Source organism: Pristis pectinata, chromosome 9, assembly GCF_009764475.1.
Source record: "Pristis pectinata isolate sPriPec2 chromosome 9, sPriPec2.1.pri, whole genome shotgun sequence".
Lineage (NCBI taxonomy): Eukaryota > Metazoa > Chordata > Chondrichthyes > Rhinopristiformes > Pristidae > Pristis > Pristis pectinata.
The window spans coordinates 39,093,838-39,382,195 of NC_067413.1; the positions used below are offsets into that span (position 1 = coordinate 39,093,838).

At 40.0% G+C, this 288,358-nt stretch overlaps 3 protein-coding genes and 1 long non-coding RNA gene across 9 annotated transcripts; 1 reads left to right on the forward strand and 3 right to left on the reverse strand.

Annotated features, from left to right (window-relative positions):
• Positions 1 to 21,060: 21,060 nt before the first annotated feature.
• On the reverse strand, positions 21,061 to 41,975 carry snrnp48 (small nuclear ribonucleoprotein 48 (U11/U12)). Its single transcript, XM_052023763.1, has 9 exons — positions 41,788 to 41,975; positions 36,161 to 36,277; positions 33,229 to 33,289; positions 30,330 to 30,410; positions 25,670 to 25,858; positions 24,276 to 24,397; positions 23,667 to 23,797; positions 21,647 to 21,814; positions 21,061 to 21,570 (listed from the first exon to the last, which is right to left on the reverse strand). Exons 1-9 carry the CDS (start codon positions 41,953 to 41,955, stop codon positions 21,516 to 21,518), a joined length of 1,092 nt encoding a protein of 363 aa, XP_051879723.1. The 5' UTR covers positions 41,956 to 41,975; the 3' UTR covers positions 21,061 to 21,515.
• A 3,059-nt stretch (positions 41,976 to 45,034) lies between these two features.
• Positions 45,035 to 106,574, reverse strand: LOC127574611 (desmoplakin-like). 2 transcript variants are annotated; one of them, XM_052023760.1, is made up of 24 exons: positions 106,159 to 106,574; positions 102,698 to 102,794; positions 96,272 to 96,423; positions 95,915 to 96,083; positions 93,005 to 93,133; positions 88,780 to 88,848; positions 87,654 to 87,815; positions 84,777 to 84,881; positions 82,953 to 83,048; positions 82,290 to 82,415; positions 81,172 to 81,336; positions 79,910 to 80,064; positions 79,680 to 79,806; positions 78,869 to 79,070; positions 74,176 to 74,357; positions 71,116 to 71,288; positions 68,488 to 68,626; positions 67,585 to 67,778; positions 65,721 to 65,883; positions 61,915 to 61,998; positions 61,711 to 61,818; positions 58,543 to 58,641; positions 56,420 to 58,237; positions 45,035 to 48,839 (listed from the first exon to the last, which is right to left on the reverse strand). In XM_052023760.1, exons 1-24 carry the CDS (start codon positions 106,437 to 106,439, stop codon positions 45,672 to 45,674), a joined length of 8,163 nt encoding a protein of 2,720 aa, XP_051879720.1. In that variant the 5' UTR covers positions 106,440 to 106,574; the 3' UTR covers positions 45,035 to 45,671. The 2 variants fall into 2 exon arrangements, with proteins under 2 accessions (XP_051879720.1, XP_051879721.1); XM_052023761.1 differs by lacking the exon at positions 56,420 to 58,237 and having other exon boundaries at positions 45,069 to 48,839.
• Positions 106,575 to 128,617: 22,043 nt separating this feature from the next.
• Positions 128,618 to 182,038, forward strand: LOC127574615 (uncharacterized). Of its 5 annotated transcripts, none has more exons than XR_007956932.1 (6): positions 128,621 to 128,672; positions 158,594 to 158,683; positions 161,925 to 162,102; positions 172,651 to 172,849; positions 177,516 to 177,560; positions 181,890 to 182,038. It is a non-coding gene; the product is annotated as an uncharacterized LOC127574615 (long non-coding RNA). The 5 variants fall into 5 exon arrangements; XR_007956933.1 differs by having other exon boundaries at positions 158,594 to 158,679; XR_007956934.1 differs by lacking the exon at positions 158,594 to 158,683 and having other exon boundaries at positions 128,618 to 128,672.
• riok1 (RIO kinase 1 (yeast)) lies at positions 165,712 to 196,874 on the reverse strand. The gene is made up of 17 exons (XM_052023762.1): positions 196,730 to 196,874; positions 191,591 to 191,783; positions 190,880 to 190,967; positions 189,641 to 189,710; positions 188,479 to 188,521; positions 187,287 to 187,379; positions 186,659 to 186,771; positions 185,820 to 185,900; positions 183,744 to 183,830; positions 181,932 to 182,069; positions 179,177 to 179,280; positions 178,186 to 178,292; positions 175,318 to 175,383; positions 174,083 to 174,199; positions 172,041 to 172,094; positions 166,961 to 167,107; positions 165,712 to 166,134 (listed from the first exon to the last, which is right to left on the reverse strand). Exons 1-17 carry the CDS (start codon positions 196,798 to 196,800, stop codon positions 166,021 to 166,023), a joined length of 1,686 nt encoding a protein of 561 aa, XP_051879722.1. The 5' UTR covers positions 196,801 to 196,874; the 3' UTR covers positions 165,712 to 166,020.
• Between the last annotated feature and the right edge of the window lie 91,484 nt (positions 196,875 to 288,358).

The following is a 288,358-nucleotide window of genomic DNA, read 5'->3' on the forward strand; positions in this document are numbered from 1 at the left end:
CTGCAAGTGTCGCCACACTTCCAGCGCCAACATAGCATGCCCACAACTTCCTAACCTGTACGTCTTTGGAATGTGGGAGGAAACCGGAGCACCTGGAGGAAACCCTTGCAGACACGGGGAGAATGTAGAAACTCCTTACAGACAGTATTCATCGAGAATATATGACTCGCATACTCTTTGCTGGAATAATACAACTTTCCCCCTAAAGAATTGTAGATAATTGATCACTGTAGTTTTAACGAGGGATTAGTTGACTGCCAGAATCCATGCATTTTTATTAAAGACACATAACTTCTTCGTTCAAAGTCAGCCTCAAAAGATTTAGTGGTGCAGTAATCACCAGAGGAACTCTTATATCTTTGGCACTAAACCACTCTCATCAAATAACATCAGAAGTTCTGGGGGCAGAAAATAGTGATGTACCAGGGTCATAAATGTGGTACTCAACTACCAAGCAGTTTATTGTTGTTCTGGGGATTTGTTTATGGGTGCAATCCCAGTAGAGAAGGTAGAATTGTGCAAAACCTCTTACCATGATTTCTGTTTTGGGATATCGACTGTATTTATGTAGTTTTCTAGCAGTAAAAATCACTGTAAAAACATCATTTAGGAGTGAAATGTCATGGATGAAATAGTTTATGTCATGATGGGAAACATCCATCATTGTAGAATGTTTTTACACTGTAAGGAAGTAGATTGCATTGAGAATGAGATATTGGGAAGGTGCATGATGTATTAATGTTATTTTGAGGGTTTTTTTTATTTAATAATCTTGAGGATGAGAAGATATAGTTTAGCAACAAGCGTAGAATAGATACCAGATTCACCATTCTATTTGACATTACGTACCTTGTTTCTCTCCTAATCTGCACTCCTGGTTCTAAGCAATAAGCTATTAAGTCAGCTTGTGGTCCTTCCACCACACGGACTCCAGCTGTGGTGGTTACCCTTAATGCATCCAACATGTTAGTAACTGGAACACAGTAGAAGCATAGTGAGCATTAGATCTTTAGCTGTTTATCCACTCCACATAGCAATACTCCAACCTAAGCATTAACTATGAACACTTTTATTGCAGTAGCACAGTGAGAGGCAGAAAGTAGCCTGGAATTGCAGTATTAATGGGAAGTGATACAAAGATTCTGCATGGGACTGTCTTCATTTTGCACATTGCTTATTCTTTGAAGGTTGTAACATTGTTTTAGCTTGAAAGGACAAGAAATGCTTCAATTCAGTTTTGTTTTCTTCATAAAATGGCAGGCTATGGAACAACACAATAATCCATACTCCACAGATGGTACCTGAGCTGCGGGGTATTTCCACCATCTGCAGTAAGTGCCCTTGGACAGTAACCATTACTGAAGGCCACAAGGAGGATAATCATTAAGAGCAGCAATCTCTGAACTTCAAACAAAAAAGAAAGCCAAACCTTTAAGGGCAGAGTATGGAAAATGCTACAAAGTGCATTTGATTGCTTCACAACAAATAATATGAATAATTAAACCAGGTTTAAGGATTCAGAAGCAAATAATTAAGCCCTTGGGAGTCAGGCATTTTGTGCATTATTGCCGCATGGTAACGTGTAGTGTGGGTATAGTATAAAATATTCATGAGCCAAGACCATGCTCCCACAGGGCAAGAACATCATTATAACTTATTTATTACGAGTGTTGGGTATCCATTAGAACCCTGTGTAAACTTCTATTCCCATCTTGCTCCCTCTTTCCCACCCCCTCAATCTCTCTCTCACACACACACACTCTCTCTCTATATATATATATGCGCACACACACACACACACACACATATATGCACACACAAGATCACCACAGGTTTTTTCTAAGCCAGTATTTTCCTACAAAGGAACGAGCCCTAGCCAGGACTTCAAAAGCTTTGAGCAAGGCCATGAATGATATAAATGTTGATGGGCTATGAATTGACAGTAATGATGAAATATGAATAAAGGATAATACTGTGCACTGGTCATATTAAAAATAACACAGTGTGTGGTTTACTATGCCAAGTGTTGTGCGCCAATATGTGGTTCTATTATTAAAAAAATCTAACTGGGAACTTTACACCGGGCAATTACATTCCCACAGTGCATTTTGGGTAAATTGATAACACAGCTACAATGTTTGCACAGAATGTTATCTCATAAGAAAGCAATTTTATTAAAATTGAAATTTGGAAGCAATGTGGTTTTGATTTTAAAATTGCTTAGTATTTAAGATTTGTTACAGTTATAGCTCTCAAAATGCTCAATTCCTGTTTGCATAATCCAGAAACCTTTTTTGATAGAACTTTAAATCATGAATAAATTATTTACCTGCTTTTAAATTAATTTCAATGTGCTTTTAGCCATTTCATAAAATGTAAAATTGTGCCACTGTAATTATAGCTCATTGAAACTTAAAAAACTGCAGATGCTGGAAATCTGAAATTAAACAGAAAATGCTGAAGACACTCAGCAGGTCAGGCATCACCTGTGGAAAGAGAAACATTGTGAATGTTTCAGTTCAAAGATCCTTATTTATAAATAGGAAAGAGAGAAGACTAGTTGGCAGGCACAGTAGTGTAGCGGTTAGTGTAACGCTTTACAGCGCCAGCGACCTGGGTTCAAATCCAGCCATTGTCTGTAAGGAGTTTGTACATTCTCCCCGTGTCTGTGTGGGTTTCCTCTGGGGGCTCCAGTTTCCTCCCACATTTCAAAGACGTACAGGTTAGGAAGTTGAGGGCATGCTATGTTGTCACCGGAAGTGTGGCGACACTTGCGGGCTGCCCCCAGAACACTACGCAAAAAGATGTATTTCACTGTGTTTCGACGTACATGTGACTAATAAAGATATCTTATCTTTAAGTTGCAGAGAAGGTGGAGAAGGATGGATAGGACAAAGAGAATATCTGTGAGAGGGTGAAGACAGGGTTGACAAGGAGATAAACTGCAGATGGAGTTATCCAGACAATGGGTTAATGAGAGGAGAGAGACAGAGAGAGAGAGAGAGACAGAGAGAGAGACACACACACACACAAACAAAGGAACATAAAAACTGCAAAATGCAAAGCTGTAGGAAATGCCTAGTAGATCAGATGCCAATGGGGAGAGGAAAACTGAGCCAATATTACAGGTGTATCAGCTACAGCAGAACGGGCAGTTCTAAAACAGAGAATGGGAATACCTAAAGTTGCAGAATTTGGTGTTGATCCAGAAGGCTGTAGTGTACACAGTCAGAGTGTAAGGGGCCGTTCCTCAAGCCTACATTGGGTCTTGTTCTAACAATGCAGTGGCCCACAGACAGACAGGTCAGAAGGAGAGTGGGATAGAGATTCCATTGCCCTATATATCACTCCCCACCCTTTCTGCAACTTAAAAAAATAACTTTCTCAGTTCGAGCAAAGGGTCTTCGACTGGAAGTGTTGACTTGGTTTCTCTCTATACAGATGCTGCCTGATTTTCTGAGTGCTTCCAGCATTTTCTGTATTAGTGGTTTCAAAGGGTTCTCCAATAAATTAAATCAAACACACCTCACCACTGAGAATGTTGCGACATGAATAAAAACCTCTGCTTTTAAAACAAAATTTTCTACTTGTGCAATTATTGTAGTTGTTAATGGAGAGGAGGCATGTTGTGGGTGAATGTCATTTACGACACTACTGTAAAAGACCAGGCAGTAGGTTGTCAGAGTTTTCAGATCTCCACCAGCAACTGGTGATATTTTGGTTAACAATGTCAACATCTTGCATCTTCTATGTCTGAATATCATTAGTATTGGTAAAAATGCTGAGGAATCTTTGAAACAAAAATCATTTGCATTTACAGTCCAACGTAAGAGAAGTGACTTAGAACACAGACTGTAGAAAAGTACAGCACAAGAACAGGTCCTTCCACCCACCATATCTGTGCTGAGCCTGATGCTAATCTAATGAATTCCATCTGCCTCCACATGGTCCATAACCCTTCATTCCCTGCCTGTTCATATGCCTGTCTAAATGTCTCTTAAACGTGGCTATTGTATTTGCTTCCAGCACCACCCCGGCAGCTCATTCCAGGCACCTACCACTCTGTATAAAAAAAACTTGCCTCACACCTCTCCTTTAAACTTTCCCCCTCTCTCCTTAAACCAGTGTCCTCTATGTCCTCTAGTATTTGATATTTCCACCCTGGAAAAAAAAGACTCTGATTATCTACCCTATACAGGCCCCTCATGATTTTATACACTTCCGTTAGGTTGCCCCTCAGCCTCTGTTGCTCCAAAGAAAGTAATCCAAGTTTGTCCAACCTCCTCTTATAGCTGAGGACACAAGAGGCTGCAGATGCTGAATCTGGAGCCACGTACAATCTGCGGGAGGAACTCACGATGCAAGATTTTGACCTGAAACTTTGACAATTCTCCCCTCTTCCCCCCCCCCACCTCCCCCCCACAGATGCTGCATGACCTGTTAAGTTCCTCCAGTAGATTCTTTGTTGTCCTCCTTATAGCTAATACTCTCCAATCCAAGCAAAATCAGCTGAAGCACTTCTGTACCCTCTCCTTATCTTTCCTGTAATGTGGTGGCCAGAACTGCACCATCCAGGACATGCTCTCTTCTCGTTACTATCATTGGGGAGAAGGTACAGGAGCCTGAAGACCCACGCCCGATGATTCAGAAACAGCTTCTTCCCCTCCACCATCAGATTTCTGAATGGTCCACTAACCCATAAACACTACCTTATTACTCCTTTTCTTCGCACTATGTATTTTGTACTTTATTGTCATTTTGTCTTTCCACTGTGCTGCTGCCGCAAAACAACAAATTACATATCATAGGACTGTAATAATAAATCTGATTCTGATTACTCCAAATGTGGCCTAACCAAAGTATTATACAGCTGCAACATGACTTCTCAGCGTTTTTACTCAAAGCCCCAACTGATGAAGGCAAGCATGCCTCATGCCTTCTTTACCATCCCACCCACTTGTATTACCACTTTTAGACCTTGATTATAACGGTGATTTGAGAATCAAGTGATGAGAAAGGTGATGAGATTATGGTAGGAGCCCAAGGGGTTGGACTCCTGTTGGCTTGAGCACAAAGTGTGAAGTGAGGAGGAAGATGGATACATCAGTCAGAGATCTGGACGATGTAAAGATACAGGAACGAAGTGGAGAGAGGACACAGAGTTGGGGAGGAGTGAGATCAGTAAATGCAGACCAATATTGTCAATTTAATCTGTTGGAGAAAAAGAAAAAAAAATGTAAATCAGGAGGTAGGTGGGTGATAATGAAGTGAAATATACTGCAGAACACCACGCAGGGATTTGAATAACAGATGACATGGTCAGCTGATTCCTCTAGAAATGGCAAAGTAATGAATAAAAGTGAAAGTGGGACAAGGTAGGCAAGAAGATGAGCATTTTCTGAGGTGAATGTAATTGTTTTAGGTGATGAAAGAAGGTCTGAAGATTAAATTTTAACTAAACAGATCATCGAAGTTGCACCTAGCCAAGTTCTGTCTGTGTATAGCAATGTGGATGTAAAGTTGTGGGGAAATACACTGGAGGAACCAGAGGAGCACTGGATCCTGTGGGAAGAGAGCCAAGCTAAGAAAGGTGAAGAAGCCAGATGGAACGATGATCCAGGTCGATGGCTGGAGACGGGGCAGCAATAGATAGAGTGCCCAGGTTGCAGGATATGACTGAAGTCTTTAAATGAAGCTGAGAACAGGGGGGTGAACACACAATATAAAGTGACACATTCAGCAGCCTTGTTTAAGAAACACTGGGCACAAATGCCTATGGCAAATTGCTTTTAGACACTTTCTCTTTGGTTCAAAAAAACCATAACAGATGAATTATGCAGAGAAAAATTGCACCATTCCAGTACATTGCACTTTCATACTTCAAGAAGAATGAGATTCTTCCATAAATTTACGTTAAAAGAACATATTTGTAATTTTAAAAAGTTACTAATATTATTAACAAGGGATATTATTAGTTATGATAAATGAACTTTAGTTAGATGTAGTGTCCCTAATTTTGGATATTGAGTGCAAAGCCAAGGAGGCAACTGTAGGAGATAAATTTAACTACACTGAGTTATATCACCGCACCCCCTACCAAACACATACACACACACACACACATTATCCACATGCACACTTCTGTGCTCTTAACATGTGCCTATTTTCCTCTTTGTCCCCACCAGCCTGCACTCTCCACACAACCAAGACAAATTCCATTACAGACCTTGTCAGTACAGCAATTCCATTCAAAGAGTAATCTAAATTGCTGTACTAGCAAAGTGTATCATGGAATTCACCTGTTATTAACCCTGCTGTTTGTTATTGGCTGGAGTTCCCCCTTAGCCCCAACTAATCACTGTAACATGGAAGAAAATTGCAAGCTAACATGAACAAAATTCCCAGCCATTAAATAGGAGTGAACAAGGAGGTTCCGTGTTCTCACCTGCCTTAAAGTGTGGAAGCGCAGTGAGGTTGGAGTAAGGATATATGTAAGCTGCTTGGAGTCAGTACCTGAAGTCAGAGTGTGGTGAAAGAATAGTGAGAGAGGGGTTTCATCATTGGTGGTGGGATTCACATAGTAAATGAAGCAAAGCAGCACTGGCAGAATGCTTGAGTCCCTTCCAATCTTGAATATTACAATGACAAGGGCAGCCAAGGTTGGGGAAAAACAAAAAATATTTAAAACATTCAAACACCAATATTTTTCTTGCTAAACTTAAAGCACTCCTGATGTGGCAATAATTATTTTACAAAAATATGAATGATCTGTGGCATGGCCTATTTGAACTGAACCTGAATGATTCAGAACACTTGTAGCTTCTGTTTGCAAACATAAATTGAGTTGAAGAACTCATCGTTAGTTCACCTACAGCAGGTGAACTACACACAGAATGTGGAGATGGACTTGGGCCTCAGTATAACAGCCAGATTCCCAGAATGGAAGCGATTCCATCTCCACATCCAGTGTTCTGCGGAATTCTCACTGTGAGATTAATAACTTCTCTGGCTGGAATGGAAAGATTTGTAGGGAGGTGGGGGATGGAGGGTGGTGAACAATCTGTCATGGGGAAGGATTACCTCCATCTATCATCACTTGCACTCTTCCCATGGGAGACCCATTTCCGTCTCGGTCAGGAACTCCAGAGACTGAAATTTCAGGATAAAGTCCCAGTGGGGTTTCAATGATATTGGAAACGTTTGTTGTGGTTACATGGAGATCACCAGATATTTCATCCTCAGGGGAAATGTTTCCCGATCCTCTTTCTGATGACTCTCTGTGAAAATCTTCAGTGGCAGACCCTTCCAAGGTACGTGGCCCACCATCTCCTAAAGGAAAAAATAGTTATCTTTAGCAACAACCTTTCGTAATCTCAAATTTTGGATTTACACCATTTTTTTCTGTATCCATGTCAGGGTACTGGGAAGAGTGAGTAGTACAAAGAACTGATGGTTTTAGACCATGACCCCGAGCGTTACCATGGTACCAAACCACTACCCCACTCCACCCCAGACAGTTAAAGTGGGCATGCTTAGACCTCTCCCATGGTCTACTGTATGCTTCAAATCACTGGTACATGATGACACTTGATTGTGTTGGAAACTTTACATGTATTTGATAAAGTTCTCATGGTTCCTTATTACACAGAAAGAGACCATTTGGCCCATCGGGTCAATGCCAACCCTCTGAGGCTTCCCATGCACTATTTTCCTATAACCTAATCTCTCTCACGTGTCCACCAGCTCCCCACTCACCCACAATAGGGTTCATTTTATAGTAGCCAATTAATCTACCAACCCACACTACAGTGGGATGTAGGACAAAACCAGAGTACTGGGGGAAAGCCACACTGTGAAGGGAGAATGTGCAACCTCCACATAGACACCATTGGAAATCAGGATTGAACCCATGTCTCTGGAGCAGTGAGGTAGTAGCAGTAACTGTTGCCTCACTGCGCTGCCCATTCCAGATGATAATCACCTGGGAGGGTAGTTCCAAGAGAAGTAAAACAGGTGAAGATTTGCTGATGGCATTTGGCACAGACTGATTGTAGAGGAAAGCAGAGGTGAAGTTCTAGCAGATCTAGTATTTCCAGTGGCTCGAGCACTATTGGACCTGATCCAATCCTGGTGATGTGCAGGGCTAACAACTTGACTCCACCTCTCTGGTGTTGTATAAGGGAAGTTCTAACACAGATTGGGTGAATCTTGACTGAGGTCTGGAGCAAGATGCATTTTGTCCCTCTCCAATACCTACTCAAAAGGACTTCAACATTCCATCACCAAACAGCTAAGGGGATTTGTGACAAGGAGGTTTGAGCTATTTAGAGATTTTGAACTCTCTGCCAAAGTTACTAGTCACTTCCAACTTAATTGCACTTTATTACCTCAAATAACAATTTACTTTAACAATCTTAACAATACAGTCATCTGGAACTATATCAAAAAACAAATGTCCCCTTTGAAATTCAGGAATCAAAGATAAAACATCCACAATTATTTCCCTCCCGTTATTTCACTAATTGTATGCTTGTCCTTGAGGATTTAGTAATTTTATAATGTAACACCAATAATGCATTTTAAAGTAGAAAAATATTAAATAAATGCTACGTTTTATATGGAACCTTTAACTCTTCTCAGTACCTTCATTTAGTTCATCCATCTGGCACTAAATTATTTTCTATGGACAGTTAGAGTGAATGTTTTATATAAATCACATGTATTTTTCAGGATGTTTGCTCTGTGCACTGTTTAATACCTAACTAAAACCAGCAATGAAAATTGACAGCATAAAATTATTTCAGAGTATTTCTACAGAAAGTGTATGTAATCAGGAATGAGAAAACATTGTCAATGCAGTGCACACAATGTTTCAATACATTCCTGATCATTAAGGACTGTACACAAGGAACTGCAGTAACAAAGAAAAGTGCAAGCTTTTGTTTTTCCAACTAGACTTCACAGAATAATTTTGACTTTTTTGAGAATACTGCATTTTTTTTGTGAGCCAGAAACTAATAACTGTACAACCAAGCCGTGCACTTTACACACAGTAAATTGTTGGCAAAAAGTTAGAAAAATAATAGTCACAGCCAGGAAAACATTATCTATGACACTGGCAGCTATTTTTGAAAGCTAAACAAAAAATATGGATAAATGTTTTAATTTTGCCAGAGATAGTAGAAATGATAAATAAAATTATCCTATAGGATATCCAAATGGCAAAATACAGAAACCAGCCTCCCCTCCATGGACTCTGTCTATACTTCTCGCTGCCTCAGTAAAGCAGCCAACATAATCAAAGACCCCACCCATCCCTTCTCGCTTCTCCTCCCTCCCATTGGGCAGAAAATACAAAAGCCTCAAAGCACTAACCACCAGGCTCAAGGACAGCTTCTATCCTGCTATTAAAAGATTGTTGAACAGTCCCCTAGTATGATAAGATGGACTCTTGACCTCACAATCTAACTTGTTATAGCCTTGCACCTTATTGTCTACCTGCACTGCACTGTCTCTGTAACTGTAACACTATTTTGCATGTTGTTATTGTTTTCCCTTGTACGACCTCAATGCACTGTTGTAATGAAATGATCTGTATGGACGGTAGGCAAGACGTTTTTCCACTGTACCTCAGTACACGTGACAATATAAACCAATTTCCCAACTATACTAAATAAAATACATATCAACAATTCTCATGTATAAAGGACATTCAGTGAAGCAAAACCATCCCAAGATGCTTCCCAGGAGTGTTATCAAACAAAAACAATTCATCAAATATTTAACATCTGTCAAGTATATTATAGTAGCATAAAAATAGATTAAGTGCTCCACGTACGCAATAAGAACAATGGATTGTCAAATACTAATCATCACAAGTGGATCACAATATAGGCACTATTTAATTATTTGTCTTCTTTTGCTTTGGAAAACTATCAGGTTTTAATCTTTGAATCGATGCCCATCATAATTGTAAAACTACAATATTTTACAGAAAGGATAGGCAAAATGAGAAAACAGAGAATTGAAACAAGAGGCAGGAGATAAGCACATCCAAGATACTGTAAGAAGTAACCACAGATCAATTAATATTAAACTATTTTCTTAGATCCTACTCACCAGAAACAGAGCCTGAATATTCCTGACAGTAAACGTCATGTGAATACTGAGAAATTAGAAAATGAATAACCAGCCACAGCACACAGCTGTTCACAGACATGGAAGAAACCTGTAGGTTTGGATTAAAAAGAAATGATAAATTAATGACTGTAAGATGAGGAAATATATTTGATTCCTATTAGTTTAGAAAGCATATTTCTTCCTAGAGAAGTGAATAACTGCAGGCTTTCACTTTCACATTCAAAACAAGACTTAGTGTGCTTTCAACAACTAGCTCTGGCCTTCAGAATCAGATTTATTATCACTGACTCATCCACTAATTGACTCAGTTACCACTATCCATTCTCTGTCCAGCTACTGCTTCCAACAAACAAGGAAAAAATGTCTTGCTTAACATACTGGTTATTTATGTGGCATGGCTAAATTTGAGGTATCTAGGGTTGGAGACACCAGTCTTTGACTCTAAGAGATTGAACATTGATCATGGCCAATTCCAAACAAATCTGGGTTCTGATTTTGCAGTCAGTGGCACGGTGACAGCTGACCTCTAGGAAAGCAGCTCATTATGATGTGGTGACCTCACTGACAAAGACATTCTAGTTCCCAATGTTGCACATCGTCAGGTATTGGTTCTCAAGAACCTTGGTGTCCAGCAACAGTGACCCCATCACAATGGAAAAATTCTCACAGGCAGCAAAACAGGAATTTAAAAAGCAAGATTTAAGAAATATTTTTAGAATTCAATAGGAATGTGGGATAAAAACTGGGGAATACACATGATATTGTGGAATCTGAAAACATTAAAAAGCAAAAAAAAAAGATTATCTTGTGAAATATTTATTTCAGTGAATTACAATCCACAGATACAAAAGATAGATCTTTCCAGCATCAAACTGGTTGCTAAAATGACTTCCACTCCATGCAGCAAGGTGTGACATATAACAGCAAGAACATATTATAAACACAGGACATTCCTGCCAGGTCACTGATTTCTGAAGGCTATACAGGAGAAGGGCACAAAACAGCGCCCCCTGCTGTAGGGATTTACTCACAGCAACTTCTGAATTTCTACATTTAATTGCTCACACATGCCATCAGTTTCATAGAACATGACAGTGATTCATCATCATCACATCCCTAAAATTCAGTATTCAAATTCCTTGCATTTTTCTCTTCAGGATTGTTCCTGGTTAGCACAGAGTACAAATGCAGTAAGAGCCAATTTATTCCCAGTAAGTATCTCAAATAGTTGAGCAATTCTTTACACAGGAGGGCCTAAACCAACCTTCCAGTTCCCTTAACAGCGAGATCATAATGAGGCCAACCAATTAAACCTAACAGCTTTTCTAAAGCACTTGAATGATCGATGACACCAGTGGCGCTGTAGTAAACCCCGTTGCCTCACAGCTGGATTCATTCCTGATTTCTGCTGCTGCCTGTATGGAGTTTGCATGCTCTCCCTGTAACCAGCTGGGTTTCCTCTGCGTGCCCTGGTTTCCTCCCACATCCTAAAGACTTGTGCATTGGCAGGTTAATTGGCTATTGTGAGTTGCCCCTAGCGTGCAGGTGAATGGTAAAGTCTGGGGGCAGTTGATGGGAAGGTGGGGAGAATAAAATGAGATGAGTTTTGGGTTCGTGTTAATGGGTGATGGTTGATATGGACTTGGAGGGGTGAAGGGCCTGCTTCTGTGCTGTGTGACTCTGGTTCTATGACTACGTAACCACCTGGAGAACAAGCTCAAGGCAACTGTCTCCATAAAGATAAATAAACAAAAGGTTTTATGATCGAAACAGCTGAAGTAGCAGGGATGCTTTGCCTGCTGTTGGCATTGGGTTGAGAGAATTTTCATCACAAATCCAAGGGTGGTGAACTGAGCGATTTGGTAGTCCACCTCCCACTTGGGATGGGCGCAGTCAGGCATCAGTGATCAGAGGAAGTGACAGCAGTGAGCCTGGGAGCAGAGGCTTGCTTGCTATCAAGGGTATTCAGTGGCAGAAAGGCCTTCTGCTGAACAGTACCTCACCAATCAGCTAGAGGTAGCCACCCAGGGACATACTGGAAGAAACAACTCATGTGCTCCAGCAACTTGCCTGGCACAAGAAGATCTGCCCCATGATGGAGAATCCAGATAAGGGGCTATATTAGATACCATAATTAATTTATTCATTATGAATTATTCCCACTAAACAACTTCTGAAAGAAAACCTTCAATATCGTTTGAATGCATAAAAATGTCAAGCCACATGACCTTACTTGCAAAGTCTCTGAATTGCTACATTTTGCATTCATGTGGTTTATAAGAGCCCTGGTTGAGAGAAAATACCTAACTGGCTGATACATGCTATTTCCATCAACATACAAGATGCTGGAGGAACTCAGTGGGTCAGGCAGCGTCTGTGGAGGGAAATGGACAGTCGACGTTTTGGGTCGAGACCCTTCATCCAGAATGAAAGATAGAGGGGAGATAGCCAGTATAAAGTGGTGAGTGGGAGGAGCAAGAGCTGGTAAACAAGGTGAGGAGAGGTGATGGGCAGATGGAGGGGGGAAGAGTGGAGATAGTGACAGACCCTGGGAGGTGATAGGTGGAGGCAGCAAAGGGCCACAGATGATGGAATCCGATAGGAGAGGAAGGTGGAGCATGGAATCAAATAAGGGATGTGGGGGGGGGGGGGGTAGATGGGAACGGTGGGGGACGGGATCCTAGTGGAAGGCATGTGTGGATGATGTGCAGATTGAGCGGGTAGAGGAGGGGAATGAGACAGGATGATTGGGGCCGGGGTGGGTGTAGGAAGGACTGTGTAGATTGGGAGGAGAGAGAAAGGGAAATAGGGGGAGCAGTTTACCTGAAATTGGAGAACTCAATGTTCATTCTGTCCGGTTGTAAACCACCCAGGTGGAATATTAGGTGCTGTTCCTCTAGTTTGCATTTAGCCTCACCTTGGCAATAGAGGAGGCCAAGGACAGACACGTCAGTGTGGGAATGGGAAGGAGAATTAAAATGGTTTGTAACTGGGAGCTCCAAGATGGCCATGGTGGACGAAGCACAGGTGCTCGGCAAAGCGGTCACCTAGTCTGTGCGAGGTCTCACCATTTCCATGTTTTTTCCACCCAAGTCAAACAATTCCAATCACTTTTTGCCTCCAGTCGAGGTGTGGACTCACTACTTACTATAGTAATTCTTGCATCCATGTGTGTATTTGTAGCACATGATGGTTATGTAGTGAGATAATGAACTGACTGTTGGATTAGGTGCAGAGTAATGTGCTGTCTACTGTCTGTACCTCTTAGCTTCAGAACTGCCTTTCATCCTACACCACCACAAACTGAACATTTGCCCTAAATGGCCAGTGTCCTTGGGATTGCCTGTTTAATTCAACATAGTGGGCGTTGGTTCACACTCACTGCAAATACTCAAGAATACTTCACATAGGCCTGTTATGGCCAGCAAATAGAGGCAGCTTTCATCCCTGCTGGATTCCAGTAGTGCCAGAGGTGAAAGACTCTTTCACCCAGATGCTGAGCCCTTTCATAAATCATTAAGATTTATTGCTGAGTTCAGAGTCATAGTTGCAATGGAATTGGAAAAAGTTCTTTAGAATTTATATTAAGACCAAAAAAAATATGTAGGAGTATTGAAGCTGCTTATGGGAGGTTAATTTGATGACTCATCTTCAAATGATAATAATTAACATTGATTTTAAAACAAAAACTTAGAATAACTTTGACTGATGATCGACTCTACATCATTATGGAATAGATAAACTCTTCCAAATAAATAATGAGCAAATCATTCACAACTCCGTTAACTTCAGAATTTGTTGTGACACATTGCAGAATCTTCAAAAAAAAATGAACCAGTTTATTCTTTTTCATTTAAAATTTGATACATGGTTTCTCCACAAACACAACTGGAAGTGCACATTTTGAGCCACAGCCACTTGGATCACATCAGCACAGACAAAGCCCCAATTTATCGTGAATAACAAAACCACATGGATCAAGATCACAAGCTCAATCCCCATTCTGTGCCCAGTTAATTGCTCTCAGCCAAGTCTGAGCTCTTCAACAATGATGGGTTAATATAGTAACAGGAGCAAGCCGTTAGCTCCAAGCCCATTCTGGCATTGATAGAATCATAGAAATATATAGCACACAGTAAAGAGCCCTTTTGGCCCACCTTATCCAAGCCAACCATGTCTATCTACCCTAACCCCATTTGCCTGCATTAGGCCCGTATCCCTCCATGCCTTTCCTATCCAAGTATCTGTCCAATCGCCTTTTAAATGTTGTAATTGTCTCTGCCTTTACCATGCCCTCTATCAGCTTGTTCACAATAACCACCACCCTGTGGGTGGAAAAATCTGCCCTCAGGTTTCCTTTAAATTTGTCCCCTCTGGACTCCCCTGCCACGGGAAAAAGATTCTGGCTATCCTTCTCATAAGTTTGTAAACCCCCATAAGGTCACCCCTCAGCCTCCTGCACTCCAGTGAAAATAAAACCAGCCTGTCCAATCTCCCCACGTAACTATAGTCCTCCATTCCAGACATCATCGTGGTGAATCCTTCCACACTCTCTCTATTGTTACCACATCCTTCCTCTACTGTGGTGACCAAAATGGTATGGACTAACTCAATGAGGTCCTAATTCACATCTTGCCTTTGCCCAAGATTCATTGGTACCTATCCTTAACAGGATTTCTACTGACCTTAGAGCTGAAACTAAACACTTGATCTAGAATCAACTGCCATTTGTGAAGGAGTTGCACAGCATTCATATATTGCATATGGAATGAATGCGAGGAGGAAAACATTTGGATGCGTCTCTAATTGCTATGCAACTTCTGCTGGGAGTATGTTTAAAACAGCATGAAATAAAACCAGAAAAGGCTGGAAACACTCAGCAGGTTAGGTGGCAGCTGTGGAAAATAAACCACAAGAAACTTGTTTTCTCCCCTTCCCACGTTCTGTTGAACATGTTAACTGTTCCTCTTTCCAGACTAGCTGTCTGAACTGCTGAGTGCTTCCAGCACTTTCTGTTATTTTTTCAAACTTCCAGCATCTGCAATTTAAAAAAAAATTCCTTTAAACATTATGCACTGGGTCAAAACCTCTCTGGAACTGTACCAAGCATGAAGATAACACTTTCAAAGGGGGAGATGGAAGGAAAAAATCAGTGAGAAAAGAAATACCAACAGATAAAGTTAATGCTATTTTGAAAGCAAAAGGAACAGCAGTTGCTTGTATAGTTTTCAATTTGAATTTGGGAAAATTATAACATTTTCTTTATTGAATGTTGGTCATTTTCAAAGCTTAAATGTGTCATCCTCTCAAATTTAAATTTTTTTAAAATGATGCCCGATTTACCTATTTGTTCTGCGAAGTTTTATGAGTGATTCAGATAAAAAGTAGCAAAGTGAATCCTCTAAGTTAGTTTTGACAGAACTTGAGATCAGAAACATTTCCCAGGCGGGATAAACATTCCACATAAAGTGAAGAACATTTTGTCAGCTATGTGGGATGGATGGGATATCTTTGCATCACTCAGCCTGTTTGGTTTAGCTCCTTCACTCCAGCTTGTGAAACAAACAAAATATGAGTGCAAATACGAAGAGGTAGCCCCTCTCATGTAGCATATACCTGCTTTGTACTATTTACATTTCGTATACAAGTAACTTTTATACACCTTCCCCTAAGAACTAAAAGGCATTCTCCCAGGTATTGTGGTCTTTCCATGCATTACTCATGCCTGAAATTGACTTACACTGACTGAGCTTTATAACATATTTGAAAAGGGATAAATGAGATATTTCCAATTATTATTCTACACCCCTCCCCCCACCCCTCCAGGAAGCACGCACTGAAATTGTTAAACTGAATAATGTACTTATGGCCTGAAGGTTATAATGTAGAGGACGGGCTGTTCTTCAAGCTGCACACACTGGGCAAGGCTATTTAACCCCTGAGGAATTATACTCCATAACAGAGTTAAGACCTTTGGTAGGCGAGGCGAGGGAAAGAAATGAGGAAGACTGGAGACACAAGATGGTAGATTCTGGAATCTGGAATTAAAATAAGACTGCTGGTGGAACTCAATGGGTCAGGCAGCATCTGTGGAGGGAAATGGATGGTCAACATTTTGGGTTGAGACCCTTCATCTGGACTGAAAGATAGAGAGGTGATAGCCAGTATAAAAAGGTGAGGGGAGGGGTAGAGTACCTCTTTATACCAGCCATCTCCCCTTTATCTTTCAGTCCAGATGAAGGATCTCAACACGAAACGTCAACTGTTCATTTCCCTCCACAGGTGCTGCCTGACCCATTGAGTTCCTCCTGCAATTTGTTTTTTGAATGAGGAAGACCGTTTGGAATCTGGAAAGCACTGCCTGTGGGTGGTGTAAGAGGATACTCTTATAACATTTAGAAAGTATCTAGATGTGTACTTGAATTGCCAAGGCAGAGAAGGCTAGTAAAAGGGATCAGGGTCAGTGGGTATTTGATGGCCGAGGCTGCAATGAAGTGTGGAGTTGAGTGACTTTGGTGGAACCCAGACTGAGCTTCTGTGAACAAGTTGTTGCTAAGCAAGTGCTGCTCGATGGCACTATCAAATATTCCTTGTTTGAACAAAGACAATTTGAAATAAGATCAATTGAAACACAAAAGGTACTGTCATGTCTGTGTAAATATAGGAATAAGGTTACCTGAAATTGTCAAACTCAGTAATGTACTATGCCCTGAGGGTTATAATGTAGAGGAGGGGCTGTTCTTCAAGCTGCACACACTGGGCATCATTGGAACAAAGTAAGAGACTGAAGATAGAAAAGTCAGAGTGGAAGTGGGACAGAGAATCAGTGACCAACTACTGCAAGCCCAGCGTCATCTTTTGAGGACTGAATTGAGGTGTTCTGCAGTCACCTTTTTCTCTTCCCCCTGATGTTGCTTGACATGCTGAGCACTTCCAGCATTCTGTTTTTGTTTCGAAAGGCATCATCTTCCTACAGTTTTCACCCCTTGTAATAACCCATCTTTCTCTATTTAGTGTTAATGTATGTCTTAACAGTCTTTCCTTTAACCCCATTTTAAACTGACTTAGGGATACCTTCATTTTCAGCAGTTGCAATAGTGTATCCAAGTAGCAAAAGGAATTAACGATTTTTCTGAAGCCTTAATCTAAAGGCAAAAGCAGCCTCTGAATAGCCTCAGTCATTTAAGTGTCTTTAAATGAGTAAAAACCTCAACTCTATAGCTACATGACCAGCTAGAAAATTCAATAGTCTCACCTAATGATGGGTCTGTTAGATGATCAGTGAAAATCATTACTCTTCGTCTATCTATGAGAACTGTAATTTCCAGCACCTTTTCTTTTAATCCATGAGCCAGATTTTGCCACTTTTTCCCTTAACTAAACTTTACATCTGTTATTTAAATAATACTGTTCTGTAGAATTAATTCATTTCCTAAGTAAGCCTAAAACTGGACAAAGGGGGCTCACGTCCCCATATTTGAGCATACGCCTTGGGGTCAGGGCAGAGAAGAAAGTCAGACGTATGTGTGCAAAGGGAATGTGCTCCATACTCTAAATTCCTCCCCTTGCTCTTCCTGTAATGATCTGGAACACCAGCCAATGTTTCCCTTAGCACAATTGCTACCTGACGTCAAATTCCTTTTCCTGACCAGAGTTTTCTTCGCTTTTCCACCCACAAAGATCTTAATATCAGTTTCCTCAAGATTCCTTTTTGGAAACTGCAATCACTGCAAATCTCCAAGTTACCTTTCAATGGGAAATGTGCACTCACCCTAACCAGGAAAGCAACAGTGGCTGTCTGATATGGAGCCTGAGAAATACTTAGTGGGTTCATAAATAGAGCAGCAAGGCAAAGGGTAAGGAAGGCAAACACAGGATCAAACTGGCTTGTAAATCCAATTGACCAGAACAGCATTCCAACCAGATAACAGAATCAAGTTGTGAGAGATGTACATCGTGGTCATGTAGTGAGACAGCAGGGATCAGTTCAGGTAATCAAGTGAATAATAGAAGACACACCCATGATCAATCAAACACCAAAATATCTCATGGATCATGTTATTTCCGCAGACTGGATGACAACGACTGAATCAAGAGCCTTATTTCCACAGATATATTCATAAGCTTAATTGTACGCTCTAAGTGCTCATAGTTAGATATCCAAAAGCCGCTTAGTTCAGATGTAATCACGTTTGGATATTAACATTCAAATAGGTCTTTATCAGTCACTAAAAATTAAGTTCCTCAGTAAGTTTCAGTTAGATATCCAGAAGTCCTTAAAAAAAAACTCAAGTGCATAATTAATCCATTGACTTTAATGAACACGAAATCTGCCTATCTCCTCCCACAAAACAAATTATAAACACTATCAGCAATTCAGCTCCAAATTTTTCTCCAATTGAAGAGAAGCAATCTAAATAGCATGGTTGTACACAGTAGCTTTTAAATTATTTCTTTTTACAAAGACAAACAATGTAAATACTTTAGTTATCCTACTATACCCCTCAAATTGCTGGATATTTCAGAATTTTAGAAAAATTGTTCAAATCTCAAGTCAACTACTCAAATAAAAATACAACATATTTTGAACTCTAAACATCACTGCAAATCCAAATTTATCTGGTTTACCATAAAGGTTGTTGAGGTGCTAAACTGCCTGCATGTATCGAAAGCAATCAATTTAATTTAGAACAAGACTCAACCGATACTACTTTAAATGATAAATCCTAACATTTTTTGGATGCAATGTATTTACAATGATTGTCTATTATTAATACTCCATTCCCTTGTTATACAAGTTATCCTCACTCTTCGGTGAGGGAGATGATATCACAGACAATGTTTCTAGAAAAATTTCTCTGCAATATGCATTTTACTGTATTTGCAATTGTGGATTCTTACCCAGTTATCATTTTTTCAACATGGAACAGTACAGCGCAGGAAGAAACACGTTCCTTGGCTCACAATGTCGGTGCTGAACACGATGCCAAATTAAACTAAATCTCTTCTGCCTACACATGATCCACATCCTTCTATTCCCTGCATATTCCTGTACCTATCTAAAAGCCTCTTAAATGCAACTATCCTATCTGCTCCCACCATTACCCATGGCAGCCAGTTTCAGGCACCTACCACTCTCACACTTGTCCCACACATCTCCTTTAAACTTTCCTCCCTCACCTTAAATGCACGTCTTCTAGTATTTGACATTTCTACCCTGGGAAAAAGATTCTGTCTACCCACCCTATCTACTCCTCTCATAACTTCACAAACTTCTATCAGGTCTCCCCTCAACCTCCGACACTCTAGCAAAAACAACGGAAAAAAACTTCAAGAAAGCCACCAAGCCACAGCCTGGACTTCATCTAAATTTTTGAACCAAGCTAACAGTGTTTAAATCAATTATTTTAAGTCATGCATTTGAAAACCAAAGTGCTCTGGAACTAATCAAAGTGTGTTATAAGAACTAATTTGGTTTCCTTACCAGTGCTTTGTTTCCTTTTTTTTTACTGTTTGCAAATAGCAACATCCTTCTTACCCCTGCTTTTGAATCTGCCATCAGTTCAATCCACACAGCAAATTTGTCTCAATAACTCTCCAGTAATTCAAATTTCTTCATTCATAATTGACCACAGTAGTGGTCAATTTCTTAAATCTTCTTCAACTGAGCCAAATGACATCCAATTCTCTTGCGGTAGGCTGCTTCAATGCAAGTTTTAACTCTGTAATTTCCAAGGCCCAGGTGAGAAATTCTTGAGTTCTTCAAGGCAAACATACTACTTAGATCATTCTTAAACATCGCAACCCAGTCACCAATTTGTAGCTACATATTTACTGATCCAACTGTATCAGCCTTAAGTTTTCAATTAAAAATCTATTTTGAGCAGAGCAAAATGTATTCACTTTGCTGCTTTAGCACTTTGAGCACAACATGGGTGAATTTAAAACTCAAGCATGGCACTTGTTACAACATAGGTCTGGAAAATAATGAAAAACCAAAACAGAAACAAAAACTCCAATAGTTCAGCTTTTGAAACAGACTGCTCCAAGTCCCCTTCCCAAAGATATAATTGCTTAATATAAATAAGCTCCCCCCCCCCCCCCCCCCCCCCCCCCCCCCCCCCGGACACCAAGTTTCAGATTCAACAAAACTCTGGCTCTGTGGCCAATTTGAAATCCTGTGTTTTCCCCAAGCAATTTTATTGACTGAATCATGAAACAAAACTCCTATAAAATAACTAGGTAAACCACAGAAAAATCAGTAGGTTTTTATAAAAGCCAAAAAAGGAATCAAGTGGGGGATGGGGGAAAAAGGATGCTGGAAATGTAGGAGTCAGGCAACAAGATTGACAAAACCCATATATGCCATCCTACATATACTGTATCAATGGGTAATATGTTTTGATAGTCACATCTATGCAAGGAGCTTGAAGATTACTTTTTAATATTAACCAGAGTCTGCTGCTACATCATTACATTCTTTCTGATTATGATCAAGTCCCATGTTTTTTTACATGCAATACAAAACGTTGCATAGAAGAGGACATGGCAGGATCGTGAGAAAGAGTTGAGGCGAGTGGTTGGGGGGGGGGGGGGGGGGGGCGCACGGTGGGGTAACACGATTGGCTAACTCTTTCAAAGATCCATCACTGGCACAGTAGTCCAAATGAACACCTCTAGTGCTGCAAGAACCTTTTGGTGCAAGCAACAAACAATCTGCTGGAGGAACTTGGTGGGTCGATCAGCATCTATTGGAGGAAAGGAATTGTTGATGGTTCAGGTCAAAACCCTGATCTCTCCACAAGCACTGAGCATTCAGAGCATATTTGCTTTTATTCCTGATTTCCAGCATTGCAACATTCTGCTTCAGTAAAATCCAACCTTTATTTTTCCACTTAACAAGAAGTTCTCAATCTGTCTGCAAGGAAGATTTATTTGGTTCAACACTTGAATACATTTTATACATCAAGCATTTAATTAAAAAAACAACCTTAAAAAATTATAACAATTACACAATCAGTTGACAGAAATCAGAATAATCAGCATTTTAGGATTGATTTCAAAATTATAACAATTCTCAATGTGGAAAAAATATGGAGAGCAATGTAAACATTTTGAAATAAATTGCATATACATCCATTTTTATAATATTCTGATGGGAACTGTCTTGGCCTTGTTTTTATTGCTGGAGACATCAGATAGCAAATAATAGTGGCTATATGCAGATGATGCTTAATGATGTTCCACTGAAGCTTTACCGTCATTTTGTCTAGCAAACTGTAACATTCATTTCGAGTTTTAAAAAAAGTTCAGTCCTTGTACACAGCATTTGTATATCTTAATTAATTTCATTTCTTTCCATCAGTATTTCCAAGTCACTTTCGCCGTCTGTAACTTCGATGGCGGTCGTCATCGCGAGATTGATGCTCTCTGAAATTGTACATAAAACGTTATATCTGTACCACTGACACAAAAAATATTACTTTACAATGGAGAATTTACTCACTTCTCTTGCTTTTTCCTTGAATCTCTCTCCTTATTCCATTCTGGACTTCTTTTCCGCTCCCGTGGACTTCGACTGCGATTCCTTTTCCAATTGTCGCGATCTACAGTTTTACCACTTCCAGTAGATGGAGACTCAATTGAAGGAGATATTTTGTCATTGGATCTTCGTCTACAACAGAAAAATATGCCCACCCAAAAACACCATCAATACAAGCCCATTCCTGCACATTAATCCTGCAAAATTCAGTCACAGAGTCATACAGCATGGAAACAGGCCCTTCGGCCCAACTGGTCCTGCATTTGGTCCTATCCATGTACTTATTTAGATGGCTTTTAACTGTTGCTGATGTGCCTGCCTCAACCATCATTTGTGGCAACTCATTTCAAATACCCACCACTCTTTGCATGAAGAAGTTGCCCCTGATGTCCCTTTTAAATCTCTCGCCTCTGATCTTAAACCTATGTCCTCCTGTTTTTAGCATGCCCTCCATGGTAAAGACTATGTGCCTTCACCCTGTCTATGCCCATCATGATCATATACACCTTTATCAGGTCATCCCTCAGTCTCCTACACTCCAGGAAATAAAGTCCTAGTCTACGCAACCTCTCCTTGTAACTCAGGCCCCCAAGTCCAGGCAACATCTTGTAAATCTTTTCTGTACTCTTTCTAGTTTAATAACATCTTTCCTATAACAGGGTGACCAAAACTGTACACAATACTCCAAATGCAGCCTCACCGATGTCTTATATGACTACAATGTAACTTCCCAACTCCTGTACTCAATGCCCTGCTTGAAGGGTAGCATGCCAAACGCCTTCTTCACCACCCTATCTCCCCGTGATGCTGCTTTCAGAGAACTATACACTTGCACTCCTAAGTCACTATGTTCCATAACACTTCCCAGGGCTCTACCTTCACATTTATCTGGATTGAAAGCCACTTGCCAAGCCTCAGCCCACATACCCACTGATCAAGATCCCTCTATAATTTTCCATAACCTTCTACACTATCTAAAACACCACCTATTTAGTATCATCTGCAAACTTACTAACCATGCCTTGTACATTCACATCCAAATAGTTTATATAAATTACAAACAAGGGGACACATTACAAACAATGAGAGGAGTATATTCATTTCCTGTAAAGTTAAAGTGTTCCCAGTCATATAAATTTGCAAAACTATATTCATGCTCTACAGGTTCCTTAAGGACTCTTGGGCCTCTTCCAGCACGAAAAATGTGGTGTGATCAGCCCCTATAGCTTTCTGACAAATCCATTCCTGAATGCCCAAGTGCAATATTTAAACAACCCAATGAACTGTTCACACTTGGTGAAAGAAATGCAACACCTAGCCTTTTTCTCTCCCTCCACACCACTCTGGTCAAGCTTAGAAGCTTGTTTTAAGAAATCAATTCAAATGTCACATTCAATATTTACACATCTTCTACCAAGGATCACCTGATGGTTTAGTAAATAGCTGATCCCAACAGATCAAAGCCCTTACATCTTCAATCACTAGTCTACAATTTGACTTACTTTCTTTAAATTTATGATTCGGTAATATTTTTGGTATTATGTTTGCATGTTAGTGAAAAGAAAAGAATCTTTAAAGGTCAGTTATATGTCACAGGTCATTAACTTTATGCATTAAACTTTGGACAAACATCTATTCATTTATTGAAGGGGTTTTTTGGTTATTTTTTGAAATAAAGTATCCAAATTTAATTTCCTTGTCATGCTTGATTGAACAGTGGTGGGCCAGTCAGAATATTTGACAAAAATAGATTCCCACTGCCCCAAGTATCTAATTAGACATGTGCAAAAAAAATCATTTAAAACATCATTCATAATCTTTCTGTATGCTATAAATATTTTTAATTCTTTTCAGTTGTTAACTGTGGAATATTTTGAAAAACAAAGAGATAAACACCCTCACTACAAGATCAGTTCATTGAATCCAGCTAGATTTTCACCATTTCACAATCAAATTGAAATGAGCACAAATGTGGTCCACATACCTACGTGCAATTGCAGAGCTTTTTAAACATACAGAGCTTTGGCCTTCTTCTTCCATATTGTCAGAGTCATTCTGGTCTTTCCACTGTCTTGACAGTTCTTCCATGTGTACGTTAATTACATCCTTAATTATCTGTAAATTAGAAACAATAAATAAGATTGAATTTTAAATGCATCACAAAATGACAAGATCTTTATATACTACAAATCTATTTTGAAAACTGACTTCTGATTACATCTACAACCTAGCCTCCTATGAAAAGGCATTCCAGGGGTTCTAGGGAGGGGCTTCAGCTGTACACTGCCCACTGTTTTGTTGCCATTGAAGGCCCTGCCAGGCCTCATAGATGCAGAAGGATAATTTGTTGAGTCCTCTGCATCTGGCCAAGATTAGGTGGATGCAGATGGTGACCATGCACTGCAGGTTCAAACAGCAAGCCAAATTCAATGTGATTCATTATTATAATTCTGCTAGACATTTTTTTTGCCCTTCACTTGCATTTTTAATGAGATTCACTTAATGGACAAGGAAGAAAACAGAAAATGAATGGCAAATGATGTATGCATCATTGACATTATTAAATACAATATACTGGTTCACACATTCTTACCTCTGTGTAAGATTTTTTTGTTATATGAACATTCTTGGCTCTGTAGGATTGGCGACGGCGTTTGTAATCTCTCATTTCAGCAAGAATTTCAAGGTGTGACTTTGGTCCTTTCTGTTCCTCATCTACATAGGAATGAAAACAATTTTTGCTTACATGGCCTGCCTAATCAAAGTACAGATGTTATGTGCAATAACATTTCTCACAGCAAGTAGCTCACACTAGTGTCATGCCAATTATCTGTGATTCCAATTCTAAGGCAGGTCTTTGCTTATACACCAACAATGCAATTTAAAATAAGAAAACCTATCAGCATCAAATAGCTTAAAAATTAATGCATTTGTTTTGAACACTGGGTTATTACATTTAGACAAGTACATGACGTATTGGTACAATCACTCAAATAGACACTAAGAAATGAAATAACCTCACAAATAGAAGGCCAAAGGTTACAAATCTTGCCAAAGTATTCCAATTATAATCTATAATTATTAAATTATAATTTAATACAATTAGTATATTAAACAAAAACAAACCCAGTTCCCAAGAGCAATTTGAGCCATTAATTGCTGACGGTACTATTTGGTGCCCATTAAAATTTCTAATTTTAGGAAATACAAGATAATGACCCCTTTTTCTTGCCACCCCTCCCGCTCCACCCCCCCCCCCCCCATCTCCAATAGAGGAGATAATTCTTCTCCATCTACACATTTCCCTTCTTGAACACTTCAATTAGGGTACTTATTAAATATTCCAGCCTCTTGTGAAAACTATTCTATGCAGCCTATCCTAATATTTTTAGAAAATGGTATTCTGATGAATCTGCATACACTGTTATAATTTCCTGAAATGTGGTGGCCAGGACCAAATGCAAAGCTTGATATGGAGCCCAACCAGTACATTATATATAAATTAAAGTCCATTGTATTTTTAGCTTCCTGGTGATAAAGACCAACATCTCATTAACTTCTTGAATTATCTTTTGTCACTTATCTAGTAGTTTCGTAGTTTCTGAATGTGGACTCTCAAATTGCTTTGATTTTCTGTACCTAGAAAATCCCCTGATCAATCTTGGGTTGAAAGTGGATAACCTAATAGGTGCCAAATGGAATGCAACTACCAGTTTTCTCCACATTCTGGTAATGCCTTTTTGCATCTTTCTGCACCCAACTAATTTGATGTTACCAAGCAAACATGGATATACAGGTTCTTTATTCAACTTGTACCAACTATGTTATTTAACATTGTTACGAGTGATGTGGAATGCTGTATGATTAAAACTCTACAGCTTCACCCTACATTTGAAACTATTGTTGTGTTGTTTGCTTATAATACTGGATGAACAAACCAAGCTAGTTTAAACTAAGTAGTTGTTAAATAAAAAATTAAGTACAAACCTCGGCTGAGTTTTGCAGCAAGGTCCACGTACAAGTCACTGTCATTTTCAAAAGACCTAGATTTGTTTTTTTGCTGACTGGTTTCTTTGACAACATGTTCATAAATAGCCAGGCGATCCGCAGGAGTTAGGTCACAAATAGAACGTTGATGATTCTCAGGAACTTCAAGAGGTACTGAAGAATAATCACCTATGTATATTAACAATTTATTTAATTACTTCTAAACTTTACATAATTTCCAAAAAAAATTGCAAGTGTATAACTTTAACTATTGGAAAATGGGCTATCGTGTGTGGTCAAACAAAAACCCCAAATCTTATATTTTTAAAATTACAGAGACAGCTCTGAAGATATCTAGTATTCATAAATACCTTTCCAAAGAGTACATTTTTAAAAAGTCACAACCCTAATAGTGTCAACAGCACAATTATCTGGATATTAGTTATAGTCCTAACCTGCTGCCTCATAACAACAAAGTTGCCACCTCTTGACAGAGCTACCAGCTTGAGGTCCTCAATTAGGATGCTATTTTCAATTGGAAGATCTCCTCCCAACTCACTCAAAGCAAAATTTAGATCATTCCACCAAGAACTAATGGAGACCTGGAGTACATCTTCAGAAATTTTTTGGCATGAAGCCTGAAATCTCCTGTCAATGCACACCAAATTGAGGACGATAACTTATACAGATTTGACCCGAGGTTCTGCCTGCCTTGGTGAGCCATTCACACTCATCGCTCTTACCAAAAATCAAATACAGGAAAACATAAGTTTTACAAAGCCATCAGATTTTTCAGTCAAGAGTGAAATTTCTGTATTATTCACGCAGTGATATAACAAGAGACAATTGCTTTCAAGACAATTTAGCACTGAGTTGGTGGTTCAATGCATCAATTTGCTTCACCAGTCTGGGAGTCATCATGACATCTACACAAAAACCATCCTTTAACACATTTGGCTGGATTAGCTACAACCAGATAAAAATAAAGTCAACTTCCAATTCAGCCACTGCCCTGTACCACAAAGGACAATTGAAGTGGCAGCCATGACTATGTATCAGAAAGTGTAGGTAACAAATGGTTACAAAGAAATGCAACAAGTGCACATTCTAAAAAGTCTAGATTTTTACAATACATATTACATAATGAATTTATGTAATTAAAACAGCTCACAATAAAAAAAAATCTTATTGCTGAAGATTTAAATTAAATTCAATAGGTTTTGTAGAACAAAAATGAACTAAAGTCACACCAAATCTGATAAATCAAGCTTGAAAAAAATCTGGTTAAAAGGTGAGCAATACGCTTCAATGTCATAATAAGCTACAAAGCACATGAAGGTCTGAGTAAAGCACTGAAGATAGAGATAAAAGTCACACAGAAAAACAAATCCAATTATTGATCCTAAAATTGTTACTGTAATATTACCTAAGCTTTTCTATTTAAAACTAGGTTTGAGATATACCTGGGATGGCGTATTAGTCAACAATGCCAAATATGCCAATTCTACTCCATCTCAAGGATTTCACCTTTGAGTTGAAAATACTCAACATTTAACTATTTACTCAAAATGCATTTACAATCCATTAACCACTGGCAATGAAAGATGTTTTATTACATATGCAAGACTTACCTTCATTTATTGCTTATTTATTAAAACATCTACGTGGATGTTTTAATTAGCATACGGCAAAAAGTTGTTTCCAACCACGGCATCCTATGTGAACTAGAGGAGAGCTTGAACCCCTAACTTCTCCAGTGTAAAAGATGCTTCCAGCAGCATATTACCCTACTCAGCACATTTGCTACTGAAACTCTCATCTAGACTCAACTACTCAGTTAGTAATTGTTCAGTTGGTACCCCCCCCCTTCCTCTGCCCCCCCCAACCCCACCTCCCTTTAAAGATAAATTTGCTCAACACTTCGTACCTCATAACCTGTTCATCCATCATTGACTGGCCTACATTGGCTCCTGGTTCCTAAATGAGCCGGCTTTAAAATTTTCATTCTTAAATTACTTCATGACCTCAATCTCTGTACCTTTCTAAGCCGCTCCATCATAATAAGATAATAATTTCATTTTCCTCCAAATTTTAAAGATATTCTTTTAAAAAGTGATTTGTCTTTTTATGTAGCAGTTGTTTTGCGCAGCAAAAAACTTGTATTTGAAAATTAAAATAGTAATTAAATTCAACTTCTGTTCCCCCAGATAATGAAATCAGATATAGCAGACCACTAAAGTAAAGGCCTGCTAGGATAAAGTATTTTAATGCAAAGTAATTTGGTTTAAATAGGTCTATTCAGAAAACATTGAGCAAAGATCAATATTCCTTAATACAATCTTTGAAGTTCTATTTAACCAGTCCGGTTATGGTCCATTTTTAAAGGATATAATAATATTAAAAGGATACTGTATGACATCAAGTAAAATTCTGTGCAAATCTGTACATGAGGAGAACATTCTTTCATGTTCATCATTCCTCTGTCAAATATACTCACCCCTGTTACTGAAAGAGAAAAACCAAAAAGTTTAAATTATCATGTTCAAAATGAATTAAATATTTAATGAAATGTGCATCAGAATTACAATTTAGTTTGCTGTCACTGTAACAGCATAAATATTATGCATCAGCTGAAGTTTATAACTGGTTACAGGAACTAAAAGTTAACAGCTGATATAAAACAAGTTAAATCACACCCCATGGCCAAAATCTTTCACCTACATTGGGTGAAAGGGTACAAACCAATTGGACTTTTGCATAGATGTATTTTTTTTTATATATAAAATGTTGATTTATTCACCTGGGCTGAGGTCCAGTACATACACATCTAGCCTGGCCCTATGTCAATCAGCAGCCGATCATCATACAAGGGGTAACAAAAAGGAATATATAGAAGTAAATACTATGACTGGTACGTCATATTAAATGTGTAGCTGTTTTAAAATCTTCAAAAAGATAATAGATTACAGCTGCAAGTGTGACATTTTTTCTGGAGAATGAGTTGCAATTGAGAACATTGTGGGAGTGGAGCCTTATACTACATGGTAAAGCTGAATTAACAATACCTACATATTTTTATTCTAAACAATATCACTCAATTTTTTAAGAAATATATTTAGCAAGCACGGTTAAACATGTGCAGTCCTTCAATAAAGAAAACCATTCGATGGAACAAACAAGGAACTCTCATTCATCACCACTGCTCAGCAACAGTCCCAGGTTTACATGAACAATGATTTACAGGTATCTCTTTAACCTCATTTCTTAACTGCAAGGGTCAATGAGAAACACCAATCTTCGGTTCTGTTAACTATGTCAGTCCAATACTCTAAACACTGTTACTGACTGATGAAAGGAGAAATTCCACAAACTGTATTTTGTTCTACCTCATGAAGAAAACTGAGTCACGTTGTTCAAAGGCACTAGGCTTTTTAAAGAAACAAAATGGATTACAAAATATTATATTTCAACAGTCCTTTACCCCTGCATACATGAGTTAACTTTATACCAGATTTTAAAAGACTGAATAATTTCAGTCACAATCATACCAAGGGTAAACTTCAATAGACACCAGAACTAATTAAAACAAAGGTTAGCTAATTATCAAGAATTCATCATTAGCAGGTTACTGTATTAAAATGAAATTAAATATGAAGAACTTTCATTCCTAAATCTTGTTTCAATGGTCATCTAAATGTGATTGATAAATGATATGCAAGTACATTGAGGATCTGCAAATCAGGGGAAAAAAATTGAACCTTTAAACGTCTCCAATAAAGTATTTATTTATTTTAAGTCCTCAAGGGAATAAAGTAAATGAATGCCAGAATAATATTCAATATTAATACAACAGTAAGACTTGAGAAAATATATTTGACATTGTTCACTAAGGATATTACAATGTTTAAACAGAATAATAGATTTCTTTGTTCCAGACAAAGCTGCTGAAGGGATTCAGAAATTATACCAGAAATCTGTTACCTTTGCAGTCAATGTAACAGATGGGGATGATGATTTTGGGTTGGCTCTATTCCATCATATAAGAATATAGATCCACAAGCATGTCACTTAGTCCCTCAAGCCTGTTCTGCTATTCAGCTGGAAAACTGTTGCTTCTTAAATACCCTGATCCAAAAGAAATCTATTAAATTCAGTCTTGAAGTTCAAATGACCCAGCATCAACAGCCTCTTGGCTATTCCTAATACCCTTTAGGAGTATGGAGAAAATATGGTGTGAATCCAATGATGAATTGTGTGAAATAGTCTCCTGCATTCTGGAAGGAATTCCCCAAGTTTAATTTGATTGCACACATTTCTTTTCTCCCCCAGCCAAAAAGAGGACAGTCACATAGCAGTTTGCAATATCTAGTGGGCAGGCTAATCATTAATGGGCCTGGTGTACTTTTATTTCTAATGTTCATAATTATATTTTATTCATTGTGTGTGATATTACAGATACACTGATTGAAAGTAAACTACATAATCACTGAAATAACTGAAGGTCCAGTTGTACAAATTATGGACAAGAATAGCTATTTCAAGATGACTATTTTGAAGAGGCACTGCCAGTAAGAGTGCCAGTAACCTACATTAAATTTACATTGCAATCATACACTAGTGATCTTTATAATATTGGAAAGTGATGCAGATTTTTACTTACTTTGTGAAAATGTTCTCTCTTCTTTTCCAAGTGGAGCTTTACTTCTTGCTTCTTGAATTATCCGAGTTTGCAAATCTTTGTCTAAGTAGAACAAGATAATACAGGCCTTTTTGTACAACAATGTACGATGGTATTTCATACATGGAAACGTATACCAAGAAATGAACAAATCAAATAAGATATTCAAAAAGGGATACTCTAGAGCAGTGTTCCTCAACAATCGGCCTGTGGATCAGTGCGGTTTTGCAGTGGTGGCCTCACAAGTCCGTGAGGTCAGATTAAAAGTAAGTTTATAAAATATTTTAAGGAAAAGAATGACAGACTTTTGAGATTGCTGAATGGAAGCAGTAGATCACAAATCCCCAAACAGCTCATATTAAGCTTACCGTCCCATCTTCTGCAGCTTCAGGCCTTCTATTTCAAAAACAATGTACCGCCGGCCCATCACATTGCCAAATGCAAATCACCACTTGCAATAGGCAAATGTCCTTAATGATAGATGACTGTAATACAGTCTTGTATTGTATAGCTGTCAAATGATATTACTTCATATAGAATTACTATGTTGCAGAAGACATTGAATCCCAATAGAGAGAGTGAAAATGTCAGCCGGTTTGTATTAAAGTTAGATGAGTTGACTGACATTTGTCACACTGTGGTTCCTGTTCATATGCCTGTGAAGGGCCTTTCATGAAGATTCACTTTGCTGTGAAGAACTTCCAAAAACTAGAAATGGTGCGAATTTTTATTTGAGTTCTTCACGAGAATGTGACAAGGCATGGACTCATGGGACCATTGCACTGGAATTCGCACTAATGGAGCAGTCACAAAGGCAAGTAGACATTCAGGTTTTGTGGCCAGAGGGATGTAGACAATGCATTACTTCATTCACTGAGGTACTGGCAGCCAAAAAATTATCTCCAGATCTTAACAATGCCCTCATTATTGTACTGCAAATTTTGTTAAGGGTCAAGCCCTCAATTCTCCCATCTTTGCTGCTGTGTATGAAGAAATGGGGACTGACCACCATCCCTACTTTTGCATGCTGTAATGTAGAAGCTGACCCATGTAGACCCATGAAGCTACCAAATGTAGAAGCTTAAGTACTTAAGCAGGGATATGAACTGCAATGTGAACTTAAAGTCTTTTGTCTCAAATTAAGTCTCCTTTGATATTTATAATGAATATTAGAAATATATAATCACTTCAATCACCTATATCTATCTATACAGGGAAGAGAATCCAGAGCATTTGAAATGGTAAACAATGTCAGTTTTTTTTAAATAAAGAATGCAATTTTGTGGAATCTGTGCTTGCATATTCCCCTTCTGTTTCTTGTATCTCTCTAACTAATGGTTGCTAAGCAACACGCATAGGAAAAGTTTAGAAGGTTATGGGTCAAACACTGGCAAATGAGACTAGCTTGGATGGACACCTTGCTCGGCATGGACCAGTTGGGTCGAAGTGCCTGTTTTCGTACTGTATGACTCTATGACTATAATGCAATCCAAAAAGAAAGTTGGGTACAATTGTTTTGACATGTTCCATCTTTCCAGCTCTTGCTGCCAACAAAAAGTCAATCTGATTTTCCAATATGACACATCATCCTATCTAAACTCAACTTTGCAAAAATTCAAATAGTGCTTCCCTTGACTCTGATCCACAGAAAGGAAGGCAACTGATTTGTGACCCATTCTCATCTGTAACCACCTGGATCTTGCTGTTGCCAATTTCAGAAGGCAGGTTGCTGCAACTGTCAACTATCAAGAGCTTGAAGTTACAATTTCAAAACCTGACTTAACCAGCTTCTGGATGAAAAATACAAAGCATCCAGAACTCAGTAAACTTGGTGTCAAAGCCTTACTGCCATTCCACTTACCTTTGTGACCATGGATTTTCAGCAACGACAGCAAATAAAAGCATGTACCAAAACAGACTGAGGTTTGGAAAGATGCTATGTGTATTATTGTCTGACATTTATTATTGAATTGAAAAGATCATGGAAATATGGCAGTTCCAAAAGTCTCATTATGATACTGTAATCCTCATTAGGATATATTTAAAACTAAATTATCCATGATGTGCATTTTAAAGTAAATTATCAATCTCCCTTGCTATTATGCCTTTAACTATGTTTTCACAAAAATAATTTTCTGGTGTCCACTATTTACTTTGAAAATGGAACATGCATAAAAAGTAAAACACCCTACCCAACTCTACCAGACAGATAGGGCCTGCATTTTAAAAAAATGACCATGTTCACTTCCTTTCAACGGTGTCTTCTAGAAGAAAACTTTATGTTCAGATCATTCAACTGAATTAAACATCACTGTGTGCGCTCATGTTCAAATCCAGCAGCAGAAAACAAAATTGGCCAGGAACTTAAAAGAGATCCACCAGTTTAGACAAGTAGCAGCCAAGCCTTGGTATCAAAAAGGTTGAGAAACACTGCTCTAGAGTTTATTCAGTTTGCTTTTGTAAAGAAAATGTATCTCAAATGTTTAAACAATAATATAACATTAAGTATAACCATATGCCCACAAAAAGGTTTAATGGATACAAAACTTCCAGATCTTTTGCTCCAAGTCTGCAACTAAAACAATTCTACATAGTTAAAATGCTTTATAATCAGATAAATTCAAGGGTTTATTGAAATTTTAGAGATATACTTCTATTAACAAGCATAATAAAAAACACCAGCCGGGTGCATTAGAAATGGTCTCAGAGAAGGATTAAGACTCACACTGAGCTGCTTAGATATCTATCTGTATCTTTTATACTGAAAAAATAATAAATATTACATTATCATTAACATTATGTCAATCAGTTTATCAGGAAATGTAAAAGTTGCAGTTGTAGAAATAAAGTTACTCTCCTTGAACACTGACATTATACTCACCCATTTTAAAGGTAGGTACCAGAGTCTTCTCATAGGCAAATGAGGGGTCATACATCTCTGCCTAAATGTTATAAGATTCAAGGAAACATTATAAAATTAAAATTTGAAGTTACATAAAAACCTCAGATACAAGTGCTTAACTACTTAAGACCAGAAATTAAGAATGAAAGGTTTTGACACAAAGTTACCACATTATGAAAAATTTAGTCTCCTTCAATGGTCAATGACACCTCACTTAAAATGATCCCACAAATCTCCTAGAACACATGGAAAGGAATATCATGGATTTTCTGGTCACCTTCATGACTCACTGCAAACACTGACATAGGTGTGCTGAAGCAGTTGGGCATCTTGCTGTGTGGTCCAAAATAAATCTACACGTAGCTGATAGTTCCACAAAAATCTCTCAGCTATCTGCAGTTCATGGGTCAGCTCATGTCAGATATCCGCACGTGGGGTCAAACACAGAAATCTGAGGCAAGCTGGAGACAAGATGCTATCATTGGACCTACTGCTGAGTCCAGCAGCTGATAAGCCAAGCATGGATGAAAGATGCATTGCACATCCAACCCCTCAGCTTCATGCTTGAACTGGCTGGCAAAACAACTGAGGGCTTATTCATTAGAAGGTGGTAACTACCACTGCAAGAAAGATGAGTGATTTACCTATTTTACTTTGTTTTTAAATATATGCTATCATTTTAAAGATGCCTGTAATCAAATTTCTTCTTTTTAATTGTGTAACTCTGAGGTTTTACATAGAACAGTAAAGCACAGGAACAGGCCCTTCAGCCCACAATGCCTTAACTGACCATGAAGCCAAATTAAATTAAATCTCTTCTGCCTGCATATGATCTATATCCCTCCATTCCCTGAATATTTACATTTCCATCTAAAATCCTCTTAAATGCCACTATCGTATCTGCTTCCATCATCACCCCGGCAGCCTGCTCCCGGCATCTACCACTGTGTAAAAAAAATACTTGCCCTGCATATCTCCTTTAAACTTTCCTCCTCTCCCCTTAAACACATATCCTCTAGTATTTAACATTTCTACCATGGGACAAAGATTCTGTCTATCCAATCTACACTTCTCATAATTTTATAAACTGCTATCACCTCAGCCTCTGACATACCAGAGAAAAATTTCTCCCAACCATCAGAAACAGCTCCAAAGGTCTTCACTGCTAGCATCTGACACCCAAGGTCCCCTCACAGCAATGCGACCACTCCAAGTCACACGACACTTCTGAGGTACAGAGAACCAGCTTGGCTGATGCTCCACATCAGTTCAGATTAGTACATACAACAACTGTGGGCAGCAAATGCAAGGAGTGGGCCAAAACCAGGATAATCAGCCTAATATCACAAAATTTACATTTTACTTATATTGCAAAAAAAAAGGAAGAAGGGAAAACTGTAGTTACAAAATGTTACTGGTGAAAATAATCCAAGAAGTTTGGAATACAGACCTGATATTACCTGTCCCACAGTTTTTATCTTCCTGTGTTCCCTAGATTTTAGGAAGATCCCCATGGATTAGAAACTAGATCCTTGCCTTTTCTCTTTTTCATCATTGTAAAGTAAGTCTGACATTAGTAATAGAGAAAATGCTGGAATTTATTATGGGAGACATTACGATGGGCACAATATCATAAAATGAAGGTCAATTCTGCCATGAACTCATGTTTGACAAATTTAGAGATTGTGTGCGTTTTAACTAGCAGGTGGATACAAGATATTTGGATTTTCAAAAAAAGCTTTCAATAAAAACACACGAAAGGGTATCATACAAAATGAGGACTCATGGGATTAAGGAGCAACATTATGACGGATCGAGTAGGAGAATTCAGGTCATTTGAATTGATGGTCTGTAATTCTTGGTATACCTTAAGGACTAGACAGCTATCATCCATTGCTGAAGTATGGCGACTCTTTGCATGCTGCTCTTAGCAGACCCATTCATTACATTTATCATAATCATTCTGTTCTTTTAAATCTGAATTCTAACACTAAGAATTTCTAACATTTTCTTCAATCTATCAGATTCTTCAAGGATCGCTCATACGCTAAAATATGAACTCTTGATCTCCCAACCTACCTCATTGTGGCCCTTGCACTTTATGTCTTTACCTGTACTGCACTTTCTAGGTAACTGCAACACTTTATTCTGCATTCCATTTTCCTTTTTACTACCTCAATGTACTTATGTACGCCATGACCTGCACAGATGGCACACAAACAACAGCTTTTCACTGTATTTTGGTGCATATGACAATAATAAACCAATTCCAATACTTGGGATTCACTATTTACAATCTGCATCAATGACTTAGATGAGGGGACCAAATGTGAGGTTAATCATTTTTGCTGAAAATACATAAGTGGCTGGGAAAATAACCCGCACGCAAAGAAACCATGAAAGTACATAGACAAATTAAATAAACAGACAGGTATGTGGAAGATGGAATATGTAGGAAAAGATGAGATTATCCAGCTTACTAAAAATGAAACAGCAGATTATTAATTAAAATTGGGAGGGAACACAAAATATTTTTTATTCAGAGGGAACCAAAAGCCTCAGTAAACAAATCGCAGAAATTTAACATGCAGGAATAGTAAGCATTAGAAAAATTAATGGTTCTTTACTGTTTTTCAAAAAAGGATTTGAGGATAAGAGTAGAGTGATCTAATTGCAATTATATATGGCTCTGATGAAATCCCAACTGGAATACCAAGTAGTTTTGGTCCTACCAAGGACAGATCTAGCTTTAACAGAAAAAACCCCACCAGTATTGCCATCTGCCAAAACTTTCAATATTTCTGAATACCAGAGGCAATGATAAAAACCCTTTTTCAAAAATTAACATAATTAAAAGCAGTTATATCTTAAACTAAGCACATATTTAACAAATATCTAACAACATACAAACCTGTTCCTCTCTAGAATATCCCAGTTTTCTTAGCCTGCAAGAGGCAACATGTTTTTCCAGTGATGATTTTGGAAGCCTGTGATTTCCATCAAATGGACAAGTAACCATTGGATCAGGCTGGAAAATTTTATGGGATGCAAAGTTACTTACAGGATTAAAAAAATGAGCAATACCAATGAAAATAGTAGTCAACATACAGGGAACTTTATATAAATAGACACCAGTTCAATGTATAAACTAAACCCAACAATTGTTCATGTCTTTAGCATTCAAGTTAAATCCTCAAAAATCTTGAAATTTCCCACCACAGTATGCTCCTTCATTCTGTAATGAAGGAAGTTTGAGATACCATAGACAATGAAAAAGGTTATCAAAAATTACAGGAGGATCTTGATCAGCTGGGCAAGTGGGCTGAGGATTGGTAAATGGCTCTCAATTCAGATAAGTGAGAGGTGTTGCATTTTAGGAAGTCAAATCAGGGTAGACATACAGTGACTAGTAGGGCCCTGGGGAGTATTGTGGAACAGAGGGACCTAGGGATACAAGTACATAGTTCACTGAAAGTGGCATCACAGGTAGAGAGAGTGGTGAAGGCGGCATTTGGCATGCTGGCCTTTATCAGTCAGGGCACTGAGTATAGGAATTGGGACTTTATATTGCAGCTGTACAAGACGTTGGTTAGGCCATATTTGGAGTATTATGTACTTCAGTCACCCTATTTTAAGGAAGGCGTCATTAAGTTGGAAAGAGTGCAAAGAAGATTTATGAGAATGTTACTAGGACCTGAGTTATAGGAAGAGGTTGGGCAAGGACTTTATTCTTTGGAATGTAGGAGACTGAGCAGTGACCTTTTAGAGGTGTATAAAATCATGAGGGACATAGATAGAGTGAATGCACACAATCTTTTTCCCAGGGAAAGTGAACCAAAAACTAGAGGGCATAGGATTAAGGTGAAACGGAAAAAATTTAAAAGGGATTTGAAGGGCATCTCCTTCATGGAGAGGGTGATGCGTATGTGCTGCAGAGAAAGTAGTTGAGGCAGGTACAATAATGACATTTAAAAGACATTTAGATAAGTACATGGATTGAAAAGGTTTAGAGGGATACGGGCCAAACATGGGCAAATGGGACTAGCTTTGGCGGGCACTTGAATTGCATAGACAAGTTGGGCTGAAGGGCCTGTTTCCGTGCTGAATTATTCAATGACTTTGAAAGAGAAACCCTTCCGCTGCTTTAATGCGTTCTGTTCATGTTTTTAAAAGTAAATCAGATATTCTGATTATGAAGTGTGTTTAATTTTTGATCCCAAAAAAAGACACATGGGAGAACATACTAGAATAAAGAAATAGGCAAACTGTACTGTCCAATGTGTGTACAACACTTCTGAAATTTATTTACTTAATAACAACATGGTAGTGGCTGCACACTGCATTCCTTGACATGCATGCGCCATCTTAATTGCTGTAAATTGTACTACATTTCCAAAGTTTGCTTGCAGGAAATAGATTACTTTTCCAAAATTCAATTGCATTTAGTTAAGGTGGAATTGCATTATCACCATTGATCCAGTCTTGCAATTACAAACTTGATTTGTTCTCAACAATATTCATGTTTAGTTATAATTAAGAAGCAAAAGTAGAGTAAAAGATTCAGATAAATGTGGAATTTTCAATCAAGGAGCAAGATTTCAATCAATGATGTTTTGGTTGAAAATAGACCCAAAGAACAGATGGGATAACAGCTGAAAATCCAAAATTATTATCGATTAGATGCCAGAATGAATCTTTGGTTGAACCCCAAATTGCATAAAATAAGTCCCATGAGTGAAAGCTCCCCACTAGTAAAGCAAAAATAAATACTCATCAACTTCTAGTCCTGGCAACAGTCAGCTCAGATACAAGCACTTCAGCAAGTTATCCTCTATCTTAGATCCAAGTGCTCTATAAATGTATCATTTAAAACCCCTTGTTCAGTGCTTCACTTTAGCGATGTTCATGTTGAATTATTTCATTGCCTACACTGCAACAAATAACAACATTCAGAGACAATTGGATACGCAAATTACATACATGGAAGAGTGGACTACTGTATATTATTGCAGCCTTAGTGTCATCGTCAACAACCTCGGTTGTATCTGTGATTTTTGTTTCTTGGGAAGTCCATGCCCCATCCCCAGTCAATAACGAGGATTATGTACTTGGCATGGGGGCCACAACTCAAGGGTCACTGAATCTTTTGGGGTGGGGGGGGGGGCAGAGAACAAAATGGCAATAGTGCAAATGGGTTTTTGATGATTGGCATGGACTTGTTTCTGCGCCATATGACCATGACAGTTAGGCATTTCTTAAGAAAGACTAATCAGAAGGTGGAGGAAAGTCAAATCTAAAATTACGCCAAACAACTCAATGTTCAACAACCTTTTCCCAACAAGGCAGTTTTCTATAAGTGGGAATCATCTTTGTTTTCTTTTTAAAAACTGTTCTAAACCAAATAAAGCAGTTAAAGCAGTGTATTGTAAGAAACACAGCAACAGTAAACTGTTTTTAATTGCTCCTTTAATTGACACAAGTGTTTCATTATAAAGTTACCGTGAATGATTTACAATTGAAAAATATTAATTATGAGCAGCCACTTGTATGTTTGGTAGTGGTTGCATATCACACACGAGTAGATATACTTCAGAAGCCGAGTACACAACCTCATTATTCATCAGGGATGGGGCACGGACTTTCCATGAAACAAAAAACATGGGTATCACCCAAGGCTGTTGACGATAAGACTGAAGATTAATGACCTACAGCGCTCCAACCCTCCATGTATGTAACTTCTATTAAGTTTATGTTTCTTAGAACAAACACACCAGGTCCACACTCCCGACTTCCAGTATTTCCAATACTGGCCACCCACCAACTATTGATATTTCACCACTTGCTTGCACAAGGCATCAAATACAACTTATCTCACAGCAAACAGGATTATCAGATACCCACAGGAGGGAGCTCCAAAGGCTTACCAACACTCCCATCAAAATAAGAATGAACTCATGAACACTTGGATGAGGATGTGGAAGGGTGGGTTAGTAAGTTTGCTGATGACACAGGGTTGGCAGTGTTGTGGATAGTGTAGAAGGCTGCTGTGGATTACAACAGATATTGATAGAATGCAGAGCTGGGCTGAGAAGTAGCAGATGGAGTTCAACCCGAATAAGTGTGAAGTGATACACGGGAGATCATATTCGAAGGCAGAATACAAGGTTAATGGCAGGAATCTTAGCAGTGTGGAGGAACAGAGGGATCTTGGGGTCCACGTCCGTAGATCCCTCAAGGTTGCCACACAGGTCGATAGGGTCAAGAAGGTGTATGGAGTATTGGTCTTCATTAGTCCGGGTATTGAGTTCAAGAGCCATGAGGTGATGTTGCAGCTCTATAGAACTCTGGTCAGACCACACTTGGAGTATTGTGTTCAATTCTGGTCGCCTCATTATAAAGGATGTGGAAACTTTAGAGAGGGAGCAGAGGAGATTTACCAAGATGTTGCCTGGATTGGGGAGCATATCTTATGAGGATAGGTTGAGCGAGCTAGGGCTTTTCTCTTTGGAGAGAAGGAGGATGAGGTGACTTGATAGAGGTGTACATGATGATGAGGCATAGATCGAGTGGACAGTCAGAGACTTTTTTGCAGGGTGACAATGGCTAACACGAGGGGACGTAATTTTAAGGTGATTAGAGGAAGATATAAGGGGGATGTCAGGGGTAAGTTTTTTTTTTACACAGAGAATGGTGGGTGCGTGGAATGCACTGCTGACAGGGGTTGTGGGGGCAGATACATTAGGGACATTTAAGAGACCCTTAGATGGACACATGAATGATAGAAAAATAGGGGGCTATGTGGGAGGGAAGGATTAGGTAGATCTTAGAGCAGGATAAAATGTCGGCACAACATTGTGGGCCGAAGGGCCTGTACTGTGCTGTAGTGTTCTATGTTTTAGTATCTGGATCCACATATAGTAAAGAGATGTGTGCAAGTGAATGATGCTGTCTGACAAATTCAAAGGTGCAGGAATGTATGCTGAATGACACACTGAAGTTCAGTGTAGTCACTGCAAAGGCTTTGTGGGAAAGGGCCATAGTCTGGGGGGGCTGCTGTCTGGACACTGAGGGACTTCGCCCCCTGTAACAACTTCCCAAATGCTTCACGGGTGTACTGTTTGAAGAGAATACGAGTGGTTCTGAAACATGAGTGGCACTGCTGTCGTGTAAAAAAAAAGTATTGAATTGACCGTATAATGAATGCAATGAACGATGTACAGACCTATTTAATACAACATTAAGAAACACTTTTCCCACAAAGAAACATTTTTTAAAAATTAAATCTACAGATAACAAATCAGCAATTAACGAGGACTTGAGGTTCAACAAGCAGTAACTGGTATATTGAGAGAAAGCAGAGGAACACACAACCAGGAATATATTGTGCACATACACGGAGACATACAGTACTGGACATGCTAACACTGTAGGCAAGCAGATTAATTCCAGGAACAAGTACACATGAAGGACAAATGTCTATCGTAACAGTGGCCTTCCAGTTGACGTTGACTCAGCAATTTCTTTGCACCCTGGTGTTTAATAATAAACAATAAACTAATTTGAAGGCTGCCGAGCAGCAAGGCTACAAGTGGGGGATCAGTGGCAAGGGAACTGCAGGGAGGGGGAGGGAGGAGGGAGGGGGAGGGGGGAGGGAGGAGGGAGGGGGAGGGGGGAGGGGGGAGGGAGAGGAGGAGGGAGGGAGGGGGAGGAGGAGGGAGGGAGGGGGAGGAGGAGGGAGGGAGGGGGAGGAGGAGGGAGGGAGGGGGAGGGAGGGAGGAGGGAGGGGGAGGGAGGGGGAGAGGGAGGGGGAGGGAGGGGGAGAGGGAGGGGGAGGGAGGGGGAGAGGGAGGGGGAGGGAGGGGGAGAGGGAGGGGGAGGGAGGGGGGAGGGGGGAGGGGGGAGGGGGAGGGAGGAGGAGGGAGGGGGAGGGAGGGGGAGGGGGAGGGGGGGAGGGGGAGGGGGAGGGGGAGGGGGGGAGGGGGAGGGGGAGGGGGGGGAGGGGGAGGGGGAGGGGGGGGAGGGGGAGGGAGGGGGAGGGGGAGAGGGGGAGGGAGGGAGGGGGAGGGGGGGAGGGGGAGGGGGGGAGGGGGAGGGGGAGGGGGGGAGGGGGAGGGGGGGAGGGGGAGGGGGGAGGGGGGGAGGGGGGAGGGGGGAGAGGGAGGGAGGGGGAGGGAGGGGGAGGGAGGGGGAGGGAGGGGGAGGGAGGGGGAGGGAGGGGGGAGGGGGGGGGGGGAGGGGGGGGAGGGGGGGGGGGGGGGAGGGGGAGGGGGGAGGGGGGAGAGGGGGTAGGGGGGAGGGGGGAGGGGGGGAGGGGGAGGGGGGGAGTGAAATCAGTGGCAAGTGGACGGGGTGGGGGGATTAGTGGCAAGGGGACCAGTGGACAGGAGATAATCAGTTGCTGGGGTACGAGGCTGTTCAGTTGCAAGGATGTGTGACCCATACGATAGCAACAGGTCGGTGTGCCCGGGCCCCCCACAACATAGTGCAGGCCCCTCTTCCCGGGTACCTGCCCACTGAACCGGCCCCAGCCCCTCTCACCGGCCGCTGCGGGTCCCCCGCCTCGCCGCTCCAGCCCAGCGCGCTCAGTGCGCCCTCCACGGCCAGGGCGCAGTGCTGGGTGAACCGCGCCAGCTCGCTCACTCGCTCCAGTCGGCCCTGCAATCGTTTCGAGTACTCGATGTTGGCCTCCTCCACCGCCGCCGCCATCTTGCCGCTGCCGTCACGTGATCCGCGGGCCGCCCAGTCCGCCCTCCGGAAGTGCGGGGTCTATAGCCACGCCCTCCTTGCGTCACCTCCGGCTGTGATTTGCCGCCCAAACCCGCGGCTAGTCGGCCCTCCTGTCGCTGATGAAGCCTCGCCGTGGCGTCCATTCCACTTTTCTTCAATGGGCTCCATCCGGCAAAGACAACTTTTTACAGGGTTTCAGGGCAGAGTTTTATTTTTACTTTAAGTATCCAGAGGCCTGGATAAATGCTGCAGATGCGGCAGCTGGAGAATTTACCTGGTTAAACAAAATGTGGAACTACCAGCCAGTGGCGGGGGAGGTGACCACGAAGCTGCCAAATTGTTGGTTCTTTGACATCCCTAAATGAAGGAAATCTGTCTGTTCTGGGGAAGTAGGGAAACAGGCCCTTTGGCCCATCTATACTAACCCCCTTTACCCGCACTCACTGGATAGGTACATGGATTGGAACAGTTTAGAGGGATATGGGCCAAATGCAGACAAGTGGCAACTACCTCAAGAAGGCACCTTAGCACAGGCAAGTGGGGCCAAAGGGCCTGTTTTCTTGCCCTATAATTCAGTGACACTAGGTCTGTAGCCTTCAATGCCTTGGCAATTCATGTGTCCATCCAGATACTTTTTAAACACTGTGAGGGGACCAGCCTCCAGCACCTTATTACATTGTGTGTTCCAGATTGCAACCACTCTCTGGGTGAGAAAATTCGACAGATCCCCTCTAACTCCTCACCTTAAACATATGCCCTCTGGTTTTAGATGTCACCATTAGTTGGGGGGACAACTTTCTAACTATCCACCCTACTTCCATCAAGCTCTCCCCCCACCTCCACTCCAAGGAAAACAAACCCAGCCTATCCATTGTCTCCTCACAACTGAACTGAAACAAAATGATAAACCTCCTCTGCCTTCCTGTAGTGTAGCAACTGGCATTGCATACAATACTCCGTCTGGAACAGAATAGAAACAGAAGGCTGGAAAGCCCCTTGAGCACATTAAATGTTTCTGCACTTCCTTTTCCCTATTATTGTTGCCCGTTTTGGCCTCTGAGGGACTGCTGCCTCTTCCTTGTCACATGCTTGTAAAACCTCTCACAATGTTTTTACATTCCTTGTTACTTTACTCCTATGTTCTATTTTCTCTCTTCAAATTTTCAAGAAATTCTTTGCAGGTTTCTAAAATATTCCCAATGTTCAGGTCTACCCCTATTCATTGCAAAATGATAAGCTTTTTATTTCAGCCTAATTCCATTCTTTATTTAGCCATGAATGGATTCTCTATCCCATTAATCTTTATTCCTCCATAATGTGCATCTTCACTGGAAATTTTGAAATATGTCTTTAAATATGTTTCCATTAGTAGGAGAGCCTAGGATCCAAGGGCACACTCAGAATAAAGGGATGTCCCTTTAGAACTGAGAATGAGGAGGAATTTGTTCAGCTAGAAGGTGGAATTTGTTACCACAGAGGGCTGAGTCATTAAGTGTATTTAAGGCAGAGATTGATAGGTTCTTGATTGGTAAGGGGTTTAAGGGTTATAGGGAGAAGGCAGGAGAATGGGGTTTAAAAAAAATCAGCCACGATTAAATCTGCTCCTATATGTTATGGTCTAAATATCTAGCATCTACTATCTTAAGTTTTAATCTGATATCCAATCTGCTTTAGCCAGCTCTCCTTTCATATCCATATAATTTCCTTTTAGACCCTAGTTTGACACCCAAATTTATCACTCAGATTGAATGTGATCAATACTTTCCCAAAAGATCCTTTACTAAGGCTTGTTTTATTTCTTGAGTGATGATCTGTTCCATGGTGTAGACACTTTTATGAACCTATTAACTACTAACAAAAATTATTTCTTTCCTCTGTTATTTCTCATCTCCACCCACATTGATTCTATATGTTGGATTGTGAAGCAAGATCATTTCTCATTGCTGTCTTAATCTTGACCTTCATGATCAGAGCTACCCCACTACCTTTTCCATTCTGCCTACCCTGGAATACTTGGTTCTTTTCCTTGCAACCCATGTATCCCTAACTGCTGTTAGATCAAATGTAAAACAGAAAATCCTGGAAATAGTTATCAGGACAATGAAAGGTCATCAACCTGAAACATTAGTTCTGTTTCTCTCCATGCAAGTGTACCCCAAACTGCTGAGTATTTCCAATATTATCTGTTTTTATTTCAAATTTCCAGCATCTGCAGTTTTTCCCCCAATTGTTTGATCATATTCCATTATCAATTCATCCACCATGTTACAAACATCATGTTTTCAGATATAGAGCCTTTTTATCATTTTCGTTTTGTTGACCTGTTTGCTGTTCCAATCTTCTCATTATATGCTCTGTCATAGTCTGCTTCTCATTCATTATCCTTTTGCTTCAATTTTCTAAATCTCCCTCTATTGGTATTGGTATATTATTGTCACTTGTACCGAGGTACAGTGGAAAAACTTACCTTGCATATCCAAACTCTTCCCGGAGCTCTGCTCAGTTTAAAGTTCTCTAAGCTAATTCTTGATTTACCAGCATAATTAATATGAAAGCAGTTCCAATGGAATGATTGAGTCTTTCCCCAATGCTGCTGCCCCATGAATGGAAATCCTTTTCTCCCACATCACTCTTTGAGCCACACCTTCAATCTCTGATCTGTTTTGACTCTCTGCAGAGTTGTAAATTTACAGCTTTACTCCAGAGGTTCTATTGACTTAGATTCCAGTGAAACCTTCTAGAAATTTCAGGTATGTAAAGTTTTCTTTTTTTAAAAATTGAATGTATGGCATTGCTGGGTTAAATTGTGAAATAATACTATCTCAGCTAAATGCAGAGACATTGTACATGCTGGCCCACTTAAACCTAAGTATAGGCTGACTATTTACCCAGTTAGCAACACAGAACCTACTTCATCTTGGTTAGTGTATATTCAAAAAATTGTGCAAGTAAGAAATAATCTCATTTTGTGAGATTTCATGTGCACCTGCATATGCATCTACTATGACTTTTCTAAAGTGAACATGATTGTAGTTCATTAAATATTAGCAATACTAAGACAATTCAAATGATGAAACTTTATTATGAAAAGCAAAAATACATACTCTCATAATTCAGCAAGCTTCAAATTGAAAGATTCACCCCTTTTATTAATACAGATATTCTTTGGCCATGTACTGAATATTCATCAAAACAGTAGGGAAAAAAACTAAGCACAATTTCCTTTCCACCTGCTAAAATATCCCATTATAAGCCAGTATAAGATTACACAAGTACAATGGAACCAATTTAAGATCAATTAGTTTATATCTATAGAAATTTTCTACTGTAGTGTGAAACAAACTATGACTGTGATCAATGCTGTACAACAAAAACCCTCCATATAAACCATTAACAGACCATTTTCTTGGCACCATTCTCTGCCACTTTAAAACTGCTATACATTAACAGTATTAGCTCTGTGAAACAGCAGTCTCTTCTGGTAAAGGTTTTACATTGAATTGCTCATTATATCAGCAACCTTTGGATTTGAATATTTAATCTCAACTCAGGTTAACATTTTGCACAAAACTGATATTGATCTTAACAGGGCACCAGAGTATAATCAAGCATATTTGAAAGCATTTGAAAAGAATATAAATTTGGATCTTTCACACATTTTGAAAATCCACATTTGGGATATTTGTAATAAATGATTAGCGTGTAATAGAAGAGGATTTAATGGTTATTTGAGTACTACTAGTTAAAGTGGAAGAGCCGGCATCAAAACTTCCTCGTCTTGATCCACTTCTTGAGCTTGGACGGGAACCTGGACGGGAACCTGAGCGGGAACCTGGTCGGGAATTTGGTCCAGAGAAGCCACCTGCATTGTATGGACTATTAATTCCTTTAGTAGAAAACGATGTTGCTTCTAACATCCGTAGGCCAGTTTTATCCTCAACCATTGAACGATCCACTGCCTCCTTATACGAAATCTTCAATTTTGTTTTGGGACAGGTGATACATTTTGAGTAACTGCTGCTATCCTGCAGTTTCTGAGCTGTTTTGGCATTAATCAAGCCTCTCCTTACTGCTTCATCAATGGTGATTCGCCCAGTAATATTTGGCACAACTAGTCCACCTGTAGCACTCTGGTACTCGAGGAAGCGTTGCCCAGCTTCATATGGCAGCCAACTCTCTTGCATTGCTTCTGCTGCAGAGAGTCTTTTCTTGTTCTTCACATCATCAAAACCAACATAAGCTTTCTGTGCTGGTTTTAATCGCTTTCCCATCTCTTCATCAATGATACATTGATATATAGCATCTTGAATGGATAGCTTCTGACCAGTTCCAGGATTTATTATACCTCCTGTACAGGCCTGGGCTTCCAGTAGCCTCTGCCCTGTAATTGTATCAACAATATTGCGACGCATGGCTTCAGAAATTGTTATTTTTTCCAGTGTTTCAACGTCAAAGATGGCTGCAATGGGAGTAGGTTCCTCCAAAGAATCAAAAGTGTTTTTTAAACTTGGTGATGGAACTGGACTACTGTTCATTACAGTGCTCACTCTAGATACACTAAGATTAACCTTATCAGCAAACAAATCCACAAACTGTGAAAGTGTCAGAGTACCGGCCCGATAGTCCTCAAAACTCTTCTTATCAATTATGCCTTTCTGTAACGATTCTTCAATGTCATACTGATTTCCAGTTTTTCTGTCAACAACCACTGTTTTTGTGCTCCCATCTGATCCTTTAATTGTTATTTCTTCCCACTCTGCCTCCTGTTCAGAAAGTTCGAGGAAAGTCTCATAATCTATCAGGTCTTTGTGATATGCCTCGCGTACTGTCATTTCTCGCTCTGTTTCAGGATCTACAATAACCACTCTACGCTTTCGCACTGCAGATGACCTGGAAGTTGTAGGCTCCTTTTTCTTTTCTCTTAGAGGCAACAAACAAAGGCCTGTGACTTTATCAGTAATACACCGATCCTTTAACTGAAGATAGGTCAAATTTTCTTCTGTGTTGGGATCAAAGAAGCCTTTGGTGTCATCACTTGGATCCACCAGGATTTCATTCAGTTCTTCATCAAAGTAATTACGCTTGTAAGCAATGTCAACTGGCAAGCGATGGCTGTTCATTGGATCAATAATTCCACCAGTGGCAATTTGGGCTTCCAATAAGCGAATACCATGATTGTGTTCAATCAAGCCTTTTTTCATTGCTTGAAACAATGAGATGGTTTTCTCAGTTTCAGGATCTTTGTAACCAGTAACAGCCTTTTCTGCTGAAAGAAGTTTAGTTTTGAACTCCACACCTATAAGTTTTCTTGCAGCAGCTTCCTCAACAGTCAGCCTTTGGTTGTTGATTGGATCAATTATATGACCTGTGGCTGCCTGGGCTTCTAGTAGTTCAAAAGCTGTACCTTGTCTAATCAAACCCTTCTTCATGGCTTGGTATATTGGCAGCTTCTCCCGCGTGGCTTCAACAAACACTCCTGCAATACTACTGTCACCTTGCAGATAGCCCTTACACCGGGCAGCGACGTCATCTATTGTAAGCAGTCCACAGTTAAGACCGTCTATTGTTGTTTGATCTATAATTTCAGCATCCACAAGATTGTGAATTGGAACAGGTGTTCTGATTCCTGGTAACGTTATTTCTGATTTTTGCACAGGCAACAGTAATAAATCTGTTCCAGGATCTGTTCTGCAGTTTAATTTTAGCTGCTGATAGGAAACTTTGGAATTCGTGTTTGGATCAACAAAGATTTTTGATTCATTGAAAGGAGAGGTGAGTTTTTGATACATTTCTGCATCAATCAGCCCACGTTTATATGCAAGCTCCTTTGGTAAATACACGCTGTTGATGGGATCAATTATTCCACTTGCTGCAATCTGTGCCCCTAACAACCGAAGACCCGTCTCTTTGTCAACAATATTTTTCCTAATTGCTTCATACAGTGAGATGACTTTTCCTGTGAATGGGTCTTTAAACCCAGTTGCAGCCTTCTCTGCTACCAGGAGTTTGTCTCTGTCTTTATGGTCCACAAGGCCTGTTGCAACAGCTTCATCCACAGTCATCCTTTTGTTTGTGTGTGGATCAATGATGAATCCAGTAGCTGCCTGTGCTTCTAAAAGTGATAAGGCCACATCAGGAGTAAGAATATTCTTTTTTGTTGCTTCTGACATTGAGAGTTTTTCTCCATTTGACTGGGAGTAGACTCCAGCTATATTCTCCAACCCACAAAGATTCAAATTAATGTCATTTGAAACATCCATCACTGTTTTTTCTCCTCTCAGCAGTTTATCTAAAGTTGATTTATCAATTAGCTGGCAATCATACAACTGGTTTGCTGTAACCTTTTTACGGATTCCATCAAACAGTAGTTTTGCAGACTCCACCAAAACCATATCACCTGTTTGAGTCTGCTTGTTGAACGTTGGCGGTGTCTGGCTGAGCTTTTCAATTTCTAATTTTGTTTTAGCTTGGAGTGCTTCCAGCTCCATCCTCTTTGCTCTTTCACTTTCCTCTAGTTTCCGTCTGTATCTTTCTTCAGTCATTCTCAGTTCAGTTTGCAATCTATCTAGTTCAGCTTTCAAACGCTCAAACTCACTACTTGATTTTCCTTTCTCTAACTGTTGCACTTCTGCCTGACTCTTCCAGTAGCTTACGTCAGTTCTGACTATATCGATTTCATCCTGAAGTCTCTGCTTCATGCGGGATTCAGCTTCGAGGAGTGCCTTTACTCGACTGAGTTCATCTTCATAACGCTGAAGCCTAGCCTTATCCTGTTCCAACAGTTTGATCTTCAGCAGCAGAGATTCTTTTTCTTGAATAATGTCTTTATGAGCAGATTGTGTCTGCTTAATCATATCAGTTGCCTAAATGTTAAGATAGAACATAATCATGTTTTCACATTTCAAAATATTAACTTATGGCCAACAAAATGAAGATACTTAAAATTATGTTTTTTTAAACCTGATTGTTTTATATATTTGATTATAATTTAGTACTTATTCTTTAAACAAATCTTTTGAGTTCAAGCAACTATTCACTTAATTTAGTATCTTAGTTACTGCATGTTATCAATATCAAAATTATTTCTGTTAGTTATCCATTTATGTTTACACAACAAAAAATAACAGTTAATGATTAGGTAGATCTATTGAGAAATTTAGTACACTGCAATATATAACTTCTTCATTGGAAGGACTGCTGAGCATTTTCAAAGATTAAAACAAAAATCTGGAAAAAATTGAGTTAAAGTGTCTTAAGATTTCTCCTGTGGAGTCAAAAGATTCTACATTGTTATCTCCTTTGTTACAAGGAAGAAAATTGGCTTTCAGTGAAATCTCCCTTCAACAGGGCCATTTGCAAGTTTATATTACTGCCCATCATGTGTTTGCTGCTATTTCATGTATTACATGCAAAACTGTATCCTTCACCTAGTCATTTAAATGCAATTAAAAATTGTTAACACAAGTGATTCCAGTGATCAAATTCTTCCTCATAGGATGAGCAAACAAGTTAGCAGCAATTCTCCAAGTTTCCACATTTGCTATGGAAGCGTATCCACTATGTATTGAAAACTTATGATTTCCTGATGTGTACAGGCAGCGGGCAAAGCTTCTCAGCATTAGAATGCTGTTGCAAAACATCTTTTAATTGGGTGTGTGCTTAAATAAGAATTAACAAATCTTCATTAAAAGGTACAGGGGCTTTTTTGGAAGAAGTACAACTTGATAATGTCCAAACAGAGATTAAGTTTGGACAAGTAAGTTTTATGGAAACCCAAGAAATATGATTAGTTACATGGAAACTGGATAGAAAAAGAGATTGCACATGTTACTAATGACAAAAATAACAAGGTATATTGCTTTTAAACTGTTTACAGCAACTATGACATTAATTCTGTAACTTTACCCTTGTTTAGTTTATTAAACAACACTTGACATATTTGTTTTCCTTTCATCTTGCAGTAGAAGAAACTTACGCCAGCATACAATAATAAGGTAGCAATGAAGGATACTAACTATAGTTGTACTCATCCCTGAACATGGCAGGAGCTGGCTAGATGACATAGTTAAGTGACAAATGAAGGATGCAATTATTTCAATGCAGTTTCCCCTTCATTTACATCACATCTTATGTCATCTTTCAGGTGAAAATATATGGTCTGTTTGCAAGGAGGTACAACAGTTTTTAAAAAATAATCAAGGTAGCAAACGGCAAGTATGTCTTAGTGGAAAAGACAAAGCACTAATTTCTGGCAAAGGTGTTGTACCGTTCATGAATAATTTGGATTCATTTTCAAGATTTTGTTTTTTATCAGAAAGAAGTCAACAAAGGGAACGAGCTGCCAGAGGAAATGGTAAACGTGGGTACATCTACAATGTTTAAAAGACATTTGCACAGGTTCGTGGATAGGAAAGGTTTAGAGGCATATGGGCCAAACACAGGCAAACAGAACTAGCCCTGATAGGCACTTTGGTTGGCATGGACGAATTGGGTCTAAGGGCCTGTTTCTGTGCTAACTCTATGACAACAAACAGTTGAAATGTGATATTTATATTATGTTTACATGATTAGAGCTCTGTCACAAAATCAGTCGCCAGGTCAAAAAAGTTTTCAGTTTGTATCCCTACAGAATGTTAGACTGCAGCACTCACCGAACAGCTAAAAAGTTTCCTAATCTACTGCTAGATATGGCAGTAGATGATAGACTGAGTGAAGGTAAGAGTTTAAGAATTCTTGTGAGAAGTCTCAGCTCCTTGCTACTACGATACCACTAATTAGATACAAACTAGTTTCCCTTTCTCATCACACAGATTTGTTGGTTTCTTTTTGAAGGACCTCAAAGTGCTGTTGGAATTTGAGTAATCGCTGAGCATTTGAAAGGATTCATCCAATCAGGTTTTCCCAAAAGCTGGCATTTGAGATGACAGCCTGATGATCCAATTATCTAAATGTGGTTAGAAGTCCAGGTTCTTAGTCTCACTGATGTAATTAAACATGGTATATGGGATTGCCAAGAGACTGGATTGAAAGTATGCAAGTGTCCACACAGTTGCTGAATGTTAAAATCTCTTTAAGATTAACTGCACCTCAGCCAGTGTTCAAACTTGACAAGTTTCAAGCAAGGTTAGACAAGTTAACCATAAGAACAAAAGATGAGATCCATTCTGATATGTACAGAAATACATACAAATGACAAAAATGGCATAACTGATCTGTGCCCATCAATGTGACCTTCTACTGTGTTTTCCCCTGCATTACAATAGTCACAGCACTTTCAAAGTACCCAATTGGCCATCAATCACTTCAGATTGTATTTTCAACACAAGAATAGAAAAAGCTGGCCAAACTGGCCCTTGAGCTTACTCCGTTATTCAGCATGTTCATGGCCAATCTTCTCAGATCAATTATCCAAGATAATTCCTGTTTCCTTTCGGGATCATAGATCTACAATCTGAGTCTGGGGTGTATTCAACATCTCAGTATCCATGGGCCAAGAATTTCAAATATTCATTAACTTCTGAGTGAAGAAATTTCTTCTCCTTCAAAGTTGAAGGTGTTGTCTAGATTCATTTAAGTTGAAATTTATTTGGCAACACTTATGTGCATTTGATTTGGCATATCCTACCTATGAATTTAACTGAAAATTTAATATTAGATTATGGCAGTTTCATTAAGTTCACAATATATATCAACCACCAATGCACTAAGAAAAGAAAACAAAGGAAGTTAAATCATTTTAGGGAGTTACCAACAGATGAGATCAAAGCATCTAGTCATGTATGGTAGTGGACAATTAAACAACTAATAGGAAGAGGAATATCCATAAACATCCATATCCTTAATGATGGCAGGGCACAGCACAGGAATGCTTAAGTCAAGGCTGAACAGTTGGCAACCATGTTCAGCCACAAGTGTCAAGTGGATGATCCATCTAAGATTTCTCCTGACATCTCCACCACTATGCAAGCCAGGCTTCAACCATTTTGATTCACCCCATGTGAGATCAAGAAATTGCTGAGGACACTGGATACAGCAAAGTTTATAGGACCAGAAAATGTTACTGTAGTACTGAAGACCCATACTCCAGAAAATTGACTAGGTACATCCAGTTCACAAAAAGCTTGACAAATCTAATTCAGCTAAATGTCACCAAATCAGTCTACTTTCTATTATCAGAGTGATGGAAGGCATCATCAATAATGCTATCAAGAGGCACTTAAACACAATAAACTGCCTACCAAAGCCCAACATGGGTTTCAACAGGACCACTCAGTTACATACCTCATCACAACAAAGGAAAACTGACATCAATGGGCATCAAGGGTAAAAACTCCAATGGTAGGAGTCATTCCTCGCACAAAAGCAAGATGCTCTGGTTGTTGGAATTCAATCACCCCAGGCAGTATCCTAATTGCTTCCATCTTCAGCTGCTTCATCAATGGTGCTCCTTCCATCATAAGGTTAGAAGCGGGGCTGTCCAATGATTACATAATGTTCCATTCCATTGACAATTCCTCAGCAAATGAAGCAGCCATAGCCTGTATACAGCTAAACTTGGACAAGATTTTGGCCTGGGGTGATAACCTTCAAGTAACATGCACCCCAGAGAAGTGTCAGACAATCATAATCTCCAGCAAGAGAGAATCTAATCACCTGCCCTTAACAATCAATGGGTTTACCATCGCCAAGTTCTCTAGAATCAGATTTATATTCACTGACTTGTACGTCGTGAAATTTGTTGTTTTACAGCTGTAGTACAGTGCAAAGACATAAAAATTGCTAATGAATCACAAAATAAATAAATAAATCGTGCAGGAAGAAAAGGAATAACTATGTAGTGTTCATGGACTGTTCAGAAATCTGATGGCGTCACCTTGGAGTCACCACTAACCAGAAACTCAAATAGACCAGTAAATCCCATAGCTACAAGAGCAAGCTAGAAGCTGGGTATCCTGTAGTGAGTGACTTGTCTTCCGATTCCCAAATGCCTTTCCACCATCTACAAGGCACAAGTCAGGAATGTGCTGGAATACAATCCATGGGTTTAGGTGAATGCAGTTCTAATGATGCTCAAGTCTGAAGCCATCCAGGATAAAGCAGCCTATGATTGGTATCCCATCTATCACCTGAAACATTCATTCCTTCCACCATCTTCACACAGTGGTTGCAATGTGTACTGTTTGCAAAATGTATTACAGTTATTCCAACAGCACCTCCCAAATCCATGCTCTATCACCAAAGAGGACAAGGGCTTGGGGCATATGGGAACATGACATCCTGATATTCCCCTCTCAGTCTTACACCATCCATACTTGAAAATATATTCCCATTCTTTGATCATCACTGGTTCTAAATCCTAGAATTCCCTGCCCAATGGCACTGAGGAAGTACCTTTTCTAGAAGGACTGCAGCTGTTCAAGTGGGCAACTCAGCACCACCTTCTCAAGGGCAATAAGTCATTGCCTTGCCAGTGACTTCTACATCCCAATAAATGAATAACTAGAAAATTATCTACTTCTCGACACAAACAACTTTGGGCAATTTTGAATACTAGACCTTTGACTCAGAATGGGGAAATTTTGTCTAAAGCTGCTAGCTTTCTAGACTGCTGATATTGTGAATGTTGCATTGCACTGCAGTTAGGTTGTGAAATTTCCTTCCAAATGGTGCAGGTAGCACAACCAACATGCACTCCCTGAACACAGTGAAGACCCAAGTATGTCAGGTTTCTGCCCGGTTAAATGTAAATCCTCCACCCAACCCTCTCAAGACAAATGTACTCAGGGAAACAGAACCAAGGGCTGGTGTTCTCCACACTGAAAATCCATGTCCGACATGGCTCAATTGCAATCTGACATATCTGAGGAAACTGATGTCGTGCAATTCTCTTGGCACATCCATCTCCCAAGAAACAATGTTAAACTCTGGCAAATGAATCCTTAAAAAGGTATGTTAAGAATCAAATTTAGGTAATGTCCTCTTTACTCATGGGTCAACCAAAAGATGGTAGAGACAAAGCTTTAGGCAAATCTGCACCTCCTCACCACCATCACTCCCTTCTCCATCCTGTAAATTGTATCACCAGAAAACAATTGTGGCTTCTCTGCCTGATGGCCCATGCAATATAGATGCTCTCCTTATGACTTTGCAAACTCCATTTATCTGGATTAAACTCCATCTGTCCATTACCTTGTAGCCCAAGACTACCCTCCACGCTATCAACACCACCAATCTTTGTGTCATCTGTGAACTTACTAATCATGCTTCCTACATCTGCACCCAAATTATCCATATACATGTTGTCCATGAGTTACAAATACCCAACTAATGGACACCCCTACAAGCTCCCAAAATATTGTTAAATTCCAAAATCTGATGTACATGCAATATGTTTGTTCCTACAAATGGCAGAACTAGTTTCCCCCCTCTCTCTCTCCACTTTTAGTAATTGTTCTTATAAGTCTTGTGTGCTTTTGATGCCAATACTATGGAGGTATGGTTACCACAGAGTGATTTTTGTGCATTTTCTGACTTAAACAAAATCGACTCATAGATGTCTGTAAAAACAGAACCAGTTCGTTACCCGGGATGGGCTATATATTACAGATAGCAAGGGTCCCAGCACTGATCCCTGTAGAACTTCACTAGTCACAGGCATCCAATTGCAAAAACAAGCGTCTACTATCACCATGTCTCCTATTGCCAAGCCAATTTTGATTCCAATTTGCTAAGCTGCCCTGGATCCCATGGGCTCCAAGCTTTTCCAAGGATGCATTCAGCCTATCAAGTTTATGCCAGCTCTCAGAGCAATCCCCACTTACTTTCCTGTAACCTATTCTCTCACATATACCCATCAACTTCCCCCTGATTCTTCCACTAGTTACCCAGTCCAGGTGTAATTTACAATAGCCAATCAATCCAACATCCAGCACATCTGGCATGTGGAAAGATAACTGGAACACCTGGGGAAAACGCACACAGTCACAGGGAGAACATGCAAAATCCACACAGACAGCAACGGAGGCAGAATTGAATCCAGGTCACTGGAGCTGAGAGACCTCTGCACTACCTGCACTTTTTCTTGGATAAGATAGGTGTTGGAGCAAACTAGAACCTAAATTGTTGCATTTTATAACATAAATCCTTCCTCTATGCAAACCTGTAATCAATATCCTGTTTGGGATAAATGGTATAGGGAAGCTTCTGCTACCTGTTGGCCTTCTAGGATATTAAGCCAAATCATTTCATGAAAGTGAGTTTTAGGGTTTTTGTAAGTATAAAGGCCAAGTCTCCAGTTCAACAGCCACGAGTAATAACAAATTAAGTACATTAACTACATAGCAGTAAGACACCTTGCCAACACTGGTCCATTTACATTAAAAAGCTCTTTGAGATTGGTTTTCTTTACTGTCTGGTTGAATAAATTGTCTCATTGACAATCAGATAACTAAACAGATACCTCAAGAATTTTTTTGAAGCTATTTAGGATTCATAGGCACTCAAAACGCAATTTGCCTCTAGGAAGTTCCTTGCCTTTCCATCAATCACTTTGAGGGAGCTTGATGTTGAGTTCTTCAATAAGGGCAAAAACATACCTGGTACTAAGGGGATTATAAACTGCGGCTGTGATTTGCTGAAGGCTTCTCTCAATCAATTGCCTTAACATCAGCAGAAACCACAGATACAATGTACAAGTGTCTATTTAGTCAGTTTCTCCCACCAAAAAAATACAGATTAGGTAATTCCTATTTTCATTCTGTCACATGAGAAAAAGCAAATACAAAAATAATTTTATGCCTTGCTGAGGAATGTTACAGGACAAATGACATGAAGTCAAAGCCTTAAAACATCTTATGATGCAGGATATGATTAAGAATTAGTTCTATAAATATAGAACAGAGGAAGTGGTTATTGGGTAAAATTTTGAATCGAATTCTACTTTAATCTATTTTTCCAGAAGTTCCAATGAACCTCTAATCAAGTTACAATGAGAATTCAGAAAAATTCTGATCGATTGATTTTCAAATTACTTCTAATTTTTGATGTTGATTGAATCACACACCATTATGAAGTAATCAATTTGTAACAGTAATAATCACGACACTGAATTATTTTCATAATTGTTTTAAATGAGTTTTTAAAAGTGGAAAATATCCATTAATCATGGGAATAAGTAGCAGGAATGTTTGCAAGGGTGCCCTCATTGGCTGATACAATTTCAATGGAAGTTCTACAGAATGATAGCCCTCTTATCCAATTGCCACAAGGGTTACTTTGAAAGATTAGGGAATCCTACAGAAATTCTATCTGAATTCGCTTTCACATTTCCTGAAAGCTACGGATATCTGAAATGGTGAAGTACTATACAATGTTAGCATTTACCATTTATGTTTCTGAACAGTAAAAAAAATACACATGATAAAACATTAAAACTTGCATGTACCTCCAGAGCCTGCTTTTGGAATGATTCAACTTCCAGTTTCAATTTTTCCCTCTCATTCCTTAACTCATTAGTTAGCCCTTGAAGGTCAGTTGTTCTTTTGTTAGTTAGTTCAAGCTGCAGCCTCAGCCCAGAGATAGTTTGTGACTTATCACCCTCAGCTTCATTTTGGTATCTCCGGAAATCATCAAATTCTGTCTTCAAATTTCTTAATTCTTCTTCCAGCTTCAGCCGTTCTTTTGTGAGATTTTCCACAATAGAACGCAGTCTCTCTATTTCACTTATGCTTTCGTTCAAAGCCTTGCTTTTCTCTTCAATGGTTTTCTGCAAATACTCATTTTTCTGATGAGCCTGTCTCACATTCTCTTGCTCATGACTCAACTGGCGACGCAGCGTTTCTACATCAGTGTACAATCTATTCAACTCCTCTGTGCTGATAGCCTTCTCTTTACGTTGTTGGTCCAAAGCATTCCGTTGCTCGGAGAGCTCATTCTCAGCCGCCTTCTTCAAGATTGAGATTTCTTCAATCTGATGGGTGAGCTGCGTAATTGAACTTGTATGTTCCCTACACTTCTGTTCAAAGCGTTTAACCTCCTCTTCAGCACTTTTTCTCTTTGCAGTTTCTTCAATGATATTCCTCCTTAGCTGTATCAGTTCTTCATCTATCTTATATTTTGTATTGTTTGCCTCCCTTATACTGTTCTGTAGGCGTGCAATTTCTTTTTCCAAACCAGCCTTTTCTCTAGATATTCTTTCATGTTCTATCTTTATAAATGTATACTCTTGCTCTGTGGTTTTAATTTTGGTAAGTTTTTCTGCATCTTTCTTCTGAAAATCAGTTTGCATTTGTTTCAATTTATCATTTTCATTTTCCAAATGTTTTCGCTTATTTATTTCTTCCTCCAGCAAGATCTTTAGCCTTTCAATCTCCTTTGTTTTGTCTTGGATAGCCTTGGAGGTATCCTCCTGAAATGATTTAAACCTCATAGTTTCCTCAGTTTTAAATTTGGTGAGTGTTTCTATTTGTAGTTCAAGTTCCCTCCTCTTTCTGGATTCCTCAGCACTAGCTGATTTCTGCTGCAAAATATCCTTTTCTGCCCTTTTCCTACTCAGCTCAATTTCTTTGGCAGAACTTCTTAATCGATTTATTTCATCCAGGAGATTCTTTTTCTCTTTCAAAGCTTTTTCCAACTGAATATTCAAAGCTGCAACATCATCTTCCTTCTTAATAGTTAACTTTTCAACTGTGGTTTCCCTTATGTGAACCTCTTTTTCAATCTGTGACTTCAACATCCTGTTTTCCCGCTCAAAGTTGTCCCTAAGCCGAACTAGTTCACTTTCAAGTTGTTGCCTTTTTAAAGACTCATCCTGCAATACACTCCTAAGCCTTTCTATCTCTTTTTCCTTGTCTTTGATTGATTTCTCAAGCTCCAATTTCAGCCAGCGAGCTTCATCAAGCTCCTTCTGTTTCATTCGGAAAGCACTGTCATGTTCATCTTTTTGCTGATCACATTGGTTTTCAGCCAATTTTCTCTTTCTCTTTTCCTCTTCAATTTCAAATGTCAGTCTTGTTATCTTCTCATTGATTTCTTTTATTTGGATAAGTTGTGCATCCAGACTGTGTTTTGTGGCATCGCGGTCTATTTCAGCATTTCTTTTCTGCTCCTCTAGGAAGACAATCTTTTTCCGGAAGTCTGTATACTCAGTCTGAACCTGGCTTAAATGTTGATCAAGATACTTCTTCTGCTGTATACTATCAGCATTCTCATCTTGGGCATTTTTAAGTGCCTCTTCCAAAAGTTCTATTTTTGTGTTTTTTATCTGTATAATTAAAATTAGATGGAAGTGGCCTGTGATATTTTGGTTTGTAACCTACATTTCTTAAATACAAACATTAAGTCATCAATCGAAAAGTTGATTACAATTTTAGTCATGGTTATAATTTAGAGCAAATAAGGACTGTCCATATTACAAGTGCACACAGTTTTAAGAATGAATCATGCTATATTACAAAAATAAATATATAATTTTACTTTCTAATTGAGAACTGCCAACTAAAGCTATAACATTTTCTGGAAGAACTAAAATATGTATATTAAAGCTTCAAGGAACAAAAATATATTCACCTTTGCTTCTTCCATGCTCTTCAACATCTCACTTAAGTACTTGTAGTAGTCACCAGATCTTGTAAGAAGTTCTATATAACGAGACTGCAGATCTGCAGACTGAAGAAAAAATGTAGAAGTTTTGACGATGATCTAGAAGCCTTTGTCATTTTATTACTGCAACTAGAGCTCAGATTTCAATTTTAGCGAATTGCTTATTTAGTGAATAACCCTTTTCCCAACTTACCTACAACAATCCCAGCAAAGTTATTCCGTGCTAGAGGTCCAATGTCCAAAGTAAGGCATGTTTACTTATTTCCTGCACCTATTAATTCCCTTGTTGGGAATGGCCCCTGACATCAGGATTGATTATATATGATAATAACAAAGTGCCTTAACACTCTCTTTCTGCTGAAACCAGAAAATGACTCATAACGGGTGACACCTCAGTCTCCGAGATTGTTGGTGGAAAGCATCAACCATCTCAAAATCTTCTAGCACTGGGGATGCATAAAGAAACAGGAAAGGCACAAAAAGAAAGCAGAGTAAAAAGGGATTTAAATAAAAAAAAAAGGAAAATAAATAACTTTGATTTCCTAAAAGGCTTGTGAATGTTGGGATGGTAGGCACGATAATGCAGTTGTTAGCGTGATGCTATTACAGATAGATACCTTATCTTATTCATAAAATTGTATAACAGATAGCTTGGGTGTGCCTGCAAGGAACACTAGTAGAATATGTTCAAAATGGGAATATCAGCAGTCATGCTTCTTATAAACCATCTCCTGACAATGTTCGAACAGGCATCACAGACACAAGAACAAGGTTGGGGGTCCAGTCAATCCCTCAGTTTAGTTTTGTGTAATACCTTTGCGAAACAGCAATGTTTAGATCCCAGAGGTCGGCATTAACTACAGCATTGCTGATACCAGTGAAAGTCCATGCAAACAAAAGTTAAGCTACAAATGCAAAAGAAGAGCAGAAACATTGGACCCAGAAAACAAATCAGTGAAAATGGGGAAAAAAAATGCTGGGAATCTGAAATGAAAACAGAAAACGCTGGAAACACTCAGCAGGTCAGGCAGCATCTGTGGAAGGAGAAACAGTTAATAATAACAAATGCTGCAAAACACTATGATGCTGCAGGAACTCAGCAGGCCAGGCAGCATCCGTGGAGAGAAGCAGGCGGTCAACGTTTCAGGTCAGGATGCTTCTTCAGGATTGAAGATAGGAAAAAGGGGAAGCCCAGTCCACAGGAGGGAAAAGTAAAGCAGTGATAGGTGGACAAAAGAGGGGAGGCGGGGTGGGCATAAGATGGTGATAGGTAGATGCAGGTTAAGAGACAGTGATAGGCAGGTGCGGGGAAGGTGGGGAGAGCAGATCAACCGGGGATGGGTCAAAGGTAAGGAGAGAAAGGAAAAAAAAGAGCAGAAAGAAAGGGGCTAGGAAAGGGAAGAGAAGCAGCATGGTGCGGGGATTACTTAAAGTGACTCCCCCCCCATCATGCTGAAGAACAGTCCTGACCTGAAGCATTGACCGCCTGCTTTTCTCCATGGATGCTGCCTGGCCTACTGAGTTCCTCCAGCATCATCCTGTTTTTCATCTAGATTCCAGCATCTGCAGCCCTTTGTTTCTCTGATAACAAATGCTGCTTGACCTGCTGAGTGCTTTCAGCAGTTTCTGCCAATGACAATGGTTCTAGCTTTACAAATTGATGAGGTGATTTTGGGGACTCGAGCAAAACTATGAATCAGCCATGTTTCCACCCTGCCTGATTTTCTTCTTTGCTGTGGAAGTGATACTTCAGTGGTGTCTAACTTCTCACCCTAGCCAAATGTGAAAGTAACCTCCCAACATTTTTAATGGAACAGAATGAAGAATACTTCCTACTTTATTCTGGCAAGTTATTAATAGAGCCAGTTTTTTCTCTACTTATATATAATAATAATCTCAGTAGAGCACACAGAGGAAATTTAGGTGGGAAAATCTTATGACTGTTGAAACTTGAGCATCAAACCCCATGCCAGATAAGTGATCCAAAGGTCTAAATAATGAGTTCTGCCTTTGTAATTCTTCAGTAAAACATCCTACTCTAAAAATTTATAATCCAGAAAACATTTTTAACACATAAATGGAATCATCAATTTGATCATCTTTGAAATATGGTATACAATCAGAAGTATACCTTAGTAATGCAACTTAGAAAACGACCAGAGGCTCTAAGCTTGCAAGGATGGAAATGAGGGAGAATAACCAGGAGAACCTGGGAAGTCCAATGGGATGGGTAAATGTGCAGCTGATAAAAATGAATACAGAAAAGTTTGATCTGATACACTCTGGTGTAAAGAATAAGGAGGGGCAATGGGTACAATTCTAAACGGGATGTAAGAACAGAGAACCCCGGGCACATATGCTCATTGACATTTGGGGAAGGGTGCCTGTTAAAAATGCACACAAAATGTTGGGCTTGAGACAGAGGGTACGGAAACAACAAAGTTATATTGAACTTCCACAAAATAATGACTCAGTCCCCAGAATATTCAGGTAACATCACTTGGAGAGGATGAGGCAGTCTGGAGAAGATGTAGAAAAGATTTCCTGGAATGGTTCTCTGAGGGGCTGGAGAATATGGAAGGAAAGCGGAGGGCAAACGCAATGGAGGTCTTCAAAATAATATGGGATCCAGGCAGAGTAGAAATACTTCCATTGATGGGAGGGTCAAGAATCAGATTAATGACGACGAGGAAGAGAACCAACGACAACGTGGAGATCACCTTTAGACAACAAAAGTGGTTAGCACTTGACGCTTTGTCTGCTGGAATGCAAGGTGCAGATTCAATCATGATTTCAAAAGAGAACTGCAACAGAACTTTAAGGAAAGAAAATTAAAGAACTACAGAAGAACTATAGACAGGGGAAATGAAACTAATTACTATGTTCTTATGGAGAATCAGTATGAACTCAAAGGGCAGAAAGGCCTCCAAACCTGTTACCATTCTTTCATACCATGATAGATGTAAATAAACCAGTTTTGGTCAATGTTATTATAGCAAACAGAGAACACCTTCTGAAGGGAATTAAGTCTTCAGTTACTTACTTTGCAAGCATTTTTTTTTGCATTTAACGAGACTGGTGAATAGATTGCAAAACATGATTTGCTTTAGCAAAAGCATGCAAAGTTTCACATACCTCATGAAGAATTGTAGTGGAAATTGATTGTGCCACTTGCCTCTTGACCGGAATACTGAGCAGCGTTTCCAGGCCAGCACTATAAGATGCTAACTGTAGCTCGTAATCCTGTTCAATAAATAAGAGTTGTGTATTTGACTCATTTCACGATATTGTGCATAAGCAGCAATACTCACTTCTTGGGACTGCATCAAAGTTTCCTACCTTTACAGATGTTGCACAGCGGTCTGCATGTTTTTGGTACTCTTCAACATCGCCTCGTTTATTCTTTATTTCTGAGTACAAGTTCTAATCAACAATAAAGCAAATATGTTAACAGGAAGGAGTTCTTTTCAACAAAATTGTTCCATCTCAATAGATCATGGAATGATAAGTAATCAAAGGATCATACATTTGTTGGTTGGTATGAATAGCCCTAAGTTTCCTTGAGGTTAATGGCACAGAATTTCCTGCCAGTGGGTCAAACACAGTGTGATGCCATCATACGGGGGAGCCAGAAGCAGTCTCAACCACAAAACAGCTAAAAAATACTTTGACCACTGGACAAGCTACACCTTGTATTTGGCTTGCTTTTGAAAAAAATCAATAAATCAAAAAGTACTGAAGTGCACTTTTCAAGTGTCAATTCATTTGACTAATCCTCCAAATTAAACTGTAGGTTGCCCAACACTTGCCTTGCCCCTGGCTCCACAGAGTCACTGTTGTGTCAGGAACAGATTCCACAGGGAAAGTTCACATTCTACTGCTGAACACCACAAATTCCACATTGGACTGCCTTTGTGTAATGGTTAATGAAACATGGTCAACAAGTTTAGGACATCAGCATTTGTACTGGAATCCCAAACTTGATGGCACTGCCTCACAGGTATATTTTAGTAAATTTAAATTTATATGTATACTAGGTGAATTACTGGCTGTAATTGAAGAAGAGGTTGCAATTTTATATAGATGGATCTCAAAGTAATTTACTAACTGGAATCTGATTCAAGAGTTCAGACTATTAAGATAAAAAAAATTGCACACTTCATTTTTGTAAGAAAGGACCTCACATTGCAACTGTTATTCCTTTTAAAGATAGGAAAAATTAAATGAATTCATGAATCATTACCCTATAGGTCACCTCAAGCACCACATCCAACACTCCCTAGATCTCCCACATCCAATACACCATCTAGATAAGTACATGAATAGGAGAGGTTTAGAAGGCTATGGGCCAAATGCAGGCAGATGGGATTAGCTCACTGGGCAACCTAGTCGGCATGGATGAGTTGGGCCGAAGGGTCTGTTTTCATGCTGTATGACTATGAAGCAGTTAAATGGAGAGAGCTGCCAGTATTTCCCTTCAGAATCTGGCCTATTATAAATACATGACCATTACTGGATTGAGCAAGGTTTTGATGGGGTCAGAATTTGCAGAAGACTCGCTTACGGCATGTCATTCCCCACTTTTCCAATGCCAGTGGTTGGGTTGAATATGTGATTGGCTGCTTCTTGTACTTTTGTTGTGACAGACACAGGAAGGGAAAGTGAGACTGTTGCAATTTGGAGGAATTCCCACCAGTTCCACGTGTGATATCATGTGGATCCCAATTCTGCCACCTTAGGACATGCAATAAAAGACTATTTTTGAGGAAAGTTGAGAGTTTAAACATGGCAACTTGTCTTGGGCAATTTTCCATGTAGGAGCTCATTAGCTAGATCTACCAGCTGAGCTACTAACAGGAGCAAACCTTTTTCTGCTTTTCTCAGTCAATACCTCAGGTCATTACATCCATACCTCAAAAGATATGCTTGGAAAGTCCTTCAAAAGGTGATAGGACATTTCCACCCATATTTAGCACCTTTCAAATCAGCTAAGAGGAAACATCACTGGCCCTCTGTAGCGAATGTGCTCTTCAATTGAGGAACGGCCAGAAGCAGCCCCATGTTGCCCCAGGATCACCATTGACATTGCAAATTTAGCAAGTATGAAGTCTTATTCCATTGGAATTTAATTTAATTGCCAAACATTGTAGCCCTGGCCCCACTGCCCGGACACAAAATCTATAGGCCCTGCCCACCTGCACCTTTTTTGGACAAGCTGTCCCTTTGCACCAGTAGGCATCCAGTGATTTGGAGCAGGCTCCAAGAGGTCACTAGGTCTCTGATGGTGTAGCCCGAAGCCCTGCATGTTCCTCCCAGGAACACCCAAACAGCCTTACACAGCTGTTAAAGGCTTTAAAAACCATTCTTAAATGTCTGATAGGACATTATAAAACTAATCAAATTTAAATAATTTTTTAAAAATCCAACATAAATTTCAGCAAAAACATATTACGATAGTAATAAATAATTAAAAATATTAATGCAAACAAAGTAAAATAATACCTTCTTCCAATGCCAGTGGCTCCATTAAGCTGAGGGACCAGGTGCAAAGTGCATCTTTCCATCTCTTCAGCCCATCATTGCTCCAATGCTGATATCAAATGGCAAGCCCTGTAATGGAGTGGGTAGTCAGATGCAACTGCATCCGACTTCCAGCTCACTTTGAACTTCTGCCTTTCATTATTTTTAAAACAATACAAGAGGAGGATGCCATTCAGCCTATACCCAGAGTACTCCCATCAGTCCTGTTCCCCTAACTATTTCCCTACAACCTATACTTTCTCATATTCCCATCAATTCCCTATGGGCTTTCCTGCCACCCATCTAGAGTAGGGGTAATTTACAATGGCCAATTAACCCTCCAGCACATCCTTGGGATGCAGGAGAATACCAGAGCACCCAGAGGATATCCACGTGGTCACAGGGACAATATGCAACCTCCACACACAGCACCTGAGGTCAGGATCAAACCTGTGTTGCTGGAGCTCTGTAAAAGCAGCACTAACTGCTGCACCACTGTGCCGCCCACATCAAAGTACAGACATGCTGAGGCCTGAACAACTGATAGTCAGTGGAATAGTTTCAGAATCAATGGCCATTGGTCAGCCCAACTTGGTTCATAACTTTTTAAAAAATTATAATGATTCTCCTTTTTTTTTTGTTCCCCATTTCTTATCACTATATCTCTTAAATACGCCTTTCTCCCCCACTCTTTTAGTTTCTGTACCCACTTTATATCTAACATTTACTTTCTGGTTTAGATTATGCACTTCCCAGTGGATGTTCTTTTGTCTTTTGGGTTGCGAAGTCATGCTATAGATTGCCTTGCTGACATATGCCACAAACTCTGGGAGAGAATGCCATGCTGTATCAGATGGGCAATGATGTAGGGTAACCACTCAGAAGCCTTCTAAAAGTCAGCAGTGGCTAGCACAATGAACAGCCAAAGTTCCTTTGTCACAATCCCAAAATCTTGACTAATACTCAAAATTCCAATTTCCTACCAGAACAAGGAATTATGGATGAACCTGAATGTCGAATAGTCATTCTCCTGACCTTGGTTGTGTTGCTCAGACTCATTTTATAAAACGTGCATTTGTTTTAGCTATTTATCCTATGGGTCATGAGATTAATCACATCCACAGAACAAAATAAATTTGTCTCTTACTATATGTTTTCTGGAAATGTGCAACACTGCTCATATCTGTCATATTTCCCTATAACACAGGAGGCCAGTTAGCCTATCAAATCTATGCTGACTCTCATCTATCCCATTACCCACTTGTTACCATTCTCATCTATTCTCTCGCATAAGCCCATTAACACCCCTCTAATTCTCCCACCATCCATTTACATCAGGGGCAATTTACAGTACCAGTGAACCTATAACTGCCAGCACATCTTTGGGACATGGGTGGAAACTGGAATACTCAGGAGGAAATCCACATGGTCACAGGGTGACTGTGCCAACTAATTAGAAATATCTTCCACATTTCATGGGAGAGCAAAACATGCAATCTTAATCTGTATGTTTTGCTAGATTGAGCTATCTGGATTTAACGCTCTAAAACCAGTTATAACTGATGTATAATGGTTACATGTTCACTAGTTGTAAATATAGTGCAATACCACAAAAAAATACCAACCTTCTGTTCACTTAGCTGCTGTACAAGGACATTTGTATCCTCATACCTGTTGATTTGCAACCCGTCCTGTTTGCGTTTTGTTACATCAATCCACTTACTAAGCTTCTGAAACAAATCTCCATAGTCTCTGAGCTGCTTACGTTCTTTATCTAAATCATAATACCTGCACGATACAAACAAAACACAAACATTTAATTACTTGAGAATAAGTGTTCTGGGCTTTAGAAAGAAACAGTTACTAGAATACAAGTACAAGAGAAGTTACTTGAAGGAGGAAGTCATCTTTACCTTCTGTAGTGTTTACCTTCCCCAAATTGCCCTCTGATAACAACCATGATTGAGTGGTCAGTACTGACCATTATCTGGAATTGCCCAAGATACAACCTGTGGAACTGATGAATGGATGGCCTGAGCTAGGCACTAGATATTAGACCTCTTCAACACCCTCCACTTTCAGGCTGTGTACTCCTAAGACAACTGGGATCTAGAATTTTATTTGAAAATCAGAAAAATTGGAACCTTCTAGACTCAATATCGAATTCTTCAACTTCAGGTAACTCACTTTCTGTCTATATTGGAACAGGCCATTTCTGCTGGAGGTCATCCACCTGTGCTATTGACTTGTTGTTTGTTCTCCATTAGCACAACCTGACCCGCTGGGCATGTCTCACAGCCCCACTATTTGCTGCACATTACACTTCTTTGTATTATCAGCCTTTTACTGCCCCACTCATCTGACTGGAGCACAACTTTTCACCAGGGCAACCCTGGCATCACCCTCTCTCAGATATTCCCTTTGTTGTACTTTATCTGCAACTTAATACTAAATTGTTTTCTTTCTTTTCCAGTTCTCACAAAGGGTCTTTAACTTGAAACATTAACTGTTTCTCTTTCCACAACACGCTGCCTGGTCTGCTGGGTGTTTCCAGTATTTTCTTTTTTTAGTACAGAATCTTATTTGTGTATTTCAGAGTATTTTAGGTACTTCTCACATTCATCAATTAGACTGCTGAGAAATGGACATACAATACTTTTCTACTCACAAGAAGAAATCAATAGAGATGAATGCAATACCTTCCCTCAACTGCACTGTTAAAATAAACGTAGTTTCCTCAACTGCATAGGTCTTACTAATTCTTACTCTCAAGCTCTATGAGATTATGGTCTCGAGCTTCTAGTCAGCAATAGAGAACAAAAGGAGACAAATAAGATGACTCTATCAAAAGGCTATGCATGTGAGCAAGATTGACCCTGGAGTAGCCAAAGCTAAACAGCTCAGTGTCTGAAGCCAAGGTATCTGAGGTTGGGACCTTCTGTCAGGTTCCAGACCACCCCCAAAGAAATGCAAACTGAAAGGCATAAAGGTCCCAGGATCTTGCTCAGATTAAATAAGATCCACTAAGCTCAACAGGGTCTCATTGATCTTCTGCACACTACTTTAATTGCAAGTGCAACAAACAATCTGCTGGAGGAACTCAGCAGGTCAAGTAGTATCTGTGGAAGGAAAGGAATTGTCAAGTCCTGATGCAGGGTTTCGACCCGAAACATCAACAATTCCATTTCCTCCCTCAGATGCTGCTCAACACAGAGTTCCTCCAGCAGATTGTGTGTTGCTCCAGATTCCAGCATCTGCAGTCTCTTGTGTCTCCAATTGCACATGGTTTGCTTGTGTTGACATTCTATGCTAGCACTCACATTCAAATCTCAAAAGCCTGAATTTTCCAGCCACAATCAAACTCACAAAGACAACTGGCTATCCAGGAGAATTTGGCACAGTTACAGTACATGTATAGCACCAGAAAGAATTCAGTTGTCTGACTGAGCCGAACTGGTTGACACTTTGAAAGGTTAAGCAAAACCACACCTGCTATCGATTTCTTTGTAGATCCTCTGCCATCGGTCTGTAAGCTGGGTTACTTTCTCATTGTACTTTGCAAGATCTATATCACACTTATAGAAAGATGGCATTATGTCATCATTGATTCGGAGAGATTCCTGCATACTTTGCTGCATCGACGTCAATAAGTTCTTCTTCTGATCCAGTTCCATCTTCATTTTCTAAGAGGAAAGAGCAAACCAAAAATAAGACTTTCAAAGCATAGTGAAATCACTGAAAGGCTTCCAGGTTATGGAGGCTCTTTGCACAAGTATTGACACAGGCACATCCAACTCTACTTAACTATGAGGGAATGGGGAGGACAGGAGGTGTGCAGCCACCCAGGAAGCATGGAGGAAATGTCCTATTTTATGAGTTCCCATTTTCTGAAAACCTCACGTGAACTGATATCTCAAAGTATGCTTGTTTGAGGGAAGAAAGGGGAAAGAAATCAGGAGTAGCTGACATTTTTTTAAAAAAAAACAGGCCTACAGCAGCTAAAAGAGTTCATCCTAGAAACCAAAAGGAACCTTATAAATAGGAGAAACAAAAGGACTAGAGATGCTGGAATCTAGATGAAAAACACGATGATGCTGGAGGAACTCAGAAGGCCAGGCAGCATCCGTGGAGAAAAGCAGGCGGTCAACATTTCGGGTCAGGAGAAGGGTCCTGACCCAAAATGTTAACCGCCTGTTTTTCTCCACTGTTGAAAGAGTCAGAATAAGCCTAACTTTCATGACCTCGGTGGCAATCTGGCATAATTGTCTGCACACCTCCCTTGGAAATCAATGGCATTGGTGGATTATCTGGTCTGCCAAATTATCACCTACCTAAGTAAGTTAATAATTGTCCCCAAACAGATCTGAAAGTAATGCCGTCAATTCTATTTACCTGCAGATTGTCTCTGTAAGATTCTATTTTCTCCAAACTCATCGGGACAGTCTCCTCTTCTGTTAGTCTTGCTTCATAAACTTTTATCAGATCTTCCACTTCAAGAATATTTTGAAAGAGTAATCTCAATGCTTTCATTCTAAGGAAAAATAAATTTAATTAATACCTTAATGCAAAAAAAAAATCTGATCTCACAAAATTTTGGACTAGCAAGTTCTACAACGGGCAATATCACTACTGATTAAACGTCAAAACTATTCCAAAACTCCTCTTCTGCTCAAATTAAATTGAAGCCATGAGAATACAATTTTTATTCAGTTATAATGGATCCATTTATTCCAATTTTTAATTTTGATGTCCTCTCTTACAGCAAGATTGCCTACGAAAAGTTTCCTAAAATTTAGCTACTTTCTTTCCCCTCAAATTGCCATTTGTGTTAGGAAGCAAAGTTTTGGAGAAGTTCAGATCTATAAAGGGTGCAAGGTATGAGGCTGACCAGATGGTGAACCCATCTAAATGATGGGCTTGCAGCCTGGGGTAAAGCAGAATACTGAGCTGGATGCATTCATCATCCAGCCCAACACTTTCTAAAACCACCACTGGACTCTATACTAGTCCAGTGGCTGAAGAGGAGATCGGCACCCTGGTGTCTGATTTCCAGTGCATCTCCAACTTCAGCACCACAGTGTGCAGATGTTGAAGGGTGCTGCACCACACAGGGTATATAGGTGGTGATTCCACCCACATTAGCATAACCTGGTCTATTTGGTCATAATATAATCTGTTGGATGCATAAACTTGAACTACACATCCTTTGCTACCTATTTTGTTGAATTGCTTAAAATACTTCTTGGATTTGCAGTAACTTTCTTTTGTTTAAATCAGGTCATGTGAAAAAGTTTTTTTTTACATTAAACAGGTATATAAATGGGCTGGGGTGGATAGGTGAGTGAGGGTATCATATTCAATCCAGGTTTGGGGGAAGCCAATTAGAAATTGCAAATTTTAATGTTATTTCAGCTAGGTGTTTAGATAACCAAGAACACAAGAAAATAGGACCAGGAGTAGGCCACCAGACCCCTCAAGCCTGCCCTGCCATTCAATATGATTATGGCTGATCTACACTGGCCTCAACTCCTTTCCTGTGCCAGTTCTGCAGAGCCCTCAATTCCTCGTTCTTTCATATATTTATTCATCTCCACCTTAAAAGATATCTAATGACTTAGTCTCCACCACCCTCTAGGGCAGAGAACTCCAAAGATTCGCCACCCTCAGAGAAAGATTTCTATGCACCTCAGCCTTAAATGACCAGTCCTTATTTTGAAGCTGTCCCCTTGTTCGTGACTCTCCCACTAGTAAAAACATCTCAACATCTACCTTCTCAAGCCACATTAAGATCTTAATTTTTTTTGAATAAGATCACCCCTCATTCTTCTAAACTCCAAGCAAATCAGACCCAACTCGTCTAGCCTTTCTTGACAGGCCAACCCTCCCTGGTGAATCTCCTTTGGATGGCCTCCAATGCTACTATATCCTTTTTTTTTAAGGTTAGGGGACCAAAACTGTGTGCGGTATTCCAGGTGTGGCTTAAACAGCAACCCCTTCACAACAAAGGCAAATATGTCATTTGCTGTCTTAACTAGTTTTTGGAGTTGCCTGTTAACTTCTTGTGATTCATGCACTAGAACAGCTAGCTCCCTCTGAACTTCATTGTGTCAAAGGAGATCCCATCTCGAGAAAGGGAAGAAAGGATGACAGAAACCATGCAGCATTTCAGGTTAGTTGAATAACTCCCATTCCACTGAATAATTCCCATTCCATTGTGACAAAACTGAGACAATGTAGTTTGACACAATGTGTCCCAGTCCCATGCCATAAGAAAACTTGAGGAATGAAAATCTAAAGAGGGAAAGGTTTAAAACTGAAGTACAAATGTTAGTAAACAAACTTGCATACTGCTCAGAGGACTCACTCTTTAATACAAACAGCAGTATAATATTAAGTGACACATTAAAACCTCTTCTAAAGCTGCAGCACTCTGCAAGGTGGCTTGTCCCTTTAAGCTTCAGTTGCAAAACGAAATGTCAGTTGGAGGTGAACTTCTTCAGCATCACCTCAGGAGAAGGATAATTTTGTCATTATTTTACAACTATATCCTTCCTCTATGTAAAATTTTGTTTTCTATCTATCATAAAATGTAATATATGACAGATTAACAGAATTACTTTCTGTCCATTTAATGACCACATAAACAGTGTTTCTCACTTGAAGGAACTTTGTTAATGACAAGAAAAATGGAGTGCAACTGTGATACACAGCTGTTTAAATGAGCTGCGTTTTAAGGGAAAACCCTTAAGGAATCTTTCCTGGGAAGTACTGTAAACAGGCAACTGCAGGGAAACTATGAATTACAAAAATCTGATGTCAATCAGGAAAAGTTGCAATGGATTGAAACTCAGATTAAACCTATCATGGAACATCAACATTCATCACAAGACTTGTATAAAGAAATTCCATGTATTTTTAACATCTATGCTATTGCAAAGTATGCTGATACATACATTACATCCACTGCAGTTCCAATTTACATTATTTGTATCTATAACATGGTTATTAACTTCCTCTCACCTCTCTAAATAGGCCGAAGAAAAGTCACTGCTGTTCTTCAATCTTTGGCTTATTCGGCTAAATTCTGTTTCAAAGTAAGTCTTCTGATTGCATGATGCATTTGGTGATTGATACCACCTACTCTGAAGGCTGATAAAGTCGTCGTCAATTGTATTCAACTGATCTTGTAAAGACTGTCAAGGAGAAACATAAGAAACAAATTAGAAATGGAATAAAATTTACAACATTTCAGATTTTAAAAATGTTTCAAGAACATAAGATACACTTCAAGTAAAATCTGGAACTCAAATCAAGCACTGCTTTTACGGAGCCTAATCAATAAGTAATTCGGTACATAATTTTTTTTAAGGTACTAATGCCCAATTGTATTCCAAGCAAACTCATCTCCAAACTCCTAGATCTTGGACTCAACACCTCCCTTTACAACTGGATCCTTGATTTACTGAGCGACAGACTGCAATCAGTAAAGATAGGCAGCAGCACCTCTGCCACAATTATCCTCAACACTGATGCCCCACAAGGTTGTGTCCTCAGCCCCCTACTTTTCTCCCTATACACAGACGACTGTGTGGCTAGACTCTGCTCTAACTCCATCTACAAGTTTAAGATGACATCACCTTGGTGGGCTAAATCTCAAATAATGATGAGTCAGAGTACAGGAAGGACATAGAAGACCTGGTGTCATGACAACAACCTTTCCCTCAAGGTCAGCAAAACAAAAGCTGGCCATTGACTTCAGGAAGCAGGGCCTCTAGATCTCCTGTTTATTTATGTCAATATTGCTGAGATCAAGAGGGTTGAGAACTTCAAGTTCCTAGGAGTGAACATCACCAATAGCCTGTCCTGGTCCAACCACATAGATGCCACAACCAAGAAAGCACACCAGTGCTTCTACTTCCTCAGGAGGTTAAAAAAAATTCAGCACGTCCCCATTGACCATCACCAATTTTTATAGATGCAACATAGAAGGCATCCTATCTGGATGAATCACTGCTTGGTATGGCAACTGCTATGCCCAAAACCGCAAGAAACTGCAAAGAGTTATAGATACAGCTCAACACATTACTGAAACCGGCCTCTCCCCACTCCCATCGGGCAGAAGATACAAAAGCCTGAAAGCACATACCGTCAGGGTCAAGGACAGGTTCTATCCTCTTATAAGACTATTGAACAGTCCCCTTGTACAGTAAGATGGACTCTTGACCTCACAATCTACCTCACCGTGGGTCTGCCTGTACTGCACTTTCTCTGTAACTGTAACACTATATTCTGCATTCTGTTATTGATTTTCCCTTGTACTACCTCAAAGTACTGATGTAATATGATCTGTATGGATAGCGTGCAAAACAAAGTTTTCCATTGTATGTCGGTTCATGTGACAATAATAAACCAACTTATCAACTTGTTGAAAGAATATAGGGTGAGCTTAAGCAGAAAGTTCTGAAATTCTAAGTAGTTCAAGCAACAGTGGTGGAGAGATGATGGAAGATCGTCAGCCTGAAATTTACTCTGTTTATCTGTCCACAGGTGCTGCCTGATCTGCAGATTATTTCCAGAATTTTCCAGAATCAGAGTAAACAGTATTCAAATTTCCAGCATCAGCATTTTATTGATTTTCAACAAGATGAATTTATTTTGGTGAATTTGTTCTCATCAGACAAGGAATTGTTGGCTGAATTTCAGAGTCTTTTTTTATTTCACATTGTATGGTGTGCAAAACTTTCCATTTTGGGGGTACTCCAAGCAAACACTGTACATTGCAGTACAGTTACCTGTGATTTCTGTCCACAAGTTTTAAAGTAGAACATCTTGCCTTAGATCTTCTGAAAACTGATAATTATTGTTTAGATATAATCCATAAATTTGTTAATACCTCTATTAAACTGTCAGATAAACACTTTAAATCCACCAAAACTTGAAAAATTCAATTTCAAACCCCTATCTGCCTTAAAATTGCCTATTAGATAGAGACAGCCATCTTTAATGAAACACTCCCTCGATCCTCCTTTAATGTACCCAATCTTGAATGTGTACTTATTTGGCACCAGTCTGGTATTTCCATTTCCTTCTGAGATGGAAAGCTCATGTGCAGTTAGGAATGGCTTCTGCTCAGAAGCCCAGTATACAGTAGGAACTGGCTTTTCACACAGAGCAAATAGAAATCATTTCACATTGTCCTCTGCACCTTACAGAGGTAGGAAACCCTCATCCAATTTAGGCTGGGTTGGAGTAAAAGGGGTGGAAAAAATGGTTTGTTAATTAATGCAGCTGGAGTGGTAGATTTTCCATTTCAAAGCATCAACTGAATACTGTGCAATAACAAAAAAAAGGAAGCTTATAAAAGTTGTGCATACAGATGGAGGAAAGCTAATTTTTCCACCATTTAAAAGAAAGGGACAAAGTCTACACATTTTATTACCGTCAAATATTCCATAACATGCTCTCCTCAGCCAACTATTTACTAAAAGCACAACAGAGGATGATTTTCACATTTCTTTCACCACTCAGTCCTCTGAATCTAATTTATTGCAAGGCAAAAAACATGATACTTTATTAAGTAACCATAAATTTGGGAAAAAAAATCATGTACAAACAGTGATGAGATTGACAGAACCTGTCACACTCAGTGCAAGTTCGCCAACATCTACTGATTCAAAATGGAGAATTGTTTAGTATCTCAGACCCAAATAAAAGTGACTTTATTCTCCTTTTTTGACCACAGTTGAATTTTCTGACTCCTTTTCCCTCCTTTCCCCTTTTTTTTAAAATATAAAAACAATACTCAAAATGGTAAAAAAAAAACCATCTATCAGATTTACTTGTCAAAAAGCTACTGAAGTCAAAAGCTTTATTCAGAAGCGTGGATGCCTTTGTGCTTACTCTGGGATTGCTGGCTCATTGGTTAATACACAAGACCAAAATTCAGCTTAAATGAAACAAGTTTCCTTTCCCTAATGATACATTACCTGGTAAAACTAATCAGAGGTATTCTTTTGCGTAGAAAATTTGCAGTCATTTTTAAAGTTAAAATTTCACATTCTAATGTCATTTCATTCTCACCTCCAACTCGGACGTTCTCTGTGCAAACTCCTCCTGTGCATTTGAATCAATGAGGAGATGTATTTTTTCCATCATTTTGTTTTCATTCACCTCCAAACGATGACGTATCTTCTGGAGTTCTTGCTGGAAATTCATGTCCACCCTTGGTAGTACTTGTGGTGGTATTACCACCTGTGTTGGACCTACCAAGGGTACCAGAGAACAAAGAAATTGATCATTCCATGAAGCAATTATTTCTGCAGATCACATTCAGTTTGATTCATCATTGACCCTACTCAATCTTCTGAAGCAGGCAACCATTCCAAACTGGTGAAACATCCAAAAAAGAAAATACAATTTTTCACACTCAGCACTCCCCAAAAGAGTACAAAGCTGATCTTGTTAATCGAATCTAGAAAGGCAAGGACCAGGAGGACTCATCCTTCCTCTGTACAGCAGGAGAGGGAGTGACAGCAGAGTTGCAGGGAATAGATGAGATATGGTCAGGATCTCTATCTACCATGGTAGAGGGGAAGCCATGGTTCAGTAAGATGGAAGACATTTCAGAGGGATCTATGCAGATTTAATTGATCTATTCTCCTTTTCATTTCTTTCAGTTTAACTCCTAACCCAGTACTCTTTTATAAGATGAAATCTTTTTCTCTGCTGTACTTTGGGCATGGGGAAGAAAGAAAGGATAAACACTAGTGAGATTACATCTAGAGTTTTGCAAACAGTTCTGGTCACACTAATAGTGACTACACTTTAAAGAAAGGTACAGAAGTGGTTTCCAAGGACATTGCTAGGACTGGATGACTTTTGCTTAAGGAAAGATGGGATGGTCTGTATTCTCTGGAAAAGAAGGGGCTGATGGGAGATTTGGTCAATATATATACACAATAATAAGGACGCAAGATAGAGGGGATATGAAGGACCTAATTGCCTTAACAGAGAGCCCAATACCCAGGGAGTTGAGATTCTATGTAATTGTTGGAAAGACTGGATTGGAATTGAGACTCTTTTTGCATAAAGGTGTCAGAGTCTGGCGTTCACAGACTGAAAGCAGACAGATGAGGCAAAACCCTCATCACATTTAAGAAATGTGTACTTGAAGCTATGGACTGAGCACTGGGGAAAAGATAAGCTCTGCTCTGACAATCACAAGCAATTGGCTGTCCTCTAATGCTATACACTTCTATGATTCTATGAGGATACAAATATTTCATACCTCTTGTTTAAAGCTTTCTAATTTTCCAAGCATGTCATCTAATTACATAGTAAATTGAAAAGCTTACATTTCTATACCATATTTCATACCCACATTTTCTTTCACATAGCCAATCAAATACTCCTTAAGTGTAGCCACTGTTGTAATGTGGAAGCATTGCAACTAACTTGCACACAGCAAGCTCCCACAATTAACAATGTGATAATAACCAGATAATTTATTGTTTTCTATTTGAACATGAGGTGTTCTTTGCTGGCTGCCAATTTGCACAGTGACATCCTGACCCAACTCCAGCTCTTCTTGGTCTGTGGGCTTTTCTGCAAATCCCACTACACTCCTGATTTAGTCTGTGACCTTTACCACTGTCTCTTCATAAGAAATGAAATCTCTTACTCATTCTAGTGAGAATGAAGACACAATGTTTCCATCCACACAGGATAATAACTTGAGAATTATTATGATCATAGTAGGTTATTCTGTTATTGCATAGAAATTGTTTCTCAGACAAAAACAGGTTCCAATTTCAAATAGTTTTTGATATTTTAGGTGAAAACTCATGAGACTTAACAGTACCCAAAGAATCCCTGCTCAAAAGGTACGTGTAGGTTTGCTTTTAATGTTTAAAAAAGCAAAATGTTGATTTACTTTTAGCATCAATTTGAGATGAATCAAGTTACACTTAATCTTGTATCTATGTCACCTATTATTGGTGCCTCAATCAGTGGAAACATACATTTCATTTATTAGAACATAGAACAGTACAGCACAGTATGGGCCCTTTGGCCCACGATGTCGTGCCAAACTATATGAACACTTGTTCCATGATCAATCTAACCCTTCCCTCCTGCACAGCCCATAACTCTCTATTTTTCTTACTTCCATATGCCTATCTAAGAGCCTTTAAATGTCCCTATTGTACCAGCCTCTACAATCACCCCTGGCAGTGCAGTCCAGGCACCCACCACTCTCTGTGTAAAGAACCTACCTCTGACATCTCCCCTGAATATTCCTCCTCTGACCTAATTCTCCAATCAGGCAGCATCCTGGTAAATCTCCTCTGCACCCTCCCTAAAGCTTCCACATCCTCCTTATAATTAGGTGACCAGAATTGAACACAATACTCTGTGTGGACTAACCAGAGTTTTATACAGCTGCAACATTACCTCACGGCTCTTGAACTCAATCCCCTGACTAATGAAGGCCGACGCACCATTCGCCTTCTTAACGACCCTATCAACTTGCATGGCAACTATTCTCTCCATCCCCATTGTAATTTTAAACACATTTATTAAATCATCATGTAATCTTTTCTGTAGTTAAGTTTGCCTCAGTACTTTAATGAGTCACTTATTTAAATGAGCGATACTGGAATATTGATGCCTGCAGTTAGAAGCTAACAAATATTTAAGAAAACACAGAGTAACGCACTATAAATTGCATATATTACTGTTCTGATTAATCTGGTAGTTTGAATTTTCTATAAAATACGTGACATAATGTTGGAATTTATCTAACAGTTTTTAAAAAAAACTGATATATGCCTTCACAAAGCTGACAAAAGTTGCTCTGGTCACCCCTCTAAAAGCAGCAGGGTGGAAATCTGTCCTCGATCGCATGCATTAAACAAACAGGATTGTGGCTTGTGCACATTGAACTATGGTTCCCAAATTTGGCTATGTGTTTAGTACATGTGGCCAAGGATAAATTTCTAGATTTATTAAGGAGAGCTAATTTAACAAAATCATATTCTCAGCATGGAGTGTCACTCAAACTCTCAATATGTCCATGCAGAAAGCCAGGTGCACTTCTTGAAAGAAATTCAAGCATCAACATCTGCTCTCCAGAAGATGAGAGGAGGAAATGAAAAGTCTATGTCATTATTTTAAAAACATTGTTGTCTTCTGCATTACGTGGGACAACCACCATGACGGCTCTGGAGTCACACATAGGTCAGACCAGGCAAGGATGGCATATTTGCAAAGGCGTAGGTGTAACAACTCACCTGGTTCAACAACCCTGTGGCTTTGCAGCCATAATTCCTAATGAATAATTATTAATTGAACTTAAATTCCATAACTTCCATGGTGGAATCTGAGCTCCACTCTCTCAGGCCTTTGTACTACTAGACAAGTAACTTAACAGCTGCATCATTACTGTACTGAAATATGTGATCTGACCCTTAATAATCTTGTTTCTTCTCTTAATGTTCCCATCTACATAAGCTCCTGTCAGCATGGCAATATTTTTCCAGTAATGTATTTCATTAGTGGAGTGGGCTGAGAAGGTTTAAGATATCAGGAGAAATAACCCAGATTGTCCTTGGAACAGAGGGCTCAAAATTCTGCTGTGTAGCTCTGCCCTCTTTCAGTGCTACGTGTCTGGGGAATAAAACTGCTTATTATGAGAGAGTCTCAAAAGGTGCCACTTTGGAAATTTAGCCCTGCACATCCTGTCCCAAATCACCAATGATTTCTAGTCGATATAATGGAGTTCCTTACAATGACTTGCTTAAGAAAGCAACACAGTGATTATTTACCTCTTCCTTTCCTCCTCCAGAGATCTAAAGTCAACATCTATCAAAATGGAAATTTGTGCCTGGGGTGGTGTGACTCCCCATACAACAGTCATTGGGAGCATTGTCCACAAAATTATTCTTTGGCCGTTCCTTTGGTAGTGCTACTCAACCATCAGGCCACTCTTCCACCTCACTCCCTGAAATCTCCCAATCCAATCCGGTGACACCCTGTTGTTCCCTTCATGTGATCGACAGCTTGTGAAGGAAGCATGCGCAGCTGGTCATCAGTTATGCTCAAGTATCTTGGGTACTATGCATGTTGTGGAGGACCCATGACGGAAGCATTTTATGCACACTTCTTTACCCATACAACAGTCATTGGGAGCATTGTCCACAAAATTATTCTTTGGCCGTTCCTTTGGTAGTGCTACTCAACCATCAGGCCACTCTTCCACCTCACTCCCTGAAATCTCCCAATCCAATCCGGTGACACCCTGTTGTTCCCTTCATGTGATCGACAGCTTGTGAAGGAAGCATGCGCAGCTGGTCATCAGTTATGCTCAAGTATCTTGGGTACTATGCGTGTTGTGGAGGACCCATGACGGAAGCATTTTATGCACACTTCTTTAAACTGTGCAGATAAATATCTAGGCCAGCATAGCGCAAGGTGGGACTTAACAGAGCTGTTCAGAATTATGAAGTGTTTTAATGCAGAACATGGTGACAAAGCATTTCTACTGGTAAGGTGTTCCAGTAACCAGAGAACACAGATTCAACAATGGCAAAAAAAAGCCAAACAGTTAATTCAGAAATTCATACTTTCCCTCAATAAGTTGCAATGATCTAGATTGATCACCAAACAGTGTGGTGACGTCAGATCCAACAGTAAGTTCTATTTCTTTCATCGCTGAAAAGTGTAACTTATATAGCTCTGGAGCTAAGCACCATGGAGCACAGTAAATGTTACAAACCTTGCACACTAGTTCTCTCTTCTTCCAGAGTGGTTACCATGTTCACATAGCGCTTCTTGCTGGAGCCAAATTCATTTTCCAATTTATGCTTGTCTGCATCAGAGAAGTATTGCGAATCCTTACTGTATGCCTGGAAAGCTTTAAAGTTCTTTTCCAAGTTTTTGAGAACTAACTCATAATCCTCCCGAGACATTGTTCGTAACTGAAAACAAAACAAAGATTACTTGCAAGCAGTTATGAATTAATACCCCCTTTCTGGTCACCTTTGGCCATATTATCTACTTGAGCAGGAAACAGAGATTTTCTCATATCTAGGTTAAAGTTGGGCAAAAGCAACTGAAATACAATGTCACACTTCTAATATGTATCCTATCTACGAAAGTGCCTTCTTTTGGAAGAGTCAAAAAAGAACCCTAATAGCTACCATTGTTGAGTTAATAGGAAACATGATCCATTTCTTTCGATTTTTTAAAAAATCATCTTCACCATTTTATGTGCATCTGCATCCAGAGAGCCCATTAGGATGAAGACATTCTCTTTCAATGCTACAGCTGATACAAGCCAAATGGAGAGGGAGGCTTGTCACAGTAGGATTTGTCATCACCTGTCCTTGCTCTGGAAAAATTGTTCATCTCCATAGATTTGTTGTGTGTACCAACTGTGAGAATAAAATACTGTGAGATAATCACATCTTTAACAAACAATAAAATAGTGTTTTCCTACAGTGTTCCCTCATCCAATTCACTACACCTCATCCTTAGAGGACAGAAGTTTCCAAAACATACACAAGCAAGGGTTTTCTAGAGCTTACCACAGATATGGTCCAACTCTGTATCTTTTCAATATCTATCATGCAGTATTGCCAAGAAATCAAGCTCTTCATATTAATGTACAGTTGGTTCCATAGAGAAAGGATAGCCTCGTAGTACTGATCAATTCTGGTCAGAACAACAGAAAGCACCATTTCAGATTCTTCAGCACAGCACAGAAACTACATTCATAATTTAAGAAACAAGTAAACTGCAAAGTGACATCTCATACTTGTTTGCAAGATCAATTGCACCAGGGTTTGGAGGTGGGATGAGAAGACAAATAGATGGAACTTCCATTTCCATTCCACCTGGTCCAATCACCCTCCACTTGCTGCGTTGAGAGTTATCCAATAAGATGCATTCATTTCCTCTATGGACAACTCTCTTAAAAAAAAAGTGAGGAATATATTGGAATCATAGTAAAATTATTTAACATGTCAATTATAACGCTACAATTGTAAACTAAGTAATATAGTCATAATTTAGCACATTGGTTCTAATGCTGCTTATACCATACATACTTCAAGTTGAGCAAAAGGCTTCATGTGAGAAAGTTTCATCATGACCTCAAATTGTTCTCATGGCATAATGATATATAAATGGCAATTATCCTTTGAGTTAAGTTGAGTTGTGTTATTAAATCAATGGAATGACAATAAAATGCAGTTATGCATTTGCCAGCCTTCCTACATTGGCCTCCTGGTTACTCTTGGAGACGACCAGTCAAAAGCCTCTAGAGCAGGACTGCTATGCTTAAAAAGGCTGTTTAATTCAACTGCTAATTTAAAATTACTAAAATGTTAGTGAAAACAAACATCAAATTACTACAAATGAATAGCATTGCAATCCGATGTTTCATTAAGCAAAAGAAAATCTTTCTATAAACATAAATGCCCAGCAAAACTTATCTTACAAGTTAACCATACTATTAGGTGACATGCACAATTTGAAAAGATACATACAACAGTACTATTAATTGGGACTGTAACAACAAGGCCTGACATGGCACTAGTCAAATCAGATTTGCAGTAAAGCTCCCTAGTCATTATAACATGATCTGCTGGCTTCAATGTAGTCACATTTTCTTAAGTTACTTTACAATTAAATGAATAAACTGGGAGATAAAATGATGCAAAATTAAATCAATCATGACTAATGAGGAGATCCAATATTTAAAGACACTGTTTTTGTGGAACTCAATTCAATACAAGGAAAGTTCTCAATACTCTGAAACTTCTTTTCAATCAAATTAAATAATTACCAGTTTCTCACTTTAATTGGACAAGTCCTTCAGCTTCCAAAAGACTGTGACACTAATGGGGCCAGGACATTCAGAAAAATAGATTCAATAATGCGAATGCTTTATGACCAATCTACTTTCATTGAAAGTTGTCCACCTACCAACACCTGATCAACTGCACACTGGATGATTTTATGGATAGCACTGAACTGACAAGGGCTTGTTACCAACAAACAGAGCTATAACTATACCTGATCCTGTTTGTAGTCACAAAGAGCCTTGAGAATGATTTGGTTTGGACCCCGTTGGTCAATAGCAGTAGATGGATTGCGTGGTTTTAGTTGCACTATTTTCTTTGACTTGTTGACCAAGTTTGACACCTGTCTTTTGTATTCATGGATTTTCTCCTTATCTTTCTGCAAAAGAAAGAAAACAAATAGAACAAATGAAAACTTGAAGTCAGATATTAAGTCACTTTGATGATCACACATTCTACTGTTCTATTGTGTTGTAATAAAGCTAAGAAGTCCAAGACAGCATCCACATATAGTTTGGTGCTGCTTCAATATCAGCTGGGATCGTAGGATTCTAGAAGAACATTAACCAAAAGTAATAGCACACAAATTGCTTTTGTTTGAGTTCTCTGACTCTTCCCCCATTTTCAAATTGATTGTTCAAAATTCCATGTGATAGTTTGTTACCAGGAGTTGAGACATCCCCATTGCAGGATTGTCTTGACTGGGCCCAGTTCCACCAGGAAGCATATAACTAAAAGGAACAAGGTGACTTGACTCCTAACCTCAGACTTTCTCGAAATAAGAACAGGGAATGTCAGAGACACTCAGAAGGGAAGACAGCATCCAAGGGAACAGGAACAGAAACAGAGCTGGTGTTCAAGGTCTACTAGGGAGCATTTCCCATATCCAGCATCTGCAGTTTCTTGCTTTTCAGGGAAGACCAGCTGGTAAACCTCAATAGCAGAAGCTTAAACCTGGAATGTTTAAAGAAAGCTTTCATCCCTGCATTTACAGTCAAATCTGCTATTTTCACAGCAGGATCTGCGTAAAGACTATTGCAGACTGCCTAAGAAACTGAAAAATGACAGACTCAGCCAGCAGTGGAAGAAACCAAGTCAGGGGCATCAGGTACCTGCTCCACTCTCTTTTGCACGGCATTACTGGTGGCTCAGCTCCCTTATCCCTATGGAAATTACAGGCAATGGAAGGGTGGGTGGGAAACAAGACAAAACAATAGACTGATTTTTAATGTGTGAAGGGGTAGCAATGTTCCACAGGGAAAAGCTTTCCAAAAATCAGGGGTCTTTGCAGACATTCATCTAACCCCTGCTTTAAAATTATGAAAGGAATACCTCGGATTCTGTAATCATCTTCTCCAATTGCTGCAGTGATGTTGACCTATCACAGACATATTTCTTTCTTAGGGAATCCTGCATTTTCTTCAGAGAGTTTTCAGTTACTTGTGCATCCTCGAAAAACTATAAAGTGATAAAAACAGAATCTGACAAACATGCAAAGAATGCAGTTCAGTTGATTAATTCCTCTCCTTCCCATTAAGGCATTTTCTTTAAATCAGTCCACCCAACCTAGCTTGGTGCTCGAGTTAGAATGACTCAACTAATCAGCATGATGAAACAGTTATGTCTTAATATTAAAACAGAAAATGCTGGAAAACTAGGAGGTCAGGCAGCATCTATAGAGCGAGAAACAGAGTTAATGTTTCAGGTCAATGTCCTTTTCATCAAACTCAATCTGGATGAAAGGAGGTAGACCTGAGGCATTAAGCTCTGTTTCTCTCTGTGAATACTGTTTGACCTGCTGAGTATTTCCTACATTGTGTGTTTCACTCTCAGATTTATAGCATCTGCGGTGCTTTGGTTTTCCTTGCAGCTCTTCATTCTCCAAAGTTGAAAAGTCTTTCATGGCAAACTAAACAATGAAACCTCTCTACATCTATAGCACACACATTTTCAAAAGGTAAGTTACATTAACTGGTATTGAACTTGTAAATGTACCTGAAAGTAATTGGAATTCTCCTTCAGATGGACCTCAATGCATTTGGTAAGCTGGAGAATCCAACTCCACTGGGTCTGCAAAGTATCAATGTAAGCCTACAGTGCAAGAAAAATCCAATTTTCCCCATTAGTACAAATGCTGCAAATTCACACAAAACCCAACATTATGATACATGAATAATTTGTCATGCTGAATATCACCAATGTGATATCCCTGCTAATTCCATTTCCACAATACCTTGAATGAAGCAAGAAGGTAATTCAAACAAAAAAAAAGCCAAGCTGTAAGGATTTATTAGGGTATGACACAGCAGAGGGGCAGCACATAGATTTTTAAAAAAAAGATGGGTTGAGGATAAGAGTAAATATACTTCAAGGTATCATTTTGGGTTCTGGCTAGTACACGTTGGATGGAGAAGTGGCCTTGGTTATGTACTTCATGTTTCTGAAGGTCTTTCTGACACGATTAGTGGTAGTATGTTACTGCAGTACACACCTTTTCTATTGTCTTGTTAAAAGTATTCCCCACACAGTAGTCGGTAATTTTAAGAACTATAGAATTATTTTGCCTAATGTCATCAAACTTTGGTTCTGTTCTCATTCAAATCTTGAGCATTAGGAAAGTTTTGAATCTAAATATATGTAGAACTTCTCATTACTGTTTCTTCAGTCTTTTCTACAAAGAATTACCAAACCAGTGGTGTTTATTTCAGAAAGAGTATCAATGCTTTTCAAAAAAACTGCAGACAATAAAGCTACTTTTTTTTCCTTTGTGAAACCATTTGCAAAATGTGAAGTTGGCATTTTCACGCTCAGTGTACAAGAGATTAAAAGCTTCAGGTGATTAATGGGAGCAAAGAATCCTGTACCAATTACCTACTTTCAGATGAATAACATAATCTAAAAAGGACAAAACAGTTGGTCCAAAGATTGCTACCACTAGAGAGATTTATAACACTAAAAACTGAAACCAAATTACACGCCTTAAGAAATTTCTGTGGTTGAATGAACATAATTTCACTAATTATTGTCTGAAAATTCCAGACAATATTGTTCTACATAAACTAGTAGTAAACAAAATTAGAAATAATAAAATCAGCTTACAATGTACTTTCTGGAGAAATAGTGTCTGATCTATTGTGAGCTATGGCCTCATATTGCCTTAAAATATTAAGCATTAATAAAAATCACTGAACCTTAAAATTATGATATTTAAATGTTAAAACCCAGGGAACAATGCCCTGTATTGGAATAGGATTTAAATAAGATGGAGTTAGCTGCCAGGCTCTAGTAACTAGGATTTTGCAGAAAATACATGCTTAGCACTTCTAATCTGGAAATTGCATCATTATTGTACAAACATTTAACAGGCTTTTATCATATTTATTTTAGTATTTTAATAAACTATTTGTATACAATTTAATTTCTATCCTATAAAGGCTGCAAATTGGTGTTGTGCCAAGTACACCAGGCAAGAATTCAGGCATCATCTCTGTCCACTTTTCCATCAAAATTATCCCCACAGGGGGCAATACCTTGTACATTTTAAAGAGCTCCATTAAAACAATGAAGGAACTTGATACAAAAGCAGCACTCAGTCTAAATTTAAGGCTGGTAGCAACTCCCTCTTAACATCTTGTATAGATACCTAGGTAATGAATGCTATTCGTACACCACATTATTATAAGTGGCTATATGTGAATATATGGAGTGAAGTTAAGTGCTGCAACTTTTCTATGTCCAAAACTGATTGCAAACTTGAATTATAAAACATTTTGTCAGCACTTGCCCTGCCCGAGTTGAGTGATTAGCCAGATACCCCACCTCAATCTTGTCAGATGCGGGATGATTATTTGCTACTAGCTGGTCACCTTCTTGTTTGAGTCTGTTTAACCGCTTTTCTTTTTCTTCCAACTGGCTCATCAGTATCTAACAAAAAAGAAATAAATATAAAAATTTAACAAGTAGCAAAATAAAATGTGTACAACTTCATTAAAGCTGCCCCACAAAGTGATATCAAACACTAACATCAGACCAAATGTCATAATGTCACACTCAATGCCTCTTCTGGCATGTAATCCATCATATGTATTAAGAAAAACGCTCATCTTTAATAGCTTTTGCCCTTTGGACATTAGTTTACATGCACAGTGTGGAACATTTTAACCAGATAGTCATCGTGGTGATCAGTTAGAAGCTAAGCACCCACATAGAAATACAAGGGCCAAATGATAGCAGTATTGCTGCTACTATTGAGGACCACAGAACATGCATAATTCCTATTCTGAGTGATAAACAATCTGCTGGAGGAACTTAGTGGGTCCAACAGTATCTGTGGAAGAAAAGGAATTGTCGGCGTTTCGGGTCAAAATACTGCATCAGGACTTGACGTTTCAGGAAATATCAAGTCCCCATGCAGGATTTTGACCCGAAATATTGACAATTCCTTTGCCACAGATGCTGCTCAACCTGCTAAGTTCCTCCAGCAGATTGTTGGTTGCTCCAGATTTCAGCATCTGCAGTCTCTTGTCTCTCCTATTCTGAATGCATAATTTATAGTCTTCCCAGGGAATTAGAGGATTACTTTCAAAACATATGCATCACAATCTCAGGTATTGTCCTGTCAGGAGGCATTTCAACTTCTCTGAACATACTTCAGCTTGGTGGTGGCACAGTAGCTCCAGCAACATGGGTTTCAGCTTTTCCTCGGATGCTGTCTGTGTGGAGTTTGCATGTTCTCCCTGTGACTGCATGGGTTTCCCTTTGCTGCTCTGATGTGCTAGTTGGTTCACTGGCAACTATGAATTACTTGTAGTGTGGGTCAGTGGTGGGACAATCAGGGTACATGAACATATGAGAGAGAATAAGTTACAAGTAAATAAGGAGGGGAATAGGTCTAATGGATATGCTCTAAGAGCTGGCATAAACTTGATGGGCTGAATAGCCTCCCTCTTGTAAGAGGATACGAAAAATATAAATGACATTTTGGATTATTAGTCTTCTAAAATTTTGATGAAAGGCAAAACTTTTCTAACAGAAATATTTGTCAATCTGTTGTCAACAATTTTGCTAACCAATTATCCTTTTCTACTTGCAGTAGCTCCCTGCTGGCATTCAGATCATTTTGCATTCATTACCACAGGTTCATTATACAGGATGCAGAAATTCTATCAGCACAGTAAGCAAAATTTTAAAAAGCTGAAACGTTTCCTCTTTTTACCAGACTTCAGGAGCACAGTGGAGGTAGAAATTTATCCTTGGTCACTCCAATGCAATCGGAGTCAATCAGAAATGGAGCTGAACACGAAGCCATAATCATGAAGGTGCATTCAATACAAATAATATCAGTGAATTTCTACTTCAAGTTTTGAAAATACATTGTTTTTTTTTAAATGTTTTGAAAAGAATCTTCTCCTGCCACTGAATCATAGAAGTTTAGGCCAAAGAATGAGCCAACTCCACCTTGTTTCCATGCCAGTCAAATTTGGGCTGTTGGTTAATCCTAGTTCATAACCTGTATTGCTACAGGTTGAGGCTCTTCAACTGTTCAATTAAAATAGGCAATTAAATAAAATTCTACTTAAAAAGGGCCATAGATTAAAACGAAACAAAAATGATAGTTTATGCATAGTTTAACATGGTAACAGTTTTTTTGCCATTTAAATGTCATACATTATAACCGGGTGTCACAATGCATCAGGTATCATGTTATTGCACAGATTATTGCAAAGAAGGTGAGAAGGTGAAAACTTACAAAATTACAAAGTAAATGTAGGAGGAAGCTCAGGACTAGCAACATGAATTAGTTATAAATAATATTTTTTAAAAAACAGCATTTAGCTTTCCTTTTGCCGCTGCAAGGTGATTTGATGTTTCTCCAAAAGAGGATGGGGTAAACTTTAAGTCAGCTAATATTCTTGGTTTGGATTCTGCCTTCACGACTTAGTGCATATACAGACTGGTCTGGAACCCCCACTCTACGGATGGGCTTGGATCTGCAGCAGTACTTGGTTAGATCATGTTTGGAGTACTGCATGCAGTCCTGCTTTATACGACTAAAGGGAAATATGAGAACTGAAAGTGGTGAAAGCGATTTAGAAGACGGATATTAGAACCAAAACATTATGACCATCAAGAAAGAGTGAATTGGCTAGGTCTTTCTTTCTTAGGAAAAGCAAGTCTGGTTGGTAACCTAATAAAGGTCTTTAAAATTACAAAGGGTTTGACAGAATCAATTTGGAGATGTTACCACAATGATGTAAACTAGAGACCGAAGTACAACAGAGTCACTGATGGGGTCTAATAGGGAAATCAGGAAAACTTCTTTAGCTAGTGAGTTTGGAGAACTAGCTACCAAATGGAGCACTTGAGGCAAACAGTATAGGTGCCTTTAAATAGGGCCCAAGTAAATACAGGAGGGAGGACAATAATTGGCTGTTTCCTGTGCTGTATGTTCTACAGTCAGGTGAGGGATCCACTACATGAGATTTGTGGTTCAACAATTTGGTTAAATACTTAGATAATCACTCTGTGCAATAACCTCCACATTTAATCTCTCTTCTTGGAGTAGAGGGAGAATTTATCTCAAGATACAACAATAGTTACACACTGATGGCAATGGACAAATACCGACATGTCTAACTCTTAATTGCAGAACGCAGCTTCAGTCAGTCAATCATTATCTGTCCTGTTCTGACTTACTGAGAACATTTCTTGTTTCTGAGCCATGTTTGTGTTCTTATCACTCCAATCATAGACAAGTTCTTCTTCCTCACGGTCATTGATCCACATAATCTCATTGGAGGTGGCCTGAATGATGTCCTGAAACTTTCTCAGTTGATCAAATCTGTCCTCTGAAGCTTTCTAAGATGTATAGAAACAACAAGACTCATCACTTATTTCATTACACATGGAAAGAATACAGAAACAAGGATTGTATTCCCTTGAATCTTAACAATTCAGAGGTCATCCACTTAAAAGTCTGGAGGAGGAACTGTTGGGGAAGATTGAATCAATTTCCATTGATTCAGGAACATAGCTCGAGTGAAAATTTAAAGATTCAAGCCAGGTCTTTCAAGAGTGAAGTTGGAAAACATGGAAGTTTGGAGCTTTCTTCTGCAATGGCAATTGATGCTGTGTCAGATATTAATATCAAAGCCAAGACTGATAGTATTTTGGTGAAATGGGGAAAAAGGCAGTTATATTTCAGAAAGATGCATAGGCTTTAGAAAGGCTGCAGAAGTAGTTTATTAAAATGATTCCAAGGATGAGGGAATTTAGTAGGTGCAAAGTCAGGAGAAGCTGGAGTCGTTCTCCTTGGAATAAAGGAGGTTAAGAGAGCATCTGTTAAAGATATTAAATTCATGAAGGATCTAGACAGAGTAGATATTAAGTAGAAAGAGAGAAACCATCCCCAGTGATGGAAGGGTCAAGGAGTAAGGGACATAGAACAAAGGTGATTAGCAAAAGCATCGAAACTCATAGAAGGGAAAAAAAAGTATGAATTGAGTGGTAGTGCTGTTAATGCCCCGTCAGGGGCAGTAGTGGAAATTGATTCAATCTCAGCATTCAAAAACCAGCTAAGTTAGGATTTGAAATAATATGAAAGGATAGGAAAGAGTGGTGGAGTGAGACTTGCATAGGGCCAGTATGGACTCGATGGGCTGACTGGTCCTTTCTGTATTGTAACCATTCTTTGATTTTGCGGTATAGAAATAGGTCACAGGCTATCTCATTGAATTAGGAAGGGAATATGACTACTGCTGTTCCCATATTCCTAAATCACCGAAAACATTTGATTTCAGCTTCATTGATTATTTCTGCTTACCAACATACTTTCATATTCACTTTCTATTGCTTCAATGGCATCCCTGTAGTTGCTAGAATGGTTGTCATACTGTGAAAGAATGAAAAGTGAATCAGAACTTGTGAATAAATGCTGTAACTAATTTGTAATGATGGCAGGAAGATATATCATGGGTATTTATGCAATGGAAATGATTTGATAAATCCTATAAACTGTCACTTTACCAATCACACCAAACACCAACTACAAAAGTAAAGTCTCTTGCAGTCCTCTTCCTTTCCAATTTAATTAGAACTATTATTGTATTACAAAAGAAGGCAATGACATCAGGTCTTGAGTAGCTGGTTGCAACTAAAAAGCAACCTTGCCACAGCCAACAAATCCAAAAGACCTATTACTAGGTTGTAGGATTTCTTGATCCTAATTTCGCCTAGATTCACTTCTAGATTTCAGCCAGCAGCATACAGTCATGATGCTTTCATGTACAGCACAGATACAGGCCCTTTGGCCCACCACATCCATACCAGCCTTTCTGCCCATCTACACCAATCCCATTGCCCGCATCAGGACTGTATCCTTCTATACCTCGCCTATTTGTGTCTGTCTAAATGCCTCTTAAATGTAACGATTGTATCTGATTCCACCATCTCCAGGGGCAGTACGTTCCAGATATCAACCACTCTTTGTATAAAAAGCTTACCCCCTAAGATCCCCTTTAAATCTCCAACCTCAAACCTATGCCCTCTTGCTTTTGATACCCCTACCATGGGAAAAAAGATTTTGATTATCTACCCTACCTATGCCTCTCATAATCTTCTAAATTTTTATCAGGTCACCCCTCAGTGTCCGAGCACAGTCTATCCAATCTCTCCCATAAATAAAGTTCTCCGATCCATCCTGGTGAATCTCTTTTGCATTCTCTCCAACACAACCATATCCAGCAGAAAGACATGTCAAGGGAAAGGGGTGGACAGAGGAGCACTAGGAATTTTAACATGAGGAAGATATTCCATGTTTGGGAACCAGACAAAGATTATCAACAACATACAGCCAGTCTGCTACCAGTCATTTCTAACCTGATGATCAAAGGTACAACTGCAGGCAAGGTTCAAATCTTAGCATTTTGTAAGTTTTAATTGCTGTCCTTCATTTTCATAGAAATGTAACAGTACTGCAATGCAGCTCACATTGTAATTGAGAGTGAAGTGGTGTGCTACATGGAGTATTATTGATTCATCAGCCAAGTGGGGAATGGTAGGTAGTAATCAGCAAAGGCTTCCTTGCCCAAGTTTAATGATGCCATGAGATTTCATGGGATCCAGAGTCAATGTTGAGGACTCCTGCGACAGTTCCTTCCTGATTGTATACTACTGATAACCCTTAAATGAGGTAGGAATCCACCCAGCATTCATATTTAATCTTTGTACAAATTGGGTGCTGGGCATTTGATGTTCCCATAAACCAAAGCATATTAATCATTTGTGTTTTGCATGTCCAGTGAGCTGAAAATTCTGTGCTGTCTAATTTTGGATATATAATTGAGGACATCATTCCAGTGCACAATGTCTGCACATGTTCAGCTAAGTTCCAAATCATTGTTGATGCTTTCACTGAAGCATACTCATTGATGCTTTCACTGAAGCATACTCAACTTCACCTTATACTCAACATCCTCAAGGCATCAAATTTAGCAATCTAATCACATACCAACTGGAAACAAGTTGGCCATATCAATAAGAGGAAGCATGCTTGGTACAGAGCATTAAGCTTTTTTTTAAAACAAAGTACAAATAACTTCATGGCATGAGGGGGTTGGTGCCCATATTTTGATCATCTCTTCTCTACAAAATTCACACTTGGAAGTACATGCGAGAAAAGGAAAAATATTGCTAAAGTGTTCAGGTGAGCAATAGAATCAGCATAGATTCAATGGACAAAAAGGCCTCCTTGTACATTGTAAGGATATGAAAATAAATAATATTCTTAATATGGACAGTAATGGAATTTCACAGAGACATTTAGCCATAAATTTAAATTACTTTCACCTTGTAAGTTTTGTTGATAGGCATTTTGCCTGCCACAGCTTAAGATGACATTTCCTCCCCCCCCCCCCCCCAAAAGGTATACAAATCCTAATTGTGCAAATTATTTTTACTGCAGAAGCGTGACTTGGAGAAACTTTAAAGCAGCAGTAGTACACCGAGATGAATTAAAAGGGATTCTGCTGCGCTTTGACATATTTCTGCAGTATTCACTAAATGTACACTGGTCAAGGTCAATGTTAAGCATTCAAGTTTTTAAATTTTGTGGAAACGTTTTTTTCCTCTCTTCTTAGCCAGAGCCTTGTTTCGATGTACATGTGACTAATAAAGATATCTTAATCTTTAAAAGTTGCCAGCAGAGGGCAGTATGTTCTTCAGCATGTGTAAACGTAGTCCTTGTCACGTCCCTAAACTTGTACAGTTCAGTACCTGGGAGAAGATATACAAGGTAAGATATAAGATAAAATATTTATTTATTAGTCACATGTACATCAAAGCACACAGTGAAATACATCTGTTTGCATTACTAAGGATGTGCTGGGGGGCAGCCCGCAAGTGTCACTGCTCTTCCAGCGCCAACATACCATGCCCACAGCTCCTAACCTTTAGGTCTTTGGAATGTGGGAGGAAACCAGAGCACCCAGAGGAAACCCACACAGACACGGGGAGAATGTACAAACTCCTTACAGGCAGCAGCGGGAATTGAACCCAGGTCGCTGGCGCTGTAATAGCATAACGCTAACTGCTATGCTACCGTGCCGCCCTGCACACCCTGCAGAAATTTGGTTGTATTGAAATCAACAGAAGCAATCCTTTATGATGTAGAGTTCAACATACTGCTGCTGTTATTTTGTTCTTTTTGCATACATGACTGAGGATAAATATCTGCCCCATAGTCTCTTGCAGATTTCTGTTAATTTTGCCAAATGTGATTATTTCACTGACAGTACCGGATTTGTGGTTAAGTGTTAGCCAAGACAAGATTCCAGTTTTCACCATGCTGATGACTGTCTTTTGCTGATTACAAGCCAGACCTTGTGCAGCCATTCAGAAAGGCTCACATAACACAGCAACTGCTGATCACAAGCCAGACCTTGTGCAGCCATTCAGAAAGGCTCACATAACACAGCAACAATCCTTGTACATGACCAGGAGCCTAACTGCAGCCTACACCTGTCCTATTGGGAAACCATCTTCAAAGCACATCTCTGCTTACATTTGCCTCAGCCAAGGAATGATTTTCTTCCCACTATTCATTTTGCAGGGTTTGCTTGTCACTGGTACAGAAAGACAGCACCCAAAACAGGGGAAAACAATACCATTGCAGACCTTCCAGATATGTCTAATACCAGAAATGACTTCATGAATTCCTTAAGGAATTCAGCCATATTTGAGTAATCCAATCTTGTCTCAAACACATTGCTAGAGCCCACAAATCTAAAAAAAGCACCCACATTGCACTAGAATGTAATGTTTACTTAACATCTCTAACTTTCACTTTTAAATATCTCCTTTCTCTTTCACATTACTACTCTTCTTACTTCCAACATAAAATGGATGCTTGTTAATCTATTCTAGATTATGCTTAATGCTTTTTCTACATGCTAAATTTCTTTTTGCACTACTTCATACACAATACTTTGCACCATTCTGTTACTTTTGCACCCATCACTGTATCTATATTTATTATTACCATGTATACTGTTTACTCTGTGACCTTCAGGCAAGCAAGGAATTTCATTCATCCTGGTATACATGACGATAAACCAATCTGAATCCATCATCTCTGTCACATCTAGATGATGGCTGTCTTCAGTAATTTATAAACACTCAGGATATGGGTTTCTACTTCCATAGTCCTGAGCCTGCAACTTCCCATCTTTTCACTCTTAAGGACAGTGAATCATCAAATGCTTCCCATGAGAGGAGTGGAAATCTCCAGCCATAATGTCTTGCTTGTCTCAGTCAAAGATTTTAAACTCAAGCCAGTTCAGGAAATGAGTGTTTTCCAAGTGAAAGCATTCCACTTTTGGGCTGGGTCTGGGATAACAAAGGTCTGTTTGGGGAATTTTTTGGGTGAATGGACCTCTGAGTACTGTGGTGGAGCAATAACCTCCTTTCATTTTACACATACACTTCCATTTACAACAGGTGAATCACAGGTAGGACAACAGTAGTGCTGGGCAGCAACTTCGTACACCTACCTGTTCCGCTTTGATTTTATCTATTTTCCTGCGAGCTTCTTCGAGGCTCTTATGGTATCTTTTGTGATTATTCATGTGTTGCTCTACCGAGGTTGCATCCACACCCCATTCTTGAGAATCTAAAAGAAGCTGCACAGGGAAAGAAGAAACCAATTTTACCAGAGTGCTGATTTTTGAACCATCCCCTCAAAACCATCCTGTTACATAATTCTATTTGAATATTACGATGGAGTTGGTACTTACATAAATCAAAATGTACGTATGCAGTGAATTAATACAATATATAACAGAGGACTCAAGCCACGGACAAAGCCACGTCCATGTAGTAAATGAGCTTTAGAATATTATGAATATTGACTGACTGCATAATAAATAGTAATCTTCTCTGCATTCGATACAGCTGGATTTAATGTTTTAAGACCATCTTAGCAAAGAGGCAAACTCCCATATATCTTTTACTAAATTATTCTCTTCAATATTTTCTCTCCCCCTTCCAAAATACCCAACTCCCAAAGGAAAATTCAAACCATAACCTAAAGTTTATTTAGGAGATACTTTTAAACCACTTCCACTGTGAAACTGCAGTATTCTCCCACTGACACAAATACCACATCAAGTGTCAGCATTAGTCTGTGCAACAACATGCATTACTTTGACCCAGTTCTAAACTCTGCAGTCCATTTGATACATGAGATGTTAGTTACGTTGACAGAACAGACTACAGATAGATAAAATATCTGTTACTGCACCCTTGGTGAGATTACAAAAGTTCTTCATGCAACCCAACCCAATTCTTCATCTAATCCACTTAATCCAGCAACATAATACTAGCAATATTTCATTACTTTTAAAAGTTAGTTCAAAACAATGCATATGGTGCAATGGGCTTGTGATTAAGGCAATAAAAGATAATAGTGCAGTGACATTTAAGGCATATGTCACTATATAAATGAAATCATATTTTCAACTTTTGCTTACAGAGTAGTGGGAAACAGACCTTACACTTAGGACAACAATTTTCCAAACACAGACACAATTAGGTCCTAGAGTTTCCTAGCATGCTAAGCTCACAAAAATATGGATGGTACAGAGGGAATACAGCAAAGGGAATTAGGTGCATTGACTCTTGGAGGAAGAGAATGATGAGAACTTGAAAATATGATTGGAAGGCATGCAAGGACTGCACTCAAAGTCCACATATTAATGGTTCAGATGGGCGGACAGGCAAGGACTTCACCCACCCACCTCAAATAATCACCTAAAATGCAACATTAGGTCAAGATTATGGACACATACCTATGTTTGTCCCAGAATATTCAAGTGCACAAGTGTGTTGCCCTCCAAAGTGCTGCAAAATTAACTTCCTATATATACTGCAGCGTGCAGTGACTTCCAAGCCATGAGTGCCCATGACTTAGCCAGCACTGAAATTTCTTCCAGCTGACAAAATGGACACTCCTCATCGGACTGCTGTAGCTATGGAGACTGAGAATCTCTGGTTCCTTTGGAACAAACCATTGATAGCTTTCTCCTGTGTAATGTCCTTTGGCCAAGAACACAAGAGTGCATTCACAATCTACACACCAGGTTACTTTCATTCAATCAAGATGTGAGGTTGCCACTGGCCAGGCCAACATTATTGCCCAATCCAAATGCTTGCTAGGTCATGTCACTGGACAGTTAAGGATCAACTGCTCTACTTGTATCCAGAGTATGTGTGGGTCAGTCCAGGCAAAGATGGCAGGTTATCTGTTGTGATGGGTTTTTTTTAAAAACAATCCAGTAATTTCATTACTAGTGTTACCTACATTAGCTTTTCATTCCACTTTTATTTGAAAAAATGTAATTAAATTCACCAACTGTTGTGCTAGGAGATAAGGCTTCTAGATACTGACCTACTAGCTACTCTCCACACAGAAAGCAGCCACGCTTACATTCCCAAGGAATCTAAGACACCTGAACCCATTACCTGAGCCATGTGTTCAGAAGTGTCTGTTGCAGACATAGTTGATGACATCTCTGTCATCTGAGATTCAAAGCTAAAATTAGGTACTACAAAATAACACTCATTACATGAATAACAGATTTTACAGGTGTAGTGCTGTTGAAAGGCTTAATGTAGGATTCTCTCCACTTCCCACTCAAACATAACCAGCCTTGGATTTGGAAGAGAGCAAAATAGTAGTGTGTGGTGGTGGAAGGGATGGTGTGGCAGAGGGGGAGGTGATTAGTGAATTATCTTGAAGAGATAAATGTGAATGTTATGTGGGGCTCACTGACCCTCATTTAACAACAGAAAATGCTGTAACTATTCAACAGGTAAGGCAGTATCTGCGGAGTGGGATACAGTTGGTGTTTCAGCTCATTGACCCAAGCTGTTAACTTTGCTTCTCTCTCCACAGAAGCTGCAATGACCAGCTGAATATTCCCAGCAAGTTCTCTTTTTCATTACATATTTCCAAACTTTGCAGTATTTTGCTTCAAGTTTGGTACCTTCCCCATAAATCAAAAGGTACAGGGCTTTTTGTAGAGCAACAAACAATCTGCTGGAGGAACTCAGCAGGTCAAGCAGCATCTGTGGGAGGAAGGGAAATGTTGATGTTTTGGGTCAAAACCTTTTTGTAGCATTGTAACATTGCTAACTGTCTCAATACAATAGGTGCAGCACATCATGTCAAATCAATTACTGCCGGATAACGTCTAAAAAAAATGCAAACATTAAGTTCACCTAATATCAGCCACTATTTCACAATAAGACTGAACGTTAATCTTGGTGTCATTTTCATTGAAAATATGAAAGGGTTTAAGGCTTAGTGGGTACCTATTGAGAAAAAAAATTAGAATAATAAGGGAACTCATAATAAACATGAATTTTTTTTAAAAATCCTTTCTTTTTATGATCATATTTACCTTTTGCTGTTTTAACCAGCTGAACAGCTCACTGGTCGACCTTGACAGCTCTTCATCCCAGGAATCTGTGTATCTCTGGTTGATGTTATACATTGACTTGGAACGTTCTGTCCATCGATCAGAGATGGTTTTCGCAATAATACGCATCTGACTTCGGAGACGAAACACACTGCAAAGTTTCAAAAGCAGAAGTTAACACTGAATGGAGTTAATCACATTATGTTCAGTTTTCCACTAAGCATCATTGTTAAGGGTGTGCATTATACAAAGCAGTGTAATTAAATAGATTAACCATCCCTAACAAGAATAGCAAATGGGATTGGGGGAGGGGTGTGTGTGCGAGAGCGCGAGACGCACCTAGTTTGCAGTGCCTCAGTGGGGTACCGATTACGGTGTAAATCTACAATGTTGTCTTCAATGTTTGCTAGGTCATCACCAGCACCTCTTAACAATGCATCAATCTGGTGTCTGTATCTCCCAAGGTGACCACGATCAAAAGCATTCAAATCCTGACAAGAAAAATAAACACAGGCACTTGAACTTAAGCCTTACTTCACACCCCTCCCCCCCCCCCCCCCCCCCCAAAATAAGCATTGTCAAATCCTCAAAACATTGTGTTACTTTAACATCTATTATCTGTACATAATCCTTGGAATGTTTTAACACAAGTTAATGCTTCTGTTAAAATATAGATCAAACTAATTTAATTTGACTGCCTTATGTAACAGCCATATATATTAAGAACTGTATCATGAATTTAACAGAACCTCTCATAGCTTTTGACATCACAGCGCAGGTTACACTTTTATTTAAACAGAGCATTTTTCAATAAGTTGGAGATTGTGCTTCCTCATGGCACTTTCCACATATTGCACCCTTGTAACTGTACACCCAAAGTGGTAAGATATCAGGCTGTTCTACCCCAAGAACTCCATATTCTTCCTCTCCCAAAGTTGACCACAATTTGCCAGAATATGGCTTCTGCAATGCCATGCATCTCATCATCACTTGAAGCTTCCAATGTCAATTTCACTTGGCTTCAGACAACCAATTACCAGGACGTATTGAATCAAATTTAATAACTTGATGGCATTTGAACTAATCACTTCACAGCTGTTAGTTCAGTTCAATGATCTGCAATAAAAACAGGGTGTTGGAAATATTCAGCAAGTCAGGCAGTGTCTGTGGGGAAGGAAGCAGAGTTAATATTCCAGGTCAATATACTTTAATGAGAAATTGAAATGTGACAGACTTTAACCTCCACTGCATCACAAACTTTGCCATTGTTCTCTCCTCTTTTCCTGCAGCTTAATTTTTGTTTTAAACTTTTCCCAATTCCAATGAAGAGTCATTGACCTGAAATATTAACTCTGTTTCTCCCTTCACAGATGCTGCCTGACCTGCAAAGTATTTCCAGCACTTTTTGGTTTTATTTCATACTTCTAGCATCTACTGTCTTTTAATTGACAATAATCAAGATCCCACATTACAGTATCTTAGAGTGTTTAAGGGCTCCACATTAATAAAGCCCATCTAAGAGTTTAAAGGTACTTAAAATAAAATTAATTTGCGGTGACAAACAAAAAAATTGCACGCCCAATAAGGCCACTTAGAAAGTGTAATTACATAGCTTAACCACAAAATAAGTACAGCTACAATTTCATAAGGAAATTTTTACTATTAATCTGATGGTTCAATAATCTACTGAGCACACATTTTACACCGAGAATGGAAATTTCCCTTCTAAAACAGAATGGGGTTTTGTACACAAATGACTACTAGCTTTACACCTGCCACATAGTGTTCCATATACCAACTTAGCAATAACCATTGTAACAATGACAACTCCAAATAAGACAGACAGAAGATCAACTTTTAAATATTACTAGCTTCAATACTAAACCATAAATTAATTGTGCAGAAGAAATAAGTCATTGTACCCTCATGCAGGCTTTGAAAGGAACATATGAAATGTATACAATGTTTCAGGAACCAGTACTACTCTGTGTGAATAAATAATTCACAAGGTATGCAAGACCCAATTAAAGTAATTATAATTTCTGCCAGAAAGCTTGTGAAACAATAGGAAAGGATAAGAAAGTGTTATTCAGAATTTTATTAGAATGTTATTAGAATTTCAGCAGTACCCTACTTGAATTTAAATGCTGCAGAAATTGTAGATGTCATGACATCATGCTTTGATAGGCATATAAAATCATGAGGGGCATAGATAGGGTGAATGCACTCAGTCTTTCTCAGAGTTGGGGAATCAAGAACTAGAAGGCATAGGTTTAAGGTGAGGGAAGATTTAATAGGAACTTGAGGGGGAAACTTTTTATTTACATAAAGAGTGGTATGTATGTGGAATGAGCTGCCAGAGGAAGTGGTTGATGGAGGTACAATATCAACTTTTAAAAAGACATTTGGATAGGTACATGGACAGAAAAGGTTTAGAAAGTTATGGACCAAACACTGGCATATAGGACCAGCTTGGATGGGCATCTTGGTCAGCATGGACCGGTTGGGACGAAGAGCCTGTTTCTATGCTGTACGACTCGATGACTGCAACAGGCCACATCTTCCAAACCACAAAACCTTCCAGAAGATTACCAACATTTCCACCCCACTAGAGTTTCCAGCTTTCCTTTCCCTAGGGTCTCTTGCCTCCCTTCAGGGTCTTAGCATTTCTCCAGCCTCCCTCTGAGCTGCCCCTCAACCTAGCCACTACCAGCAGGGACTCAAGTCTTGCTCCTGACCACCAATTGCTACCGCATCACCACCCCAGGATCTCTCACCTCCCTCCCAGCTACATTGACCACTAAGTCCACCATGGACCTTCAGCCTCTCTTCCAGGCACACTCCTGCCCCCTGCTGGATTCCAGCTTCTACTGATCTCTGCCAATTCCTGCACTATAGAAACCAAATGAAACTTTCACACAAATTTGCTAGTGTTATTTGCAAAATTTTCGATATGAAATTCTTCCCAAAATTTTTGGCCTTAAGCTTTGGTTAGTGGCTCCTGAAATAATACTTGGTACAAAATCAGTGAATAAAATACTCTTGCATGGGGAGAGGGTGGGAAAGGATTTAAGAGGAGAGCAGCACCTCACATCAAGTGGCACAAGGAACAGCAGTAGGCTATTCCTCCATTCAAGCCTGCTCTGCCATTTAATTTAATTTTCAACTTAAATAAGTTGCTTTGATTCCCAATACTTTATATATCTGTTTCTTTATTCTAGATTACCTCAGCTAAAGAAACAGTTATCTATTAAATCATTTTATGATATTAAAAGACTGACCAGGATATTCTTCAACCTTCTAAATACAAATCAAATCATTCATTGTTTTGCAATGAAAGTTCAGCTTTCAAATTATATTGTTTTATTGTGACTTCAGTCTGAGTTTTCAACATTGATTTTAAAAAAACGTGGTGATGGTTTGAAGGAACATGCCAGCTCACTGCCACGTGCACGTCATCGTGTCTGGACTTCCATAGCTGCTGACTGTAGTTTGGAAATAACAAGTGCTCAAGAGGATTAGAGGGAGGTGCATCTAACCACCCACTGCAGCCCTGGACTCGTCACTGAGCCCAGTTTCAGTCCTACAACATAGTGAGCTGAGGGGACAGATACGCTATGCATTGTCCTTTCAACTTTACATCAACTATGATTGGCACATCTAGTGCAGCCCAATTTATTTGACAAGGGTCACTGATATTGACACAAGCGTTGGATCATTCTGTTTGACACATCCTCAAAAATGTAGTGCTCACTCCTGTGAGGAGGCTAGAATGGATGAAGCAAAGAGGAATCCTGAAAATCAAGATACACCTCTGTCACCTGTGTGAAAGGAACTTTCAAGCCCCAGTTGGTCTAATCAGCCATCTCTGTACACATCGCAACACTATAGACTAGATGCCATGGTATTACTCAGGAATAAAACAATAAGGTAAATGGCTGGTAATCTCAAAACCTGATTTTTTTTCCCCCCAATCTTTTTATTAGTTTTCAAATTAATACAGATTAATATATAGCATCAATGTTTGTACATGTAATACAAAGAGATCTGGATAACAATCATGGCATAGGTAATCATAAAGAACAATAAGAGATAAAAAATCTGTAGATCCAATGATCTCTTAGTAAATGAATATAATATAAAAGAAAGGAAAGAAGATTATATAAATTAAAAAAAGAAAAAAAACCCAAATCAATAAGAAAAATTATAAACAATATAAACTAAACAGAAAAATTAAAAAAAAAGAAAAAAGACTGGACTAAAATTTCTCAGTAGAAACAGAGCAATATTATGTCATCAACTCTGCTCCTCTAAGTTGGAAAGTTATTGAAAGGGCATCTACATCATGTGAAAATATTGAATAAATGGACTCCAAATATCTTCAAATTTAAGCGAAGGATCAACAGTACCACTCCTAATTTTTTCCAAGTTTAAACATGATAAAGTTTGAGAGAACCATTGAAAAATAGTAGGGGGTATTGGATCCTTCCATTTAAGCAAAATGGATCGTTTGGCCATTAATGTGACAAAGGCAATCATACGGTTAGCGGAAGCAGATAAATGGCCAGACTCTATCCTTGGTAATCCAAAAATTTTAGTAATATTAAAAATATCTTTCCAGTATTTTTCCAAAAGAGGACAGGACCAAAACATATGTGTCAAAGAAGCCACCTTTGATTTACATCTGTCACATATAGGATTTATATGGTTATAAAAACAAGCTAGCTTATCTTTGGACATAAGGGTCCTGTGAACTACCTTAAACAATATGAACGAGTGTCTGGCACACATTGAAGAGGTATTAACTAAATGAAGAATTTTCTTCCAAGTCTCTGTAAGTATAGATTTCTGGAGTTCACTTTCCCATTCATTCTTAATTTTGTCCAGTGATTCTGGACATATTTTCATAATTAAATCATAGATTAAATTAAATCCTAAAATTTTTTCCATAGTTTCAGTCAAAACCTGATTTTAATTCGATGTTTTTAAGTTACATGCTGTGCATAGATTTAAATAAATTCTATTAATTTTGTTTTTAACATCTTTCAACAGTTTCTAAAACTTCATGATCATCAGAAACAATGGAAAAGACCTTCAGGGCAGTCAATGGGCAGGGCCTTGGTTCCCTCATAGAAATCAGGAGCTGTGCAGCCACAAATGACAAGTGTAACCACTGCTGTCCTGCAAGAGGTGACTGCAAGGCACGGTCTGGGTCCAATGCAACATTTGCCAAGGGATGATACAGAAATAACTTAAGACATCCTTATTGTCATTTTTTACCCTCAAAAATATACTTCACTCATAAAATTTGCAAATGCATAAAATAGTCCACCATTTAACCTGTGCTATATATTTTAAGGAAAGGAGTAAGACACAGCAATAGGCAGGGAGGTCATGTTTGTAATACACTGTGCTAATGCTGCAAAAAGCTCATTTTCATGGGATTTATACTCTAGGTATGTATGCCCATGACAATAAACTTGAATTTGAACTTTAACTTGCTTCTTGTTCTAAAGAGAAATAACTGCATGGGAAACATGGGCACATCAACAATCATAAAAGCATAGACCACAGTAAATCCTCAATTGAAATTCTAATATTATGCTGCCCAGCATTTATAACACAACACATGAAGGCAAATAAATGGACAAGAGGATCCTAAAATGGGCAAGATGATCCTGGGTGTATTTCTCAATTAGAGATGAACTGGTTGAACATGCAGTCAGAACAGCAGTACAATACTGCTATCAGCCTTAATTCCAGGATTAAGGAGAAAAGGATCAGCTTTGATTCCTTGCTGTAAGCATGCATTTATGGATGTTGGAGACAAAGACAGTTGATACTTGGTTGTGGTTTCTGCACAATTCATACATTGTTACTACTAAAATAAAAGCCAAAGCTAGGGCATTCCTCAATGGTTTCCTTCTCCCCGCAGGAACCCTGTGAGAATATACCAGAGAGCCAGCAAAGCTTTGCAATTAACCATTCTTGGCATTTTCCCAGGAGATTTCCTGAGCACCTCCTGAAGTAATAGCAGGGGACGAGAAGGATACCTGCTGAGTTTCAGAATATCACTTAGGCTTGCCAGAAGGTTGAGGTATTGGAAGACATCCTGCATCTATGCAACCACATACAAGCATCACAAACTTGACAGAATACCATGATGCAGGGAAAAACAATTAGCCAACAACCAAGATGTATTTAAGGAGAGCTAGTTAAACATGAGGGGAATTGAGTAGACAGTAATGTTGTTAAGAATTTGGTGAGGACAAAAGATATGAAGTGACCTAAATGTAGGTGAAACCTTGGCACAAGTGACCCACTCCCAAGCACAAACGGGACAGCCTTGTTGGCTGCCTTTTATACACACCACCCAATAATTAGTTCTATTATCTCAATGAAAGTGATGGGTGGTGCAACAGCATCAGTTTCATGTTGCACCCCAAACCCCCCTCAGCTTCTCTACACAGCACAATAAAAGCTTTGAAGTCAATAGTCTGGTCATATCTTGAAATTGCACCGAAGTTAAAATCAAATTTAAAACTACAGCTAAGGAAAAAAAAATCTTAAAAATGGCCTTAAACTTATTAAAAACATACAAGGATTACATACTTTTATTTGAGGCAAAATAGTAGTACTTTTGTAAACTATTTTTGATCTTGGTTACTTTAAGGCTGTGGGAACATGAGCATTTTATCTTGTTGTTCAGTGCAATGAAAACTGTTACTGGAGTGAACTCTAGGTTCAACTGGAGAAAGAACATACCTGTTGCAGCATCTTCTCTGCTTCACTAAGTTTAAGTGCACAATTTTCTGTTAGTTCAAGGCTGATATTATGGCGGGTCTTCAGCAAATCCATAACACTTAGAAAGAAAAAAAAATGTGTAGAAGTATATGCATTGTGTATAACAAATTACTTCATTCTGTACAGTAACATGAAAATAATTCCACACTTGAATACATATCAATCCTCGTATAACAGGAGAATCCATAAATTGTTAGCACACAACATTTTAGAAAATTTATTCTGAAATAAATTAATTTGTACACGTCATATAGAAATTGTGTACAGTGCCCATGTAAAACATGTACTTTAGTTAAGAAAATGAAATATTTAAACATAAAACAAATTGGAAAGCAAAAATAAAAATTGAAAACAGGAGAGAAATATTAAGTCAGGAGGTGAAGATGGATAGGTTGCAACATCCTTGGGGGAAATAAAAACAAGATTATGTTTCCCATGGATCCTCAATTTACTCAAATTGTTGGCTTACAACATGCTCTCTCGTAAATTCACATAGTTTCCCTATAATAATTAGGGCAACATAACTCAGAATACATTTGTAATATAGAGAGCAATTTTAGGCCCTGTATCCAAGGAAAGATATGCTGGCCCTGGAGAGGGTCCAGAGGAGGTTCACAAGAATGATCCCAGGAATGAAAGGCTTGGCATACGAGGACTTTGATGTCTCTGGGTCTTTACTCAATAGAATTCAGAAGGATTAGGGGGATCTCATTGAAATCTACTGAAAGGCCTGAAAATGGTGGATGTGGAGACGATGTTTCCATTAGTAGGAGAGTCCAAGATCTGAGGGCACAGCCTCAGAATAAAGGGATTTCCCCATTAAAATTGAGGTGAGGAGGAATTTCTTCAGTCAGGTGGTGGTGAATCCATGGAATTCTTGCCACAGAGGGCTGTAGAGGCCAAGTCATTGGGGGTATTTAAAGCAGAGATTTATAGGTTCTTGATTGGCAAGGGCATTAAGGGTTACGAGGAGAAGACAGGAGAATGGGGCTGAAAACATATCATAATTGAATGGTAAGCAGACTCAATGGGCCAAATGGCCTAATTCTGCTCCTATATCTTATGGTCTAATATCTCACTACAGGTGACCCGTATGTCACTGGGAGTTGCATTCCTTGAAAGCTGTCTACATCGTGATTTTCTGTAACACAAAGCCAAGTCATCTGTGCATGCATCAAGAAATGAGAGTTGCGAAAAAAAATTATTTACTTACTACCCCCATCCCTCCCCGCATAAATTCCATGACAGCAAATTTTATTCTGCATCTCAATTTTTGGGTAGTGATTTGTGAATGCTCTAAGTGTGATTTTCCATTGCCCAAACAGACATAACGTGGTATACAGTGTATTTAGTAAGTACCCCTGACTCACATCAGTAATTCACAGGAGTTCTGCCTGATCCTGTCCCTTATATATATAATTTTTAAAAAGTCATCGAAGGAAGGTAGAACAAAAATGAGTTATATTTACATGCATAGCAAGTCATAGGAGCTTTATGATATACATTTTAGCACAAGACCATCAGAACAGGTAACAAAAAATTCAACTGGGGAGTGGTGTGGCAGCTGAGGGCATGGATACCAATGGTAGTGTTTAAAACCACTGATGTGCTAAAGCAATGCAGTGATCTCATAGGAACTGGAAGTGCTAATGGATATAATTTGGCTGTGCAATGATATGAAAGCAAAACTATGAATATTAAGAATTGAGACACTCCCATACTGTAGATTATAAAGGAGGCAGGGAAGAGGAGGTGGGAGTTAAGATTTGGATAAAGTTTGGAATGCACCAATGAGGGTAAGTCACAATCATAAAGGAGGAAAATGAACTCAAGAAGATAGGAGAAGGGGTATGCCATCAGACCCTTCAAGCCTGCCCCCACCCCATTTAATATGATGAGCACAAAAAAAATCTGTTGGAGAAACTCAGCAGGCTAAGCAACATCTGTGGGGATAGAGGAATTGTGAAGGTTTCAGGTTGAAACACTCAATCAGGAAAGTGATGGTGCTGGCAATTTCTATGACAATACTGGCCTCAACTCCTCTTCTGTGCCATTTCACCACACCCAACCAATTTGTACAGAGCAAGGTCCCATATTGCAACAAGTGGCCAGATAATCTGTTTTATTCATGTTGCTTGATGGATAAATATTGGCAAGGTCTAAGTCCCTAACCCAAGCACTGGAAATGCTTGTTAAAGTTTAGACACAAGAGAGACTGCAATGCTGGAAATCTGGAGTTACACACACACAAAATGCTGGAGGAACTCAACAGGTCAGGCAGCATCCATAGAGGGAAATGAACAGTCAATGTTTCAGCCTGAAACCCTTCATTAGGGCTGGAAGGAGGGCAGAAGCCAGAATAAAAGGGTTGGGGGGGCGGGGAGGAGCACAAGCTGGCGAATCCAGGTGAGGGGGGAAGGTAGGTAGGTAGGTGGGGGAGGGTAGTAAAGTGGGGATGATGTGAGAAGCTGGGAGGTGATAGCTGGAAGAGGCAGAGGATTGAAGGAGGAGGAATCTGAGGGGAGAGGACAGTAGAACATGGAATAAAGGGAAGGAGGTGGGGAACCAGAGGAAGGAAGGTGTGGGTGATGGGCAGACAGGTGGGCAGGCAGGCAGGGCCCGGGGAAAGGGGTTACTGGAAATTAGAGAAATCGATGTTGATGCTGTCAGGTTGGAGACCACCAAGACAGAATATGAGGTGTTATTCCTCTAATCTGCATCTAGCCTCAATTTGGCAGTAGGGGAGGATGTGGACAAGCATAATCAGTGTGGGAATGGGAAGTGGAATTAAATTGGGTGGCCACCAGGAGATCCTGGCTGTTGCAGCGGACAGAGTGAAGGTGTTAAAGTTCGTCAAGTTGAGTTATTGTCACATGCATAAATAAGGTGAGGTACAGGCACAATGAAAGACTTTGTCCTCCTCCCACAGATGCTGCTCGACCTACTGAGTTCCTCCAGCTGGTTGTTTGTTGCACAGAACATAAATTATACAAGACACAGTGAAGAAAAAGACAGTGTAAAACAAGACATTAGTGCAAAAAAAAGCAAGTCCATAGTATTGCCTTCTTTCACCGAGTTATTTACAAAAAAACTTAAAATTTCAAATAGAAATAGGTGGTCCTACTTAACGCTATTGGTTGCAAATTGGCAAACTTGTTGAAACATGCGACTTGAACTAGAACTTGCCATAACTAAGAGACAGCAGCAGCAGAGCCAGGGCACACCCAGTGCAGGTTTTTGTTGTAGTCCAGGAACCCTTAGCCAACTTGCATGTTGTTTTCCCAAAGAAAATCTCATGTTTTTTTTAAAAGGTATCAAGAAAAAATACGTCCCAAAACATTCAAATGAAGAAACTTTTTGTCCCTTAAAAAAAAGGAAAGTTGCTTGACCGGCTTTGGAGGATTGGTTGAGGTAGTATTTACCTGACGTTCTGGGATTGCTCGATCAAGTCGTAGGTGCGGGAGTTCCTGGGGCTATAGAGCGAGCGTTGTTTGGTGATGGTGTGCTGGGTCTCGCTTCTACCTCCCACCGTCCCATACATCTGGGTTCCGGCCAGATGTGACCCTCCGACTCCCGCGTACTGCTGGTGTAAGGGCGGGAAGCCCTCGACCTGTCCGTCGCTGCGGGCCGTGAAGTCGCCGGGCGGGAAGCGACGGTCCGACAGTCGCCGGTTGAGCCCCGTCTGCGAGCCGTGAAAGCTCATGGCGTCGCGTCTGTCTCCGGGCCGAGGTTCGCCCCTGGAATTCCAACTATTCCTGACTACTTCACGGGACACGGAAGGAAGGAATCCAGCCAGCCGCCCGTCTCTGCGCCTTCCTGCGACACTGCAGGTAAACTACAGGAACAATCCCGCTTTGGCTGCGCACACTCCACCCAGTTTAGGGTGCAGCTTGGTTACACCCTCCTGGGCAGCCGCCCATACCTGAGTAATCGGGCCGGGCCTGCCCTCCCTACACTCAAACCTGAACCACCAATTAGCCGGCAGCAGCTCAGCCCAGTGTGGGGCTTTCTGACAGGTGATTTAGAACACAGAACAGCACAGGAACAGGCCCTTCATCCCACGATCTTGTGCTGAACTAAAGTCATAGTTTTCAAAGTCGAGTTTATTGTCGTATGTACAGGTGCAATGAAAAACTTACTTGCAGCAGCATCACAGGCATTCACAATATAAGCAGCATTCACAAAAAAAGCATCTACACAATTTTTTTTACAAGAAAGAACCCAATCAGAACAAAAAAAATTAAGTACATTTTAGAGCAAAAGTGATCATAGTGTTTCTAAACTGTAGTGATTAGGGTTTTGCCAATTGGTTCAAGAACCAAATGGTTGGAGGGAAGTAGCTGTTCTTGAACCTGCTTGTGTGGGACTTCAGGCTTCTGTATCTCCTGCAAAAAGACGGCATGGCCTGGATGGTGGGGAATCTTTGATGGATGCTGCCTTCTTGAGGTAGCACCTCCTGTACATTCTACCAATGGTGGGTAGTTTACTAATTAAGCAAATTGGTTTATTTTTGTTACATGTACCAAGGTACAGTAGAAAACTTTGTTTTGCATGCCATCCATACAGATCATTTCATCACATTAGTACATTGAGGTAGTACAAGGGGAAACGATAACAGAATGCGGAATAAAGTGTTACAGTTACAGAGAAAGTGCAGTGCAGGCAGACCATGCCAATGTAGATTGCAAGGTCAAAAGCCCTTCTTATTGTACAAGGGGAATGTTAAATAGTCTTATAATAGTGGGATAGAAGCTGTCCTTGATCCTGGTGGTACATGCTTTCAGGCTTTTGTATCTTCTGCTTGATGGGAGGGAGGAGAAGAGAGAATGTCTGCAGGGAGGCGGACGTCTTTGATTATGTTGGCTGAGAAGTGTAGACAGAGTCCATGGAGGGACGTAACTCTCTTCAGTTTCTTTTAAGTTAATGATGTCAAGTACTGCTGAAAGATCATCAGCTTGGTGAAAGACACTCTTTGGTTTGCCTGAAACTTGTCTTTTTTTTACAAAAGCAAGTTTATTATAAGTACTACAGCACTACATCAAATATTACAAACTACAACAATCAAACTTCAAATTACAATGTTATCATCCTGATCCAGGATGCATTCAATCCCCTGTGGTGTCTAATAGTCCTGGAACACCTCCAGGGTGCCAGTGGACACTGAGTGTTCTTTCTTGAGGTATACACAGGCACAAATGTAACCCTGGAAGATGGCCAGGCAGTTGCCTCAGGTGGGAGCCCTCAGCTGCCGGTGTTCATGACCCATGTTTGGCCAGGCTCAGGAGCAAAACAACCAGGACATCCTCCTCCCGATCTGCCACCCTCTGCACTGGGTGACCAAACATTATGAGGTTAAGACTAAAGTTCAGCCAGAAGGCATGGAGCAGCCTGTTCAAGTAGGAGCTTCAACTCCACACACTCCATATACATATGATACACGGTCTTGCCTGAAACCTGTTGGTCTTCCAGCACAGTGAGATGTCCGTAAACGAATGCTGCCGACTGGCAAATTCCAGGCTGCAGGAGTTCGTGCTGAGGGATGCACTGAAGCTCAGTGCAGCCAATGCAAAGGCTCTGTGGAGAAGGACCACACTGTAGAGTCGTAGAGCAACACTGCATAGATACAGGCCCTTCATTCCAACGAGTCGATCTGACCATGGTGCCCTCCCAGCTAGTCCCGATTTCCTGTGTTCTGCCCATATCCCTCTCAGCCCCACCCCTCCATATACTCATCCAAGTGCTTCTTAAATGATGTGATTGTACCTGCTGCAACTACTTCCTCTGGCAGCTCATTCCATATACTCACCAGCCTCTGCATGAAAAAGTTGCCCCTCAGGTCCCTTCTAAATTTTTCCCCTCTCATCCTAAATCTCTACCCCTTAGTTTTGGACTGGGGTAAAGAGTGTTACTATCCACCTTGTCTGTGCCTCTCGTAATTTTAAACACCTCTATGAGGTCACCCCTCATTCTCCTATGTTCCAAGGAATAAAGACCTAGCCTGGCCAACCTCTCCCTATAACTCAGGTCCTCTAGTCCTGGCAACACCCTCGTAAATCTTTTCTGCACTCTTTCCAGTTTAACCACGTTTTTCCTATAACAGGGTGACCAAAACTGTACACGGTACTCCAAATGAGGCCTCACCAATGACTTGTACAACTGCAACTCAATGCCCTGACTGATGAAGGCCAGCGTCCTAAATACCTTTTTCACCAACCTGTCTCCCTGTGATGCCACTTTCAACAAACTATGCACTTGCACTCCTAGGTCCCTCTGTCCTGTTACACTCCTTAGTGCCCTACCATTCATAGTATAAGTCCTACACTGGTTTGACTTTCTAAAATGACACATCACATCACACTTACCTGTAATCAAATCCATTTGCCACTCTTCGGCCCGCTTCCTAACTGATCAAGATCCCTCTGTAATCGACGATGACCTTCTGCACTATCAACAACACCTCCTAATTTTGTGTCATCCACAAACTTACTGATCAAGCCTTGTGCATTCTAGGGTCTAGGGTGCTTCCACTACTGGAAATGGAGGGGCTGAGTCAGGTGGAGAAGCCCATCAAACAACGGAAGGGTGTTACACCCAAGGGGGTTACATGAGTGGCAATGGTGCCTTTTTTTAAAGTGTTAACACAACTGAATGTATTGACCAAATGACACTAAGAATATATTAGAGTTTTGCACTGTGTTTATTCTTTATGTATAAAGAATATTATGAATAAAGTTTATTTTTGAAATTAAAAAAACACAGTTCAGGGTGGGTGAGATAACGCATAGTGGACACAGCCCAGTCCATCACAGGCACACCCCTCCCCACCATTGACGACATCTACAGGAGGTGCTGCCTCAAGAAGGCAACATCTATCTTCAAGGATTCCCACCATCGGGCTCATTCCCTCTTCTCGCTGCTGCCGTCTGGTAGGAGGTACAGAAGCCTGAAGTTCCACACCACCAGGTTCAGGAACAGCTACTTTCCTGCAACCATCAGCCCTAATCCTACCTCAGCAATGGAACACCACGAATCACCTCTTGCACTACTATGGACCTGTCTCTGATTGTGGAATTCTTTTGCACTAATGTCTTGTTTTGCACAGTTTTTTCCTCTTCAGTGTCTTGTATAATTTATGTTCTGTATGTTGTCTGAACCTATGGGCCTGTGAGCAGGCAAGCAAGTTTTTCATTGTCCCTGTACCTCTCTGTACTTGTGCACATGACGATAAACTCGACTTAATTTGAACATCAAAGGACTATTGACGTGTAGTATGTTGAAATAAAACTCAGACCAATAAATGGATGTTTGACGAAGAGTCTTCAACCTGAAACATTAAAAGTTTCTCTCTCTGTGGATGCTGCCTAACATGTTGGGTGTTTCTTGCACTTTAATTTCAGATTTCCAATTATTGGAGTTATTTAGTCACAGAGCAATACAGCATGGAAACAGGCCCTTCGGCCCAACTCATCCATGCTGGCCAAGCTTTCCCATTTGTCTATGTTTGGTCCATATCCCTCTAAACTTTTCCTATCCATGTACCTGTTCAAGTGTCTTTTAAATGCTGTTAATGTACCTGCCTCAACCACTTCCTCTGGCAGCTCGGTTCAGGCACCACCCTCTGTGTGAAGAGGTTGCCCCTTAGGTCTCTTTTAGATCTTTCCCCTCTCAACATCTATAGTGTACTGAAACATAGATAAAACTAGCCTACAGATATCTAGAATATTTCAATAAATATCAAGATTCTAATGAAAAGATAATAGAAGTATTTACAAATGAAATGAAATGGTCAAATCTACATTCTAATTTCTAGAATATATCCTGATTCTACATAGATCACATAGCAATCAAACTACCTTTTTCTCTTTGTAAGTGAGTTGGAACTTCAATAAGAGACAGTAGTTGGGGTTGAGTTTGAGAAGAGCTAAGTGTTGTGGGACAAAAAGTGAGCTGCTGGAGGAACTCGACTGTCCATTTCCCTCCAAAGATGCTGCCTGACCCACTGAATTCCTCCAGCAGCTCGTTTTTTTGCTTCAGATTCCAGCATCTGCAGTCTCTCATATCTCCATGTTACTTCCCTCTAATTGTGGGAGTTGGGGTGGGGGGGAGGTGGTGGGGGAAGAGGAGTTGTTAAACATAATGTAATAAATGGCAGATGCTGGAAATTGGAAATAAAAGTGAAGCGATGGAAGTATTCAGCGGGTCAGGCAGCTTTTGTGGAGAGAGAAACAGGATCATTTAGGTCTGATGGAAGGTTATCAACCTGAAATGTTAATGCTGTTCCAGCATTTTCCATATTTGTTTTAAGTAGTCCTGCTGGGAAGGAGGAGCTCTTGATAATGGAAAGTCCTACTATTGCTAACAGAAGTGATTAGAGTATAAATATCCTGAAATAGAAAGAGTGTTTGTTTTACCAGGAGGCAGGATTTCTTTGCATTCTAACTAAATGATTTCAACTTTGGGTTGTACCCCAACAAAGACTGGAAACCAAGTCTTCATTATGTACTTTACTAGGTTGTTGCAGGTTCCTTTGCTTAAGTGTACAGATTTTTTTTCGCCAGGTGAATTTAATGTGGTAGGAGCTGAAAATATTGGCTCCAATGAATAATTACAGCCTTTCATCAGTTAAGATTTAGTCTGAAATAGATTTTGTGTAATTGATGTAACTAATCTTACAATGCCAAAGTATACAACCAAGCAAGGTAAATTGTTTTGGGTAACTGATTTAATATTATGATGGCATGGAGTGTTGGAAATTGAGACATTTTTGTTTCAAAATGGAAATGCCTTTGGTGTTAAATTGTGAATTGAGTTTTAAACTTCTCCAAATACAAAAATTGAAACTGTCAAAATTATGATGTACCTTAAATTTCTAGTTAGACCAGAAAGTCCATTCTTTTTTTATATATAGAGTGCAGCTTCACTAGGTGGAGTCAGATTGATGGTATTTATTTCTTGTTTCAAATCTGTTGGCCCATTTAATCTCCATTTGCATGTAGAGGCATGCAAAGAATCTGCTGACTTTTGACTTAAAAAAGAAGCTTGGTTTAAACCAAAGGAGTGAAAGAAAGACTTAACTTTGGAAGTCAAAGCAAGCATTCAATGTGATATTGAAACTCTCACTCTCACATTCTGGTATTTTCAATTTCCACCTTTTTGATAAAAGAAACTTAAACCATTATATAACTGAAGTTTTTAAGAATTATTTTAAATGTTTAGCTCCATTGAGCAGTCGGCTCTCAAACTTATCAGTAAAGCCTTTCATTTACCAGTGTATCTTTAATACTTTGACCCCAATTTTTTTCCCATATTTCTATTTAATTGATTGGTGTACCCTGCTCCCAGAATGTGTAGTATAATCACCAAGTTGAGAGTAATTTAAAAATATTTTAAAGTTTCTTTTTACTGCACATTCTAATTCCAGGATTTCATTGAGTTGTACATCTGAAACTGCTTGCAACAACAACAGAGAAGGTACCATGAACTTTGCATTTACCTCATTACTACTTATTACTTTTGATCTCTTTCATACATTTGGGTCAGTATTTTGAGTATTTTATGAATGTTTTCCCTTGTTACATTTTAAATTTGTTTTAATGATTCTTGCTTTCCCTCTGAATTGTATATGAGTTCTGCTAACCGTATCTTCCCCTGTCTGCACGTCCTTGAGGTTCTCATTTCAGTTGTGTTAGTTGTAATATTTCCTTTAGCTTTATAACTTGATCAGCTTCCCAAATCACAGGCTGACACACAATGTTAGAAATGATTATCAGGTATTTGAACATACAAGGCACTTCACAGTAATGCATAAAAAAACAAATGGGTGAATATCACTGAATAATCCATGCATGAATGTGTTTCCAAAGCATTACAAAACATGCAATAATGCTGCTGGAGGAAAACAAAGAAGGAAGTAAAATTTTAGATCGGCACTGGAAGTTTCATGGCTTATTTTAAATCCTTTTAATTAGGAAGACCTGTCTTTCAGTAGTCAATGGTCCTGAGATAAGGGATGTCTTATTGCACTGCACTGTTTATTCTCCAATAGTCCAGACTATATCATATTAAAAGTTTGCAAGGACACCTGATTAGATTTAAGAAAGGTTCAGAAAGAATACCAGAACATATTGTTAAAACTATCATGAAAGAGAAGTGAGCAGAACAAGTCCTATATAGTAATAGAAGTATTTAACAGGGTAGTTGTGAGGAAAGTTTTTTTGATTTTCAAAAATAAACTTTATTCATAATAAAAAATATATACAAAGGAAGAAACAGTGCAAAAACAAAACCTTAATGTTCATGGTTGTTACATTTAGTAGTTCTGAGGAAAGTTTTTCCACCTGGAAGGAGATCAAAACTGGGAGTAATCACTATAGGGGATTCACTAGAAAATCCATCAGAGAATTCAGGGTAAGCACATTTAGATAAAGAGCGGTGAGAATGTGGAACACACTACCAGAAGGAGCAATTGAGATGAATAACATATAGTAAAAGCTCTGCTATCTGGCATGTGCTGGACCTGATAGGTGCTGGTTAATCAAATATGCTAATGAACCCAATATCTAGCCATTCCCTCTGCAGTGCATGTTACTAGAGCACACTAGTTAATGATATGATATGCTTCCGCTAACCGTATGATTGCCTTTGTTATATTAATGGCCAAACGATCCATTTTGCTTAAATGGAAGGATCCAGTTACCCCCTACTACTTTTCAATGGTTCTCTCAAACTATATCATGTTTAAACTTGGAAAAAATTAGGAGTGGTACTGTTGATCCTTCGCTTAAATTTGAGGAAGTTTGGAGTCCATTTATTCAATACTTTCACATGATATAGATCCCCTTATAATAACCTTTCAATTTAGAGGAACGGAGTTGACGACATAATATTGCTGTTTCTATTGAGAAATTTTAGTCCAGTTTTTTTTTCTGTTTTTTTTGGATTTTTTTTCTTTAGCTTAGTTTGGTTTGATATATTGTTTATAATTTCTCTTATTGTTTTGGGGAGTTTTTTTTCTTTCTTTCATATTTTATAATAAATCTTTTTCTTTTATATTGTATTCATTCACTAACAGATCGTTGGATCTACAGTTTTTTTTATATACTTTATTGTTCTTTATGATTATCCATGTCATGATTGTTCTCCTGATCTCTTTGTATTACATGTATAAACATTGATATATTAATCTGTATTAATTTGAAAACTAATAAAAAGATTGAAGAAGAAAGTTAATGATATGATAGAAAATCCTGCTTTTACTATGGATGTATGTAAGCTGAAGCTAAATAAACATGAGAAAAAGCACTAGAAGGGTTTGCTGATAGGATTGGATGAAAAAGCGTGAGAGAAGGTATGTGTGTGTGGTGTATACAAACGGCAATGTACCAGTTGAGCCAAGTGGTGTGTTACTATGTAGTCAATTTGATGTAGGTTGATGATGTAACATGATTATAAGCTTCTCCTTTGTGGTCAGTTGGCTATGGGAAAGGGAGCACACAATGTCCATTGATACACCTGAGTACTCGGCTGGTGTACAGCACAAAACACTCGCAAAACTTTGCATATTTAGTTTTCTTTTCACATTATGCTCACTTTAGTGTTGAACAAACCACTCCTTTCTTGTTTTGTCATGTCCATCTTCCTTAATTGGGAACCTAGTGTTATCTTTGTTTGTAAACATTCTTGTGGTCACTTCAAAATACTCCCAGTCCCAGTCTACCTTTAGCCAAAGCACTAACAACTATGTGCCCAAGTAGCTCCCCAGAACAGGGAGCTGGGAATCATGGGAAGGTTGGCCAAACTGATCTTCGTCTAGTGGAGAGCCAAATCCACAAAACTAGCTGGGTCAGACATTCACAAGCAACTCGCAGGTTAGTGATACCATGGCAAGAAGAGGTGTTACTAATCACATGCTAACTCATTCATCAGCTTGTATTGAATATTCAATATAAGTGTTGATCCAGGGAAAGAGAAACAGACAGAATGGAGCCTCAGTTTCCTGCCTCTACCATGTTTGGAGGGTTGCATTCAAAGCTGCTCCTAAACTCATTATCCTTTGAAGTGACTCACAATGGCCCTCCCACTTTCCAATTGGTCAAGTATAAGTTTATGAAGATTTTGCACTAAAATTCTAGGGCATCAAAAAGTTATCTTTAACCAGAGATGCAGAGTTGCTCCTATTCTTTCTGAGCACCTCAACCAATATCCATTATTTCAGTATGCATTACCGAGGTGCTCAATACTCTTGAGGCAAACTAAAGGACACAAGACGGATCCCAGTGCAAATGCAGCTTTAGCTACACACTCGCTCACAGATACTTACATGCTAACTATATGTCCCAAGTCCAAGCCGAGAGAAGTTTCTGAAAGGCCACAGCAGGGGTATAACTGTCCCCCTCAGCAAGCCAGGGCAGTGATAACTCTGCCTGGTGGTCAACAGTGCAGAACCTTGACAATAGCCAGCAAAGCCAAAGAGGATGCAGCCAGTGAAGTCCAACTTGGAGGGCTTCAACCAAGGGAGTGAAGATGGCATCAGCACTACCTGAGGCAGGAGACCAACCCTCATGAAGAGCAGCAAACCCTGGACTCTGTGTGTGAATGAAGGTGTTTTGCACCAGGATCCTGTATCTGTTTGTTTGCCTCAAAAGCATAAAGCACGTGGGTAAAGCACACTTAAAGGGATATTGGTCGAAGTGCTCAGACAGAACAGCGACAACATCTGCATCACTGGTTGGGGATAACTTTTTTATACCCTAGAATTTTAGTGCAAAAATTTCATGAACTTATACTGATGATGCCTTGGGATTACTTGGGTGGGTGTGTAGGTTTTGGCGAAACTATTGAAGCATCAGCACTTCTAGTCCTGAAATCCAATTCCCTGCTCCGATTTTGAAAGGTTCCACATCAGAACGGAAAGTCTGCCCCACCCATACAGATATACTGTTTAAAAAGTGCTGTTTTAAGTCTATTCTCTGGGTTGTTTTGGAGGGGCGTTACCTACATTGCTGCAACCAATGTACTTCTCCAATAAATTTAGGCTTGGCAGAATTCATTTTTCATGTTTGTTCATATTTAACTTGAAGCAATTGAATTGTAAAACATAAACCATTACTATTAATTCTAGTTTTAAAAAAGTACATTGATTTTTAATATTATTGGCCTAAATCTTACAGCAGAATAGTTAAAGCATTTTGAATTGTTTTCCAAAAATTGTAGTCCCTAAAAAGGACTGAATTATACACCATTACAGCTTTTACACTGATGTTTACAGTAGTTTGACAATAGACTTGGAAATGATTCTTACAAGTCAGTTTAATGTGCATATTGCAGATGTTCCCTGTAGAATCCTGGGAACGAATAATATAAAGTACCTAGTTATTTTTTCCCCAGTGTTGCTGATTATTTACTCTTGTACCATTTAAATTCATGTCTGTGGAATGAGGTGTTGAACACTTAGTGAATATATCAAAGCTACCAAATTCTGTGTATTAATTAAGTGAATTGATAAAGTAAAGAAAAGTGCACCACACCCCAAATGTAGCCCAGCCTAAACTTGGAACAAATCCAACTGAAAGCCCAGCCTTGTATTAATCTCCAGCTTTATAAAGAGCCATAGAGCCATACAGCATGGAAACAGATCCTTTGGTCCAACTCATCCATGTCGACCAAGATGCCCATTAAGCTAATTCCATTTGTCTGTGTTTGGCCCATATACCTCTAAACCTTTCCTATCCATGTCTTTTAAATGTTGTTATTTAAATGCCTCAACCACTTTCTCTGGCAGTTCGTTCCATACACGCACCACCCTCTGCATGAAGAAGTTGCCCCTTTGGTCCCTTTTAAATCTTTCCCCCCTCACCTTGAACCTATGCCCTCTAGTTTTTGATTCTCTTTCCCTGGGGGGAAAACTGTGTGTATACAGCTTATCTATGCCCCTCACGATTTTATAAACCTCTATAAGGTCACCCCTCAGTCTCCTACACTTCAGCGTATAAAGTTCAAGCCTACCCAACTTCTCCCTATAACTCAGGATCTCAAGTCCTGCCAACATTCTTGTACTTAATGCAGGGGCTGCCTTAAGTAAATGCCAAGATATAGCAAGAACAACATCCTAGAGGATCCACTTCCAATCCAAAATCTATTTATTCTGATTACAAGTTGTGCAATATTGGGTAATCCCAAGGATTCTTTATGATTTTCTGCACATACTTTTTGAGATACACAGGCTTTAGGCTCTTTAGAGACTCTGCATTCTCCCTCTGTTATTGTGCTAGAATGCTACTAAGATCCCTGAAGACACCTCAGGGATGTTCTTATTCACTGGACAAGAGTGGAAACTGCATTGATCTGTAACATGGTAATGGTCAAAGATAGAATCAACCTACGGTAAGAGTTCCCTTTGCAGTCAATTTTCCTTGGAAATTGTGTATGGGAGTGGCTTTCTACATTTATAAAAGGAGGCAGAATTTTGAAGTAATAAAATAATTAAAACAAAAATATTTTAGTGAAGTTGTAAGATTTCTCCAAGACCTTTGGACCCTATGGGATGGAATTTGATGGAAAAATATGTCAATTCTACATGGAAGTGTTGACATTGAGTTTGGGATTTCCCATTCAGAAGGCAGTTTCCTAACAGCACATTGGTGTCGAAGTCCAACAATGGAGCACAAAACTTCTCAGCACCTGCATTGGGGGATTTGCTTGCAAAACTGGTGCAGGACCTCCATATCCATTCATTTGAATGTAAGGAAGTAGATGGGAGGGTCAAAGGCACGTGCTAACTAATTTATATGGTTCCGAATTAAGAATTGGTTAGTCTTAAACATTTTTTTAGTTTTTGGTTGCTTGTAATTGTCAGTGATATTCAGAAGCATTCAGAGGCTTTGTCAGGCTTGCAGCTGAGAGTTCTTCAATTGTTCAATGGGCAGGACTTGTTCTCACTATTTAGGATTGCAACTGCAACACATCTTATGGTATAATTGCAGCACCATGTACATATGTTAGTAGCTTGCCTCTGGCAGGAAGATCTGGCCATTTGGAATTTTGGAATTTTGTGTTTGAGTCCACATTAATTAACATCTCTATTTAAATAAAATCATCACAAAGAAGGAACATAATTTTAAAAATTGAATTTTAACCAAAATGGTTTTTAATTACTACTAAATGGAAATCTTAATTTATAACATGAGTATGCCTGTTTCTCCTGTTTCGTATTTAGTGATGAACTTCATTTATACAAGCTTGATTGTAGTAAACCATCTCAAACCAGGAACATAGTTTAAAAAATTAAATCCTTTTAAGGACTATCATTAATGAAGGAGGAAGAGGTGCAAACGTAAAGCTTTGGGACAAAGTTCCAGAGTTTAGGGTCTCGGCAGCTGGAGACCACCAGTGTGGAGCAGTTAAATTGGGGTGCAGAAGAGACTGGAACCCAAAGTGCATGTATCTTCAAGGATTGTAGAGTTGGAGGAGATCAAAGAAACAAGAAAGAAATGTGTGCATGAAGGCATTTGAAAACGAGGATAAAAGCGTTGCTGGTTTGTGAGCAAGGATAAGAGTTAAGTGCAAGCAGCAGAGTTTTGAATGCACTCACATCTATGGATGGAGGAAAATGGGAGCCCAGCGAGGTGTGTGTGTTTTGGCAGCAGATGAGCTGAAGCATGGTGATGAGCCATATAACATTTGTGAGCTGGATGTAGGCACCTTGATGATAGAAAGGCTATTTGGTCAAGATGTGGCAGAATCTGATTGAGCCTCAGAGTTTCCAAGGAGAAAAATGAAGTTGGTATCTAGGACAGAAGCCAGCAACTTTGGACTTTCTGATACTCAGTGTGAGAAAGGTTTTGCTCACCATTGGAGAATTACAGTGACAAATCGGACTGAAAGGATTGAGAGAGCTGGTCATGAAATAAAACTCTCTGTGTATATGTGGAGATTGACACTATTTTCAGAGTTTGATAGTGGCCAACACCATGGGTGAGAAATAAGATGGACCATAAATGGGAAATGTTTTAAGTCAAATCAAGTTCATTGTCATGTGCACAAGTAGGGCGAGGTACAGGTACGATTAAAAACTTGCTTCAATTAGCATCGCAGGCATGCAGTGAGTAGCGTGATGATTGTTGACTTGAATTTGCATTTGGCTGGGTTTGACTCAGGAGCACATTTATTGGTACCAGCCATTAGTTAGACCTTGTCCCTACACCTTGTAGCAGTTATCTGTGGAGGCCTGCAGAGCCAACTTGGAGAGGGTCTTGGAATAAGCAGTCATGCTGTGCTGAATTCCTGGTTTCAATTTCAGTACCTCATCCATGAGGTTGCAGATATTGTGTTGACAATGAGGATGGATGTTGGATGTGAGACGGGAACCCTGCGGGAATACAAGAAAAGCACGCCCTGCCCAAGGTTGTACTCTGATTCCAGCAGCTGGAGAATTGTAACTGCAAACAGAGCTGCAGGAAAAATGGCTTAACCAATCTTGGGCCAAATATATGGGAAAGCATGTAATAAGTATGTGGAGCAAATGGAGATGTTTTTTGTGTTAATAAAATTTCAGAAATATCAGATGAGGGGGATATTGAACAGAATGTAGCCATTTGCAAATATATGAATGCTATTGTACTAATGAAAAGAGGGTCACATATCAAAACAACACTAGTCAATAGCAGCCTGGAGGACATTCAAGGCCTCTTTCAATGAAACTGCTGATATTTCATTGAACCGCCAATCCTACGCTCTCAGAAATTTTCAAAAGCTATCAGTTCGGCCCTCGCAGTCAAAAGCCTGGAGAAGTAATTGCCAAGCTAAAGTGTTTATTTTGGCACTGTAATTTCGGGACATTTTGTAACCACATGTTAAGGGATTGTTTTGTTTGCAGAATTGCAAAAGAATGCATTCCAGCAGAAAACTAAACACTGGAGTTCACATTTCAAAAGATGTGTGAGATTGCGAAAACTCTAAAATGAGTGTTAGAAAACATGAGAAAATTCTGTCTGGTGCAAGATGCAAATATGCATGTAAGTGATGTGAAGATGTTGATGCCATTACTATCTCCTTCAATGGGCCCAGGTCACACGAAAGGTAGTTTTAGTGGGAAAACTTCATGTTTTGTTCATGTATTATTGTTGTTGGGGCAACCATTAAGCTCAATGGTATCTATTCAAAACCAAGGAAACCTGCTGTTATTCTCACTTCAACTGTACAGCTTTATTGTGCCAATTCAGAACAATCTGCTGTTTTACTGTAACAATTTAGGGTTCATGGTACAGGTCTGCATAAACAGAGAAGCATGGCAAAAGCAGACAAAGCACAACAAATGTAGACATTGGTCATGCACAGGAATTTAAACAAGGAAACATGATCATGAAGCAAGAACAGTGTTCTACAGATGTTGAGGTAAATGAGAACAGCATGTATGCTACTGTGGCATTAAAGGGCAATGATCCTTTAATATCACAATGAAGGTAACTGGCCAAAACTTGGGGATGAGCATAGGTACTGTTTAGTCATAGGACTACATGCGTGTAGTGAAAGGTTCAGCAAGATCCCATTAACTGACAGAGTTATATGCACACTTAGAGACTTAGCAACACAGGGCCAGATGGAGTGTACTATTTTTCAAGAGTTTCAAGAAGCTAAATTGTCAATCATTGTGTGGCCCAACGTTACCAAAGTGAAATTGGATTATAGTTGGCAGTGTGGTCTGGAGCAGATTATCCAGTCTATCTAAATCAGGACAAGCTCTCTGAATGTAGCTTGTGGGTGCATGGACACCATTCTCGCACGAGGCAGCGTGCAAGCCTGATGGGCTGCTGGTCTGGAGCTTACTCCCTTGCAATACAAGGAAGAGGCCATTTGTACAGTACCCACACCTGAGAAAACCAAAGGCAGGGCAGATGAAGATTCTAGAGACATGCATCAATTTGGCCTGGAAGATTTCACACTTGAAAAAGATGGAAAATCAGTTAAGCAAGGACAAGATGTAGGAACATTTGAAGGCAAGATTATACTCAACTTTGCTTGACCCAAGCAAAGAAGCAATGGGGTAGTTAGAGCCAGGGCATCCTATGGTGGAAAGATAGCAGCATTGAAAGTGAACAGAATCAGAACAGAACAGAATCAGGTTCATTATCACTGATATATGTCATGAAACGTGTTGTTTTGTGGCAGCAGTACAGTTCAAGACATAAAGCAGTTCCCAGGTTACTTAAGGATTCCATTTCTGAGAACTGTCCATAAGCTCATTTCTCCATGAGTCAGAAATGTCTGTTTTCTATAGTAACCCACATTGTATTGCTCTACATAAACTTGCTATAATTCTTTCATATCATTGAATAATCACCCTAACACTACCCATAATTAAACTAATGGAATATATCCAGTATCCAGTCATTAATGAATAACATGAAACAATACTAGCTTGAAATATGGTTTCTAAAAGAATTATAGGAGAATTTCCAAAAAGTCAGATTTAAGTTAGGCCGTCAGTAACCTAGGGAGCCTCTATATTGTCACCTGCTCACGTGCCTCCTCATCCAGTGAGGAACCATTTTCTTGAAGATGCTTTTGGTTATCTTTTGTAGTTGGGCATTAGACAACATTTTTAAGTCTGACTGCTATCATAAACTTCTGATTCTTAGACAATTTTTTCCCAAAATAAGATGGAAATAAGGGAGTGATTGGTCCAGTCAGTATTGCTATTATTTCAAAGGGTGATTAGTATTTAAATGACTTTGGGGTATTTGCTAAAGCTTAAACTGTTCCTTTCTGTCAAAAGTCAAAAACAAGATATATTGCTGGAACATGTCAACACTTGTAAAGGATTTTTGCAGTTTCATTATAAATACTTGATGTACACACCTAATGTTAAATCCTGTGCACATCTCTCGCTCCAATGTTAGCTGACACTGCCACCCAAGTGCACAATAGGTGTATTTGATTTAAATTAAGTTGGGTTCAAATGGGTCATTACAAATGTAAAGTAAATATGAAAGAAAGGACAAAATATGATATTTCATGCAAGACTCCAGCTGACTTTAATTCCTAAATCAACAAAATATTCAGCAAAATGTTAGTATAAGGTTCTTCCATAAGTACCTTGATATCAAGGCTCATAATAAAACAGTTATGTGAACTTCAGTTTGTATTAACAATCACACCTGATAATTGTTTAGTTGGAGATTCAAATCCATTATACTGTTGTTCTGGGCTCAGTATCTAGAATCTTTGTTAAGCTAAATACTCATCAGCAGCTGCCAATTGAACATTTTTCTCAATCCATCAGCTACGACAATCCATATCTACAATCTACATTCATGCTTATCCAAAAATCCAAGAACAATTCTATAACAACATTTGGCAGCCTATCTCTTCATAGCTATATTTTTCTTACCTAATGAGCTTTACCCACCTCCACCTCCAGCTCTGGCTAAGGGGAGTAATTTGTTATTTTCTGTTATCAGTAGTCCATTCTTGTTATACATAATAGCGACTGAATAAATGAAACCTTTAATTGTAACTCTACCTTTGGAAATTAGTGCGAATTAACAATACAATGTTTGCCTCAACCTTTTACTTTACAGAATGTCGTCTTGCACTTGTCTTCAAATGATTAAACTGCTTTTGAAGCTTTTCATTAAATGTGCAACAGCACATCTTTAAGTGTGTGAAGCAAACTGACATTTGCTTTAGGTTCAGCCTGAGTTCGCCAGGTCAGCGCTCGCTGTTCAAAAGTTAATTTACAGACAAAGGTTAAAGGTTAGTTTCATTACATTGTAAGCATGAATCATTAGTTGTGTAACATTAGAGGATCAGGGCATGTATTCCATCTCCTTTCCGACAGAGATGAATGAATACACTATTCCTGAGAAGATTATGTGGAGTAAATGAAATAGGTACCCATGGTCTCTGTGAACAATAGAAAGAAAACATAGCTCAATGGTATAGGTTGACTGCAATTATAATTTAGTATTCCTAAACTCACACCTATTTAGATGTATGTGGACTATATTAGATTGTAATATCTAGCAAATGTACTTCACTGGAAGATTGCTTCTCAATCTGTCCGTGTGTTGTGCTTCTTATGCCAGATCTGGGCAATGTAATCTACCAGAGCATTGTTTGTTATCTTCAGTCATGACACCATGGAGAGCCTCACCAGCAGCCTTTAATCCACACATAAACAGCAACATTCCTTTACTGGAATTGGTGAGGGCAGAGGCAATAAGCAGTGAAATGTGGGGGGGGGTGGGGTGGGGGGGGGGTAGAACCTAGTTGGACCCTACAGTATGTGGGTAAAATGCAGTAATATAAACATATATTTGCAGATATTACTGGATGGGATTTTTGTTTTGCTGACTGCTACCTTTTATTTATTCTTGAAACTCGGGTTGTCGCTGCTAAGGCTGCATTTATTAGTTTGTATTGACAGAATCAAGTGAGGGTTCCTTTCCATGATGTGTGCCAATGAATTAGATGGGTGTGCATAATATCATATTATTGTTGATTGGCACCATATCAACCAATCTGAATGTGGTGGGGGGGGGGGGTGGAAGGGAGGAAAAATGTATCTTTACTGACTCTTGGTAATCCCTTGCCAGTGCCTGTTTAAAATGGAGGTTCGTTCACAAAGGTGCTGAGCACCTTGAACCAGTGCAGTGGGAGCACGTGGAAACCCAGCACTAATGATGTAAAGAGTGGAGAACATCCCAAACTCGGCATCCACTCACCTCGTCAAGCACATTCTGCCACACCTGCAGGAAAAGTCTGCAGATCCCCCAAAGCATGCTTCAGCCACCTCTCAGAACCTACAGAACTGGAGAAGAAGCAAATAATGCTCTACCTCAAGGGACTGCCTGAAAAGAAAGGCAGAGTTTCCCTTTTGTTCAGTTCTCACCTCCCTCCATTTACCATGTCTGCGTATTTGCTCAACAACTCCTTGTATCTAATTTGTCAGTCCTGGTGCAAGGAAATTTGACCTGAATCATTAACTTTAAATTTCTTTCACAAAGCAGCATTTGCACAATGCTATCCTGCTCTACAGATGTATGGTGGAAAGTATTCTATTTGGTTGCATAACGGCCTGGTATGGAATCTCAAGGCACAGGAACACAAGAGGTTACAGAGAGTGGTGGACTCTGTCAGTTCCATCATAGGTACAGCTCTCCCCACCTACAAGAGGTGATATCTCAGGAAGGCAGCATCCATCATCAGGGACCCCCACCATCTGGGCCATGCCTTCTTCCAGGCAGGAGTATAGGATCCTGAAGACCCACAACTCAAGGTTCAACAACAGCTTCTTCCTCACTGCCATCAGGTTCTTGAACCGACCTGAAAAACTTTAACACTGCCTTGGACTATATATTTTTTCTTTCTCAATCTTACACTAGTGTTGTTATTTTATTGTTTATTTTGCACACATATGAGTTACGTATAATTTATGCTTAATTTAGGTTAGCATTAACTTATGTTTATCCTCATTTTGTAAAGTATTGTGCTGCTGCTACAAAAAGCTAATTTTCATCGCATTCATACCATGTGTGTATGTGTATGCCTATAACAACAATGAACTTGAACTTGGTGAATGAAGCATTTTCCTTTTTTATTTGTGACCACTACCTTGTTAGATGAACTCAATTAGGTCATTGTGCTACCCCCATATTTTCACTCTTGTTCTTTCTTTACCTAAGAGTTCTCCTGTTTTAACCACCACTTCAAAGTTCACCCTTTTTAAATGATATGCTGAAGGCATGTTGCTAGACCTACTGTAAAATGTAGGTAAGTGCCAAGAGAATCAAAGGGGAGTTGATGGGCATGAGAGAGAATAAAACTCAGTGGCAGCCAAGGAAATAAGGAGAGCAGGAAATGGAACTGATTTGGACTGCTGGGAACCAGTATATCCCTCCTGGGCTGAATGGCCTTCTTCAATGCCGTATTAAGTGGAAAAGTAACACTGCAGAATAGACTCTATTCTGTATAATGAGTATAAATGAGTAGCACTGTTCCACTGACTGTCTGCTGCTGTGAGTAGTGAAATTGTTTTGTTTGCACGCTAGTTATACAGTTAGAGAGATGAAATGGTTTCACTACTCACACATAGAGCCTGCCAGGCTCTTCTTGTGATCACACCTTCTCCTGGGGCAAGGTACTGGTTACATTTTCCCTTTGTAAATGCAGGCACGTCCTTGTTAATCAGGGACCTCCTCCCATCTCTCTCTCAGTTCAGTTCTGGGAGTATCTGAAATGTTTTGTGGTTTCTAACTGTGGAATTAAAATAATTTTAATCAATGCAGTATCTTTTGAGTGGACTACAGGAAGACTTTGAAAGTGTTTTAAACTATTGAAAGATTTTCCTGTTGTGCCTTTCACATCTTTCGAAATGACTCCAGGTACTTATCAACCGGTGAAGTACTTTTGAAATGTAGGAAGGATCATGTTTGGGTGGGGATTATCTTTTGTAATTCCCTTCCCCTTTGCCATTCTATTCAGAAGGTAATAATGTGCACGCACAAGGCTCCAATTGCATAGGCGATGGCAGTCTCCTTTTGTTTTCTGATGTTTTAAACATGTAAACTGGAATGGTAAACTGAACCATAGTCAGATCCTGGCCTTATCTGGCCTACATCAATAATGCATACAATCTTTTTGTTTTTGATTTTGTCCCCAGGAATATTGAGGGAAATTTTAGCACTCCCGCGTGGAGAAAAAGTAATTCAGCAAATATCAGAAGTTAAAACTAGTATGCACTTGGAATTTTATCCCCCTGGGTGCTTTTGAAAGGTGTTTTAAAACTATCTAGGAAAAGTTTATCTATTATGCTCATCACATCTTTCAGAGTGCCCCCAAGCACTTATCGGCAAATGAAGTATTTTTGAAAGGAGGCTTTGTCTGTCTTGGAAGTAGTTGGCTCATGGCTGGTCAGACACAAAAATGCTGGAGGAACTCGACAGGTCAGGCAGCATCTATGGAGCGAAATAGACAGTCAATGTTTCGGGTCGAGACCCTTCATCTGGACTCCATAGATGCTGCCTGACCCACTGGGTTCCTCCAGCATTTTGTGTGTTGCCCCAGATTCCAGCATCTGCAGTCTCTTGTGTCTCCTCATAGCTGGTTAGGTTGGTCTGCCTTCAGAACTTGTGGAGAGATGGGAGCTAGGGGCTGGAATAGCTGGGAATGTAGGGAGGAGGAGAGCACAGTACAGTGCAGGAGGCTTTGCCTACAGTGTGTTTGGAAGGAGCAAGTTTTCTCCTAACAACATGTGACCTGGCTGGCCTTCATACAGAAGCCACAACAAGGCTTTATCACCTGAAACCACAAACCAGGGCATTGTCAGCAATGCTGTGATGTCAGAGCAATTGTTGCCTTTATCCCATGTGGTTAGTAGAGGCAGTGACATGTGATATTTGGTGTCCTTCTATTCAGGAGGTATCTTGTGCTCTCTACACCCAAAGGAACATCTGCATTTCCTTCCCTTATGCAAGTGAAGTAGGACAAGGCAACATTGCATTATGCAGCCATGGCAAGCTTCCCTAGGGTCAGAGGTGCCATAGACTGCACACATATTGCCTTGTGCACTTCCCAGCACTAGCCTGGCATCTTCAGCAGAAATTGGTATCACTTCCTTGACATCCATCACCTTTGTGCCTTTGCAACCCCAGGTCATGTATAACATAAGTCTGTGCTGAATTTCTGTCAATGATTTTGATGCCTTTATCTTTTTGTCACTTCTGTACTCCAACCGGAGCATTGCATCAAAGGCAGACTACTTGGCTAGATGGAATATTGAACCCCACCCACCCCACCCCATTTCACCTGTCTAGGACATGGTTTATGTCCCTCTCAGGAACTCGGGCACCTACATTAGAGCTGCTTTATGAGCATACTCATAGCATTCCCCAACAGTTCCATTTCCTGCACCATTCTGGAGAAGTTTTTCCTTATGTCTTTGATCAATTTCATTGAGCTGGGGTGTTTGCTGAATCATCTTGTTTAACATTTCTAAAGTAGGGTGTGCAGCACTTGCTCGGTAATACAGAGGTGGGTCAGCAGGAGAATGTGCTTGCGTTTCCAGAATGGGATTTGAACCCATGACCTGACTCAGGCAGTGGTGTTCAAAGTGAATGAAGACTGCAGTCAACAATGATGCCTTTGTCCTACTAGCTTTTGAGTTTTCCATTCACACTGCTTCATTGATAAGAATGTTAGCCTCTACATACTTAAATCTTAAGGTTTGAGGGCATCTGGTGCATTGGGTTTTCTACTGGAGCTTAATGAATCACCATCAGTATTGGGCTTCAATCTCTCTAATTACCCTAAAGAGCAAAGACATATAAGCAGGCACCTGTTCTCAGAAACAAACATCACCTCCAACTCCAGTCATCTGTTTTCCCTTTCTCACTTCAAACATCACGTGCAAAGAGCTCAGGGAAATCTTTTAGGCTTGAAGTCTTCCAGTGTCTTGGCAAACCGGCACCTACCTCCCATATGCCTATCCTAACCTTGTGTTGGGAGGGACATGCATAAGGTGTGCAGGGACAGGGGTCAGCCTGCCACCAAAATTAATCATTTAAAAAGGAAAAACTGCTCCAATGTGAAGTTATGGACATGAACACTCCTTTTGTCCATTACATTAAGGACCTGTGCATATGCCAACAGGTTTTAATTTCTATACATGCCCCTGCATATCACTCCATTTTTTAAAAATTCCCCAGCTGCTTGCCTCAAGCCCATCACTTCCTGTAAGACCGACCATCTGTGTCTGCATTTCATCCCAATATGACTTCTCATCATACAACAATTTGCTTGGTTACACAATTGATGGCTCCAGATAGTCCCTAGACTCTTCATAACTGTTATACTAAGATGTACCCCTGGACCTCCTGAGATATGTAGGTGCTGACCAAACTCACACCTGCCTCGCCATTTGATTTCAATCCTTTCAGCTGTTTTCTTCATTACCCCTAGAACAGGGACAAAATGTGAAAGGGTCTCATTTTTAAAGGACCTTGTACAATTATGTCCAAAGTTAGTTTGAAACCAAGAGAAGTTCAAAATGAAAGTATATAAAGTTTGGATGGGAAGTGTATACTAGTACATGGTATGTAGCAGATCTTTTGTTTTACTTGGGGTAGGAAATTTCTACACAGCTGAACACAAATGAAATGTTGGCCCACCTTTGACTGAAGTTAATCAACCTTAAGCGAGGAGATATGTGTGGTGTGTGTGTAATTCTGCAGTGGCATGGACCACCTAGTAGTGGGGGAAGAATTGGTGTTGCAGGTGGACTTTGGGTCTGAATGGGACTATACCCGGGTATGGAAAATCAACCAAATCCTAAGGTCTAGTGCAGTTGACAAATACTAAAATCTGCTGCTATTTAACAGTGCAATGGCAGCATGGAGGAACAATGAGGATAGAGAGCAGATTAGACAAAGAACCAGCAAGTGTCCAAATGGACATGACCTCCCACCACTGATGGAGTAGGAAGGATGGTTAGGTTGAGGGATGGGAATGGGGAGAGAGCCCCATACACTAGGACACACTTTGTGGTGGAAAGTGGCTATGAAAGTGAATGCCCATTCTTTAAGCTTCCTGTGCCATGTGTGAAGGATCTAAGTGACCTCCTGGAGGGATCATGGTCAGCCATTCGCTCCCCTTTCCTTCTAGTCACTTTGCATACCCATTCCTTCAGTCATTACCCTGACAGTGTGAGAGAGGTCAGTTAGTAAATGTTTCGGTGTTAGTGCTACTCTCAAACTTCTATCTTAGGAAGCAACCTTCAGCTCATTCTAAATAAATAGATTATGTAAACATGAATCACCCAGGCTTGGAATGAGTGTTACTGTGGCAATGCTGATAACTTCCCAAGCCTTTATGGAACTGGTCTGTCTGCAAGGATGTTGCCAGGACTGGAGGGCTCGAGTTATAAGGAGAATCTGGATAGGTTGGTACTATTTTCCCTGGAGCAAAGGTTTATAAAATGATCAGGGGCATAGCTAAGGTATATGGTCACAGTCTTTTTCCCAGGGTAGGGGAATTTAAAACTAGAAGGCATAGGGAACATTTTGAGAGGGCAAAGATTTAAAGGGGACCTGAAGGACAAGTTTTTCACACAGAAGGTGGTGGGTACATGGAACAAGCTGCCAGAAGAAGTGGTAGAGGTGGGTACAATTGCAACATTTAAAAGATATTTGGACAGATTCATGGATAGGAATGTGTGGAAGAAAATTTAAAGCATTATTAATAAGGGTCAAAGCCATTTCTGCCATGACAGCTGTCTGTCCTTGGTGGACTGCCAACTAGCTGACTGTGCCTAGCTACTTTATAAGTAACTGACTCCCATGCTCGCTTGTACTATAAGAAGGACGTGGGAACCTGTTTTTCTTTGGAATCATTGTTCTATAATCTATCCTAACGCTGCAGGCAGAGTAACTTCTAAACTGATAGCTGCTTCGGGTTATCACCTAGAACATGCTGTGAAACTTTTGTATCTGTGTAAATGTTTTGTGTAAATGTTCTTTGTCACGTATATTTTAACTATAAAAATGAGTGTAATCCTTTGCTGAGCAGAGTTTCGGAACTCCGCTTTTAGGAGTCTGAGCTCTCCATGATATCATACTACAGTAAAGGCTTTCTGAAGCAGACGCCCTCTGGGTCCGAGTAATCCTTTCCTGCGACAGAATGGTTTAGAGGGATAAGGGCTAAATGCAGGCAAATAGGACTAGCTCAGGAAGGCACCTTGGTCAGCATGGATGAGTTGGGCTGAAGGGCCTGTTTCCATACTGTACAATTCTAACTTTTTGACTGTTTGCATCTTTAAAATTCCTGTTGAACTTCATTTCCAAGGAAAGATCACCACAAAACATGAAGCAACATTGAAATAGTTGGTAGGAATGAGGTGAAATATGATGATGTAATTTTTGCATGATTAGCCAAGAAATACAATTTAATCTTTTTTAAAGAGGTTGCATCATAAAAAAAAGGAAAGTGTAAATAATTTTTAACTCATTTTCAGGATCTGAATGTTGTTGGCAAGGCTAGCATTTTTGGCCTATCCTGTGGTAAACCACTTTCTTGAACCACCAGTGCTTTGAAGATACTCACTTCGACATTGCTGTTGTACAGGGAATTCCAGGATTCTGACCCACCAATGATAAGGGAATGGCAATGTTTCTCCAAGTCAGGATGGTGTGCTGCTTGGAGTGGAACGTGCTGGTGTTCCCATTCACCTGCTGTACATGTCTTTTTTGGTAGTAGAATTTGTGGGCTTGGGAATGCTGTCGGAGTGGCCAGGGTGAGTGATTGTCAGGAAGTGAGTCACTCGCCACAGGATATATGGCATCTATTCTGCTCTGCAACCACAGTAATTATGTGTCCTGTTGAACTTTTATTCAATGGTGACCCTCGAGATATTGGTGGTGGGTGGCTTGGCGATGGTAATACCATTGGATGTCATGGATACATTTGATTCTCTTCTTGGAGTTGCTTATTACCTGCCACTTTAGTGTTACTTGGCCTGAATGTAGTTTGGGTCTTGCTGCATACAATCATGGACAGTTTCATTTCTCATGAGCAACTTCTAAGTTTAAGATGGAAGGAAGCTCATCTGTGTAGCAGCTGAAGGTGACTGGGCCCAGGACACTATCCTGATCACTTGCACTGATGTCCTGGAGCTGGATGACTGACCTTTGACGACCCCAACCATCTTCCTTTGTGGAGGCCATTGACTTCATTTTCACCAGTATTCCTTGATGCCACACTCTGTCAAATGCTGCCTTGATGGCAAGGACAACCACTCTCACTTTGCCAGTGGAATTCAGCACTTTAGTCCATTTTTGGATTGGAGTGATGCTGGCAAAACTGAGTGCCATTTGTGCCATTTGATAACACTGTTGATGACACTGTTCATCACTTTGAATGGGAGTAGACTGGGAAGTAGTTAGCCAGTTTGGATTTGTCCTGCTCTTTTGTAATCAGGACATACTTGGGCAGTTTTCCACATTGGGTGGATGCCAGTATTGTAACCACACTGGCTGGAAGTGCAGCTAATTGAGGAATGCACTGCTGCCACAACATCCCATTGCAAATGCACACTTGGGAGCAGCTTAGGCATTGAAGGCAGGAGCAAGCCTGCTCTGGTGTGTTAAAAGGCCTGACCTTCACCAAAGCAGCTGCCAAGATGTCCTTGAAATTAAGTCTTGGTGTCTTCCATCCTGAAGGTAAATCTTTTCCCTTTCTTTGAGTGGAGTCCCAAACATGATGATCGTTACCCTACCTCCAATGGCATCATTGATTCAACAGCCATAAGAAGTGTGTGCTACTGAATCCCATCACCCATCCAGTGGGATCTGCCAGTTTAAGAGCTTTGGTCCCAATGTGGGGTCTTGATGTAAAGTCTGTGCCTCTTGCACAACTTTGCAAGTATTGCACAGTTTCTATGTATAACCACGTGCATGCCCCAGGACTTGCAGTTCTAATGTGTATGATTAACTGGCTGTGGAGGGCATTTCAATCCCTTGAGAACTGGATTGGATAAGACCTTTTTAATGTTTGAAGTGTATTTTGTACATTTTACTGTATCATGTTGGGTAAAAATAATCTCTTTTGAAGCGATAATCTGGCATGCTTGGGACTTTAGTGCCATATTTGCAGATTTTCCAGCCCATTGGATGCTATTTCTATCAATATCTCAACAATGTTTTACTTTGCTTTTTTCTGGTATTAAGTTGTCCAGCAAGGCTGGTTAGTGGAGAGAGAATATGGGAACCAGGACCCACAAGTGGAAAGGCAGCATGGCATCTGGATTTCCAAATACCTGGATAGTGGATTATCAGATTTTTACTGTATCATATTGCACAAATAATCACTTTTTGGTAATTGGTTTATTATTGTCACATGCACTGAGATACAGTGAAAAGCTTTATTTGCATGACATCCACATTGAGATCCACCAATCACCTGCCAGCTCTTGCTTCTCCCCTTCCCCCCACCTTTGTAGACTGGCTCTCTCCCCTCTTTCCTTCCAGTCCTGATGAAGGGTCTCGACCCGAAACATCAACTGTTCATTTCCCTCCATAGATGCTGCCTGACTCGCTAAGTTCCTCCAGCTCCTTTGAATGCAGAATATAGTGTTACAGTCACAGAGAAAGTGTAGTGCAGTAGACATATAAAGTGCAAGGGCCATGATGGGGTGGATTGAGAGATCAAGAGTTCATCGTTATATAAGAGGTCTGTTCAAGCTGGATAGAAGCTGTCCTTGAGCCTGGTGGTATGTATTCCCGAACATTTGTATCTTCTGCCCTGACCCCAAGTTCTAGATTCTCCCATGAGGGGAAACATGCACTCAGCATTCACCCTGTGTCTCTCTAGAAAATGGAACTTTAAAGCTTGCTGATAGTAACGGGTCCCTGAGCTTAGCAAAACTCTACATCCCAAAGTAGCCTCACCATAATCAACCAACATTGAATATTGCTGCTTTGCTTCTTAAATGTACTTGGTGCTCTCATTTAATTCTACTCCACTGTTTGCAGTTTTGCACCGTCAATGTATTATGTTTCAACTCTGCAGCCCGTGCTGAAAGTACACCTTCACACCTCTATGCTTCTGCCCTGCAATCTGATTTATTATCATTAAAGTCAGAGCATACAATTAAAAAAAGAGACTGGATCAACCATATAGTCTGATTGTGAGGTCAAAAGAAATGGTAAATTGCTTTATTATGGTCACATGTTTAATGTATGGTCACATTTATGGCTGCACAGTGAGGCCATATGGGTAGAAATTAGAAGCAAGAAGGGGAGGGTCACTCTAGTGTTGCTGTATTATAGATTCCCCCAATAATCAGCAGGAACTTGTGGATCAGATGTGTAGAGAAATCGTTCATACTTGTAAAAATAATAGAATAGTATTAGTGGGAGATTTTAATTTCCCCGGTATTAACTGATCCATCCAGAGTGTTAAGGGCACAGATGAGGTGGAATTTGTGAAATGTATCCAGGAAAGTTTCCTGAGTCAATATATAGAGGGCCCTGCTTGGGAGGGTGCAATACTGGACCTCCTCTTCGAGAATGAGGCAGGGCAAGTAACTGAAGTGGCAGGCAGGGAGCACTTTGTCTCTAGTGACCATAATTCTATTCATTTTAAGATAGTGATGGAAAAGGATAGGACATATCCACGGGTTAGGGTCCTAAACTGGAGCAGGGTTAATTTTGGGGGAATTAGGCAGGATCTAGCAGAGGTCGATTAGGTGAGCCTGTTTGAAGGGAAACGAATGAATGGCAAGTGGGAGGCTTTTAAGAGTGTGATATCAAGAGTCCAGAAGCAGCATGTTCCTTTTAGGGTGAAGGGTAAACCTGGCAAGTTTAGGGAACCTTGGCTGACAAGAGGTATTGAGTTTCTGGTCAAGAAAAAGTATACATTGGGTTTAGGAGGTCGGGGGACAAGTGAATCCTTTGATGACTATAAAAAGATTAAGAATACTCTTAAGAGGGAAATCAGGAGGGCAAAGAGAGGATAGGAGATAGATCTGGCAGGTAAGGTTAAGGAAAATCCCAAGAGGTTCTATAGCTATATTTAGAATAAAAGGATGGTCAGGGAGAGAGTAGGTCCCCTTAGAAATCAGCAGGGCTGCCTACGTCTTGAGCCGCAGGAGATGGCTTGGATTCTTAACAAATATTTATCCTTGGTGTTTACTGAAGAGAAAATGATGTTTCTCCTATATCTTGAGCAACCAAGTGGAGATATTTTGGAGGACATTCATATTACCAGGGAAGAGGTATTTGCAGCCTTACCACACGTTAGAGTGGATCCTCGGACTTTCTGGGAAGCGAGAGAAGAAATTGCCCAGGCCCTTGTGGAGATATGTAGTCCATGTTTAGCCACTGGTGAAGTTCCCAAAGACTGGAAGGTAACTAATGTTGTTCCATTGTTTAAGAAGGGTAGCAAGGACAAGCCAAGGAACTACAGGCCGGTCAGCCTGACATCAGTAATAGGGAAGTTACTGGAGGGAGTTCTGAAGGACAGGATCTACCAGCATTTGGATAGACAAACACAAGAGACACTGCAGATGCTGGAAATCTGGAGCAACGAGTACAAAATGCTGGCAGAACACAGCAGTTCAGGCAGCATCTATGGAGGGAAATGAACAGTCAACATCTCGGGCTGAGACCCTTCATCAGGAATGGATGAAGGGTCTTGGCCCGAAACATTGACAGTTCATTTCCCTCTATAGATGCTGCCTGAACTGTTGAGTTCCTCCAGCATTTGGTGTTCATTGCTTTGGATAGACAGTATGATTAGCAGGAGTCGACATGGCTTTGTGCAATGAAAGTTGTGCTTGACAAATCTTTAAGAGTTCTTTGAAGAGGTAACCAAAAGGGTAGATGAGGGTAGGGCAGTGGATGTTGTCTATATGGACTTCAGCAAGACCTTCGACAAAGTCCCGCATGGTGGGCTGGCCTGGAAGGTTAGGTCCCATGGAATCCAGGGAGAGCTAGTTAGGTGGATTCAAAATTGACTCAGAGGTAGGAAACAGAGGGTGGTGGTTGAAGGTTGTTTCTTGGAATGGTGGTCAGTGACTAGTGATGTGCCGCAGGGATAGGTGTTGGGACCCTTGTTATTTGTTATTGATATAAATGATTTGGATGCAAATGCACAAGGCTTGGTCAGTAAGTTTGCAGATGACACGGAATTAGGAGGTGTTGATAGTGAAGAAGGTTATCGTCGATTACAGAAGATCTTGATCAGTTAAGGAAATGGGCCGAGGAGTGGCAAATGGATTTCAATACAGACAAGTGTGAGGTGATGCATTTTGGAAAGTCAAACCAGCGTAGGACTTGTTCTATGAATGGTATTGCACTAGGGAGTGTAACGGAACAGAGGGACCTAGGGGGTACAAGTGCCTAGTTTGTTAAAAGCAGCATCACAGGTAGACAGGGTGGTGAGAAAGGCATTTAGCACACTGGCTTTTATCAGTCAGGGCATTGAGTATAGGAGTTGGGACATTATATTTGCAGTTGTATAAGTTGTTGGTGAGGCTGCACCTGGAATACTATGTACAGTTTTGGTCACCCTGTTATAGGAAAGACATGGTTAAACTGGAAAGTGTGCAGAAAAGATTTATGAGGATGTTGCCAGGACTAGAGGGCCTGAGTTATAGGGAGAGGTTGGCCAGGCTAGGTCTTTACTTGGAATGTAGGAGAATGAGGACTTTAAATTATGAGAGGCATAGATAAGGTGGATGGTAAGGGTCTTTTCCCCAGGGTAGAGGAGTCCAAAACTAGGAGCATAGGTTTGGGGTGAGAGAGGAAAGATTTAAAAGAGGCCTGAGGGGCAACTGTTTCACGCAGAGGGCGGTGAGTATATGGAATGAGCTGTCAGAGGGTGGTTGAGGCAGGTACAATGGTATCATTTAAGCAGCACTTGGATAGGTACATGGAGGGACGGAGCTTAGAGGGATATGGGGCAAATGCAAGAAATTGGGTCCAGCTAGGTGGGCACCATGGTCGGCATAGACTGATTGGGCCAAAGGTCCTGTATCCATGCTGTATTGCTCTGAGTCTATGTACTGAGGTACAGTGAAAAACATTGTTTTGCATGCCATGCATACAGATCATTTCATCACATCAGTACATCAAGGTAGTACAAGGATAAAGCAATAATAGAATGCTGAATAAAGTGTAGAATGATTATAATGGAACTAATGAGTAGATCTGCAGAGAGCAGCTTGCAACGAGTCGCCACATTCCAGCGTCATCTTGCAACCATCGGAACAAAAATGGTGGTTTAAGGAGGTCTTACTCCTAGGCAGGTGATTTATCAGAACAGATGATGTTGCACTGTTCTGTTACCTCAGAGAGAGAGCTGATCTTTTACCTCAGCGCTGTTTTCCTGCACTAACCCATATCCTTTGATTCTTTTAATATCTAAGAATCTGTCAATCTCAATCTCATTCTTGAACATACTCAACAACTGAGCCTCCACAGCACTCTTGGGGAGGGGACTCCAAAGATTCACCACCCTCTGGGTGAAAAAATTTCCTCTCATCTCAGTTCTGCATGGCCAACTACTTACGTTGAGGCAATGACCCCTCTCTCGAGGCACCCCAGCCAGGCGAAAAATCTACCCCACTTCTCCCCTCTCAAACCTTGGAAGAACCTTGCTCAAATTAATGAAATCACCTCTCACTTTCTACACAGTATATCCCCTGTGTAATCCTGGTTATATATTTTAGGGCAGATACTTCTTTAACCATTAATTAATATTAATCCCTGGTGAGTATTTAACTGTTTGACTTTCACACCACAAATTAACAACAATATTTCCAAGTTCCACTAATCCCGAGGAGACACAAGAGACTGCAGATGCTGGAATCTGGAGCAACACACTATCTGCTGGAGGAACTCAACAGGTCGAGCAGATAAACAATATAAAGTGAAAGGGCCACGACGGATGGAAAATCATGTTTGATGACTCTATTTGAGTTCTTTGACTATTTATCTTGATGAGGTGGAATCAGTGGATGTGTTAGTAGGCTATTGATAAGATCTTGCGGAAGAGGATGGTGAACAAGCTTAGAGCACATGTAATAGTCCAGCATGGATTGAGAGTTGGTTAACAAGGGAAATGAAGAGCAGGAATGATTTGTTTTTTCTCAGGATGGCAGGCTGTGACTTGTGGGGTCCCACAGGGATGGGTGCTTGAGCCCCAGTCATTCCTAACTTGTACCAGTGATTTGGCTGAGGGAACCAGATATAACATTTCAAAGGTATGGATAAGGTGGACAGTCATAGTCTTTTCCCCAGGGTTGAGGAGTCCAAAACTAGAGGACACAGATACAGGATAAGAGGGGACAGATTTAAAAGACACCTGAGATATAACTTCTTCACAAAGAGGGTAATGAGTACCTGGAATGAGCTACCAGAGGAAGTGGTACAATTGCAACATTAAAGAGGTATTTGAATAGGTAAATGGAGGGGAGGGGCTTGGAGGGTTATGGGCCAAACGCGGGCAACTGGGACTAGCAGGGAAGATGCTGTGGTCGGCATGGAGCAGTTGGGCCAAAGGGCCTGTTTCTGTGCTCTATAACTCTGACTCTATGACATTCGTTGGAGTAATAATCAACAGCAGATGAGGAATCACTGCTAATTCAGTAGAGACTAGTAGAGTTTGCTACACTGAAAATACACAGTGCTCTTGTCAGACTGCAGCACCAGTTATGGTCAATGGGACACCCTAAAATCACTCCAATCAAGGAACTGTAGCAAAGGAGCATTATGATTCCTGGTAGAAGATCAGCAGAACAGTCTCAGGGACAAATGGTTTTTTCTCATTTGCATATTCTGTTGCCAAGGCCCTAAATATTGCAATTCCCTTCCTAAACCTCTCCAACTGTCTACAACCTTTTCCTCTTAAAAGTACTTAAAATCTACCTCTGACCAAGTCCCTTCGCATTACACAGCTCAATGTCAATTTTTATTTTAATGATACTTCTATGAAGCACATACAAGCATTTTACTACATCACTGGTATTATATGCAATCAAATTGTTGATATGATGAGGTTCATTCATGTTATGAAGGATTAAATGATAAATTGGCAAATTGGTTTATTATTGTCACATGTACCGAGGCCACTGTCGTAAGGAGTTTATACATTCTCCCCGTGTCTGCGTGGGTTTTCTCCAGGTGCTCCCTCCGGTTTCCTCCCTCATTCCAAAGATGTACGGGTTAGGAAGTTGTGGGCATGCTATGTTGGTGCTGGAACTGTGGTGACACTTGCGGGCTCCCCCCAGAACACTCTACGCAAAAGATGCATTTCACTGTGTGTTTCGATGTACATGTGACTAATAAAGATCTTATTGTGGCGACTCACCGTCTAGTCGGGCGAACCGGCTCGGCAGTCGGGTCGCGCGGCGTCGGAGCGACGAGGCCCAAGATGGCGGCGGGCCTCGTCTTTCCGAGCGACGGGGAGAACCCGCGCGCGGGAAAGTCCTGATGACGTAGGATTTACGTCATTGCCGGTTTTTTTGGGCGGGAGTTTTTCTCCCTTAGAGGGCCCGCACAAGGCGGGAAAATAAACCAGTTCTGTTTGGCAATCCTCCGAGTAGAGTCTTGTTTTATTCCGCGGTAGCAACCGCTACATTGGTGACCCCGACGGTCCAAACGGCTTTTGGACCCGCGAAATGGACGACAGCGCAGCAGCCAACGCAGTGGCCCTCAAGCTGCCCACCTTTTGGACACTTCGGCCCAGCGTCTGGTTTGACCAGGCCGAAGCGCAATTCCACCTTGGGCAGATCACCTACGACTCCACGAAGTACTACCATGTGGTTAGCTCTCTGGACCAGGAGACAGCCGCCCAGGTTGGAGACTTCATCCAGTCGCCTCCGGAGGAAGATAAGTACCCGGCTTTCAAAGATCTTTTGATCCGGACCTTTGGCCTCTCCCGTCGTGAGCGCGCCGCCCGCCTGCTTCATCTGGATGGCCTGGGGGACAGATCCCCATCCGCCCTAATGAATGAGATGCTGGCATTGGCCGAGGGACACAAGCCATGCCTGATGTTCGAACAGGCCTTCCTCGAACAGCTCCCCGATGACATCCACTTGTTGTTAGCTGATGCCGACTTCAGCAACCCCCGTGAGGTGGCCGCCCGGGCAGATGTCCTGTGGAGGGCCAAGCGCGAGAGCGGTTCGTCCGTCAGTCAAATCACCAGGCCGCGAGCCCAACGCCTGCCTCGCCCGGCCCCAGCAACCGAGCAGCCACGCCCCAGGAACGCAGACGACGACACGGGTGACCAGCTGTGCTTCTACCATCAGAGGTGGGGTGCGGAGGCCCGTCGATGCCGCCCACCCTGCAAGTTTCAGGGAAACGCCAGGGCCAGCCGCCGCTGATGGCTACGGCGGCTGGCCGCCGACAGAGCCTCCTCTTCGTTCAGGACAAGAAATCTGGATGGCATTTCCTCGTTGATACTGGAGCGGAGGTCAGTATTTTGCCCCCGACAGACCGCGACACTCGTGACAGGCCACCAGGTCCTCTACTCAATGCCGCCAACGGTACAACGATACGGTCTTTCGGCACCCGTACGCTTCAATTACACTTTGGCGGCAGCCGTTTTACCTGGACCTTTACCCTTGCCACCATCGCCCGACCACTCCTAGGCGCCGATTTCCTTCGGGCCCACGACCTGTTAGTCGACCTGCGAAGGAAGCGGTTAGTCCACTCTAGCACTCTCCGGACCTATCCCCTGGGAGAAATCAGCCCACCAGCCCCGCGCCTGGACTCCATTACCCTTTCTGGCGACGATTTCGCCAAGCTCCTAGCCGATTCCCACCTCATGGCACGGTCAAGCCCCATCCTGCCAGCCCAAGGAACTACGGGACTGTAAGTTTGTTTTCGTTCGCAGGGGCACACCTCGGGCGCCATTGCAACGACCATATGAGGGACCGTTCCGAGTCATACGGAATAACGGATCCACTTTTATTTTGGACATTGGAGGCAGGGAACAGGTTTTCACGGCAGACCGCCTCAAACCGGCCCATTTGGATCTGCAACAGCCTGTCGAGGTTGCCACGCCACGACGCAGAGGCCGCCCCCCTAAGCGGCAGCTGGCGCAGCCCACGGACCTTGGGGACTGTCTCGCCGGTTCTGGGGGGGGGTTGTGTGGCGACTCACCGTCTAGTCGGGCGAACCGGCTCGGCAGTCGGGTCGCGCGGCGTCGGAGCGACGAGGCCCAAGATGGCGGCGGGCCTCGTCTTTCCGAGCGACGGGGAGAACCCGCGCGCGGGAAAGTCCTGATGACGTAGGACTTACGTCATTGCCGGTTTTTTTGGGCGGGAGTTTTTCTCCCTTAGAGGGCCCGCACAAGGCGGGAAAATAAACCAGTTCTGTTTGGCAATCCTCCGAGTAGAGTCTTGTTTTATTCCGCGGTAGCAACCGCTACATTATCTTATTTTATCTTATAAAAACTGTTTTGCATGCCATCCATACATTTTATTACCATTTTATTACAACAGTGCATTGAGGTAGTACAAGGGAAAACAGTAACAGAATGCAGAATAAAGTGTTACAGTTACAGAGAAAGTGCAGTGTAGGCAGCCAATAAGGTGCAAGGCCATAACAAGGTAGATTGTGAGGTCAAGAGTCCAACTTATCGGACTAGGGGACTTTTCATAAGTCTTATAACAGTGCTCCTCCCCCTCCCCCCCACCTTCTTATTCTGGCTTCTGCCGTCTTCCTTTCCAGCCCTGATGAAGGGTCTTGGCCTGAAACGTCGATTGTTTATTTCTCTCCATAAATGCTGCTAAGTTCCTCCAGCACTTTTTGTGTATTGCTCCAGATTCCAGCATCTGCAGAATTTTTTGTGTCTCTGTATGTGCTTTTGGGCTTTTTTTGATAATGAAGTAAATGTACCACAAAAAAAAAGTAAGTTCTGATCTCAAGCCCTTAAACGGCAGAAAGTTTCAAAAAAGAACTTTGCAGTCTAGATGGCCAGTCCTGTCCCTATAAAGCTCTGATCTTGCATGTTGACTGTACAATTGTGCAGCAAGCTACAATACCTGACTGACTGGTTTCAGGACCCTGTTTGGCAGCATTTTACAGAACAGTGGATCAGTAACTTGATACCATTGCTCATTGAATGCTTCAGCTACTGATTTCCATGACAAAAAAATTAGAATAAATTTATCTGAAATAGACCAAATATAAATCTTAAGAACAACACAATATTAGCAATTGTCAGAACTAGTCTGAAATTCCAAAATTTTCTTTGTATGAAATCCACAAAAAACAAAGTGTCATGCTTTTGTTTTGCCAGTCTTTTATACACAGATTTTGAGGCCTTCTGTAAGAAATTGATTCATTGCCAAATTTCAGTAAATATTCTAGTTATTTTAATGGCAAGCCAGGGTTAAGTGAATGTTGCCATTCTGACTTCACCTGCATTGCAGCTGGAGTTTCTATTGTGTGTTGCACCACACAACTGATGCCAAAGCATTTGTCCTCTGCTGGTGATCATTCCATGTGTTAGTTGCTCTAGATTCCCCAGACACGTCTTCCTCTCTCCTTTCTTGACTCCCTGGTCCACTATTCTTTTCCCATTAACCACACCACTTATGGAACTTTCCATTGCTACTGCAGGCATTGCAACTCCTGTCCGTTCACCCCTTCCCACTTTCCAGAGACCCAAACAATCATTCCAGGTGAAGCACTGATTCACTTGCACTTCTTCCAATCTAATGTATTGCATTCAGTGTTCACAATGTACTCTGCTCTACACTGGAGAAACCAGACGTAGATCGGGTGACCACTTTAGGGAACACATGTGTTCAGTGTGCAGGAGTGATCCTGAGATTTCTGTTGCCTGTCACTTGAATTCCCCATCCCACTCCTCCTCTGAACCATCAGTCTGTGACCTTCTGAACTGTTAGAATGAGGTCCAATGCAAAGTGTGAGGAACAGTACCTCTCCATCTGGGCACTCAATGTTGAATTCTCCAATTTCAGGTAAATTGATTTTTCTGTATCTGTTGTCAATCTGTGAATTTGGTTCAGCTTATTTGTTTTTTCTTTCGCTTTTCCACTGAGAGTGGAGGACATGCCCAGACTGACCTGCCAGACATGCCTTCCTGCTCTGTATTTAGGTTTTTACTCAACCTTCCCTCCTATATCAATCCCTTTGTTCCTGGCAGGAACATTCTTCACAGACACTGCCTCCCAGGCAGAGCCCTTCTCCCTCTCTTGCTTCTCTGCTTAGTCATGTTGCATTGTGTAGGAAGCCCTGTGAGAGCACTGATAAAGGACCCATACTTAACCAAAAATGTGGAAGCCTTCACCTCACTTAATGGCCCTGGCAGATCCAAAGTTCAGTCTAATACAATGATCTTTCCTCCAAGTTGATCTGCTACAAACCAGCTGCTATTGAAAGATTCCTTTGAATAGCACAGATACAGGCCTTCTATCTGTTGTTCAGACCTGACTTCCTGTGTGGTCTGACCCATGTGAGAGTAATGTATGGACAGTTCTCTTGAAAAGATAGGCATGAGCATTGCACAAGGATTGACGTCACTGCTGTGAATTTGGTGTACTTTGACCATTCACAGACCAGAACAATAACATTCAACATTACAAGCAGCTGAAGGTATATCACAATGTTACAATTGTGAATTTACAATTTACATGAAGGAGACCAAGAGCACATGGGAAAATGTGTTATTTAAATGAAGATCTGCCCTTGTTGCTTTTTTCTCTTCCTTTCCCTGTCTCTGTATTTGGTTAAAAACCTGTTACATCTCTAACTTTTAATCATCTGAAAACTTGGGTCTGCTTTTTCTGTCTATAGATGTTGGCTGGTGTATTGTGAAAACATTGGGTACTCCATAGCCCACACAGTACATCGGTGAAAACAGTTAAACATTAATCCTGTTAATGAATTGTAGACAAAAGTTCAGAAGAAACTAAAGACCTGAAATAGCAGTGAGCAAACAACAGCCTAATGTTTACTTGACAGAGCTGCTGTACAAGTAAGCATTGTTTTTACCCTGTACTACCTCAAAGCAGTCTGTACTAACTCAATGTACCTGCACTGTGTAATGAATTGATATGTATGAACGGTATGCAAGACAAGTTTTTCACTGTACCTTGGTACAAGTGACAATAATAAACCAATACCAATATAGGAGAGCCCATTTTACTGGGCAGACAGTTGGGGTACTTTGGCAGAACTCACCAAGAGGAAGTCTCATCATTTCTGGCACTGATGTTCCTGCCAGAGTCACTCTTTTATTTCAAAAGTAAAATTTATTCATAAAAATGTACAGACTGTACCTGGGTTAAGAACACCCAACTTAAGGATGTCCCTACATAAGAATAAGCTCCCATAATATTAAACTCTAAAGTCCAATGTACATACATATGTTCATTACTACGAATGGCAGAACTAGTTTCCTCTCTCTATTGACTTTTAGTAATTGTTCATTCTTATCAATCTAATGTACTTTTGATGCCATTCATTACAATTGAGGTGTGGTTACCATATCGAGTGATTTTTGTTTTTTTTTGACTTATGGACAAAATTGACTGATGGACATCTCTAAAAACAGAAACTGTTATCTGGGAACAGCTTTATACAGGTAATAAATCAGCAGGTCTCTCTTTCTTTACATTCATAGTGTCATCAAGTCAATACATTCATTCTGGCATCAAACCAATACATTTTAGGATGCGGGCTGTAGAACAGATTCATAGGGATGTTGCCTGGACTACAGGGCTTGAGTTATAAGGAGAGACTGGATAGACTTGGACTATTTTCTGTGGAGCAAAAGAGGCTGAGGGCTCTCACCTTGTAGAGATTCATGAAATCATGAGGGGCATAGATAGGGTAGATGATCACAGTCTTTTTCCCAGTGTAGGGGAGTTTACAACTCGAGGGCATTGGTTTAAGCTGAGAGAGAAAAGGTTTAAAGGGGAGCTGAGGGACAGGTTTTTCCAAACACAGGGTGGTGGGTATGCAGAACAAATTGTCATAGGAGGTATTAGAGACTGCTACAATTACAAAATTTAAAAGACATTTGGAAAGGTTCATGGATAGGAAAGGTTTAAAGGGATATGAGCCAAATGCAGGCAAATGGGACTAGCTCAGGAAGGCACCTTGGTTGGCATGGACCAATTGGGCCAAAGGGCCTGTTTCTGTGCTGTATAACTGTATGGCTCTTTGACTGTTTGTTTGCATCTTTAAAGATATATGGGCCAAATGCAGGCAAATGTTATTAGCATAGATGGACATCTTGGTCAGCATGGATAAGTTAGGCTAAAGGGCCTGTTTTCATGCTATATAACTCTATCTATGAATGTATTTACAATGCTTCAAAGCCACTATGGTTGCCTCTTTCAGCAATACACTCATGAACTCCTTGAGAGGCTGTTACACTGGACTCAGACTTTCAGTGTCCAGTGGCAGCAGAACCTTAGATTGCAGTTCTTCCCCACAAACCTTTGCATCGGCTGCACTGAGCTTCAGTGCATCCCTCAGCACGTACTCCTGCAGCCCGGAATATGCCAGGCAACAGCATTCCCTTACAGCCATCTCATTGTACTGGAAGACCAAATAGTTTTGGGCAGACTGAAGAGCATCTTTCATAGAGTTGATGATCATCCAGCATCACATGTTTGCCTGGGTATGTGTCCCTGGGAACAGCCTGTAGATCAGAGCGTCTTTCTTCACAACTTCCCAGGACAAACTCGACAAGGACCGTTGCATCCTTTTCCAGACCTACTTAGCAAATGCACAGTCCTCTAAGAGATGGACGATCGTCTCATCTACACAGCATTACATTGGGAGTGAGACTCCAACCATATAGGAAGGTTCTAATGGGGGAAGCCCCTCTCACTGCTGGCTAGGCAGTCTTACTGGCGATCTCCCCTCTCTTTTTCAGTCCAGATGAAGGGTCTTGACCTGAAAAGTTGACTGTCCATTTCCCTCCACAGATGCTGCCTGACCCGCTAAGTTCCTCCAGCATATTGTTTGTTGCAAGCAGTCTTGGTGCTTGTTGGTGATGTTATGGACTCAGTGAAAGTCCCTTTAAGATAGAGAGTGTGTGTGTATGTGTGTGTGGGGCGTGCTTACGTCAATAGAAGATAAAGGACGTAATGACGTTGTTGAAGAAGTCAGAAGAGGAAGAAAGAGAGAGAGAGAAGGGAGAGAGACACCAGCCTGCTTGTTTTCTCTATCGATGGATGAGAAACAATAACTGTGTTTGCCACTGAAATCCATGTATGGAAGTTGGAAGTAATCCGGTGGAGTTCACTTTGTTGCTGACCTGTAGAAGGAAACAGGTATTTGTGTGTGGACGACCACGGTTCGGATGCTTTTCGGGGTGAGGAAGTCACTACCGAGTAAACACTGAAGTGTCGTTTGGGTTCCATCCTGGAACATTTGGATTTCGTATGTACTCTCTCTATGTTTTTCTACATCTACATCTTATCTTCAGACAACGGTGGTTGTTGAAGAAGCCCTTGCTCATGTTTCACCTTATGGCTTGCGGAACTGAACTTTAAGAACCATTCAGGAACTGGGAGTTTTGGACTTTGTCACACACACACACGAAGAGTTTAGTTTTGGGGTTAACGTTCGAGGTTTAACATTCTTGAATTCTAACATACTAACATTTTTACTTTTATTTTACATATTATCATAAGTAGTGATTAATAAAATAGTTTTTAACACTGAATCATGCTCAGTGTGTTTCTTTTGTTGCTGGTTTGTGACAAAATTGGGGGCTCGTCCGGGATAGTTCCCAAGGTTAACGAGTGTCGTCTGGGATCGTTCCCCAGATTGACGAGATTTGTTCGGGATTCAATCCAAAGATTTTTGAGGGAGGTCTGATAAATTCTTTTTAATTGGCTTGTGTGTGTGGAAACCAGCAGCAATGGATATTAAGGCATTTTTGGAGTCACCAACCCAAAAGGGATTGGAGGTGGCGAAAAAGGATGATTTGATAAAGATTGCTACCAGGCTAAACCTTACAGAAGTAAAGCAGTCTATGAGAAAGGCAGATATTCAGAGATTGATAGCTGGCCATTATGTGGAAAAGAAGGTGTTTGAGAAGGAAGTGTTAAAACAGTTTCCTGGCAGTGAAATAGCAATTTCTGAGGCACAGGTGCAGCTGGCAAAGATAGAAGCTGAACGAGAACAAACCCAGTTAAAGATAGAGGCTGAACGAGAGCAAAAGAAATTAGATGCCGAACAAAAGAGATTAGAGGCTGAACGAGAGCAAACCCAGTTAAAGATAGAGGCCGAACAAAAGCTAACTCAGATGAAGATAGAGGCTGATCTAGCAATGAAGCAGATGGAGCTGGATAACGAGGAGAAAAAGAGGCAGCATGAGTTACAAATGAAGCGTAGGAGTTCGGAATCTGATTCTGATGATGGTTTTTCAGCCAGCAGGGAGGTTCGATTAGTCCCTCCGTTTGAAGAAGATCAGGTTGATCAGTATTTCCAACATTTTGAAAAGGTTGCTGTGAGTTCAAACTGGCCAAGGAAAGGATGGGCTCTTATGGTACAGAGTGTGATTAAAGGTAAAGCTCAAAAAGCTTATTCTGCTTTGTCTGTTGAGGATGCAGCTGATTATACCAAGGTAAAACAAGCTATATTGAAGGCCTATGAATTGGTCCCTGAGGCTTATAGACAAAAATTCAGAGACTTGAGGAAATCTGCAGATCAGACTTATATGGAATTTGCCAATGGAAAGAGAATATGTTTTGAACGATGGTGCCTGGCTAAAAATGTAGATGGGGATTACGATAAATTGACAGAATTGATACTGGTGGAAGACTTTAAAAGATGTGTTCCAGCTGAATTAACAACATATTTAAATGAAAAGGCAGTGGAAACTTTACAAGAAACTGCTAGGTTGGCAGATGATTATGCTTTAACCCATAAATCCAAATGGGGACAACCTAAAACCTTTCAAAAGAGTTACAAAGACAATCCAGGTAAACCAGAGATTAAATTGGGAGGTAATCAAAAAGGAAAAGATGAAAAGAAGCCAGGGCTGGAGAAACCTGTTGAGCGTACTTGTTATTACTGTAGGAAACCTGGCCACGTGATATCTAATTGTGCCCTTTTGAAGAAAAAGAAGGAAGCTGGGCCCAATGCTTGCTTTCAGGCAATTAAAAATCAAAAAGGTTTAGGAGATGCTGTTAAAGACCAGTCCTTGCAAGAGGGAAAAGCGGAAAAGTTGGAGGAGGTGAGAAAAGAATTCCGTTCGTATGTATCAGAGGGTTTTGTTTCACTGAATGATGAGTCACCCCAGGTGCCAGTGAAAATTCTTAGAGATACTGGGGCTAGTCAATCTCTCTTGCTGGACAGTGTTTTAAATTTTGGTGAAGAAAGTGACACTGGTGAGGTAAATCTAATACGAGGCGTTACAGGTGAGACCATGTCTGTCCCTTTTCACAGGGTGATTTTAAAGTCAAAGTTCGTAGAAGGACCAGTCGAGATAGGGATAAGACCTAGTTTGCCAGTGGAAGGAGTTTCTTTGTTATTGGGAAATGACCTTGCAAATGGAGAAAGTGATCCTGTGGTACGGTTAACAACCAAACCAAGGATTGATGAGTCTGAGGATGATTCAGATGTTTACCCATCATGTGCGGTGACTCGAGCTAGAGCTAAAGAATTAGCCAAGACAGACAGTCCGGTGCAGTCTGATGTGGTTCCTTGTGACAGTCCTAAACAGGAAGAAAATTTTGATGCCTTATCTGAGACTTTTCTGTCTTCACTGGAGGATCAACATCCTTACAGTGAGCCTGAATTTAAAGATTTGTCTTTGTCGAGGAAGGATTTTATGGTGGAACAGACAAAGGACCCTGAGTTGACAGAATTGAAAGAAAAAGCTCTCTCATGTGAGGAGATTGAGAAAGTGCCAACTGGATAATATGTCAAAAATGGAGTGTTAATGAGGAAATGGAGACCTCCCCATGTCCAAAAAATTTAAAACTCGGTTGGAGAGAGTCTGCCAGCTAGCGAGAGAGAATCTGAAAACAAGCCAGATAAGAATGAAGACATATTTTGATAGACGTGCTCGGCCTAGGACATTCGCAGTGGGGCAAAAGGTGTTGGTATTTTTCCCTAGCCAAAATAATCCCTTGCAATCTCGTTTTTCTGGACCCTATGTTATTGAATCTCGAGTGACTGATCTAACATATATAATCAAAACACCAGATAGACGCAAGAAAACACAACTCTGTCATGTAAACATGCTAAAACCTTATTATGAGAGGGATTCAGTTGTGGCCTTGGTGGATGGTGAAAAGGTTGTTTCTAGAATGCCTGATGTTGATGTTGAGGAAGGCCAATTTAGACCAAATATTGTTCCATCGAAACTAAAAAACCAAAATATCCTGGAGAACCTTGAAACGAAGTTGGACCATTTACAAGTTTCACAAAAACAACAGATGAGAGAATTAATTTTAAAATTTAAAAATCTGTTCCCAGATGTTCCAAACAGAACATCGATAATTACCCATGATGTTGATGTTGGGGATGCAAAACCAATCAAACAACACCCATATCGAATGAATGTGGAAAAAAGTAAACTTGTTGATCAGGAAATAAAATACATGTTGGAAAATGATATTATTAGACATTCTAGTTCAAATTGGAGTTCGCCCTGTGTTATTGTACCTAAACCTGATGGAACTGTTAGATTTTGCACAGATTACAGGAAAGTGAATGCTGTAACAAAATCAGATGCTTACCCTATTCCTAGGGTGGATGATTGCATAGACAGAGTGGGAAAGGAAAAATTTCTTACAAAGATTGACCTATTAAAAGGGTACTGGTGTGTTCCATTAACAGATAGAGGAAGGGAGATTTCAGCCTTTGTAACCCCTTCTGGATTGTATGAATACAATGTTTTGCCATTTGGAATGAAAAATGCTCCGGCAACATTTCAAAGAATGATTAATTCAGTGATTCATGGGTTAAAACATACAGATGCCTACATTGACTACTTAGTGACTGGGAATGATACATGGGAGGATCACATCTCTGCGTTAGAAAGGTTGTTTGAAAGGCTTTCCAAGGCTAACCTTACAGTTAACTTGGCTAAAAGTGAATTTGGCCATGCCACTGTGACGTATCTTGGTTATGTTGTAGGTCAAGGCAAGCAAGCTCCTGTTCAGGCAAAAGTTCAAGCAATATCTGAGTTCCCTATTCCCACAGGTATGAGGACTGTTAGAAGATTTTTGGGAATGGTTGGATATTATCAAAAATTTTGTAAAAATTTTGCTGATATTGCTCTTCCCCTAACTAATCTTCAGAAGAAGGGAGTAAAGTTTGTTTGGACAGATTCTTGTCAAGAAGCATTTGAGAAGCTGAAAGCCATTTTATGCTACCATCCTGTGCTCAGAACACCTGACTTTGAAAAGCCATTTTCATTAGCAGTAGATGCCAGTGATGAAGCTGCAGGAGCTGTGTTGTTGCAGAAGGGTGACCTTGATGATATTGACCATCCTGTAGCTTACTTTTCAAAGAAATTTAATGAGCATCAAAAGAATTATTCCACCATAGAGAAAGAATTACTGTCGCTTGTTTTAGCCTTGCAACATTTCAGTGTATATGTTTGCACCGCTCAGAAACCATTGACTGTGTATACAGATCATAACCCATTGGTGTTTCTGAGCCGAATCAAAAACAAGAACAGAAGGCTGTTAAACTGGAGTTTAATTTTGCAAGAGTTTGATCTCATGATAACTCACATTAAAGGCAAAGATAATGTGATTGCTGATTGTCTTTCCCGATGTTAAATGGGAAACATGTATCTGTACTAATCTGATAGTCTGTAGTTGTGTAGCATGATAATTATTAACATTACTAACTCTATGCGCGGTTAAAATTTTCTTGGAAAAATTTTTTTTTAGGTGGGAGGTGTTATGGACTCAGTGAAAGTCCCTTTAAGATAGAGAGTGTGTGTGTATGTGTGTGTGGGGCGTGCTTACGTCAATAGAAGATAAAGGACGTAATGACGTTGTTGAAGAAGTCAGAAGAGGAAGAAAGAGAGAGAGAGAAGGGAGAGAGACACCAGCCTGCTTGTTTTCTCTATCGATGGATGAGAAACAATAACTGTGTTTGCCACTGAAATCCATGTATGGAAGTTGGAAGTAATCCGGTGGAGTTCACTTTGTTGCTGACCTGTAGAAGGAAACAGGTATTTGTGTGTGGACGACCACGGTTCGGATGCTTTTCGGGGTGAGGAAGTCACTACCGAGTAAACACTGAAGTGTCGTTTGGGTTCCATCCTGGAACATTTGGATTTCGTATGTACTCTCTCTATGTTTTTCTACATCTACATCTTATCTTCAGACAACGGTGGTTGTTGAAGAAGCCCTTGCTCATGTTTCACCTTATGGCTTGCGGAACTGAACTTTAAGAACCATTCAGGAACTGGGAGTTTTGGACTTTGTCACACACACACACGAAGAGTTTAGTTTTGGGGTTAACGTTCGAGGTTTAACATTCTTGAATTCTAACATACTAACATTTTTACTTTTATTTTACATATTATCATAAGTAGTGATTAATAAAATAGTTTTTAACACTGAATCATGCTCAGTGTGTTTCTTTTGTTGCTGGTTTGTGACAGTGAGTACTGGTGATGAGGAAGTGACTGTCTACTCAGGAAACTATCCCACAGGATCCACTGTGTCCTCCTGCTGCAGGACATTCCAGGCTGATCACTACCTGATGGACATGGTCAAAAGTGATTTTCCTGCAGGAACTTTTCTATGAAGAATAACCAGACAAAATACAGCAATACAGTTGGAGAGCCATTTCCTGGTCTGTCTATAGCGTCTGCTCTCTGTTCTGAGTCCCACTAATAGTTGGAAAACAAGCTGTATTGTTAAAGTGGCTACACGGCAACAATCGGGTTATGATTGGGTTATTATAGAATAACATAATTGCACTAAAATACTTTAAGAAGGCAAACAGTTCCTGCAGATAATAGTCATTTAAGTCTGCAAGATCAGATTGCACTTGCTGAGTTCTATTGAAGATTTTTCCCAGCTTATTAACAGTAGGAACCATAAGTTGCTGATTAAGGTATTTTTATGAAGGGACTGCACTTTCCTGTCAGTCTTTATGAGCTGGGAAGGGCACAGTGAGTCATTGTGAGCCTGTCAACGTAAAATTCTCAATAGTGTATATCTGTTTCATTCTTCAAATGTGCAATCAGAAATGAATGCCAATAGTTTTTTCTCTCATTAATTTTACTGCTGGGTGCCTATTAAGGAATTTATGGGAGGTGGCAACAGTGATCTGTAGGTATTGTTTACAAGGCATTTGTACTTAATATGAAACTTGAGGTGGGGTATAAAAAATCTGTGTATTGTTTTGACTAGAACTATCAATGAGACAGGCAGTACTCTAAACAGCTGCAGTGCCCTGTTCTAATTGGAAAGACTGTCTAGAGTCCCTTTTAAGGTCTGGATAATTTGCATTAACTGCAATGATTAGTGCTATGTATTTATTATAGCAGTTTATTGCTGTATATTGCAAAGGCAGGGAACTTCTTCACTATTTTCAATGATTTAGTCTTGCACTAATTACACAGGAAATTTTCAGAGGAAGGAATACATAAGAACATAAGAAATAGGAGCAGGAGGAGGCCATCTGGCCCATCGAGCCTGCTCCGCCATTCAATAAGATCATCGCTGATCTGGCTGTGGACTCAGATCCACCTACCTGCCTCTTCCCCATAACCCTTAATTCCCCTACTATGCAAAAATCTATCTAACTGTGTCTTAAATGTATTTAAATGAGGTAGCCTCTACTGCTTCCCTGGGCAGAGAGTTCTGAATACAAGTTAGTCCCACCAACTGAACACCTTGGAAATCTTTCTATGAAAGATTCTGGGTGCTGTCTGAACCTTCAGGCACTCCCTTGCCATATCCCCTGCGGGTCTCTTTCATGCTCTTCAGAGTGAGATTGGTGGTAATGCCTTGGCAGTTTCTTGTGTTTTCACTGCTACATGCTTTATTCACTAAACCAAGGTTTAAGAGTTGCCGGAGTGATGAGCTCAGCCCATCAAAGTGGAAGTCATTTGAATTTAAGCTTCTGGAGTACTTGCATAATGAATTCTGTGGTTTGGAACTGTGTGCTAAACCTATTTTTTTGGAGTGGGAGTGGGATTTGCATCTACAAACAGCAGTGCTTATCTCTCTGGTGATTTACAGGATGATTCTCCACCCACATTCAGGGAATGTCAGGGAATCTGTCATCATACAGGGGGAGAGGAATCACAGGATGGAACTAAGTAGGGTCAGGTATGGCATATGGAGAATGCATGCCATCTTGCTCATGGAATACACTGGGGCGGGGGGGGGGGGGGAGGGCTCCACACTAAGCTCCTCCTAAGGATGGGTGCACTTTACCAAGGAGGTAATAGGGTATCTACGTGCCACATTTTGCTTTATAATTGAAATTTGGGTGTGGTGTAAATTGGGATGCCGATTTAATTTTGCCCTTGGGTGTCCTGCCATTTTGAGGCAAGCATGTGCATGAGTTACAGTATTGTTAGCAACTGGATGATGGCCAGGATTTACATACTCATATGCATATAGAACTTATATTGCTGATTTTCCATTTCCTCTTGCACTATTTACAAAATCAATTGGTAAGTGAGGGTGAGTTGTTTAAACAGGCGAGGAATGTGAGATGAACCAGGTCTCGTATTTTCATATTTCCTTATGACATAGAAAGCCATTTAGCCCATGCAGGCAATGCCAGCTCTTGAACAATCACTTCAAACCCTTTCTCCTACTTAGTTCCTTGTAACCTATTCATGTCTTCATGTCAAAATAGATCACAGAAACCAAAACTTGGAATTATGTCTTGAAACTTGAAAATGTCAAATTATGGACACCATATCCCTATTTGGTATGATGATGGTGGGTATATGGAAGGAGCTGCCAGAAGTAGTGGTGGATGTGGGCACAATTACAACATACAAAAGACTTTTGGACAGTTAGATGGATAGGAAAGGTTTAGAGGGATATGGGTCAAATGCAGGCAAATGGGACTAGCTGAGGAAGAGACCTTGGTTGGCATCGACAAGTTGGGCTGAACTTTTGCTGTGTAATTCTGCCTCTATGATGCACAGCAAAAACAATTTTAATTAATAATGTGTCTTTAATGTTGCAAGATGTCTTGTGGTGTTTCAGTGGGGTGCTCTTAAACAAAATATGACCCATGGAGCTATCTCAGGGTAGAAACCTGCCATAAATGCTGAATTATAGGTTTTATAGAGCATCTTAAAGTAGGAAAGTGGGGTACCAAGGCAGGGAGGTTTATGGAAGGAATACCAGAGCTTAGGATCATTGGACCTGGGAACATAGCCACTAATGATAGAATATTTAATTTTGAGGATGAATGACAGGCCAGAAATGGAGGAAAGCAGATTGCTCAGAGCTGGAGAAGATTAAAGAGATAGAGAAGGAATTTGAAAGCAGCACTGAGAATTTTAGAATTGTATTGTTGTTAACTACCCAATATAGGTCAGCAAACATAGGGACAATGGACAAATGGGACTTGGTACAATTTAGGATGTGAAAGTTTGAATGCCCTCAAGCTTATGGAGGGCAGAACAGCTGTGGAGAAGTCTTATATTGAAAATACCTTCAGTTTAATTGTTTTACCTGAAACATTTTCTGACCTTATGACAGGCATTGTAAAGGAGTTTGCACCTACATAATGCCATTTTATTTCTACGCTGTCTGATTATTGTTTTGCCTGGATTGCTGCAATCACCCTTAGCTTATGACCATTACTTATGCTCAGAAACCTGGAAGATATTTTTTTTTATTTATTATTCCATTTTCATACTACTTTCCTTCTTTAGGTCCTCTGATGTTTTGGATCCTCATTTGGCCAACTATCCTTGCTCTTCAGTATATCAGAGATGTTACTTTCAATTCTGCATTAATGCCCATATCTTTAGCTCCCTGTGGGTGAGTGCTTTCAAAGTGCACGTTGAGAATTGAATTGGAAGGGGGATAAAGAGAGATGAGACAGAATGAGGAAAAAAAGAGGAAAGAAAGGAAAAAAGAGTGAGAAAGAAAAAGGAGTGAAATAAAAGATGGAAGGAAGAGTAAAAAAAAGCTTGATTGATGCTCTACAAGGGCCAAAACAAAAGGACAAATCATGTTTTACACACTCACTAAGCTGCAAATTGCATTCTTTAGTTGAATCCCTCATCTGTCCTTTAAAAATGCTGAGACATATCCAGGCACAACTTCATCAGCAATGTTTTGACCTTTTAAGACATTTTGCACATGTTGGCCATTCCTCCATATGTCACTGGAATGGAGGCTAGGGGCCGATACCGTACCATTGGAAGTTTCTCCTTCAAGATACCATCCACTGGCAACCACTGTGCAATGCTACTCTCTGCTTTCATCCCTAACCTGTCTCTCTCCACCCCTCCTTCAACACTCACACACATATCCAGGCACACATAAACACAGGAGCAAGGTCCTGTATATCTTCCCAGCTGTATGTAAAAATTCAGTCGGTGGTATTTAAAGAAATCTAGGGAAGTTCTCCCAAAGCAAAATGCTGCAGATACCAGAAATCTGAAATGTTAAAGGAATGTGGGGTGAATAGGTTACAGGGAAAAATTAGTGGGGAAATGGGATTGCTCTGTGCACCAACATAGACTTGATAGTCTGATATGGCCCCCTATAGTCTCAAGAAATATGGAAATAAGCCTTTGGAAAGATCCATACAGGGAGATATTTGAGAAACTTACTAATTCCCTGTCAAAAACATATTTGGGCTCATAAGAAGCAAAATCCCTTAACATTATAGTGAACGCTGCCATTGTAAGGTGAATACATAAACATGGCAAACTGTGAGGAAGTCATGTGATCAAGTCCCATGTAACCAAGCACCCATTATCAAACTACAGGGAAACTGACCCCAGAATTGTCAACCCTAGTCTAAGGGGGACAAAGAAAATGTACTGATGTTTATCAGAAAATATCACTCAGTTGGCATTAATGTTAATTGAGATACTGTAAGTAACCTTTGTGTTTTATTTATTCACTTCCAGAATTTTGTTATCACTGGCAAGGACCGCATTCATTGCCCATCCCTAGTTCCCCTCGAAATGATGGTGGCTACAACCTGTAGTGTAACTCTCTCACAGTGACTCATTTGTATTCCATTAAGTACAGACTTTTATCCTCTTCGAGTAGATAACATGTATGCTGACTGTTGCCACCCAACCCCACCTTTGTTGTCTTGGTTACAACCTAATTGCCCAGCCAGCAATTGTGTGATCAAAGCTAAATCAGATTTGTCAACTTGCCAAGTGATAAATTACTTCAAAATATCTTCTCATTGTTGCTTGATGTATCATTTAGTTTTGTTAAACTATCCCATCAGTAAAACAACTACTGCTGATTACTTCATTGTAAAGTCCAAACCTTTTCACCTCTGGATCACTGTGACTTCTGGGTCTAGTATCTCATGGCAGAAAATAGCTTCACTGTCCCTCTCTCCATCTTCTCCAAGTAACTTTACAGGTCCAGTGCTGGACAATGACAAGACTACGTAACCTTGGAAGGGATGTCATAGCTAATCCCAATCTGTCCTCACAAAATGTCCAGTTTGCTGTAGGACTTACCTGAAGTTCAATGGTGGTGGAAAATTTGTCCAATCTTTCCCTTGCCTCCTTCACCCTGTCTAGTTCAGGTGTGCTGAGACCAATTGTAGTGACCTCACGAATGGCTAATTCATCATAGATATGGATTTCATAGAATCATACAGGACAAGAATGGCCCTTTCTGCCTATGTTGTCCATGCCTATGGTGCCTATCCGGTTTAATCCCATTTACCTACATTAGATCCTTATCCTTCTATACCTTTCCTATCTAAGTAGGTGTCCAAACTCCTTGTATTTGCCTCTACCACCTCTTCTAGCAGCTCATTCTAGGTAACCATCCCCACTGAGGGGCATGTTTGTCATGTGTGAAAAACGTGCCCCTCAGATCTCCTTTAAGTTTTTCCCCTCTCTCCTTAAACCTGTGCTCTCTAGTTCTAGACTCCCTTACCCAGGGAAAAAGACTATCTACCCTATCTATCCTCCTCATAATTTTCTAAACCTCTATAAAGTCTGAGCAGTGACTTTAGAAAGTCACCCCTCAGCCTCCTGAATAACCCCAGCCTATCCAACCTCTCCTTGTAACTATAACTGTCCCTTTCAGGCAACGTCCTGGTGAATCTTTTCTGTACTCTCTCTATTGCTACCATATCCTTCCTGTAGTGTGGCAACCAGAACTGTACACAATACTCCAAGTGCAGCCTAACCAATGTTTTGTACAACTGCAACATGACATCGCAACACTGCTCCCCAGTTGATGGATCAGGCACCAGTGGAACAAGATGACCTGAGCTGCACACTTTGGTGACCAGGAGCTGCATTTGCCTCTTCCCCAATTAAACTAAAACCCTATCCCTCCCCTCAACATTTAGGATACATGCCCTGATGCAGGGTCTCAAGCTGAAACGTCAACCATCTCTTCTGCCTCCACAGATGCTGCTTGACCCACTGAGTTCTTCTAGCATTCTTTTGCTGAGGAGACATGCCTGTCAGAGAAGTGATAACAAAATAAGATTGGTCCTGCTTCCCTGACTCTGAAGTAGATAAAGCTAGACTATTAATATTTACAATCATATTATTCCCGTGCAATCATTCAAATAAACACTGAAGATACTGGAAATACTCAGCAGACCAGGCAATATTTTTTAGGTCAGCGACCTTTGTGAGAACTGGAAGAAGTTAGAAGTTGAATGTTTTTTAAGCAAGTAGAGAAATGTAAGTTGGGGGAGAAGTGCAGACAAAAAAGGTGGATGGTTTGTTTTAATGGGGTGCAGGGTGGGACAGGTGTGATTAAGTGACAATACCACTCTCATGCTAGTGGTGTAAGGCAAAAGGAATGTTAATGAACATAGAACAGTAAAAATTAAATTGGTTATTGGTTTATTATTGTCACATGTACCGAGGTGAAGCGAAAAACTTTGTTTTGCATGCCATCCATACAGATCATTTCATCACATCAGTACATTGAGCTAGTATAAGGGAAAAGCAATAACAGAACGCAGAATAAAGTGTTACAGTTACAGAGAAAGTACAGTGCAGGCAGACAATAAGGTGCAAGGCCATGACAAGGTAGATTGTCAAGAGTCCATCTTATCGTATCAATAGTCTCATAACAGCGAGATAGAGGCTGTCCTTGAGCCTGGTGATACATGCTTACAGGCTCTTGTATCTTCTGCCCAATAGGAAAGTGGAGAAGAGAGAATGTCCAGGGTGGGAGTGGTCTTTGATTATGTTGGCTGCTTTACCGAGGCAGCAAGAAATATAGATAGAGTCCATGAAGGGGAGGCTGGTTTTCATGATGTGCTGAGCTGTGTCCACAACCCTCTACAGTTTTTGAGGTCTCGGGCAGAGCAGTTGCCATACCAAGTTGTGATGCATCTGGATAGGATGCTTTCTATGGTACATCCATAAAAATTGGTGAGGGTCAACGGGGACGTGCTGAATTTCTTTAGCCTCCTAAGGAAGTAGAGGTGTAGGAACAGGCTCTTCAGCCCATGATGTCTGTGCTGACCATGATGCCAATCTAACTAATCCCTCCTTCTGTATCCCTCCTTTCCTGCCTGTTCTTGTGTCTGTCCAAGTGCCTCTCAAGTAGAGCCCAGAAGAGATGTAACTGGCAGCTGTGGAATTAGTACCAGGATCTGCTGCCTGGGAAAAATGGAAGAGATGATTGTCATCTGAAATTGCCAACTTCACTACCAAATTCAGAAACCGGTAAAGGATAAGATGCTGTGTTGCTTGAGCTTTTGTTGAGCTTCAGGGGGACAGGACAGAAGGCTAAGGAGGGATATGAGGAAAATAACAGAGAGCTAAAACAACAAACTGAGTAGAAGCTCAGCATTATGAAAATGGGTTGAAGAAGTCTTCAGCAATCTGAATCCAGCTTCCCAAAGGAATTTTTTCCCCCTCAGGAGTCATGAACATTTGGAATTCTCTCCTCCAAGGTTATGTGGAAGATGAATCTTTGAGTCCATGCAGGGTTGAGATAGGCAGATATTTGGTTACAGAGGCAAATGCGACCAGCTCAGATAAATACCTTGCATGGAATGGACATTAGGCTGAAGGGCCTGTTTCCATGCTGTATAACTCTATGAATCTATGAAGTGAGGGCAATGGAGAACAAGCAAGAAATTATGGCTGAGGCCAAGATCATATCAGTTGTGATTTTATTGAATGGTGGAGCAGGCTCGAGGGGCTTCAGGAAGCACTCCTCCTCCTGTATCCCATGTTCTTATGAATGGTGCTTTTGTAGTGCTGGGTGCCATGACGATATAGTTGTTAGCACAGCTGCCTATCAGCGCCAGTGATCTGGGTTTGATCATGACCTCAGTGGTGCTGTCTTTGTGGAGTTTCCACATTTTTCCCACGACTGTGTCGATTCACAACTACATCCCACAGATGTGTTCGTAGGTTAATTGGCTGCTGTAATTTACCATTAGTGTAAGTAAGTGGCAAAAGAATCAGAAGGGAAGTTTAATAGACCTGTGAGAAAAAATAATATATAGAGCTTGAGGCATGGGATTTGAAGGTTGTTCTGTGCAATGTCTGATGCCTCAGCTGGAGTTGGAGTGGACATTTCAAGGCACCACATATCAGGAAAGACATGAAGGACTTAGAGCATAGAAGAGGTTTATTGGGCTGTTACCACGGATATATGACTTTGGATGAACTATCTTCATTAAGACAGCAGTTTCTTCTTCTGTAAAAATGGTGGGTATCATAAATTAAAAGGGAACTGGACAGATACTTGATGGTAGAACCTTACATGATCTTAATTTTAAATTTGGACCATATTCCCTCATTATATTTCAGAAGACCAGCTATACTTGGCAATGTCCCTTAAGTGTTGGTCAAAATATGGCACAGGCTAGACATTTCCCCATTAGGAATGAGCTGATCTCACTACCCTACTTATCTCTGAGATTCCTATTGAGCAATTAAAAAACTCCTTTTAACATGAAAAAGACAATTCCTATCAGCAAATTAGAATTAAAATTTCTAATTAGAGAATTTTGTTACTTCAACACAATTTTTGCTTTCTGTTTAAAATTGCAGTTTACTTTCTATCATGTGGTATTTTGTTCACAAGTATTAAACATGTATCCTACTGTTGGCAGCACCTTAATAAACGTTAGATAATTTCGCCCTTCTAAAAATTGATCCCTTAGATTTATCACTGCATTTATTCTAAACTCAGATATTTATTTAAAACAGCTGCGTGTTCTGCACTGCCTGACAGATCTGACGCATTCCAGGTGTGTCCAGTACCATGGCTACGAGACTAAGATAAAGGCTTAAGAGTAGGTCAGAACTCTTTTTATTTTTAAATAAGTTTATTGATTACCTGAGCTTTGCTTTCTTAAAAACTCTGATCCACAACTGTCCAATTTGGATGAAAAGTGAGCAACTCCTACATTCAGTATTACAATTCAGTACTTAAGTTATCCTCAGACACACCCTAATAATAGGGAGTCAGTGCAGGAGTGAGATTGCCCTCGAAATTGTAAATCCCTATGGCTAAGCACAACTCCAGTGCTATATACAAGTACACAAACAACACCACTGTTGATGGACAAATCACAGATAGTGATGAGTCAGCATACAGGAGTGAAATAGGACACCTGGTTGAGTGATGCCGCAACAACAACCTCTTGTTCAGCATCTGTAAAGCTAAAGAACAGATTGCTGACTTCAGGAAGGGGAAGAACAGCAAGCATGCGCCAGTCCACATTGGTGAATCAGTGGTGGAGAAGGTCAGCAGTTTAAATTCCTGGGCGTTAACATATCAGATGACCTGTCCTGAGCCCAGCACAAAGATGATGTCACAAGCATCACTACTTTCTTAAAAGGTTAAAGAGGTTTGGCATATCACCAAACACCCTAACAAACATCTCCAGATGTACTGTTGAAAGTGTCCTGATTGGTTGCATCATGGTCTGGTACGGAAATTCAAATGTTCAGGAACGTAAGAAGCTGCAGAGAGTAGTGGACTCAGCCCAAGACATCAGTAACACATCCCTCCCCACCATTGGAAGTATCTACAGGAGGTGCTGCCTCAAGAAGGCAGCATCCATCATCAAAGATCCCCACCATCCAGTCCATGCCATCTTCTCACAGCTACCATCGGGCAGAAATTACAGAAGCCTGAAGTCCCACACCACCAGGTTTAAGAACAGCAACTTCCCTTCAACCATTTGGTTCTTGAACCAATTGACACAACCCTAATCACTACCTCAGTATAGTAACACTGTGACCACTTTGCACTAGGATGGACTTTGTTTTTTGTGTTCTTTCTTGTAAAAATTGTGTATAATTTATGTTTAATTTGTTTTTATTATATGCTGCTTATATGATGTAATGTGCCTGTGATGCTGCTGCAAGTTTTTCATTGCACCTGTGCATACATGTACTTGTGCATCTGACAATAAACTTGACTTTGATGTGAGCCTGTTTATTAGCATAATCAGATACCCTAGAGGGAATTTAAGCAAGGTGTCAGAGTTCTCACATCATATACAAATCTGCAATTCTCAGTGAATAATCTTCAAGAGTGTGAACCCAAGAGAAAAGCTGAGACCTAACTCACTGGGCAGCGCCCAGCAATAGTCAGCTAACTCAGCACAGAAGTGGTATTAAAACTAGGGCTTGGCTGGTCTGCATCATACAGATAATGCAGCACATTATCCAGTAGGAATGCTAAGGCCTGGCTTGTTTAACCACAATCTCACTAAGGGAGATTGCTGCAACTTTTTTTCTACCTCAGAATGAATCACAATTGGCGTAGCAGTGCTTGAACATGAATACACAAGTATCTAACCTTGAGGCATGCAGATATCGTTACGATTCTTGGCTGTGTTCCTGATCTGAACCACACCTGCACAGGGAGGGGCTGAGAAAAGATCTGATGTCTCCTCAAACAGAGAAGAAAAGTAAAGGGGTGTGTCATTTCCAGGCTGTTGCACAGGTGGAACCCAGGGCAAGTCTGCTGCTTGTCACCTCAGCACTATTTGATTAGAATTTGACAAAGGAAATGCAGATCAACAAAACAGATTTTTACCTGTTCTGCCAAGCATTATACTAGAGGCACGCCACAGGGAACTTAGCTTTGTTCAAAGTTTTAATTGCAAAGATAAAGGACACACTCTCACAGCTTAAACAGGATATTACTGGTAAAGATATGAGGTGTCCAGCATTTTCTGAATTTCACACTCTGAGTCCCTCCTTGAGAATATTGGTCCCAGAATCTTTCTGTGGTCCCAGGTTCTTGTGGTGTTCCAGGATTCAGTAAGGAATTAAATCCAGTTTCCAGGACCCATTTACCTCTTATTCCTCCTTCTTTTCTTCAATAAGGTTGTTCCACTGTGTTGGTGTAATCCAGGTCCAACACATTTTGCCGTCTTAGTCCCATTGCAGCTGGACGATTGGCTACCAAAGAATCAGCTTCCATTTGCTATTTTGCCAGTGTATATACAATGGAGTCATAGAGTTACACACAAAATGCTGGAGGAACTCAATGAGTCAGACAGCGTTTATGGAGGGAAGTTGACAGTCAAAGTTTTGAGTTGAGACCTTTCATCTTGACCTTTCATCAAGAAAGCAAATAGGGTGGAGCAAGGTCTGGCAGGTGATAGGTGGATCCAAGTGAGGGGGCTGATGGCAGTTGGGGGAGCGAGGAGAGTGGGAATGATGTCGGAAACTGGGAGGAGTTAGGGGGACGTAAAGATGATGGAATCTGATAGGAAAAGAAGGTGGAACGTGGAATAAAGGGAGCGAGGCGGGGAGGGGAACTAGTGGGGGGAGTGTGTGGGTGATGGGCAGATGGAGAGGGTGGGGGAGGGGAAAGAGACACGGTGATGGGGGCCAGTTGGATCAGGAGGAGAGAGAAAAGAAAAAAAAGAGGAAAAGGGACAGAGGCGAAATGGTTACTGGAAGTTCGAGAATTCGATGTTCATGCCGCCAGGTTGGAGACGGCCCAGGTGGAATATGAGGTGCTGTTCCTCTAATTTGCACTTGGCTGTCACCTGGCAATGGACAGACATGTTGGTGTGGGAATAGGAAGTGGATTTAAAATGGTTGGCCGCCAGGAAATCCCAGCTGGCATGACAGATGGAGCACAGGTGCTCGGCGAAGCAGTCATGGTGTTATAGAGTTATCCAGCACAGAAACAGGCCCTTCAATCCAACTGGTCCATTCAACCAAGATGTCAACTTCTAAACCTTTCCTATCCATGAACATGTCCAAATGTCTTTTAAGTGTTGTAATTGTACCTGCCTCTACCACTTCCTCTGGCAGCAAACTTAGAAGGTAACAAACTTGAGTGGCAGGAAATCATCCTTGACCCTGAGTGACTGCCTAAGAGAAAGATTTATAATAGTTTTGATGGAACTATTTACTCTGCATTAGAAAACTGTTGGTTCATACCCCACACTGAGGGCCTCAGCACACAATCAAGGCACATATATTACATTATTTTGGATTCGATTTATAGTCAAAAGTACTATCTTTGGCCTGAGATGTTAAAATATTGTCCCAACCACCCTCACAGGAGTACAAAAAGATTTTATGCCATTATCACAATGAAGAGAAAGGGAGCTTCCCTGGAGCCCACCGTGTAAACAGTAGGAACTTGCCGTGTGCAGATTGGCTGCTAAAGTTCCCTACAAGGGTGACTACACTTCACAAGACATGAATTATCTGAAAAGCACTTGGAAACCATGCTGAAGGTATTAATGACACTATACAAGTTTAACACTATTTGTCTTAACTAAATGTACAAAATATATTATGAGAGTTTGTTTGGAAAATTAAAATGTAAATAACAGAAAACAGTAAGTTTGGAAAGAGAGCAAAGTTACTTGCATTTGAAACAAATTTAATAAAGTGATAGCTAAGTAGAAGTACAAGTAACTTTTATATAATGGTACAATGCTGCATTTTGATTGAGGAAATTGGGAGATCTTGGAGTCTGAATGGGAAAGAGGAGAGGAAGGTAGCGTAGCGGTTAGCACAATGCTATTACAGCGCCAGTGATCGGGGTTCGATTCCCGTCGCTCTCTGTAAGGAGTTTGTACGTTTTCCCGTATCTGCGTGGGTTTCCTCTGGGTGCTCCGGTTTCCTCCCACATTGCAAAGATGTACGGGTAGGTTAGTTTGGGTTTAAAACGGGCGGCGCGGACTCGTTGGGCCGGAAGGGCGCTGTAAATAAAATCTAAAAGTTATTGAAGAGAGTGAAATGGGTTAATCCATCAAAACCAAAAACTGGGGTTCTTTTCTAAAAATTGTAAAGTGTAAAAGTTGTATCAAATCCATTTAGACTTTTGGTTAGATCATTTTTGGAATAAAAAAAAATTACTTCCATTTACATAGCACCTTTCAGACTCAGAATGTCTCAAAACCATTATGGCCAATTAAGTACTTTTGAAGTATAGTTGCTGCTGTAATGCAGAAAATAATGTACAACTGAAAAATAGAAAGAGTTAACATAGAACAGTACAGCACAGGAACAGGCCCATCACGCACAGTTTGTGCCAACCATGATGCCAATTTAAACTGCACATCTGCCTGCCCATGGGATAGATCTCCTCATTCCATGCCTGTTCACAAACCTGTCTAAATGCCACTTAAACTTTGCTTTCATTGTTGAAGCCACACTCATTCAGGCAAGTGGAGAGTATTCCATCTCACTCCTGACTTGTGTCCTGTAGATGGTGGAAAGCCTTTAAGGTGTCAGGAGGCAAATTAACTCCTGCAGGATATCCAGTCTTTGACCTGTTCTTATAGCTATGGTGATTATGTAGCTGGATCAATTGATCTCTGATGAATCCTACAGGACATCGATGGCGAGGGACTTGGCGATGGTAATACCATGTCAAAAGGTAGGAGATTAGAGTTAAATATGTTCATTCACATTCTATTAGCAGTATGGCAGTGCAGCCTTGTCCTGAAATGAAGGCTTGATGTTTAATGAACATCAGTCTTTCTATGGCTGCAATATAAGATGGTTACTGTGGCATACAACAGTTCTGGGCTTAATGTAATATGAACCTTTGGAGAAGGTGCAAAGAAGATGCACTGTGCCTTCACTAAAATTGAGAAGTTATACAAATGAAGGGATTTAGGCTCTTTTCTCTCAGAAGTCTGAGGGGTGACCAGAAAAGGATAATGAAAGGATTTGATAGGGTAGACAGAGTTTGTTTCCACTTGGAAGAGGTCAGAGAGCAGGACGTAAATACGAGACAGTTAGTAGTAAGTCTAACAGGTAAGTTAAAAGACAAGTATTCATCTGGATAGTGGCAAGAATGTAGGACTTCTTACTTAAATGAAGAATAGATGCATGTAAGGGGATCCTAGATAAAGAATGAGAGGAAAGCATAGGATATGTTGAGATTGATGAATGAGGCAAATTGACATTGTAGTTCCCAATTAGGGTGTATTTATTTTATTCTGTAAATTCTATTTAATTCTCTCTTTCCAATTAAGCTAGATGTCCCACAGAGAGTATGTGAATTCTCTATTAAGTGATCTTCCAGCTAAGAGTTATAATCAGATCACTCAGAAATAAAATCAATCATTTAACATAAAGAAAATCATCTTCTCAATAAAATAGTAAAGGTTAGTGGACTGAATGGTGCACCTGGATGGAATAGAACAGCTAATCACTACTTTAAATTTATTTTTGGGATCTGGGCATCACTAGCAGGGCCAGCTTTAATCGTCCATCCCCAGGGTAATGGATCTCCAACAAGCACACTCTTTATTCAAGACACCATTCCAAGGGAAGCAAAATAATTTAGATAACTTTTTCCAGCATTGACAAAATATTAGTCTTCATGTTGCATTTATTAGAAGTACAAACCCTTCAATATATTGGCCTTTCTCTCATTAAGACACTTCTGTCCAATTATAATTGAATACATACCATTAGATTTATAGTTTCTAAAAACAGAAACAATAGCAATATAAGTTCATTTTACAAAAGGAAGTTGTGTATATTTTTGGTTATCACCACTGTAATTGCTTAAATTGGCTGTGCAAGATGAATTAGCCTCATTCATAAGGGCTTTAAACTTCATCAAGACGAGTGACCAGCTTTGATGTGCGTGGTTCAAGACTTGAGTGACCAGCTTTGATGTGCGTGGTTCAAATATATTCTGTAAAACTAATTTTATTGCAACATTCTCCCACATAGTACAGTTGCCATAGTAACAGTCATTACAAAGGCAACCAACACCAGTTGCCTTCACAAAAAGTTAGAAAAGACTGGAGGTGGAGTGAGTCAGACTAATTCAATCACAAGTTTAAGAGGATATTGTAAACCATGAAAACAAAGTTTATGAACACTGTTTGGATCTGAAGACTAAATTACATCTTTGTCCCTCATTTCCATGTTTAGTACTTCAGGCTAAAACTTAGATGATGAGTAAGAGTTTAAAAGTGATCTCATATTTAAATAACAGAGACACTGATTATAGATTTATTTTGTGTAAGCATGGTTTACTGCTGAATAGAAATGAAAAATAAATTGGAAATGCATATGCAGTGACAAATAACTTTTCTATATACTGCAGATAAAATGCAACAGGGGAACCCATTTGACCCAGAATGCACTTTAGAATTCAATAAGAATCTCTTCTATGCATATATGCATGCACAAGATTTACCAGAATATGCTGAAGATCTGTAATATAACTGCAATAGCATGAAATCCTGCTAAGGAGATAAAAAGCAAGGATTTGTTGAGACACCAAACACCAAAATGGCAAATGACACCACACAACTTCTTGAGCAGTGGGTAGGAAATGTGCACATACAATATTAAATATGTTCCCAATATTTTAACATTCCCACCAAGGTAGGTAATGCCAGTGATGTGGAAAGATGTACTTTGAGAACCTCATATCAGAATTAAATTGTTCTAATGCAAATATGATATTGGCAAAGAACTCTATTTTGTTCCAATAACACAACTTTTAAGACAATTACAATTCTCTGTCCTAAAGCTCTCTGAACAAGGTTTTCATTTGCTGCTGTGTTTTAGAAAATTCTGTTATTTTGACTGGAATCCACCAAAATCCTGACAAACTGATTAGATTTATAGCTGGAATATGAACCCAACTTTGCCTCCTGCAATAATGCTCCTAATCTTAGTTTCCTACGTTCCATTTTTTCTTTAAATGATTCTATATTTGAATACGTTTCCAATACATTAACAAAGGTTTGTTACTAAATTCTGATGGGTGACAATGAACATTTCTAAACTTCAGTTTCAAATTCCTTTTACATGACAAGATGTGGTGCACATTCTTTAGTCTTGGATAAAATTTAATAAATATCTTTCATTCATATCAAGATTATTTATTATTTTACACTGGGAAAGCACGTTGCAGTGTTCACAACTGATGAAGTTAACTTTTGGCAACAAGGGAACATCCATCATTACACAAGGACTGAGGAAGTAGAGACTGGGACATGAAGGAAGAAACGCAGAAATTATTTGAGAAACAACAGCCACTGCAATGTGGGAGCTTTAGGATCTCCCTGGACACATGAACCAAGCTGGGAATGGCAGTCCTCATTTCATAATCTTGTGAAGGCTGTCAATCAACACACAACAGCTGATGCAAAACAAAGTCATTCAAATGTCTAAGCTCTCCCTTTCTTCATTTTAGCAACCTTTTCTTTTCTTTTTTTGACATGTTTAGGCACTTTGTTTTTTCGTTTTTCTCGTTGGGCTTCTTTAACTAATCGTTTTCTATCCTATGGATAAACAGAAATAGCATTGTTCAGAACACATAAGCATCGATACTCAGTATTAACTTTCCTTATCCAATAGAGTCTGCCAATTTATTACATTAATTCACTCTCAGTGGTGCAATTACTGCAATTTACAATTACCGTCAATGGAAGCAATTAATGCAAGAATTTAAATTCACTGCCAAAAGACATAGTGCACGCCACTGCTCCAAGTACGTTTTCCCCTCAATCAAACTAAACCCGAGTGGCGTTGTTTGGTGGTGATTGAGGATTCCAAAACCTACAAGACAGGTCTCTGATTGCAGATGAAGGGAAGTAATCAGGTCCATCAATCAGTATAATGCAACCTCATACTTCAGCCACCCATCCCCAGCAACAGACACATCATTACCCCTCCACCCTTGCCCTGATGGACCACCAGTTTTTTTCCCCGACTGGCGGAGGTTGGGGGTTGGGGGGGGGGGGGGGGGAGAGAATGTTTTGGTAGAATCCCTTTTATTCTGGTCACTTCTCTTGTTTTCTTTCAAAATCCCATACTATATACCTCCTTTGGCACCTAGTCTCCATTACTGTCCTTGAACTATAGACCCTGTTTCTAAACATGCTTGAAATCTGCAATTCATCCTTCCTCCTCATGGTCATTGAGTAGTATTAATAATAAGTAACTGTTCAAGGCTTCCAATTAATAAATTGCACCATTTTGCACAGGTACAATGTAAAGTGCATGACCACATCAAATAAAGAATCACATAATTAATTGCCAGGAAAACCAATAATCTAACTAAACTACTAAGTAGTAAGGGAATATTGTTGACTATTGTAAACTCACCTTTCTGCTAGTTTCATCTTCCTGAATATGCTTTTTCAGAGGGGTCTTTTCTCCTCCTCCTTCAGGATCGAGCTCTGATTCAGAGTCGTCATGATCAGAATTAGATTGTTCATCACTTTCTTCTGAATTCTCAAGAAGAGCAGGTATCTGATACAAAGAGTTAAGATGAATTCAAGTTTTGACTAAATTAACCTGCCATCCAAAATTCACATTATAAATTAGAAAATGCTAATCAACAATCACTAACAAGATCATTATAAAGTGCTGAAGCATTATTTAATTACTGAAACAAGATTTTTTTTAAAGCAACTGGGAAATGTGACATCTTAAGTCCATTACTCCTTGTTTATTCTTAATCCACCCATTCAGTATATTCTCAAGTATCATGTCTCTGTCTGAATACCCTCAAATGTATTTATGTAGTGGCTTTCCCAGAAAGTAGGCACACAACTCTTATTATCTTCAAGAAAGTTGCTTGTTTTTTTAAAAATGTACTATTAAAACTCTTCTCCAAAATGAACAGTTGGTCCACATCTACTCTGGCAATCTCATTTAAACCTTGTAAATGTGTTTGGGAAGAACAAAAAAGAGCGGCCAACTTTCTCAATCTTCCTTTTGTGGCGACTCACCGTCTAGTCGGGCGAACCGGCTCGGCAGTCGGGTCGCGCGGCGTCGGAGTGACGAGGCCCAAGATGGCGGCGGGCCTCGTCTTTCCGAGCGACGGGGAGAACCCGCGCGCGGGAAAGTCCTGATGACGTAGGACTTACGTCATTGCCGGTTTTTTTGGGCGGGAGTTTTTCTCCCTTAGAGGGCCCGCACAAGGCGGGAAAATAAACCAGTTCTGTTTGGCAATCCTCCGAGTAGAGTCTTGTTTTATTCCGCGGTAGCAACCGCTACATTGGTGACCCCGACGGTCCAAACGGCTTTTGGACCCGCGAAATGGACGACAGCGCAGCAGCCAACGCAGTGGCCCTCAAGCTGCCCACCTTTTGGACACTTCGGCCCAGCGTCTAGTTTGACCAGGCCGAAGCGCAATTCCACCTTCGGCAGATCACCTCCGACTCCACGAAGTACTACCATGTGGTTAGCTCTCTGGACCAGGAGACAGCCGCCCAGGTTGGAGACTTCATCCAGTCGCCTCCGGAGGAAGATAAGTACCCGGCTTTCAAAGATCTTTTGATCCGGACCTTCGGCCTCTCCCGTCGTGAGCGCGCCGCCCGCCTGCTTCATCTGGATGGCCTGGGGGACAGATCCCCATCCGCCCTAATGAATGAGATGCTGGCATTGGCCGAGGGACACAAGCCATGCCTGATGTTCGAACAGGCCTTCCTCGAACAGCTCCCCGATGACATCCACTTGTTGTTAGCTGATGCCGACTTCAGCAACCCCCGTGAGGTGGCCGCCCGGGCAGATGTCCTGTGGAGGGCCAAGCGCGAGAGCGGTTCGTCCGTCAGTCAAATCACCAGGCCGCGAGCCCAACGCCTGCCTCGCCCGGCCCCAGCAACCGAGCAGCCACGCCCCAGGAACGCAGACGACGACACGGGTGACCAGCTGTGCTTCTACCATCAGAGGTGGGGTGCGGAGGCCCGTCGATGCCGCCCACCCTGCAAGTTTCAGGGAAACGCCAGGGCCAGCCGCCGCTGATGGCTACGGCGGCTGGCCGCCGACAGAGCCTCCTCTTCGTTCAGGACAAGAAATCTGGATGGCATTTCCTCGTTGATACTGGAGCGGAGGTCAGTATTTTGCCCCCGACAGGCCGCGACACTCGTGACAGGCCACCAGGTCCTCTACTCAATGCCGCCAACGGTACAACGATACGGTCTTTCGGCACCCGTACGCTTCAATTACACTTTGGCGGCAGCCGTTTTACCTGGACCTTTACCCTTGCCACCGTCGCCCGACCACTCCTAGGCGCCGATTTCCTTCGGGCCCACGACCTGTTAGTCGACCTGCGAAGGAAGCAGTTAGTCCACTCTAGCACTCTCCGGACCTATCCCCTGGGAGAAATCAGCCCACCAGCCCCGCGCCTGGACTCCATTACCCTTTCTGGCGACGATTTCGCCAAGCTCCTAGCCGAATTCCCATCGATTTTGGCACCTTCGTTTACAAATTCTCGGCCCGCACATGGGGTACGACACCACATCATTACCACAGGGCCACCCCTTCATGCCCGAGCACGACGATTACCTCCAGACAAGCTCTGCCTGGCAAAGAAAGAGTTCCATCACATGGAGGAGCTGGGGATTGTTCGCAGGTCAGACAGCCCCTGGGCCTCCCCCCTGCACATGGTCCCCAAAGCCACCGGAGGGTGGAGGCCCTGCGGCGACTACCGCAGGCTGAATGACGCCACCACCCCGGACCGCTATCCCATCCCTCACATCCAGGACTTCGCAGCGAACTTACACGGGGCCCGCATCTTTTCCAAAGTGGACCTCATTAGGGGATACCACCAAATCCCGGTCCATCCGGATGACGTCCCCAAAACTGCGATTATCACCCCATTCGGCCTGTTCGAATTCCTTCGGATGCCGTTCGGCCTTAAGAACGCCGCGCAGACCTTCCAGCGGCTGATGGACGTGGTAGGCCGAGACCTGGACTTCGTGTTCATTTACTTGGACGACATACTGATCGCCAGCCGTAACCGCCAGGAACACCTTTCCCACCTCCGCCAGCTGTATTCCCGCCTCCGCGATTTCGGCCTCACGATTAACCCGTCCAAGTGCCAATTCAGACTTGACTCTATCGATTTCCTTGGCCACAAAATCACCAGCGACGGGGCAACACCCCTACCCGCCAAGGTGGATGCTATCCGCCATTTTGCCCGCCCCGACACAGTCAAAGGCCTACAGGAATTCCTTGGGATGGTCAACTTTTACCATCGTTTCATCCCTGCAGCAGCCCGTATCATGCGCCCTCTGTTCTCGCTGCTGGCTGGTAAGGGCAAGGACATCACCTGGACTGACAAGGCTTTCGTTAAGGCCAAAGACGCCCTGGCAGACGCCACGATGCTGGTACACCCTAGGACTGACGTCCCGACTGCCCTCACGGTAGACGCGTCCAACACCGCGGTGGGTGGGGTACTGGAACAGCTACTCGAAGGCCGCTGGCAACCCTTGGCATTTTTCAGCAAACACCTTAGACCGCCCGAACTGAAGTACAGCGCTTTTGATCGGGAACTTCTAGCGCTGAATCTGGCGGTCCGGCATTTCCGATACTTTCTAGAAGGCAGGCCTTTCACCGCTTTCACCGATCATAAGCCTCTGTCCTTTGCCTTCTCCAAAGTCTCTGATCCCTGGTCAGCTCGTCAGCAGAGACATTTATCCTACATTTCCGAGTTCACAACTGACATCCAACATGTCTCCGGAAAGGATAATGTCGTTGCTGATGCACTTTCCAGACCAACCATCCACAACCTATCCTTGGGTGTCGACTACACGGCCCTGGCTGACGCACAGCAAGCCGACGACGAACTGCCCAGCTACAGAACCGCAGTCTCGGGTCTGCAGCTCCGAGATTTCTGGGTTGGTCCAGGTCAGCGGACCCTACTTTGCGACGTTGCGACTGGTCAGCCCCGCCCTATTGTCCCTGCAGCCTGGCGGAGACGCGTTTTTGACTCGGTACATGGGTTGGCGCACCCGTCCATCCGATCTACTGTCCGACTGGTCGCCAGCAAGTTTGTCTGGCATGGCCTGCGCAAACAGGTCAGTGAGTGGGCCAGGACTTGTCTGCACTGCCAGACGTCAAAAATCCAGCGACACACCAAGGTCCCACCACAGCAGTTCGAGCCTACCCGTAGGAGGTTCGACCACATACACGTCGACCTCGTGGGCCCTCTGCCGGTTTCAAGAGGAGCCCGGTACCTCCTTACCATCGTGGACCGGTTCACGAGGTGGCCTGAGGCAACCCCCTGACTGACATCACAACTGATTCCTGCGCCCGAGCGCTGCTCACAACTTGGGTCTCACGTTTTGGCGTTCCGGCCCACATCACTTCAGACAGAGGCACCCAATTCACTTCCAGTCTCTGGGCTGCATAAGCGAACCTGCTAGGGACGCAGCTGCACACCACCACGGCCTACCATCCTCAATCAAACGGGTTGGTGGAACGTTTTCACCGCCATCTAAAATCGGCCTTGATGGCCCGCCTGAAGGGTCCTAACTGGGTTGACGAGCTGCCTTGGGTCCTGCTCGGCATACGCACTGCCCCCAAAGAAGACCTCCGCACTTCGTCAGCTGAGCTTGTATACGGGGTGCCACTAGTTGTCCCCGGGGATTTCATACCTGCCCTTCAGGACCAAGGGGAACAACCCCCAGCAGTTCTACAAAGACTGCGCGAGAAGCTCGGCGCCTTGGCCCCGATTCCCACCTCATGGCACGGTCAAGCCCCATCCTGCCAGCCCAAGGAACTACGGGACTGTAAGTTTGTTTTCGTTCGCAGGGGCACACCTCGGGCGCCATTGCAACGACCATATGAGGGACCGTTCCGAGTCATACGGAATAACGGATCCACTTTTATTTTGGACATTGGAGGCAGGGAACAGGTTTTCACGGCAGACCGCCTCAAACCGGCCCATTTGGATCTGCAACAGCCTGTCGAGGTTGCCACGCCACGACGCAGAGGCCGCCCCCCTAAGCGGCAGCTGGCGCAGCCCACGGACCTTGGGGACTGTCTCGCCGGTTCTGGGGGGGGGTTGTGTGGCGACTCACCGTCTAGTCGGGCGAACCGGCTCGGCAGTCGGGTCGTGCGGCGTCGGAGCGACGAGGCCCAAGATGGCGGCGGGCCTCGTCTTTCCGAGCGACGGGGAGAACCCGCGCGTGGGAAAGTCCTGATGACGTAGGACTTACGTCATTGCCGGTTTTTTTGGGCGGGAGTTTTTCTCCCTTAGAGGGCCCGCACAAGGCGGGAAAATAAACCAGTTCTGTTTGGCAATCCTCCGAGTAGAGTCTTGTTTTATTCCGCGGTAGCAACCGCTACACTTTACAATTTAGACCAGATTCCAGGTCGCCTATAAAGGAATGTTGGAAATACAGAATTCTTTACATCCAAACTCATTTGCCAAAAACTAAAGCACAAATCTTACCTGTTGTACACCCGTCAAGTCTTTCTTCATTCCTGTTACTGTCTGGTACAGAATCTAAACAAAACCACAAATTAGACAGTGTCCTGAAATAACTTATCTTTAAACAAGTGTAAAAATTATGCTGTTCAATGGCATATTTACAAAAACTGGATGGAAATGCATTTAACATATTTCTGCTACAGTATTTTCTAAAAACATCTTAAGTATCTCAATAGGTCCACTTGACATCTGAAAAGCATTAAATGATTTAAAATGTGAGCAACTGGCTCATTTTTTTTCTTCTTCAGATCTCCCTCTGGGTCAAGGATGATTTGTTACCGGTCCATTTCTGTGGGCCGTAAGGTGCCTGATGACACCCATGTGCCATCTGGGTGGGGGGGGTGGGTAGTTGGGTTGTCTGCCCCTTTAACTCATTACAAAAGGGGCTCACAGAGGCTACTTGCAAAGACTTCAGTTTCTCAGGACTTTCCCAACAGCTGCTTCTCCATTTTGAGTAGTCAGGGGTGAGGAATTCCTATTGGTCAAGAGGATGTTAAATTGTTTTCAAAGGGACATTGAGAAAATCCTTAAATCATTTCTTTGTGCTCATGGCAATCTCTTTCTGTGACAGATAAGAGTGCTTGTTCTGAGAGTCTGAGTCAAGCATGCGGATGATGTAGCCTGTTCACCATAGCTCGTTTAAGCACGATCAGAACATCGATGCTGGGGACATTGGCCTGGACGAAGACATTGACATTACCTTGCCTGTCTTGACATGGATTTGTTGGATTTGTGGAGGCACAAAGGTGGCAAGTCTCCAGTGCTCTGAGGTATTTCCTATAGGCTGAACGAGATGCAGAAACACCAGTGCCACTTAATAGATCATGAGCTTTGCGCTGGTGTATACGTTCACTGAGAGGTGGTTCACAAAATATGAGAAATGATCCATGCTCAAAAATTTTGCCATGGACCTTGATTGTGTGTGTGTGTGTGTGTGTGTGTGTGTGTGTGTGTGTGTGTGTGTGTGTGGAGGGGGGGTGGTGGCTGTGTTGTGTGGCAAGGGCAGGTGATCTAGATTGTCCACGTTTAGTACAGGGTCCATCCTTTCCCATACTTCAGCAAAGGAGTCAATGATCATTTTCTGAAGGTACACACATTCAGATAAGGTACAAATGTAGACAGCATGTTAGTTGATTCAAGCTTGGGCAGGTCATGCTGACTAGAAAAGGGAACTAAATTAATTTAGTAGAGATTTTTTGTTGTTAACTCACAAAATTAACGTGTTAAAAATGACAACACTAGTAAATTATATTTAAATCATTATATCAGAAGTGAAATAAATTCTGGGGCATGCTGATATGATTGAAGGAGAAATGTAAAAGAGGACAATCAGAAAAACTAAATGCATTTTTTTTTAAACAGATCTTTCTAACATTAATTTTCTTTTGAAGGAATGTTAACATACACAGTTAATTCTTCATGGTCAGAAAGTTGCTCAATATTAATTATCATTCATTATGCTGTTAAGAAGTTGATCACACATGAATAAACTAATCCTAACATTTGTATCTATCTTTAATATGGAACCAGTGGATAAACAGCACAAGTTTGTACCATTGAAGTGATTATAAAGGCAGATCCGGCAGTTCGGTGAGATCTGCAACAATCCTCACTGTGAAGCAGCCGGGGGTTCCTGACAGTAACTTATGGATTTCTGCCTTTAACTGCAGAGATGCAGATACCAGAAGTGGCTGCTGGATGTTTGCTGTAGTGGTGGTAACTTCGGATTGTTTTGTTGTCTTTATATCAAAATACAGGCCAGTGTATTGGCATTCATAGCTAAGCAGTTTCAGTGCTTCAGATGAATTATAAATTTTAACTGAAAGTATAGCTACTTCGGGGGAGATACTTGCAGAAATTATTAAAATAGGACAGATTTCCACAAATACCCAAGGATGAACCCAATGCCTTTTTGTGGATCATTCTTTTAAATAAGCAGTAAATATCTTCATACAAAACAGGTTTCCTTTTTTCTAAAGCAGATCACAAGGACCACCACTTACATTGTCATGCTGTTTATCTAAAATATTCTCCTCCTTGGACTTTGTCATAATGTCAACATCTCGTTCATAATGCTTCACTTCATTTAGAGTCCTGGGAATGTAGGCCTTTTTGAACACCTACACAGAGAGTAACAAACATATATAAAACCAATTTAATCACTTGTTCAAAGGTATAGGAACTAACTAGGGTAATGCATTATCAAACTAATAATCTGTTTATTACTGTCCAAGTTCATACTTCTCTCTCTCCCAATCCACCAAGTTTAAAATTGCTAGGAAGAACATTTAATGGATAATAAAAATGAAAATTCAATATAACAATCTTTTTTAAAAATGCAATTTATTTTGATTTACATGCAATACTTTTTTCTCATTGTTTAACTTTAAACAATACAAGTACAATAATAGCATGGATGGAAAATAGCACCTGAAATAATAGCAAGCATGGAAAATGAAACCTGGCACACTAAATTACATGGGTAGCAGAGTTTTGGTTGAGGTGAACTCAGTGAGGAAGGGTGGAAAGAGAATGAGTCATGGCAGGAGAGCATTGCAGTACTGGAAACTAGAGGCAGGAAAGGCTTACCTCTAGAGTGGAGAAGAGGTGCATGATTTTACACTGGTGGGGATAGCAACTCAACTAGTAAATAGTCTGATTTAGCCCAAGAGTGTAACCTGGGAGGAGGATTAAGTTAACAGCACTGTTACAGTGTTTGGCAAGGCCAGAAGACAAGGCTTTTGTCTTTCTAATGATTAGCTGGTGAAAACTGTGGTATATCCTTATGCTGGACCAGCAATGTGATGCTTTCTCTCCATGGGACAGCATATAGGAGGGATTGATTGTGCAGTGGAGTAATATTATTTATCCAGGAACTCTCCTCTTTCATAAAGTTGGGCCTACTGGATCAGGATGCAGCTGCTCTACAGCTGACTATAATTGAGCTGGCCCCTCACAACGGTTGCGTGAATTTACTCTAAAATACAAATGAGCACTACAGCATCATATAGCATTTGAGTATAATGACAATTGTGATTAACACAAGCTAACATACACCCTTACTTTTATGTAATCAGCTCATCCAGACAGTAACACTGAACAGTGCGCTAATACGTATAACATAAATGTGCAGAACAAGGTAGATAATGTGCCCAAGGCAAAACTGCACCTGAAATACATTCAGAGGCCTGTGAAAGGTGAACATATAGACAATCAATATCTCACAGAAGATACACACCTCTTCATCTACTTTGTCCTGATTGGATCGTTCCTCCTCTGTTCTATTTGCAGCTAATTCCATTGCCTAATAACATAAGTAACACATTAGTGATGTTAGACACACAACAAACAAGGAATTTCTTTTATTGCTCATTCATTTATTCAGTATTCCAAAAATAGAATGATTTTGCAGCACTTTGTTTGGTAAGGCTATTCACAACTGAGAAGATTTTGCACCAAAAATCTCAATACTCATAATCAATCATATTTCTTTGGAAGGATTCACAAGTGATAACAAATGACCCAAGGGGCCACAAAGCTCTAAAGTGCATTAACCAGAAAGGAGGATAACAACAGACTTTAGGAAAACAGACAACCTGGTGAAATGCTCTAGAATATGTTATATGAAATTTAATGCTGTGAAGAATGAAGCATTTTTAATGGCAATAACAACAGCTTAAACTAAATCATACCATTTTAAAGAGGACGCATGAACATAGAGACCTTAGGATTCTTGTAATGATTAAATTGACACTGCCAATAAAATGCATTGGTTTTATAACTTGGGGCATGGAGTACAAAGCCAAATTTGCTATCCTGAAATTCTTTATAAATCACAGATTAAACACATTGGTTATCAATAGTGGTTTAGGTATGGCACGTCACAAAAGAGCATCAAGAATTATTAAGAGCCAGAGGAGATTTACTAGAATGACACAAGGGACAAGAAATTTCAGATAGTTACAAAGATATACTGGTGGGCAAAGTTAACCCATAATGGGGCTGTTCAAAATGATTAGAAGTTTTGATAAAGTAGATAAGGGGAATCTATTTCAATCGACAGTACAGTCAGTAAGCAGAACAGACATGTAAAATAATGAAAAATGTTTTGTCTTAATCATTCAGAATTGGAAATACAAAAAATTAGATCACATTGCACTTTGCATTGGAAATACAAAAAATTGAATCACAGCAGGTCAGGTAGCATCTGCAGAAAGGGAAACAGAGTTAACATTTCAGATCAAAAACCTTTCACCAGAACTGGGAAAGTGAGAAAACAAGTTAGTTTTAACCTCAGGAAGGCATGGAAGAATGGATAAAACAAAGGGAATATTTCTGTTATAGTGAAGTCAGAGTTTCCAAGGTGATTTCAATGTTTACAGAGCCATCTGGTTGATAGATTAATGAGAGCAGCTAGAGAAAGAGAAAACAAACAAAAGTTCATATAAAACCATGAAAAGCAGGTCTGAGTTGTTGCTGAAAAACAAAACCAAAAGGAAATGCCAAGTAGATCAGGCAGAGTGTGTGGATAACTGATTTAATAATACGGATGGATATCATTTACGGCAGAACTGGTCAATTCTGATACAAATAGAGAAATTGTTGAATTTGATCAAGTCCAGACACTACAATGCCCAGATGGAAGATGATGTGGTGTTCCTCAAGTTTACATTGAGCCTCATTCAAACAACACAGGAGGTCATAGACAGAAAGGGCAGGGTGGGATGGAAAATTAAAGTGACAGACAGCAGTCTGAATGCGGGTGCTTTGTTAAGCACCACCCACTTGAATTTGAGGAATTCATTTGCCACAATAGCAACTATGCTATTTAATGCATTTTAAAAATCTAATTATGTATATGATTTCAAAAGCATTCCAAATCCTTTCAGACCAAAAATCTACTGGAATATTTCCCTATTTCTTAGTTTATAGAAGGAGGGCATTTTGGCCATTGATACAGGGCACAACTTGATTTTTGATCTTTTTCTTACATCCATAACTTTGAGAAAAGGTGGAAATATTCAAACTCAGATTCTCCTTGTTTGCCATTTATATATTTTAGAAAAGTGAATGCACCATATGTATCTAAAATGGAGATCTATCTTCAGCTGTATTAAGCTCCGGATAAAAACATCCAGTTGCAAGCTTGTTGGAAATTAAGACTTAAATTTTAAATTAAGCTATTAAAAGACACAGAAGAATATTTAATGGATAAAAGAATGTAGCACGAGTTAGGATCTAGTGTAATCTTCCAGTACAGTAAACTGGGGATTATTGCAACCTGGTTCAAGTTTTTCAACCAACTGGCACAACCTAACCACTACAACACTATAACCACTTTGTTCACTTTGCACTAAAATTGACTTTTTTTTGTTCTAATTGTGTTCTTTCTTATTAAAAAAAATTGTTTAATTTGTTAAATTTATTTTTTTCTAGTGACTGCTGCTTATATGATGCCATGTGCCTGTGATGCTGCTGCAAGTAAGTTTTTCATTGCACCTGTGCACACATGTACTTGTGCATATGACATTAAACTCAATTTTGACTTTGATATTAAGCCACAATTTTAAGAGTCAAACATTCAGTTTTGTATGAATGGATTTTTTTCTAAAGTTATAATGGAACAGAAAAATGCACAGTGATTCAGAAAGTAGTATTGCCTGGAGTACAGGGGTTTCCTTGCAGTACAGTTTAATACTGCAAGTTGCTACAGCTCCACCATAAGTGTGCAGCTGTGATTACAGCATGACAAACATGCTTGCAATTTGTATTGTAATATTTATAATAATTTAATATGAGAAAAGAAAATCAAAACAATGCACAAGCAATCATTATTTACTAATTCTGTGGCATATGATGAAACCCTCCTGGTCAAGTAATATATTTATTCCTCACAGTGAATGAAATAACTCATCAAAACTACCTGCAGGTTAGAACAAGCATATAAATTAACCTTATAACAGAGAAATGGGATATAAACTATCTTTATTGCAAGGTCACCACTGATTAAAACCGAACATAACATAATTTAAACTCAATATGCCTTTCTGCATCTTGCTGCTTGAAGAAAAATAGAATTTTGTTTTAATGTACTGTAAAGTCTTACCTTTTGAAGGTAAGCATCAAGGTTATCTTCTGCAATTGAAGGATCTGTGACAAATTCAAAAAGCTCTCGCACAGTCATCACAGCAACGTCGTGTTTACGGAAAAATTCTACCACAAAAAATAAAGAATCCCTTAATGATCTGAACAGTAATAATGGGAATCATGCCAAAATTCTATAAACTTTGTTCAATTGGAAAATCAAGAATGTAAATTCTCAACAAATCTACAAACTTAGAAGATCTGTATAAAATCTCATTAGTATCATTCCTTGCAAACCTGACAAGCAATGCCCACTTTGGGTCAAGTGAAAAAACTCATCCATAACAGTAATAATGCATCAAAACTATTTGATAAGAAATTACCAAGTAGTCAAAATTTGAAGCGAAGGATCCACTGAATACATATGAAATAAATAAATGTTACACGTTTTCTTAATTATCCAAAATTTAAACTGAAATGAGACACAAAATGTATGCCTAATTATAGCCTAGAAAAAACAATAAAATAGTAATAATGAAGCAATTAGAGCAGCTATGCATTCTATAAGGCCATCCTAATTATAAGTGAATAAAAATATCTATTTGATTGTTATTTTAAGCCAAAGCTGTTCAATTATTTTGAGCAAATCTCATTCCACCCTCACGTCATTTCCAAAATAATCTTGTGATAAGATTTCCCATAAGAAACCATTGAGAGCTATGAGATTAGGAATGTACAACAGGTAATATTTTTTTAATTTTATGGATACTATTAAATAGCAGATCAATAATTTAAACCTCCAACATGGTATCAGGTATCAACTTCGTCCATGTTCCCAATATATGAAGGCAGTCGCTCCCTACAATGAAAACTCTAGCAGATTAACTTAGCACCTTTATGTATATTCAATGCCTAACATTAAATATGACAGATTTATTACATAACTGATTATAGCCTCCAACAAATCAAAGGAAAAAAATCAGAACAATAAAAAAATTATAGTTTTGACCCACCATTAATATTGAGACAGTCTTTTCGGAGAAATTCCAAAGCACATGGATGATCGTGTTCTACTGATTGGGATACATCAATTATATAAATTCCCCCATTGTGGTACCTGCATTACAATAAAACAAAATATGCACACATACCTAACTGCTCATTTGTGAATTCTATTAAGAAAAAAATGAAGCTTGGACAATATCAAAATAATTAAACTTTATAAACATGTTTTCAAATGAAAACTAAAGTGCAGAAGTAATTCTAAAATTAATTTCACCATTCTTTCAGCAATAATGGAAAAATGTGTTCTTTAATATACAGCTCTATATATAACACTGTACAAACAACAAAATATATATTAATAATTACACTTACTAATTGCATGATTAATAATGTGAAGTATATAGCCTGTCAGATTTAAAGAATTGTGTGCAAATCCAGTTTCCTTATTAAGAGGATACAAAGGTACTAGTGAAAGTGAACATAAGGAGAATACCAGAAATGAATTACTATAACTTCATGGAAAACTGAATAGGCCGTATCATTCAGTAAAGATAAGGCTGAGGTCTTTAAGATTCCACAGGATAAACAGATGTTCCTTTACTTGTTGGGTGGGTTGGTATCAAAATCCAGGGGTCATAATTAAGATAGAAACAAACAAATCCTATTTTCAGAAGAAATTTTATCATCCAGAAAATGTTGCATGATGCATGAAATGAAAGCTAAGTAAAAAAAAAGCAAAGGATGTGCAGGAGAAGTTAGATTAAGATGGGAGGAACTAAGGAAAATTGCTACAGTCTTTAAGGAAATGCTAAAGGGACAATAAGAGGAATAGAATTGGGCAGAGTCAACATGGATTAATAATAAAAAAAAGCATATTTAACAAATCTGTTGGAAAATTTTGAGTTTGTAACTAGCAGAATAGATAAACATGAATCAGTTGATGTAATGAATTTGGTCTTTCAAAAGGTTCTTAAGAAGGTGCCAGACAAGAGATAAGTAAACAAAGGAAGACAATATGCTGGCATGGAATGAGACTTGGTTAACAGGCAGAAAACAGTAGGAATAAATGGCTCAGTTTTGGGTTGATAGACTGTGATCACTCAGGTGCCCAGACTGTTTACAATCTTTATCAATGATTTGGATAAGACGATTGTGTAATCCATCCAGGTTTCCTCACAATACAAGGCTGAGTGTGAGTGTAGACTGTGAGGAGGATACACAGAAACTTCAGTGGATAGGAACAGGTTAAGATCATGGGCACGCGAGATACAATGGAGAAAAATGTGAGTTCTCTTTCTTAGTGGAGAAAATGGACAGTTTTGTTTTTAAATGATGAGGGACTGAAAAGTGTTGGTGTTCAAAGAGATCTAGGTACCCTTTGTACATGAATCACTAAGAGAACTTGCAGGTTCAATAAGCAATTAGGAAAGCAAAGGGTGTGTTGTCTTTATTGCAAGAGGATTTTAGTACAAATGTAGAGACACCTGGCTCCAATTTCATAATCTTGGTGATACCACATCTGGAATACTGAGTAAAGGTCTGATCTCTCTACCCAAAGAAGAATATACTTGAGGGCTTCACCAGATTGGTTCCAGGGAAATGGGTTTGTCATACAAGGGCAGCTTAACCAGACTAGGCCTATGCTTCCTTGAGTTCAAGAGAGTGAATTCATTCAAATGTAAGAAGTTCTTAAAGGACTCGACAAGTCTGATGAGTGAAGTTTCCTCTGACTAGGGTATCGAGAACCAAGGTCACAATCTCACAATAATCTTCCATTCAGGACAGGTAAGAAAAATGTCTTCACCCAGAGGGGAGTAATTCTGTGGAATTCTCCACCTGCGATTGAGAGTTTTAAATTTTAAGGGAATAAGGGGAAATAGAACAAGTGCAGAAGTGGTGCTGAGATAAGTGATCAGTCCTGACCTTAATGAATGGCGGAGGAAGCTCACAGGGCCAAATGGCCTATTCCTGTTTCTATTTCTTAATGTTATCTTTGTGTGTAGAACATCAACACCAGCAGAGCAGTTGTGTCAAATACCATGTCATTGTAATGTAAAATTTATGTGATCTTCTTGATCCTAGTCTAGTTTATACACTGTTGGACACAGAACTACATATCATGAACAACCTAAGGCAGGAATTAAATTTACAAAGTTGTAGTTCATTGTGAATTTCCACACCCTCAACCATACCTATGCCCACCATTCCCCCGCTTCACAAGGTGAACTGCTTCCAGGCTTTCCATTTCTTCTATTCTTGTGGGCAATACACACCTTAATACTGATGACCACATGCAATCACTAGAATCCAATCTAGCTCCTCTTCTTTAAGATCCTTTTTAAAATCCCAATTAAACATTTTAGTCAAACATCCTAATATAGCAGCATCCATTTGCCAAGTCAACTTTTGAGAGGTGCCTGGCTATGTTTTCCCATACTGAAGACATCACTTAAGCACAAAGAAATTGTTTCAGTTATTGTTCAGAAATCTTTTGAAACATACAATGTAAAAATTTATAGTTAAGGTGTAATATTTACAACATTACAAACTGGTGTTGGTCATTTCAAGATAAAATATAAATTTCTGTAATGTTGTTCACTTAAGTATTTTTTAAAAGTAAAATACAGTCCAAAGCACTCAGCTTGGGCATTGTGGTTCTGGTTGCGAAGAACAGATAAAAAGTATAATGATTAATAGATGCATTGTAAATTCTAAATACAGATGCGATTCAACATGACAGAAAACTTCAGGAAAGGAACTTACAACAGGTTAAATTCACTGAGATCAGCATGAACCAGTCGGGCGTCCTTGTACATTCTTCGCATATATTGAATAATAATAAGATAAAGCTCCCTGGCCTTGGATTCAGACAAATGAGCATTCTTCAACAGTGGTGCTGGCCTAGAAGAAAAAATGGATAAATAAGTACAGTTTGCCAATTCCTTTACGTTGAAGCAGATACAACAGTTCTTTACAATAAAAATGGTGCTGCAAGAATAGGGACTTGTAACAATTTATTATTAAGCAAAAGAAATTTTGAAATCTTAAAGCAAGGCTCTGAAGCAAATAAAACCATTTGCACATTGGCAGCTTTGTTACTGATTTAACTTTATAAAAACACTTATCTGTACCAGTGTTTTTCTGAAATCACAGTTTCTAACATCTTTAATGAAAGAATAAAACAAAACTTTAATAATTTTCATTATGAGCAGTAAGAGTAATATATGAAATATCAAGTAACAACTGAGAACATTGAATACAGCAAACCAAACTACATCCCAGTGCTAGTACTGAAGTTCTGCACTCCAGAACAAACTGTGCCTCTCGCAAAACTGTTCCAGTACAATTGTGGAGAAGTGTCCATGTACATCCTCTTCACAAAACATGGGGCAAATCCACTCTGGCAAATTGTTTTCTAATCATTCTCCCTTCACTCACTGGCAAAGTTATGGAGGCCATCATCAACAGTGCTATCAGATGGCACTCACTCACCAATAACCTACTCACTGATCTCTGGTTTGGGTTTTGCCAGGACCACTCAGCTCCAGTCTTGCTCCGAGGACAAGCAAGCTGAATTCCAGAAGCAAGGCGAGAGTGACTGCCCTTGACATTAAGATAGCATTTGACCAAGAGTAGCATCAAGGTGCCTTAGCAAAAGCAAAAGCCAGAGGCATTAATGGCCAAACATTCAAGTGAGTGGAGCCACATCTTGAACAAAGGAAGACCACTGTGCTTGTTGGAGGACAGTTATCCCATCCCCCAAGAAATCAATAGAGAAATTTCTCAGGGCAATGTTCTAAGCCCAACCAATTTCATCAATGTCCTTCCATCCATGTAAGAAATGGGAATGCTCACTGAAATTCAATTACATTTGGAATTCCTCAGCAACTGTAGCAGCTGTACGCAGCAAACCCTAGACACATTATTCAGGCAAAGGCTGATACGTAGCAAGTAAAATTTGCATCATAAAAGTTCTTGGTGACAACCATAATCAATAAGAGAGGATCTAACTACCCACCTAACATTGAATGGCACTATCATCACCAAATCTCTCTCCATCAACATAATGCAGGCACTGTCAATGAGAAACCCAAATGGACAAGCTACAAACACCATGGCTACAAAAGCAGATCATAGGATGGGCTTCCTGTGGCGATTGACTCATCTCCTAACATCGAGGCTTTTCCATCATCCACAAAGCACAAGCCTGGAACATGATGAAATACACTGCATGTCTGGACAAATACAGCAGTCGCAACCTCAACCAAGGAGGACAAGGGCAACAGGCCCATGGGAAATGGACAATTTACCACATTGTCAGGTAAATGGCAGTGTCATAATGGCATTGAAACTGCATGGTTAGAAGCGCAGCTCATTCTTGAGCACAGGTCTTCGGTCCTCCAGCTGGGATATTGTCTGGTCCTGCAACATTTATGTCCTATCTTTAGCACTCTTGACATAGAAAAACCATCACAACAACCCAGTTTATATACTGAATGTAACAAGGTTCTCTTTTAAACATTTCATCCTTTTACAATAATAAGTTTGAATTACACAAAAGAGGAAAAAACTCACATATCATCTTTACCAACAAAACCCATAACAAGCACATGACTCCTCAGCATGATTGGCTCTGGGCAAGGTATTTCTGCTGTCTGCAACCTACATCAAAAAATGAACAGCATTAGACTTTTACTGTTGTTAAATACAATTCTTACAATTCTAATGTGCTGGATACAAACATCCAGCATACTTACATGGAATACTTTCTGCTGCTTTAAAACAACTAGATTTAATGTCTGTTAATTAACAGTTTTTGTCTCCATTAATAAAGTAGGTTTCTTACATAATCATCTTCAAGTGTTAGCATCCCACAGCTTATTTACTAAGCAATAGAATATTTATTGGTTCAATTATGTGCATCATAACAAATTTGATATCAATCTTTTTGATGCCCTACAGAATATTGATTTTGTGTCAAATAATTAGTTTTTTCTCAAGGTTTTGATTTACACTGATTTCTTAGGGAAAATCACAGAACAATCATGGAACAATTGTTATTGAGATGTGGTCCAAGATTTCTGTGCCCTGAAGCATGTGACTTGATCTGAAACAATTCTTCGACCTGAAACATTAACTCTCTTTCTCTTCTCACAGTTGTGTCCTGACCTGTTGAGTATTTCCAGCGTCTCCTGTTTTTATTTTAGGTTTCCAGCATCTGCAGTTGTTTTGTTTTGATTTGATTTTCAACTGGAACAATTAGTTGGCCTAATTGAACCCAGTATCTAAACAAGCGGTCAAATTATTAAATTTGAACACCTTTTATGACTTCTTTCAAATGTACTGTGATTGATAATTATTTTTGAAGGTTACTTAAATTTGTTTGGTTCTAGACTCTTTCCAAATCAAGGGCTTTGTGTCTATAAAGTACCAATCAAGCCACTAAGCTTCTGTAATTTAGGTGAGAGTAAAAGAACTTTTACATAATTACTTGGATCACAATTTAGCTTTCTGATGTCACCACAGATCAGAAAAGGGGATGTGATAAAATCAATGGACAAAAAAAAATTTTCAGTTACATCATCAGCAAGCTACATGTTCACATCCACATCTGGAAAGTATTAAACAAGTCATTTAAAAAAAAACACGATTTAAAAGAAGTTAAAGAACCCAAAATTTAATGTATGGTTGCAAGCACGAACACTTTAAGGTACTTTAGAAGGAGAAATGAATCTTGAAGGTCTAAGTCTCATATCTGGAAATTAAAGCAAGTTGGGATAAACTATCTGCAGGAGTAACAGGTCAGAACAATTCTATGAATACCACTGAGACTTCTGGACACCACTTAGAAACCTAGGGAGGCTACAAGAGTGAAGTTTATCCCCTAATCAGATTTATCCCACTGCTATCCATGGAAATGTGCTGTCCACAATGGCAGTCTTGATATAGATGTTAAAATACAAAAACTAGAAAAGCACAGTGCATTATTAAACAGTGAATAGTGAAGAAGTTGTGTGCAAGTTATTGTGTTACCCACACAACAATAGTGACTGCACTTCAAAAGTAATTGATCGAAGCAGTGGACTTAGTTTGTTCTCATTTTGTACAGGATATGAAAATATAGATCATTAATCATACAGATACTTAAGTAACACCATCCATATGGCCTGGGGGAAATCAGACATTGTTATGAACACAATGTTGTGTTTTTGTTTAAACAATATACAGTTTACTGGCTTAAGCCCCGAAGAGATGCTCACACTAAAGAAATGAGATTTATTCAAAGGCGGCCACAGGAATAATTCATTTGGACAATTATCTTTAAATACATTTTACTTAGTAACCACAAATTTTGAGAGATGTAGTGGTGTGTAAGGTTACATTTTCTAATCAAGTAGATAAACAGCAATATTTTGAAATTAAACATTTCCTTTACTACTGTCTCACCAAAGTTCCAAACCATTTGAGACCAGGCTTGGGAGACTACCGTTCAAATGTCAGTCTGCTCACAGACAAAACAAAATTGATGGTGAAGGAAATGTACAAAGTTCCCTTGAGCTCCACAATGTTGCAAATTAAGCAACTATGGTTCAGGCACCAAATAAAAATAGCAAGACCACCTTAAAAGTTCCAACAAACTGTTTGCAGTACCTGATCAAATTTCTCATCTCCTTCTCTGCCCATGTCCTCACCATTTTTCTTGGATTTCCCTTGCAGTATCCATGGCGAAATCTAAAAAAGAATTTGCCCCTTTCAACAAAATGTGCTTTAATTGCAATAAACCTTCATTACAAAAAAAGGATTTACTTGTATAAAAGGTCATAAATATTTCCTTTCTATACTTAAATTCCTTTTTAAAAATTTCCTTTAAATAATTATAGCACTATTGTAGATGTTAAATCATGAAAACTAGTATTAAAGAGCACTATTCCAGAACAGAAAGCAACAAATAATACATACATACTGCCTATAATATCAGTATCTTACAATACTGATTATGCTTTGCATACACAGATTACTGTAGGTACATTCAAGAAATACCTCATGTTTTACTTCTTGGATGGCATGGAAGATGTCCTGGCAAAGAAAGGTTATTTGCCTCAATCGTGTGTTAAGCAAAAATAACAATTACTATATTAATGTCAATGTACAAGCATTATTCAAAAATTTAATTATTTGGAATGATTCCCAAATGTAGTTTCACTGATAATTTGCTTTAATTCCTGCATTTCCTCTGCCTTAATTCATATGCCACACTAAGTAGTTCAATGAAGGTTGACTCCTCCATTTTAGAAGTTCTTTGTATATATTTAACCATGTGTATAGTATGCATGTTACAGAGAAGGCTACAATAGTTACAGTATGTAAAACAGTAAAAATCTTGATCTGAGTGAGGTACAGGATGTGTCTTTTATATTGCTTATAAATGAAATATAGGAGGGCAAATTTAAAAAGTTCTAATACACAAAGAATATTTCAGTAGATCATACCTGAATTCACCGCTAACATATTTATCACGATCTTTAAATATTAGGATTGAAGTTTTGTAGATCTTTATTGCTCTGCTTTCTCCACTGTTTGTAGTTGCATGATAAACATTTGCCTATTGGTAAAAAGGATCAAAATTTGACAAGTGAAGGAGGCTTGAAGCAAAAACAAATGAGTTAAATGTGTTAAACATGTCTCAGAATCCCAATTTCCACTCCTCCCCCACCAAATGAACGCAGCAAGACAATGGTTCCTACTTTTTAGCTAGATACTAACACTTGAGAGCATAAAGTAGTACCTTGTTGGATGAATTTGAAAAGTTTTAAGAACCATGTGCAGTTGGTTAACAAAATTAATCACGTCAAACTAAACTTGAAATATCATTTCCCTTTCTACAAATGCTGACCATCTTGCTAAGCATCTCCAGAAATTGCTTGAGTTTTTTTTAAATCTTCACTATATGTCTCTGTTAACTGATAACTACATTAACACATGTCATACATTTCTGAAAATACCACGATATACTCATGGGACCTACCAAGCACATTATAATTAAAATCATCTCATTCAAGTCACTGATCTATATTTATCATTCTGAAGTGAATCTCAACATGCTTAAATGAGAATTACCTCCTTGCCCGTGCTGATACATCCATGGATTTGAGAGATCACTCCTCTGCTCAGCATTTTAAACAGAATCATTCGAGTTCTTGGATCCAAAACCTAGAGATTGACACAACTATGAAAACAAGTTTCATAAAAATCTGTAAAAACTGATCATGGTGTTTTGGCAATGTTCTAAGCAAACCTGGACCTTGATTTTAATAGGGCAGAAAGAAATACCCTTATTTATCATAATTTTCGACTGAATCCCATCACCCTCCTCAAAGAATTTACATCCTTGCCTAAGAGAACACCACCATGGATTGGCAAGATCATTCTTCGGTTCAGTATTTTAAATAGAATACATCTGTTTTGTTTTGCCCTCATGGATTGCCACTTTAACTGATTTCAGCAGACCATATTCACTCTACAATATGTATTACGAGGAGAGAGAGTATGTACGTAGTCTGCAATGGAGGTAAACCTGGGAGCTGAAAATAAATGATTCAAAAGGCAAAGTGCACCAGCATGATAGTGTACTAACACCCAAAAGTTTTTTCTTGGGTTGGACAACTCCAAAATGGCTTCCTTCTCAGTCTTGACTGGACTAAGATCTCATCAATAGATTTAAATAAATCATCATGTCCATCATCCAATGGCTTCAGAAACTCAAAACAGTGGGTCTCTGCAAAACTGTAGTTATAGCAATTAAAGTATCACGGGGAGGAGAATGTAATTGTACTTTAGAGATACTTTGGTACAGAAAATAATTTCTTAACTTTCTACTTATTCCATTCCAAAAAGAAAAATAAGAGTAAGCTAATTATAAAACTTTATTAAGATTTAATTATAAAGATCTGTTCATTTCATTGCTTTTCCTTTTGGAGAATAGACTTGTCAAAATAAATACAAAGATTGAATGTAGCAGATTAAGAATGAAAGATAAAGTAGATAATTTTTCTTACCAATATTAGACATACAATTACATTAACATTTCCAAATAGGAGCTCTCACACAGACTATAGATTATATATGATATTTAAAAAGGCAGTGCAAAAATTATAAATACAAATGTTATGTTTGATGTGTGTTTACATTTTCTTTAAATTATTGAAATTATTGAAGCCAAGCAATATTCTGATTAAAAGCACCAATGCAATGCACAATATTTCTTTAGCATATCAAACACTTTATTTGTATTGATTAGTATAAATATTACCTGTTCTACTGTAGCTCGGTCAGATTTATCTTTAACTCGATACCTGAAAAACAAATGGCTGATAAAGAAGGCTAAAGCAGCTTAAATATTTCCAGTTACAGGATCCTACAGTACACTTGGAGTATAATCTAACTATGGTTAACGTATTATTTTAAATATATAAACAGATTACAATAAATACATTACTACAAAACTTAATTCCTAAGTATAGTTGCTTGGTTTCTGAGAGAAAGTAGTTGAATGGCAGTCATTATATGAACTTCTCTAGTGACCTTAATGGATAAACACTGTAATGGACAAACATTAACTGTGTTTTTCTCTCTCTGCAGAGGTTGGCTCTAGATTTCTGCATCTGCAATATTTTGTTCCAGTAAATGTATATAAAAATCAAACAGCATGGAAGTCACAAAATTATAGATGAAATGCCATTTTTACAAAAAGGTTAACTATTTACAATTCACTGGCTACCTCACCCTTGCTCTATTTTGCTGGCAATTTGTTCTTTACTAATAGCATACATCATCCAGAGGTTTTCATTGCTCTGCAAGATATTAGGTTTTATCCTACCTCAATAAAAGCAGAAATTATAGACATTACCTACAGACTGCAAGAAGTGGTGGAATTAAGCCTGATACATCACAAGGACCAAAACATTCAAGAGAAAGTAGAGAAAGGCCATCCATTGTCTTCTTGGGGGACAAAAGGCAATAGGAGTGGCCATGTCAGAATGGCATGAAAACTAAACTGATATGGACCATTCTTGTTTTTCCACTACATTTTCCTGTAACAACTTCTCTTTCAAAGCTTACTTTTGCAGTCAGTTCCGTGACTTTTACAGTCAAGTTCAACCACGTCTTCACCACAACTGTATATTTGTACTTCCAACAGAGGTCAACGACAGCAAACAGGAGAAGGAAACCCACCTAAGCCACGAGGTCAATTGTAACACCCCAACTGTTTCTCCAGATATCATCAAAACAACATACATTGCACCACAAACCTGCCAAAATGGCTGTATTAATCCTTGTATAAACTAGTTCAGACAACAGGGAAATTCAGTTTCCTTTAGGTATAAAATACTAGGAATCTATGTACTGTTAAATAATGATCACATTAATTATGTAGAAACTGCTTAGATTTTACCAATATGGATTTTACTTACATGTCTGTATGTTTCTGCCTTGACTTTTCAGTTACTTTGTTTATCACAGAGTCAGCAAAATTTAGTTTATCTATCAAAAAAAAGGAAAAGTCACAAGCTATTCTTTAACTGAACTATTCTGTGCCCATCACTAAAAAAAACTATTATTTTGATGATAGTACATTATAGCTTTTAGAGAGTTAATCTCATCCAACAATGTGCATCATTCCCAGGCTGAAAAAGCCTAAGGTCAAATAGCCATGAAGTATCTGGTTCCTTAACTGTTGACATAAATACTTTGCATTTGACCACCATGCACAATGTGGTGGCTCAATTTAATTCATCAGAGTTCTTTCCAGTCTCCCTACAAAAGTGTGCATCTTGGTTTTACTTAGTATTCTGATTAGATATTCAGTTTTTTTTTAGAAACTGAATCACAGTAGTAACTGACCAATTTATAACATGGAGTGCTGGCAAAATTTTTAATGCATAATGAATCAACTATGTCAAAAACTAAATTCAAAGTGATATTCACCTTTCTGAACTTGAAGCCAAAACAGAAATCTTATTTCAAATGTTCAGTAATGTTAAACCAAACAATAAAAGAAGCAAATCAAACAGCTTAATGCTTTCAATGCTTATAGGATTTGCAGACCTACAATGTTGCCAGGGCTAAAGTATTAAAGATAATCAGAGAGATTGTTCCCAATCTTTTGGCGAGCTTTAACTGAGATATTTTAAATTAAGGGGTCTATACAAGGTGAGCAGAAAGATATACTCACCTTAGCAAAAAGATCAATATTTATGAGGGACTGGCTGCAAGGGATAGATTTAAGTCAATTTATAGAGAGATCAGAGAGGAGTTGAGAAAAAAAACATTTCCAGCGTGTGGGGGGAGTCTGGAGCTCATTATCTAATTTAGCACTGAACCTGGAACTTGCTTAAGTGGATGTTGCTTATTCTAAATGTTAATTTGGAAACTGGAGAAATCCAACTTTCTTTGGGTGTCAAGAAGATGAAAGGAATCTATATATTTTAACATTAAAACATGTACTGCTTACATATATAAAAGTGTTCAGGTACTTTAAACAAAAATACCTGAATAAGCAATTGAAGAGCCATAATCTGTAGGACCAAAAACCAAGAATTTAGGGGTGGGATTAACCCAAAGTCTATCTTTGCACTGCAAAGAAACAATGAGCCAAATGGCATCCATCAGTGCTTAAATTTCTCTGATTCTAAACAATATTTAAAACTTACCGAGATTAATCTTATGTTCAAATTTTCTCAGTGCCTTGTCTGGAGGAGTGGACATCCTCGCCGAATTATCGGAAGTTTGTCTATTTGCCTGAATGACAAACAGTGCAACAGAAGCTATGATTCATATTTTTTGTCACCAACTTACAATTTATCCAAAGATATACAAACTATCAGTAATAAATGTCCGTATTAATATTTGGACCACAACTGCATATCATTAAAGATGTCTACAAAAATGTTAATAATATTATTGCAGAAATTTTATAGAAAAATTTAAAAAGTGAAATGTCTAGAAGAACAGCCAAAGTCAATACATATTGACTTCTTTATAATAGCTAGAAAATGCAATGTTTATTAACAATATGGTCAACTTGATCCCAAAGATTTTTTGAAAGATGATCACAAAAATTCTAATTTATGAGCCCTACATTTGTGATGTAACCATAAGCACTATAACACTATACAAGTATAACATTATACCACTATTACAGCAAAATCGATTTATATTGCAAGTTATTTTCAATATTGCAGAAGTGAAACCATTCACAAAAATGAATTTATTCAGATTTTTAAAAATCTGACTGATGTCTGTTCACTGTTTTAAATATATTCATCAATTTATCTTGTTTCTCTCTATGAACAGCCTAATACACAACTTTACCAAAGAGAGGGAGAGAGCAAGCGAGAGAGCTTTTTAAAGATTTGTATCACCTGCTGACTGTTATTCCTGGAAGCAGTATAACGCTTGGTGAGGTCTCCCTCACAATCATCCCAGTCCCAGTCTTCACCTTCATCACTCTCAATAGGAAATTCCTCTTCATCTGGATTATTCAGCTGCAGAATCTCAATCTTCTTCTCTGCCCTTCCAACCTCCTTTTGTGTTTTCTCAGAACAGCCACCATCACTAAAACAAACAAATTGCATTTAGTGTATTTAAAAGAGTAAGACATTCCCAGTATGCAGCAGAGTATTATCAGATTAAATTTGTCACCGTGCCACGAGGAGACAGTAGGACATTTGATTATCACAGCAGTTAAGTTTTCAGGAACTTCTTATAAAAAGAAAGGTGGCATGACCACAATCTATTGTTAAAGAAGTGGCAACAAGGGACTTAGAAAATAATAAAAAGACTGGGAAGAGTCAACATGGAAATATGAAAAGGCTTGACGAGATAAATGCTGAGTTGATGTTTCCCCTGGCAGAAGTCGAAGTCTCAAAACAAGGAATCTGCCATTCAGGACAAAAAGTCTACTATTGTGAATTTAAACAAAATATTTACTATTTTTATTTAGTAAAAAAGAAAACTCCAAGTGCTACCTACTGGAAGAAGCAGTCACTCATTTTATCCGAAATGATTTTGTATACATAGTTAGCCATAGAATCATGCAGCCCAGAAACTGCACCGTCAGCCCACCATGTCCATACTGGCCATCTGGAACATATTACTAATCCCTATTACTAGCACTCGGTCAATATCATTCTATGCCATGGTGTTTCAAGCATTCACCTCAATACTTCTGAAATGTTGTGACAGTACCTGCCTCCACCTGCTGAAGCAATGCTTTCCAAATTTCAACTACTCTCCGGATGAAAAAAATTCTTCCTCATGTCCTCTCTAAATGTCCAACCCATTACCTCAAACCTATGCCTTCCGGTTATAGACACCTCTGAAAGGGTGGGAGATTGACACAGCTAGTTGAGCTGCTGCCTACTAGCTCCAGCATCCCCAGCTCAATCCTGACCTCCAGTGCTGTCTGTGTGGAGTTTGAATGTTCTTCCTGTAATTGTGTGGGTTTCCTACAGGTACTTTGGTTTCCTTCCACATCCCAAAAATATGCAAGTTGGTAAGATATCTGGTCAGGGTAGGTTACTGTATTATTGTTATGTTTGCTGAATGGTCGTTGCGCACTTGACGGGTCTTTTACCATAGTATATATCTCTATGACCTCTGCTAAGGCACATTTCTATCTACCCTCAGTCTGACCCCCTTAGCCTTCTCCACTCCAAGGAAAACAAATCCAGCCTACTTAGTCTCTCCTCCTAGCTGTAATACTCCCTTCCAGGAAAAAAACTGGTCAATTCTCCTCTGCATCTTCTCTGATGCAGTAACATCCTTCTTATAGTGGGGCAACCACTGCACACAATACCCCAGCTACTATTTTATATAGTTGTAGCATAACCTCCCTGCTCGTACATTCTATGTCTTATCCCGAATGTGTTCTCAGCCATCTTATCTACCACTTTCAGGGATCCTTGGACTCGTGCATCAAGGTCACTCTGTTCCTCAGTCCTTCCTAGGCCCTACCAATCATGGTTTATATCCTAATCTTACAAGTCCTAAAATGTAGCATTTCGCATTTTTTCAGGATTAATTCTATCTGCCATTTCTACACCCATCTTATCAACTGGTCTATATCATTTTCTAGCTGACTACCCTCATTATCCAGAATAGCACCAATCTTTGTGCCATATGTGAACTCACTAATCATACCTCCTACATTCAACATCCAGATTGTTAAAGTATATAACAAGCAGTAAGGGTCCCTGCACAGATCCCTACAGTACACCACTGCTTTACAAAAACAACCCTCATTCATCAACCTCTGCTGCCAATCACCAAGCCAATTCCAGATCCAATTTGTCAAATTGTTCTGCATCTCATGGGATTTTGAACCTGTTTGCCAGTTGGCTCCTATGGGCCAGACTCTTTCCTTGATTATCCTCTTGCCCCTAATATACATTAAAAAATTCTTCAAGGTTTTCCTTAATCTTGCCCACCTGTGCCATTTCATGCACCCTCTTTGCCCCAATTACTTTTTTAATACCCTACTAGACATTCAATATCCTTTAGGGCCTCATCATTTTCAATTCACTAAGCCTGCATTGAGCTACTTTTCTTGTTTATTCAACCTTCAATGTCCCTTGATATCCATGGTTCCTTAGATTTGTTGAGCTTACCCTTCAATATTACAGAAACATATTGGCCCTGAGCTCTATTTTATATTTGAATGCCTCCCACTCTACACTTGTACATTCACCTACAAGTAGCTGCTCCCAGCCAACTTTTCCCAGGTCCCGTCCTCACACACCCAGCTAAATTTACAAAAGATCTGATCCAGCATCATCCCTGTTCCAGGACCATTTTCATGTTAGCTTAAAAAGCTCTCCAGAATGTACTTTAAAGGTTCAGCCCCTACAAGCCTAAATCAATCCCAGTTCCTATCAGAGAAGATAAAATCCCCTAATGTTCTAATATTTCTCTGTGATTTGCCTGCATATTTGCTCCCCAATCTCCTGCTGACTGTTTGGATGTCGGTAGTACATGCTCAGCAAAGTGATCACCTCTTTTTTGTTTTATAAGCTTCTTCCATATAATCTCACTTGAAGAGCCTTCAAGGACATCCTCCTTCCTTACTGCAGTAATGGATTTCTTTAGTACTTACATTCCCTTGCCCTCTGATTCTGCCTGAAGAATTCAAACCCTGAAATGCTGAACTACTAGTCCTACCCATCTTTCAACCACATCTCCAATAATAGCAACATAATCAAATTCCTTTATTTTAATTGCCACCCACAGTTCCTCAGCCTTACTTATCAGATTTCTTACATTTAAGTAGATGCAATCCAGGCTTCCATTCCTCCCATGTGCCTGGACATTTAGTTTTCCTTCCATATGTGTCTGTTCCCCATCCCTTACTGTACTTCTGTTCCTTAATGACAACCCATTAGTTAAAAATGGAGCACTGAACAGTCTTCTGGATTAGTTCTAAACCCATTAGTTAAAATGCTGTTTTATAATTCAGAGAAACCAATACAATTTCTGCCTCAATCCTTATTCTATCCTGGATTAACTAGCCTTGGAAATATGTTGAATGAGAGGATTAGAGAGGATAATGCAAGTGCAGTAAATACAGGGTGACATCTGGGTGACATTTTCCATGCCTGTTAAACATCTGATGCTCACTTCTTGAACAACCAACTCAAAAAGCTATTGGTGGACAGTAAAGACACCTATGTTAGACTATTGTTTATTGACTACAGCTCCGCCTTCAATACAATAATCCCAAGCAAGCTTGTCACCAAACTCCAAGACCTAGGACTCAACACATCCCTCTGTAACTGGATCCTTGACTTCCTAACAAACCAACCACAATCAGTGAGGATAGGCAGCAATACCTCTGGCACGATTATTCTCAACACTGGTGCCCCACAAGGCTGCGTCCTCAGCCCCCTACTCTACTCCCTATACACTCATGACTGTGTGGCCAGATTCTGCTCTAACTCCATCTACAAGTTTGCAGACGATACCACCGTTGTAGGCCGTATCTCAAACAGCGATGAGTCAGAGTACAGGAAGGAGATAGAGGGCTTAGTGGAATGGTGTCATGACAACAACCTTTCCCTCAATGTCAACAAAAGAGTTGGTCATTGACTTCAGGAAAGGGGGTGGTGTACATGCACCTGTCTACATCAATGGTGCTGAGGTCGAGAGGGTTGACAGCTTCAAGTTCCTGGGCGTGAACATCACCAACAGCCTGTCCTGGTCAAATCACGGTCAAGAAAGCTCACAAGCGCCTCTACTTCCTCAGGAGGCTAAAGAAATTTGGTTTGTCCCCTTTGACTCTCACCAACTTTTACCGATGCACCATAGAAAGCATCCTATCTGGATGTATCACGGCTTGGTATGGCATCTGCTCTGCCCAGGACTGCAAGAAACTGCAGAGAGTTGTGGACACAGCCCAGCGCATCAGGGACATCAGCCTCCCCTCCTTGGACTCTGTCTTTACCTCTCGTTGTCTTGGTGAAGCAGCCAGCATAATCAAATTCTCTCTTCTCTCCTCTTCCATCGGGTAGAAAATACAGGAGCCTGAAGACACGTGCCACCAGACTTAAGAACAGCTTCTACCCCACTGTAATAAGACTATTGAACGGTTCCTTTATACGAATGAGATGGACTATGACTGCACTTTCTCTATAGCTATGACACTTTACTCTGTACTGTTACTGTTTTTACCTGTACTACATCAATGCACTTTGTACTAACTCAATGTAACTGCACTGTGTAATGAATTGACCTGTATGATCGGTTTGTAAGACAAGCTTTTCACTGTACCGTACAAGTGACAATAATAAACCAATACCAATTAACATGTCAACCCAGTAAAAAAATCAATTGTTCTCAATAAGGTCAGCACCCAGCAGAGTAAGGGTCAATAAGGAACTGTTAGACTTCAGCAAAAAAAATCTCAAGAGTCAAGTTACCGAATGTAGGACTGGGGTCATCTTAGGCAGAATGAAAGAACTGTGCCCACATGGGATAGTGTCAGCCCGAACTCCGAAGAGCCACACGGGACAAGGGGGGGGGGGGGTCGGAGAGGGAGTAGGGGGGGGGGTCGGAGAGAGAGTGGGGTGGGGGGGGTCGGAGAGAGAGTGGGGTGGGGGGGTCGGAGAGAGAGTGGGGTGGGGGGGGTCGGAGAGAGAGTGGGGTGGGGGGGGTCGGAGAGAGAGTGGGGTGGGGGGGGTCGGAGAGAGAGTGGGGTGGGGGGGGTCGGAGAGAGAGTGGGGTGGGGGGGTCGGAGAGAGAGTGGGGTGGGGAGGGTCGGAGAGGGAGTGGGGTGGGGGGGTCGGAGAGGGAGTGGGGTGGGGGGGGTCGGAGAGGGAGTGGGGTGGGTCGGAGAGGGAGTGGGGTGGGGGGGGTCGGAGAGGGAGTGGGGTGGGGGGGGGTCGGAGAGGGAGTGGGGTGGGTCGGAGAGGGAGTGGGGTGGGGGGGTCGGAGAGGGAGTGGAGAGGAAGGAAGGGCCTTTTACTTCTCCGAGCGGCTGCCGGCGCCAAACCCGAGAGGCCATTTACCTCTCACCGGACTCAGCGTCGTCAAACTGTCCAGGAACGGGCGCGTCTCCCCAGCAACCGAGCGCACTCATCCCCACGGCCGTCACCACGCCGTGCTCGGCCCACGGCGGCCCTGCCGCTCCAAAGAGGAAGTGACACACAGCGCCGACCAAACGCGTTTTCGAAACGGAACATTTGACCTCCACGACTGAATTAGAAATAAACTGCAAGAAAATAAACTTTTGTTCCCCACCTGGGACAGCAAATGGCTGATCATGAAAAGAAATAAGAGGCGCTAAGGAAGAAGCATTTATTGTAGGTTTTTGAAAAGATAATATTTCAATTTAGGGTAAAATAAATAAAGAAAATGAATCAAAAATGACTTGTCCCAGGAACATGCTCTGTTGAATCTCCTATCTTTCCGCACAGGTCCACAAATTCAACTCACTTTTAATTTCAAACCACACAAAAACCTCAAATCAGTCATGTGTCAACGCGGTCTAAAAAGCCCGAACTTCACGATATAATTGCCTGGTTATCACAATAGTTGCACTTATCAAGAGCCTGGGAAACAGTTGTTTTTTCCTGACAGATGGGTAGGTTCAGAGTGGATGACGTTAATGGAATCAGTTTAAAGGTTTATTTTAAGTTTGTCGTTTGGGTTAGTGCACCTTCGAAAGGGATGAAGGACATTTTTATATTACCAAGCGGTACTATCTCTGATTTGTTTCAGCATTCCACTGATTTGTCGGCTTAAATGGTGTGTTGAAGAAACATGGAGTGGGACTCACAACTTTCTGAGGGAGACAAATGCAACTAACTGAGATAACTTGGCAAATATATTAAATGACATTTCGGAATGTATTACTGTGTTGTATTAAACCGAAAGTATTGAAATGCAATTTACGCTTTCGTTGCTTGTCTGGAGGATAGTGCAATGAAACTCCTTGCTGTAAATAATCTCAATGTAGCCAAACTGTTCAGTGTAACCTCGACTCCCAGCCCGGAGCCGTCAAAGTGTCGCCAGCGCCGCTATTGGACGGCGTCATGGAATGATCAAGCTGTAACTCAATTGGCCCTTTATGACGCCATAAATCCAGATGCGAATGACGTCATGAAAATTTGCGCTGCAGGTACAGGGCGAAACTCCAGGTGTGAATGCTGACCTGGTAAGGGCGATGGAGCTCCGCACTGGTGCTTTTAAGTTGCAGGTCGGTTGTTTCAATTCTTGATGTGTTATGGAATCCACTGAAAGAGAAACGGCGAAAGGTCAAAAGTGGTGAGCATTAAACCGTGAAGAGAACAAGCTCACTGCATGCTGCAGACCTTCTCTGCGGCGCTGAATCCCTTCTTTATTTTCCGTCTGCTCTCATTCTTTCTATGCAGCCGTCCTTTGATAGAAAAGCAGTTATTTTTGAGCCATAATTGACTGCCGGCTTTGAAAACAGCAGCATTCCACTGCAAATGAGTTATAGAGCACTGATGAACAAGTGAATTTTGTCAAGACAATTTTCCAAACTCCTTCAAATCGAATGCCATGAGATATCTTTTATGGTTACCCGAGCTTACAAATGAGGCCAGAGCTTAAGATGTCATATCTGCTACCTCTGACAATATAATTTGTCTCAGGAATCCACCAATCTGTCAGCCAAAATTGTGTGTCAAGAAATATGGAATGGGGTTTACAATTTCCTGACTCAGAGACAAGTACGACCAACTAAGATGAATTGGCAAATATATTAAATAATGTTTCAAAATTTAACGCTGTCTCATGTTAAATCATAAGTATTGAAATACGGCTTACTTCTTCCTTACTTGTCCACTTTTCATTGTAGTACTCCCTAATGCTTCAAGTTCAAGAATCCTTATGACCTTTGTTAGATCGTTCCTTCTTACCTGTGTAACTATTTTGAAGAGTGACTTTTACCCCTCCAGTGCCAACGATATGCAGACTGGAGGGACTCACAATAGCATTGCCGTACAAAATAAGCTACATGGGTCGAATATTGGCTTTGCTGAAGGTAAGGCTTTCTTGGGATTCAACTGACAAGGATTCAGTTTGGATGCAGTAAGAATCTCTAAATCAATTTCTGTTGAGGGATTTGAGTTGTTTTTTTTTCATTTGTCAATAAACCCATGGGAACAAAAGTATGCAGCAAAATCTAATCCTGGTTTACTAAGAACCAATTATTATAAAAGGAACATGAATGGAAGAAATAGGAATTATTGAGCAGTTTGATCAGTTTCCTTGTCTAGCCTTCTGTTTTGCTAGCATGTTTATTTATGAAGGCTGCCACACAGATTTATTCTTTGAAATTCCATCAGCTGGAGGAATTTTGGTTGAGGTTGAATAAATTATTAAATTACTCAACTTGCTACACCATATTTGTAACATAAATTAATATATTTGAATAAATTTGTCTGTGACACAGAAATATAGCACAGATGCATAATAAGGATATTACAACAGTCATAAGATGGATAATATGTACAATCTTGTCTTAATGCTAAAGGTAAATTCTAATTATTAACCACATTGTATTGTTGCCATGATTTCTGGGAGTGATTGTACTCCAGATACATTCATAGATCAAGTTCTATCTGGTCTTCTATTTCGCCATTCAGTCTTGCATTATGCTCCCCCAATGGTGAGAAGAAAAGGCAAGTATTCTCTATTGCCCTATGCATACATATGTACCATGCTGCTTCTTTCACATTGTGGGGCAGTCATTATTTTCCAAACTATTGTGATTTGCCTTTTAAAACACTCTGGGAGTATGTGGGACCTCTGTAGCAAGCTACAACAGTGAAGTGTTTAGCTTGCAATCCTGTCACATGGCCCCAGGTTTTATTAAAGCCATCTTAACATTGATTTTAAATGTAATAGCAGAGTGCAGTTCACAACACAAGACACAGTCTGAACAATAGCAACTAAGGACAATTCACAACGACCCAAACATTAAAATAAAAACAAACGTTTAGAAATGCTCAGTAGCTCAGGCAGCATCTGTGGGAAGAAAAATAGTTAATATTTAAGATCAAAGACCCACCATCAATATTTTTGACTCAAAAAATTAATATGAGAATGTAGCTATACTGTATCCACTACCAAACACACCAGTAGTTGCTAACAAGACAAAATTGTTTAACGCTCAGTAGGTATACATACAAATAAACAAATTAGGAATATAAATCAACCACTCAGCCCCTGGAACCTGGTCCATCATTCAATAAGATCGTGGCTGAACAAATTGTAACCTCAACTCCACATTCCTGCCTATTCCTGGTAACGTTTTGCCCCCCCCCCCTTGTTTATCTGACTCTGTCTTACAAATACTCAGAGACTCTGCTTCTGCTATCCTATGAGGAATAAAGTTCCAAAGATTCATGACCCTCTGGGAGAAAAAGAAATATCTCTCTTAAGTGAGTGACCCCATATTTTTCCACAAGAGGAAGCATTGTCTCCACATTCAGTCCAGGTGAAGGGTCTCAACCCAAAATGTCGACTGTCCATTTCCCTTCATAGATGCTGCCTGACCTGCCGAGTTCCTCCAGTGCTTTGTGTATTGCTTCTGATTCAATTAAATTGCTTTTCACCCTTTCAATCGGCATGCTTGTCCTGTCCAACTCAACCTTTTCTCCTAATACTGCCTACCTATTCAATGTATCAATCTAGTGAATCTTCTCTGAACTGCTTGCAACCATTTACATGCTTTCTTAAACACAGAAACCAATACTGTACACAGCTCTCTAGATTCTCTGTACAATAGAAGTGAAACCTCTCCACCTTTGTATTCCATTCCCTAGCAATAACCAATAATTTCTAATTACTTGCCATAGCTGTATTAGAACATAGGAACATAGAAACATAGAAAAACTACAGCGCAATTCAGGCCCTTCAGCCCACAAAGCTGTGCCGAACATGTCCCTACCCTAGAAATTACTAGGCTTACCCATAGCCCTCTATTTTACTCAGCTCCATGTACCTATCTAACAGTCTCTTGAAAGAGCCTATCGTATCCGCCTCCACCACTGTTTCCGGCAGCCCATTCCACGCACTCACCACTCTCTGAGTAAAAAAACTTACCCCTGACATCTCCTCTATAAGCATTTTGCAAATCATGCACTAGAGCGTCCAGATCCCTCTGTACCTTAGAGGTCTGCCACCTCTTGTCATTTAGATAATATACATTTTTTATTTTCCTGCCAATATGTAGAATTTCACATTTTCCCACTTTTTATTCCATTTGCCAGCTTTCTTGCATGCTCACTTAACCCATCTATTTCCCTTTGTAGCCTCCTTATAACCACGTCACCACTTAGTTACCTATGGGTTGCACTGTGATGCAACAGGTAGTTTCTCACAGGTTTTTGATTGATGTCCTGTTGGATGTAATAGGGCTATTTAAATGCAAATTCTTAGCTTGATTGACTGCTTATTGCATATTCTTTCTTGCATTGTCTTTTTTCTTTGATATCTCGCACATATTTTCCCACTGTTTCTGAACCATTCATATTGCCCTAACTATTCACCAAAAGACCAACTTTGTGCACCTAAATGGTGGTTAAAGCAGAAGGGTTATATTTTACATGATAGAAGATTGGAATCAGAATCTGGTTTATTATCACTGACTTGTATGTTGCGAAGCCTGGGTTTAATGATTTACCTATAGTGGTAACTGAGTACTTTATTTTAAAGATTGCAATTGTGATTCGAGAGTCACAAAGTCATACAGAGGGAAAGGGTCCTTTGACCCACCTGGACTGCATCAGTCATCAAGCACTTATTTACACGAATCCTGCACTAAGTCTATTTTATTCTCCCCACAGAGAATAATTTGCAGGCTACAAGAGAATAAGGGGAAGCTGAATTCCTTATTTCTTGTTTTCTTATAAGATAGAAGGTGGCTGTTTGGACCATCGAGTCTCTGCCAGCTCACAAAACAATCCCATTCCTTCACTAATTTTCCCTGCAACTTAATCTCCCAACATCCCCATTAACTCCCCCCAGATTCTACCACTCACTTACACTCTAGGGGCAATTTACACTTGCTAGTTTATTTACCCAACCTGCATGTCTTTGGTATGTGGGAGGAAACCAGAGCACCTAGAGGAAAAGTACACGATTTCAGGGAGAACGTGCAAACTCCACAAGACGGCGCCTGAGGTCAGGATTGAACCTCGCTCAAAACTGCTGCATTAAAGAAATTCCCAGTGCATCTTTGCTGGATCAGTCGACTTGTCCCCATGTGAGGAAACATTCCTGACTCTAGTTAATTTTCTGGCCCCCTGACCAGTTCCATGACTCAGAGAGCTTTACTGACCTCTGTTGAGAGGTCTAGTGTGGTGAGTGGAGAACAAGGACCAGCACAGCTTTGTATGGGAGGGAGCCTCTTTAACAAGTTTGCTTTAAAAAAGATGTTTTATTTTGAAACAAAAAAAAGACACCTAAACAAATGCCATAAGTTGTTTAGCAATTGATTACACCAGCAAATTGTGCAGTTAAGTTAAAATGGTCCCTTGTGTGTGTTGTACTTGAGAAACAGGAGTAGGAATAGGCCCACTAACCTTGCTGTTCCATTCAGTACAATTTCTTTATCATTTTCTCTTTCTCACAGTTCTCCATATCTTCTGATGTTACAATGCCCAATATCCATTAATCTGTACAGTCATGAAATCATAGAGTCATAATCAAAGACCCCACCCACCCGGGACATTCTCTCTTCTCTCCTCTTCCATCGGGTAGAAGATACAGGTGCCTGAGGGCACGTACCACCAGACTTAAGGACAGCTTCTACCCCACTGTGATAAGACTATTGAACGGTTCCCTTATACAATGAGATGGACTATGATCTCATGATCTACCTTGTTGTGACCTTGCACCTTATTGCACTGCACTTTCTCTGTAGCTGTGACACTTTACTCTATACTGCTATTGTTTTTTACCTGTACTACATCAATTCACCCTGTACTAACTCAATGTAACTGCACTGTGTAATGAATTGACCTGTACGGTTGGTTTGTAAGACAAGCTTTTCACTGTACCTCAGTACAAGTGACAATAATAAACTAATACCAATAGAGCATGGAAATGGGCCCTTTAGACGAACTGGTCCATGCTGACCAAGATTCCCATCTAAGCTAGTTCCATTTGCCGTGTTTGGCCCATATCCCTCTAAGCCTCTTCTATCCATGTACCTGTCCAGGTACCTTTTAAATGTTGTTAATGTACCTCCCTAAACCACTTCCTCTGGTAGCTCAGTCCATATACTCACCATCCTGTGGGTGGAAAAAGTTGCCCCTCAGGTTCCTATTAAATCTCTCGTTTCTCACCTTAAACCTATGCTTTCTAGTTCTTGATTCCCCAATCCTGGGAGAAAGACTGCATTGACCCTATCTATGGCCCTCATGATTTTATACACCTCCAAAAATCATCCCTCATTCTCCTATGCTCCAATGAAAAAAGTCCCAACCTGCTTAACTTCTCTCCATAACTCAGTCCCTTGAATCCTGGCAACGTCCTTGTAAATCTCCTCTGCACTCTTTCCAGCTTAATGGCATCTTTTCTACAGCAGGGTGACCAAAACTGAAAACAATTTTCTAAATGTGGCCTTACCAACATCTTGAATGTAGCCTGTGATTCACATCCTGAGAGAAAGAATTTTATAGATCCATAACCCTCCAAGTGAATATGTTTCTGCTCACCTCCCTCTGCAATGGCCAGCCTCTTATGAGTTTATGACCCCTGAGAAGCTAGAAGAAGGTGCCTCTCTGTACTTATGTTGTATAGCTAATAATTTTTGTATGTTTCAGTGAGATCCCCACTTGTTCTTCTAAACTTCAGAGAATTGGCCCACTTCTCTTCCTCATTAAAGGTTGTCCTTTTTATCCCTGGAATCAGGCAGGTGAGTCCTCGATGCACCCCTTTTTAAAGGAGACTTGAACCATACACAGTACACCAGGTTCTTTGGTCATGTCAAAGCTCCATATAAATCCAGCAGAATTTCCTTACTCGAACCCTGATGCCTGTGTAATAATGGTAAACAAATCATATCCTTATCACATCCGGGAGAGATGACAGACAGTAGGGACTCGGTGGAGTGGGTCCTCAGAATTTCTTGCCCAAATCCATTTGAATTACACTGGAGAGCTGGCATAATTCATGTGGAAAATTTCAGCCATGCCTTTCTAAAATAACCAATACATTAGAGAGAAGGAAACAATAAAGATGGCACTCAAGAAAGTGAGTGGAACTCAGATGTGCTTTGGGTTTTATTTTAAACGTACTGAATACATTCTGGGAGGTTTTAGACAGGCATTTGGAGGAAGGATATATTTACTTAAAAATGTTTGATATAAAATATTTTGGAAGAAAATTTGCAGGAATGAAATCTGTTGATCATGAATATGATACTTTTGTAGAAATTTTTCTGCAATTGGGAATGAGCGATCAAAATTTCGAAATGTGGAATCGCAAAATGGATAACTTAGAAAGAAAGGAAGCTAACTGCAGTCAGTGTCTGTTTGACAGTATTTCTCCTTTAGATACTAGTTCAATCAGCATCACAAAGGAGGAACTGTCATTTGTAACTGAAAGTGCCAGTGGATCTTCAGAAGTATCCCAGGTAAGACCAATTAGATTTAATGCAGAATTGTAGGGAGCAAACATAAATTTGTCTCAAGTTTTGCCCACAGGAGAATAATATTTCCATTCCACAGATCAGGCAGAATGTACTTATCAATGAGAATGTGTAAATTTTATGAGAATGTTTTCAAGCATTCTGTTTTAATGTATGTGCAACAAGATTCTGAGCATTGTATCTTTAAAATTATGTTTTTAATTCTCTACCTCATCCCCTCAGCTTGCTGGAAGTGGATAATGAAAGGGGAGAAGGGGGGATTTCCCACTAGCTCATCCACATTCCTGCCTTGCAGTCTAATGATCCAAAATCTGGCCAACAGAATGTGTGGCAATGCAGAGCAATTTATTGTTCTATAAGAATTTTAAATTTGTAGTCTTGCAACTAGCTGCAAATTTAAATTTACATTGTTCAAAACTTGTTCATAATCTGATATCCAATCAACTTTCACAAGGGACCAATGTGGAAGCCCACATTTTCTGTGATCTAACTGGAAACCAACAGAGATGGCTTATTTTCTGCAATACAATTGGTCTGACGTGAAGATCTGATTGGTGCATTGTCTGAACCTGATGTTTAGTTCTATCTTCCTACAGAAGTATAAAGTTTCAAGCAAAATATTCCTTGCTACTTCTCACTTGTCATTATGTATCATGCATTGTTTATCGTGCCAATCAATGTACAGTACCTCGCATTTCTTGGTATTGGAGTTGGTTTGAATTGTTGTTTACTAAACTTTAATTAGTAGCTGTTATTTGATGTGATGCATATAGCTAATTTACAGGAAAAGCAGTAATTTTCCTTTTGTATCTTGGTACTTTATATAAATGTACCCCTGCTGATGGTTTCTGATTGCATATGTAGAATATAATCAGCTCTGATTTGGATGTATGGAATAGGTAAATTAATATGTGTAATTTGTATCAAAGGATAATTTTCAAAAATATTTTGAACTGCAGACTGAAGTAAAACAGAATCAATTATCCTGCTTGCAAATGTTCCTATCAATAAATCACTATGAAATCAGGAAGAATTATCTCTTTGTTTCTTTAACCCCTCTTCTCTCCTCCTCCAGTTTTGGAGTCATTATTCCAAGAAATTGGTCTGCTTGACACCAGTTTTTTTTTGTTGTTGTATTACTTCGGGTAAGGCCCCGACATGGCAGGCAGAAATGTGCACAAATTTCAGTGAACAGTGCTGAGCCCACCATACTGGGAAAGGACAACAAAGGAACGAGTCCAATAGCCATACCTGGCACAGACTATAGTCCCTTTGTATTTGTGACTGTGCAATCCCCCAATCCCATCTTGAAGTTGTGCCCCAACTACCTACACTGTCACCTAATCTCCACCATTCCTGGTCCCACCACAAATGCATGGCTTCAGTCCCCAGGTCGATGCTCATTCTAGGCCCTCACGATCCTGGGCCTCCTGCTTCTCAGAATAAGCCATTCATAGTTGTCGTATTCTTAGCCCTCATTGCCCAAGCCCCTGACCGCCATCCCGTGAAACGTGCTGATACCAGAGATCCAGTCCCTGGCCCAACAATTTAATGCCTTGACCTCAGCCACTAAGCTGTGTCCGCAGGTAAGACCATAGTGGTGGTCATTGAACTTCCACAACAGTGGGGACTGGCCGTCCTCCCTGATGAATAGAAACAGAAAATGTTGGAAATACTCAGCAGGTCAGGCAGCATCTGTGAAGAGAGGCACAGAGATAACATTTCAGGTTCAAAAAATAAGCTGTGTCCAGACGAAGGGTCTTGACCTGAAATATTGACTGTCCATTTCCTTCTACAGATACTGCCTGACCCGCTGAGTTCCTTCAGCAGCTCGTTTTTTTTTTGCTCCAGATTCTAGCATCTGCAGTCTCTTGTGTCTCCAGTTAACATTTCAGGTTGATGGCTGGGATTTTCTGTGGTTGTTGCAGCATTCATGTTATTTTTCTTTGAAATTTTTCAGTACAGGTCAGTGATTAAACCAGCAGCTTCCTTGATTTGGATAGCCATGTTGAGCTACTTCCTGAATAAACATAACATGTTGTCAATTAAGGTTATTTAATGAAGGTGAATACAGATCCTCCCCAGCTTACGAACACCCGACTTATGTACAGCCTGTACATACAAACAAGTGTTTGGGAGATCGGCAGGATGGATTTGCCGGCTACTATGGGGCTACAGGCATCTTCTGCCAAGTGCAACTCTGCTCATGGCCACATTTCTGACTTGCAAACTGTTTGGGTTATGAACAGTTCACAGGAATGGAACCCTGTCATAACCTGGGGAGGACCTGTGTAGAGAAAAAGTACTTGTGGGTTTTTATACAAGGAGTCTACTGTGAATATTCAATTGTCAGTCAAGTTAACTGGATTTAGAGCTTTGCAATGAAATGTAATATGCAAGTATATTTAGCTAATTAAATGCTTTCAGCGCTAGAAAGAGACCAAATGAGATGCAACTGGGAGACTATCTTTCTTTCAGCTGTGGCTATGAACGTTGTCTATTCCAAATGTAGAGAACAAAACTAGAATCAGAAAAAACTTCTATATTTTTTTGGCACTGCAATTCTAGTAGTGCAGTTTGTTGGAATTTTTGTTTGAGTTGTCCTTCTGTTCAAGAGATTGTTTGCATAGCTGGGTACATGGTAATATTTCACTATTTATGGTTTCCCTTCAAACCAGGATGAAATGAACTCTAATGATTACAAGGAGGAAAAGACAAATACAGATTGTGATGGCCGTCTTCTTTGCCTGAACAACTTGGAAAAGCACTCGCACTACCTGGATTTATCATCTCCTTCAGAGACCTTCTCCTGTGGTAAGTTTACTAAATCAATGAGATCTTTCCCAGTATGAGAATGGACATATTTTTCATTAAGTGCAATGTACCTGCATGGCTGATTTCTTAGTGTGTATAGAAATGAACTGTGTAGACCTTGAGGTTTGATGTCTGATGTGTTAACCAGGCTCCACCTGATGGGAAGACAGTTGGGATCTTGGTTAAAGGCTTAATCAGGATACAGTGACTCATGCTGAAAAGTATGCGCATGCGCTTAAACAGTGTATCAGTTAAGGTAATATCGTCAGTATTTGCAAATTACCTGCCAACATACATTTATAACGTTTGGGGGTCAATGTTGGTAATTTGGTTCACTTTTGAGGGGCACATTGCTGCCAAAATACTGTCCTTAGTTCAGTGCATATGAAGATTAAACAAAAACTGGAGGGAATTTGAAATAAACCAAAAATTAGTATCTCCAATTTATCTGAGAGAAGGATTAGTTATGTTTAATGACATAGTTGGCTACTGGTGAGTCTCCTGTGGCATTGATCACGGTAAGTTGGATGATGCAGTGTTTTATAATGATAGACCTAAGTCTGCAACACTCAATACATTATACTACAGTGGAAGTATTTAAGTAGCTTGTCCTCAGATCACACAGTCTAAGTGGTTTAAGCAACCACACCACTGTCTGCTGTGCTTTCTGTACACTGCACCAAACTCATATGACTTGTCACTTTACTTTTTACAAGTGTTATGAATTTTCATTTATTTTTACTTCTATTTTAGTTTCCACCATTTCCCTTTTTTTAATCAGGATGAATTTGTGATTATATTGGGATTATACTGTTCATAACTGCTTACTGCAGCTACAAAGTCAAAACAAAAGATTACTCATCTTGTCATTTGTAATAATTGAGTGTATTGTAAAAGAATATCTCTTCTGTTTTCCCTCTTGGGGAAATTAATGATCTTGACATAAAGTATTTTGTTTATCTGCGTTTAATTTACCAACTTTCCATTTGATACCATTTATATGACATGAGGAGCCTATATGCCCACTCTAATTAAAAACCAAACCAACAATTTTGGGCACGTATTTATACATCATAGCAGGGCTGGTTTCATTTTAATGAGAAGCAAATAGCAGAAGTAAGTCATATAGAATATTTCAAAAAAAATCTGGGTTCACTCATTCAAAAGTGCTGGAATGTGATGGGGTGGGACCCAGGAATGGAAGGCCGGAGACATGGAGCGTTTGAAAGTCCAAATAGCCTATTTTCCCAGCTGATTGAGAAATTGCAGGGCAGGTCACATCTTACAAACGTGATTGAGTCTTTTGAGATGATAAAGATGATATATGAGGATAGGTCAGTGGATGTTGTCTACATAGACTTTAGTGAGGCATTTGACAAGGTCCATGGTAGGCTGATCCAGAAGATTAAGATGCATGGGATCCATGGTGACTTGGTAGTTTGGATTCAGAATTGGCTTGCCTATAGAAACAAGAGGGTAGTGGTGGCAGGGTGTTATTCTGGCTGGAGGTCTGTGATCAGTGGTGTTCTGCAGGGATCAGAGCTGGGGCCTCTGTTGTTTTTATGATGTATATAAATGACTTGGATTTAAATGTAGAAGGGTGAGTTAGTAAATTTGCAGATGACACAAAGATTGGTGGAGTTGTGGACAGTGTACAGGGCTATCAAAGGATACAGCAAAACATGGATCTGTTACAGATATGGGTGGAGAAATGGCAGGTGAAGTTTAATCCGAGCAAGTGTGAGGTGTTGCACTTTGGGAAGTCAAATGTAAGCGGAAAAACCAACGTAACCATCATGATAAAACAGTCAGGAATGGTGGAAACAAACAAAATAGAAAATACATAATAGTACTTATGAAGAGTGAAATGGCAAATTAGATGAGCTTGGTGTGTGTACCGAAGAAAGTCTTAACCAATCTTTCTTTCAAATGTTGTTGGACCTTCTGTGTACCTTTAGCACTATTGCATTTATTTAGTATTTTAAATACATACATAATTACTAATTTACAAAGTTCAAAACAATAGATCATTTACATTGATGGTTGATGTTGTAGTAAATAAAATAGCAAACTGGAGCTGCATCATAGTCGTTTCATCATCCGACCATCAATGGTAACCAGTGAAAAAGATGATCAGCAAGTGACTGGATCTGTTTGTTAATGTCCTTTGTTGTAAGATATGTACATTCTCAGGAAAGATAAAGTAGATAAGCTAGTAACTGATAATATAATACATCAGCACTTAACAGTGATCTTATGATATTATCTGTATGTCACTATTACCTGCATGACCTTCCTTTGCTAAGGGTCCAGTTTGCTGGTTGGGATTCTTGCTTTTGTCAGTTGTGATGCACTAATATATCATACAGTTCGGGGTAAACAATTTTTTTTCTCAATTTGCATTTCTTAATGCGTGTGGCTTTGCATTACCAAAAATCATGATAAGGACTGTTTTCTAGGAATGCAACCCCACCCACCACCCCCCCCCCCCCCCCCCGCCACATCACCCCTGCCTCAGTAATGTGGACGTCGCCTGTACTCCAGAGCTGCCTGAATGAGGTTTCTTAATTTGATGTGAAAAGTGTGGAAGGAATGTTAGCACAGGTAAATTATGACTGTCTGGCTGAATTTGACACAAACAGCATTTGCAAAATGACTAGTGATCTGATGTCCAAAATTGGACTGTTTCAAAGTCAGAATTGTCGGAAAACAGGACATTTCAGTAATTCTGGCAAGGAACGTCTCTGGAAGTTTTCTGTTTCCATCCCTTCAAGAGCGGCACATGGATGTAGTTTCTGTGTCATGAGTTGAGTTGACCTGACCTGGCACAAAGTGCCTGACCTTCGGGAACAGAAAACAGGAAGAATATTTGGCAAGTTTAACAAAGGAGTTTTTTTTTCCAAGCTTTATATTTACACTGTCCAAATTCCAGGTAAATCTGAAATCCAGCACACTCTCAGCCACAAAGGTGCTGGATTTTGGACATCAGAGCTATAGAGTAAAATAATACAAAGCTCTGTTTTAATAGTCACACATTAAAATTTACCCAAAGTAAGACTAACTTTTTTTTAAATAGGTAAAGTATGAAGGAAGATATTTGTCTTCTGTGAAGCACGAGAGGCACTGGGGATTTTAAACTGACCAGTCTTTGCAACCAAGTACTGTGCCTATCGTAAGACAAGGCAGTGTGTGTGTGAAATACTGTTACTGCTGAGGAATGCAAAACATCAGTTTTATTTCTGTTTTTATTCTTAGATAGTGATGCAGAAGGATCCATAATGAAGGATGAGATCTTTAGCCTAGAAAAACACTCTAGTGACAGCACAGGAGATGAGGTCAGCTGAATTTATTGTTTACACTCTAATTATTACAAAACATTGCACATAACACGAGTATATCAATTAAAGGAAGATTGCAAAATCAACCTAACTTCTACAAATAACCAATCGGAGCTTGTTTGGAAGAGAGCTACAGGGTTTAGGTGATCTTTCATCATCCTTGCTAACTATAACCCAATGATCCAACCATTCAAATTTCTGTTAAACTTAATTTTACTATGTTATATGTATCGACTTCATTGATAAGAGTTATCTAAGATTAGAAGGGGATCCAGATCAACTGAGGAAGTGGGCCAAGGAATGGCAGATGGAATTTTTTTAAAAATTATGTGCAGTTCTGGTTGCCCAGCAGAAGGAAGGATGTCATTAATCTGGAGGAGATGCAGAAAAGATTCACGAGGATGTTACCAGGACTGGAGGAGAGGCTTGATAGGCTGGGACGTTTTTCCCTGGAGTGCAAGAGGATGAGGAGTGACTGTGTAGAGGTATATAAAATCGTGAGGGGCATAGATAAGGTGAGTGGTCAATGTCTTTTTCCCAGGGTAGGGGAGTCGAAAACTAGAGGGCACAGGTTTAATGTGAGAGGGGAAAGAGGACTTGAGGAGCAACTTTTTCCACAGAGGGTTGTGGGTATGTGGAACGAGCTGCCAGAGAGGGCTACAGAGGTGGTATAATTACAACATTTAAAAGACATTTAGACAGGTACATGGATAGGAAAGTTTTGAGGGTTATCAGGCAAATGGGACTAGCTTTGGTCAAGTTGAGCCAAAGGTCCTGTTTCCGTGCTGTATAACTCTATAAACCTCAGTTCCATAACTTAATGGTAACCCATTGATTGATCATGTGATAGCTAATGGCAAAGCCTAATGGAAATGTGTTGATGTATTAAAAGTATAAATGTACCATCTCTAGAAGCATAATGAATCCTCTTATCCTAAAATATATTCAGGCTTGTTTCAGTGTTGGAGTTGGGAGAGAATCCACAGTCCCCTGCCATTGAGTTTTGTGCATTCCAGTAATCGTCCATTAGACTGCCCACCCTCTGGGGCCCCATGGTCCTTGTGTGTGGAAACTGGCAGTTACATTTTGGCCAGACAATGTGCAACGTAGAAGACGCAAAAGGCCAGACACTTTATGATTAAAATAAAACAGAATGTCCAAGTGTGGCAACAATGCTGAGGGCAGAAACATAGTTAAATCTTTAAGGCTGATGAATTTTCTTCAGAATGGGAGAAAGTTAGAGCAGTAACAGTTTTTAAGCAAATGGTGGCAAGGAAAGGCATGAGGAGAGAAAATAAAACAACGGTAGATCCCAGCAGATCAGTCAGCATCTGTGGAGTGAAAAACAGAGTCAATATTTTAGATTAAATCTGACAAGATTTTTGACTACAAACATTAATTATACCTCTCCCTCCATGGATGCTGTTTGACCTGGTGAGTGTTTCCAGCATCCACAGTATTTTGCTTTTATAAGGGAAGATCTGTGATTCAATCAGATGCAGGAAGGATTCAATGACAACAAGCTTGATATTACATTCTGAACTCTGCCAACTAATTTTTACAGCCACGCAAAATGCACACAATACTTTCTCTTTTCTCCAAGCTAATAATTCCATTTTTCAAAGAAACCTTTCAACAAGTGCAGCCAATATCAACTTTTCAGTATTATGAAGAATGCAGATAAGATCAAAAAATATTGTTATTTGGAAAGGAAACAACTGAATTCTTTCTAATTTGCTAATTATTGTTATTTGCTCTACAACTGTACATTATCTTTGACAACTGCAGACTGTAGGATGTAGTCCTTTGTCTTTAAATCATTTTTGTTTTGTCAGCTGTAATCCTGTTAATGGTTTGTATTATAAATCATTGCGACTGCCACTTATTGCACAATGACTGTAAGGATGGATTGATTTCCCACCTAAAAAGGGTTCAATATTAAATCCACAAATTCAATAGCAACAGTAGTTGTTTAAGGAAGGAACACCAAGTAAGAGATAGTAGGAGAACAAAAAGACAGACCCATAAGAGAGTTCAAATTCCTTTGAGGTGGTCAAGCATCAAGAACTGAGAGCCCCAGTCATATCACTAGGAACAGTATTTTCAATATTACTGGTAATGCACCAACAGAGATCCCTACATAAGAATTTAATTAGAAAACCTTGGATTTGACAAGTTGACAAGTTTCTTCCTGTTGTGTAGGTCCACAATTTAAAGCTAATTTACAAAAGGCATGTGAGATAGTCACGTTATTGTTAACTTAGAGTTAAATCACAGACAGTTATGAGTCATTGAGGAATACAGAATGCACTTCAGCCCAACTGGTCCATGCCGACCAAGATGTCCATCTAAGCTAGTCCCATTTGCCTGCCTTTGCCTGCTTCCCTTGAGCTTGTAGCCTTGTGAGGACTGGATCTGTGTCAGTGAGAAGAGAGAAAAAATGTTCAATCTGAGCCCCTACATAAAAAAGGAACCAATTATTCAGGGGCATTGTAGCTTCAAGTCCTCAGTTTAAGCAACTTTCTGGAATTGTAAAATACAGTAAGGCAGAAAATGTTGGCAACACTCAGGCAGCATCTGCAGAGAGGAAGTTAGTGTTTCAGGTTAATGTCCTTTCATCAGAATTGTTCTGATGAGGTCATCAGAGAAACGTGAACTGTGTTTCTCTCTCCACAGTTGCTGCCTGACCTGCTGAGTACTTTCAGCACCTGTGGTATTTTGCTTTTGTCTCTGGAACTACAGAGGTTCTAATCAATTAAATAAAACCTGATTTTCCTTTTAGATGACAGGCATCCCCAAAAAAGATCAGCTGAAGAAAGAACAATGGGGAAATGATGCAAAGGTCACTGAAAATTCTCAGTTACAACAGCACCATTATTTTGTAGCTAAACAGCTTGACGATGTTAAATCCTTAATGCAGGCTAATCAAGAATTGACAGAAGGGCTTCGAACAAAATTGCTTCAGATATGGTGCAATGGACGTAAACATGAAGTAAGAGGTTCACTACTATTTTTCTATTCCCTTAATCTAGATTTATCAAAGCAATATTGCAACAAAGAACAAAAAGGCTCTACATTCAGATCGTAATTCTCTCTTCTATTGTGAAATGCCACATTACTGTATATTTTGCTACAGTATGAAATATAGGTGTATACAATGTCTTATTATGCAAATCTACATAGAATTTACATCATAGAAATTGGCTATTTGGTCCAACAAGTCTGTGCTTGTGTTTGTGCCCATTACAAGCCTCTTCTCATGCTGTTGCATCTCACCTTATCGCCATATCCATCTATTCCACTCTTCCTCATTCACATGCAGCCTCCCCTTGGAGGCATAAATGCTACTTGCCCCAACCATTCTTCATGGAATAAGTTTCAGCTACTCAGCACTGTGAGTAATGATTTTTTTCCCCTGAATTCCTTATTGGATTTGTTAGTGACAGTCTTAGTTTTGGACCCTACCATGTGAAAATAACCTCATTCTCCCTTCTTATTTCCAAAGAATAAGACATTAATATTAAATGGTAAAACAATAAAAATATTCCACAGGCTTAGTGGTTCAGTTTTGCACCTTAAAATGTAGTCAACAAGTTGAAAGTTGAATAATAAAGGCCCAGAGTTAAAGGTAGTGTGAGATAATTTCACATCAATAATTCAAAACCAAAGCACTGCAGATGCTAGAAATCCAAAATAAAAAAGAAAATGTTAAAAATACCCAGGAGGTCAGACGGCATCTGTGGAGGGAGAATAAATATTTTACATTAATGATCTGATGAAGGGACATCAGCCTGAAGTCTAGACACTGTTTCTCTCTCCATGGATGCTGCCTGGCCTTGTGGGTCTTTCCAGCATTATTTTCAACTCTGCAGCTTGGATATTATGTCTTGGGTGTTCTGCTTTAGGCTGGATCTCAAGATCTTGATGTTGGCGAAGGGGAAATTTGCTGAGATGGTATTCAGAAAGTCTGTAGTTATGAAGAGAGATGATGGAGCAGAAAAGACTCAGATATTGGATGGAAGTATTCAACATTGTGAAGAACTCCACTAAAACTGTTTCCAAGGGAATAAGTTTAAGACCAACATGAAAGGAAACAAGGGAGAGCATTCAATCAAACATAGAGCAGGAAACAGAATCAGTGATAGCTTGTAAAAGGAATAGAGGTAAATAATGCAACAAGGAATGAACAATAGGGTCCTAACAGAATTTATCTCTTTTTGCATGAAGGCAGAAGGATTCCAGTGTGATGAGATTAGTGAAGGTGACACAGAGAGCCCTGTAATCTTTTCTGGGGAGGAATCATCTGTGGCCAGTGTCGACGGAAGTGGTCAGGATTTCGTGAAGAAGCAACAAAGCATTGCAAAAAAGGTACCTGCAGAAAGCGGGCAAAGTGAAAGAAGCAGCAGACTCGCTGAAATCAGCCAGTCGGCGGGCTATGTGAATTGCCTTACTGACCAGCTTTCAACTGTGCAGCTGCAAGTTGGGGCCAAGTGCTCAGATGAGGAAGGGGCAGATCTAGAAAAGGACTCTGAGCAACTCCGTGAGGTTCTTCAAGAGCATGTCACAAGTCCGAAATGCGATGGTCCCACAATGGAATTTGTGGACAAAACGTCAAATAAAGAACAGTTGGTCATTAGCTTGAAAAACCTGGAAAGTGCCACCAAAGAGATGCAAGAGTATAACCAGAAGATCATGCTTGCAAAAGGCACAATTGAAGATACTGCAGTAACCGTTAAGGATAGGCTGAAAAAAATTCAGTGGCACCTGTCAGAGATAGAGGAGGTCAACAGGAATCTTCACTTTCAAATTATAAAGCTGGATGCTGATTACAGCCAAATCCAGGAACATCACCAGTGTATGACCTGGGACAACAAGACCTTAGCAAACCAGTGCGTTGACCTGCAAGCAGGTTTGAACAGTACGGCAGTGGAGAACGAACAAATGCTGGGTGTAATAGCCAAGCTAGAGAAAAGGATAGAAGCAGCACTTAGCAACTTATCTGAGATCAAAATGGAAAAAAATAATTTGGAACAGCAATTCCAGTCCTTAAAAGTAAGAAAAAGTTGTATTTATTTAAGGATTATGCATTTTTGTTATGGAATGTTGGATATTAGCGGAATGCACTTACCTTGGAAAGAAAAAGCATTATAATTGTTGATTATTCAATACTTAAGATGCTTTTCTTTCTTTTTCAATCTTTTTATTAGTTTTCAAATTAATACAGATTAATATATCAATGTTTATACATGTAATACAAAGAGATCAGGAGAACAATCATGACATGAATAATCATATAGAACAATAGAGTATAAAAAAAATCTGTAGATCTAGTGATCTGTTAGTGAATGAATATAATATAAAAGAAAAAGATTTATTATAAAATATAAAAAAACAAAACAATAAGAAAAATTATAAACAATATATCAAACCAAACTAAGCTAAAGAAAAAAAAATTCAAAAAACCCAGAAAAACTGGACTAAAATTTCTCAATAGAAACAGCAATATTATGTCATCAACTCCCTTCCTCTAAATTGAAAGGTTATTATAAGGGGATCTATGTCATGTGAAAATATTGAATAAATGGACTCCAAACTTCCTCAAATTTAAGTGAAGGATCAACAGTACCACTCCTAATTTTTTCCAAGTTTAAACATGATATAGTTTGAGAGAACCATTGAAAGGTAGTAGGGGGGGCTTTTCTTTTGTACTTTATAACACTTTTCTTTATTTCTACTTATCAATGAATAGTACTACTGGTATTGATTTATAATTGTAAATGTACCAAGATACAGTGGAAAAACTTTTGTTTGCGTGCCATCAGGCAGATCATACCGTATGTAAGTACATCGAAGTAGTAAAAAGAAAACAGAATGCAGAGTATAGTGTTGTAGCTACAGAGAAAGGGCAGTGCAGGTAGTCAAAAAAAGTGCAAGGGCCACGGCAAGGTAGATCGGGAGATCAAGATTTCATCGACGGGATGGGAGAGGGGAGAAGAGAGAATGACCGGGGTAGAAGGGGTCCTTGATTACATTGGCTGCTTTTCCAAGGCAACAGGAAGTGTAGATGGAGTCAGTGGAGGGGAGGCTGGTTTGAATGATGGACTGGGTTGCGTCCACAACTCCCTGCAATTTCCTGCAGTCTTGGGATTCTGGTGATGGATGGCTAGGTCCATAAAGAACAGTTTGCGTTAAAGTTCCCTCAGTTTTTGGGAAGGGAGCCACACTGCTGACTGTCAAGGGAGCCACACCTTGTGTTGCAGGATTAACCTCTCTCAGTGTAGTATCAAAATACGGCTAATGTATTATTACAAAGTCCCTTAAATTTGAGCAGATTCAAGGTTGGGCTCATATGACCAGACATCATCTGGTTTTGGTTGGATCCTGTTCACTTCCCAACTACACTTTAGTGAGGTAAAAACAGAAAATGCTGGAAATACTCAGCAGGTCAGGCCACATCTGTGGGAAGAGAAACAGAGCTGACATTTCAGGTTAAAGGCTCCTCTCAGTCAGAACTGGGAAGGAGACAAAAGAACCTCATTAAACTGCCTGGAGGGTGGGGAAGGATTTGTCTCTGATAAGGTAAAACCAGGGTGACCTGGGAATAAACTGTAAACAAGATTATCAGGTCATTTCTCTGCATTTCACAACTCCTACATTCTTTTGTTTGTTTTCTCACTCTCTAACTGCTCCCATTCGCTCCTTGAACAGATCACAGGAGGTTGGGGGATGACCTGATGGAGGTGTATAAAATTATATGAGGCATAGATAGAATGAATAGTCAGAATCTTTTTCCCATGGCTGGGGGAATCAAAAACAAAAGGGTGTAGGTTTAAGATGAGAGGAAGGAGTTTTAAAGAGGATTTGAGGGCAAAGTTTTTTTTACACAGAGAGAGGTTGATATCTGGAATGCACTGCCAGAGTAGTTGGTGGAATCAGATACAGTCATTATGTTTAAGATAAGATATTTATTTATTAGTCACATGTACATCGAAACACACAGTGAAATGCATCTTTTTACGTTACTGAGAATGTGCTGGGGGCAGCCCACAAGTGTCGCCACTCTTCTGGCATCAACGAAGCATGCCCACAACTCCTAACCGATACGTCTTTGTCTTTTAAATGTCTTTTATGAGACAGTTAGACAGGCACTTGAAGAGGCATGGAGGGATATGGACCTAATTTGGGCAAATGAGAAGAGTGTGGTTGGGTGAAAAGATCAGCACGGATGTGATGGGCCAAAGGGCCTGTTTCTGTGCTGTACAACTCTGACTCTATGACTCTGAAAGTGGCGCTAAGGTTAAAAGATCAGTCATGACCTTATTGAATGGATCAGACGGTCTGCATCTGCTTCTGTTTCTTCTATTCTCATATCTGTATCAGCAAGGCTACTTACTCACATTCAGTAACACCACCTTCATCCCTGCCTAATTTCACCTCTGCTTAAATCCTCATCCTGCCCTTGTTACCTCTGGATTTGACAATTCTGATGCTCTCCTGGTGAGCCTCTATCCTTGCACCCTTTGTAGATTTGATCTGACCTAAAACTCTGCTGCTAGTTTTCTAAGCCACACAATATAACATTTACTCTTCACCGCTATGCTTGTTGATCTACAATGGCTTGCAGCACAGCAATGTCTTGATTTTAGACTTCTTGTCCTTGTTTTCCAATCCCTCACACTCACCAACTCTCTGTCCTGATGCAGCCTTACAACCCTTTGAATTCTCCATCTTCCATCATCTTTGACCCTTTATGCACCCTGGATTTTAAGAGTTCCAAATTAAGTATCTTCAGCCCTAGACCTCTCTCCATTCACTCATTTAAACCTAATTCTTTGACCTGTTTCTCCTTGTTACGTGAATCAGTATCAGAGTTTTATTTAAGAAGTTAAGAAGAGTGCAAGAGCAAAACAAAAGTAATTTAATTTCTTCTTGCAAGAATGTGTACAACAGCCAGGAAGAAGCAAGAATTACAGAGAGGGAGCACATCACCAAAGGCTACGGCAGACTCATCAGCGAGGTTGAAGTCTTGCGGGTACAGTCCAAAAGGAAGCGCGTCCACGCACACAACCTGAAGCAGGAAATAGCTGCAGTGAGAACTGAGAACCACCGACTTCAACGGGTCACAGAGGAGGAGATGAAAAGAAGCAAACTGGCCCTGCAGGATGCCAAGAAGTGGAAGAAAGAACTTCATAAACTCACAGCAGAGCATCAGGAGAAAGTACGCTCTCATTATCATTCCATTATTGGTGGATAGCTATTTCATTAGATAATTTTATAAAGGATCAGGCCATCTTGGTCATATGCATTATATACAGCTATTCAACAATGTAATCTTTGGATGAAGTGAAGAAAGAGGGTGGGAGATAATTGAATCTGTTCAAGCAGACATAATTCAGACCCCATTTTGAAGTCATATTTGTCTTTGTTTTTACATATTTCCATAATAAGTTCTTAAGTGCTCACTTGTAATAAGAGCTATCTGTGCCAAGTGGTCATGCTAGAATTTTTGCCATGTTTGCCTGGAAGTGTGCAATTTTAGTTATTCAGTTTCACATAGGTAGTTTCTATAGCCTGAGCATTATGATTCAGAATGGATGGCTTCTCCCAAACCCATGATCTCTACCACTTAGAAAGAAGGCAGCAGATGCATCAGAACCCACATCTGCAGGTTCTTCTCCAAGTCTCAGACCATCCAGACTTGGAGATGTGTCACCTGTTGTCCATTATCACTGGGTCTAAATCCTGGAACTCCCAACACCATTGTGAGAGAGCCATCCCAGCATTTTGTATAAATCTGGGTTTGTTTCTATAATGCAGCAAGACAGTGTTACAATCACAGTGTTAAAAGCACCACACAAGGGCCTAGAAACCCTAAAAGAGTGCTTTATAGCAGGTAGACATCAGCCATTTCAGTCACAGACACTGACCTGGCTTGGTCGAAGAGGCTGGTTTTAAAGAGAATTCAAAGAGCGATGATTAGGCTAAGGGAGGGAATTCCAGCGCCCAAGGTCTGGTGCCCTATCTTAACTCATTAACTAGAATCACTCCTTAAAGCAGCAAGCAGAGCAGCTTTACTAGTATGGGATGAGTTTTCATTTGTCAAATCAAGTGATGCGGCACAGTGGTGAAGCAGTTAGTGCGGCTGCCTCACACTCTTCAATCCTGACCTCTGGTGTTGTCTGCTAAAGACGTGTGGGTTGGTGGGATGACTGGCTACTGTAAATTGCCCCTTGTGTGCATGGTAAGAAAAAGGAGGGACGGTGGTTAGTTGAAGGAGATGTGAGAGGAAAAATGGGAATAGTGTAGGATTAGTAAAGATGGTTAGCATGGACACAGTTGGCTATGCTGACCATGTGATCAGGAGCCCTTGGTGGAAGATAGTCTGAAGGATATTTAACAGAGCTGGCAAGATTGTGGCAATGCTGGCTCTGAGTCATTTGGCCTGATGGTGTTTTATTAGATATTAAAGCATATTGATATGGTGCACAAGGCCCAAATAGTCATGTAATAGAACAGGTCCCACACCAAAGCTCACAGAATGACCTCAATCTCTAAACTCCCACTACTGCAGAGTCTGGATTATAAAGGAGGTCAACTGGGAAGCGGAAGGAGATGGGGGAATGGTAGCCAATGGACCTGGGTAAGTAAGTAAGAGAAATAGTTAGGGATGGGCAGAGAGCAACACTGTGAGAGGGAGGATCACTAGGGTGGGATGTGGAGTTAGAGGCAGCTTTGAGTTGAGATGGTTGTTGGTTGACGAGGTGTGAGTTAGAGAGGGAAGAGCGGAACAAGAGTACTGGGGAAGTGATGAATGGTGTGGGGAGAATAGTGTGTTAGGGTGAAGATAGATGGATTCAGCCACAGAGACAATCAGAGATCCTTAGACTGGGTGGGAGGGACAGTCGCTGAGAAACTCACTTGAGAAAGAACTTACCTGGAAGAAGATGGAGGCAAGGTAGGATAGAGCCCCCATTTGAAGTTTCTGGGTAAAGCTTGCTTCTGCACCCAATACATGAACCGCTTAAGTCAAAATTTTTATCAAAATCAGTGTTGCACCCTGTTTGGTGTCACTGCCCATGACCAGCACGATCAACATTTCATATGTATAGTGGACCCAGAACAAATGCCCAGATATGCGCTAGCACCAAACCAGCCTGATAAAATCCCACTGCTGTTGCACCATGCAATAGGATTTCTGGAATGATACCCTCTAAACCAGAATAAGTCATTTTGATTCCAAATGCCGCACTTTAATCTCCACTGCTCTGGCTATTTGCAGGACTGTAAGTTAAATTCTTGTAAGTTCAGGAAAGGAAAACCTCAGTGCCATACAGTAAATATAAAAATTAATGCAATAAGTATGAACAATGCTTTTTACTATCTTCTCCCCCCACCCATCCCTCCTTTGTTTCTTTGGTTAGGAAAAACAAACCACTATTGTGATCCAAATGTTGAAAACAGAAATAGATGCATTGAAAGACACTTCCAAAAAGAAAGAAAAAGAAATCAAGCAGAACATGAAAATGCTGGCTAATATTATCCTGGTGAGATACTTACAGACTTTATACTTTAAAAAAAAAATATCCAGCCTACAGATTTTGTGTAAAGGTTGTTTCTTGTTACTTCTTTGCACTCTCTTCAAAAAGCTGTTTTGTTTTACATTAGAGGTAATCAGCAGCAATTTGAATTGTATAATGACTGATATTAAAAATATGTTATGTGACGCTTTACCAAAGGAAAGTGCTTCAAAGGAGCAGATGCCTGAACTAATGTGGGTCAGTAACCAGTGGGGAAAAGGGGCTTTAGAGTTCAAGAAGTTCAAGGTGGGTTTAATGAGGGAGCTACAGAGAGCAACATCATGGCAAGTACTGTTGAATGGGATGGGGTGGGGTGGGGTCAGGTGGACAGTGGTATGGGAGGATACATGGAAAAGATTACAGAATTGGAGGACCAAAGATTTTGGGAGCATGTTTGGATGATAAGCCTGTGAAGATTTTATAAAGTTATGGTGGGGCAGATTTGAAAACATAGAACAGTACAGCACAGGAACGATGTTGTGCCGAACTACTTAAACTAGTAATTAAAAGCCTAACTAAACTAGTCCTTTTTGCCTGTACAAGTCCCTGTCCCTCTATTCTCTGCACATTCATGTGCCTCTCCAAGAGCCTCTTAAACGCCTCTATTGTATTTGCCTCCACTACCACCTCTGACAGCACATTCCTGGCACCCACTACTCTGTGTTTTTTAAAAAAAACAACTTGACCCACACATCTACTTTGAAATTACCCCCCCCCACCCCCCCCTTACCTTAAATGCATGCCCTCTAGTATTGGACATTTCAACCCTGGGAAAAAGATACTAGCTGTCAACTCTATCTTATGCCCCCTTATAATCTTCTAAATTTCTCAGGTCTCCCCTCAGCCTCTGCTGCTCCAGAGAAAACAAGGAAGATAAGTTTGTATTTGTGTACTGGGAGACATTGAGGCAGTTGATGGCATGTAAGAGGTCTTAATATGGGATAAAATGTAGGCAGTTGAAACTCGAATGTTAGTGTTTATTAATGGAGGGTGTGGCGAGGCCAGTATTTGGTGAAATTATTTTTAAAAAGTGTTGATGAGAATCTGGATAACAGTGGAGATGAGATACCAAGGTTGAAATTTAAGATCAGACAATGCTGTTCCTTGCATTATGAGTCACTTCAGTGAACAATTTCCTCTCTGGTACATTTTTGGAACTGCAGGTTATTTTGTGTTGATAATGACTGCAAAACTAACTGGTTAACTGCAAAAAAAAAGCTTTTCACTTGATGCTTTACCATCAGGATGGGAGTAGATTACATTATAATGGCATTCCCACAACTGGATCACTAACCGTAGATCATCACCTTGTTGAATGCCTTTTCTTTCCAAGTGCAGAGCAAATAATTATAGCCTTGCTTTTAAATAATGACTCAGTAGTTTAGCAGCTATAGTATCAGACAGGTGACTTGTACAAATCACGGATTTAGCTCTCAGCCCCAAGGGCCTGATGAATTCCTTAGATTTGGGCAACAATCAGGAAATAAAATGTCTGGATGATTTTAAAAATTCAACAAGTGATCTACAACCTTTCCCAAACAAATTTGCATGAGAATCTTGTCCTTCAGTGCACGTGCCACTCCTTGCTAACCTCTCAGACAATTGCTTTCAAGAAAGACAATTATCTCAACCCAGCAAAACTCAGTGCACGACAACTTGCTAGTTTGCCAACATAGTGAGAGTGGGATAAATATAACTTGCTTTCTTTCCTGCCTCTGTCTGCAAAGTATATTTTTAATAATTAATTTGCTTTATGTATCACTGCGTTTGTTTAATTGTTGATTATTCACTTAGGATATGAAACTGGTGCACTCGGATTTGTCTGCTAAAGGACCATCGGACAAAGGGGATTGTGCCAATTCCATGTGTGTAAAGAAAACCAGTCAAATATTGTCCAAAATAGATGGCATTCTCTCATCCATGGAAGGAATATTCGTCTGCCGGGTAGGTAAAATCAGAATTTGAAATTTTGTTTCTAAAACTTTGTCTAGATAAAGCTTTCAGTCAAGGAAAAAATGGTGAGAGCCACATCTTCTTCCGTCAATCAACAAAATGAATAAATGTAAGTAATGATGAAGACTAGAGTAATTGAACCGACCCTAACCCTTTCCACTTTTATGCTGTGCCTTTTTGATGTGTTTGCAGAAATTGCTAGGAAGAATATTAAGGTGGTAAGTGGCATAGCTAGTAGACCTGGGTTCAGTCCTGACCTCGGGTGCTGTCTGTGTGGAGTTTGCATGTTCTCCCTGTGATCACGTAGGTTTCCTCCAATTGCCCTGGTTTCCTACCACATCCCAAAGACGTGCAGGTTGATCGGTTTATTGGCCACTGTAAATTGCGCCTAACGAGGAGTAGCATTTTTTTGGTGAGGGAAGTTATGGAAATATGGGGAGAATACAAAGAAAGAAAGATTAAAGATAGCTTAAAAAATTAACAACGGAGCTTTTGGCTGAATTAAGTCCTAAGGCCTCTTCAAGTCACTTATCCACAAACATGACCAGGTAAAAGTGTACTATGGTGTACAATATAATTCTGTTCCAGGAATCCAACACCTTCTCTAGTGGTGGACTTCCAGGTGGAGACACTGACAACAAAGGAGTCGGAGACTTGAAGGAAAGGGTTCCAGCAATGAACAATAGAAGCAGACATTCAAATCATGAGGTGAAGTAATCTATTTTCTGCTACACAAAGCTGATTAACTCTTTTCTCATAGGGACAGATCTTATTAAGTTTAGCTTGTAAGTCTTGCTCCTATGGTTTTTACAGATTAACTGTATTGATCTTTATTGACTCTTTGTACGTGAGGGATATTGAGTGACATAGAAAGAGGCCGTCTTGTCAGATGAGAGGAGGGAAGAAAGCCAATTGGTCAACAGTGCTAGTCAGTGGTGTGGGAGAAGAGCTTGATGCTTGAGAGGCAAATCTTCCTGCAGTGCCTACAGTTCCACAGTTAGAGGCACTCTGCTTCCTGGCCCACCTGCAGGTCACAGCCTGTGCAGTCTGATGACTCTCTACAGTAACTACACCAGCTCAGATCTGACTGCTTCAGGACCAGTGTTCTTCCCGTTGTCAGGAATCTCTTGAGTGCTTACTTGAGAGTTTGTTGCTAATTCAGAAGTCCTGGCCATCTGTCATCTGGGCAGTTCTGGAGTTGGCCTTTGGCAGGCAGTCTTTGAGGTACATGCCCCAGGAGTGCAAGACTGCAGCACAGTCTGATTGACTGCAGGCTAGTTCACTCAGATCTGTTGGTTGTAGGTGACTCCCCTGATATGTCTGAAGCAGGGAAGATGGAATCTCCATTTCTTGTATGTGACCCAGTTCCCAAAGCTCCAGGAAAGGGTATGGCATTACCTTTGGCAACAGGTTTAGCATTTTGTTGTTCCAGATATGTGAGGTAAATTTAACAAATGTTGCAGAAACATTGCTGGTTCTTGCATTACATTCCCTGTTCAAATAATATAACATACTGGCAGCCAAGCTAAGCTTCACTGGAGAAGATCTGATATTGTATAAATCATACCAACTTTTGTAAGTCATACCAACTTTTGCTCGTTGCCATTTAAAATAAGCAAACTGGTCTATCCGCAGATAAGAATTCAGTCATTATGCATGTGTAAACAGTAATGAGACTCTAATCTTTGACAAGCTCCAGGCATTATGATGAATGAAGCATTTTATAAAAAAACATTTTTCATAAATTTACATTTGGTTGCAGGAGCGTGCAGCAATTGATTCAAAAGTGAGGGAATCATTGAACAGGTCTGCAGCATCCCACAAAATTAGCAAGGTTAGTATCACATTATAGAACTTGCAGTGTAAGGGTGGATTTTCCTTACTGGCATTCTCGATGGACCCTGGTTTTACATATCTTTGTTTTACAAGTGTACAGTCATGCCAAATGTGGACATCATTTCCCATCTGTGGAGGTGCCCAGAACTAGCAAAGCAAAAAAAGTTTACCCAGTAACATCTCAAAAGCATATTTTGTACAGACCATGGATTTTTCAAAGAGGTGAGAAAACTACATGCATGTTCTGCATGTTCTGTAACTTGCTTCGTATCTCCTCCTTCCTTCTGGAAAGCTGATCATACCTTCTTCTTGCAAATTGATTGTTTGCATGTGGCGGGTCTTCATGTTTTGGTTTCATGTCACCTTGCACCCTATTATGGGCTTTCTGACTACCTTTTCCTCTGCTGGAGATGCACAACATCCTCATTTTTAATTTGAGGAGCAATCACTTCATGATGTTCCTGGGATGAAGAAGTTGTCCAATGAAGAGTGACTGGGCACACTTGGCCTGTACTTAGCCAAGTTTTGAAGAATAAGAGCTGTTCTCATTGATGTGTGTGTATATATATCAGGTTTTGCGTGGGATTATTTGGGTGGGGGTTGAGGGACTTCTTAGCATCCAGAACAAAGGGTCATACAGTTGGGATAAGGGTTCAGTGCTTTCAGACTGAGATAAAGTGTAACTTCTCTCTGCAAAGATTTTGGAGTTCTCTACCCCACAGGGCTGTGGTTGCTCTGTATTCAAGGCTGTGTTTGAGAGAACAGTCAACACTTATGGTAATAAGGGGTATGGGGATGGAGGTATAAGATCAGCCAAGGTACTGAACTGTAGGACAGACTCAAAGGGGCTACATGACCTACTCCTGCTTTGATTTCCTTCATTATGTTGTACATTCTAGCCTACCTTCTGCATTTCTGCATGTGCCTTTCTATTGCTAAATTTTTGTATCGTTTCCTTTCCAGTAAATATCCTTTATCCCATGATCTCTTTAGCTGAGATTGTAACTATATGGATCACCATACATACTTAAAAAATATTTTTCTTTATTTCTTTATTATTTCTTTTTTTGGTGTTGCATATCCAACTTTTCTGATTCTTAGCACCATTTTTCTATAAAAGCATTTGTGGTTCCTGTTGCTATGCCTTTTCTGTTAAGATGTCTGTAATCTTAGTGTAAAGCATGACTGAGACTCTGGTTTGTTCAGTTATTTAAGTGCGATTCATATTTCAGCATGAATCAGTGCAAAATCGTATCATCAAAAGGATGGAAGAATGTAAGATGCTTGCCGCTGAGAATGTAAAACTACACAACTGTGTGAAAGAATTAGTGTGCAAGGTATTAAATAGATTACTGTATTTAGCAACTGGTAGTAAATTACTTTTAAGAAGTACAGTACCTTGTGAAAAAACAAAGTGGGTAGGTTTTGCTTGCTTATCTTTTGCTCAGTGCAGAATAACTTGCTATAAAATAAGATATAGATCGTATTCAGCAAAGTTCCAAATTAACACCCCCAAATTGACTGACTTAATAATTGTTCTGATGTTATACTGTGCCTTGGATTTGTTAGCTTGCTGAGGAAGAGAAAGCTTCACAGCACTCACTAGCTCCTGACTTCCTGTGCTATCCTCCTCACAGGAGACTGGTGGGGATGCCTATCTTTAACCAAATAACAAGTGAAGAGCACTCCATATCCTTTGAGTGTCAGAAGGACATGGCGCCACTTAAAAATAAATAGTCTGGTGTTCTGATATATAATGCATAATGACAGTTTCCCAGCCTTCCCATAATTGCATATCACAAAAATACATTTATATGTAGAGATTAATAACACAAATAATGTTTGGTCCAACTTCCCTGCAGTAGAAGATTTATTCTGACGAAATAACAACAGAAAATGCTAGAAGCACTCAGCAGGTCAGGCAGCATTTGTGGAAGGAAAAAGAGAGTTAACGTTTTAGGTCCGAGACACTTCATCAGATGGGTTCTCTTTCCATAGATATTGCCTGACCTGCTGAGTGTTTCCAGCATTTTCTGTTTTTATTTTAGATTTCCAGCATCTGCAGTTTTATTGATTTCATTTACTGTTCTGAAGAAGTGTCTTGGACCTAAAACGTTAACCCTATTTCTGCTTCCACCGATGCTGCCACTTTGTCAGAATGTGTTCTACTGCAGTAAAGTTTCTGCCTGACCTGCTAAATGTTTCCAGCATTTTCTGTTTTTATTTATTGCAGCAGAATCTCTACCTTTAAGTTATAATCTAGATCAATGTGTTTTATATTTCTTTACAGCTGCCTCCTTTCTGTTATTTAGACTATTAATTCAATAGGTCCATGTTTTCATTTCCAATCATGAAAATTGCCACATACCATTTACATTTCTGGCAGGTGCTGGACAGCATAAGCTTCTGATTTCTTTGAACTTTTTATTATTGGTTATGACCACTTGGTTATGCTACACCCATTCCTACCTTGTCTCAATATCATCTCACTGACCTGAAGCATTCCTGATTCCAGTGGAGTGACCTGTGCAGTGTAAGTGCCTCTAATGACACATTGGAGAAGCCTTACCCTAAAGTATTCCCGACAGCTTTGACCTCTGGCAAAGCTTTGCCTACTGTCAAAGCTGACAGGGTTTTTAATTGGAGAAGTTTTTGAATTGAAGGCACACTGTCTTTTTCCCAGGGAAAGGGAACCAAAAACTAGAAGGCGTAGGTTTAAGGTGAGCGGGGAAAGATTTAAAAGGGACCTGAGGGGCAACTTCTTCACGCAGAGGGTGGTGCGTATGTGGAACGAGCTGCCAGAGAAAGTAGTTGAGACAGGTAAAATAACCACATTTAAAAGATACTTGGATGTACATGAATAGGCAAGGTTTAGATGGGATGGGCCAAACACAGGCAAGTGGGACTAGCTTAGGTGGGCACCTTGGTGGGCAGGGACGAGTTGGACTGAAGGTCCTGTTTCCCTGCTGCATTACTCTATGACTCACTAAACAAAATTCAGCTTCTGAGCGGAGGGAGTTCTGAATAAGCAGTCCAGCTCATTGGACTATTTGGGACAGATTGGATCCTCTACTGAAAAAACACTGCAAATGTTGGAAATCTGAAATAAAAACAGAAGGTTTGTCAGGCAGCATTGGTGGACCTTTCATCAAGTACTCTTCATTCACTGACTATTGATTATAATAACAATAATGGGCTAGACAGTGCTGGCACAAGTCTACTCCCTGCAGTGCCTGGCCTTAGTCACACCACATTCATACTTGCATGGTCCACATATGGGCCCAAGGCATCCCCAACTCCAGATCTGTGTCCTGAGCAGTGGCAGAGCCCCAGTGACGCACTGGAGAAGACCGGCCCTGAAACACTCCCAATAGCTCTGACCGCCGGCAAAGCTATAACTGCTGTCAAAGTTCTTAATGACTGCCTGAATGTCTCTAACGTTTAGATATATCAGAAAACTAACAAAAGTGAAGTAAATAATTAAAATATTAAAGCTATTACCTTTTCTTAAAAAAAAGGGTAAAAATAATTTTGGAAAGGAACTTATCTTCTCTTTTGCTTTCTTTATTGGTGGTCCTACAACTTCCATTGAAATCTGTGAGGCCCATTCTAAGCTGTGCCCAGTTTTAGAGTCATAGAGTCATTTATAGTATTATACAGCACAGGAACAGGCCCTTTGACCCAACTTGTCCATGCCGACCAAGATGTCTATCCAAGCTAGTCCCATTTGCTTGAATTTGGCCCATATTCCTTTTAAACACTGTGACTGTCCAAATGCCTTTTAAACATTGTAATTGTACATGCCCCTACGGCTTTCTCTAGCATCTCATTCCATATACCCACCACACTTTCTGTGAGAAAGTTTCCCCTCAAGTCCCTTTTAAATCCTTACATGTGCACCTTAAATTTATGTCCTCTAGTTTTAGACTCCCCTACTTGGGAAAAAGACTGTAACCATCCATCTTATCCACACCCCTCATGATATTATATACCTCCATTAGATCACCCCTCAGCCTCCTGTGCTCCGAGGAAAAAAAGTCCCAGCCTAACCAGCCTCTCCTTATAAACTCAAGCCCTCCATCCCTGATAATATCCTTGTGAATCTTTTCGGCACCCTTTCCAGTTTAATGACATCCTTCCTATCTTTTAAGCCAATCGTAGTCTTAACCAGTGCCTGACTTAAGTTGATGCGGGATCTGAGAGACAATTTTCTCCTGTGTAAATATTGGGGAATGTCAGCCAACTGGAGCCCCACAACACGAGAATGTAAAATGCTGAATCTGTCAGTAAATTTAAGAAATGTGCATTTGACAACTCTGTAAAAATCCTAGACTTGTTCCCCATTGAAGGGGCAAATGTCAGTGCTTCCTTTAGCACCTACCAACAAGACTCAGGCCAGTAGTTGGGTGTTGATTGAAACTAGATCAACCAACTTAAGAATACAATGTTTAAAGTATATATTTTGCTGTTTTTTTACAACAGGTTAATGGTTTCAACAAAATAATCCAATATGCTGACCAAAGACTTCAAATGAATAATTTGCACATTTTGAGGTAACATATAGCAGATCTCAGTGTGATAATAATGGCTATTAGGGAAATACTCAAAATGGGACAGACAAATAGGCAAGCTGCCTCCTTCTTCCACAAGCTTCAGCACTGAGGTCTTTGTTGATTTCACAAATACACTTTGAACATTTGGAAATTGTGCATCGTCGAAGAAATTATCCAGTTGTTTCTGCTGGCCTAACTTTAGTACTTGTGGTTACGAAGCAAAACCAAATCTAAAATGAAAACAGAAAATGCTGAAAATACACAGCAGGTCAGGCCGCATCTGTGGGATGAGAAACAGAGCCAACATTTCAGGTTGAAGACCCTTAATCAGAACTGGGAAGGAAACAAAAAGAAGCTTGTTTAGCTGCAGGGAGGATGGAGGTGGGGGATATCTCTGATAGGGTAAAACTGGGGTGACCATGGGGATAAGCTGTAAACAAGGTTATCTGGTCAATGAATGAATGGGAGCAGTCAGAGAGTGAGAACAGAGACTAAAGACTGTAGGAGTTGCGAAATGCAGAGCAGGAAGACACACCCGGCAGGTCTGGATGGGTGAGTCCTCCACTCCCATAAGAATCAAACAGAGGGAAAAAAAACAACTTTTAGAACTTCAGCTAACCTGACCACCAAGTGCAGATTAGGCGACCACTTCACTGAACACCTACACTCCGCCCACTATGGCCTTCTGGAGCTCCTGGTTGCCAGCTATTTTAATTCCCCTCCTCATTCCCACACTGACCTGCCTGTCCTCTGTCTCCTCCACTGCCAGCGTGAGGCTAAACGCAAACTAGAGGAACAAAACCTCATATTCCGCCTCGGTAGTCTACAACCCGATGGAATGAACATTTGATTTCTCCAATTTCAGGTAAACTACTCCCCCTCCGTCTCTTTTCTCATCTCCCGATCGACACAGTTCCTCCTACACCCACCCCAGACCCGCACCACCCTGTCTCATTCCCCTCCTCCACCCACTCCAACTGCCCGTCACCCACACACTCCTCCCACTGGGTCCGCTCCCCCACTGTTCCCATCTGCCCCCCCACCTCCCTTATTTGATTCCATGCTCCACCTTCCTGTCCTATTGGATTCCATCATCTGCGGCCCTTTGCTGCCTCCACCTATCACCTGCCAGCCTCTGTCGCTATTTCCGCTCTTCCCCCCTCCATCTGCCTAACACCCCTCCTCACCTGGATGCACCTATCGCCTGCCAGCTCTTGCTCTTCCCCTTCCCCTCACCTCTTTATACTGGCCATCTCCCCTCTACACGTTCAGTCCAGATGAAGGGTCTCGACCTGAAATGTTGTTTGTCAGTTTCCCTCCACAGATGCTGCCTGACCCGCTGAGTTCGTCCAGCAGTTTGTTTTTGAACCAGATTTCTCTGTCTCCATTAGTCATCCATCTGTGACATTGGCTCAGCTTGCTTTCTATTTTCTCTCCATGTTTTTATTACTTTCCCTCTCTGGGACAGACGACAAGCCCAGCTTGAGCTGCCGGGCATGTCTTCCTGCTCTGCATTGTAGCAGAATTCAGAAATAACTGGGCAGATTTTCTTTTATAGACGGGGGGGGGTCACCCAGGTGGGGTGCATAGGGAAAGGTTGGGTGGGAAAGATTCTTTCGCCAGAATGGACTCTGCTAGATCTTAACTTCATTCATTTAAATGAATGGAAGATCTGCTACACAGTCGATCTTGCTGACCCAACTTTCCTCAATGCACTTGGGCACTTATTGTCCTCTTTTGGAACATGGAAATCAGATCTGGTTTCTCAAAGTTGAGTTTATTGTCATATCCACAAAGAATCAGAGACACAACAGTAACAAGAAAAACATAAATTATACAAAATTATATAAGAAAGAACACAATTAGAACAAAAATAAACAAAATCCATTATAGTGCTAAGTAGTCATAGTGTTGCCTTACTGAGGTAGTGATTAGAGTTATGCCGATTGGTTTAAGAAGCAATGTGCAAAAAGTGCTGGATGAACTCAGCAGGTCAGGCAGCATCCATGGAGGGAAATGAACAGTTGACGTCTCGGCCCAAAACGTCGACTGTTTATTCCCCTCCAATGGATGCTGCCTGACCTGCTGAGTTCCTCCAGCACTTTTTGTGTATTGATCCAGAATCCAGCACCTGCAGAATTTTTTGTGTCTTGGCTTAAAAAGCGAATGGTTGAAGGGAAGTAGCTGTCCTGAACCTGGTGGTGTGGGACTTCAGGCCTCTGTACCTCCTACCCGATAGTAGCTGCAAGAAAGTGACATAGCCCAGATGACGGGGATCTTGATGATAGATGTTGCCTTCTTGAGGCAGCACCTCGTATAGATACTACCGACGGTGGGAGGGATGTGCCGGTGGATGTACTGGGCTGAGTTCACTACTCTGCAGCTTCTTACATTCCTGTGTGTTCGAATTGCAGGATCAGACCATTATGCAAACAGTCAGGATACTTTTAACAGTACATCTGTAGAAGTTTGTTAGTGTTCAGTGACATGCTGAATCCTGATAGCTTTGATATTTCAGTAAATTACATTGCAGAGAATTACATTGCACTTGAAGCACTGCCAGGGAAATGTGAACAATAATGAGTTCTCTTGTTTCTGTTATAGATTAGAAAAGAAAAACTCCATTTTGTTTGTTGCTTTGAACAAGATGGCCAGCAAGAAAGAGTTGAGAGAAAGGTATATGTTTCAGTTGACAGTGTTTTGGCATATTTCATATTTTCAGTTGATTAGATCTGCAAATCATTGTGTGAGCCAACAAGTAGCTCTTTTCTTTCAACGTTGCCTAGAAATTAAAGTTCACTCTATTTTGGTATCCTACTGGGCACTGTATGTGCTTGCATACTTCTATTGACCCAAATTTTAAGCAATTAATAACATTTGTAACAAGAATATTGTACTATAGGTGCCCTTGTTAGTAATGCTCAGTATCTTGATGTCTTGATACTGCCACAACATTGTTTAATTTCTTATTTTGGCTTTCTTCAAAGAACTGGGAAACTTGTTTAAAGACTTTGGTTAAAAAATTTGGCTTTTCATCCTGAATCATGCAGTAAAGTTTTATCTGGGAGACTCCCTACAGAGAACAGGAATGCTGCTTCGTCATTGCTGTACTGACCTCTGGGAAGTGAGTCATCACTTAATGAACACTCTCCTTGACGGCTGCATAACAGCAGCTTAAAAGACTTCCACAGGGAGGCAAGGGAAAATGGGGTGGGGGTGAAAGTGCTCTCCTGAGTGTCTGAGCAAGCCCAAACAGAAGGCATAGCCTTATCCACCCCGAAACTGAAAGTGGTCTGCTCATTACTGTCAGCAACAGGCCCATCAGTGGGCAAGTATCTTACACCAAGGTGGGTAATGTAGGGGCACAGCAATCATTAGTCAGTGGAGACACAAGAGATTGCAATCTGGAGCAACAAAATCTGCTGGAGGAACTCAGTGGGTCAAGCAGCATCTGTGATGCGTGTCAGCAGCTCAGTCCTGATGCAGGGTTTCAACCTGAAACATCAGCATTTCCCTCCTTCGTACAGATACTGCTCGACCCGCTGAGTTCCTTCAGCAGAGTGTTTGTTGACTATTAGTCAGTGATATCTATAATAGTGGAGCAGAGTAGAATGAGGTTGGAGGAGGCTGTGGACAAAACATCTGTGTCCAAATTGACACCCTTTATTTCGGGCCCCTTTGCCAATGTGTTGCAGTTGTGCTGGGGATTATAAATGCAGGCACAGGTTGTCCCTTTCAGTAAAAGTGAAAACGGCCACTGTCCACTCATTAGCAGGATTTCTGACTGCCTCACTCAATCACCAATTTCAGGAGTAGCCAGCGCCAATTCAAGCTGATATCAGATGTGCTAAGGTCAATCACACCCATGAGCCCTATGCCAGTTTCCTGATGGTTGCTATTAGACCACGAGATATAGGAGCAAAAATTAGGCCATTCGGCCCATCAAGTCTACTCCTCAATTCAATCATGGCAGATTTTTTTTCAACCCCATTCTCTTGCCTTCTCCTGGTACCTGTTAATCCCCTTACCAATCAAGAATTTATCAATTTCTGCCTTAAATACACCCAGTGACTTGACCTTCACAGCCCTCTGTGGCAACGAATTCCACAGATTCACTGCCCTCTGGTTGAAGAAATTCCTCCTCATCTCAGTTTTAAAGGGACATCCCTTTATTCTGAGGCTGTGCCCTCAGTCCTTGACTCTCCTATGAATGGAAACATCCTCCCCACGTCTACCCTATCCAGGTCTAATGGATCTCAGAGAAGCAATCTAAGCAAACTGACTTTTATTTGCAGGCTGCACGTAAAGAAGTGTTGAAGTATGTCCAATTTCTCAGCATGTTGTTTTAAAAGGCCTTTCTATTCATTCCTAGAATGTGGGCATTGTTGGGAAGGCCAGCATTTATTGTCCATCCTCAATTGCCCTTGAAGTGAGTGGGCCAACTCAGAAGCCTCAGAAATGAATGAGAAAACGTGGGTGCCTGCTCCTGCCCATGTTCTGCCACACCTTCCGGCAGGTTGCAGTGACCGCCAGAATCTTCTTCCCTTGGCCACTTGCAGCCACAAAGCACCTCCCCTTTGAGGGGTGCCGGCCAACTTTAATCGGGGCAAGCTGTCCTGAAATTGGCAATTGAGTGAGGCAGTCAACAGGTGCCGGTCAGTGAAATCTTGGCAATGAGTGGGCAGTGTGAATTTCTTGCAAGATCAGGCTTATTTTCTCATTTTTCTTACAATGGACAGGGAAGCCATTCAGCCCATTGAGACTATGCTGGCTCCTGGCACAATCCCATCAATCCCATACTCTCTCATAAGAATCAGAATTATTATCACTGACTTGTATGACATGAAATTTGTTGTCCAGCAGTACAGTGCAAAGACATTAAAATTACTATAAGTTACAAAAATAAATAGTGCAAACAAAAAAGGAATAACGACATCGTGTTCATGGGTTCATGGACCGTCCAGAAATCTGATGGCAGAGGGGAAGAAGCTGTTCCTGCATCATTGAGTGTGGGTCTTCAGGCTCCTGTACCTCCTCCCCACTAGTAGTAAAGAGAAGAGGGCATGTCCCGGATGGTGAGGGTCCTTAGTGATGGATGCCACCTTCTTGAGGCACCGCCTCTTGAAGGTGTCCTCGATGGTGGGGAGGGTCATATGCGTGATGGAACTGGCTGAGTGTAAAACCCTCTGCAGTCTCTTGAGAGCCTGTGCATTGGGCCCAGGATAGATCCTCCGAGATGTTGACCCCCAGGAACTTGAATCTGCTCATCTTTTCCACCGCTGACCCCTCAATGAGAACTGCTTTTTGTTCTCCCGACTTCCCCTTCCTGAAGTCCACAATCAGTTCCTTGGTCTTGCTGACATTGAGTGCAAGGTTGTTGCTGAGACACCACTCAAGCAGCCGACCTATCTCACTCCTGTACACCTCCTCGTCGCCATCTGAGATTCTACCAACAACAGTGGTGTCATCGGTGAACTTATAGATGGCGTTTGAGCTGTGCTTAGCCACACAGTCATGAGTGTAGAGAGAGTAGAGCTGTGGGCTAAGTACATGTTCATCAGCTGCCCCAATTCTCCTGCTGCCTATGGGAGAAGTAATGAACAGCGACCAGTTAACCTATGAGTATGTCTTTGGGATGTGGGAGGAAACCAGAGCACCTGAAGGAAACCTATTCAGTCACAGGGAGGACATGTAATTTCCACACACATACAGCATCCCAGCTCAGGATAGAACCTTTGTTCTCTGATCTGTGTAACAGTTCCACTAATTATACATCAGGCCTGTTCAATTAGTCCCTAAAAGATCCCACAGTGATGCAAATTTCTCTACCAACATCATGCAAGATCAAATAAACACCTTTCAATTGATTGGATTCATGGGATCTCAGCAAATCCCAAAGCACTTTATAATCAGTTTGAGTTGTAGTCACCATTGCATTGGAGAGAAGTAAAGCAAGAGTGACTGCCCTTCAGATTAAATTAACTAGCTGTCAATTACCCTGGGATTTAATCAGAATAGCCAGACAGGCTTTTTATGGTATTTTATCAAATCGTTCTGGTCTGTGTTCCAGCTGGTCAGGGCTGTATTAGTTTTGTGCAATATCAGCAACCACTTTGCAGAGCTAGCTAAAGCCGGTGCTGAGAGGAAAATAAAATTAAAGAATGGTGACTTCATGTCGGATTGTGCTTCAGTCAGCATTTTTGCAGACGTGGGCACTGTGTTGAGAAGTTTTCTTCTGAAAAGCTGCAATGAAAGGGCGTATACCAGAAGCTAATGTGAGGAATCCGAGTCAAGGAGCGCCTGGAATGAGACCCAAATGTTGAAGAAAGAGTTAGAAAGGCAGAGGGGCTTTCTCACGTCATCTTGGCTATTCCTTCACTATACACGCTCTTAATTCATCTTCATATATTATGCTATGCCCTCCTTTGCTCTGATTTATTGGTTGAAATTCTCTTGTTTCTGTAATGGTAGTATTTAAACTACTCTGCATTGTCAGACACCTTTAATTCTCAGGGACACATTCCTGCTGTCTGCTGCAGAATTCCATCCCTAAGGATGAATAGTACAGGGTTGAACAGATTCCATTTTTACGGACTTCCATAAGTCCATTTTGTCCTTAAGTTGGAAAATTGTACAAAAATCACTCGATACTGGAACGATACCTCCACAGTACTGTAACAAATGGCATCAAACACACAAGACTGATTTGAAAGAACAATTACTAAAAATGGAAAGAGAGAAAAAACTAGTTCTGTTGTTTGTGGGAACAAATGGTAGTCTGTACGTCAGTCTATGGTATGTAATAACATTATGGGAGCTCTTTCGTATGTATAGGTGTCTGTAAGTTGGGCATTCGTAACCCAGGGACAACCTGGCACTGCAAAGCAGATTTTGCTGTTCTGTGATTGACCAAAGTAATCCTTAGAGCATAAATCAGAAAATGAGGCAAATCTGTTGCATTACAGCATCTTCATTTGTGCACCTTTGGGGAAAAGGGGAAGTTTGCCCTATTGGGTATAGTGGGACAGATTCCTGTTTACAGAGAGGGTGCAGCATGTGGAGGAAGACTGGGTGGAAAAGGATTCGTTGTCCGGAAAGGAGATGTGGGAGGAAGTTCAAATGGAGCATTAGTGGCTCAGTTGGGTCACTTAGCCTGCTTTTCCGCTCGACATTCAATGAGATTCTGCTCAAAAGCTGGCTTATTAGCACTCCCTACCAAACCAGTGTTGCGTCACAGCAAAACACTCATTTTGTATTTTATCCAGGTTTATAGGTAAAGGAATTTGCCTTCTGCCAGTGCAGTGTTTGTTGAGTTGATATTGTCTCCAGATCTAGTTATGTGTCTGGGAGCCAATGTACATACTGAAGCACAATTATACTTATGTGCTTAGATGGGCGAGTGTTCACCGTAATAAAAAATAGCAATATTAAGAAGAGTAAATGAAACTATAGTATAGATGAACCACGATCTAGGGAGTGGTGAAACATTCCCAAGGAAGTGAATAGCATACTCAAGCCCTTGCTGTCATTATTTAATGTTCCCCTCTCTCTCCAAAACAGTTCTGCAGGATCTACAAGTGACAGCAGTAGAGCAAGTGAAAAGGTTCATTGCTCCAGGACAGAAGAAAACAACTTTAGTGAAACAGGCATTTGCTCTGCTAAAGGTGAATATTTCACAATTGTATTGATATAAGAATTGGTTTCAAATTCTGGGCATGGCCAGATGAATGGAATCACTTTCTATAGCCGCTTATCTTCCTTTATGGATGAGAAGGGATTTTAATTTGTGGGAGCACTATTAACATTTCATGCTCCAGATGTCCCTTCCAACCCCCTGGAGCACCTATATTGCCTTTATTGTGGTTTAAGGACAAGAAGGCATTGAAGAGAGTCTAGAGGATATTTACGAAAATGGTTCCTGGGATGAGCAACAGTAGTTACAAAGGTAGATCGAAGAGTCTGGGACTGTTTTCTTTGGAGAGTGGAAGCTGAATGGACATTTTAAATGAAATATACAAAATGATGAGGGTGGTGGGAAGCTGTTCCCTTTGGTGGTGGGGTCAAGAACTAAAGGCCATAGGTATATTCAAAAAAATAAAGGGGAAGACAGCTCATGTTGCCATGAGGTAAAACTTTTTTACAGAGCGTGTGGTTGGAATCTGGAATGCACTGCCTGTGAGTGTGGTGGAGGTAGGTTCCCCTGTGGCCTTCAAGAGAGAATTGGATGAATACAAGGTGGAGAAACATTTGCAAGGCTACAGAGAAGGAGCTCGGGTGGAACTAGTGTGTGGCCGTGGGAAGAGGGCCAGCATGGACACAATGGACTGAATGGCCAATTCCAGTGCTGGAACCATTCTACGATTATGCTATGTAATTCTGAATCACTTCATATCAGATTATTATTATATTTTATCATATCAATATAATATTGGAGTAATTTTTTCTTGCTTCTAATTGACCACTTCAATTATCTGAAAAATACGGTGCCTTTGTTGCAGAATATCAGTTCCGTTAGTGTATTGTAGAAGAAATAATGTGCTATTTCATCATAAGTTTGAAGACAGCCAGACAATATGTGAAACCCACTTAGGAGCCCCCCAAGATAACCCTGTGGATTTCCAAGGATGGGGAACTCTAGAGTTAGTACCTTAAGCCATCCTGACAAGTTTCTGGTTTTTCAGTGGATCTGTTCTTGGTTGGAAAGAAAACAAATGGAGAAAATTTGTTGACCTTTTCTCAGGAGATAAAGCAATTGTTCTGATGTTGCTATTTTGTAATGGGTAACAAAAAAAAAATTAATTTAAAATACTTCCCTGCTTGTCATTTTACAGTAAAGGGTCCGTTAGGGCAAAGTGGGGAGATTTTGGTATTTTATTTCATGTGTTGTCAGGTAATGGAGTGAAGTACAATTTTTTTAATGTCTTTGCCCAACCATTTCTCTCAGAAGATCCCACTTTATGTGAAAATAATTTGTTTATACCGATATTAATCTTAATATAAAAGGCAATATCTCATGGCTCTGAATGCTCAGACATGGCTCTGGCAAAAGATTTGAACTCCATGGATGAATGGTTTCTTGAATTTACTGCAGAATTGCCACAAATTCAGTTGCAAAGTGCTGTCTGCTTCAGTTTCATGCAATTGAAAATCGTTCTTTCTTCCCACAGGTAAAATGCTCTAATAGCCATTTGCTAGTAGTATCTGATGATTCAACCAGACTCTTGCAGATGCATGATGCAATTTTTGCAAGGGATGACTCACTGACCATGCAATACTTGAGCATTTGGGGGAGAATTTGGAGCATGTTGGACCAGGAGTGATAGAATAACTAGATCTTTCCAATACAACACTGAACTGGGATCCTTGTCCAGTAAATCCTATACTTGCCTTTACCCATTATCCCCTTCCCCTACCATCCTCGATTTTGCTCCCAATCCCACAATCCCCCAGTCTCCTAACAGAGGTTACTGTCACATCATGGGAAGAAACCATTGCTTTCTGCTAAATGCACTTTACAAATTGTTTGATACTTTTGCAGGATCAACCCCAGGTTTGGACATGTGTGACTATCAGAATCAGAAAGAGAGCCTAAGACTAGATAATCCAGAATCTGCAGAAGGCATCTGTAGCCAGAATCTTTTTGACAAATCTTCTCAGCCAGATATTTATTCAATTTGCAACAGAAAAGATGAGCTGTGCTTTGAAACTGAAACCATTAGCACACTTTCAGAGATATCACAGGTATGTTACTTTACAGCTTAGTAGAAAGTTAACCTTTTGGGTACCAAATTAAACATTAATACCAAAAGCATGAAATAACAGTGAGTAATAACTCAGTATTACTTCAGGTTGTCATTGTATATAGTAGCTCAGTATAGAATGTCAACTGTTTTAAGCTGTCCCAGTAAAGTCATACAGCGTGGATCTGTGCTGTAGTTTTGTACAAAATACACCAAATAGCCTCTGTTTTTTGACAGGGGAATGTTGGGAAGGATCTGGTGGAATCCATTAGCTGGTAAGAAATCTGGCAAGGTTGAGGATGTTGTCATCCTTTCAATCATGTAGACTAAGCATGTTCTAGGCATCTTTTAATGTGGGCAGGACATCCCCAATCTTCTATTCAGAATCGGAACTGCTTTCACTTAAAAGGAGCTGGGGATTATAAAACAAAGTCTGATTATTAGGTTAATTACTGGCTCAGATCTTGCTTGAAAAATAATGGCTTGTCCTGAACACATTGTGTTACTAATCCACAAACTGACCAGCATTTTATCAACACTGAGGGTTAAATGAAAAGCTTGAATTGTGAATCTCCAGAGTTTACTGGTTGACAGACTCCTCGCTCAAAAGGTATCTCACCCTTGACTTTGTAAGAACTTGAATGTGCGTATTAACTTTTCATTAAATGCTCCTGAGAGTGTTAAGTGTAGCAGCTAACAGCATAAGGGCATGATCACTGTTACTGGGTGTCAATCAGCCTCCCTGGCCCTGAAACAACAATTTTGACTGTCAAAAGATTTTAATTTTTAGTTTATAATTTTTTATGAGCAATTCACAAACTATTGTGAATTGCTCATAAAAAATTATAAACTAAAAGTTAATTTTTTTGATTCTTTTCTAGTTTTTTCTTTATGCCTTTTTCTTCATTTCCCAACTTTAATTTCCTTTCTTCCTCTACTGTTCCTTATTTTAGTCTAATTCACTCCCTTCTTCAAATGTTAACTCTGTGTTGGTCCCACCATCTAGTGAGGAGCCAGATGCCCCATCCTCCTCACCTCACCATTATTGACATGCATTTCAAACAAGCTGCAGCACAAGAATATTGGAATTTAAGGATGAAGAAATAATCTAAGCAATGGTTACATTTGCAAGATGCCCTGTTCCAGCAAGATCTGATCTAACGTTTTATTCTCTCGCTTGACATGAGTTTCCTATTTTTTGTGGGGTGTTTGGGCAAGTTGTTTTCTGGAGATATAATCACTGGCAGCTGGAAGCAGAGTGCTCTATACCTTCAGCAGGTTTGGACCAAGAGCCAAGTACAACTCAGCCAGCAAGCCGTGGCTTCCAGTCTTACTTTCCTTAGAGGAATGAATAGACCTTGTCAGTGTGTCCAGAGCTAATGCTTGGTCCACACTCTCTTTGCCCTCATAAAATTTCCAAGATGAAGAGTTCTGAGAGGCTCTGGCCATCAAATCACATCGCCTGGGGCAGATCTGTAACATGTCAGATAGCAAGGACGTTGCTGAGTCATCCTTCTCATTAATGCTGCCGAGCAGTTCTAACTCTGGGAACAGGTCGCAGCAGACTCTGGATTGGAAGCTGATCCTGGAGAATGCCAAATATTGTTAAAGGTGCCAAAAATACATCCACAGTTCCACTCCATTTCCTTTTAAAGTTAGTTTGCCAATCCCTAGCAATCCTCAATATGGGGCTTATCTTATAATTGATTCCCTGCATATTTATATGCCAGGAAATTTGCATTCAGGACTTGCCTGTCCCACGTTTCATTATTGAAGCATTTGCCTGTTTGGCTCTGGAGCGTCAGTCACGCATCTTCAATTCTGACTGCAAACACGCTGAGTAAATATAGGTGGTCAGCCAATAAGACTTGTATTCACACAACATGCTGCTCTGTGACATCAGGCTTGCCACTGCATATGGAAATGAAGATGAGTGTCATGGACAAGTTATTTCTGGGATTAACAGTGGTGAAATTCAGTATCAAAGCTTGGCTTTATTTTCTTTTGGGTTGATATATTGCTCATACTGTTGAACTTTCCATTTAGGACGATGGAGACCATAGTAACAATGAAGAGAAGAATGACATTGCTTGGAATGCCAGTTATTGCAGTAAGGACGGGTTGATGGATATTTAAAAAAACATCCTGTAATTCTGTTGGAGATTTATGTAGTTTGGTTTATTATTATTGTCACATGTACTGAGGTACAGTGAAAAACTTTGTTCTGCAAGCTATCCATACAGATCATTTCATCACATCAGTACATTGAGGTAGTACAAGGGAAAACAATAACAGAATGCAGAATATAGTGTTACAGTTACAGAGAAAGTGCAAGCAGACAATATGGTGCAAGGCCATAACAAGGTAGATTGTGAGGTCAAAAGTCCATCTTATTGTACTATGTATATTGTAATATCTGCAGAGGTCCTTAAGATTATACAAGGTCAGTACAACATAGTGGGCTGAAGGACCCATACTGTGCTGTACTGTTCTATGTTCTATGTTGATTTGTTACAATGGACATGGAGAAATTGTTGTGAGCGAGTTCCAAACTAGAGCAGTTAAGTACTAGGCACCTACTGCCTGACTAATTAAAAAAATTTGAGGAATTTCTTCACAGTGACGAGAATGTGCTACAAGAAGTAGTTGAAGCAATTAAGATTGATGGAAACATTTAAAATGTTATTGGGTTCTCAGTATGATAAATTATTTTAATTTATTTGGTGTTTGATACGAGAGCATTTGTTGTGGGTGATAAGATTTGTAACGACTTTGTGAACATTTTATAGAATGTCAGAGGTGGTAATGTTTCTGGGACGAGGTCCTACGACCAGAAATGGAGCCAACAGCCAGCTCCTCTTGTTTGCGCCCACAATCAATGCTGGAAATGCCCCTTACCTGCTGCTCCTGTTTCTCCTCGTACACCTCAGCTGCTGGGCTTCCTGAACTCCAGCAAGCTTGGGATGTTAAATCCAAAAGCCTGGTAAAATTTGAAGCAGACCTGCTCTTTGATATATTTACATAAATAATTGTTTGATCCCACAAATATCTCTGCTAAAACTAGGGGAGGGATAGTTCAATCCAAATTGAGGTGGGGTTTCAGATTGTTGAAGTTTTATGCAATCCTGCCACTCGCACTCCTGTTGGGGTGGTGGATGGGGGATTTGCAGTTAGAATGCTGCCCTTCCTTGCCTCAACACTGCAAAAAATAAAATCCAGTAACAAGGGAAAATATGAATTATCCAAATCTATTCTTTTTGTACTGATTCTTAGGCACTGACATTGACAAATCTGTACTCAAGAAAGAGATCTTGGATAAGAAGACACCTAGTGTTGTTGAAAATGAGGTCAGAAAAATTTACTTCAACACTAATAAGTACAAGTTGATTTTTAAAGATTTGCTTTACAGTGTAATAAATTTATTTTGAAATTATTCCTGATTAAGATCTCAATCTGATTTATCTACCAAAGGTTCTTTATCAATAAAGAGGCGGTGACAGTTCTACGTGTATAGAGAGCTTGTCATTATTGTGTAAAATTAAGATGTTACTTTCTGGAAAAAAGTGTCATTAAAAGCATGGTTTAGAATTTCTCTAATATTGTCAGTAACTGCTCAGATTATGAGTGATTTTTGAGGGATGAAGAGAGGAATGATTTCAAGTGTGTCTTGTTTCCAGCAATTTTTTGTGTCTGCCACTGGTTTGAAATATGGACGGAACTCCCAGTGTATAATATGCCACTGACTGGGAGCTCACTCTTTGGGATTGCTGGGCTTGGTGCTAGTATTAAGAGTTTTATAATCTGATTATGCAATAAATCATTGTTACAACAAAGAAAGGGTATTAATGCAACTACAGTTTGATCTTGCAATGTGAGGAGGAAGGAGGAACATTGCTTTATTTGCCAGTGCAAAGAAAGTTATTGAAAATACAAGGAAAGAGGAGGAAATATGTGTTTGCTCCATGCAGAACACCTGGCTGTGAAAGAACTTCTAGAAACCTGTTCAAACCAAGGAAAGATGATGCAAGACCACAGACCAAATAGATTGGCAAAATATTAATGCTACAGAAGACTGAATGGAGAGAGGCTTTTTGAAGGAATTATGAAAAGGATTGACAGAATCGACGTGGAGCTATTTCCAAATGTAGAAAGAATTGAATTAATAGCTGCAAGTGTCAGGCAAATACCCCTTTGGGGTATTCAGGGGAATCTTTATTATCTACAGAGTGTAGAACTTAGAATATGCAAAATTACCATAAATAGTATTTGCGGGGAGTAATGTAGCTGGACTTAAGGAGAACTTACTTGCGTGTGGGAATGGGGCGTAATGGTAACATTACTTGGCTAGTGCTTCACTAACCTGGATTAATTACCTGGACAGGAATTGGAATCTGACCATGATTGATGGGGAATTTAAATTGAATAAAATAATCTGAATTTCAGAAAAGCTTAGACCAGAAAGGCTTAATCTCCATAATGGACCAGGAAATCTACTCTCCTAACCTGGTTTGGCCTATATGTGACTCAAGACCCAAAGCAAAGCATTAACAGCTATTTCCCTCCAAAATAGTAATTCATTCAATTTGAATCTCTACATTAAAAGAGAGTGGAAATACTAACACCAGATGGAGCACCACATCTTGACCTAGACTTCAAATTCGGACGTGGCAATGTGGCTTCCAGCCCAGTCCTCCTCACAGATGTTTGTGGACTCATGTCTAATTTGAGAAAGCTGTTTCAAAACTTAGTCAGGCAACAGCCCGGCATTGTTATGCTCACAAAATTGTACCTTTGATCCACCATCCTAGACAGCACCAGTTTCTAGCTACATTGCAAATCACTTGCAGGACAGAGGTTGCAGTAAAGCGGCATTCAGTTGGGAAGGAGTCTTCCATGTTAGCTCTTCACCCAAAGAAGACTCATGGCATCAGGCCACACATCGATAAGGAAGCCTCCTGATGATGGCACCTACTGTCCTTCCTCAGCTGATGATTCATTACTTCCTGCTGAATAATATTTGGATATAGTATGGCCACAGCATGTACCTTGGGTGAAGAATTCAAGGTCCAGTCATGAATGATGGGGAATAGTTAAATAGCCAACTGGGAGGCTCCAAGGCAATTGTCAGGGATGATGGACTTCAGCATGTGAGGATGAAGCATTTGCAATCGTTTTCAGCCAATAATGCCATCTCAGCTTCTTCCTAAGGCTCCTTCACCCAGTCTTCACCCAATTTAATCAATTCTCCCCATTTGATATCAAGAAGTGAGTACACTGGATACAACAAAGGCTCTGAGACCAAACAACAACCCTGCACTGCAATGAAATAGCTGCACCTTTAGTTAAGTTCTTCCAGTGTAGTTACCCAACAGTGTGAAAAATTGTCCAGGTGTGTCCTGTCCACAAAAAGTAGGTTGATTCCAATCCAGCTAATTACTGCGAGATAAGCTTCCTCTCAGACATTACCAAAGTGATTGACAGGTTTACCAAGCTGCACCTGTTCACTGACTGCCAGGGCCAGTAGGCTGTAGACTTAATGGTCCTCGTACAAACAGGCAAAGGAACTGAATTCCAGAGGATAGGTGAGAGTGACTGCCTTAACATCAAGGCAGCATTTGAGTGTGTGTGGCTTCAAGGAGCCCTGCGGAACTGAACCCAGTGGGCGTCAAGGGGAAAATTCTCTGCTCTCTGATGTCATACCTGGCATGAATGAAAAGCCAGAGGCATCTTTGCAGAACCAAGTTCCTAAGGAGTAAAATAATGAGCTGCTGGATGAACTCAGCAGGTCATGCAGCATCTATGGAGGGAAATGGATAGTCAACGTCCTGGGTTGAGACCCTTCATCTGGACCACTTGTTTTTCACTCCAGATACCAGCATCTGCAGTCTCTTGTGTCTCCAGGTTCCTAAGGGCCCCATCACAGAGTTAAGTCCTATGTCAGTCGCCTGGTTTGGGATTCTGAGATGTCTGACATCTCAGAATCCAGGCTCATAATTGGAACATGGAAATGTTACAGTAGAACAAATTGATACTTGTGTAGTCATAACAGGTGTGCAAGATGTAAATTGTTGCAAAAAGTATTGCGGCATTTATCATTGAAGATGTGCTAAATGAGCCTGTATGTCAGCTGAATACCATCCATCCATATGTTTCCAAACAATTTATTTTGTAATACTTTATTTCTTCAATTAAAATGGATAATTGATTTGCTTTGAAGGATGTGAATGCCTGTATATGCAGCCCTATTCCAGTAGAGGGCAATGTGTATACTGAAGAGGACCATCAGATGGAAACTGCTGCATCATGTAAACAGAAGCGCAACCAGGTAAAACAAAATCAACCCTTCCATACCCGCCCCCCCCCTCCTCTTTTTTTAAAAAAGAGTTTATGTGAAAAGTAGTTTACACTTTACTGGAAAATTGGAATAAATTTAAGGATTTAACACATTTATTCTCAGATTTACAATTTTATTATATTAGTGCAATAACAATTACATGTGTTCCTCTGGTGTATAACAATATTTTAATTGCGATTTTAAACAACATTTTTGGATTTGTGCTTGTCAAGCTGATAAGTTGTTCTTTTTATAATATTTAGACTGCATCGGAAAGCTGCTTTATTTCATTCTTGTCTATTGCTGAATTCACTTCTGCTCTGACTCACTTGTGTGGTTCCTTCCTGCTCCTGGTTTATTTGTGCCTTCGCTCCCTGATACAGAATCATGTATAAATAATGGAGCTCAATCTTCACAGTAGCAAATTTACACAAGAAAGCTAATGTCCCATTAGTCATTTTATTAAAACAGTTCTGAGCTGTATGTTGTTAATGAGAAATAGAGGGAATGTGTTCAATTTTGGGAATTGAGTATGATGAAAAGATGATGCTTTATGAGTGTTTCTGCTTTTGCTTATGAAACACAAGAATATGTTACCCAGGACACCTAGGACTGCCCGCTTCTTATCTTTTCCCCAAAATCCACAAGAAGGACTGTCGCGGCAGACCTATTGTCTCCGCATGCTCTCGCTCCACTGAGCCTGTATCCTCATACCTGGACACTATCCTGCCCCTCCCCCCGCCCCCCGGTCCAATCCCTTCTCACCTACATCCATGACACCTCACACGCTCTCCAATCCTTCCATAACTTTAAGTTGTCTGGCATGCACAACCTCACCTTCACTATGGACGGCCATTCCCCACCTACCTCCATTCCCCATCATGACGGCCTCACTGCCCAAAGCTTTTCTTGACCAGAGACAGAACCAGTCCCTTTCCCCTGACACTCTCCTCCGCCTGGCTGAACTTGTCCTCACACTAAACAACTTCTCTTAAAATTCCTCTCACTTTCTACAGACCAAGGGTGTAGACGTGGGCACTCGCATGAGCCCCAGCTATGCCTGCCTTTGCGTTTGGCTATGTTGAACAGTCTCTGTTCCAAGCCTACTCCAGCCCCATTCCTCAACTCTTTCTCCACTGTATCAACAACTGCATTGGCGCCACCTCTTGCATCTGTGTGGAACTTGACAGTTTCATAAATTTCGCCACCAATTTTCACCTGGCTCTCCAATTCACTTGGACTATCTCTGATACCTCTCTCTCCTTTGTCGATCTTTCCATCTCCATCTCAGGAGATTCTTTACCCACCAACATCTTCCACAAACCCACTGATGCTCACAGCTACCTCGATTACAGCTCCTCCCTCCCGTCTCTTGCAAGGATGCTATCCCTTTCTCTCAATTTCTTCACCTCCACTGCATCTGCTCCCACGATGAGGTTTTCCACTCCAGGACATCAGAGATGTCCAACTTCTTTACTAACCGTGGCTTCCCTCCTGTGGTCGAGAGAGCTCGCACCTGCATCTCTGCCATTTCCTGCACCTCTGCTCTCACCCCCACCCCTCCCAGACCCAACAGGGGTAGGGTGCCCCTTGTCCTCACACTTCACCCCATCCAGCCTACGTATCCAACGCATCATTCTCCACAACTTCTGCCATCTCCAGCGGGACCCCATCACCAAGCATATCTTCCCCTCCCCACCTCTTTCTGTCTTTTGCAGGGACCACTCTCTCCATGACTCCCTAGTTCACTCCTCCCTCCCCACCCATCCTGCACCCACTCTGGGGACTTTCCACTGCCCCTGCCATAGGTGCAACACCTGCCCCTGCACCACACCCATCACCTCCATCCAGGAACCCAAACAGTCCTTTCAGGTGAGACAGAGATTCACCTGCACCTCCCTTAATATCATCTACTGCATTTGGTGCTCCGTGTGGCCTCCTCTACATTAGTGAGACCAAATGCAGACTAGGTGACTGTTTCGTAGAACACCTGCGCTCCATCTGTAACCACGACCTGCATCTTCCCGTTGCCAGTCACTTCAACTCCCCCTCCCACTCCATCACAGATATGTCAGTCCTCGACCTCCTCCACTGCCAGGAGAAGTCCAAACACAAACTGGAGGAACAACACCTCATTTTCTGTCTTAGGACCTTACAGCTTAACGGCATGAACAGCGAATTCTCCCACTTTAAATAAACCAAACGTGCTCCCCACCCCAACCTTGCCTTTTCTTCCCTTTCCTAGCCTATCTTTTTTTTCATAGCCTATTTTTTTCCTCCCCTCCCCCCATGCCACCTGCCTCCATACCTTTGACCCGTCCCCTGGTGGATCTGCTTTCCCTTCCTCCCCTGCACTTGTCTATCACTATCTCTTACCTGCATCTACCTTTCACTGCCTTATGCCCACCCCACCTCCCCTCTTTTGTCCACCTATCACTGTTTTTCCTCCCTATATATTAGGCTTCCCCTTTTCCTATCTTCAGGCCTAAAGAAGGGTCCTGACCCGAAATGTTGACCATCTGCTTTTCTCTTACAGATGCTGCCTGGCCTGCTGAGTTCCTCCAGCATCTTGTTTTTACAACATGTAATCCCAAGTTAGTTGCCCTCCCAATGAAATTAAAAATTCTGCTGAGTTTACATCCGCAACAGATTTTGGGAATGCATTTTGTGAACCTAATCACATAATTTTGGAAGCACAAATTATGTAACTTTGCATAATTCTTGGAATCCTACTCCTATGTATTACAGCAATCACCAATAATATTATATTACTGTAACAATGTAGAGTATATATCAAGTAAAAAAAAATTAAGCTTTGCAATTGGAATCCATTATTTAATTTTCAGACAGTAAGTCATAGAGGGAAGTCATCTGATGAGTTTAAATTGCTTGCGGCAGAAAACGTTCGGCTCCACACATGTGTGAATGAACTGCAAGACAAGGTATGAGATATTGTGCTCACTACCTGAATATTTACCTCACCGTCCACGCTTTTGTTTTTGGTATGAGTTGACAGCTATTAGATTTATTGCAGCTTGTGTCAAATGCACCCTGTGTAGAATCAATTCTTTTCCTGCACCCAGCCATTATAATCTGCAAGTATACCAGATTCTACTGCATGATTGATTGCCATAATCTGCCATTATTGAAACTGAACAGCATTTGTAGGATTGGTATATATTTGATAAATATATTAACAAAATTTACTAATAATAGTTTGCATAAGCTTTCAGTAAAAGAACTTGCAATTTATGACATGTTGGCATTGTCCCTAAACATTTCACTGATATGTATTACTTTTGGTCTCATCACTTGTGGTCTTAATATAGCAAATTCAGGGCAACATTGAAGCAATGATCGGCTTAAATTTTCTGGTGCTGATGCTGAGGGAGAAATCTTGACCAGGATACTAGACGAATTCTACCTCTGCTCACAAAGTATTTTGCGTGAACTTTATTAGGTAGATAGGATATCGATTTTTATTTTAAAAACTTGTCAGTTTTTGTTTCCCTCAGTGCTGTGGTGAGGAAGGGTCTACACTATATGATTGTTGTACTGTTCCTACCATTTAGCAAGGCTTATTGACAAATAGTGTAAAATATTTGCAAATTTCTAAGGTGCTGCTAAAAATCATATTAAGAGCATCAAATATTTTGGGCGATTCAACAGGAACTCACCCATTTAAAAGGGTGTCCTGATTTCAGCTAACATTGAAAAAACTTTCAGAATTCACAATCTTAGGATGTTCCAGAGCGCTTTATATCCAATCAACTATTTTTGAAGTACAGTCACTGTTTAGTGTAGGAAACGTAAAATTCAAACATGTTCAGTCAGCTGTTCAGACCAGGTGGAAGTGCAATTAACTGAGTACTCGAGATTCTGGTCGCTGTTGTTTATGTTTATGCAAAAGTTGCTGAATAGAGACTGCCTGTTGTGTAATATTTTTGGCTCAGATGAATAGGGAATATCAGGAAAATTAAAGGCCAGATTTTTATTAGTTTGAAGAAGAGCAAGATCGAAGTTTGGGTGGTAATTTCCTTTGCTTTTCCTCATGTCAAAATTAAAATAATGATGAGTGGCTTCCTATATTAGTGGTCTTGAGACCCCATTCTGTTCATTGTTTCCATCTCTGTGGACAGTCTAATGCATTAATTAATAAGGTTGACAATTAATGGATTAATTACAGTTTCTTAATTAGAAACATATGGTGACTCGAATATATAATATGTGTCAGTTTCGGCTCCAAGTCCCTTTAGAGCTTGCCTAGAAATTCTACTATTAAAGCTTTCAATTCACCCAGAAATCAGTAGTGGTTTAGAAGGGTCATTTTCTCACAGGTGAAATGACCAATTTAAATCCTGGGATCCAAACAAATAAAGGCCAGTAAGACAAAACCTCTTGCAGGCAGTTCTAACATTGTTCAACCAGTTTTGTTGGGTAAGTTTAGTGGTTTTTTTAACCTATAAATTGTGTGTGCCCTTTTTAAGTAATTATAATGAAGTTAATTTCCAAATGAGCAAAGAATTTAAATTTTAGATGAACTTTTGATTTGTTAGTTTAGTGGCATGGATAGCTGCTTTGAAAAACTGATTAAGGGACAATTGGTTATTTTCATTTGTTACTTTCACATTACATATAAAGTATAGACTTTTAAATGTGGCAATAATATTAGATTGATTAATAGGTCTTCTGTTTGAGCTGATCAATATTTTGCTCTGTAAGTATGTGATGCTTTGTTGTGCCATTGAGGCTAATTTTTAGATGTAATACTTTTGAAAGTATAAAACTTGTAGAAAATGTATTGAAAATCCGGTGAAGAACTCCATCACAGGTTAGTCAATTCCTGGACCATCAACTATGAAGTGAATTTCACAGGTCTTCTACTGTGGGTGGCAGTATATTTGGCAGAAGTTGAATAGAAAGGCTATTTTGGTTTAGCAGAACCTTAAAGAAATTCACACCTCATTTAATTCTAGAGAAATATGGGTAATGACAATGCAACCTTTCAGATAAGATGTAGCTTTAACTTCATCGCATTTGAAAAGTGGACATATTTCCAAATGTTAAGACAGATTTTGAAGATTTAAGGGCTTGAAAATCTTAAGACCTATTGACCTCTAGTTTCTGATCCATATTCAGGAGCAATGAGATTTCTTTCAAATTTATCTGGTTCCCTTGGTAGAATTTGTCCATCTTAGATACCTGCTGGAATTGGGGTAGAATACATAGCACCAAACAGCATTCCAAGAAGGAATCCCTCTCCCCTAAAAATTCCTTGCAGTTGCTTTTATACATGACTTGCTCATTAAATGAGAATACTCTATGCTCCAATTTTGATTAACTGCTGATAGTTTTGTTATCTAACAATCCTTATCATTGAACGTGTGCTTTCTTTTCAAATAGATCGATGGCTTGAATGAAATAGTTCAGATTGCTGATCAAAGGCTCTGGATGTTTAATATGCAAATTATAGGGTAACTATAATCTTGTATATATCTGAGCACAGTAAAACTTAAAGTTATGCCTTTAAGTTTAGAGATTCACACTTATTCCTACTCTGAATACAGTTGTGGATGAGAGGGTGGGGAGGGAAAAGATCCAGATCTCAAGAATATTAACCATTAACACAGTTTTGCATTAGAACAGCTGTTTATCAATAATTCAAAAATTATCTTCTTGACCGTCCTCACAATTAGAAAATCATTCATTGTTAACCTTGACTTTTTATCATCAACATTTATTTTAATAATGCACATTTTGTGAAAAAGTTGGTTCTTATTGTGGGAGATATATCAGGGTGCAACACTGTCATTGCATCTTTAACAAGGGACCTCAGCAGCACTTGCACAGTTCACAAGTGGCTGAATTCTGCCAAGGTTTTATAAAAGCAGACTTGGCATAATTCCTGAAGTAGCACAGGATATACCCCCAGATCCACTTCCTTAAGGTGGGCAACAGATCTGTTTCGGTGCTCTTCTAATCTTTTGCCATCCTGTACATTCTTCCCTCACTCTGCATTTTACTTCTAAAATAAAGTTTGTCATTTTTGTTTCTGGAATGTGAATGAGTTTTTATGTGAAAATTATTCTGATAATTTGTGAACAGATATCTAAGGAAATTATAACTTGTGCCTGAAGGGAAACTGTGATCAATTAAAATTCAGATTTTTGACAAACCATGCAAAAAATCTGTTTGATTCCAAGGTTAGAGAAGAAGAATTCTGCCTTAATTGCTGCTTTAAACAAGAAATCAAAAAAAGAACATTGAGTCAGAGGTATGTTATGGGAGTTGAATATTAAACATTTCCTGATTTTCATTTCCTGATCACAAGTGAATTTTATTTAACAATGGCATGTGTTGTACTTCAAGTCAAAGACAAAAAATTATTTCAACAATTTTATAGCACTGGAGATCTAATTTAGACCAAAGAAATCCAAAGTTTGGTATGTTATTGCCACAAGTCACGACCACCATTGCACATTCTCCACTTGCAATACTGAGGCTTTTATTTAGTTATTTTAATCAGTTCCATCAATACTCAAGGCGATTAGTACTTTGAAAGAATGGTTACTCCCAACATATAGCTTTAGGGAACCTTATTTGACCTAGTAATAAAGATTGACCAGTAAAGATCTGGTGAATGCTCTTTGGCTGTTACACCAGGACCAGAACAGTACATTGCAGCTAGAGACCAAGAATCAGTTAATAAACTGGTGTTTTTTATGATCTCAGTAACACCATTACCTGAAATGTCAGGGGAAAAAAAACATTGAGCTTTAACAGTCCTAGATACCTTTCCCCCACTTCATTAATCTATAAAGAATATGGATATCATTCAGCTAACTACTGTGCCAATGCAGGCTAAATCTGCAAAGAAGCTATGGACCAAAGTTTCAAATATGTTAAAGGTATGGATTTTAATTCCAAACAATATTATATTGAGTTAGTTTGTCACCTAATGATCAATCCAGTTATTTAAGATTTATCATGTGTGTGTGAGTGGGGTGGGGGGAGTTTGGGGAGGGAGAGAGAGTGCACGTGCCAGGTCTGTGCAACAGTTTAATCTCTAATCACCTTGGACCACCTTGCCACTGGATCAAGATCTTACTTCATTTCTCAGAACTGGAGTGGAAGCAAATCATCTTTAACCCTGAGGGACTGGTGAAGAAGAAGACAGAGAAGAAAATTGTCCTTTGCTCTTACAAGTCTTTTCCAAGTAGCTTCTGCAGAGATGATGGAAGACTGCTATTATTCATCCTGAGTTACCTTATGGTCAATGATTCATGCAAACGTGAGCCTCCTCGACACATGGACCAGCACTTAAGTTTTTGTTGGCTGGTCTGGTCTTGCTGGCTTTCTGGAATCATTGTTAATGTTTGAACAGAGGGAGTGCAGAAAATCCTTCTGTTCATGCAATAGTCTTGCTTTGGGGTTGGAAATGAGGAGTAGCAGATGGCAGGAGTTGAGTTGTGCTGTTAAAACCCAATTCATGTGTCTGCCAGTCTCTGCACGGTGAAGCAAAAGGTTTATGTTCTGAGCTTACGTGGAGGTCACTTGAACTCGCACTATTGCTGCACAGACTGTACAATGTGAGGGTCAAGTTGCAGTTTCCCTAGAAGCAACTATCTCTTTAAAGTAAACCATAATATAGTGATGCTGTGCAAAATGATACCACATGGGACTCCCTTGTATCCATGTCAATGGTGAAGAAATTTCTTGGGCAGTATTTCGATTGCTGATATGACTACTTAAATGAAGCAAGTAGTTTTCTTCCCACAGTTGAGCTGCTGAATTTCTTTAATCTTTGTTTTTTTTTTCAGCAGAACTAGGAGAGGAGCTTAGCCCTAGGCTGTCCCTTCCATTGGCATTTGCCCACTACAGCTGACTGCATTGCTATGTGTAGACACTTCTAACTCTACCAGAATGCTAATTCCTGCACTGGTACATGGCAGTGATGCAATTTCTGATGATGTCTTCTCAAGAACCCCTGCCCCAAAGCTACTTTTATAAGCTGCAATTGCAGCAACTGACAGGCCCTGAGGAAAGACAAAAACATAGCGTTGAGAGGCTGTGGATCGTCATTATGCTAAAGATAGTGCAGCCACTCTATTAAATTTATGAATTATTGATGCATATTTGATGCATTGTAGTTTGACTATATACATATTAAGAAAATTAAATAATTCTCATTCTGTGCACTAACCATTAAAAACTTTTTTTTGCAGACCAGACAAATATTACAAGACTCTGGAGAACAGCTAATATGAAGAATGAATGAATGAATGAAGCACAAAGCTGTCATTAAATTTACTGAATCATTATGATATTCATTTCAATTGTATAAATAATTCCTATTTACAAGAATGGGATGTATCAGTGTACTTTAAAAAATATTAATGTAGTGAATGAGATAATCTAGAAATTTAGGGTTTAAATGAAGTGCATGTTACTTAATTATCTAACTTGAGGAAGAAGATATTCTTTCTCAGTTATTCTCCATAATAAATTCCTTGAATAAACAATTTTATATATACACTCTGCCACAGATATTGGTACAAGTGTAATATTAGTGGCTAGAATTTAAAGACTTTTTATTGTTTTGACATATGAACTGTAAGGTGGTTTTGTAACCTAATGAAATATGTTGAGTTTGCTCTTCATGTTGTATACCTTTTCATAAACCCAACTTGTAATTTGTAGAATGAGATACAGTCTCAGTTACTTGACCTTCAGATGAGGGGACCAGGAAAGTTTGGACATTTTCTACTGCTTCTAGTGAGTTTAACAGCAGCAGAAATGAAAATACTACATTGTCAGATACACTGTGCATTGAGGCCATGCTTAAGTTCATGGAAGCTGAGATCTGAACGTTAGGAAAGAATAAAATGGCTGAAAATCCTCCTGCTGCACTACTACCAATTTGGTAAGATAGTGGAGTAAGTACCAGGCAGGCATTATACCAGTTTAATTACCAGCACCTTTGTTTCAGTCACCACGCAACAGGAAACATTAAAAATAAGTTAAATGCTATTTAGTTTGAAAAAATTGATTAATAATTTATTCCAAATTAGTGTGGCTTCCTTTACTGGAAAAATGTTTGCAAAAAACAAAAACCCTTCAGCTTTAAAAATGTTTTAAATTAAATATGAAGGATATTCAAAGTATACATAATTGTAAAACTAATGAATAAGAAGCATCTATACACATGATCTCTTTCTTGTTTAGTCCTACCTTAATGAGCGCTTGAAGAAAGACCTGTGAAAGTTGCTTTAGAAATATAACTAGAAGATATTTCAAAGCATTGTACAACCAGTGAAGTCTCTTGCTGGAGGGTAACCATTGTTATAAATGTAGGAAACACACCGGCCAATTTGTGCACAATCTGCCACAAAATAATATTGCTATAATGAGTAGAATCTGTTTTTAATTACTTTGGTCAAACATCAGGGATAACTCCCCTCTGGTTTTAAGATTAAAAAGTTATAGGATCTTTAGCATCCAAATGAGAAAGTAGATTAGGCCTGAAAGATTGATAGGTATGGGTACAAAGCTCTGTCAAGTGGGCTTAAGAAGCACTAGAATATATTCTGAATCTTAGATGCCACCATACCAAGACTGGTCCTTGAGACAGGGTATCCTGAGGCCCTCTTCATCATTGCAGGGGACTTCAATCAGGCCAACCTCAAGAGTGTGTTACCAAAATACTATCAGCACATCTCCTGCTCCACCAGGGGCGCCAACACCCTTGACCACTGCTATACAACCATCAAAGATGCCTTTCGAGCCACCCCTTGTCCTCATTTTGGGAAATCAGACCACCAGGCTGTGCTCCTCCTCCCTGCATACAAACAGAAAGAGGATCGAGTATGGAGAGTAGTGCAGTGCTGGTCTGAGGAAACAGATGAGCTCCTACGTGACTGCTTTGAGACAGTAGACTGGTCCATGTTCAAAGACTCAGCTGCCAGCCTTGATGAATATGCCACCACCATCACAGGCTTTATCAGCAAGTGTGTGGAGGACTGTGTACCAAAGAAGACAATACGGGTGTTCCCAAACAGGAAACCATGAATGAACCGGGAGATGCACTCCCTACCGAAGGTGAGGACTGCTGCACACAAATCTGGTGATCCTCATCTGTACAAGAAATCGAGGTATGACCTTTGGAAAGCTATCAGGGATGCCAAGAGGCAATACCGACTCAAAATAGAGTCCTTGGCCAAACGTCAGTTATGGCAGGGCTTACATGCTATAACAGGCTACAAGACGAAGTCAGGCTGCATAGCTAACAACAGTGCATCCCTTCCGGATGAACTTAACGCATTCTATGCACGTTTTGAACAGAAGGGAAGTGGATTGTCACCATCCATCCTGACAACCACCAATGAAGCTGAACCTGTGATCATAGTGGAGGACATAAGATCAGTCTTCCGGAGAGTGAACACGTGGAAAGCACCTGGCCCAGATGGTGTCCCTGGCCATGTGCTCAGATCTTGTGCTGATCAGCTGGCAGAAGTATTTGCAGACATATTTAACCTCTCCCTGCTTCAATCTCAGGTTCCCACCTGTTTTAAGAAGACCACTATCATCCCGGTACCGAAGAAAAGCAAGGTAACATGCCTCAATGACTACCGACCAGTGGCTCTGACATCCACCATCATGAAGTGCTTTGAGAGGTTGGTCATGGCATGCATCAACTCTAGCTTACCAGATAACCTGGACCCATTGCAACTAGCCTATCGCCGAAACAGGTCAACAGCAGATGCCCTCTCCCTGGCCCTACACTCAGCTCTGGAGCATCTGGACAGTAAGGACACTTATGTTAGACTATTCTTTATTGACTACAGCTCCGCCTTCAATACAATAATCCCAAGTAAGCTTTTCACCAAATTCTGAGACCTAGGACTCAACACCTCCATCTGTAACTGTCTAACAAACTTTTGAACAAATAGACCGCAATCAATGAGGATAGGCAGCAATAACACCTCCGGCATGATTATTCTCAACACTGGTGCCCCACAAGGCTGCGTTCTCAGCCCTCTACTCTATCCCTATACACTCATGACTGTGTGGCCAGATTCTGCTCTAACTCCATCTACAAGTTTGCAGACGATACCACTGTTGTAGGCCGTATCTCAAACAGCGATGAGTCTGAGTACAGGAAGGAGATAGAGAGCTTAGTGGAATGGTGTCATGACAATAAGCTTTCCCTCAACGTCAGCAAAACAAAAGAGCTGGTCATTGATTTCAGGAAAGGGGGCGGTGTACATGCACCTGTCTACATCAATGGTGCTGAGGTCGAGAGGGTTGAGAGCTCCAAGTTCCTTGGAGTGAACATTACCAACAGCCTGTCCTGGTCAAATCATGTAGAAGCCATGGCCAAGAAAGCTCACCAGTGCCTCTATTTCCTCAGGAGGCTAAAGAAATTTGGTTTGTCCCCTTTGACTCTCACCAGCTTTTACAGGTGCACCATAGAAAGAATCCTATCTGGATGTAACACGGTTTGGTACAGCAACTGCTCTGCCCAGGACCGCAAGAAACTGCAGAGAGTTGTGGACACAGCCCAGCGCATTACGGACACCAGCCTCCCCTCCTTGGACTCTGTCTTTACCTCTCGTTGGCTTGGTGAAGCAGCCAGCAATAATCAAAGACCCCACCCACCCAGGACATTCTCTCTTCTCTCCTCTTCCATTGGGGAGAAGATACAGGAGCCTGAAGGCACGTACCACCAGACTTAAGGACAACTTCTACCCCATTGTGATAAGACTATTGAACAGTTCCCTTATACAATTAGATGGACTATGACCTCAGGATCTACCTTGTTGTGACCTCGCACCTTATTGCACTGCACTGTCTCTGTAGCTGTGACTCTTTACTCTGTACTGTTATTGTTTTACCTGTACTACATCAATGCACTCTGTACTAACTCAATGTAACTGCACTGTGTAATGAATTGACCTGTATGATCGGTTTGTAAGACAAGCTTTTCACTGTACCTCGGTGCAAGTAACAATAATAAACCAATACCAATACCAGTACCAAAAAGGTGATCATGGAGACTCTGTTCCATTATCTGGAAAGACAAGTGAAGGCTGGGAAGGAGAGCATGGTGAAGATGGATGATGTTCACTGTGGAAGTAAATGTGGTGATCACCATACAAGCTGTGATACACCCGTACAGATAGAAAACTCAGAAATTCAATGTATACAATGGTTACATGCACAACAGATTGTTAGAAGATCCAATTGTGTGGAACACAGGGATGAAATGGAGTTGCAAGTTAGCACATGAAAATGTGATACTTCCAGATGTGAAGTTGTTTGTGGGGAATGTCAATGTAGCATATACCTTTTGCAGTATTAAAAGAGTTAAGAGTATTTTTCTAAACCTGAGGATTTAATTTGCATCATTGACTCCTCAAGTGGCTGTCAACAAGAGCTGTGCACATTTCAGTATAAAATAGGAGGCCACTCAACCCATTGATTCAATGCCAGCACCCCGTGCAATCCATCTCCCCCCTCCCCACCCCCCAAATCTAGGACATGGGAGGAAACTGGAGCACCTGGGAAAACTCATGGAGTCACAGGAACAATAAGCAAACTCCAAACATACAGCAATAGAGGTCAGGATATTAAACCCATGTCACTGGAACAATTATTCTGGACTATATGATATGGTTAGATGATTAAAGACATCCATTTCGCTGAAGAGTTAGGACAATGACTGTAATATGCTGGATTCTACTGGGAAATTGGAAAGGAGGGTGCTGTAGCAAAGCTCTTTCAGTCAAGTCTGATGATGTCTTGCTGTGGTGGAAAATACTACAGATACCCTGAAAAGAGCATGGTGTAACTGTGATTTCTGCTCATGTTACTGCTGAATGGCCTAAACTGAGCTCAAAACTGGATGTCTTGAGTAAGGATTGTGTTGCATGATATTAACTCAGGCAGCTCAGCAGACTGTAGACAAGGTGTAGCACGAGACTGAGCTGCATGCAAGTCAGGGGTCATGACTCCCTAACTTCAAAAGGGTCAACAAGGAAAGGGAAAAATCCAGTTTTGTACTGAGAGCTTGATATAAAGCAGAATGTGCAAGAGGAAAATTGGAAGCATCAAGGAAAAAATTAGGTTAAAAATTGCCACAAATGGGTTTGTGATACTTGGGAAAATTTTGGAAACAATGTATAAACACAATTACTGAAGTAGTTAATGGACTATTGCAAACTTAGGAGTTAATATTGATGCTGAGCAATGCATGTGATACATTGTTCTCATAATGTATAGCTAATGCAGTTCTTTAGCAGAAGAAGTGAAATTTTTCATATGTGAAGCCTATTGGAGAAGTCATTCATTAGGTTTAATAGTATCGGGGGTTTATACACACAAAATGCTGGAGCTGATTAGTTTATATTGTAGTGTTACAGTTGAGAGGATTATAGCTATTGACTAATTAGTTATTTAATTTTATATTGTATCTGAACAGTTAATTGATGAAATAATTTAACATATTGTAAAAATTATTGCGGGTTTGATATCTCAGAGGAAAGAAAGTGTAGTTTATATTGAGTGTGAATATACCTTTAAGAACTACGTGTACTATGCAGTATGACTTTCCCTGCATCATGTCAGCCACTGCTGTTATTTGGGTGTTGTTAGCCATCATGAAAGGATATTTAGCTAGAAGCTCCACCCTGTTTACTTGCCTTCCTAAAGAACAAAATAGAAAATGCTACATATGGTATCAATAGAAAGATAAAAGCAAATTTACAAAGGACTGTGGAGTAACTGATAGATGGCTTGTGTACAGCCGCATTGAAAAGATTGCCATCCCAGTCACGAACTGGCTCTGCAATAGTAATGTAGTTCTCCAAAGCAATAGCAATGCTCAAACTTCCAATAATCAACAATCAAGTCTCGCAAAAAAGCAGTTTGACAAAACTCATGAGTTAATAATGGTATAAAAATGGAAATCAAATATACTAACAATCAATAAAACAGGCATCCTACCAATGGTGAGCAGTGTAATTTGATTAATTGATAAACATGTCAGGTTTCACAGTCACTTTACTATAGTACTTACATGCAACAAAATACAATGGAGAATCCTTTAACATAATATGGTTCCATAAATAATTTTGCCTACAAACTAAAATATCTAGTTTCCCACATTATCTGTCTTTAAGATAAATGAATACTCTACATCAATACTGATACATGGAGACACACATTTATATGCTCATATATTGCTGTCTTGTTGCTTGTCTTATTGCAAACTCAAGAACAAAATATGATGAATTAGAGTCAAAGCTGCAGATGCTCAATATCATATCCAAATCTGGGAAACACTACATATCTTTAAAATGGACCATGTGGGAAACTACATTTTCTCACATCTAGGCATAACTCTCATTTAAATGCTGAAAATTGTAAAAAGGCAGAACTGCTCTTTTAATATTACATAAGTATTAATACTAAGAAAAACTGTTAAGTTGATTTGTGTTCCTTTCCTTTGCATCATACTTTAAATGTTACACATTGGTATCTTGGGTGAACCTGAAAATAAAAACACACGTGTATAGGTTAAAGAATTACTGAAAATTCGAAGTTGTACCAGATCCACAATGTTACCTGTGTTGCAGTCACCAGTACAATGTTTATTTTATACGTAATCATTATACACCAAAACTTGCTATCCAGACACAAAAGTTCTAGAAACAGAACACTGGAAGAACTCAGTGAGTTAAGCAGCATCTGGGGAGGCAAAAAGTGTATTTTGACATTTTGTTTGAGACCCTGTACCAGGACTGACCAGAAATGTCAAGATACACCTTTTGCCTCCACAGATGCTGCTTGACTCGCTGAGTTATTCCAGAATCTTGTTTTTTGTTCCATATTCCAGCATCTGTAGTCTCTTTTGTCTTCTCCCCAATAGTTCTACCTTCTCCTTTAGGCAATATACTACAGTCTTGTCAAAGCAGAGCTTTCCTGAAATTCAAATGCCACTTCAACATTTAAATATAATAGAATCATAGGGTCACAGAAATGGGGCCTTTAGCCCACCATATCCATGCCGACCTTTTTGCCCATCTACACTCATTCCATTTTCCCACATTCGGTCTGTATCCTTCTATGCCTTGCCTATTTAAGTGCCTGTCTAAATGTCTCTTAAATATTCTATAGCTTGACCTGTGAAGGCAAGCATGCCATATGACTTCGTCACCACTCTAATTACCTGTGTTGCCACCTTCAAGGAACTATAGACTTGAACCCCAAGGTCCCTCTGTTCACCAACATTCCTTAACACCCTACCATTTACTGTCTATGTCCTACCCCTAAATGACTTCCACTAAATGTCTTCCTCAGATTTCTTACCCTGAGGTCTGGAAATTGAGTCCAATAGTGGGCATATTGAAATTAATCAAGACTGACTATTAAGAAAATAGAAAGTAGACATTTCTATTTGTTTTATTTTTGTTAGGTCAAATGTATTTGATCATTTTAAATGTCTGCAAGTGATTTTTAGAGCTTTAATTTGTGAAAAAATGAAAATTTTATTTTTTTTTATTTACTCCCAAGTTTTTTTTTAATGTTTGTTAATATCTTCAACATTCACAATCAGCTGAGAATCAGCTTTTCGGTGGAAAACCATGTTCAAGGCCACAATAGTCCCAGAGAAGAAACTCGTACATCCAGGTGGCTCACTGGTCAGTGTAAAGCCTGAGTCAATATTACGAAGCTGGACTGTTAACAGATGAAGGCTCCTCTATGTACATTCGCACTCTGATGTGCTACCATTCACTTAAGGAGCTTGAAGTAGTTCACACCATTATGGAAAATATATTAGAGAAATTAAGAGATTGAAACCAGATAAATCCCTTGGACCTTAAAGCCTGCATCCCAGAGTTTAAACAGCACTGACTGCAGACAAAGCAGATGCATTAAGGAATTTTGGAAGATTATCTCTAAGGTTCTCTGAGCAAATTGGAAGATAGAAAATGTAACACTGCTGTTTAACAAAGAAGGGAAAGAAAAGAATGGGCACCTTAAATCAGATGGCCTTGCATCTGCTGCCAACAAACTGCTGGAATCCATCATTAAAATTGTGCTAATGAGGCACTCAGAAAATTACAATATGATTAAACATTGTTTTATTAGGGAAAATTGTGTCTGACAATTTTAATAAAAGTTACTCAGGATGTAACTAGCAGCTTAGACAAGGGCAAACCTAGTTGCATTTGGATTTTCAAAAGGCACATAATAAGTTATCACACAAAGATTGTTGCATAGAATTTCATGTAAAGATATAGAGAATAAAAGTATAGAGAATAGTAGAAAAGTATAGAGAATAGGTTAAAGGACAGAAAACAGAATAAGTGAGTCATTTTCACATTGGCCAGTTAAGCGTGTGAGCAAAAAGATGGTAGATGGAGCATGATGTAAGAAAAAGCTTCGTTAAGAATAAAAAACTGGCATACCCTTGAAACAGTCACAAACTAGTAAATGTTGGCATACAGAGGGATAGGTTTGCTGACTCATGAGATGCAAAAAAATAAACATGCAGGTACAGCATGTGATATGGAAGGCAAGTGGTACATTCACATATACTGCAAAGGATTTGGAAATATAGCAATGTTTTCCTGGGATTGTACAGGGCTACTCAAAGACTAAATATGCACAGAATACTCTCAAATACTGTGTGCACTTTTAGCCTACACACCAAAAGGAGGATGTACTTGCCTTGTGTCAGACAGCAATTGATGGAATAGATGCTAAGTCAGTTTCCTCTAACTGGAGTAAATCAAGCTCAGGGCCATAGTCCAAAAGGCTATGAGAATAATGGACTAGCTATTTAGGACTGAGATGAGGAGAAATTTGTATATGCTAGGGACTGTAATATTTAGAATTCTCCAAGTCAGAAGCTTATGCATGTCAGTCATTGAGTTTATGCAAGGTGCTAGAATCAGACACGGTAAAGTCCTACCCAGCCTTGATGATATTGCAGAGATCTCCACACAAATAACAAAGGATGCCTGAATTGGGTTAGCTATCCACAGACTGGAGACTGGACAAGCACCAATTTGATGTAGTTGTACTCATAGAATTATACTTTACAGTCAACATCCTACACTCTTCTATTGTAATCTCTGGGTATGTCTTAACAGCACAGAGGCATAAAATAGTGCCAAGTCAGGAAGGAGTGGCACTGGAGGTCCTTCAAACCTCATTATTTTTCACAGCATCAGGTCAAAAAATGGGGAAGGAATAATCCTGCCGATTAGCTTCTATCAATCTCCCTCAGGTAATGAATCTCGATTTCTGCATATTCGAAGAAGCACTGAGTACTAATCAGAGACAAAAGAGACTGCAGATGCTGGAATCTGGAGCAACAAACAATCTGCTGGAGGAACTCAGCGGGTTGAGCAGCATCTGTGGGAGAGAAGAAAGAAAGTCCTGACACAGGGTTTTGAGCTGAAACGTCGACAATTTCTTTTGAGTTCCTCCAGCACGTTGTTTGTTGCACTGAGTACTAATCTACCTGCTCCAGACACATCTATCCATCATGATACTGGTAAAAGTGACCATTGCACAGTCCTTATAGAGTTAAAGGTCTACCTTCACATCAAGGACATGCTTTACCATGTTGTGTGGTACTATTGTTCTAAATGGGATAGGTTCAGAACAGATCTGGCAGCTCAGAACTGGGAATCCATGAGGCACTGTGGGTCATAAATGTATTGCACTGAATTGTATAACTTCAGGGGCCAACATGTTAATCTCCTTCTGCTATCAAGCTAGGTACCAATACTGGTTCAATAAGGTGTTTAGAAAGGCATGCAGGGAGTAGCATCTGAAAAACATGAAAATGACATGCCAATTGTAATTCGGCACCACATTCAAGCTGAACAGCAACACCAGCATGAAATAGATCTAAGTAACCCTGTAACTAATAATATATTGGTTGATCTTCTACATCCTCTTTCTGACCTTTCCCCATGCCCCTTGATTCCTTGAAATCTAATCATCTCAATCTTGACTGTATAATAGTAATTGAGCATCCATAGCTCTCTGGGGTAAAGAATACCCAGACACTGGTGCAACTGTGAAACCTGCTGCTGTAAGAAGAACAGTACAGATACATTTAAGAGGAAGCTAAATAAGCACATAAGGAAGAATGGTTATGTGTTGGATGAGGTAAGGTGTGAAGAGATTTGAATGGACTACAAACGCCTTCATGGACTGAATGGCCAAAATAGTTTACTTCCATGCTGTTTGTCCTATGTTTAATTACTATTGTTATATAGACAAATACACAATAAGATCTCACGAAATGCAACGAAATTAACAGAAGAGAAAGCCAGGTGGCCTTCATAATGGGCCTGGATTGTACTGGATCCAATATGCTGCCTGAACACACATGCTAACCTGATCTGAATACAGGCTGAACCTCTATACCCACGTCTGATCTCCACCTCGTCTCTGATTTCTGGGATTTAATGGCAGGTGTAAAAGTCAAAGACAAGCTGACCAGTAAAGAGAAGACAGTCAGTGGTTCTTCACAAAATAGGCTCCACCACAGGCCAAACAGTAAAAGTGAAAATTATTTGTAAATTATAGGTGTACAAAATAAAGGTGTATGAAGTAAACTTGTGTCTGTAGTGTCTTAATGCCCAGATAGGACTTTACTTATAGTAGGTTTTATATATAATATATATATATATATATATACACACACACACACACACACACACACACACATATATATATATATATAGTATACATACATATATATACATACATATATATATATAGTATACATACAATGTATGATAACAATAAACTTATCATGAATGATATAATTAATGTATTTGTTCATGCAACAAGGAAAAAAATATTACTTTGTGTTTATATCTTATATTACTATATTTCATTTACCTACGAGTCCATTTCTTCTTTATTAACTTCAAGAATGGCATTGTTTGAGCTTCAACATCAGGCACATTGCTAGAAACTCCATAATCTGAAATATATTTGCTTTCATTTAGTACATTGTAGCATTGATTATCCATTTAATATACATTTTTCTTGATAATTGTTGAGGTACCTGCCATTTCCTGATCAGAAGAATCAGCAGACTCACACCCACGTCCACCTTATTCTCAGGTCTCTGACACTGATCTCTCCAAATGACCAAGGGACATACTTGGAAAAGTACATTTTCTGCTTTCATTCTATTACTTTTAGAAAGTAACTCCCTGTATTTTGGAACTAGTTCTTGATGGTAAAATCAAGAATAGGAACTCAGTTTGACTTTCTGAGTATCCATATGAACATGCAGTCAACACAAAAGAAAATTAATGGCATGGAGTACTACCCTCCTAGATTGCATTTCACGATCTATCATATCATGTAGATAGCTATTGTAGGGGGTCTTGGAAAATTACACTTAAATAAACCACAAGTCTAAACATTGTAATTTAATGGGTGGAATATTATGGGTTGACATAAAATCCTGTATTTCCCACAAGGTGGGGATCATGTAGTCACCTCAATCAGGAATTTGGGTGCATGTTTCCTGTGATTTTCCAGAATTTCCAGTAAGTGCATCCAGCACATAATCACAAAGAAACTGAAATAAAATGTACTTTTTTTTAAACAAGTTGTGGTCAAAAATGGATTTGACTTGTAGAAGATCATGTTAGAGTGTATTGGCTGCTTAGATTTTCAAAGTCTGTCATCATAGAGATATGTGATATCCTGTGGGACAACCTTTGGCTGTGCCCTTGTATCTGGACTATGCTCCGTCAAGGTTATTGATGACTCTCAACTTCCTGGTCACTGGATTATCAGGCGGCCACAACAGAACAATGTGATATTTCTCAATTCATTAGGCACTGGTCTATCAGAGAGGTCACAAAGCTCTCTGTTGGCAAAGGAATACATTCATCACCTTGAATTTTAGTGAGAAGTTGGCATCTCAGGCACTAAGTTTTGCATCAATGCTTGCTTCCCAAAAAAGCTGGAAGTCAGTAAATGCATTCGTGTCCTTGAGGGCTCAGATTAATAATCCAGACCTTTTCATCAACAGTAAGGATTTCCACTCCCAAAACATACAGGTGGTTGTGGATCATGAGAAGAGTTAGTTGATGAATGAATGCCATATTTTCTTGCAGCACCCAGGACTCCTTCATCTGGAGGGAGACCACACTGCCCGATATCTTTAGCAGCCAACACTGTGCTGAGATGGATCTGGAGAGCAAGGGCTATCCTTTATTTCCTTGGCTGCTCACACCAGCTTGCTCTTCTGCTACACCAGCTGAGCACAGATAAAGCAGGAGCCTCGAAAGTACCAAAATAATAGTGGAGAACTCCATTGGTCTTCTTAAAATGAGATTCATTTGCCAGCACCATGCAGCATACACCAAGCACGTGGTAATTTCATTGTAATGAGCTGTGTGCTTATGCTGCACAACTTTGCAAACCTTACAAACTTGCAAATCTGCTTATAGGGAGTATAAGGGCCACGAGGCACAATCAGAAAACCAGTGGGAGTAAAAGGAGCAGGAGGATGATGAAGGATACCAAAAAACGTCCCAGTTTCTCATCCATAACCTCATTGCCCAGTTGAGCGGAGGATGGCGGTACTGGCTGCTAGTGCCTGTGTATCTCCCTCTGACACCTGCCCCTCCAACCTACTTCTCTCATTCCCTGCACTGCCAGAATCTGAGGTGATGCAGCGGGTTGTAATGATCCATTTTGGTCATCATGATTGTTATCATCACCCCTCTTCTTCACCCTCCACTCTTTCCTCCTCCACCTCTTTCTTCTCATGCTCCCACTGCTCCTCCTGCTTTGAATCATGCCATTATAGAGAGGAAGAAACAGCAGGATCCTGCAAAGATGAGACAGAACACAACTGTATCTATGAGTTGCACCCAGAATATCTTTGTGATGATGCAGCAAGGCTCATGGTAATGAAAATGCCTACTGTGAATTAATTCAACAGGTATATAATTGCACACTTGCTTTTGACCTACTTCACAATTTTCAGAGTGGGATTCAGGTTGACAAGTAACAATATTTTAGCACATCAAAAATAGGTGCAATCCAATTTCGCCTCAGTATTTAGATTCATAAAATTACAGTATGACAGTTCTACGGAATAATTAAACTATTAAGTAAACATGAAAACAATGATTTAAGTATTTTACGTACCCATTTTTGGTTTGGTATTTAATTCTTTTTCTAAAAGATCACCCAGTTTTTCAATATTATTCTTTAGGCGATTGTAAGTATCATCCTGTTGTCTGTGGAGCATTGTGACAGTTTTCTGTAAGCTTGAAACCGTTCTCATGATTGTTAACACTCTTTCCTCACTGAAAGAAAAGGACAAAACAGTTCCAGTATATTTACATAATAACTAATGATTAGATTTAACATTCTATATGACACAGTAAAACTCTTTTTCCTTAGTGTTATTAAATTTGTTGCATACTTATCTATATTTATGGCAATAGCAGCCTTCTGGGAAATATATTAATTTAATCATGAGAATATTACATTAAGCAACCCTGTTATTACTTCCCAGAGTGCATTAGAATTTACTAAACAATGTCACTTATTGCCATATTATCACAGCAAAATGCAAGAGGCTGCCAATCCAGTCCTAGTCTACCTTGTTATATATTTAAACAAAAAGGGTACAGCCCATTTCTGACTATTGCAATTGCATTCATTGTTTTACCCACGAACAGATGAGTCCTATCTGAACATCAAAACACTAGATTACAAAGCTGATTTTTTTAAATTCAGGAAACCAGTCTTAATAAACAAGATCCAAGAGAAAGAATGTTGTTGAGGTTCAAGCAGTAAGATATCTTTATTAGTTACATGCACATTGAAACACACAGTGAAATGCATCTTTTGCATAGAATGTTCTGGGGGGAAGCCTGCAAGTGTCGGCACGCTTCCAGCGCCAACATAGCATGCGCACAACTTCCTAACTCGTACGTCTTTGGAATGTGGGAGAAAACTGGAGCACCCAGAGGAAACCCACGCAGACTCGGGGAGAACTCGAGACAGTGACTGGAATTGAACCCAGGTTGCTGGCGCTGTAATAGCATTACGTTTACCACTGCACTGCTGTGCCTGCTAAAAAATGAAGTAAATCTGGAAATATTACATGAGTGGCATCAAGCTTGGGCTTAAAGGCCTGAAGGTTTAATGAGAAAATGGATTTGTGAGGGATAATACGTCCATCACTTTGAGCTTTTTGGAAACAATAAGTTTGAGTAGAAAACAATTTGAAGTGGGAGAGCAGAAAACAGAATGTTTGAGAAACTGATGGTGGAATTGCATATCAAATGCAAGCACTTGTGTAAACCTGTTCAGGTATATGAGAGAGGAGTGAGAAGAACCTGCTCAAATTTGAAGACAAAATTCATGTCTTGGATGAAGTTGAACCTCACAAAACAAATAGTAATGTTGGAGCTGCATTTGTAATCAGAAGCAATAGTGAAGGCAAAAATATTGACAGATAAAGGATCAAGTACAGAGCTACTAAAGGTAAGGGGTAGTATATATTTTAAATGTGAAGGTTGCTTGAAGATTTGAGAAACAGCCGTCTATAAAAACTGTGAACTTTCATGGTGCATCCTCAGGGTGGCAGATTTTCTGCCCACCATACAGATGCATCCTGCCTTGGTTCCCAAACTCTAAAGAGACAGACATGAACAATATGTCAATTAAAAGATGTTGGAAATCTGAAACATAAGCAGAAAATGCTGGAAGCACTCGGCACATCAAGCAGCATCTGTGGAGAGAAAAAACAGTTAATTTTCAAATTGAAGATTTTTTGTCAGTTCTGACAAAGATGACTTCAAATTATAATTTTGCTCTCTTTCCCCAGATGCTGCCAAACCTACTGTAAATTTTAGCATTTTCTGTTTTTGCTTCAGATTAACAAAATGTTAATGGGTACCCACACAATTTGGTTGTGATGAAGGCACTCACTTTAGATTATGAAAAAGATTTTTGCTTTGGCAACTTTGTCACAAGTAAAAAGGGTAAACTGTGACAGCCAAAAATCTTTAACAACTTATTACAGTGCCCACAGTTTAAACATTCCACTTTCCTAATGGCAATTGCTTGCAATATCATTACAGTAGTTTAATTTATCTAAAACTTGAGTTTATAATCAAAGTTGACATTTCAGTTACTACACTTTTAGTTATACAAAATACCAAGGCCTGATGTAATACACCCTAGAATCCGGAAAAGGTCAGCAATGACCTAGAGTTATATATTATGGGTCTACTAAATGTGGATATGCATTGGAGAAGTTAAAAGTGCCCAATATAATATTTTTTATTTGAAAATATTGGCAAAGAAAATCTGATTAAATGTTAATTATGTTAAAACCACTGGCAGGAAAATACTTAAGAGTTTTTAGTTAAGTAAAAAATGGCACAAATCAAGTTAAAGAGAAAATAGTCAGGTAGATCTAACATTAATTTCAAAAGGGGCAGATATGCCTAAGAAATGTCAGTGATCTCTTTGGTGAGGTTAGGAGAAATCAATGAACATTAGGAAAGCCTTTGTTATGGAAGATAATGGGAACAATAGAATCAGAGGGAAGATAAAAATTGAATAGAAAATAGGTTTAAAGGGAAAAAGTAGAGTCCAGGTGTTTTTCCAGTTCTTTCAAAAGTAGTTGGCATTCAGTGTCCAATGTGTGTATCAGTAATTTGGAATAGTAGTAAAGTCTGCAGCTGATAACAAGCAAGTTAGTTATTTGGAAATCCAGAGGAAACTGTAAAGGGATATTGCTCATTTGAGCTAAAAATGGGAAACGGAATAAGAGTGAAGTCACACATATTGGTAACAGTAGCTATACTTTATTGGAAGTAGGTTTAAAACTTTACAAGCTATTAAGAAGTTGGAAGTATGGACCTAGAATATCAGGGCTGATAGAGTCAGTGTTGTGAGTAATATAACATCATGCCAGATGGAGCAAAATCAGAATCGATCCAGCAACTTAATATGGGGTACCATGAAGTGCTGTGCATCACCAGAAGCAATAGAATCGTATTCCACCACAATCAAAATTCATGTCGGAGAGTAGGACAAGCACAACTAAAAATGAGGAACCAATCAGAACCTTCAGCACAGACTACATGCATGACAAACAGCAGAAGTAGCCTGCTACAAACAGAGCTGAACAATTCCACAACCACTGGATTAGGTCAAAGCTCTGGAGTACAGTTGTAAATGGTGGCCAAAAATTAAATAGCTAATCAAAGAAGATGGTTCCATGAACATGCCCATATTTAATAATGGCAAAGCTCAGCATATGAGTTTAAAAAATTAAGGCTGAAGGAATTGCAACCATCTTCAGCCAATTGATCCACTTTATCCCTTCAATAGGTGTACACTATCACAAAGTAAGCCTTCAAATAATTCAAATCACTCCATGGGATATTAAGAAATGGCTGAGGACATTAGATACTGTAACTGTAATGGGCTTTGACAGCATCCCAGCCTGAGTAGTGAAGGATTGTGCTCCAGAACTACCTGTTCTAACACAACTACACATTGGAAAATTGCCTAGATTCGTCCTTACTACAAAAAGCAGGATGCCCAATATGACCAACTACAGGAAGTCCCTGGGTTAAGAACGCCCGACTTACGAACGCCTGACTTACGAATGCCCATACTTACGAACCAACCTCCGTAAAGCCTATTATTTTAAAAAAAACACACAATGGTTCGTACTAACGAATGGGCAGTTAGTACAGGACAAATGGGACAAACTGTAAATATTTACATGTATGGTTTAATGCAATGGTTGTCCATATTCGCATCTGATTGTGAAGAATTTTAATGTTCATTTGTAAAACATTGTAGAAGAAATGATTCACTTGCACAATGATTTGAGTTAGATGCTTTCTGAACATCCGACCGTGTCTTAGAACAGAGGTAGTGAACACTGGATCCAGTTCATCTATAAAGCCGATAATCTCTTCGAAGAGACTTCATCTAATAAAACAATTCTCATTCTGATGGCAAACAATAATATATATATATATATATATATATATATACACACACTAAAATATATACAGATAAAACAATCTTACAGTTAACGATGGATAAATGTGGGAGTGGGCGGGAAGAGTGGTCATGGAGACTACACACCGATAGACTGTGAAGCGTTACTTCATAAAACCGTGCTCCTTCTCATCACCCCTATCACCTCCTTTTAGTTCAGGGACAACATGGATATGGTGTATGTTGGTTATCTGCTCCATACAATACCGGTGGGGTTCCTTTAAAATTGGAGCAAATAAAAACAAACTGTCGGGGGAACTCAGCGGGTCAAGCAGCATTCTTGTATCTCCTTTAAAACTGGAACTGGTTTCTCATATGCGCTTGAAAAGGTTCACGGTAAAGAGAACCCATCCGATCTGATGCTTCCATCAGGTGTAATGACCCACATTGGTTCTGTGGATCAATAGTGTTCATAACTCGTCTTCTTATTTAACGTTCATGCATCTTCTTAATTGCGACGATGAAAGTGAATTTAATTGCATCCTCATTCTGCATCTGATTCAGAAATAAAATGCTGGAAATGCACAGCTGGTCGGTCAGTTTCATTGATGTGCAGTTTTATTGTGACAGTTTCTTTAATGTATGGAATTTAGGCAGCGTTGAACGGGCTGTGAAATTGACAAATGGTAAACACGATATTCAGGTTTGGCAGTGAGTGTAACTCCGGGCTGAGAGTTATTCGCACATTGAGGCCTCTCGCGTCCCCTGATAGTGCGGTGGTCTGCCTGACACAGACACCGCAATCGATCCATTTTCTCATAAACTTATTTGATAAAGTAAAGAAATGCTAATAACTGCTCCGCGTTCAGTTAACATCACCCACGACCCACTTGCTGCATCCCGCACAGAATAAAAATAGAATTATTATTATTATTACTGCATTGTTATATTTATGATGTTTTAGGTAAAATATATACTATATACTAAGACAAACATTTGACTAATTGACGCTAGATGTGAACTGTACGTAACTGTTCCAACCTACATACAAATTCAACTTATGAACAGACTCAAAAATGGAACTCGTTCGTAATCCGGGGACTTCCTGTACTGCCCAATCTGCATATCACTCATCAGTAGGGGTCATCTGCAGTGCTATCATGTGACACTTACTCAGCAAAGATCTGCCACTGATGCCCAACACCAGATCACTGAGCTCCAGATCTCATTTCAACTTGGCACATTCTACAGATTCTACAGGTGAGCTAACAGTCACTTACCTTCAAGATAGCATTTAATCAAGATGGCATCAAAAAGCCCCAATGAAATTGAAGGCAATGAAAATCACAGGAAAATTCTCCACTGTATGAGGTCCTATCCAGCAGAAAGGAAGATAGTTGTGTTTGTTGAAGACCAAGTACCTCAGCTCAAAGATATCACAGGAAGAATTCCTTGGTGAAGTGTCATTTGCCTTACCTTCTTCAGATGTTTAATCATAGAACCCTCTATCATAAGGGTAGAAGGCAGGATGCTTTCTAACATATCCAATTGCATAAGCAACTCCTCACATAATAAAGTAGTTTGTGTATGCATACAGCAAGACCTGAACAATTTTCAGACTTGAGCTGATAAGCGGAAAGTAAAATGTATGCCATGCATTAGGCAATAACTTCTCCAACTAGAAAGGGTCCCTTTAACATTCAAAATGATTACCATTGTGGAATCTCTTACTACCAACATCCTGGGAGTTGCAATTCTCATATTTCTCATATCCTTACAACGCAGAAAGAAGCCATTCAACCCACTGACTATCTGCTGGCTCTCAGAAGAATCCCATTCCCCATTTATTTCCCTGTAACATATTCTTTCTAATATGCCAAATCAATTCTGCCTTGATTCTCCTACCATCCTCCTGAACTAAGGATAATCTACTGTGACCAATTAAACTTTCACCTAACCAGAAATTTTATTGGAATTTTCCGTCAGAGGATGGAAATTCTTCAGCAAGTGATTCACCAAATGGCTCATCTGCAAGGCATAATTCAGGAGTGTGATGAAATACTTTCCACTCATTTGGATGAATGCAGCTCCAACAGTACTGTTTAGCACCATTCAGGACAAAGCCCAACTGTCATCCCTTTCAGGTTCCCTCCTGTTTTAAGAAAACCACGATCATCCCGGTACCAAAGAAAAGCAAGGTAGCATGCCTCAATGACTACTGACCAGTGGCTCCGACATCCACCATCATGAAGTGCTTTGAGAGGTTGGTCATGGCACACATCAACTCCAGCCTACCAGACAACCTGGACCCATTGCAATTCGCCTATCGCCGAAACAGGTCTACAGCGGATGCCATCTCCCTGGCCCTTCACTCAGCTCTGGAGCATCTGGACAGTAAGGACACTTACGTTAGACTATTGTTTATTGACTACAGCTCTGTCTTCAATACAATAATACCAAGCAAGCTTGTCACCAAACTCCAAGATCTAGGACTCAATACCTCCCTCTGTAACTGGATCCCTGACTTTCTAACAAACAGACCGCAATCAGTGAGGATAGGCAGCAATTCCTCCAGCACGATTATTCTCAACACTGGTGCACCTCAAGGCTGCGTCCTCAGCCCTCTACTCTACTCCCTATACAGTCATGACTGTGTGGCCAAATTCTGCTCTAACTCCATCTACAAGTTTGCAGATGATACTACCGTTGTAGGCCGTATCTCAAACAGCGATGAATCGGAGTACAGGAAGGAGATAGAGAGCTTAGTGGAATGGTGTCATGACAATAACCTTTCCCTCAATGTCAACAAAACTAAAGAGCTGGTCATTGACTTCAGGAAAGGGGGCGGCGTAAATACACCTGTCTACATCAATGGTGCTGAGGTCGAGAGGGTTGACAGCTTCAAGTTCCCGAGAGTGAACATCACCAACAACCTGTCCTGGACAAACCATGTGGATGCAATGGCCAAGAAAGCTCATCAGCGCCTCTACTTCCTCAGGAGGCTAAAGAAATTTGGTTTGTCCCCTTTGACCCTCACCAACTTTTATCAATGCACCATAGAAAGCATCCTATCAGGATGTATCACGGCTTGGTATGGCAACTGCTCTGCCCAAGACCGCAAGAAGCTGCAGAGAGTTGTGGACACAGCCCAGCGCATCATGGACACCAGTCTACCCTCCTTGGACTCTGTCTTTACCTCTCATTGTCTTGGTGAAGCAGCCAGCATAATCAAAGACCCCACCCACCCGGGACATTCTCTCTTCTCTACTCTTCCATCGGGTAGAAGATACAAGAGCCTGAGGGCACGTACCACCAGACTTAAGGACAGCTTCTACCCCACTGTGATAAGATTATTGAACAGTTCCCTTATACAATGAGATGGACTATGACCTATGATCTCATGACCTCACGATCTACCTTGTTGTGACCTTGCACCTTATTGCACTGCACTTTCTCTGTAGCTGTGACACTTTACTCTGTACTGTTATTGTTTTTTTTACCTGTACTACATCAATGCACTCTGTACTAACTTGATGTAACTGCACTGTGTAATGAATTGACCTGTAAGATCGGTTTGTAAGACAAGTTTTTCACTGTACCTCGGTACAAGTGACAATAATAAACCAATACCAATACCAATACCTCCACAACTAGCACACTGACTCTAATGTGCACTGCCTACAAGATGCTGTGTAGCAATTCAAGGCGTCTTTGACACCCCATTACAAACCTGTAATTTTTACCACCTGAAAATACAATGGTAGCAACCAGATGAGAATGCCTACACCACCAAGATCCCTTCTAATTTATTTAAAGGATGTGTAATAATTGCTGATCCTGCCAGTGACAAGCACATCCAGCAACTAAATTTTAATGCTACTGTCCAGGGAGTGGAAGTGTAAGTTACTCCCAGTATGTATGCTCACTGTTCAGATGTTCTGTATCTTTTTCTTGAAAAAGTCATGAGGTTCTGCATTAAATAATCTAAAGGAGCAAGAATTCCTTGGGGAAGTGATATTAGTGGATAAACACTGTGTATTTGTAAGATTCTTCTGCTCTTTCAGTACAAAGTTAAATCATTCATTTTTAATAGTTAACATCCACTGTAATTACAGGCAGGAGAACATAATAAGAATTGCTGTGTTTCTATGCAAGCATCAATACCAGTAATTTTTCTGCTATTCTGTTGCATGTTGTTGGGATATGTATTTGAAATTCATGGAGAAAATGAAATATTTCTTCCTCTACTGTACTGTTTTAATCAATATAGGACAAGAACAATTGATTTCCAAATAAGCACTCGCTCGATATTTGGAGCTTGTAATCAGAAAAGTATTCCTGTACTGTACATTACCTAAGTGTTGTTGATATCTTTCCCATTACTTCCTCGTCTCCATACATCTTTGTCAATCCTTCCAAAAAATTGTGGTGTTCATCTTTTTCTATTTTCTGCATGAGTTGTTCTAATTCTGTCTACAATAGGAAAAATAATAAAACACATGCACAATATAACAAATTACCATGATTTGGGGGGTCTTCCCTTAAAAAGTCATAAAACACTTTAAGGTTGGAATTTCTTTCAGATATCCAATGTTCTTCATTCACAAAAAAAGGGAAATTGAAATTGCAAATGAGAAAATTGCAAGAATAAAGATGTATTTGATTTCAGGATATCAGATACTTCCATGTATATTTACAAATATAAAAGCAATTTTACAAAATCATGTTCCCAGAAATGAACTGAGAGCTATATTGGGAATTTGGCATGCATTGCTATGATTTTCCATCCATTATGGCTCCCTGCCAAGGCACACAAATCCATAAAACTTTTTTCAGTGTGCTCACTGTGCTGTATTTATTTCCTCAGAGTATCTAATATTTTTAATGCATCTGCCTAGAAATTTAAAGGGCAGTGAAGACTCCATATCTCTTTAAATTGTCAGGGTGTACTTGTTGCAGTTTTGTCATTGTCAGACAAGGGGCCACGTGGAGTAGGCCTTTGCTGGTTTGGGGCACAAGTCTGCATCTCTATGGAACAGGATAGAAATTGCAGCCACCAGCTACTCTGTCAAGAGCAGATTGCTGATATCAACAGACCTTGCAAAAAATCTCAGCGACTATAGTGAAGGATATTTTATGAATCTGTGTTCCTTAACAGGGAGTGATAATAGATAAACATGGTCAGGTTCCCAATATGCTTCTCAACAAACAAGGACAATTTCAGGGAACTGGCCTTAGAAGGCCATTTTGTTAAAGGTTGCATGTAAAATATTTTTTAAAACTTGTGGTAATATCCTGGGATCCTGGTGTAATTTCCAACATGGTGCTCTAGTATTGATCCACATTTGTGAAATGTACTTGCACCTGGTTTTATCTGCAGGCAGGTCTTAGAATCTTGCAACTAGCAACACCACTCTAGAAAGTTTGACGAACTACTAATTCCTGTTCAAACAACCAGGCATTGTAGTCATTTACATGTTGCAAATGTTTCAAATAGGAGGAAACTGGGAAATTGTATGAAAAATAATAAGTCATGTAGCACACTTTACCCTAAACATACCCTAGTTAGTGAATAAATTATATTAGAAATCCACTAGAATAAATAGTGTTAAGAATTGCAACAAACGAATACATATGATTACAAAAAGAAAGTAATAATCAGGTATGAAAAAAACCAGATAGAGGTAGTTTGTTCATTTAAGATATATTGAATGTTCATTGTCAGGTGGGGCATATATCAGTTAGCATTATATCAGCTGTTCATTACACACACCTTCCAAGTTTTCTCTTCATTCAAGTGGATATTTAAAATTTAATATTTTATGGTTTTTGCCAAAGTTGAAGGGTGCTTAAGACAAATTGGGAAATTTATGTCTTTATCTTATAACTTTCTAAATAAATCTAAAGTGGAAATTGTTGTTAATTTACAAATTGGTAGACATTCCAACCTGGAATGGTCTGAATTATGTCTCTGTTAAAAGCCTTGCACATTTGTTACAGTTTTCATTTGAGTGTTTAAATAATGGATTGTTGTAAATTCTTACACTTAAATTTTGTTAAATTGGAATTCTAATTAAGCTGCAATGCCAAAGATTAGATATTTATGAACTAACCTATGGAGTCAGCATTGAGCACATGGACTTTTAGAGAAGCATTTCTTTGCCAACAAGTTTCTTGGATATCATTCTTACATTATCTCTTATTCTAAAGTTGAGGATAATACCAATGCCTAAATATACATCTTGCAATAGATCAGTTTGTTAGTTTTAGGTCTCTAGATCAGTAATTGTATTTCCCATTAACGTGCAAATTAACTGCTTTTGCTTACCTAAGGAAGGCTTTAAAAAAGAATTTTGAAAGAATGAGAATCAATGGAATAATTTCAATATTTCCCCACTTTTTCAGCAATTATCTTTCATGAGAATGACAGCAGAGAGAGGTGAGCTTTGAGGCATATTAGGTTGATTCAGCTTTTCTGCATTTTGTGACTTCTTTCGATCTTTTGAACAGATGCTTTGTCACATGCCTTGAAGTTGTGCATTGCAAAATTTCAATCAAGTAGCAGGTCTGACAGGCAATGGCAGGAAGAGCCTTCATATAATTCAAACCAAAACTTAAAAGATGAAACTTAAACGAGCATGTTTAAAATATTTTTTAGAATCCATTAATTTATGATCTTGAATTTACTCAAGCCCCTGTCAACCTACAAACTTGTGAATCAGGTTGACAGACAACGGCAAGGAAAGCACACCTAAAAAAGGCAAAAAAACATTGCTAATGATCTATTATATTACAGAGGATAAAATGAGAAATGACTTATGTTTTACTCGCTTTGAATTGGCTTTTCACATTATGTAAAAAATGCCCAAAAAAATAGATGTGAGAAACATCTGCTTCAGAGAAACTGAAGAGTTCATTCACCAGGTAAGTGTTCAGTCCACAACCCACACAGAACAGGCTGAAATGTACTTCTTTAATGTCCTGAGTTTTATGAGCATCAGCAATGAATTATACATTAGCAACAATTTCAGGCAACAGTGTGGAAAATAAACCCTATTGTTTAAAAACTGCATATAACTAGAATTCTGAAAATTTGTGTGTTTATTTATACAATACATTAAGTCATATTTAGGTACTAAAAGTAGGTATGTTTGCCAAAATCTATTTCTCACTCTGTGGATCGACACCTATAACTGGATTGCAAGCATAAATAATTGCATCAAAATGAAACTTTAAAGTAATTGGCACTGCTTTTGAAAACAAATGGCTCACCCTCAACTGGCTTTGAAGGCACTACCTTTTAATGATCAGTGTGGGCAATCAGGTCAAGCAGAAACAGGGCCCCAAAAAGACTCAGGCCAGATTGAGTGGAACCAGGCAACCATTCTACTTTATGTTAAAGTCAGCTGCAAAAAATACTGAAAAATAATCTCTGGAGAAAAATAGGCCAATAAACTGCACATCACAATTCCCAAGAAATTAAAACTATGTAAAAGCCCAATTCTGCATATTTTAAGTGGATAGCTAGGTATACTATTAAGGTTATTTGGAAGAGCATGATCCAACTCTTAGCCATTTGCAGTAGCAACATTATAGTAATTAATGAGAGTGATTGGAAAAGAATGCTGTGTTGAATTTCTGGGGAAGAGTGTTCATATCAATCACAAATGAATCTCGGCTTTATCCAAAGAAGTGCACAAAATCTTAAATTGTGCTGTTGCAGTCACAAGTGATACCAGGAATGCACTGCATTCTTTGCATGGACCCAAGTGAAAAACAAAAACTGTCTGGATGTTTAGTACAATTTCCTAACAGTGCTGCTAACAATTTCATCAAACCAATAAACTAGTCAGAGAAACAAATCTAAGTTTTTCATTAAACTGAACCTAGGATTTACTGTGCACAACACATTTTCTAGTAGTATATAACACTATGGTGGCTAATTTCAGGAATTTTTAAAATAGCATGATGAATGTCACTAGGAATAATGGAAAGCCACATGTTGATACTGCTCTCACTGTTTTCCTATAAAAGGTGATTTCTATCTTTAAAATTAAATCTGTTGAATGGTTTAATTTGTGGAATAATTACTATGAAACTAAAATATCTGTGGGTTTCTTAATTAAACCATTTACTGGCCTTTGATGTTTACAAATGGGACCTGGTACAGGAAAGGTTGGGAACCACTGATCTATTGGGCAAATGTGATTCATTTTAGGGAAAGTTTGATAAACACTGAGGGAGAAAAGAATAGAATGTTATGTTGATACGATGGTAAGGACAGGAGCAAAAACAGCGGCATGGATCAGTTGAGCAGGATGACTTGTTTTTGTTCAGTGCATCCCGTATATGAATATATTTTTCAACTGAGGAAATGCAAGCTGTAATGATCCATTAAACATGGGAGAAATAAGACTAATATTGTACTATTTCATGACATACATTAATTGTACTACTTACTTTTATTTCAAATACAGTAATTTTTAAGTAGTGCTCTTCTTCAAATGTGTTTTCCTCGGTGTAGGAAGCTTTTATGACTGGACCAGCTATAACATGGATATAATTGTGGAATTCATCAGCATGTGTTGAAAAATATGGCAGCTTCTCTAGGTACTGCAGGATACATGCTCTTTGCATATATATGTTCTCTGGCAAATTAAACGTATCACTGGATAGATAAAAAAAATCAAACTTCTGTCAAGCAGTGCATTCAATTATTGAAGAAAGGAAACATATTTCTTTAAAATACAAATTTACTGTTAAATAATTGTTTCCACATTAGGTATTTCTGAGATGAGCAATTTTTTTGTGGTATATTAGGTTCAAGTGAAATTTCATTGCTGATATTTCTAACTTCTTTACAGACAAACTGAACTTGCAACTGACAATTTCTACAAGATATTTTTCAAACTATTTTCATTCACATTAAGGAAATCTGCGATCAAGAGATTTACTAAACAGGTACATCAGGCAAAATACTTGTAAAGAGAAACGATGTTACCATTTCTGAACTTCCTCTCTCTGATCCCGAGCAATCAGTCCTCAGTAAAGACCTCAGCTTCTTCTCCCTACATCCCCATCTTAATGAATTCCGAGCCCAGCATGACATTAAACTCTCCTTCCACTGCCTTTGCCTCTGTGCCCATTTCTTTGGCCAGCTGCCTTTTGCCAGAACCAGAAAAGGTTAGAGTTAAGTTTAAAGGTGCAAAGAAAGGTATGTGGTGGGATGTTAAGGAGTTTAAATGACAAAGTGGACCATTGTTCAAGCAAAAAGGGAGAACATCCAGAAGGCCAAATTGTGACCAGTTGTCTGAAATGTTGATCACAAGTTTGAGAGCTTTTCCAAACCAGAGTTCAATAATCTCCAATAATGATTCTGCAATTCCCAATTGCACCATCTTTTATTTATATCCTAATGCTGTTTCCTTTTGATTTGCACCAATTTCCCTTTTTATTTAATCTCTCCACCCTTTCACTTCTCTGCACCTTACAGACTGGTTTTCTCTAATATTTTAATTAAAGGCCATTAACCTGAAACATTAAACCTGATTCCTTTTCCCACAGACACTTTAAATTAATGCTAGCTATGCTCAAAATTTGGCCCAACGATATGTACTAAAGTTGATAAAGTCACATTAATGACTTTTGTATGTATCATTCCTAGAACCTCTTTACTAGTACTTGAGGGGCCATTTAGTTAACTTTGCTCAAATTTCTTATTTTCTTTAATAAGGCATAGTAGTAGTAACTATAGACTCCATTATTCACTCTACTGAAACAAGTTAAAAGGTTAATGTAACTTACATGTTTAATGCAACTTACATGTTTAATGCATGATTTAGCATTGCTATAAGGAGATTTATAGCTAGAATTGCTTCTAATCCAATAAACGTTCCCACAAGTATATATGTCATAATTGTATCTCGTTCATACATTGCTTGGTAATTGTAATTATCAATAACACTAATACGGAACATGGTGAATAGACAGTTTGATAAGTTACTGAACTCTGGTAGCTCTTTAGATCCTATAAAGAAAACAAAACAGTAGAATAAAATTAGGGTTCTTGGGAACAAGAGTAATTAAATCCAAAAAATGACCCAATGAAAGCATTTAATGAAATATTGACTATTTCAAGTACAAAATGAAATTCTGGAAATCTAACTGATAGTGAAGTTAAAGGCAGAGGTGATCAAATGAACAATGGGGTTGTTGCTGTACTATGGGATTACAAGAGTGACAGCTGTGGAAGATTTGAATAATTGAGCTGTAGAGAGATATTGAGGAAAGACAATAAATGAAATCATAAAATGCAAGAGTTGAAGATGCAAGGTTTGAAACTGTACAGTGCCTAGCATTGTACAACACATATTAAGGTGTCATGGGGAGCCAGAATCAGTTTTGTGTAAAGCCTCCTTGCAGCAGTATCCGATTGTGCATAAAACCTAGGCCACCATGCACTAGAACAAGCCTGTACACTTAAATCCAAATGGAAATGGGGAAAGCACAGGCTGGAAACAACTGTAATAGTGCTGCAAAGCCAGACATAGTATTTCAGCTTCACCTGGCCTTTTTGAGTAATTGGGCACAAGGACTATTTTCAAACATTTACATCTGGTATGACAATTTTGGCATTTATTGCAGTCAAAGTGTATGTTTTGTCCATGGTCAGGTGCCAACCAATTTATTCCTCTTTATACCTGGCACAATATAAACTTTCAATCACATGGTTCTAGGTGTGTAACATGCACATTCATTAAGCATATTAAGCATGCTGGGGAGATAGGAAATTTTGTGTACTGCCTAACTGATATATCCCTTGTCAAATGCATTTAAATATATGCCGTTAATACTCAGCATGCGTTATGCACAGGAAGCAAATCTGGATAGCAGGGACAAGCCCTGCACCTGCACTATTTAATGGGATCATCAATCACTTGCAAGATTATTGGAAGTAATGTCAGGCTTGTGTTAAAGGTGTCTAAAGACTGCTGCTGGAAATCTTGGCATATCTTTTGCTGAGGCTTGAAGTGAAGGTTGCCTTTCATGAATTGGAAAAATGGAGCCTTGGTAATGGTCACTCTGGGACTCCAAAATAATAAAGAACAAGAGACAAGGGCCTTCATAGAGAGACAGAAAAACTCTGGCTGGGAGGCCTTCACCACTGAGAGTCTCCAGGAGTCATACTCCTATTTTTAGCTATCCAATGAGCAATTCATCCAGGGGCTAATTTTCCAAGTCAGTGGTGACTGACGTCTGTCACAACCACTATCATTTCCATATATTTCCATTTTCAGCTCATTGTTTCAAATGGTATCTCATGGCATCTCCTTTTGGTCGAATAAAGGATATAAAGCATCACAAACAAGCTGGTTTGCCCACTTTGTAGTTTAAGATATTATTTATTTATTAGTCAAACGTACATTGAAACACACAATGAAATGCGTCTTTTTGCGTTACTGAGAATGTGCTGGGGGCAACTCGCAAGTGTCGCCACTCTTCCGGCACCAACATAGCATGCCCACAGCTTCTAACCTGTACGTCTTTGGAATGTGGGAGGAAACCAGAGCAAACGGAGGAAACCCACGCAAACACGGGGAGAACGTACAAACTCCTTGCAGACGGCAGTAGAATTGAAACTGGGTTGCTGGCGCTGTAATAGCGTTACGCAAACCACCACACTACTGTTCTTACAAAGTTCAGAGAACAATAGACTGCCAGTGCATTGGACTCCATACAAAGGCTATCATTTAGACAGCACCTTCCAAACCCACAACCTCTACCAACTAGAAGGACAAGGTCAGCAAAAGCACGGGGAACACCACCAGATGGAAGTTGCCCTCCAAGCCACTTACCATCCTGACTTGGAAATACATCACTGTTCCTTCACTGTCCCTGGGTCAAGATCCTGGAACTCTCTCCCTAACAGCATTGTGGGTATACCCACACCTCACGGCCTGCAGCAGTTCAAGAAGGCAGCTCACCACCACCTTTTCAAGGCCAATTAGAGATGGGCAATTAAATGCTGGCTCAGCCTGCGAAGCCCATATACCCTGAATGAATATTAAAAAAATCCCTGAATGTCTACGAATGTATGTGACTGTAGACAAACACTCTCATTGTTAATGCCATGCACCTGAATAGCTCACATGACTCATTCACCTGAGGTGGTTTGCTGTGCCTACTATATTCTAGATGTCATGCTCGATGGATGAATGGTTCTTGGAAGCCAAAGCCTGTCCTCTCTGTCCTCAACAACTCATGATTTCAGTACATTGGATCAGCTGGCAATCATAATTATAACTGCAACCATTGAATCCTGTGCTGCTTGGTAGAGTGTGCCATTGGGGTTTTTGTAATATAATTCCACAACCTGGACTACTTAGGATTCACTCTGTAGAACCTACAGAGGCTTTCTCACTTCATTATAAATTGTTGCATGCTGCACCATCTTGCCATTATAAAAACAGATATAAAACTACTGCTCAGCTGCGTTAAGAGGAAGAGCAAGAAGAGAGCTGAGGAAGAAATTGCAAGTAGCAAAGTGGAATTCCCACTGGGTGTGCTGTAAGGATGTGCATTACTAACCCTGAAATTCATTTGAAGAATCAACCTCATTAACTCAAGGTGGAAGTATGGAAGCAATCCTTGCTGCAGTAGAAGAAGGTATTGTCACTACTGGACTTGGAATTCTAAGTGGCAAGTTACAATCATCTCACACTCAGGCAAAGAGCAATCCTTTACAATATTTCCCTTTGACAATCACCAACAACACCAATGGCCTTTACCCCAGTAGCAACGCTGCTGGGAACGTCATAATCAAAAAATTACCCAAACCAGGCAATCAATTACTGTGCCTGCAAGTCACGTTGGAATTTGGCGATGGACTCAACTCCTACTTTGTAAAATCACTTCATCATTTTCAAAGCTGAAGTCAGGGCTGCGGGATGATCTGTTTGCAGCTTTAAAGACAGAAAAATGCTCTATGGATCTGAAAAACTGTCAGTAGTTGGTTCAAAGAGTGTATTTTCTATGACATTGAACAAAACTCTATTTCATTCAGTATAAAGCAGTCACTGCATTACCAGCCTCACAATCAACATAAGCCTTCTCTGCAGTCCATCATGTGCAACATCTGGAGAGGAAGAGAGAGAGAGGAAGAGAGAGAGAGATGGATTAGGGGTAAGTGAGTGTAGTTATATAGCTGTTAGTAGTTGGGATTTTTCTGGTGCTTCAAATTACCTTAAGCAGACATTTGAGGTCATTGAACTATTTGCAACACGGGCCAGGTGGTTGAGCACTACTACAGACATTGGTCTTTCTGACCACTTTCTCCAATTGTTGCTTCATATTGGCCATTGAAAGCTTCCAAGATCTCCTACCAGTCTAGAATCCTTCCACGGTGTCCAGTTCATCCACTAGGATCTCGGTGCCACTGTCAGTGAAAATGGGTATCCAGTTCCTTACCTGTAATGCCATTGTTGGAGTATACCTGAAGCTGCAGGATGATTTCCAGAAGAAGTTTAAGGGTTGTTGGCATGATATCAATTAACTCGAGTTAGTTTCAGCTGGTGTCTGGGGCTACTAAGATAACTTGGGCTTAATGTGCATTAAGGGGGAAGACATTGTGAGAGTGCAAGTACTTTCACAAGGTATACATACTAAAGGCATGCTCTAATGGAACAGGGACAAACTGGCATGGGTCTTCCATAAATATCCATTTTAGGGCCTATATTCAAGATTGAATGTATTTCTGGATCTTTGTGTCTGTATATTTTGTAGATGAACAGGCAATACCACTTGTAATGAATTACCAAATCTCGCCTTACATATATTCAATAGAGTTATCATTTTCTACCTCTGCAATTAGGAGTTAATTGATCCCAAATGACATAAGTCTCCTGTCATATACAACAGTGCAAAATTTAAACAACAAAATATTGTTAAATTTTAGGCTGGTTGGATGCATCATACCTCCAAAAATCAGGTAGTAGGCAAATCCAAATGGTATAAAGATCTGTACATAGAGGAAAAGGAACTTAAAGATGAGTGGGATAACCTTGCCAACCGTGATTAAAAATGGTCCAATAAACCTACAGGAAGAAATAAATACAGCATTTGTAAAATTACTTATCAGTCTGTATTGCACAATTTCAGCATTTTCTTAGATAAAGATTTAAAAATAAAGTGAATATTTATAAATTGCTGGTGTGAAATATACTGGGCCAGATCTTTTGCTACCCTGAGATTGTTAGCTGTGTGCCATGAACCATGTTGCATTTTCCAGCATTTCCTGGGATGCAGTATTCTACTGGGGACCCTGCTCGCAGCACATTAGTGAGACCTAGCATATTAGCAGGGCACAGCACAGCAGAGAGCAGGGCAGGAATTTGACATTCAACAACATTCAAAATTACTCTGGACTTGTCCAAAAATAGAAATGTTTTAAAATATATAACTATGGAAAAAATTAAAAGATTACAACACACACACACACACACACACACACACACACACACACACACACACACACACACACACACACACACACACACACACACACACACACGCTTAAAAGCAAAGAGCTGGGAAATCTGCAGCAGTTGGCATTGTTTTGCCAGCACTCTGTGGAATGGAAGTCTGCCTTTCTGCCTACACTCAGGAATATATCTGCTATGGGTTAAGCATTTCTATGGCTTATCAGCCAGCAGATCTGTTAAAATCTCAGTGAAAGAGATGTACCATTATGTGCAAAATGCAGTATTATACCAAGTATATTTTGGCTCAAAAACCAAAATTAATAGTTAAGATTATTTTTCAAGGAGCACTTCCACTCCCTCCCGCCCCCACCCACCCACCCCTCCCCGCCCCATGTGTGCGTGCATGCACGCGCACGCGCACACACACACACACCCTCGCTATTTCACTCACTCAACTGTTCAGGAGGCAACTTTCAACTTATTCTTCAGCAAAACAATGACAAAATGGCTTTAATCAAGTGGCTTCATCAGGTTGTTGTGCACCCCTGCATAGGAATCAGTTAATCTTTCAACATTGACCAATTGATTGCATACCTTTAGACTGAAAAAAGCACCTTATATCAAATTATTCTCACAGCATTCAATTTCTGTGCATGTGAAGCTGCTTTTCAAGTAGAGGCTGGAAAAACCTGACAAAATCATGTAAATTGCCTCATAGAAAATGGTCAAGATCAGAGTGAGGGTTGTGATGGGTACATCTTTGCACCAAGCAGTCAAGCAAAATACCCACCCAATTCAACAAAGGCAAAGACAAATTGTCTAGGGCAAATAATGTCATGGGATTAAAAACAACAGTTACAAAGGAAAGATACTTTTGCATTTTTTGAAGGGATGCGTTTAGGTCTAATAAAACAGATCTGTTTTTACAGTATATTAAAAGGTCTTAAAAGAAATCAATAAATATAAACAAATGTTGCCATCTTCCACTGCATCTTATTTGAACACTAAATAACACTCACTTGAAAGGTCTGAAGTGTTTAACATTCCAAAGCCACAAAGGGGGAAGCGTTGCAGCCATCAGCTGCCGACGAAGCCAACCTACTGAGAGATCCACCTGCAAAATCACGTCGGCCACATGTGTAAATATGACAGCCAGCAACAAACCAACTACTAACCAGCCATGAAGGTACCTAAATGAAAATGAAACTGAAATATAACATTCTTTTAATTCAAATAACTTACAAGTCTATTTTAATCATACAATTTAGGTATGCCTCCCTAATCTTCTCTGATTTCTGTTTTTCCTGAGAGTTGCCAACTTGGATATGGTTGCACAAGTACACATTGCTCTCCAAATAGTCATTTGCAGGCAGCAGCCAAAATAAGAAGTATCAAATGACTGTGGGGAACATCAGTCTGATATCCACGCACACATGATTATGAGCAGGGGTCCCAGCTGATTTCCCCCATTCTATTTCAGGATACTAATCTCAATGGCACTAGCACACTGTCATTCTAAATAAAATTGAGTAATATGGCAAAAGATCTGGGATCATTTAAATTGTATTGGTTTATGCTAAACCTCAATGTGCTTTTAACAACATCGGCATATGGGGAGCTCCCTGAAATTGATCTAGTTGGACAATCATGGTTTCTTTAAATTGGAAGCTCTGATCTATGAGTCAGTGAGAAGCTTTTCAATATGATATTATTGATCTAAAATTTTAACAAAGCACACTGATAGCCATCAGACTCACCAAAAATCTAGTGTATATAATGTTGTTGCTGCTAAATCATCCAGTTCTTTCTTTATAAACTTTGCCTCCTAATATTAGAATAGAAATCATTATTTAGATGCAGGTCAATTCTGCTGATTTTAAGCAATCCTAAAGCATTAGTTTTCATCAGTTAGTTATGCCTTTCCTATTCACAAAAACCCATGGCTGTTCTTAAGAATTATAAAAACAAAATGCAGAGTACTTCAAATAAATAAAGCCTCTTTGCCTGATAAAGAGTACACATTATCCCCAAGCCAAAATGATTGAACTCTAGTAAACCTCCAGCTATTTGATTAACAGAATAACTCTGCCAATGTGAGTCATACACTTTGGACAACCATCAACTGTACCCTGAAGCATTATATCAGTAAGTATCAATATTGCAAGGAATTGATTTGATTGCACATTCATATTGTCAGATTTGCTCATTTGGAATGAACAGCTCATTTGTCTTCTGCCAAAGTAGATAGCTATAAATTGGTTATTAGACTTCTTACAGATTACGTCTTGAAAGCTTTGCTGAGTTCCTTCTAAATAGCAAGATAAGCAGCACAGTTAATCATTGTATGAGTGAAATGATGACAGAGCAAAGGCACATTCCATCAAACAAAGGATGCAAGAGTTAGAGGTGAGAAGCCCAACAGCATCTGTTTGCCTTTCTGCAACTTGATAATAATTGAGACTGTAAAAAAAATGCATAAATTTTGAATAGTTGGTCCCTTTTGTTACTATAGACAAAACTCTCCTTTATGTCTTAAGCATTGAAGTCCAAAACTGCATGCCAAGCTTTCTTATCATCTATCACGTGATCAAATTTCTCATGTTAGCGGCTTTAGCTCAATGTGCTTTGTGCCTGTCTAAGGTACTGAGCTGGTTGTAACTGACCAGAAATTTCCTTTCCTCCAACTGTTATACAGTATAAATTGACACACATATAGGCCTTAGGAAGCCAGTTTGTTACATCTCTTGGAGATCTGATCCAATGAACAAAAGCAAATACACCACAAGCTTTGAGATTTTTTATTGAGGAATATTCAAAAACTTTCATTGAAATTGAACTTTATGTCACCATTACTAGTGGACAATACCTTTGAGTTCATGGGTCTTGTAGTATCAGCACCTGCTTTTCCTAATGCCTAGTCCCTCCTATAGGAAGTAAACGTAGTGCATCAGAGATAAATCGTCCTTCCAGTGCTTCCGATGAAATTGCCCATCATAGTCCAAGGTTTTGAAAATCAAAAACCAGCAGATGCTGGAAATTTGTGTCATATTTGTTGCTGCCACAAAATACTTTTATCCTTCCTTTCAGATGTCAAAGACCACAAATTTCAATACTCCTCCAAGTTTTTCTTCCCCTTCATTTTCCTCTGAACACACTCCACCTCTTATCGGGTTCCACACCCAGGCATGTTTTTACTTATCCTTCTGAATTTCCTCTCTCTGATCCCAAGCAATCAGTCCTCAGTAAAGACCTCAGCTTCTTCTTCCTACATCCCCATCTTAATGAATTCCGAGCCCAGCATGACATTAAACTCTCCTTCCACTGCCTTTGCCTCTGTGCCC

Coding starts and splice junctions, on each gene's coding strand:
- snrnp48 (XM_052023763.1), bottom strand. CDS start 41,955: ATGGCGGCGGCGGTGGAGGAGGCCAACATCGAGTACTCGAAACGATTG. Junction 36,278..41,787: donor CGGGGGACCCGCAGCGGCCG/GTGAGAGGGGCT, acceptor AAAATTTTCCAG/CCTGATCCAATGGTTACTTG. Junction 24,398..25,669: donor TGCTGCAAAACTCAGCCGAG/GTTTGTACTTAA, acceptor ATTCCTATGTAG/ATGAGGAACAGAAAGGACCA.
- LOC127574611 (XM_052023760.1), bottom strand. CDS start 106,439: ATGAGCTTTCACGGCTCGCAGACGGGGCTCAACCGGCGACTGTCGGAC. Junction 87,816..88,779: donor GTGAATATGAAAGTATGTTG/GTAAGCAGAAAT, acceptor TATACATCTTAG/AAAGCTTCAGAGGACAGATT. Junction 71,289..74,175: donor AGAGAACGTCCGAGTTGGAG/GTGAGAATGAAA, acceptor TCTCCTTGACAG/TCTTTACAAGATCAGTTGAA.
- riok1 (XM_052023762.1), bottom strand. CDS start 196,800: ATGAGTGCGCTCGGTTGCTGGGGAGACGCGCCCGTTCCTGGACAGTTT. Junction 187,380..188,478: donor ACCGAGCTACAGTAGAACAG/GTAATATTTATA, acceptor GTCAATCTCTAG/GTTTTGGATCCAAGAACTCG. Junction 174,200..175,317: donor AGGACAAAGTAGATGAAGAG/GTGTGTATCTTC, acceptor CTCTCTGTGTAG/GTGTTCAAAAAGGCCTACAT.